General features: G+C 35.3%; 42 protein-coding genes, 1 long non-coding RNA gene, 2 other non-coding genes and 3 pseudogenes across 87 annotated transcripts in view; 24 read left to right on the top strand and 24 right to left on the bottom strand.

The window, feature by feature from the left end:
* The window catches only part of LOC140834768 (RPM1-interacting protein 4-like), a 1899-nt gene extending 1714 nt beyond the window's left edge, over positions 1-185 (top strand). The window contains exon 4 of the mRNA XM_073199886.1: positions 1-185. This exon is cut by the window's left edge and continues 14 nt beyond it. Coding sequence (XP_073055987.1) covers positions 1-7 — 7 coding nt within the window. The 3' untranslated portion in view covers positions 8-185.
* Positions 186-2593: 2408 nt separating this feature from the next.
* On the bottom strand, positions 2594-7270 carry LOC140834766 (uncharacterized membrane protein At1g16860-like). The gene is made up of 4 exons (XM_073199883.1): positions 6414-7270; positions 4278-4433; positions 3826-4037; positions 2594-3127 (listed from the first exon to the last, which is right to left on the bottom strand). The coding sequence occupies exons 1-4, from the start codon at positions 7173-7175 to the stop codon at positions 2935-2937; spliced, it is 1323 nt and encodes a 440-aa protein (XP_073055984.1). The 5' UTR covers positions 7176-7270; the 3' UTR covers positions 2594-2934.
* Positions 7271-10530: 3260 nt separating this feature from the next.
* Positions 10531-13548, bottom strand: LOC140834764 (uncharacterized). Its single transcript, XM_073199882.1, has 3 exons — positions 13111-13548; positions 11392-11544; positions 10531-10915 (listed from the first exon to the last, which is right to left on the bottom strand). Exons 1-3 carry the CDS (start codon positions 13459-13461, stop codon positions 10847-10849), a joined length of 573 nt encoding a protein of 190 aa, XP_073055983.1. The 5' UTR covers positions 13462-13548; the 3' UTR covers positions 10531-10846.
* A 717-nt stretch (positions 13549-14265) lies between these two features.
* On the top strand, positions 14266-14353 carry LOC140835608 (small nucleolar RNA snoR109). Its single transcript, XR_012118930.1, has one exon. It is a non-coding gene; the product is annotated as a small nucleolar RNA snoR109 (small nucleolar RNA).
* Positions 14354-15138: 785 nt separating this feature from the next.
* On the bottom strand, positions 15139-16817 carry LOC140833569 (uncharacterized). Its single transcript, XM_073197901.1, has 2 exons — positions 16184-16817; positions 15139-15840 (listed from the first exon to the last, which is right to left on the bottom strand). Exons 1-2 carry the CDS (start codon positions 16605-16607, stop codon positions 15356-15358), a joined length of 909 nt encoding a protein of 302 aa, XP_073054002.1. The 5' UTR covers positions 16608-16817; the 3' UTR covers positions 15139-15355.
* Positions 16818-19429: 2612 nt separating this feature from the next.
* Positions 19430-24377, bottom strand: LOC140834762 (uncharacterized). 4 transcript variants are annotated; one of them, XM_073199876.1, is made up of 10 exons: positions 24103-24377; positions 23426-23946; positions 22107-22351; positions 21730-21814; positions 21440-21625; positions 21199-21366; positions 20885-21100; positions 20212-20383; positions 19724-19895; positions 19430-19639 (listed from the first exon to the last, which is right to left on the bottom strand). In XM_073199876.1, the coding sequence occupies exons 2-10, from the start codon at positions 23759-23761 to the stop codon at positions 19546-19548; spliced, it is 1674 nt and encodes a 557-aa protein (XP_073055977.1). In that variant the 5' UTR covers positions 23762-23946; positions 24103-24377; the 3' UTR covers positions 19430-19545. The 4 variants fall into 4 exon arrangements, with proteins under 4 accessions (XP_073055977.1, XP_073055978.1, XP_073055979.1 ...); XM_073199877.1 differs by having other exon boundaries at positions 23426-23788; XM_073199878.1 differs by having other exon boundaries at positions 23426-23783.
* Positions 24378-25015: 638 nt separating this feature from the next.
* Positions 25016-29914, top strand: LOC140834763 (uncharacterized). Of its 2 annotated transcripts, none has more exons than XM_073199880.1 (7): positions 25016-25350; positions 25459-25566; positions 26272-26420; positions 27076-27157; positions 27348-27772; positions 28529-28958; positions 29032-29914. In XM_073199880.1, exons 1-5 carry the CDS (start codon positions 25204-25206, stop codon positions 27489-27491), a joined length of 630 nt encoding a protein of 209 aa, XP_073055981.1. In that variant the 5' UTR covers positions 25016-25203; the 3' UTR covers positions 27492-27772; positions 28529-28958; positions 29032-29914. The 2 variants fall into 2 exon arrangements, with proteins under 2 accessions (XP_073055981.1, XP_073055982.1); XM_073199881.1 differs by having other exon boundaries at positions 27348-27806.
* Positions 29915-31026: 1112 nt separating this feature from the next.
* Positions 31027-33522, top strand: LOC140834761 (uncharacterized). Its single transcript, XM_073199875.1, has 8 exons — positions 31027-31278; positions 31367-31460; positions 31904-32023; positions 32297-32345; positions 32630-32729; positions 32849-32910; positions 33052-33110; positions 33253-33522. Exons 1-8 carry the CDS (start codon positions 31127-31129, stop codon positions 33355-33357), a joined length of 741 nt encoding a protein of 246 aa, XP_073055976.1. The 5' UTR covers positions 31027-31126; the 3' UTR covers positions 33358-33522.
* A 4297-nt stretch (positions 33523-37819) lies between these two features.
* On the top strand, positions 37820-39137 carry LOC140834760 (uncharacterized). Of its 2 annotated transcripts, none has more exons than XM_073199872.1 (2): positions 37820-37978; positions 38534-39137. In XM_073199872.1, the coding sequence occupies exons 1-2, from the start codon at positions 37964-37966 to the stop codon at positions 38918-38920; spliced, it is 402 nt and encodes a 133-aa protein (XP_073055973.1). In that variant the 5' UTR covers positions 37820-37963; the 3' UTR covers positions 38921-39137. The 2 variants fall into 2 exon arrangements, with proteins under 2 accessions (XP_073055973.1, XP_073055974.1); XM_073199873.1 differs by having other exon boundaries at positions 37844-37978; positions 38597-39137.
* Positions 39138-41119: 1982 nt separating this feature from the next.
* LOC140835513 (cysteine proteinase inhibitor 1-like) lies at positions 41120-41500 on the top strand. The gene has a single exon (XM_073201004.1). The coding sequence runs from the start codon at positions 41120-41122 to the stop codon at positions 41498-41500; it is 381 nt and encodes a 126-aa protein (XP_073057105.1).
* A 1658-nt stretch (positions 41501-43158) lies between these two features.
* LOC140834758 (putative MO25-like protein At5g47540) lies at positions 43159-47879 on the top strand. 2 transcript variants are annotated; one of them, XM_073199868.1, is made up of 11 exons: positions 43159-43819; positions 44238-44399; positions 44648-44766; positions 45048-45122; positions 45692-45785; positions 46289-46348; positions 46709-46777; positions 46936-47034; positions 47361-47405; positions 47481-47583; positions 47675-47879. In XM_073199868.1, the coding sequence occupies exons 1-11, from the start codon at positions 43571-43573 to the stop codon at positions 47749-47751; spliced, it is 1152 nt and encodes a 383-aa protein (XP_073055969.1). In that variant the 5' UTR covers positions 43159-43570; the 3' UTR covers positions 47752-47879. The 2 variants fall into 2 exon arrangements, with proteins under 2 accessions (XP_073055969.1, XP_073055970.1); XM_073199869.1 differs by lacking the exon at positions 43159-43819 and adding an exon at positions 43879-44008.
* A 118-nt stretch (positions 47880-47997) lies between these two features.
* LOC140834757 (inositol transporter 4-like) lies at positions 47998-50964 on the bottom strand. 4 transcript variants are annotated; one of them, XM_073199865.1, is made up of 7 exons: positions 50825-50964; positions 50283-50444; positions 50091-50161; positions 49675-50010; positions 49487-49594; positions 48747-49358; positions 47998-48654 (listed from the first exon to the last, which is right to left on the bottom strand). In XM_073199865.1, the coding sequence occupies exons 2-7, from the start codon at positions 50416-50418 to the stop codon at positions 48187-48189; spliced, it is 1731 nt and encodes a 576-aa protein (XP_073055966.1). In that variant the 5' UTR covers positions 50419-50444; positions 50825-50964; the 3' UTR covers positions 47998-48186. The 4 variants fall into 4 exon arrangements, with proteins under 4 accessions (XP_073055966.1, XP_073055964.1, XP_073055967.1 ...); XM_073199863.1 differs by having other exon boundaries at positions 50805-50902; XM_073199866.1 differs by lacking the exon at positions 50825-50964 and adding an exon at positions 50627-50756.
* Positions 50965-53234: 2270 nt separating this feature from the next.
* LOC140834755 (heterogeneous nuclear ribonucleoprotein 1-like) lies at positions 53235-56958 on the bottom strand. 7 transcript variants are annotated; one of them, XM_073199857.1, is made up of 5 exons: positions 56636-56958; positions 56413-56538; positions 55872-56104; positions 53826-54885; positions 53235-53603 (listed from the first exon to the last, which is right to left on the bottom strand). In XM_073199857.1, exons 3-5 carry the CDS (start codon positions 56091-56093, stop codon positions 53590-53592), a joined length of 1296 nt encoding a protein of 431 aa, XP_073055958.1. In that variant the 5' UTR covers positions 56094-56104; positions 56413-56538; positions 56636-56958; the 3' UTR covers positions 53235-53589. The 7 variants fall into 7 exon arrangements, with proteins under 7 accessions (XP_073055958.1, XP_073055959.1, XP_073055961.1 ...); XM_073199858.1 differs by having other exon boundaries at positions 55872-56096; XM_073199860.1 differs by having other exon boundaries at positions 56434-56538.
* A 1565-nt stretch (positions 56959-58523) lies between these two features.
* LOC140834754 (scarecrow-like protein 21) lies at positions 58524-61091 on the bottom strand. Of its 6 annotated transcripts, none has more exons than XM_073199850.1 (3): positions 60969-61091; positions 60357-60389; positions 58524-60253 (listed from the first exon to the last, which is right to left on the bottom strand). In XM_073199850.1, exons 1-3 carry the CDS (start codon positions 60988-60990, stop codon positions 58584-58586), a joined length of 1725 nt encoding a protein of 574 aa, XP_073055951.1. In that variant the 5' UTR covers positions 60991-61091; the 3' UTR covers positions 58524-58583. The 6 variants fall into 6 exon arrangements, with proteins under 6 accessions (XP_073055951.1, XP_073055955.1, XP_073055956.1 ...); XM_073199854.1 differs by having other exon boundaries at positions 60898-61081; XM_073199855.1 differs by having other exon boundaries at positions 60935-61081.
* Positions 61092-62615: 1524 nt separating this feature from the next.
* LOC140833568 (uncharacterized) lies at positions 62616-65656 on the bottom strand (annotated as a pseudogene).
* A 1429-nt stretch (positions 65657-67085) lies between these two features.
* Positions 67086-71015, bottom strand: LOC140834759 (uncharacterized). 2 transcript variants are annotated; one of them, XM_073199870.1, is made up of 7 exons: positions 70681-71015; positions 70163-70455; positions 69453-69517; positions 69233-69349; positions 68360-69151; positions 68011-68227; positions 67086-67749 (listed from the first exon to the last, which is right to left on the bottom strand). In XM_073199870.1, exons 1-7 carry the CDS (start codon positions 70683-70685, stop codon positions 67505-67507), a joined length of 1734 nt encoding a protein of 577 aa, XP_073055971.1. In that variant the 5' UTR covers positions 70686-71015; the 3' UTR covers positions 67086-67504. The 2 variants fall into 2 exon arrangements, with proteins under 2 accessions (XP_073055971.1, XP_073055972.1); XM_073199871.1 differs by lacking the exon at positions 70681-71015 and having other exon boundaries at positions 69453-69810; positions 70163-70300.
* Positions 71016-76699: 5684 nt separating this feature from the next.
* Positions 76700-78281, bottom strand: LOC140834753 (uncharacterized). Its single transcript, XM_073199848.1, has 2 exons — positions 77936-78281; positions 76700-77553 (listed from the first exon to the last, which is right to left on the bottom strand). The coding sequence occupies exons 1-2, from the start codon at positions 78006-78008 to the stop codon at positions 76931-76933; spliced, it is 696 nt and encodes a 231-aa protein (XP_073055949.1). The 5' UTR covers positions 78009-78281; the 3' UTR covers positions 76700-76930.
* A 2440-nt stretch (positions 78282-80721) lies between these two features.
* On the bottom strand, positions 80722-84204 carry LOC140834752 (SNF1-related protein kinase regulatory subunit beta-2-like). Its single transcript, XM_073199847.1, has 4 exons — positions 83644-84204; positions 82706-82884; positions 82461-82623; positions 80722-81278 (listed from the first exon to the last, which is right to left on the bottom strand). Exons 1-4 carry the CDS (start codon positions 83833-83835, stop codon positions 80952-80954), a joined length of 861 nt encoding a protein of 286 aa, XP_073055948.1. The 5' UTR covers positions 83836-84204; the 3' UTR covers positions 80722-80951.
* A 2309-nt stretch (positions 84205-86513) lies between these two features.
* On the bottom strand, positions 86514-90103 carry LOC140834751 (nudix hydrolase 2). The gene is made up of 8 exons (XM_073199846.1): positions 89695-90103; positions 88801-88866; positions 88535-88672; positions 87702-87779; positions 87561-87611; positions 87427-87461; positions 87095-87203; positions 86514-86999 (listed from the first exon to the last, which is right to left on the bottom strand). Exons 1-8 carry the CDS (start codon positions 89860-89862, stop codon positions 86799-86801), a joined length of 846 nt encoding a protein of 281 aa, XP_073055947.1. The 5' UTR covers positions 89863-90103; the 3' UTR covers positions 86514-86798.
* A 1680-nt stretch (positions 90104-91783) lies between these two features.
* LOC140833566 (nuclear transcription factor Y subunit B-4) lies at positions 91784-95022 on the top strand. 2 transcript variants are annotated; one of them, XM_073197900.1, is made up of 3 exons: positions 91784-91901; positions 94315-94915; positions 94956-95022. In XM_073197900.1, the coding sequence occupies exons 1-2, from the start codon at positions 91841-91843 to the stop codon at positions 94902-94904; spliced, it is 651 nt and encodes a 216-aa protein (XP_073054001.1). In that variant the 5' UTR covers positions 91784-91840; the 3' UTR covers positions 94905-94915; positions 94956-95022. The 2 variants fall into 2 exon arrangements, with proteins under 2 accessions (XP_073054001.1, XP_073054000.1); XM_073197899.1 differs by having other exon boundaries at positions 94300-94915.
* Positions 95023-95676: 654 nt separating this feature from the next.
* LOC140834748 (tRNA (guanine(9)-N1)-methyltransferase) lies at positions 95677-99125 on the bottom strand. The gene is made up of 3 exons (XM_073199845.1): positions 98549-99125; positions 96706-97065; positions 95677-96212 (listed from the first exon to the last, which is right to left on the bottom strand). The coding sequence occupies exons 1-3, from the start codon at positions 99080-99082 to the stop codon at positions 95895-95897; spliced, it is 1212 nt and encodes a 403-aa protein (XP_073055946.1). The 5' UTR covers positions 99083-99125; the 3' UTR covers positions 95677-95894.
* Positions 99126-104266: 5141 nt separating this feature from the next.
* LOC140834747 (sister chromatid cohesion protein PDS5 homolog A-like) lies at positions 104267-119687 on the top strand. Its single transcript, XM_073199844.1, has 33 exons — positions 104267-104510; positions 105926-106129; positions 106212-106393; positions 107150-107276; positions 107365-107583; positions 107820-108036; positions 108112-108257; positions 108355-108500; positions 108814-108963; positions 109085-109133; positions 109227-109418; positions 109523-109705; positions 110304-110458; positions 110540-110666; positions 110807-110956; positions 111040-111099; positions 111178-111314; positions 111438-111555; positions 111671-111802; positions 111925-112124; positions 113931-114081; positions 114246-114392; positions 115306-115386; positions 115452-116075; positions 116164-116268; positions 116768-116835; positions 117385-117436; positions 117546-117632; positions 117743-117780; positions 118228-118290; positions 118372-118529; positions 118790-119151; positions 119242-119687. Exons 1-33 carry the CDS (start codon positions 104415-104417, stop codon positions 119272-119274), a joined length of 4959 nt encoding a protein of 1652 aa, XP_073055945.1. The 5' UTR covers positions 104267-104414; the 3' UTR covers positions 119275-119687.
* A 731-nt stretch (positions 119688-120418) lies between these two features.
* Positions 120419-127670, bottom strand: LOC140834746 (SEC14 cytosolic factor-like). 2 transcript variants are annotated; one of them, XM_073199843.1, is made up of 12 exons: positions 127492-127670; positions 123060-123304; positions 122918-122946; positions 122438-122521; positions 122293-122346; positions 122105-122182; positions 121952-122005; positions 121763-121822; positions 121581-121676; positions 121368-121469; positions 121096-121176; positions 120419-121006 (listed from the first exon to the last, which is right to left on the bottom strand). In XM_073199843.1, exons 2-12 carry the CDS (start codon positions 123112-123114, stop codon positions 120689-120691), a joined length of 1011 nt encoding a protein of 336 aa, XP_073055944.1. In that variant the 5' UTR covers positions 123115-123304; positions 127492-127670; the 3' UTR covers positions 120419-120688. The 2 variants fall into 2 exon arrangements, with proteins under 2 accessions (XP_073055944.1, XP_073055943.1); XM_073199842.1 differs by having other exon boundaries at positions 127496-127670.
* A 2173-nt stretch (positions 127671-129843) lies between these two features.
* LOC140834745 (farnesyl pyrophosphate synthase 1) lies at positions 129844-134003 on the top strand. The gene is made up of 11 exons (XM_073199841.1): positions 129844-130094; positions 131706-131730; positions 131872-131987; positions 132085-132171; positions 132266-132382; positions 132467-132555; positions 132849-132900; positions 132995-133090; positions 133233-133277; positions 133375-133464; positions 133552-134003. Exons 1-11 carry the CDS (start codon positions 129963-129965, stop codon positions 133750-133752), a joined length of 1050 nt encoding a protein of 349 aa, XP_073055942.1. The 5' UTR covers positions 129844-129962; the 3' UTR covers positions 133753-134003.
* Positions 134004-134841: 838 nt separating this feature from the next.
* On the top strand, positions 134842-137709 carry LOC140834744 (protein phosphatase 1 regulatory inhibitor subunit PPP1R8 homolog). 7 transcript variants are annotated; one of them, XM_073199837.1, is made up of 4 exons: positions 134842-135099; positions 135253-135367; positions 135516-136155; positions 136696-137709. In XM_073199837.1, the coding sequence occupies exons 3-4, from the start codon at positions 135701-135703 to the stop codon at positions 137501-137503; spliced, it is 1263 nt and encodes a 420-aa protein (XP_073055938.1). In that variant the 5' UTR covers positions 134842-135099; positions 135253-135367; positions 135516-135700; the 3' UTR covers positions 137504-137709. The 7 variants fall into 7 exon arrangements, with proteins under 7 accessions (XP_073055938.1, XP_073055940.1, XP_073055939.1 ...); XM_073199839.1 differs by lacking the exon at positions 135253-135367 and having other exon boundaries at positions 134842-135085; positions 135537-136155; XM_073199838.1 differs by lacking the exon at positions 135253-135367 and having other exon boundaries at positions 135552-136155.
* A 10070-nt stretch (positions 137710-147779) lies between these two features.
* On the top strand, positions 147780-152109 carry LOC140834741 (calcineurin B-like protein 2). The gene is made up of 9 exons (XM_073199833.1): positions 147780-147912; positions 149052-149205; positions 149462-149544; positions 149666-149725; positions 150069-150177; positions 150517-150569; positions 151382-151462; positions 151676-151788; positions 151881-152109. Exons 2-9 carry the CDS (start codon positions 149082-149084, stop codon positions 151936-151938), a joined length of 681 nt encoding a protein of 226 aa, XP_073055934.1. The 5' UTR covers positions 147780-147912; positions 149052-149081; the 3' UTR covers positions 151939-152109.
* On the bottom strand, positions 148034-149174 carry LOC140834742 (uncharacterized). Its single transcript, XR_012118752.1, has 2 exons — positions 149036-149174; positions 148034-148163 (listed from the first exon to the last, which is right to left on the bottom strand). It is a non-coding gene; the product is annotated as an uncharacterized lncRNA (long non-coding RNA).
* A 1441-nt stretch (positions 152110-153550) lies between the features above and the next one.
* LOC140834740 (26S proteasome non-ATPase regulatory subunit 11 homolog) lies at positions 153551-156757 on the top strand. Of its 2 annotated transcripts, none has more exons than XM_073199831.1 (2): positions 153551-153707; positions 155242-156757. In XM_073199831.1, the coding sequence occupies exon 2, from the start codon at positions 155269-155271 to the stop codon at positions 156535-156537; it is 1269 nt and encodes a 422-aa protein (XP_073055932.1). In that variant the 5' UTR covers positions 153551-153707; positions 155242-155268; the 3' UTR covers positions 156538-156757. The 2 variants fall into 2 exon arrangements, with proteins under 2 accessions (XP_073055932.1, XP_073055933.1); XM_073199832.1 differs by having other exon boundaries at positions 153551-153724; positions 155260-156757.
* An 819-nt stretch (positions 156758-157576) lies between these two features.
* LOC140834739 (glucose-1-phosphate adenylyltransferase small subunit, chloroplastic/amyloplastic) lies at positions 157577-161944 on the bottom strand. Its single transcript, XM_073199830.1, has 9 exons — positions 161539-161944; positions 160005-160301; positions 159523-159792; positions 159236-159415; positions 159035-159138; positions 158830-158941; positions 158645-158743; positions 157984-158103; positions 157577-157859 (listed from the first exon to the last, which is right to left on the bottom strand). The coding sequence occupies exons 1-9, from the start codon at positions 161815-161817 to the stop codon at positions 157743-157745; spliced, it is 1578 nt and encodes a 525-aa protein (XP_073055931.1). The 5' UTR covers positions 161818-161944; the 3' UTR covers positions 157577-157742.
* An 8161-nt stretch (positions 161945-170105) lies between these two features.
* LOC140834738 (myb family transcription factor PHL7-like) lies at positions 170106-174393 on the top strand. Its single transcript, XM_073199829.1, is given in 8 exon segments — positions 170106-170398; positions 171712-171833; positions 172394-172470; positions 172557-172599; positions 172731-172785; positions 173027-173096; positions 173617-173889; positions 173892-174393. Coding segments are annotated over 7 exon segments (696 nt in total). The 5' UTR covers positions 170106-170398; positions 171712-171715; the 3' UTR covers positions 173952-174393.
* Positions 174394-178120: 3727 nt separating this feature from the next.
* LOC140834737 (organic cation/carnitine transporter 3-like) lies at positions 178121-180034 on the top strand. Its single transcript, XM_073199828.1, has one exon. It carries the CDS (start codon positions 178176-178178, stop codon positions 179745-179747), a length of 1572 nt encoding a protein of 523 aa, XP_073055929.1. The 5' UTR covers positions 178121-178175; the 3' UTR covers positions 179748-180034.
* A 1224-nt stretch (positions 180035-181258) lies between these two features.
* On the top strand, positions 181259-185872 carry LOC140834735 (ALA-interacting subunit 3-like). Its single transcript, XM_073199824.1, has 8 exons — positions 181259-181715; positions 182735-182793; positions 183351-183425; positions 183510-183623; positions 183726-183796; positions 183914-184211; positions 184709-184998; positions 185553-185872. The coding sequence occupies exons 1-8, from the start codon at positions 181628-181630 to the stop codon at positions 185605-185607; spliced, it is 1050 nt and encodes a 349-aa protein (XP_073055925.1). The 5' UTR covers positions 181259-181627; the 3' UTR covers positions 185608-185872.
* Positions 185873-186006: 134 nt separating this feature from the next.
* Positions 186007-187621, bottom strand: LOC140834736 (uncharacterized). Of its 2 annotated transcripts, none has more exons than XM_073199825.1 (3): positions 187394-187621; positions 186350-187207; positions 186007-186182 (listed from the first exon to the last, which is right to left on the bottom strand). In XM_073199825.1, exons 1-3 carry the CDS (start codon positions 187476-187478, stop codon positions 186151-186153), a joined length of 975 nt encoding a protein of 324 aa, XP_073055926.1. In that variant the 5' UTR covers positions 187479-187621; the 3' UTR covers positions 186007-186150. The 2 variants fall into 2 exon arrangements, with proteins under 2 accessions (XP_073055926.1, XP_073055928.1); XM_073199827.1 differs by having other exon boundaries at positions 186008-186182; positions 186350-187192.
* A 3149-nt stretch (positions 187622-190770) lies between these two features.
* LOC140835512 (zinc transporter 1-like) lies at positions 190771-194041 on the bottom strand (annotated as a pseudogene).
* Positions 193834-199110, top strand: LOC140834734 (2-dehydro-3-deoxyphosphooctonate aldolase). Its single transcript, XM_073199823.1, has 13 exons — positions 193834-194192; positions 194272-194369; positions 194467-194563; positions 194694-194759; positions 195690-195749; positions 195888-195962; positions 196068-196152; positions 196478-196536; positions 196694-196738; positions 197117-197215; positions 198185-198232; positions 198358-198405; positions 198762-199110. Exons 1-13 carry the CDS (start codon positions 194157-194159, stop codon positions 198816-198818), a joined length of 873 nt encoding a protein of 290 aa, XP_073055924.1. The 5' UTR covers positions 193834-194156; the 3' UTR covers positions 198819-199110.
* Positions 199111-199871: 761 nt separating this feature from the next.
* LOC140834733 (glyceraldehyde-3-phosphate dehydrogenase GAPCP2, chloroplastic-like) lies at positions 199872-204715 on the bottom strand. The gene is given in 15 exon segments (XM_073199822.1): positions 199872-200202; positions 200720-200809; positions 200968-201051; positions 201160-201302; positions 201385-201482; positions 201571-201631; positions 202181-202198; positions 202200-202328; positions 202406-202505; positions 202576-202688; positions 202918-203018; positions 203229-203267; positions 203359-203426; positions 203526-203620; positions 204387-204715. Coding segments are annotated over 15 exon segments (1284 nt in total). The 5' UTR covers positions 204474-204715; the 3' UTR covers positions 199872-200144.
* Positions 204716-207202: 2487 nt separating this feature from the next.
* On the top strand, positions 207203-209744 carry LOC140834732 (nuclear transcription factor Y subunit C-4-like). 4 transcript variants are annotated; one of them, XM_073199819.1, is made up of 3 exons: positions 207270-207351; positions 208448-208489; positions 208578-209744. In XM_073199819.1, the coding sequence occupies exon 3, from the start codon at positions 208621-208623 to the stop codon at positions 209398-209400; it is 780 nt and encodes a 259-aa protein (XP_073055920.1). In that variant the 5' UTR covers positions 207270-207351; positions 208448-208489; positions 208578-208620; the 3' UTR covers positions 209401-209744. The 4 variants fall into 4 exon arrangements, with proteins under 4 accessions (XP_073055919.1, XP_073055920.1, XP_073055921.1 ...); XM_073199820.1 differs by having other exon boundaries at positions 207283-207351; positions 208445-208489; XM_073199818.1 differs by lacking the exon at positions 208448-208489 and having other exon boundaries at positions 207203-207351; positions 208578-209742.
* A 3854-nt stretch (positions 209745-213598) lies between these two features.
* Positions 213599-216817, top strand: LOC140834731 (phosphoglycerate kinase, cytosolic-like). Of its 2 annotated transcripts, none has more exons than XM_073199815.1 (7): positions 213599-213754; positions 213890-214086; positions 214496-214573; positions 214669-214929; positions 215203-215520; positions 215744-215902; positions 216398-216817. In XM_073199815.1, exons 2-7 carry the CDS (start codon positions 213892-213894, stop codon positions 216590-216592), a joined length of 1206 nt encoding a protein of 401 aa, XP_073055916.1. In that variant the 5' UTR covers positions 213599-213754; positions 213890-213891; the 3' UTR covers positions 216593-216817. The 2 variants fall into 2 exon arrangements, with proteins under 2 accessions (XP_073055916.1, XP_073055917.1); XM_073199816.1 differs by having other exon boundaries at positions 213625-213759.
* A 1748-nt stretch (positions 216818-218565) lies between these two features.
* On the bottom strand, positions 218566-218638 carry TRNAR-CCG (transfer RNA arginine (anticodon CCG)). Its single transcript has one exon. It is a non-coding gene; the product is annotated as a tRNA-Arg (tRNA).
* A 427-nt stretch (positions 218639-219065) lies between these two features.
* On the top strand, positions 219066-225027 carry LOC140834729 (proteasome subunit alpha type-2-A). Of its 2 annotated transcripts, none has more exons than XM_073199814.1 (12): positions 219066-219175; positions 219571-219648; positions 219747-219823; positions 220291-220355; positions 221033-221079; positions 221581-221656; positions 222454-222521; positions 223227-223296; positions 223982-224067; positions 224261-224323; positions 224664-224729; positions 224822-225027. In XM_073199814.1, exons 2-12 carry the CDS (start codon positions 219608-219610, stop codon positions 224868-224870), a joined length of 708 nt encoding a protein of 235 aa, XP_073055915.1. In that variant the 5' UTR covers positions 219066-219175; positions 219571-219607; the 3' UTR covers positions 224871-225027. The 2 variants fall into 2 exon arrangements, with proteins under 2 accessions (XP_073055915.1, XP_073055914.1); XM_073199813.1 differs by having other exon boundaries at positions 219093-219209.
* A 4519-nt stretch (positions 225028-229546) lies between these two features.
* Positions 229547-231896, bottom strand: LOC140833565 (transcription factor MYB63-like). Its single transcript, XM_073197897.1, has 3 exons — positions 231656-231896; positions 230816-230945; positions 229547-230413 (listed from the first exon to the last, which is right to left on the bottom strand). The coding sequence occupies exons 1-3, from the start codon at positions 231792-231794 to the stop codon at positions 229708-229710; spliced, it is 975 nt and encodes a 324-aa protein (XP_073053998.1). The 5' UTR covers positions 231795-231896; the 3' UTR covers positions 229547-229707.
* A 13316-nt stretch (positions 231897-245212) lies between these two features.
* On the bottom strand, positions 245213-245845 carry LOC140833564 (auxin-responsive protein SAUR71-like). Its single transcript, XM_073197896.1, has one exon. It carries the CDS (start codon positions 245767-245769, stop codon positions 245407-245409), a length of 363 nt encoding a protein of 120 aa, XP_073053997.1. The 5' UTR covers positions 245770-245845; the 3' UTR covers positions 245213-245406.
* A 4103-nt stretch (positions 245846-249948) lies between these two features.
* On the bottom strand, positions 249949-250877 carry LOC140833563 (uncharacterized). Its single transcript, XM_073197895.1, has one exon. The coding sequence runs from the start codon at positions 250728-250730 to the stop codon at positions 250110-250112; it is 621 nt and encodes a 206-aa protein (XP_073053996.1). The 5' UTR covers positions 250731-250877; the 3' UTR covers positions 249949-250109.
* A 1555-nt stretch (positions 250878-252432) lies between these two features.
* LOC140834728 (alkane hydroxylase MAH1-like) lies at positions 252433-254285 on the bottom strand. Its single transcript, XM_073199812.1, has one exon. It carries the CDS (start codon positions 254139-254141, stop codon positions 252621-252623), a length of 1521 nt encoding a protein of 506 aa, XP_073055913.1. The 5' UTR covers positions 254142-254285; the 3' UTR covers positions 252433-252620.
* Positions 254286-255932: 1647 nt separating this feature from the next.
* LOC140834727 (uncharacterized) lies at positions 255933-259441 on the top strand. Of its 2 annotated transcripts, XR_012118751.1 has the most exons (4): positions 255933-256387; positions 258071-258259; positions 258471-258933; positions 259047-259441. XR_012118751.1 is itself a non-coding variant. In XM_073199811.1 (3 exons), the coding sequence occupies exons 1-3, from the start codon at positions 256202-256204 to the stop codon at positions 258876-258878; spliced, it is 783 nt and encodes a 260-aa protein (XP_073055912.1). In that variant the 5' UTR covers positions 255934-256201; the 3' UTR covers positions 258879-259441. The 2 variants fall into 2 exon arrangements, 1 of the variants encoding a protein (XP_073055912.1); XM_073199811.1 differs by having other exon boundaries at positions 255934-256387; positions 258471-259441.
* Positions 259442-260020: 579 nt separating this feature from the next.
* LOC140834725 (uncharacterized protein At4g15545-like) lies at positions 260021-263337 on the top strand. 4 transcript variants are annotated; one of them, XM_073199810.1, is made up of 9 exons: positions 260021-260542; positions 260616-260684; positions 261636-261689; positions 261775-261835; positions 261952-262026; positions 262129-262383; positions 262537-262582; positions 262750-262828; positions 262954-263337. In XM_073199810.1, exons 1-9 carry the CDS (start codon positions 260252-260254, stop codon positions 263050-263052), a joined length of 1029 nt encoding a protein of 342 aa, XP_073055911.1. In that variant the 5' UTR covers positions 260021-260251; the 3' UTR covers positions 263053-263337. The 4 variants fall into 4 exon arrangements, with proteins under 4 accessions (XP_073055911.1, XP_073055909.1, XP_073055910.1 ...); XM_073199808.1 differs by having other exon boundaries at positions 261940-262026; XM_073199809.1 differs by having other exon boundaries at positions 261772-261835.
* A 2062-nt stretch (positions 263338-265399) lies between these two features.
* Positions 265400-267295, top strand: LOC140834726 (transcription factor JUNGBRUNNEN 1-like; annotated as a pseudogene).
* Positions 267296-269684: 2389 nt separating this feature from the next.
* On the top strand, positions 269685-270910 carry LOC140833562 (probable BOI-related E3 ubiquitin-protein ligase 3). 3 transcript variants are annotated; one of them, XM_073197892.1, is made up of 3 exons: positions 269685-269836; positions 269920-270252; positions 270350-270910. In XM_073197892.1, the coding sequence occupies exons 2-3, from the start codon at positions 269923-269925 to the stop codon at positions 270869-270871; spliced, it is 852 nt and encodes a 283-aa protein (XP_073053993.1). In that variant the 5' UTR covers positions 269685-269836; positions 269920-269922; the 3' UTR covers positions 270872-270910. The 3 variants fall into 3 exon arrangements, with proteins under 3 accessions (XP_073053993.1, XP_073053995.1, XP_073053994.1); XM_073197894.1 differs by having other exon boundaries at positions 269686-269836; positions 269945-270252; XM_073197893.1 differs by lacking the exon at positions 269685-269836 and having other exon boundaries at positions 269847-270252.
* Positions 270911-276784: the final 5874 nt, after the last annotated feature.

The raw sequence follows: 276784 nt of genomic DNA, 5'->3' as shown, positions 1-276784 counted from the left end.
GTTTTGAAGATGGAACACCCATTTGGCTCGTCTGTCTACATATATTTCTTACATGTTTTTTTATTAGTATGTCAAGCTCTTGCCCTTCTAGATTTATCCTAAGCTTTATGTTCTTTGTGACTCCGCTATAATCTTTGATAAACAATTGCACGTGATTCAGACTTGCTTATCCTAATATTAGTGTTGTAAGCAAATAATTCAATCGAATCATACACGAATACATTTTACGCTTATTGTATAGCTATATGTGCTCAAGTTATTGTATTCTTCTTATTTTGTAATATCATTTGGATTACTTTTCGTATCATCGATCTTAGACAAATTCTTGCGGCAACAAGTCTATCTAATTTCAAACTTGAGCTGGATTGTTGCTTACAAGATCCACATTCTCAGATACAGATCCACCACTGAATAGAATTTCCTCTGCTTTTCCCAGAAATATTTACCAAGATGATTTTCACTTTAATTATGATTCATTTAAAAGATAAGACCAACCAGTTAAGCTGTAATGCCCGAGAAATTATCACGGTTAATCAAGGATTATTGATTTATAATTTAACGTGATTACGAAAGGGCCAACTGAGACACGATTTAAGATAATGTGTGGCAATTTATTTTGAATTTCAGAGTGTGTTGCCGAAGCAACACCGCACCTGCGGCCTTGCATGTACCGCACCCGCGGTGCATGGACAGAAACTTGGACAGTTTTACCGAAGGGTGACCGCACCCGCGGTGCAAGCGTTACCGCACCCGCGGTGACATGACCGCACCCGCAGTCTTGACATGTACCGCACCCACGGTCGTGCAATTTCAGAATAGATAAGATTGTCGAAGCATGAGCGCACCCGCGGTGTTACACCTACCGCACCCGCGGTGATACGTGTTTTGCGGAAATTGTGCCACCTCGTCGAATTCATGCATGGTATATATATGTGTGATAGCCATTCGTTCCTTCAGAATTTAACGCAAGAAATCGAGAAAAGGTCCGAGGAGGAAGAAAGAAAATCCTTACGCCTTTTGCGAGAAATCCGTCCGTTTGATTTTGAATCCGACTTCGGTATCGAGTTCCTATCGACGTAGGCTACAACTGGACGTAAGTTTTACTACGTTTTGACATGTTTTAGAATTATGGTATTGTCAGAATTGAATGGAACTTATATATGTTGTTCTTGACATAGTAAACAGCATAGAATCGAAGTCAGATTAAGAAACGGACTGAATATGAACTTGTTATGATTTTCAGAATTAGATTGAATAAGAATTGATATCCAGATTGAGTGATTATCGATTATGAGATATTAGAATTGATATCTGACTGATATGATAGGGCTGGATATATTGAGATTACGTCGTTATGTTGTTGAAACAGAATTTGATTGAATTCTGTTTGTATCCAGTATTAATTAAGTGGTGTATTGATACGGTACTCTCGATATCATTATTGTCAGACTGAGTATTGACAGGCTTGGAGTTCAAGACTGCGACCGAGTCAGAGTATTAGAAAGAAAGGTATAAATTAATGTTGAATTGGGATTGCACAACTCGAGTGAGGTTTGACTCGAGTCTCCCTAAATCACATACTTTCATTTATTGCATTGACATTTGCAATTGATGAGACTTATGATTGTAGTCTATTGATTTATAGCCACTGCATGTAATGACTGCGGATTCGCTAGTCATTGATTGAGTTGCTTAGATACTGACTGTATGTATTGATTACTGAGTCGTTGAGTCATAGGCTGATTTGCCTAGTCACCGGCTGATTCGTCAGGTTATTGACTGATTCGTCTTATTATAGGCTGATTCGCCTAGTCACCGGCTGATTCGTCTGGTGATTGACTGATTCGTCTAAACTTAAGCTGATTCGCTTAATTATAGGCTGAGTTGTCTGATTATTGGCTGATTCGCCTAATTACCAGCTGATTCGTCAGGTTATTGACTGATTCGTCAATTCTGCGGCTGATTCGCCCAAACACTGGATATATGAATTATATCGATGCCGTTAGGGATTGATTCATTCCTATCGACTGAGATTCGGTATAATTATTATTATTCAGACATCGGGATCCCTAGGTTAGAGTTGAGTCGAGTCTGAGACGACACGTCAATGGAGTCGAGTCTGAGACGACGCGTCGGTTGAGTTGAGTCTGATATGACATGTTGATTTACATTGTTTATACCATTCATGATTATTGAATGTTTGATATGAATTTATGTTTATGATTTGAGAAATGTTATGAATAATTCTTATATGCTTTCGTATATGCTTTTATATGACTGCATTTTACATTGTTTACTGGATAATATCTACCGAATGTTTCTTGTTTGTAATGCACAGGTGAGCTGGATGGATCAAGAAATGTAGAGAAGATTAGATAGCTGAGATCGGCTCGAAGCAAAAGGATTCAGCACGAATGTGTTGACCTAGGAATTCTGTAGATACCAAGATTGGTATGTCATGTTTATATTAATTGAGTAATTACATACGTTCCGCTTGTATTTAAAAAAAAAAATTTAGACCAGTTTTATAATTGGTTATTAGTCCCAAACATAGAACTTGATTGCGTCCGGGCCCCACATAGCACATAAAACAAACATGGATGCAAACAATTAGTGGCAAGGCCAGGATAATCCTTAACAACTCCTGTACAGTAACGGATAAAATCTCACGAAGAAATTACAGAAACCAAACTGGCATAATACAAAGCTGCCTATCTACTCAGGAAAGAACTCATTTCCTCGCATACACCTCTACGATACTGTATGTATATATATATACATATATATACATACCAAGCACATGGACACTTTTACAAGATCTTGATCTTCTTCATGCAGGAATACTACACAGCGGTTGGTGGGATTCTTCCTTCCACCACCAGGTGATTCTAAAATTCCCTCGCGGTGTGTAGATTGAGTAAAGAAGTGGTGCATCTATACCGGGATCACCTCACCATTTTGGCTTTCTGAGCATGTTAATATAAGGCCTTCGATGTAGGTTGGGAGAAGGAAACAGAGCCAGCGGCAGCCTGATGAGATAGGCTCGGTGGGTGGAACTATCATGAGCACGTTATCGTGGCGTCTAACGACCCCCATTACACTTACAGTACTTCCTTCTTTGATACAGCTGCAAAGAAAAATTAAGACAACAGAATCAGTTTGAAAAGGTTATGAACTCAAGGTTCCATGTGCTTTTTTATAATTGTTAATATACATACAAGTACAGATTGGTAATCTCTCACGAGCTTGAATCTTTGTGAAAAATGTTTTTTAACATTGTGTCAGAATAGGAAATCACGAGATTTGGAGCTCCCTAGGCAGCCTTAAATATTTCATCAAAGTTAGACCATGGTTTGTACCTTTTGGGCCTTTGTTACTCAAATGACACCATGGACTTGTACATGCAAACTTCCAATTTCCAATAATAAGCTGGACATATATTCCCCGATTTGCATCTTAATTCTTAAATGTGGGGTGTGTTACTATTTAAATCATTATTAGATCAATCAGCTTTCATGGCTTTGAACATATGAGAAAAAGTAAGTTCTAACAATAATGTGACAAACTACAGTATACCGTAGTAACACAACGTAGTATCATCTCCAAGTAAGGACATGTTGATTCTAGTTAGGTTTTAGTTTCTAGCCCCGACATAGAAGAAGAATATTTACCAGTATTTTTGGGTGCGTAAAATGCCTAATATCATAGGGTAAATGGAAATCAAACAAGGAAGATGTTAACAAAAGAGAAATAGAAATCAGATGTCATGTGCTGATCAGCAGATACATAAATATTAATATGCACCGTGTTGACAAAGTTTATTACCCTTCTTTAAGGCGCAGTACATGGTCGTCACTCGACAAACCTCTGTCAGAAAGCCAGTGCAGAAAGGTCGGAGACAATTCTTTATTATCTTTTGTTACATCTACAACTGTAGTTGGTTTGACAAATGGCGCAACCTTAGCACCGTAACCTGCTTTTACTAGAGCTCTTAATCCTGATTGGAAGTCTGATATGTAAAAATCTGCCACATATTTCTGTGAATGGAGCAAAAATGTGATTGATCACGAGGCTGAAAGATTGCTCAAGTCAATAAAACAAAAGCTCACACATTCAAGTTCCATATAAGAGTATGTATTTTTTTAAAAGGAGGTTGCATATATAAGTATACACTAATACATCCAATAAAAGTGAAAACGTCAACACGTCATAGAAAATGCAACAGTTCATAGTTTCATGTATCACTTCAAAAAATTTAATATAATTTGATAACTGACCTCTGAATGACTGCATCTCCAAGAGAAAAAACATTGTTTAGGATTCCCAGGATTTCCACTACAGCCTCTGTATTCATATAATTCCGAGGAAGCATATACACATCTTGGAATCTTCTGGAATGACGTTTCAAGAGGTATACTCCCACAAGTGACAACCTGTGCATATAATCATGGAAATTCACCGAGTTGGGTAAACCAGCAGCACATAATGCAAAAACAATACTAGGCAACAAAAAAAAATTTGTACCCTTTTTCATAACATATCATGAGTCGAAAAGCCAAAAAATGAATTGAAACTGGCGAGATCCCAAAGAATAGGAATTGTCTTCCCGTGTAAGAAGAAGTTCTTACGAGTAACCTTTTTCTCACAAGGAATGTTTCTAGCTGATTTGTTTCAAACCTTTATCAATTTGATTAGGTTTGAAACATGGTTACCACTGTATCTGTGTGTCAAAATCTCAAGTGATGTCCAAAAACATGAACTCCAATGTATGCGACCCACTTCAAAGTAAAAATAATTGCCAATGAGGTAGTAAAGAAAAATGGCCAAATGGAAAGAAAATGTTCAATCTTGGTTACCACGGTTTCTTAAAGTTAAGTGATACCCAATAAATGAACTCGAATTCATGGGACTGGATTCAAAATAAAATAACTGCCAACGAATCAGTAAAGAGAAAGGCCAGATGCGAAAAATACAGTAACGGTGGTAACGTGCTATGTAGATGATTGACACGTAAATACTGGCTAATGGGCACTGGTCCAAAAGAAGATCCAAATTGGACAAATCATTGGTCTTTTCAACTTTATGATTATAGTTTACCAGCTTATTTACAATGAGATAACTGCCTGCTTGGAGTGCCAGATGGCATTTTTTTGGGACATATAACTAAATTAGATATACACAACGATGTGTATGCAATATTATTAGTAGCTTATTAAATCATAGATGACAGAAACCGATGCCGCCTACATTTGATAAGTCCGTGTTCGGACTGATAAATTTGCATTCCTCTAAAGATATCTGTACTTATTACTTTGGAAATTAAAAATTCAAATTACACCGGAATATTATCCACCATATCTCTGTTGTGCATCTGACTTATTATTACAAATATTGTAAAGATCTAAATCTTCTAAAATTCTAGACACTTAACTTTGATGAGTCATGAGACAAGAGACTTAGAGAGATCTCCTGGAATTTAATGCAATGCATCTCAAACTAACATATTTAGGAAAAATGAGTCATCACATGTTAATGAATGGTGAAGGCATTCAGGAAGAAATTATATGACATGAACAAGACAATCTGAATGCGTATATTTGGTACCTAAATATTTTGCCACGTGGGGTAAGTGTTCAACAAGTGACGTAGTATACAACTAGCGACCCAAAGGGTTATATATTAATCAATCCTTTTGTTCAGCTGCCATCATGCAACAAAAGATTGACAAACCGCTTTTACAAATTAATATTGTATTTAGTATTGCAAAATTAAATCCTCCGGATTCTCCAGAATTATATAGGCCATTAGAACCAAAACAAAATATTTCTGATCAACAAGTCTAAAGTGATACTAGAGAATGCATAAATATTTCAATAACCTCAGCAGCAAGTAAAAATTGAACCAGGATTTCACAAAGTCAAAGAAATTAGCAACTGTACCTCTTTTCATATTACATAGAATCAACGTGAAATAAGCATTGCAGAGGTAACAACTGTCCTCCCATTTACTACAAAAGAAGTCCTATCCTTGTACCATTTCAAGTTTTCAACTAAGTAATCCATGGTTTGTGTGGCCTAAAAGTGGGCCCTCTTTACTTATCGAAGTGGATGACTTCAAGATAGAATTATGCTTCAATTTAGCATGGATGGAACAGAATAAATTTGGGATAACAGAGGATTGTTGAACAGATGATATAAAAGTAATCCATTTCAAGAAATTTTAAAATGGTACCCAAATATAGATCCTTAGACTTCCGTAATTAGATTCAGACCAAACCGATGACTACGCACCAACTTAATACCTCAATAAATATCAATTAATCTCAGCAGCTCAAAGATAATAACAAGCAATTTCTACCATTACAATCATGAAAATATCACAAAAACAGTAAAAATCAGGCGCAGAAAAATTACCCCAGTGACCTTGACGTACTGTCCATCGATGGCACCCCTCAGCTCAGCATCAGGATACTTCCTTAAAAACTGTAAAACCCCATATTTTTTATACGCGAAATTCCAGATTATAATAATCGCGGCAACCACTAATGCGGCAACCACAGCCACCAAAACCACCGCCTTCTTCACCGACGCCAGGAGAAAAGCTCCAACCACCAGTCCCATAACAACAACTACCAAGGATACCCACATTATAACCCTCGAAAACCTGTACCCTAACTTCACCTCCTCCCCCAAGCTCGTAACAGCGGAACCGTACATGTTTTTATTAAACGAGCTCGGTGCTGAGGGCGCGTCGAGCTGGCCTGAGCGGCGATTGGAGTTGGAAGAGCCCAATGGACCCGATGTGATGAGGCCCGTGGGCTGAATAGGAGTCAGAGGACCTGAGAACGAGGAGGAAGATGACTTCTTATTCATTGACCCGGAGTTGGACAGCTTCGGCGGTACGGGGCCAGAATTCGGCCCGGATCGGACAGATCCACTGTTATGCTGAGAAGAGGACGGAGGACGGGAGGGAAGCTTCGACGGTGCCGTCGGTGCGTTCGGATGATCCCCGACGCCGTACATTTTCCCGAGCTCCCCGGATTTCTTCAAGTCACCACCGGTGTACGGGACGGCGCGTGATGCCATAGTCGGCTGCCGTTCCCTGAAATGCTGCTCCGGACGACCTGAAACAAACAAGCCATTGCTTAACTGGTGCGACCCGGTTCGAGTAGTCATTTGCAGCAAAGGTCCTGCAGCGACAACGAAATGGGGTTTGCTTGGGTGCAGCGGAGAAGGGAGAAGCTTTCTAGTGGAAAGTGAATAGTGTACGGAAAGAGAAGGTGATGGAGGTGGGGCTGTAATGACATTTATGCCTCGTCCGTGCGTTGGGGCAATAGTTTGGCTGGTGAGTTGCTGTCATTGCCTGTGTTCAAGGATTCTTAAAAGCTTTTTATTATTGTTTATTTAATTTAATATGCATCCTTAACTTGTGTTGTACAAGTCACAATTATGTCCTTGATTTAACTCTTTTTTCTCCTTTGTGTTCATTCATTTCTAATGTCTCTTGTAGACGGTTTCACGAATTGAGACGGGTCAACCTATCGATATTACAATCAGGCATTGTGAGAACTCACGAGTCGATGTTGTAGACCGATATTATTTGATCATCTTTATTTATTTTTTATGCTAAAGTAACTTTTTATTGTGAATATCGATGGTGTCGTCTCCAGATAAGATGTGAGCCGTCTAACAAATACTTCAAACTTAGATACGTCAGAATGAGCATGTGATTTAGATAGTATTTGTAAATGATTAAAATAATACGTATAAATTTTTTTTTCCAAAATTTTACAAATTTATGGAAAAAATCAATAATTGTTAAAAAAAAATATCAATATACTGAAAAATGATAATTGTGGAGTAAATCACCTAAATGGTTTAATTAAATATTAAAAAATAAAAAAGGAGGCAGTGACGTCACGAGTACATTTAACTATAATATTTAAACATAGTTGAGTTAGTCTCATGTGAGACCGTCTCACGGGTCATAATCCGTGAGACGGGTCAACCCTACACATCTTCACAATAAAAAGTAATACTCTTAACATAAAAAGTAATACTTTTTCATGGGTGACCCAAATAAAAGATCCGTCTCACGAATATTATCCGTGAGACCGTCTCATACAAGTTTTTGCCAATGTGCTAACCCTGACATCTCTTTCATTAATGTCCTTTCGAATTAAAATCTAAATGCGAATCCAATAGTAGCAATCCAACATGATGTAGATTTACGGATTTACCCCCACGGTTCTAATTAATTGAATTCTCTCGGATTTTTTTTGTGGGCTGTGTGGTAGGCCCAACTATGAATTGGACTGGTTCATAAAATTATTCATCTATTTCCATAGCCATTTCACACTGTGCTAACCTGAATGGTTTTAAATGCGTTTCCCATTATTCGAACACAAACTCAAGTACTGATTTGTCGGTCAATTTTGTTATATAAATTTTTAGTTCACGAAAAATATTATTTTTTAATTTTAAATATAAATCGAGAGTTGAGCCTTGTCATTTAAATATATTTATGAAACTGTCTCATAAAAAACTTATTTTAGTTTCTATATAAACCTTAAACATCTCAATTATTTAGAAATCTCCCTAATTTTTTTTACTTCGTCGTGTATAAGTATTTTTATTATCAACGGTGTCAATTATTTTAGAAAATTTCTTATTTTCAAGTATTGTCGATTTGTCCCCAACTCAAAAATACAAATGTATGGTTTCGAATTTCAAAATTTCAATATGTAACTTTGATTTTTATGGAAGTACGAAATTATCGACACAAATTGACCAATCGAAAACGACGGCTGATCTGAACATCGTGAATCTTTTAATGTGTTAAGTTGATGGAATTAAATTAAAATATATAAATATATATATAGAAAATTATATTATCTAAAACATTATTATATATATAAATATATATATACACATATACATTGGAATTAGGGCTATCCTTTGTCGCCGTTGGCTCGCTTTATTCCTTCTTACCGACACAGAAGGTTTTTGGAACACGACTTATATCAGGAATTAATACACACTCAACCAATAGTAACTATTTTAAAGAAACACTGGTTTTTTCCTTGAGTAGTCGTTTTTTTTAAAAAAAAAAACTATCTTTTTTTGAAGAAATGTTGTTCAGACAATTTTGCATTATTTAATTCCAAGTTATAATTATAGAATTCATTATATTTGCTAGATCTTGTAATTTTAAAAATTATAACATATAGACATTTTAGAATGTTTTAGAGCAACGTACGTAGCATTTCCCAATTACAAAAGTCAATTTTTACATAGAGAGAATATCGTGCTACCTTTTAGGATTTTCCGATAATACCAAACGATAACTTGCAAGTCATTTTGTAGGCATAATAAATCATTTCTATGACTTGAGTAATAAAATCTAATCTAATGCATAAATGTTCCAAACTTGTAACCGAATTTCCAAATTAGACAGCAACAAAGTGTAATTAGTTTCGCCCGATTGAAAATTTTTACGGATGTTATTTTTAAACCAATCAAAAAAAATAAACAGATGGTTTGATCCGTATGGTTTATAAGTTAACAGTGTTAATTCAGGATTTTATCCGGTATCTGTAAAAATAAATTCATGGATCTAAAGTGTTCAAATACAAACACACCTCGCAACTGTGTGGATAAAAAGATAGAGAAACTAATGCAGCACAAATAACAGTAAAGCTTGGGGTCGTTTTGGATAATTTCGTTGGACATGCACGATTACTCAAACAAGAAACAGGCAGCCGTAGCCAAAGAATGACGACGAAAATGGTTGATTCACCTGATTTTTGTACCTCTGCAAGCTATTTCCATGGCTGTTTTTGTGTTTATTCTTACTTTTCCCATTTCATAAATATTTCATAATTGAGGCATTATTGATCTTGGATCAGATGAACCTAGAAAATTTTCGATGTGTTTCTTGTGTATGTTATCAAAATTGAACGTTTTCCTCTTTTGATGTGGACGGTTTAGCCAAAATTATGTCGAGTGACATGAACAACGAAGAGATTAGAACCCAATTATACAGATATCAGAAGACATTCCCGTACCTTGAATTACATGACACAATGTACGAAGAGAAAATTGTAATTGTACCCAGAATCAGAAATAATTTCTTAAGCTGAAAATGGCAGCCCTTTTTTCAAAAACCTATTTCGAAGTTTTAATCAACGATAATCCCAGATTCATTCAAAATTTTGTACGAACATTACTCTTATTTCCCAGGTTCAATTCTTGATTTTGAAGCAAGTATCAAGAGAATCGTTGATTATAAATGAAGATATAATGAAACAAACTCGCATAATTAGTAACTATATACGTTGCATAAATGCAGTATTAGATCATCAGTCCGATATATTCTTCCATATATGGGACATCTATACGGAACCAAACATCATTATAACTTTGCATCCAAGATTACAGCGGCACGAATTTATGGACCGATTAGGTAGAATTAAAGACTCAAAACTGTACACAACATTGCAAGTAGCCATCCAGCATAAAAATGAGCATATGAGTGCAATCTGTTAATCTAGAATTTATAATAAGATTCATTAAAAAATACATATCTCCACAGGGGGGATCCGATACAAATTGCTATCATCTCAATTCTCATAAAAAAGCTTCAAGTAAACAGTAAAAATACAAGCAAACGTTGTTTGAATTTGTTTTTCTGAAGAAACTAAGGCTCTGTAAACCAAGCAGAAAATGTTCTTGTTTAATGTCTATTATTTTCTTGGAGGAACCAACCATCTCTCCCAACTCCAACTGACGGCCCTCGAATTTGATTTTGACTATGGATCCATATCATTATGAGTGTCCCAAACTTTCTAGCCCAAACTCAAGTCCAAAGTGCTTTCGTTCAGATCTTGTCGTTCCAGAGAAGTATTATGTAGAGCCTATAAAGGAGCATACTCAAAACAAGTTTATGCAAAATATGTGTTCAAACTTCAAACCCAGGCAGCTGCTTATTCACATAGTTAAAACAAAATATATGCGCACACACACATATCGCTAAACAGACGGAAAAAAGGTTGTGTGCATTAAATACTCGAAAATCTCCTCCAACAGGTGACTTGAGGGCAATCTAAGTTCAAATTTGGGTAATGGGACTAGCCAATCCATAAACAAGAAAAATTAAAATTGCCTGGTGCAAGAAATGTGTCAAAGAAGTCAACAATTTCTCGAACAAAAAGTTACAAGACGGATGATTGAACCCAAAAGTAAATTATCCTCAGCGATAGACTGCCAGAAATTATAAATCTCAGTGATGATGATAACAAGGGCTAATAACGTTCGACCATGGGATAAAAATCTACTAAAAAAATGTATTAAAGAAAATCGAAGAAAAGATAATTCTTGTAAAAAAAATCACCTGGTTTTCGTCGAGTGGCATATCATTAATGTCGGGCTTTTCATTGTACTCATCACTCTTGGAGGTTACCTCGACTGTATCAGTTTCAAATGGCTTTGTTTCATCCTCAGCCTGTTCGGAGGACTCATTCTTCTGTTCTTCAAGAACTATAATCTATCAAATATATCAGAAACAGAAGATAGATGTTAACTTTTTATCAAGGCGATATAATTACCACATAAAGAATGAGAAATTCAAACTTTATTCTAGCATTTCACAATGAGTTTCTGTTCTTAAAACAGAAGTTCTTTATGTCATCAAGGACACATCAGTGCCAGGAATCACCTAATTCCATGTTTCATTCATTCATGAAACATTAAAAGGAAAAAATATATAGCACAGAGACAGACTCAGTCTAATTTTATGAATGGACCACAGATTTACATATCAACTGAAGATGACACTTATTCATGAGTCGGCTCGTTAATGACCCTTCAAAAATTCCCGTGTCCATAAATTAAGAGGAATACAGTTATCCAAGAACTGGCTTCGTGTTTATGCTTAAAGGGAGGCTTCAGGTTTTGCTTAAAATGAGATCAAAATTTTTGAAAGTGGTCCTAAGTAACTTGGTACACCGCTTAAGTTATAGTTTGACATGTCAACACAAGCTCAAAGATAAATTACACAAACGAGATGCAGGATCAATCAAGATTTATTTAAAATAAAATATATTTTGGGAGTTGAACTTTTGAAAGTAATTCAAGACTCAAGCTCAAGTTCAAGCTTGAAATTTAACAGCCAAACAAGAAACAATCTATATTTTACTTTTCAGATGGTCAGTTCCAAAATTCATTGCCAGTGCAATACACGTACAATTTCAGACATATTGATAAAAATATTTTTAAATTTGTTTAAGAAAAGTCATCACTTGTCTAGAAACGTGAGTGCGACATAGTTCACGATACTCAACGAATGAGCCAGGAGATATGGTAAAAATGATTTCTGGACAGTTTGACAAGCAAGACATTTGATCCATAAAAATTCATCTACAGATTCACTAACAGCAAATAATAAGAACATTATGTAGTAGATTTGATTTCCTTAAATTGATGGTGTTTGCATCTCTTTCCGTAAAATAACCACCGCGATTTAATCTTACTATGTATGCACAGTTTCAACGATGTCCACTTGAAAACAAAAACACTTCCAAATTTCCAATATATTAACCCGGGGAAAAAAAGCAAAGATCACATCCGGGTTAGTTTATTCCAGTTGGAGCAATTCTGTCCATATTTCATAGATAATGTGAGCACATCTTAACGGAAGTTTATCATGGGTTGTCGATGTAAAGGCTAAAATTTCCCCACATCTTACAGGAGAAACAATCCAAATCCTATCACATCCTGACACCTCCCGTGGAAGTGGCCTAAAATTTAGAAATTTTCATACCACACTGAACTCGCAAACACAGCATTCGTCCTTTCGAAAACCCAGTCAACATTGATCCCCAGTTTCCAAGTTTCCCAACTAGGGAAAAAAACCCACATCACCAGAATCCTAAGATCCAATTTCTCATAAAAAAATGTCACAAATAACATAAGCTACTCGAATCTTACACTTGAATTCATTTTTCCAAAATGACCAATCCACGCAACCCACCTTCGTACAAACCAGTAAACAAGCAATTCCAACACTAATCATCTCACCCAAATTGAGTCAAATAAAATCAGAGAAACTCACCGGTATATACTTGAATTTTTTCTTGGGCGGCTCCTCCACTGCGACGACATCGTCTTTATTGGAATTCTTCGAGTCCGCATTGCCGTTATTATTGGCAATAATACCATTATCCTTGTTCTGGCTAGGAGTGATCGGAGTCCACTGGTAAAGCAACAAGTGGGGAGGTACGTTGCTTCCGTTAACCGTTCTGTTACCCGCCACCGTCGCCGTCGCTGCCGCGTTCTGGTGGTTGGAGTTCGACGGAGCAATGGGAACCCACTTCTTCTTCCACTTACGAACCGGCCCGGTAAATACAGTCGTGGGACCGTATCGAGACGAGGATCGGCCGAGCCTGGCCCCGACTCCCTCCATTGCTTAGATCAAACGTTGGGAAGCTGGTTTCCTTGGAAGGATCGTTGTGCGATTCAGTCCTTTAAAAAGAAAATAGGTTTTTTTGGTCTTTCTTTTTCCAATAAAAGACGTTTCAATAGGCATCACGTTTTTCATGATGGACCCACGCGCTTTTGGGTTCGGGGTTGAATGTTGAAATTTTGGAGGCATTTAAATTTCTAACATTCTATTTTGGAAAATGACTTTTATCTCCATGTGTATTTAACAAAAATACTCCCAGTTGTTAAAATTACATTGCCTTGTGTATATATTTCTTTAAGGTCAAAAACTTGTGTTTGACGATTATTTTGTGAGACAAATCTTTTATTTTAGTAATCCATGAAAAAATATTACTTATATGTTTGAATAAAAGATTTGGTCGATAATGACAAATATTACTTTTATTCGTAAAACGGTCTTATAACATATATACTCTTACTCAAAGATGCCAAGATTTGGTAGAGATCCGATGGTTTGAATACAAAGACAAATTATAACGATCGAGAGGCTCACAAGTTCACTTGAGTGGGCAGGGCTTTTTGTATGTGGATCCATTTCACGAGAATAACCCAGATTTTATTCTCATCACAAAAGCCCATTCATAAGGCCCATCTCTACTATCTATTTATATATGACTGGCCCCTCAGAATCGATCTAAACTAGGGTTAACACCAAATTTCCTCTGGATTTTGCTTCAATCTTTGGATTTTCTTTTAAAAAAGGGGCTACAAGTACTCCAAGCAAGGGTGAACAGAAAGATACCCTTTGATCTTGATCTGCCGAAAGCGGCTGTAGCCATATTTGAAACGGAGAAGTTTACTGGCCGGTTGTTGTTCTCCTGTCGACAAATCTGCTTACCGAGCTTCTTAAATTCCTTCGTCCGGAAGTCATTCTCTGTTGGCCTGTAGGAAGGTGGAGAAGAGATAGATTCTGCCATCTTTCTATTTGTCTTGTTAACCAGAGTCAGAGGGCTTCACTGACATATGGATTCATTCCATGCCATCTGAGTTGTGTTGGACCAAATTTTTTTGGGACAAGTTTTTATTTTTAATATAAATCTACTTTATTTTTTAAGATTCGTTTGTTTTTTTGGTAAAAATCTGTGTGAAATAGATATTTTCATGATTGTATTTTTGAGACGAGATTTTTTTTTTAAATTATTTATAAAAAAATATAATTTTTTATTGTGAGAATGAGTATGATTGATTCGTCTAAAACAATTTAACATATATTCATTCTTCATTTTTTTGTTAAAAAAAAATATCCTCAGCCATACATTTCAACAGATATTACTTATTAGAGATTACGAATTACGATTTACGGTAGGTCTATTGGGATAATTATCTCACTTTTTTTTAATACTTTTTAATGATTAGTTAATAATTATAGACTAATACATAAAATATTTTTAATAAAAAATATCTTATAAATCTCTGTTTTAATAAACTTGTGATTGACAATTCATATTTGATTTTAACCATAATTAATAGTTACAAATTGTTGGAAAAAAATGACTACGTCCGTAGATTTCTCAGCATATTAGATCGCCAACAACCCAACTCAATAGTGACGCTGTGTGCTAGCGAGGACACCATATTTCAATGCAACAATTTTGCAAATTTTGCAAAAATTATAATTATAATCCATTGACAAATGAAATGTATTTCAAAGCAAGACCCATATTTCTGACTTTATACAAAAATAGATACCGAATGCCAAGAATCCATGATCTCACCTCTACTTTTCTTGGCTTCAGTTGAACAAAAGGATAACCCATAATTAGAAAATAAATTCCTACACTGCATTGTAATCCGAATTTACATTTTCAACGAGGCCGATAAAGCTGACGGATTCCATGCATCACATAGAGCATATACTAATTAAGAGCTGCAGCTAAGTTTCCAGTCCTAATACAAGCAAAATCCTCCCTGCAATAAAACATTGTCTGTCCGGCCACCGGCACAAACCCCACCGACCTGTTTCCGTCCAAGGGCTCGCCGGGAAATGCCATTTTCCGGCCTGTAACTTCGTTTTGGGTTCTTCTGTAGGAACCAAACCATTTAGCCTGCATGTAAGTAAGGCGTCGCCAAGGTGGCACGTGAATGCCAGCACTTTTCATCGATTTTCTTATGGCATTGGACATAAGCCTCACAACCTGTTTGAGCTGGTCTGGTCTTCCGATGAAAATTGGTGGAAAATTTTTGAGCAGTGAAACATAGCAGCCAGTGGGACGAGCGACAGTGAACTCCCCGGCGAGGAAGATTTCGACTATGTAGCGACTACCGCCGGTGTTCACGTCGATGTATTCGTAGTCTCCGGAGGGGCACCGCCCTTGTTTTTCCCACTTCGATTTGCAAAGACCTGTATTTAATTTTTTGATGATTGAAAAGGTGTTTAGATTATGCTTATATTAATGGCTATAATAATCAATAAATGATGACATAAATTTCATACTAATTGCCATAATGACAGAAATATAGCGATGAGTTGGCCTACATTCACTGGACAATTTTCCCATAATTTCGAATGTTTCATTTGAAGGACGTTAGTTTCTCCACTTGAATGAAATATAAGAACAATATGAAACTTACTGAGAATGATTTTAAAATAAATACAGTAAAGAATGCACTTTTAAAGTACTATTCGCGAGAAAAATTTCAAGATCATATCAACTCGATAAATTTCACAAAATCCAGAAACTCACCGGCATCAAAGCCTCCACTCCGCAACCGCGCCATTACTCTCCGTTTGAAATCCGGCGACGAGCTTCCATTGCCACCAAGTTCTCCGATCGCCGCTTCCACCTCTGCAAGAATCCTCCTTTTGACATCCCCGTCATCATTTTCATGATCAAACAGCAAATTCTTCAAAGAATCTTCCAATTCAGAATCAGGGGAATTTGTTTCCGATTCGTCACCATCGACCATCTCCTCTCCGCCTTCTTCCTCTTGATCTTTTACCTCCTCACTTTCTCCGTATTCCATAATCTCTCTCTCTAAAAACGAATTCACCATATCAGACAGATCAGCGGAGTGCTCGCTGCCGCTGCTCTCGCAGGACCTTACGGCCCTAACCACCTCATCGAAGGCGGCAGCAACCCTTCTGAATTTCACCGGAATATTCACCATCGCAAGTCTCGAATTCCCTCTTCCGTATTACTCGAGTGACAGTGATCGAATGGATAAAGGCCCGGATGCTTACTTGCAAACTTTATGCAGAAATAAAAATCATACTTGAATCTATGTCGAGAAATTTTGTAATCATGTTGCGATTATGGCGAAATGGTGCCAACTCTTCTTGGTCTAGACCTTCGGTGAATGGTTTATGGAGTCATTGGAGTGAATGAATGAAGACATTATGTGACCTTTATATACATATTTATTTATATACATGAATCGTACATAGTAATATTTTAATCCTCTAATATCTTTTATTTATTATTTCTATAATCTATTTTTTAAATTTTCAAAAACATATTTTACCTCTCTATAATAATTTAAAATTAATAAATTATATAATATAATGCATTGCTAGTGTATACGCTGCGAATTGAATGCATGCATTTTTGTTTAGACAAATGAACCTGGAAGGAAAACCAGCTTGGTTCAGTGTGTAATCTGATCCGAGAATCAGCTATAGTTCAACATTATAGGATAAATTCAAAGAAGTAAAAATTTTACTTTATAATAAAAACTAAGATATGGTAACAACATTTTTCTTGTATTTGCTTATTATTATATCAATATATATACATATTTTAGTTAAGAGTGGAATTTAATAAATGTTATTTATTTTCATCAAGAGAAAAATTTGTTATAATTGAATTTTATATCATTATCACGTCGGATAAGTTATAAGATTTCGTTATTAAAGTTTACAATTTTACCTTTACATTCTCTATGCAATAGAGATTTCATTTTCTACACTTATTAGTACTTTCAAGTTTTTATTAAAAAGTTGAAACAATATTTTTCCACATTTCTCTCAACTAATTTTATACATTATAATTTATATACACGATGTGTGTGTTTAGTATTTTTCGTCGTATATTTTCGAGAAAATATTTTTTATTGTATTACCAATAGTATCGAGTAGTACTACTAGTACATTCCCAAATGACATAAATAACTTTGTTTTATACTGTTTGTGGTCACATTTATTTAAATATCATCCCACTTTAGTTCTTTTTTGTATAATTTTAAAAATAATTATCTGTAATATTCCACACGTTACGATCATTTGTGGTAATTATCACGTAGCCCGTGATCTATCTACACGCTAGAATGTTTATTTATTAACTTAATTTGGCCTAAAAATAATTGTATTTATGAAAATGAATTGCGGCTAGTTTTTTTTTTGGTGTCCAATTTGTCAATCTAACTCTTGGCGGCCGATTAGGGTAGACTTGATTTGGTACAGTATATCGGGTTTTTTAAAAAATATTATATATTATATCGAAAAATTTTGATGCTGAAAAATGAATATCGATATCAGTATGACATAAATATCATATCATTTTTATCAAAGAAATTCAGTATATCGAAATTTCGGTATTGATATCGTTATGATATCGTTCTTTCTGAAATAAAAAAAAGTTCTGATACCGAAACGTTCAAGAGTCAAAAGTTCAAGATGAGAAATAGGAGTAGGAGAACGAGCTATCGAGTCAGCTATCCCCTGGTTGTATCCAGCTTGGGAATGAGAGTGAGGATATTGGAATTGAAAGAAGTCCTAAAAGATGGGGACGAACGAAGTACTATTTTCAAAAATAGTTTCCAAGTCGATACGATCCATTAATTTCATCAATTCAACTAGTTAAATGTTACATTAAAATACTGATAAATACGGTATATTGAATTTGTGATATTTTATGATACGATAAATAAGATATTACATTATTATACCGGTAAAGTGCGGTATACAGGCCATCAATTTGCAAAAGAGTAGTCTCATGTAAGACCGTCTCACGGAACATAATCTGTGAGACAGATCAACCCTACTCATATTCACAATAAAAAGTAATACTTTTTCATGGGTGACCCAAATAAGAGATCCATCTCACAAATACGATCTGTGAGATCGTCTCACACAAATTTTTATCTTTACAAAAATGGTCATGTTCCTAAAAAATCCTTCCTTTTTTTTTCCCCATTTTCCCTCTAAGTTGCTACCTCGGCCTTATATGAGGAGACTCGATGTCGTGGGTTAATACGGATGGCCATGTTCAATGAACCTAAAAACCATCCCGATACATTGAATCTTTAATGCCACGATATAATATTCAGTATATATCAATATGATTTGCATGAAAATAAAAATTTATTGCCATTTTTGTACTTATCCTCTTTTAGATTTATATGAATTCTATGAACAACTTGGATTTATATGCATTTGATTGCTGTAACATATTTGCATGCCAAAGAACTTTATCTCATCCGTGTCTACATGCATTATGCGTAACGTTTCATGATTTTTATAGTAGAAAGCTAACAATCTGAGTCGACTCTTCATTTTTCGAGTCGGTCCAAATAGTACTCAATTTCTATGGAGTTTTAATTATTTTATTCGATAATTTACTAATTCAATATATACTTATCGAGTTTACAAACTCAGGTTAAATTTCGATAATTTGACTTTATGATACTCAATAATTACTTTTGAATTGAATAGATTATGCTTGAATTTGAACTCTTAAGTATAGTCGAATTCGAAGAACCACCTAAAATGTATGCAAACATTTTTTTTTTTATTTTTTGGTGGATTTAATTCTTCAAACAGTATATCATTATATTTCGATGTTTCTCTTATACTTGAGAATCGTGGTAGAAACATAGTGAAAAATACTTTCAAAAGTCACATTTTTAAAATTGTATTTCATTTTTACATTACTACAATTTTGTGGCCAAAAACGTAAATAGCAGTGAATTATATCGGTCATTCGGACAAAACATGGTCATGGAACCAGAAACATTAATATCAGACAAAGTTCAGAGGATTTAGACTTTTTTAGCGGATAACAGTGACTTCAGTTACATATGATATCAAAATTTAGGGCCGCCAAAGAGATCATTGCTGCTGCTCATATATCTGCATGTATGCCTCAGAAAGTGCAACCATCTGGGGCAAAGTTTCAGAAACATGCAGATCTTGCATCTCATACCTGGGGAGGCAGGAGATGAGTTAGAGATGAGATATGCTGAGTGTTCTCTCTATAGCATAAAACGAAAAGCGATCAAAATATTACCATAGTTCTTCGGACTTCCGCTGCACAAACGCTCTATAGGATCCTTCACCTGGCTTGCCATCATGAACGATGTTCCCAATTAAATCGTACTTGGAGCGTAGCCTTTCATTCTCATTGGAGGCAGGTAGAGGGATGTAATCCTTTAGCTCGAGATTCTTAACAGGGAAATTAACTGAGAAAGCAGAACAAACTAGTTAGGAACCTTAAATGTGGAACCGATGTTGATGACCAAACATCCAAAATATAGTTTGAGGGGATATTCTCTTTCAAAGAATCAAACCGCAGGAAGAAAGAAAACATAAAAAAGGTTGCAGAAATAAAAGGAACTTGTACAAGTAATAAATATGGAAGCAATAGTATAGAGGCCATCTGACAGGATAGATGGTAAATTTACATTATTAACATTGAATTATTTAGCCAGTGATAATAAATCCAGATGCATTACTTGAAAAGTGGCTACATTGACAGGATGGGACATAAATACTCACCGAGTGTAGGATTTTTCTCTACAAAGAAGTTGTTCTTCGTAAATCGACGCATGTGCAGTATGATATATTGTGGTAATTTTATTACACGGTATCTCATCCTAGCTATACGAGGCCGCACAACTTCTGTCACTGTTTCGCCATCGAATTTCTTGAGTATGTTGAAAAGTGGAACCTAGACACAATCATTTAAATGACAGATTGATTCAACTCTATAGGTTACTGATGGAATATGTAAGATCACACAATCCAAGTAACAAGTCATAGAAAAAGATGCATCCATATACAACCAGGTGAGAAATCAAGTATGATTTCACTGACAGCAAAACAAAAACAAAGGACATCCAATCTGTCCCTTTGTTAACATCAAAAGTCAAATTAGACAAAGTACAGACCCTATTATTACTTCGGTGCTGACAAAATATGCTTTACGGGGATAAAGCGCAAGTAGATGGCATGCTGAAAGGAAGAGAAGAGTAAATTCTAGCATTTGTGCCACAAAAAGCAATACAGAAGATCGAAGAGTTGAACTTTAAAAAAAGAGGGAATTTTGATTCTTTTTTCGCTTCCTAAATGTTTTATCTAAAAAATTAAAGTGCCTCTAGTTCAAGATCTAACAAGCAACAGATTATACATAAAAACTGCTCAAGCAACAAAATCAATTTAAACATAAAACCTGTGGAATAATGTTTTTCTCCATTACGTCCTTAAACAGAGGTGGAGGCGGCAAGTCCAACCCAAGCATTAAGAAAGGCATTCTGCTTGTCTCCAGGTTTACTCTATCCACATCATTTCCACCATATCGTCCAATCTCGTTAGTCTGGCTGTCTGCATTCTGTCTCTTCTCCGCAATAAACTTAGTAGGGATCTGTTTGATAACCTCCAGTTCCCCCTACATGAAACAAATATTTAGGCTAAACAAGAAAAAAGGGAAAAAGACAAATACTTAATTGAAAATAAAAGAAGCCAAAATTGTCTGTTAAAACAAACCTGAAAGCACTGGTGAATGATGCTGTTATTCCTTTTCGGACTTTTAAGATCTCCATGCATTGTATTAAGAAGCCACGACATAAATTCAACTGGATCCGACTGTGCACCTATGCGGAAACGTTTTTTACTGGCCTTCATAACTGCCTGGAGAAACTCGTGTGGACTAACCTAGGAAATCCATGCATCATAAGGAAATGAAGGCCATCCACAAAATTTGTCAAATATGGATGCACAATCAAACCTGTCCTTTAAAGTTCCTCGCATGCCAGATCTTTCGTGTCAGCTCTCCAAATCGATGAACAAGTTGTGATTTGCTGTTCTGATAGTTCTCCGGGATAAGAAAGAAGTTCCTCAGTGGAGTAACACGCATCAAAGATTGAATGGTAACATTGACAAAGTCGGTCTCTTTGATGTTATTTAACCCTACCTACAAATGACTCGCAAATTAATCAAAATTTTTAAATTGTTTATAGCACGACACCCAAAAAAAATGATTATGTAAAAACAAGTACAAAAAGAGAAGCTAAATACCATTCCAGGAAGATAATCAGAACCATCGAGTGCCCTTGACCACAGCCTATTCCTGTCAATCTGCTCAACTTGCTCTCTTGTAAACCTGTCAAATCATACAGGAAAATCAAAAAATGAATCCAAGGAAAACAACGACAGGCGAAGATAAGAATTGTAGATGCTAAATGAAATAGAAAAAATCAAATTGACATAAAACTTCAACCTCCACATTTTTAAATGAAAATTGCTTAGAAAAATATGAAAATACAATCAAAGTGTTTTATCCCTCAAAATATTACAGCACCCTTTAGTTGGAAACACACACTAGGCTGGATACAAGACCCACAAAAAGAATAGAATTAGTATAATCAAACAAATCTATCATGTAACCAACATGCCTTGGGTTGAGAACATGCCGGATATCATCCAGCGATGTGTCGATAACTTCATATCCATCAGGAAGACAGAAAACTTTCTCCGTTCGAAGATTGATGTAGACATGATGTCCCGCTTCTAGACTATGGGTATATGCATAAGACTTCTGTCCCCTTCCTTGGTAATATTTCCCACAAACCAAACATGCATAAACGTTCAAGTTTGAAAGAGATACCGAACAAAACCTCTCAAAGTCAAAATCTAAAACCTGGAGACAAAACAAATTGATTTCAGAAAAGAAAAGAAAATTGCCCACGGACAGCAAACTACATTAGTTATTTGGCAAATCATACCATTAAATGATGCATATGTTGAATGTGCCGATGAACTAGCAAATTGAAGTACAAACAAAGTACTTAAAGCAATGTTGCAGTAATTTCTGCTAGAATCCTCGAAAGGTCAATAATCGATGCATACTCAAAAGTACACTGACATTTTACAAGTCGGTAAAAGAAAACCACACAACTAAAGTATAGTTTGGCAAACTCTTTTCCGAACTCAAGGAGATGAATATGATCTTAGTTTGGTCAGAAGTAACAGGCCTGAGAACAAATCAAGATCCATCCAATCCTTGATTAATTTCATTCCTGGCAGAAGGCAAACTAAAATAACAATAGTTTCTAACTCTGCCAAGATTCCAAATCGACAAGTTTTCAAGGTTTGGAGTCAATGGCCATGTACTTTAAAATTTGCTTCTACAAATAAACAAGCTTCTGACTCAACTTGAACAATCTAGGATTTGTGAATCCTATTGATCAAGAATAATTTTTTTCGCAAAATATGAACCAAATCTAGGTCCCAACAGAAAATTCTTAAGATTATATTAAAAAATGAATGAATAACATTACAAACTATTTCGAGTGCATACATTTTAAAATTAAAATCACGAAACAACAGTCATCTGCCTGAAAGCTAATTCTCACAAAAAATAAAAAATGAACATCTTATTTAAAAACAAAGGAATCATAGATTTTAAAGGTGATTGGAGTGATTTTTTCATTTATATAACTGTGTCGACTGTCGATGTATCATAACCACACTAAAAAGTTAGAATATAAAATGCAATATGATAAAGTATTGTGCACCAGAAAAACCCATGGAAAACAAAAATTTATGTACACAGAAACTTAAACACTAAAAGATTTAATAATAATCAAATTCACCCCATTACAGCTATGACTTTGAAACTCAAACACAACAACCAAGGGTATTCGTTCCAAATTATAGCCAAACCGAATATGCTTATAAGCAGAGAGACAATCAATCTATGATTAGTTATTACCTGTCTATTAACAGTATCAAGATAGGGACAGTCCCTTCTTACTTCAATTGTGCGATTGCGCTTTATATGGCCTCCTTGATCCTCTTCCTCCTCATCTTCCACCTCATTACTATCATGTCCATTTCGACCATCTTCAATGCCATTATTTGCAAGCTCAATCCCACCACGACCTCGTCTGTCATCTTCTTCATCCTCCTCGTCGTCATCATAAGAAGCGAGAGGGAGGAGTGGATTTTCAAATGCTAGATGGGAAGAGGACAGCTCAATTAGCTTCTGCTTCTTCGCAGCTCCCTCTTCATCCACATCAACTTCTATGTCCTCACGTTTCGTTTTCATCTTGCCAATGCCTTTTCTCTAACTTTACTTCCCACATATGAAATCACTTGTCAATAATGCAAATATTTAAATCGAATGTATCATATGTTGTTCTTGAAACCTCTTCTCAACATATCAATGAATCAAATGCTCCAGAATTTAATTCGGATTTCAGTTCAAACGCGGAAAGCCGGTGGCCAAAAAATCTTTCAATGGGTTGATTCGATGAAAAAAATTCAGAACGAGATTAGAGCCAAGTACAAATAAGCTATAAGTAAAGTACATAGGTTATACAACTTTCCGAGAAACCTCGTAATCAAGACAAGCATAAACTAAGTTCTTTTCAGTAGAGAATAACTCACCGGCTATTATGCAAATACTAGGGGAAAAAATGATGAAGACCATACGGCTTTTCGATTTCAACAATTTGACAAAGTTCCCCCAATTCTGAGCTCACTCTCACATTCTTTGACTAAGAAAGACGATTTTTATTCATCTTAGCGTAGGAAAAGTCGACGAAATCGTCGTCTCTGATATCTGAATCGCAGCGTGAGGAGTGGAGGACAGATCCGGCCGTGAAATTAGAAAAAAGCCCACACTCTTCTAATTTAGATAAATTCCAAAAAAGATAGAATGAATAATATTTTCAATTATTTACAATAAATGATGATTTTTTATTATTATTTATATAATTTTGATACTGAGAACTAGGGGTGTTCATCGGTCGGTTCGGTTCGGTTTTCGATTTTTTATTTCGGTTTTTTTGGTTTTCGGTTTTACAAATATATAATCCGATATCCGAACCATTTTTCTTCGGTTCGGTTCGGTTCGGTTTTCTACCGAAATGGTTCGGTTATTTCGGTCGGTTATTTCGGTTTTGAAACAATTATTTAAATTAACAATATAAATATATTATAAAATATAATATGTTATATTTTTAAATGATTTCTTAGTAAAATATTTAAATATAAAGTGCAAATGAATTACATAAACAATAATCATCTAAGTATTATTCAAAATAATTCTTCATTCACTAATATAATCTCAATAAATAATATAAAATAAAAATAACATTATTACTTTAATTAAATTTCGGTCTTTTCGGTCGGTTCGGTTTTGACATTTATAATCCGAAACCGAACCAAATTAATTTCGGTTTTAACATTTATATCTGAATTATAAAATTCGGTTTTCGGTTCGATTTAGTGTTCGGTTTTTTCGGTTTGGATTTTCGATTTATTCGGTTTTATCCGAAGTTTGAACACCCCAACTGAGAACTGAATATTTGATTTGGAACAATGAAACATTCATGCGTTTTACGAAGAATCGGGTTCAACCCTGTCGACGCCACCACACCCAGAAACTAAACTAGATCCGATTTCTGAAAGATCACATTCAGTCCAGTCTCCACTCCTCGATCCACTGTCCATGCATTCACCTGACTGAAATTCTCCATCTCGAAGATGTATATGGCATATGGATGGCCGCAGGTCATCCCTCTGCAACTACCCAATGGCCCCTCCACCCAGCAGATCGTTTATCTCGAAGTCATCAATCGCTTGCTTCTCGTCGTCTCCCCCACTCACCTCGAGCTCTGGTCTTCATCTCAGGTATCTTTTATCTTCTTTTTTTCTTCCTTCTTTTGGGTTGTTTGTCGGGGAATTGCCTCTGGAATTTGGGTTTAATTTTATTGGTTTTTTTTTTTAAAAAAAAATCAGCATAGAGTGAGGTTGGGGAAGTACACGAGAGACGCGAATTCTGTCCAGAGAGAGGGGGAGAATTTGCAAGCTGTTTGGAGCCAAGATACGAAGCTCATTGCCATTATTGTAAGTGTTGGATCACTTGCTAAATAAATTTAAGCTGTTTCACAAAATGATGTGATCATTTGGTATGGTGAGACCTTGAATGTTTTGAGAAATTCTTCTATCAATCGGCAGATTTTCAGTAATTTTCCTAAAATTGAATGCATCCTGTCGCACTACGGAGTGTCCTGTCATGTCATTACTTGTCAAACCAACTATGAACTGGCAAATAGATTAGTTCAGATCGTGAATCCTGATTGAGCGATTTGTAGTCTAGAAAAAGACGGGAATCCTAGAGTTGGCAAGTCAGAGATTTGGTGTCCTGATTTCTTGAATTGAAGGAAAATTAATATTTAATGTGGTCGTCTGTAATTACATTTGTATCATGAGGTGATACCTATCTTTAAAGTTAAAAGATTGTAACTTTTACTAAATTGCTTAAATTAAGGGTTAATCTACTATAACTTATGTCAATCTGCTTACCAATAAATTCGGTTCCCCGATACTCTATGTATCTATTTCGGTGCTTGTATACTATAGTTGTTAAGATGATGGTACCATTTGTCATTAGATTGAAGTGATAAGTGGAATAGGTATATTGCATTCTATATTGAAATTCTATTCTTCTACTAAGTTTATTTAGTGTAAATTTAGGAAAAAGTAAATGGATTGATATTCGTATCATGTTTAGTGGTTGTTGGTCACTTAACTTCTGATCCCTTTTTGCAGACTTCTTCCTTCTATCTTCACATATTCAAGGTTCAGATCACAGAAAAAAAAATACATATTGGTGGGAAGCAACCAACTGGTTTGTTTCTTTTGAATATATCATTACTTCTCAGCGAGCAAGTCCCCTTGGCGAATAAGAATTTGACAGTGTAAGTACACGCCTAATTAATTATTTTTGGCTTCCAAAAACAAAAAACCAGGTTCATGCCTAACATAGTCTTTGGATGATACGGTCTATGCTCTGTTGTTCTTGTACTAAGATCCAGGCATCTAGCAATATTATTAAGTTTACTATACCCTTGAAATCTATGTGCTTTTTACAGAATTTGTTTGTTTTACTTATGGGTGCACATGGATGGATTATTTGATACATTTGCCATTGTTGCTATCTCAATTGATTTGGCTGGATATATATTTTTCAATCCATATATGACCGCTAGAAGAGGGTATCTTTTTACACAGATATCTGTTTTTCATAACTAATACTATGGTTATCCTATTCAACCAACTTTTATTTTATGATTTCAAAAGTTAAAAGAAAATATTAAAGAGAAAAACTCTTAGGTAATGCTTGATGGTGTTTTGAGAATTTTGTGTAAACATTTTCAAAAGGTCTTTTTGGAGGTATTTAATCGAAGGACATCGACATTTGTTTGGGTATTTTCTGAAGGAGAATTTTTTAAATATATATTTTATATCGTGTAAGAGTTTATTGAATTAGTGATGTGAACTCACTAATAAACTGTTGCTTGAAATATGTTACATTCACGGATTTTTTATTTTTTTTCCATCTATGAGTGTTAGGAGCAACATTATTTGTGATAACAAACACCTACTGATCGGACTCTCTGATGGAGCATTGTATAACATATCTTGGAAGGGTGAGGTATGTGATTTGGCATGATATTTTTTTATTTCTCTCTAGATAGCAAATCTTCTTAGATACTTTATTGCCAGAATAATATAATCATAGTGTGTATAGTCTAATTTTTTTTCTGCTGTATTGTTAACTATATTTTCTTACCTAGAGTTAAACCTTTAGAAAATCAAATAAAATTGCTCATTATTTTATACAGTTTTGCGGTGCATTTTATCTTGACACACGGCTGAATGATAATGCTGCCGCCAATACATTATCTTATCCCCTGGGCAATGAGAAGGCTTCTAGTGAAACTCAAGGCATTCATGGGTCCAACCATATGAACCTTGCTGTATCGTAGAAATCTGCTGTTATTCATCTTGAATATTCCATCCCTTTGAGGTTGCTAACTGTCTTGTTTTCTGATGGTGAACTCGTACTATGCTATGTGAGCAAGAAAGGTCTTAGGCATACCGAATCTATCAGAGTGGAAAGACGTTTGTCTCCTGGTGATGTCGTATGTGCATCAATGGCTCCAGAGCAACAGATTCTTGCTGCTGGAACTCGAAAAGGCATCGTTGAGCTGTATGACCTCGCAGAGTCAGCCTCACTGATCCGCTCTGTTTCTTTATCCGATTGGGGGCAAGCGTTTTTAATTGCTTGCAGGAATCAGAAAGTATTATTCATGCTTATTAGCTGTTCATTACCACTTATTTCTTGGATTCTTTGGAATTAAACTTTAATATTTCACCTACTCCAACTAGATGATGTGTTGTATTTCTTGTGTAAGAAATTTTAAGTCTCTCCAACCTACTTACTTTGAGTGTATGGTAGAATCTTTGCTTTGTTCAAGAGATAATGATGTGCTGGATACACACTTCTAAGTGGTTGATTAAAGAGCTGGACTCTGGATGACTGAAAACTTTAGTTAGTAGTGATTTAGAAGACTTGCAAATCTGCGTGATTAATAGGCTGATTTCAAATCTGAAAATCAAATTTTCTTGTAGCTGAATAGGTTAATGTTTTGGAAATTGGCGGTCAAATTTGGTGTTAAACTTGTTAAAGATTGTATAAATATTGTTGGCATAAGTGGTCCGATATTTCTAGCTAATAGTGCTGGGAGAATATATATGTGCTTAAAAATTTTTGATTCATGTCTGTTTAAAGGTCTTCCAAAGAATTTATTATCAACATTCTAATTTGAAACTTTGAGTGCATGTTCTGGTTTCCACCTTTAGTGTACTGCTATAAGCTAATGCAGATCAGACATATGATTAGCTCGAAGTTCATCAAATTTCTTTTCCCAAAATTTCAGTACCATCTGCCTCATATAATGATCTCTGTCCGCTTTTAAACCATACAGAATGAGCTTAATGTCTTCATGTGGCCTTGTCGCAGATATTCGGTGGAAGATACTGGTCCTGTCAATTGTATAGCGTCGAACTCTGATAACTCTACATTTGCTGTTGGATGGAAGTTAAGAGGACTTACAGTTTGGTCTGTTTCTGGTTGTCGTTTGATGTCTTCAATCAGTCAAATATGTATGAGTTCTGTTTCGTCTCCTGTGGTTAAGCCAAATCAGGATCTCAAGTATGAACCCATGATGGGCGGAACCTCGCTGATGCAATGGGATGAGTATGGATATAGATTATATGCAACCGAGTAAAGATCATCAGAGAGAATTATTGTGTTTTCTTTTGGAAAATGCATTAACAGAGGTGTTTCTGTTACAACCTATCTACGGCAAATTATCTATGGTGAAGACCGCTTGCTTGTTGTTCAGTCAGAAGATACTGATGAACTGAAGATCTTGCACCTCAATCTTCCAGTTATGTATCGTATAAATGCCCTTTCCTCCGTACATTTATTTGTTTCTTCTGATTGACTATGCATTATACCAGGTTTCTTATGTGTCCCAAAACTGGCCTTTTCTACATGTTGCTGCTAGTAGGGATGGAATGTACCTGGCAGTAGCAGGGCTTCACGGCTTAATCTTGTACGACATACGCCTGAAGCGGTGGAGAGTATTTGGAGATGTTACTCAAGAACAAAGAATTCAGTGCAGGGGTTTGTTATGGTTGGGGAAAATTATTGTGGTCTGCAATTATGTGGACTCTTCCGATATGTGAGAAATTAACGCACTGAATATTTTCTTTAGTGATTGGTTATATGGATTTCCTTTTAAAATGTCTCTCCTATGTTAGCCTTTGCCAATGCTTGTTGCTTAGAATCTATTATACTTTTTTGAGATGAAAATGCATCTTTGTCGAGAATTTTCTGGTGAGATATTTTTTGAAAAACAATTTTCTTTTTTGTGAAGAATGATTCTCCCCCACGTCATTAATGTTTGCTTTTAAGTGTTAAAAGCTTTCAACTGTTGGAGGAGAAGAAAAATGAGGCAACTGAATGTTTGAAATTCATGGATCGGTTCAGTTTAGTTTTTTCGGAAGAAGAGATGCCACTTCACTGTTTTTGACCTGACACCAAACGGTTGTCGTTCCAGAAATCAGGGCAAGACTGTAGAGATTTTCGGTACAAGTGACAGAAAAAAATCGTTTGTATATTTACATAAACATTGTAGTTTTTAGGTTGAGTTCAATAGCCTGTACAATCTCCTTTTTGGGTCATTTTAGAGATGATGCATTTTTGTGCGGTTTATTATTAGTATTTGTACAAAGCTTTTTCAGGTCAAAATGGGTTCAGCTAGGGGATAATTTGTACTTGAAATGCACATTTAGAGTAAAAATCAATAATTTATCTCTTAATCCGAGTGATTTTACATTTCATATTGCGACCATATATAGATCGAATGAGGATCATATATCGTTTTTGAACATATAGTTATCTGTCAATTTCTAGCTCTAAGTTGCTAGTTTTTGATGAAATATATTATAACATAGGGATCGTCAACTAGTCAAAATTATTTAAACAGTGGGAACGAATACTGGCCAAATAAAGATTTCGAGACAATAAGGTAGAGACTCAAGTCTAGAAATCCTCACAACCTTAAGGTGTGCTAGGTTTCGATTTCATTATTTTTTGACAAAATAATTTTTTTAATTCTGCTCTTTTTAACAGACAATAACTTATTGTAGTGGTTAAATTAAGTGAGTATTTGCTTGAATACTTTATTCAGTAGTATTCAGATATTAAAAAACAAGCTATCTAGTGTTGTAATGTAATATTTTCGAAATAAATGAAAATTAATGATCATCTCAGAATGTCGAAATGCGCTTCTAAAAAAGAAAGAAGGCATTATTATTTCCTTCCTTGATCCTTTTAAATAAAAAAACATTCAAAATTCAATTTTTTCTTGAAATAGAAGTTTTTGCATTTGAACTAGAAGAAAAGAAAGCCTAAGTTATTCGCACAAAATTTATGGGTTTCCTCGTTTTATGAGTGCAAACAAAAACCAAGTTGTTCAATGTTAAAGTTGGCCAAATCATGACTCATGAACAGATTTGCTACTTAATTTTTTTTATTTTTTTTAGCTGTTTTGCTACTTAATCTTGAAAGTGAATGGAGGGGGAAACAAACCTAGTTTCCAAGATACCCCAACGACCATTCCATCCTCCACGGTGGGTTGCACCACGAATTCTGTGTTATTCGCCAAGATTTTGATATGAGAAGAAGCAAGCAATTGCTGCAAAGGAAATTAGAACCCATCAACACAAATATAGTTGAAATGACCCACTCCCGTTAAAGTTTTCGTAGTTGATTTATTTTTACAAGTGCTCTAGTTTGAAAAAATTAGAAATCGAATTTAAGAAGTGAATTTTTTTTATTTTTAATAAAAAATTTTGAGAAAATTACATAAATATAATTTTTTCAATAAGCAATAGTCCATTTGTTTTAGCCCGTTTTATAACGGGCCAATAAGCCCAGTTAATGCTCTTGTGAGTCCTATTTGGGCTACTCAGTTCCAAAGTCGCCTGCAGAACCCGGAGATTCTTGTAAAATTTGGAACGGGAGCGAGATCTGAAGTGTGATACTCCAATGGCGGAAGATTTGGTTCTGGACACAGCGATCAGAAACTGGGTATTGATACCACTATCAGTAGTTATGGTCCTCATCGGGATCCTCCGTTACTTCGCCTCCAAGCTGATCCGTTCCGATCAAGTTCCCGACATCAAAATGGTCAAAGAAGGGTACTCTTTCTTGAATTTGGTTGATCGTTCCAGCAGCGAATTTAGATTTATCAGCTCTTTTTTTACATTTTTTTGTTTTTATCATCAGGCAAGTGATAATTAGGGCAAGGAACCTTAGGGCAGCAGCGAATTTTATTCCCGAGAAATCGTTTCGTGCTCGCAGGTTTTATTTCAGCAACGAGGTGAGGAACTAAGAATTTTGATTTGGGAACTGTCTTTATGTTGATTTTTGCTGCTTTGTTGTCATCAAAGTTTCGCCTCTATGCTTCCTTTATCTCGTTTGTTTAATAAGATAAGATAAGCTGAAAATATTGTATTTTTATAGCATATGGTAAGAAATAAGCATTCAAATGATCATGCGAAAACAAGTTAATAGGATGGGAAGCTAGAAATTGCCCGTCTCTCGAATTCAAGGAGTACACCTATCGTAGATTGAAATGTTGATTATGATGCTGAATGCAAATTTTAATGAATACAGCAGAAGATGTTTTGAATGTAAACGGCCACCATAGTACTTTTATCTGAGGGAGTTCAGCTCGTAGGAATAAATCTTATTGCTAGACGGCAATGAGTTGTGTTTATTATTATTATTTTTTTGAAGGTAAAATATGATTTGACATTGCAGGAGAATGGATTATTGCACGTGCCCAAGGGTCAAGCTCCGAATCCCCAGGCTCAGATGTTTTCTGATCCAAATATGGCTATGGATATGATGAAGAAAAATCTTTCGATGATTATACCACAGGTGTACTTCTTGGTTTACTCGACCCTACCCCTGCTGGTGCTGGCAGTGGCCGCAAGGGTCGATCCAACGGCTCGGATTTTTTCGAGTCAATTTTTTTTTTTTTTTACATGGAGATGGGCCCGAGTGATCCGGGCCGTTCATTGCCCGTGCAGGCACTGCCTGCACAGACAGGGTGAAACAATCCGTACTTCCTGCATATTTCTATCTGAATTCTGTCAATTTCTAGGTGGCAAGAACTGTCATTCTTACCATATTTATCGTCTTATTTTACAGACGCTTACTTTTGCATGGGTTAATTTTTTCTTCTCCGGATTTGTGGCAGGTTGGCTTTCTTTATTTTCTTTCCTGTCCTCACTAAATTGAATATTGCAAAATGTTTACTTTTCTTTAGCGTGCTTTATCTCTGATTGTAAGTTTCATGCGCTTCATTTTTCTTTTTAGAATATTTAGATTCAGTTGTTTTGAAATAACTGATAGTAAGATTGATTTTGTTTGGTCTGAAGAAATAGAAAAGAATGAATGCCATGTGTCATCGACTAGCATGTTCTTTTTCTAATCTTCTCACGCGTAGTACTAACATGAGTAATTGCGCGTCGTGTTTCACAGCAAAGATTCCTTTTCCACTAACCCAAAGATTCAGGGCAATGCTGCAAAATGGTATAGACTTGAGCACTGTTGATGTCAGCTATGTTAGCAGTCGTTCCTGGTAACTTTTTACCTTGCTATGACCTTTCATATCACCAATGAAACACAGATTGTAGCGAGCTGTGCTATAGATTCTCACACTGCTCAGTGGATCTGATGATTAATTTTTCATGCTGCCAGGTATTTTCTCAATCTATTCGGGCTTAGAGGTCTCTTCAGTCTTATACTGGGAGAAGATAATGGTAAGTGTTTCTTGAACTTCAACTCCTCCTAATTCATGTATTTTTGTTGCTTATTTTCTGTGTTGTAAAATGGTTTATGGCTGGTTCTATGTATTCTTTGGGTATGACGGTGAATTAACACAAGTATTTGATTTTGATCAGCAACCGATGATACACAACGTATGATGCAAATGAGTGGTTTTGGATTTGACCCCACAAGGGTACACCTTTAATTTTCTGTCTTGTTCCCCAATTTATTTTATGAATGTCGCTCAGTAATCAGCATCAATTAATGTGACTGTCTTAGTAAATGTATATGCATACAAATTTGTCTTGATTTATTATCTTTGCGTATTGGCTCAGAGTTTGAGTGCAGAGAAAGATAACCTAGACATCGTTCAGCATGATTGGGCCCTGCCAAAATTTGAGCAACGAGCAGAAGCTGTTTTGAAGAAGCTCGTCAGCTGAGAAAGAATTAGAGCACGCGTCACGAACAAGTAGTATTACTTCGTTGCAGCTTTTAATTTAGTTGGCGCAGTTATTGCGAGTTGACTTGAGGATTTTAAGCTCCTAAACAGCCAAAATCTTAGTGCATGTGTTCACTTCTATTGTTATGTTTTACTGATTGCTTAATCGCCCTCGTCAGATCAAGAGCCAAAGTCTATACCATCCCGGTTGAACCAAAAGATTACGGCCTGGTGATAGGAGGATTATTTCTTTTAATGAATAAAAACTGGAGTAATTTTACACTAGTTAACTGTCAAACTTACTTTGGACAATGAAAATTTGTACTTCGGGCAACTATCAAGCTTATTATATGTATGTTTTAATAATAAATGTTCTTATTTCTATTTTCATATGTTAATTTATTTTATGTATTAATTATTTCTATTTAGGTTATATTATTTTAGAACATATTATAATTTGTAGGGTTCAATTTATCAACTTTTATTTGTAGGAGAATAAAAATCAATTTCTTTGATATAATATTTGGAAGTTCTATTTATTTCATTACAAAATTTTAGGAATCCTGTAGATTAATGTGTATACAAATTATTTATACATATCTAACTTGTTAAATTATATAATTTTATTTATTTATTATTATTATATATATTAAATTTTGATTGAATATTTGGTCCATTTTACAACTCTAATTATTTTCAACATTCAATAATTTCAACTTTATTTTCAACATTTATCATCAATTTTACTTGAAAATACACATCTTTTTAACGACGTATTTCGAGTACTTTTTAAATAATTTTATATCTGTGGAACAGTACACTATTATTATTTTGTTTTGCTTAATATATTATGTAAATTGTATTAATAGAAGGATTATGACATCTCTTTTTCAAAGTCTATCTACGGGGACTTAATCTAGTAGTAAATACGAACGAGGGTGTCACTAATTCAATCTTGGCTTCAATAATACACACACACTGAAATCGAAAGGACATGGTACAAGTGGGTGGCTTTTATTCTTCCGACAATCACACGTGTCTTTGTCCTATTTGTCCACGACAATATCAGCCCCACCTTGGTCAAAGGTTTCCTGAATCTAATCTCGTATCTGAGTAGATAACTTTATTGTATGGTGTATGTTTCTACCATGATTGTCGGTATGGACAGTCTCCCTGCACTTCCACTTTTTGGGTATATCATATCATATCTATGTGGACATTATTCTCATTTTATTTCAATGGATAAGATCTTACCACGTATATAATTTCAAAAAAAATGGGTCTTATATATACATGGACAAATCTTGATCATTCATCCTATCATAAAGAATGTTCACATGAAATAAACATCTTTTTGAATCATTGATATTTACTTACGACAAACCTAAAAGATATAGCGCCGGAGGTTGTGTAAAAGAAAAAGCCCCCAATGATTCAATGTCATGCAAATGAACTATTTATTTACTCAAAGGAATTAAAGTAAACTCACCATGCAATAATAATAATTAAATAAATTAATGCGTGTGCAGCGGGATATCAATTAAATTATACATTGCACTAAAATTTAATTATTAAGTTTTATATATTTTCGAATTATATAAAATATTTATTTTATTTTTAAAATTCAAATACAATGCCTCTGTATATCAATTATCAACAACTAAAATTTAAATTTAATATGAATAGAAGATTGATATTGGTTGTATTTTGAAAAAAAATTAAAATTTATATAATACTAAAACTTTAATAATTAAGATTTATATATTTTTCGAATTATATAAAATAATGATTTTATTTTTGAAAAAATAAAATAAAAAAATATAAATCTTAATTATTAAATTTTAATGTAATATATAATTTAATTGGTACAATCAAAAATAATATAAAATGATATTTTTTTATTATGATATAAATTGTAATAGTATATATAATTGAATCCGAGCCAACGAACGCAGCCACATAAACAGCGGCAGCTCGCCACTGAGGACGGACATGTCCTCTGTTGCCAGTGGCACTGTGCGGTCATTTTCAAAACACCATCGGCAACATTAATTTTGAAATTATATACTTTTTAAAAAATTAATAATAAAAAAAAACCCGTGTGAATCAGTGATGAGTAAGATCCAGCGTGGCTTATGTAAATGGGCCTCACTTCCGAGTGAAAGCATCTGATAAATGGGTCCCGCCCAGATTCAAAGACGGAGATTCACTTTGGGAATGGAAGATGATGTGTACATATTATATGGAAGTTTTATTTTAGTGTATCTTAACGAGATTATCAGTCGATCATTTTATTATAAAATAAAAATTATTGACGAATTTTATTTTATTTTTTTCAAATAAAATATTTGATCCATGATTTAATACAAAAAAAATCTCTGTTTAATCCAAATGAAACATAGAATCCCGAGTTTTGGGAGCCACGTGAATCAATAGTAAGCTATTAGTATATATATGAATTTATTTAATACAGATGGGGTGGACTGGTTGGTCTCTCATGATTTTGTTTTCATATATTTCATATTTATATATATTGAAAAATATAATTCTTTTTCTTGTAAAATATTTCTCTGGTTTCGGTTAGGGCTGAAAATTAAGACTTAGACATAATAAATTATCATATACAAATATAAGTAAGGTAAAAATGTATTTTGAAAAAATATTAAAATATATTATAAAATGTTCTTATATTAATTCAATTTTAAAAAATTATAATACCATAAATTTAGTAGGACTTGGAAGTACTTTTAGGCTGCGTTTGGTTGGAAGGATAGGATAAACTAATGATTAATATGTAAATGATAAAGAAAATGATTTTGGTAGGATTGTAATATATGGTGTAAAATAATATTATGTTTGGTAAGATTTTTAAGTGTATGATAATTATGAATTTTTGGTTGAAAATTAGCGACGGATTGTAAAAACCGTCGCTATTAGCGACGGTTTTTGAGAAACCGTCGCCGATCTGGTTTTGAATTATTTTAGTTATTAAAAAAGTTGACATTTAGCGCCCGTTTGAAAAAAACCGTCGCTATTTGCGACGGTTTTTACAAACCGTCGCTAACAGCTGTCGGCCGGCGGCGGTGGTGGAGGCGGCAGTCGGTGGCGGGAGTGGTGGTAAGTTTGATTTTAGGCGGGAAGTGATGGTGAGTTTGAATTTAAGAGAAGGATAAAATTGGAAAAATCGGAGGTATTAAGAGTGGGATAAATAATCCTAGGAGGTGAGGAGGTATTATTTTAACCTACCTAATATAACCTAATCATTCATAGGAGGAATTGACTTGGTTAAATAATCACCCCAACCAAACGCCGGATAAAATAGGATAAAATTATCTATTCTACCCAATCACCGAACATAAAATCAGTACAACATATGAGAGTGTGGTGAAATAGTAGTCGCCACTTGCTCATGCAATTATCAGTACAGAACAGACCGTCAAGAAAAGACAACGACAGGCAGAGTAAATTTGGCTCCACCATGTGTCTTTGTCCGTTCAAAATCCTACTTAATTACTTTGTTGAGTTGGACGAGAGATTTATACGATTGAATCTTAAATTCGTCTCAAATTTAAAATATTGATATAAGATGAATTACAATTCATCGACAAAATCCCATTTTTTGTAATATATTTAAGAATTGCATTTTTATTATATGTTTGCTTTTATGTGATTTTGATTTTCTATATTATCAAATATCAATATAAGTCTTATACTTTCGATTTTTGACACTACAAATATATATATATATATATATATATATATATATATATATATATATATATATATATGTATGTATGTATGTATGTATGCATGCGCAAGACAGCCAAGTCTTCTGCAGCCTTTCTTCCTCTATTCCTCTTTCATTGATGGTAAAAAATCCATTTACGACCAAACATTCATTGACATAGAGACCTTCAGAAATTAAAAACAAGGGTGACATGTGATTATATCATATGAAATGTTTTTAAAAAGTATTAGAGAATTGACAAAAACTTGGGTGAGACGATATCAGCGAGTAGTATTTTGTGGAACATAACTTTTATTTGGTCATTCATGAAAAATATTATTTTTTTATGCTAAGAGTATTAATTTTTATTGTGAATATCAATAGGATTGACGCGTCTCACAAATAAAAATTCGTGAGATCGTCTCACAAAATACCCACTATAGAAAATTTCAAAATTTTACGCATTCACACGTCAATTGAATGAATGTTTTGTCCAAATTAAATTAGCCAATCGGTCTCACGAAATACCTACTCTAGAAAATTTCAAAATTCTACGCATTCCACGTCAATTGAATGAATGTTTTGTCCAAATTAAATTAGCCAACCGCTTGGTCCACCTATACTTTACATCCGATCTTGATATGCCAACTCCGCTAATAATGCTTATCGCTCCCGAAATTTGTGCCTCATTTCTTTATTTTATTTATTTATTTGATATACCAATGATTTTTCATTCCTATAAATACCCATAGAAATGATCATCTCTCCTCACCCCTTTCGAGAACATCACTTGTAGTGTTTCTCTTCTTTTTTCTCTAGTTTTCACCACAGTTCCACAACTCTCTTCTTCATTTAGTTGTCTCTCGTTTTCCAAAACACAATGGCCACAGCTGAGGTACCCATGCATCGATCATATATGGTTTCTTGAACAAGTTCTTGAAAATACCTCAACTTCTTTATCTTGAATTAAACTTTTCAGATCTTGATAAGTGGGTGGGAATTATGGAGTTTTAGTTGATAAATTTTGCATCTTGTGACGCTAAGAGATGTATCAAACTGATTATTGCATGAATATATTTGATCTGAATGATATTCTTTGAGTATTGAGTGTTTAATCATATATATATATATCATCAATCAAGATTAGATAGCTTTCTTGATGATCCATTAGCTAGCTAGATCTAACTATATATATACATATTGATGTTTGATTTCCTTTGTTTTCTACTATATATATTTCAAGAACGATCGATATTTGATCTGTTCTCGGATTAATTATAATTAAAAAAAAACAAAACTAAGACTTGGTGCTGGATTTGTTTAAAAATTCGAGCTTCGCTTCGAATTAAATCCATCGGGTTGATTCTTGGATAGGCACATGAAAATAAGACAATAGTTGTGAAATCTAAAACTCTTGGGAAATGATATCTGAAACGTTTGTTAATCATAGGTGACAGTTCCAACACCTGCGGCAGAGAGAGTAGAGAAAGCAGTCCCAGAAAATGATGAGGAGGTGGATGCCGTGCCACCTGCTCCGGAGGCGCCGACAGAGATCGAGAAGCCAGTAGTTGCTGAAAGCGTGGAAGTACCACCAGAAAACGAGCCCGAGGAAGCCTCGACAGAAGAACCAGCTGAAGTAGTTGCTGCTGAAGAGCCTGCAGAGGAGGAACCCACGCCGGAAATAGAAGCTACTGAGGAGGTGGTCTTTGAAGATCCCGTTGCTGTCGAAGAGACTCGAACAAAAGAAGCCTACACCGATGAACCGGAGGCTCCAGCACCGGAAGAGGCCGTGGCGGTTGGAGAAGTTCCGGCTGAGAAAAGCGAAGATCGTGAGTGAAGAAGGTTAATGCAGTGTTCGAGTTCTTTTGGTTATATAAGCTGCGTACCAGAGTCTATGGAGTGATCTGCTGTCTACTTGTTTCTGTCATTTATGTTTGTTTGTATTTCGCGTCTTGATATATTAATGGTAAGGGTTCTTGTATTGGTGTTTTTGAAGCCAAAATCATGTGGAATGAGTATCATCTCATGAGTTGTGTTGTGCTTTTATCTTAAAATGGGTTTAAGAGTGCGAATTTTTCTGTATTAAAAGTTGAGTCCATTAAGATCATATTTGCTGGTCCAAATAATCAGACGTAATTTAATTATAGTCACGTATTTTAGATGTCGTGTTAAACTCAAACGAACCCATCTTCAATCCAAGTTGTCCGGAAGTATTTGATGGAATGTGGTCACAGCTAGCATGGATCAATGAATCAGATATTATATTGATTTGGTGGTTTGTATTTCTATCGAAATATATTTTGCTTAGAAGATAATTCCTCCTCGTATTATAATTTCTTGGATTTTTTTTTGTTATGCAAAAAGAAAAAATCAACGTGTTTTGTATTGATTTTGTGGTTTGTACTGAATTTTTATCTGAAAAACAGGTCTTTAATATTAAATTTTGTTTTATATATTTTGATGTCAGATATTTTTTCCTTCACTTCACTGATAGAAAGACTTTACTTCAAATTTCAAGTACTTTTTTCTAATGTATTTGGTCTGTTGCTTGATTATATCATCCATTAACTTGCCTTAACTTGCCTCTATATATCCACAGTTCTTGTGGAATTCAGCCGTTGTAGTAATTTTACGACATGGTTTAAAGCTATGCACAGTGGTCCTCTCATCTTTTCTTCTTCTTTTTTTTTTTGGTTGGAAAATGGAGATGTACAATTGCCTGTCAATATTTAAATTCATACAAAGTAAATTAAATAAAACTAATCACAAAAGATTTGAATAATTAATAATTACAACCCAATCAATCCTCTCTTTAATGTCATCTCAAATCCATAGAAGCCCACCCGCAGCATTAGCACTAGTCCTGAAAACGACGACTCCAAATGTAAAAAAAGCAAGCAAGAATAAAAATTCAACGACCCAAGTTTCCTACATATGGCATCACAAACGTAACCCTTCTCCCAACACACAATCAAAATGGGTTGTGTGAAATCAGGCTCTTTCCTCATCCTTACGCTGTTTTCCTCTATCTTGACTTGTAGTTATCTGAAAGTTACCGGGTGCCGCTCCAATATACCAAAAATCCCAAGGTGGTGGAGCTTGGGGAATACGTTGTCCACGAACATATAAGCTGGCTCAAACTCATTGATCGAAGGAGCCACGCAAGTGGATGACAACGGGTTGAATTTTAGGCTTGTGGTGTCGGCCAAGAATGGGAAGAGGTCGCACAGGTACCGGGCAATGGTGCATTAGCAGCCGTATAGACATTTCAGGAACCTTGCTTCTTTTACTAATGTTTGAGGTTGATGCTCTGTCGACATGATATGGATTGACAAATAAAATGTTCTGAAAACAATTTATAAATCAATAGAAATTTGTTATTTTTCAGTAAAAATACAAAACGTTCATCAGTAACATTAATTATTAACAATATTTATAATGTATTGTTTGTGAACACTGAATAATGGCATTTGTCGACCACTAATAGAGAAACAAAGATATACAAATCAAAGCCAGTCGCATGGGTTCGACTCCCCAGTAAAATTTGTTGTCGCATGTTGTTTTTATGAATAATATGATTTACAAGCTATTGTATTAATCGAAATTAATTTTATAATTTCGAGTCAACCAAATACATGATTTTTTGCATGGTAAATAATGATATTAACTCTCAAATAAAAAATTTGAATATTATTCCTTATATTCAGACATCGTATTCTAAACTTCATCTAAAGCTTATCTTCAATCAATATTGAACTCTTTGTATTAAAGAATATGTTCTGATATTTAAGAAGATATTGTCATAACAAGACAATATATTCTCAGCGTTATGACAATATCTTCTCAGCGTTATATATATATATATATATATATATATATATATATATATAAAAGAAGTTAAATAACCAAAAATAATGGGTATGTATGTCTTGTTCACACACGTCGAAATAAATGCAGTTTTCCGTGTGCCCCAACCGTCCCATCTTGATATTTCAGTTTTCCCACAGATTCGTCATCTTCATCATTGCACGGAAACATGGCACTCAAATTTCGCTCTCTTATCCTCGCAATCCTTCCTATTCTGGTGGCCTCTATTATGTATGAAGCCTCCGCCGCTTTGGGAGGCGGAAGAGGCCCCGCTCTCGGCGGTTGGATGCAGATCAAGAACCCCCAAGACCCGCAGGTGTTGGGGATCGCTAAATTCGCGGTGGAGGAGCACAACAAGCAGACTGGAGAAGAGTTGCAGTTTGTAAAGGTGATCAAGGGAGAGACGCAAGTGGTTGCCGGTATGAATTACCGTCTGGTTATTTCCGCTAAGGAAATCGGGGCCTCGGCGCTGAAGAATTATGAGGCGGTCGTCTGGGTGAAGCCCTGGCAGAAATTCAGGCAACTCACTTCTTTCGTAGAAATTAACTGATTTGTAGGACGGCGATTGGATTGATGTTCATCGCTATAGTAGTATATTTGATGAACTTCTGTAAACGATGAAATAACGTTTCATCTTTGTTTAAGATTGAACGTTGCTTGTGTGGTAATTAATTACAATTGCTGCAAACTTGACGAAACTTTTAGCTATCTCACAACTCTTAATCTCGTAACACTCTTCAAATAAAAATAATCTGATTCTTCAAGTATTTTACAATAAGATACATTTAGTACAAATAACCATTAATGATCGAAATGAATAATTAAGCGTGATCGAAATAAACTCTTATTGTTTCAGATTTTTTGAACCCACAGCAACATTGCAATTCAATGCATATGCGAACACTAATAGAAGACCTCGAGTTCGAAACTGAGAGAATGAAAGTAAAGTAAGAACGAAAGAATTTTGTCTTCCAATGGTGGTGGATCGCGTATTTTTATTTAGAATATTTGAAATTCTCGATCAAATTTATATATGAAGTTTGATATTCGCGACCATATTCCATTTATATTAGGGAGGAGCTTGATATATGTGTTGTAATGTTGACAAGTTATCATTTTATCTCGCGAGACAAATAAGAGATGTATAAAAAAATTATTCGAGTTCTCACTTTGATCAAGTGTAGCAAACGATATCAAGTATTACCAAATGATATAGTCAAATATATAATGTCGCGAGAGTTATTGGTGGTGTTGAGTTTAAGTAAATTTACGACTAGAAATAATTTTTTTAATAAAAATTATAATTTAAGAAATTCATTACAATTTATTTTAGGTTTAAAATTAAATTAGACTAAAATCAAGGCGGAATTGATTGGCTTGCGTATGCGGTATGTTATGACTACTCCTTGGCCGAAGTTTTACGCTACCATAGATACGGTCAGTTGGAATTTGACTCTTGTTAAGCGGGAAAATATATATATATATATATATATATATATATATATATATATATATATATATATATATATAATTGTAATTCTGTTTTCAATGAATTTATATTTTTATTCATGTAATTTATATTTTTCTTTTCCTATTTTAATCATGTTATGATAGATTATTATTTTTAGTCATATAACGTTTATTTTTCATTCTATATATATATTTGAGATATTTATCAAAAAACACACACATATATATATAAGAGATATATCAAATATCTATATCCATGAAAATAAAGTGACATTGATTATAGTACTATTTTACTATTAAAAAAATAATATTTCTCATAGATCGAATCTGGTTGGAGATCGATCTATTTCATTAAATTGATGTGCGAGAAATTTTGTTGAAAAATCTTCAAACTATACTATCTAATTAAAATTGTGACTTACATACTACTAACTTTTCAATTGATTTATTGGTAAGTTTTATATAAAGTTGCGATTATGTCCATGTAATATAGTTTTATTGATTAAATATTCCTATATTTTTAGATTAAGATCTTTTCATTCAATTTTAAATTTTACAAATTAAACAATATTTACAATAAATTATATATTTAATATATTTTATTATGATTGTTATCGACAATAACAAAATAATCACAAATTATATGTTAAAAAAGTCAAACGTACAAGACACGGGTGATAATAGTCTTTCTCCCACCGCGGAAAAATTGTAAATTTACATAATGAGATGCATATATTTAACATGACGTGTGTCTGTTTGGCTTCAAATTGAAAAATTTCCTGTCCTGACAAGTCAACCCAAATAATCTCAAGTAATACGAGATTTATGTTGTATAAATATAAAGTAAAATGATGAAACTCGCAACGGTTGTTCTTCGTAGCCCTGGTCTGGTGATGAATTTGGCTGACATTGATGTAAACAATAGAAATATACAGTCTCATTTAGCACACAATTTTGAAGATGGATTGGATAGTCCCACATATATAATCACCAAATTCAAATTCCTCAACCCGAAAATTTGGGAAAATAATACCAGAACATCCGTGCTGAATTGAAAACCCTTATAAAAAATCAAACTTTTTGCAGCTGAGGATTGTCGAAAGTCACGTCGGGGGATATAAAATTTAGAAAAAATAGGAGGGTGTTTGTCATGTGGACGGCCGGCCGGAGGTGCCGAGGCCGTGCGACGCAACGGGCCTCGGCGCCTCCGGCGGTCGTACGGAGGCCTTCGCTGCTGGACGTTAACGATGGGGGTGGCGCTGATAATGCCAAGGTGAAGGCTGTCAATAAGTTGAAGGCCGCCAAGACCTCGTCCGACCTCGTGCGCCAGACACGCGATCTACTCGTCTTTGTGGATCGTGGTGGTGTCGACACTAAGGAGAGCAAACGCGACGAAAAGGTATATATATCCGTGTTTGTTTAATTTGTCATTTGGGTTTTTTGCTTGTCTGCTTTTGTTTCTTTATATATATTTATTTATTGGTGGTGTTGTCAAAGCATCTTGATTAAATTTTGGTGGATACTGTTACTTCGGTGATTCGTCATTGCTTTATCCTCCATCTTTGAATTGATTTCCCAGGATGACCAGGTACACCTGGGGTCAGCAGTAACGCTCAAATTAAAATAGCTTGAATTTTATTTTATTAGTTTTATAAAGTTTATACTTTGGCCTTCTAATGGCCAAAACTCAGTGCTCTGGACCGAATTCTTGGGTTCCATTCTAATTTTCCCTTGTTGCTCCTATAGCCTTCTGCGACATAGTCTTCCTTTTATTGACAATGCTGTTTACTTTTTGTTTCACGTTTTACTCTGTCCAGATGATGGAGTTAAGCAAACTTATGCGAGATTTGAAGGTGATTCTTTACGGTGATAGTGAAACTGAACCTGTAGCCGAAGCTTGTGCACAATTGACGCAGGAGTTTTTCAGGGAGAACACTCTACGCCTACTAATCACACGTCTTCCCGAGCTGAACTTGGAGGTAATTTCTAAATGGTTTAATTTGATTGCAATGAATAAACAGATTAATTCTTTCTCCATCTTGCATTAGCTCTATTAATCTGATTGGTGAATTTTTTTAACAAATATTATTGGTGAGCTTTATCCAAGTAAAGTACAAAAATAATGAGCATTGTTTGTGACTATGCACTTTGACAATTCTGTTATCACATTTATTTACTTGGTCAGATATGTAAAAATCTGTGTTCTCAGTAAGATTGACTTTTGCAGACCCGCAAAGATGCAACACAGGTTGTTGCGAATCTGCAGAGGCAGCAGGTTCAGTCGAGGTTGATTGCTTGTGATTACTTGGAAATTAACATAGATTTGATGGATGTGTTGATTATAGGGTAAGTTAGGAAAACGGTAAACTTTAGTTTGGTAAATGAAATTTCTTTGAGTTGGAAGTTGGAACTTGGTGAATAGGAGTCTCAAATTAAATTATATTCCACCTTTTTTTCCCTTGCTCATTTTTGTTGGGTGTCAATTATTTCATCTCTGAGAAAGGTTTCACTTGCATTTTCCTTGCTCTGGATCTTAGTCGATTGGAAACATCTAGGTTGAATAGTATTCATGTTTCATATCTGAGAGAGCATGCAATGATTAACTTTGCTTTTCCTGTTCCTGTTAGTTATGAAAATACTGATATGGCATTACACTATGGTGCAATGTTGAGGGAGTGCATCCGCCACCAAAGTGTTGCAAAGTGAGTAAATTGCTTTGTTTTGCATGCTCTTCTTAGTATCTACTACTTCTTTGAAAGGTGAAAAATATTGTGTAGTAGCTTCTCTTTTATTATATTGATCCATTCACTTGCAATCTAGTTTATGCTGAGATGCAGTTATCAGATTGTGACGGTCTACTCTTTTGTAATTTTATATTATCTTAACAAGAGATGATATATTTTCTATACTGCTTATGTCAAGTGTTTTTCCAGCGAGTCACTCGTAAAATAAATTTTTAATATTATTATTCTGTGAAATTTCGTAGGATATGGAATGTAGTTTGGCTTACTTTGTCGTACTTTCCTCGTTTCACCACAGACGTTCTCAAGCTATATACTTCGGCTCTAGCTTACTACTTTTATAACTAAATAGAAAAACTACTTTACAAACATCCAGTCTTTTTTGGAAAAGTGTAGTCATTTTCTTAAAAAAACATTGTGTCACTTTTTCTAAAGTTACATATTTGAAGGCCACTGTGCATCATTTTGTATGTACCCAGTAGAATGTGGAATTTGGTTGTGGTTACCTGCATTTGAGATTTCTTTTGCAGGTATGTTTTGGAAACAGAACGAATGAAGAAATTTTTTGATTATATACAACTTCCAAATTTTGACATTGCTTCTGATGCTGCTGCCACTTTCAAGGTTAATTAGTTCATCAACTCTTTTGTGCTTACATTTATTGGTTGATGTTCTGCATGCTACATTACCCAATGGTCTAAAGTAAAAGAGGGGATATTAGGTTGGCTGTATGCAATCGCATGGTCTGCATCATGTTTATGTCAAGTCTTTATTCTGTCTCATAGTAATTGTGAAATGTTGCAAATCTTGCTCCACATGACCTAAGACGAGGAATTCTTTGTGGCACTTCTCAACCGATGATCAGCTTCTCTGGTTTTTCAAAGATCCCGCAGCTATATTTGTGGGTGTGGAATCTTCTCTGTAATTAACGTAAATGGCACTACACTATGTAACGTGATGCCTTGAGCTGTAACTTTGTGTGTATGTGTGTGTGTTATTGGTACTACCGTGCAAACATGAGATGTGGGATGAAATATTGAATATTTCTCTTTCTTTTTTTCACAATGTACTGTTATTCTGGTATTGATGTACAACTAACATGTTTCAACTCGAATATCTTGTTACAGGAACTATTAACTAGGCATAAGTCGACTGTGTCTGAATTTCTTTCCAAAAATTATGAATGGGTAAGTGATATTGGCTTTGATTGACTACCATGTTTGAGTGATTTGGAGGGAAAAATTAGTGCACAAGGAGTGTCGAACCTGACACCTGCGCTATGTGCCCCTAGGCCAAGGTCTTTGTGTATGTATTATAGGAAGCTCTACAATAATTGAACATCGTAATCTGATTTTTGAGGATGTGTTTTGTTTATAGAGCTTATTTTTCTCTTAAGAATTTCGAACCGTTCCGCTTTTTATAAAGAGCGGTGCTCGATTTTGTGTAAATATCCGATCTTTTACACTCTGACATTGGAAATAAACAACGTTTTCTTGAACTTTTGATTAGCTCCATTTTTGATCTTCTTGTTGCTTTCACTGCTGTAGTTCTTTGCAGAATATAACTCAAAGCTGCTTGAATCTACCAACTATATCACTAGAAGGCAGGCTATTAAGGTAATTTCACCTGACAAACCCCTTCTCCATGAACCCCCTGAAGCAGTCACGAACTAATGAAAAACAAAAATAAAAAGTGATTTGACTAAATAACCGCGGGATATTTCATTTCATTACTGGCTTGGTGAATTCTGATCTGTATGATGTATTTTTTTCAGCTCTTAGGTGATATCCTGTTGGATCGTTCAAACTCAACTGTGATGATCCGATATGTTAGCTCGCGGGACAACTTAAGGATCCTAATGAATCTTCTCAGAGTAGGATTGCCTTTTATGGTTTTGGAAACTAAACCTCGCCTTGTGTTTGTGAAAATCGGAATGGAAAGAAATGGATGATAAGACTTTAAAAGTGAAAAAATGAATGATTAAACTGAGCAACAAAGTTCATTTAAAATAGCATCAAGAACCCCAATTGGACAAATTCTTTGATGCTAGATTAGAATATGCAACAATTTCTCTCAAAAGTTACTGAAAGAATTGGAATCATATCTTTACCCCTTGTGACATTTGTGATCATCTCAGTAGAGAATGTCATATTTATTCACTTAACATGTTTTGATCCTGAGGATTCTTTCTTATGTCAGGAGTCGAGTAAGAGCATTCAAATCGAAGCGTTTCATGTCTTTAAGGTACGATTTGTGTATCCACCTTAAGCTATTTCAAACTAGCCATTCATTTTGCATGACTGTGACACGTATGTGCAGTTATTCGTGGCTAATCAGAACAAACCCGCAGATATTGTTGGCATCCTAGTGGCTAACAGAAGCAAGCTTCTGCGCCTTTTTGCTGATTTTAAGACGGAGAAAGGTACGAGTGATGAATGAAAATGCAAATGCTTGATCGTTTATTTATATATGCAGTGAAAGTTTTAACTCGGTGTTCGCTCCTGACTATGCAGAGGATGAACAATTTGAAGCCGATAAAGCACAAGTTGTCAAAAAAATTTCTGCACTGGAGCCCAAAGAACGTCAATAATTTTTTGTTCCATTCCTAGTATTTACAATTCATGCCAATGCCAATGTTGTAATAATAAAACCCAATTGGTATCTATTTCCGGATGTACTTGTGAATTAGTGGTCTGAATATCAGTTTTTATTGACGTTGACTTTCAAGTCTTGATTCATCTTTCGACTGAACAATTTTTTGGATAGAAATTATTTGGAAAGTTTTCCTTCTAGTTATATAATATTTCAAGTTCCATGATGGGTATAAAGCGCAATATGAGATAAAGTGATCAACCCAGGATTATTAATTAGAAAAGACTAGATCTTCCAAGGGAGTGCTGGATGACGTGAATTATAACAATTTGAATTATGGTGTTTTTAGCACTCAGAGAACATCTACACTAATGCAGCAAAGGCAAACAAACTTTTGTTGGGAGATATTAACTTGCGATAGATGGAAATGGCATTATTTAGTCTCAATGCCCTTTTTCTTGCAAAATAGTCTTGGTCTGAAGCCCTTTTCCAGCATCTTTTCCACCTCCTCTAGCTGCAATCCCTTTGTTTCCGGTACAAGCAAATATATTGCCACAAGTCCAATAGTGGAAAATCCAGCAAACAAAAGAAATGTGCCCGAAGAACCGATTGCTTCTGTAAGCGTTAAGAACGTCTCACTCACTATGAGATTCGAAACCCAGTTGGAAACTGCAGCGATTCCTCCTCCTATGCCTCTGTACCGTAAAGGATATATCTCAGAATTCACAATCCACGGCGCAGTCCCCATTCCTGGGGAGTAAGATATGATGTACAATCCAAGAAGCAGGACTGCGAAAATTCCAAACTTGCTAGGACAACCCTTTGTGTACCAGGTACGATGTTCACCTCCACAGAGACCTTTTATGTCATCAGTAACAGCCAAACAGGCCCCAGGAAGATGCTACCAAGATAGATTCAGAACAGAAATCAGAACGATGCGAGTGTATTACGTAAAGCAGCACTCGGAGGAAATGAAATTCAAGAAAATCTTACTTTGTTGTCCCCATTCGAACAAAAAGCACAATCCGACGTAGATTTCAGACACGTCATACAATTCCAGGATGATGGGTTGGAGGCTTTCAAAAAATTTGTGCATGTCGAGTTTCTACCAAAATGGAGGGATTCAAGGCTGCTGACTGGTGGGGCATGGCCAGAGGCTTCGAAAAACAGGATAGATAATGCAACAAGGCAGATGATGATACCAAACATAGATATAATCATCAGCCTTCGCCTCCCGTATCTGTCAACAAAAAACATGCTAACAACAGAGCCAACGGCATTTAGACCAGAAGTAATAAGAGACAGTGCCAAGGCCGTCTTGTTAGAAGCAAACCCAGCGAGCTGAACGATTGTAGGACTATAGTACATGACAGTGTTTATTCCAACAAATTGTTGAGCAACTTGAACGGTGATTCCCGCATAAAGGCCTCGACGAACAACGATGTTTCCCCATATATTCTTTAGTTTTGAAAAAAAGTCCTTCCCTATAGAGCCTTCATCGGCTTTCTCGGCTTCAACGGAGGATTGTAAAGCTTTCATTTCTTCTTCAACTTCATTTTCAGGGTATATTTTCTCTAGAATGACCCTGGCTTCTTTTACCTTATCCTGAGAGATTAAAGATTAAATTTTGGCCCATTTTCAAACATGGATTTTTCCCAAACAGACGTTTAAAAAAAAATAAAAATCAAAGCAACAACGTGGGTTGTGGTACAAATATCTTAAGAGATCGTTACCTGCCTATATAACCATCTTGGAGACTCGGGAAGTGACAGCATTAACACGAACTGAACAGCAGCTGGAACGCCTGCTACTCCCAGCATCCAACGCCATGTTCCAGGGGCCTTTTACCACACCAAAAAACAATTACACTCGAGGGAAATTAACCATCCAAAGCTTGAAGCTATAAAAGCCATAAAATTACCTTAGTAAATGCTAAGTTGATGAGATATGCCAAGAATTGTCCCCCTGTAATCAACAAACCATTTGTGCTAACTAGCGCTCCTCTAATTCTAGCAGGAGATGCTTCCGATATATAAAGAGGCGCTGTCATGGAAGCCATTCCAACGCCTAGGCCGACAAAGATTCGTCCAAGGATTATCATCCAAGGAGCCACAGCTGCAGCCATGATAATTGCACCAATGAAAAAAAGGATATCAGCCAAAAGAATGGATTTCTTTCGACCGTATTTGTCGTTGATCAAACCACCAAAAGCAGCACCCACGATAGCTCCTGCCACAGCCATGCTCACTATTGTTTCCTATACAAAAAATATAGAGGTCGTGGATCCCATAAATGGAGGGTATGGAACTCAGGATTGCAAGACCACTGATTATTTACCTGCAACCATGTCTGTCTATCGACAGATTTATAGTCATCCCGAATGTAGAGAAGGGCGCCAGAAATAACACCTAAATAAGCACCACTATTCTCATCATTTCACAAATAATTGACACCAGAACAAAATATGTACTTCAGCAAATCGAATTGACGAACTAATTCACAGAAGTAACACATTGAAATGTTCTATACCCGTGTCGTAACCAAACAATAGCCCTCCGATGCCTGCTGATAAAGCAAGCCTCATAATGTAAGGTGTTTCCCAGGTCGTTCGCCAGCATTCTGTGTACTCTGTTTTATCTGGTTTAATAACTCCTCCCCCCTCCATTCCAATCCCAGCCAGATAATCTGATTCTGTCAGCAGAGATGATTCAGTCACACACAAAGAATATGACTAAAACAAACCAAAAAAGAAAAATCCAGCACCCTCTCCATTTCCACGGACAAAACATCCAATCTAAACAAGGATCTACTCCATCGAAAGCATTAAAATTTCTGACTGAATACAGCTTTCTTAAATTCCGATCTAAACCCACCTCAAGTACCGTATTCACTCCATAAAATTACAATAGAGAATTGTTACATTACATGAATTCAACATTAAAAAAATAAAGTAGTATACTGGAGACATTAAAAAGAAAGAGAGAGATTGAGAAACCACATCAAGCATGCAGTTTTGACTGAAAAAAGAAAGGAAATCATGGCTAACATCACCGTGAGCAAATCAAGCGTACCTCAAAGTGAGCGTTTCAATCGATTATTTATCTTCTTGGGAGTATTAATAGTGGGATAATTAAATTAAATAGAGAAAGAAAGAGTTGGAAGTTTGAAAATAGTTCTCTGCTTTGACTCTTTGACAGCCGATAACGATCGGATATGATGACGTCAAACGTCTCAAATCAAGAGAGATATATTAATATTAACAAATAATAATATGTACTTATCCATTGACCATTCATTTGATTTATTCCTTGTCTGAGTCCTCATGTTTGTTTCCTTTCATTTATTAATAAAAATTATTATTTTTACATTATAACAATGCAAAAACTTGTGTGAGACGGTCTCACGGATCATATCTGTGAGACGGATCTCTTATTTGAGTCACCAATGAAAAAGTATTGCTTTTTATGCTAAGAGTATTACTTTTTATTATGAATATGGGTAGGATTGACCCGTCTCACAGATTTTGATCCGTGAGACGGTCTCACATGAGACCAACTCTTGTAATAATATAAGACTATGTCTCTTGTGAGACGGTCTCACAAATCTTTATCTGTGAGACAGGTCAACCCTACTGATATTCATAATAAAAAGTAATACTCTTAACATAAAAAGTAATATTTTTCATGGATGATCCAAATAAGATATTCGTCTCACAAAATACGACCCGTGAGATCGTCTCACACAAGTTTATGTCATTAGTTATTACAGTTCAATACTTTTATGTTCTTTACAACTTGAAAATTTATTTATATAAACTTAAATTTATGGTATTTTTATTCTTTTATTTATTTTTTGACTGTTTTTTAAAACCTTGGATAAAAGAGCATGGCTGGTATGTATAAGTTATAACAAACTGAACAAATCGCTATTTTATGTTATTTTAAGTTAAAACACACAAAACTTTCAATATTAATAAATAAATGGGATGTAACGCAATATTTGACTTTGGACTCCATTGAAACCGATCAACATCAAGATGGAGACATGAAACTAATTTGACCATACACTCCCTCAAAATATATTCTTTAGCATTTTCTTCTTCTTCTTTTCATAATAATTATTTCAAGAAATTCAAACAAAATTATTTTTAAAAATAAAATACAATCTTGTACACTACTAGCTTTTGGCTCAGTTTTGTCTCAATACACTTTTGTCGCGATATTTATCTTTACTTCCCTCTTGTAATCAGTTATTTTTTTTTTAACTACGGTAGTGATAATAGAATTTAAGTAGTACAACGAAAACATTTAAAATTATTTTTGAAAACAAATGAAAACTGGATTAAATAAGATCTTTAATAGTCGAAAAACTTAGATTTCACATTACTATCAAATTTGAATGCATTTTAATCAATTTTATTTGTGTGATAATAATTTCTATAAAATTATATATAATCAAATTAAAGAATAATAAAATTATTACAATTTTATACATTAAAATTAAAATTAAATATTACATATAAAAAAAATCAAATATACACTTATAATTTTGAGTATTTTTTATTAGATATAAAAAAAATCAAATAATAGGCTAACCATATTTCACCTTTCTATTTTTTTATGAATTTTTTTTGAGATATGATAGATATTTCTCATTTTTTGTTATATTTTTATACAACCTCTACAAAGTTGAAGGGGATGTACTAGTAGTTAAAATAATTGGGTCCTTTTTTGTAATAATAGAAATTTCAACGTAAGGAACCGGCTTTAATAATTGGGTGCTTTTTTAAAAAACAAAAAACAAAATAGAAAAAACTTGCATTATGCCCGACTGCAAGTGGGTTAACTCAAACCCGAATTTATTGGGGTTGAATAATTTGGATCAGAATTCAATAAATAACACTTTTGGCAGAATTCGAAAGGGTATTAACCGTGCTTTTAGATAATTGAAAAAGCACCCAATTAATTTTTGACAAGGAATTTGGGGGACAAAACGTTGGAAGCTGTGTTTTTACTGTCTGAATCTTTGAGTTTATTGAACTGGACCGGAAACTTTCGCTCTCCGAGAGTCACCAACAATGAGGATGTTGATGCAGAGACAAGTGGGGAGCTCAATGGACATACAGTGATGCCTATTCTATGCCACACTATTGCAGCACATCCGGGTGGTGGAAGCCCATAGATCCCCTGACCCACATGAATTCATGTAGGCCCTCACTTGTTTGAGGATCCAGGGGAGTGTCCAAATAATCTAAATATCCTAGTAAACTCACATTTGTGTAGCAGAAGATTTAGCCTATATGTTCATGTATTGGTAGGACCCAAAATTTTAAGCAGTTTTTTTGTCAAGAGCAGGACGACCTCGACTGAATTCCGTCTCTGTTATGCACCACTCGGCTATTAGATTTGGTCTCAAAATCTAAGGCATTCGGCAAAAAACAGAATACTGAAGACACATACATAACATAAAGATGCAACAATGAAATCGAAATACTCCTCTCAACTATTAAAGAAAATCAAACCCTTTTGTTCAGTACGTAGAAATAATAGACAAGAAACCTGGCATCGACTACAGACTTAGCTAACCAGTAGAGTGTATTCCAGAATTCGATTTTACATTTCAAATAAAACTCACAACAAATAAAACCTATATCGAATGTTCAAGTTCTGGATCTCAGCACAAAATCTTTCGCAGGAAGCGGATGATGAATTTTCATGTAGAAAAACAGAGTCGCTACACCTGTATGTCACCCAGGAATAGGTGCAACTCTTGTTCCTCCACTTTGCTCATCTTGTATATATCTCACACCAAAAAAGAGATCCATTCGACGTTTTCTCTAGGCTGCAATTCCTGCTTAAAAATAAAACACTATCTGTGAGCCACAAAACTACCATTTTGGCTACATTCTGCGGGTGGAGAAATATAAAGCTGTTGTTTTTCCAATTCATATAGAATATAACGTTTTCATTCCAATCAATATAGAATAGTTCCATAGTGGTCAATATAATGGAGCGAGCAAGAAAAGTGCAACGGCATAGCAGAGATAGGAAATGAAGGAAAATGAACAACCACCTCTGTTTGATCTAGTTGCACGATTAGCATCAATATAATCCCCGACATAACCAATTGAATTCTTAGGTGTAACATTTGGAGATGTAGTCTCGAACCCATAATTAAATGAGCCCGAACCCTTGAGCCCAAAGGGTAATAAACGCCCACCCCGGTCTCCAAAAAATGATTCCTCCTCGTATATATTCTCCAACCCTGCCTCACGAACATTATTGGTGACAAAATATGACAATGTTGAGCCAGTAGAACCCCCACTGTTTCTAATGTCGGTCTCTCTGCCAACAAAATTTCTCTCTGCACTTCCATAACCGATATTTCCACTTATTAAAGAACCAGTTCCTTCAACTTGTGTTGAAACATGAGAGAAGTCCCACATATCCCCAAAACTTCCAGCATTTCCGATGATGGAGTTATTGAATCTGTCTGAGTTTCCACTATAACGAGAGAACACTCCACGTCCGTTGCCATTAACAGACTCTGCAAATGCCCCATAGTTCGAACCGAGCCCCAAGTTTAAATTCAGTCCTATGTCATATTTCAATGGGCTATGTGGAGGATACCCATTCCGTCCCACTGTTGCGGAACTAAATCGACCATCCATTCCCATGCCATAGCCTCTTGCATAGTTTGAACTGTAGCCATGTGTATGAGCATTAAGGAAACTGCTCAGCCTATTGAGGCCATAGTTATAGCTACTTGGTTGACTACGTGTTGGCCCAGGAGACAACTCTTTGGGAACTGCCCGTTTGACCTCAACCATTTTTCCATTGAGTTCATGAAAGGTGTTGGCCAAAACTTTATCCACTGCTTCCTCTGAATCATAAGTAATAAAACCAAATCCTCGAGGTCTACCGGTGTTGTGATCATACATCACCACGGCGTCTGTTGTTGTTCCAAATTGATCAAAGTACCTTTTGAACTCACTTTCTGTGATGGTTGAAGCGAGACCTCCAACAAAAATCTTTCTAGTACGGGCAGGACTAGGTGAACCCTGAACAGCACCACCATTGTTTCTTGCAAAAGTTTGATGATCATCCCTAGGTACGGCCCTTTTAGCTTCTACCTGATGAATGAAAACAAGAAAGTAAACTCCATGGTGTCAAAATGTACTAATTTTATTTGTACTTCATTTGGCACTATTCACACTCCTCTTCTATGAAGAAAATAAGAATGATTCCACTTTATGATTAGAGTGCATATAACTTAAAATAAAATGTGAATAACACTCCTCATCAAGATATTACATGACACCATACAAAATCTGATGGAATTATCTTGAATCAGTGCTATTAGGAATCAATTTCGGTCATCAATTCTTGCGACATTTCAAATCATGCTTTAATGAACCAGATCATGAAATCCTTACCAGCAAGAAACACTATTTGCCAAAAGAACTGAAAAAACCAAAGAGAAAGCAAAGAAAATAAAGCAACCATTGAAGGCATAGGCTTTTATAGCTTCATTCTCAAACAAGTAACAACTAACTTCACCAAGATTCATGCACTCAAAATTTCGACTATATCACAGCATAGACAAAGTTCCTTTTATATCACAGCACATATTCCTCGTGATTAAATTCATTATATGTATGTTCTATTCCTGTTCAGGAATAAGAAAAACAAACTTGGTAAAGTAGAAAGAACTAGTATCTATCCAACTTCTTGATTCCTAGCCTTTTCGTTATGCACGTTCTGAAGAGTCGAGCACCAACAAGTGTTCTATAACAAGAATCCATCTTTTGTACCAAGAGGTAATTAAATTGTATATCGCACTCGTGAATTTCATAAATAATCTAACGAATTTGAAATATTATAGTAATTGACGAATTTGCATAGTCACCAATCTACTAATATGAAAATGCTACTTCACAAGCATTCCAACTGTTGATACAGATTGGCACGTGTAATTTGATCAAAGACAACCTTACGAACCCATACAACTTATATGCTGCCTAAGGACCATTGATAAAGTCCACCGAATCTAATACCGTAAAATGCAGCACAATATTCAATTCATAAATGCTTTAACAAATGAAGATGCATCACTTACAGTTCTGCCATCTATGATATGCCTTCCCTTTAGAACTCTTTCAGCAACAGAAGCACTGGCAAACACAATAAAGCCAAAACCACGGGAACGACCTGTAACCCGATCTTTCAATATCACAGCTTGCACCACCTCACCAAAAGTTTGGAAATAATCTGTCAGGCGCTCTTCAGTGGTTTCCCAAGAGATCCCACCAACGAACAATTTTCCGGAATCCATTTCCATTTCCTACAAACCTGTATACAATATTCCGATCAGTCAATCCATAAGTCATTAAATTGCACCCAAGCAACATAAAACATTTAAATACATATCATCACTATCACCAAAAAGAATCACACTGTCAAAACCGTAGCACTCGGTACAAAGTTATGAACAAGTAATGGATCTACGAGGAAGTATAGTAAATTCAGAAACCTTCCTATTTCGTATTACAATCCAACTACCGTATCTCATATAACTAGCTCAATATAGAATCGGTAATCAAAGCAAACAAGTCCAATAAATACGAAACCAGAAAATGTAGATTATATGAAGAACAAACATCAAGAAAACAAATTACAACAGAAACCCGGCAATTCCCCGAGTGCAAATGGGTATATTTGATTCAGAAGGAGACCATCTAATCTCAAACCGATCGATAACCAACAGCACACATAATCCAAAACCCCTGCAAATTCATTCAAGATTCAAACTTTTGATTATGAACGACCGAGAAAGATCAATGCATCGATAAATATGAACTTATAGTTCCAAAAAACAAATACCCAGAAGAAAAGTTTGTTGAATTCAAGATCTGATAGGATGCATAGATAGAGAAGCAGAGGGCTAAAGGCCCTCTCTTTTCTTCTCTTTTTCGTTTGCTTCGTTCACCAAAATTCAGTCTTTGATGGAATTGCGAAAGAGAATATATTTAGTAATGTTATGTCAAAGAGAAAATGGAAAAATAAAGATAGTTTGTGGGCTGCGGAGATTGATTCTCCACATCCTAAAAATAGGTGACAACGGTGTTATTATATTTGTGCGTGAATGTAAGGAAGGAGTGCTGTTTGGCTATCCTCTTGCGTAAGAAATGTAGCAAGGAGACTGGGAGTTGTGACTCGTGACTTGTGACTAGGATGTTTTTTCAGATTTTCGAGTTTTTGTTGAAGAATAAATAAATTAATGGATTCAAATTTTTATCTATTTTATTTATTTGTCTTTTATATTTTCCCAGCTAATATTCTGAGAGAGCAATTCAATATTTTCCAACCACTACAGCTCAATTTTATAAAGAAATTATGTATCATGGGAGCATATAATCATTTTATAAATAATAGCAAATACTCTAAAGTTCATATTCTGATTAATTTTTCAATGTATTATTTTATTTAGTCAAACAATTGATGTCTTTTTTTTCATTTGTCCTAGCCAATAACGTACGTCTTAGCATACAAGATAATAATAATTTTTACCTAAAATATGAAATAATAGCAACATGAAGTGCATTGTCCAAATGGGATGGTAATGATCCGTTTCAAAGGGTCTCCAAAATTAATAATCACTTGATGTATAAAATCATGTTTTACTATGAATTCAATTTAATATTTGTGTTGGTTGGAAACCTAATTCAAATACGATTTCGTTGGCATTTGTTAAAAAATTATTTAAAAAAAGAAGAAGACCAAAATTTTATTTCAGATCTAGTTAGGTGAAACACCAGTAGTCACTAGAAAATGGCTAATATTCATTTATGGCTGTAGATAGAAGGATGCTCCTATCTATCGTTTCTATCCTTGGCACGCAAGTTGTGTCATCCCCACAAACAAATATATAATAAATTTGATGCATACATTGCATCAAATTTATTTATTGATGTAGCTAATAATTATGATTATTCGAATTACTTTGCAAGTTCGTAAACGAATTCAAGTAATCGTATAAGGATATTCTAACTAGCTCGTAAACGAGTCCAAGTAGCTGGTGGAGAGAAATTTTTGTGGATTATCATCTGTGTCACAAATAAATGTTAGAGGCGTCAGGGTTTGTCTAGCGTAGACACTTCGACGCTCAAGTCAGAAAACAATTTAAAAATGTTAATTGAGAGCTAAAAAGTTTAAGCATAAAATAATCTCGTTGAATAATGAGAATCTTCTCATATTTATCGAAACAATAAATGAATGAATAAATGGATATCGAAGATGTGTTGTAGAGCTCTATTCGTTACAGAACTGGGAATAGTGTTAAATTATGTTGTCAGCCAAATGTAGATTAATCCCAATGCCAACGTGTATGAAATCTTTTAAGAAACCTTACATTTGTCAAGTCTAACTTAGATTAATATTACCATTATTGGTGTACAATATATAGAGATATTTTTATCCAAATATCGAAATATCGTACCGAAAAAAATACCGAACTTATCGAAAAAATCGGTATACCGAAAATTTGATACCGTACCGAAATTTTCGGTATCGATATCGGTACCGAATATTTTTTTTTTACCAACAAAATTTTTAGTGTCGGTACGATACCGGTTTTCATACCGAAAATTCGATATACCAAATGTGCAGTATACCGAATTTTCGATATCGGTATCGGTATGAAAAAATTCCATACCAATATATTACACATGAATCGCGTGTCCTCCATATATAGTAAATAGAAAACACGAAAGGGTTTAATTCACAGGAAATACACTTTAAAATATACAAAACACTTCTTTGCTGTGTTATTTTACCTCCAAGCAGAAAAAGTGTATAAAGCTCTGTTCTTCCATCCTAGATACAAAGCATCATTGGCTTCAGCTATCCTGTAATTTGTGCTATAATCCCTTAACACCTCCCTCCTCGTGCTTTTAACTGAAGAATTCAATGGGACTGGAGAAAATCCAGCCATAGTAAGTCTCAATCTCCACTTACCAAGAAGCTCGTGCCTTTCCATCCTGTCAATTCCCTCGCAAGCAATTATGTTGACAATATCCCTCCCCACACAATGTTCTTCAGTACTAATCCGTTGTCTGTCATCTCGCGGGAGTACAACATCAATGGACTCAAAAATTGCTGAGTAATAATCTAGAGTCTCAAGAAATCGTGGGAAGAACGAGGAAGTGTTGGTGTTGGATTCTTGTTCAGAAAGGGTCACGATTTTGGGTGAAAGGCTCTTAACTAGTCTGAGGAGGCGGTCCCGATGATTTGTTGTGCTAACACTTTCATCTGGCATGTGATGCAAAATGTAAGGAAAGTTCACGGCCAAAGATTCTCCCTGCAGAACCCGAAGATTCTCAAACTGGACCTCACATCCAGACATACCTGCACCATGGAACTCAAATGGTACTCTACATTCTTCAGCTACACTTGCTAACCGCTGACAGACTAGCTCAAGTCCTCCACCTCGAGCAAAAGCTGATTGAGAGTCATCAACACCTGTAATGCGTAAATAAGGAGGTCCCCCAGGCCGGCTAGAGAGAGATTGAATGAAAGAAACCCACTGACTTCCCTGCGCAATCTGAAAATCAATTACATGAATTCTACTTTCATTCTCCATTGCTTCCCTAATCACAGCATTAGCAGACACATAGGCAAACTTGTAGTAGGGACAGATTTCATAAAGCACGTGCATGTATGACATCAATTCAGAACTTGCTTTCTCATTGCACTTCAACTTTTTGTAAATTATGCTTCCGGAGGACAACAATCTTGCCTTGAGACCTTCCAATAAGTATGCACCTAGTCTCTGTAAAGGGTCACCCGATACCGACACCCTTCTTTCTAACATGCCCATGAGAGCTTCTGCAGCTGATACTGCCAATCTTCTTTCGTCCATGGAGTTTGAGTCAGCTTCTGATACCGTCTCAGCACAGGCAACGAGCAATTGCTTCAGGTCCATGAGGGCAGCCATTTCCAGGATTTTGCCGTACCTTGTGGAGGACATCACCATATCACTTAAGGAGCCACTGACATCGCCATCAGCAGACTCAGGTCCTAGCAAATCATTCTTCAACATCCACAGAGCATGCGCCAAGTTCTCTTCATTGCAAAGCACAGAGGATCCGGTAAATGGTGAATCATAAGTATAATCACACGAGTGATGGAGATCAGAAGCATATGATTGAGAACAATGGGGAGAAAAGGGACCCCTGTTGGACGATACGCTTACAGCTGAAGAGGAATTTTGGACAGAATCTCCGGTCACTGGCGTTGATTCCAAAGTGAAGAATTCTTCAGTATGAGCCGGAGAAGAAACATCAGTACCCTGGAATTTTCTATGAATCAAATCATTGTTCAAAACCTGAAAAGTAGAAACTCGTGATGGCTTGACTTGCTCCATAGATCGATTGTCGACTTTAAAGAAATTGGCTGATGCTCGAAGTGCCAGGTACAGAGGTACTCTTTCATTCCAAGAAACTTCAGATCAAAACTTTATTTTGCAGCAGTGACTTGAACAAGTTAAAAACGCTTTTGGAAGTGAGAAAAAAATTTTGACAAAAAAAAAATCGCATTTAGCCACCTCCACTATTAACGAGTGAGAATGCATGTAAATCTGCATTAAAAAACATGGTATCAATACATATTAAAGCCATAAATTTTAGTGTTAAGCAGAGAATCGTTTTTCAGAGCTTGTGCATCACACATTATGATTTGCTTAGCAAGCAAGCTTAACAGAAACCAAGAAACAAAACCCCTAAAAGAATCAGTAGAAAAAAAGTTGCAAACAGGTTCTTGACATTCAGAAGGCCAAAAGGTTGAAGTGGTGATAGTATCTGTAACTGCGGAACTTCGGTGAGAGCTATAAATCTAATTAAAGGCCAATGACTATACCCACCAGATCTGAGGTTTTAAAACACGAATAAGTGAAGACTGCCCTCTAATGGTGTCCTGGATTGACTTTTTCTTGCAGATACGGCGAAAAATGCAAAACAATTGAGAAAGTTCACCAAAAATTCCTAGCGACAGGGCATGGTATATCATTTCTGTTCTTTCCCAGATCATCACACTACCATTTTTCAAAAATAAAATCCCAAAATCTCCTCACAAGCATCCTATCCTACCTCAGCATAATGAGATTAAAAGAAACAATAACCATACACAGAGATCATCCCTCACAGTGAATAATAATAACCTTGACTTCTCCAAACTTCCATAGATTCTGACACTGCGCCAAAGAGAGAGACAGAGTGATCCCCTTGCGCTGAAGTGAGAATATGGAAAACGAGCTTAAAGTTGTTGGGGTGGAAAACACGCGTTTCAAATTAATTGTGCAGTTACGTAAAGTCGTCTTACATAGCGCCTTTCGGGTTCCAACTACCAACTACCAAGAAGCAACAAAATAGACAAATAGTGTCTTTTAAAAATTAGACAAATAGCGCGCACGTGTTTTTTATGCTAGGTGTTTGAAAATTTGAGTGGGTCTCATGTGAGATCGTTTCACGGATTTTAATCTGTGAAACGATCAATTCTACTTATATTCACAATAAAAATTAATACTCTTAGCATAAAAAAAAATATTTTTTCATGGATAATCCAAATAAGATATCCGTCTCACAAATACGACTCGTGAGACCGTCTTACATAAGTTTTTGCCTGAAAGTTTTACTGGTTATTATATAATAAAAATTAAAAAAACTAGATCATCTCTAAAATTTATAAAAAAAAATCTTTGGATGTAAAAAAAAAAAAAAAAAAGGATAATGTAGAACTCCCAAAAGTCCCATAAATTTGTAGCACAAGATTAGTTCAATGAAATTAACCTAATTAGCGTGATTTACAAACAATCGTATTAACTCGAAAATTTACGCAATACACAACAAAGAATAATGATTACAATTTTCATCACTCCATATAAACAATGTCTATTAATTTTTAAAATATGGTACCATTGCAAAATTTTTGGTTCCTTGTATCGGCTTGTTTTTTTAAAATAAATTTTCAAATATAATTTCACAAGGCAAAAGTACAATTTTTCTAAGCTAAAGTACTGATATTTTTTTTTTAAATCTCATTCATTTATAGAGTTTGGCTATATTATAACAGTCGAAATCATATTATTTTGTTTAAAATAATGAGGAGAGGAAAGTCAACAAACTCCAGCCAATTAGTAAGTGGGAAAGAGCCATTAGAACGAGTCTGTGAGTTATTGTCATGTTAATGACCAAATCCATATTTTTTACTGATATTTGTTTTAAACGACTTGAATGGAATTCCTTCACATGCGATGTTGTTAAAAGGTCGACTTTTTTTCTTTTATTTTTTTATTTTTTGTGGGAACAACTTAAAGTTGCATACTTTTTGTCTTTTATTCTTTATTTTCATACAATGAAGTGAGATCTGCACATAATAATTTTTACATTTAAATATTATTAAATCCAAAATCAAACGCAAGATAGATAAGCATCTCTTCTTGGTGGAATCCGTTGTCTAATGCATTTGCTAATATATATTCCATGATATCCAGCTGTTGTCACAACTGATTAATTATAAATCTAAATATTTTTTTTTTCAATAATCATGTTATTGTCATGAAATTATATGATATATGATAAAACTAATCAATGAGATATTAATTCATTGCTGCAGCCTATTTAGCATAGCTTGCACCATGTTTGGCAATCTTTTGGAACCATGTAAGACTAGTGGATTCCGCCAACTATGAGTCGGGATCGAGCTTGGTTAGACCTATAAAAAAACATCTTCTACATACCACTCAAAACACACAAACTTGACAAAAAAACAGAAGGAAAAATGGAAGCATAAACCAAGTACATGCGGGTAAAAGTTCGAAGGGCATACCACAATATCACAAGTATGATACTTCATTATATATATGTAGAGTCTTATACACGCAAAAATGACAAACAGAACCATTTTCTTCTGTATGATTGCCAGTATATCTCATCAGACAAATGGTTTTTATGTTCTGCCAATGTAAAGAAGGTCCAGGAATTCGAAACATGACGCAATTCGGGGAGCATGTTGAATTGCACCACCAAAATTCCTCAGAATTTGATCAAAAAAGTTTCTGATGCATTTGTTTTCCATAAATGATTTTACTTTCATCAGACCTTCGAGATGTGTGGATTAAACCATTTCCAGCCTTGGATGATTGACAACATTCAGAGCTTTTGGAAAGCTTCGTTGCACAAGTAACGAAGCCGATTTGATGAGAAGTTTGGACCTTGTGTTTAGATAAGCTACGTTCAGGGAAATCAGTAATACCAAATTCCTACAAGAAATTTAATTATTTTCTAATTTATACATTAAAAAACAGAAGCCAACAATAATGAAGCCAAGCTTTTGTGGTAAAGTTGGTTGGATACCTTGGACTTTGTCTTGGAATAACAAGGAGTCAGGCAGGGATTTAAATCCTTCAAAAACATGTCATCCAGACTCTGCGGGGTTGTATAATCCCCAGAACTGAATTCTTGATCGAACTGGTCAATGGGGGATAACTTGTCAAATTTTTATTATAAAAAATATGAACTGCGGTAATCTCTTTGCCAGCCGCCAGGTCTTAGGTTAATATATTCAAGAAATAAGAGAAAAACTTCACCTTGCATTAACAATAATATAATCAAGAAAGCAATGGTAAGATTCATATTTTCTATGATTTAGGGTGTTTTTGCATAGCAATCATTTCTTTATAATTTGGATTCAATAGTTAAATAATGGTTTTACCAGATAATTAGCAGTCTCTTCTTGATCATATGACAGAGTCCTGGGAGAATTGAAATGATCATCACTTAATCCTTGTAAAGAATATTTGTTCGCCTTCACCTGTGACCAGAAGAAAATAAAAAGTGAAGCATTATGCACAAAATAGAAACAAAATTTATCTGTTTCTAAAACAAAGTTAAGCTAACATCAAACATGACAAAAGAATGAAGTTTAGGAAATTAACTCTCGAAGACTTTTAGCACTAGTAGGTTACACTATGAGACATTTAGAAGCCACTATATAAGCATCAGTCATCTGAAACTACTGAATCCATTCTCGAAAGTCAATGACAAAATTATGATCAAGAAATTTATATTTTTGTCTTTGATATACGTTAGAACAAGAATACAAATGCTACCTCGGCAAGATCCGCAGCAAAATATTGCAGCTGTCCAGTTAGTGAAGTAATCTGCCTCTGAAGACTTGGAATGAGTTGTTTTGCCTGGTTAAGTTCAGTACCCTGTTTCTCCAAAAGGTCCTGAAGCTGAGAATTTATGACATCGGGGAAAAGAATGGCATTCTTCAGAGACTTTATATCTTCCCTTTGCTTCAAGCATAAATCTTTCAGCTTTTCAACCTAGAAATTACACTTTTAATAAGCTTGAAAGATAAAACAGCTCAATCCCATAACGAGTATACTCTAGAAAATTGAAAAAGATCGTGATTCGAAAAAATGGTATTTATTTTGTTTTAGGACCTTCACTCAATAAAAATGCTACAAATTCCAAATGTGTTCAGGAGTTCAGAACTTGCTCTAATCGCATCAAGTAGAACTAAGAAACTCATCCACAGAATGCATTTTTTTTTTTTTGAAAAACCTGTTCCTTGTGTTTTCCATCACAAAATATTGTTGAAGCAGCAATCACTCTGAGACTTGGGGTAATTAGTCTAAAAGCCCCAAACAAAATGAATGAATGAGTGAATGAATGAGATGTACAAAAGACATACTAGGAAAGGGTATCAAAACAATGAACAGCCAAATACAAATTCCATCTCAAGTAAAAAAGGATCACGTTATCAGATCGAATTAATCCAAGATAGAAATCACCTACAGATAAAAGTGAGTCCTAGAAACAAAATGGACATATCTATTTTTATGAGGGGGGATTAATCCAAAATGGAATATCAATATCTCGCGCTCACAAAAGCCCGGGAATTATAGAATGAAGAGTAAGTCACTAACTTCTGCAAAGGGTGAAGAATGCAGACCAGTAGATCAAGCATAAATGGTGTGGTTTCAATGCATGAAAAGGTACGAAACCGAAGGCCATGAGAAATAGGTAATTTCAGGTAATCGAGAAAGCATTTTCTTTCGCATGTTAACCTTTTTATCAAAAAATCTAAAAGTAACGGGAGGTGCGTCTCGTGTCTTAAGTTGACACTCGATTTCCTCATTTCCTGTTGTTTAATTATTAATCATAGAACATGCAAAATAACGAACAGAGATCTCAAATATCCCAAAAGAAATTACATGCTGAAATTTACCTCTAGGTTTTTCTCTTCAAACAACAACTTAATCTCTTGAATTTGCTGTTCCTGTTCTTTATTCAAGCTCAAAAGCTCCCTCTCGCTTCTCAGCACCATCGCCAATGTCCTTGTATTCTCCTTCATCTCAGTCAACGCCTTTCTCGAACTCTCCTCTTTCCTTTGCGTCCCAGCAGAAGATGATCCCTTAAACAACTTCCTGTGTAGCCCACTCAATCCATGATCCTTTTTCGCGTTCCTCTTCAAATCATCGGCCAAAAATCCGCAGCCACAACAAACTTGGGGTCACTGCTGAAATTCTTGGCCTTCTTGCTCTCCACCAATTTTTTAACCATGGAGCTGATGTTAAACTGGGCCGCCCCACCGCCACTGTTTTTCTTGGTGATGGCGCGTGAGGTTTCACGAGTTGAAGGGAATTCGGATGATGACGAAAGGTCGGATTTTGTGGAGTTGTTTAAGCTATTCGAGTACCGAGTTGCAGGATTGATTGAAGCCATTTCCGTGAAATTCTCAGGTTTATCCTGTCGGGAATTGATTACGGCGTGGCGTAAGGGGAAGCAGAGCGTTTGTAGATTGGTATAGTACCGAGGTTTGAATTTTATTCCTGTCAGAGTCAGACAACTAATTGGTCTGGAAAATTCAAAAAAGGTTTCCCGCTTTAATTAAAGTTTTAAATTTGGCACTGTGGAGTCGATTCATCATTGAAACACGACTTTAAGATTTGGGTGGGATGACAACCGGGGCTTTTTCGGGTTCGGGATCAGAACCTTGAAATCCCCGAAATGGAAACCACATCTCTAATCTCTATTTCAAAAATATTAATAGTCAAAACGAGTTCGAGTTGGAAATACTTATTATTATCTATTATTATTAATTTTATAATGATAACTTAATAATAATAATATTATTATTATTTTACTGTTAATATTATTTTCGGGACGGGTTCGGTCGATGCAGATAATAATCTCATATCCACTTCAAACCTGAAAAAATCGAGGATGATCTCCGTTTCGAGTTTTCTTACGGAGCCTCAAACTCGTGGGGAAAATTGTCATCTCTGTTTGAGGGTCTCTTTTTTCCTTCTTTTTTTATACCCGATGCATAATATGGAGTACGGGATACATGGTAAATACTTGCATTGTTGTTTTAAAATTTTCCGATTCTATTATTTTATTTATGATATAAAAATACTTTTATTTTAGTTCTATAACTGATTTCCAACCGATACATACAGAAGGTCTTGCTGCAACTACTATGTGGTTTTTTTTAACAAAGCACTCTTCCTTGTATTTCAATATATAAGGGTAACGAGTAGGTCTAATGTGAGACCGTGTCACGGATCTTAATCTGTGAGACGGGTCAACCCTACCCATATTCACAATAAAAAGTAATACTCTTAGCATAAAAAATTATACTTTTTCATGGATGACCCAAATAAGAGATCCGTCTCACAACTACGACCCGTGAGACCGTCACACAAGTTTTTGCCAAGGGTAACATAGGTTATAGGTTATGGTGAGTATTTATATAGCGAAACATAATTAGACAATCAATGAAATTATAATGATACAACCCACTGTAAAAATCTTTTAAACAGATCTAAGATGTTTGGAACTTAATCTTTAAACGAGCATAACCTTAAAAATAATTAATAACCGACTAGATTTATAATTCCCCGCCACATGAATGGGAAATTGCACCAGCTCCCTTAAGAAAACGAAGTTGCTTAAAATCCCGTTAAATATTAATAGGTATTTTAACCACCCCTGTTGTTAAAACAGAAATTCATATACCATAAAATATGTACTTGTAAATTTTCATACTGTAATTGCGTCTGATAATATTTATTACACATTTTATGCTATTGATAAGTCTGGTGCTAAACTATAAAAATCAGACGCAAAAACTCGAGAGGTTAAACCGTAAACGCTTATCATCAGACGCACGGCGTGAATTTTCACATGAGAGTTGGATGCAATTTCCGGCAAGCGAATAAAATATTTGTTGATGGGCCATTGCCTGTAGGTTGTAAGAGTAAACGTGAAACTGAACATATGACTATGCACACATGATCAAGGAACATAAGGTGCATGTTTAAGGCACTACCTTCACAAACAGCATCCAAAAATTCAAGGTCAGTCTGTATTTTGCCTATTTCTGTATATACAACTAAAGTTGGCACAAAAAGGAAAGCCAAAACAACCATGTACAGCCCAGAACTTGCTTACAGAGCCAAAATTACCCCCAAGTAGTAGCTCACAACTACCACTTCACAGTTTTATGCTTGTAGCCAAATCAGAGTAGAGCCGGGCTCCTTCATAGTGCTATATATGCGACCAGAACTTCTGTGAACCTGGCGTTCGTGTTTTTTTAGTCATTTCTTAAAATGAAGTTGAGCGGTGTATTAATATTTTTTTTTTGGAAAGGTCTTATGCTGATTAACTAATGCAAACCTAGTAACTATGATTTGTGTTCGTCGTCTTCTGATCCTTCACGTTGAGGAGTACAAACTTCTTCATATGTAAGGTCAGAGGTATTATCCTCGCTCAAAGTTGTGTGTGGGGGAAGCTGTGGCACGGAACTGAAAATCGAAGTCAGGAATAAGAGTATATCGGGCTTTGCTGGAGTATTTACCCATTTATCATCCATCCAATCTAGCGAAACTCTAATGTTTTTCCTCTTTATGGTCAAAAATCTATTTTCACCTGCCAAGAAATGATAAGCAGGTCAAATTCTGCCAATGAGGCATCAGTTCACCGGAACCAAAATGAGAAAAGGAAAGATTTCTTTAACGAGCAAAACAATACCAAATCAACAAGATTCGAACCAATGTATAAGAACAAGTTGATGATGTAAAAAAGAATCAAGTGTGGTGATTGTTATCCTGATCAGGGATAAAGCCTTTGATTATTAGGTAATGTAAGGAGAGTAGGAGACTCGAGACTTTCCTGACTTTTCTTTCATACCAGGGAAGTAAACTTGAAGATTGCTTTCTGCAGATGTGTCGTTCCCGATTACAACACCTTCCCACCAACCATCACACCACCATGCATCGACTGCGGCTCCAACCTCAAATGCATGTCCCGAAGATTCCTCATGCCGCCAGGGCCTGATTGCCAGTCGGCGTGCAGATCTCACGCCCAAGATATCAGGACCAGCCACCCTGGTTGCCGAAACCCATTCCTATACACATCATACAAGTAGATAAATAGGCGTACATTGGCTGCTGAAAATCAAGATCAACAATTTAGAACTTCTAACATAGCTTTGATTGGACTTTGATATCCAAAAAAAGTAACTCGTATGTATGTATACCTCCACTTTCCCAGGTCCATCGGCATTAAAAACATCAAAGTATTGAACCTTTAGCAATTTTTTCGATGAATACAAGATCATACACCTGAACCAGCATCCCCGCATGCCACTATCTTGGCAAAGAACCTCGACATTTTCATTGAATTTGTACAGCATTTGATCCCTTGGCTGAGACACAACGAGCCGATTATCAACAGGCCCATCAAGTTGGATTTTCAATCTCTGACACGCTGGCACATATTTTTCCATCAGACTATCCGACACTGAAGTACTAAGAATAGCATGACTATTTCCAAGCGTCGAATCCATTCTGCAACTCATAACTCTCTTGGAGCCACGCTTTTGGCATTCTATTTCAATTGATTTTAATTCGTTGTTTCTTTCCTCTGAGACATGAGATGACAGTGTTCGTAATATTGGTTGCTCACAGTAGACTATTAATTTGCTAAACACAAAGGGATTAACTTTGGCATTTCTGAATTCTCTGCAGCACACGAAACATCCTAGCGACAAGCTTGGAGGAAAAAGAGCCAAACATTTCTCGAAATGACTAGGTGTCAAAATTGCAGCCAGACCATCAATGTGCTTTACACCAACCTGGTGCTTGTAAGGAGTGATAAAAATTTCTCTGGGATGTGGGTGTAACAAAGGAATCAGACTTTCAATTTCCTCACTAAAGTGAAACCGACGCACTTTAACCAATTTCTCCCCCTGCTGATCCTCGTACAAATCTTCCAAGTAACCCAGGTAGTCATTTTCCTCTTCATTTACGATCCATACAAAGGAATAAACCTGAAGGACAAAACCAGGATTGAGATAAGAGTAACAAAATTTGTTCGTTGTAAGAGAGGATGCTAGCGTTTCGGGACTTACTGCTATCTCAGTTCCACTCCTGGAAAAAGCCGGATAGTGCTTCAGCTGCTCACTACATATCCAGGCATCACCTGACCATATGATGTTTGAATTTGGGGTCACCAAGTTTCCGTAGTTCTGCATTTGAAATCAAGATCTTTATGAGTAATCCAATGGTTAAACCTCTAGCATGAAAGAATATATGAAAACATATAAATCAAAATAAAATAATAATAGATACCTCATCCAGGATTTTCTGATCAGAGAAACGAATCATCAGGGATTTAAGATGTTCTTGAGATGGTGCTGTGCCAATAGAAGTTTGATCAACCAAGATAATAACCAAATAATTATTACGTGTAATACAACTCTAGAGAAAAATCAAGCAATAGTGGATAAATAGAATAAACCAGGTAAAGAAATATTAGGCACAAGCTGGGAGAGAATGATCATGTGTTATACTCACAACCACATTTCATTTAAAATTTATGAAGAAAAATAATAGTACGAGAAACCCTGAAACCCCAAATTGAATCCTTTCCCCAGACCCACATTGCTTGGCCAACCATATCCAGGAAGAGATTGACATCAGAGGTTACCTGTAAAAAAATCTTCAAGTGTAGTTCACATTATCTTGTGCAAACTATGTGCAAGTGCATGAATGTCCGGTGCATTAGTAGATAGCCTATACATTTTGTTTCCTTTTCTATGCACATCTTACAATATCCTAAATTAGGCATCTGTCTTGGAGTATTCAGCTTCAATTTCATTTAGTTTTAGACCCGGTTATCCATGTGACGCCTTTTAGACAACAATTTCTCCGCTGATGAAGGCAATAACCCAATAAGAGTTCATGGGAATATTGGTATACTACAGAGTACAGAAAAAAAATTTGTTATCCATGTCGGACTGAAGATTATATTTCAACAATAAAACTAGACAATTGCATACCATTGTTCTCTAGGACTGGGGCACTTCTTGAGACAACTGATGTGAGCCACTCAACAACCTCTCGCCTTGCCCGCCACTTTGTTTCACAATGGATTCTGGTTGTGGACCCGTAAATATATATAAAGTCCTCCGAAACAACATAGACCATGTGTCTTATACTCCTCTCAGTCCCCACTACAGCTAGGACAGAATTTCCAGCAGAACCCTTCAAGTAATAGTGAACAACACGATTGCCCTTTTCCGATGAAATAACACGTTCTTCCCATGACTTGAAAGCTTGACAATTGATCATGCTGTTCAAACATAAAATGTTGAAATGCTAAGTGTCATAACAAACGCTGAATGTCCAGTGACCAGTTCATGAAAATGCAAGTTCGAGCTATGACTATCCAGAAACAGAACAAAGTACACATCATGTTACCAACAGGACGACAGGAGCAACAATTAACCTGCCCGTGTGAAAATATTTAAACAAAGATGCTAGAAAAAAAAAATCAAGGGCAATGATCCCATCCTACCACATCCTAGACGCATTCCATCGACTTTCCTAAGCAGTCTATCTTGCGTTTTCGGTAAAATCTTTTAAATTTCCCACGGCCGTAAATTTCTACGAATCCCGAAGGTTGTACTACGACTGAAAACAAACCAACAACGAGGAAACGAAAAGAACAATGAGATAAAGCTTATTACATCAGCAGACAAAAAAGTACAAGCGCCCTTCAATCTCCTGCACTATTTTAAAAAATATCTTCCCACAAAGTAAAAAGGATTAATTCAGCAAGCGCAGAGCAACAACTACTTTCAGAGACCAAAAACAGAAAAAAAAATCCAATAGAAGCCAGAGAGAAACAAAAAAGTTGGAAACTTGGAATTCTATTCCGCTCCGAGAAAGTAACAAACCTGAGCAGCGTTGTAGAAAATTCACTGGTTTTGATTTTGGCGGCTAAGATTGCGTATAGTGGGTATATTACGTGACAAACAAATGCGGTGAATGATAAAAAAAGACCCGAGAGAGAAAGAAACAAGTGAAAAGCGGTGTGGATTTTGGCGAGCTTAGGCAGAGTCCCCCCGCCTGATCTTCATGGTGGATACATTTGTCATATATTAATATTTATAAATATTTATTTTATTTTTAAAAATATTCCTCCATCATTTCTAAAAATATACGCAGTTTTGATTACGATATATGAAATTGAAACATGAATATATTTTATTATGTAGTTAATTGAATCGATCGCAGGTACCAATTAAATGGATAAATGTCATTAATGTGAGTAGTGAATTATTCGAAGCTACGACAGCTTAGCCGCAGCACACGAATGACTAGATTCATAGACACTAGGCATGGCATACGAAATGTATATAAATTCAATTTTTTTGTATTAATTAGGGATGGATGCTCAACAATCAACGGATGGACCAATCTGGAAACGGTCGGATTTAATCCGGTTAACTCTGTTGATTGATACCACATGGAAATGAATATCACATCAATATATCAAATCAAAACGAATTCGAAACCATATTAATCTCTGGTCAATAATGTGTTTAGATCTGTATAAAGTTGTTCGATAGATAATAAAAAAAAGAGATTAGTATGGTTCAATTATCCCATAATCTAGGAACTCGTTTAATCGTCTTAGCTTCGGTAACATCCCTAATATTATTAAGTTGTTGCGATAAATTTTGGAATGATTCCATTTAGTATATAGTTTTAATCCATCACGAGATTAAGGTACCCAATAGAAACCATCAATAATGTATATAAAAGTACTGTGTAAAATATTTTCGACAACGTGTTTGAGTTCTTGGAGTATATAAAAATTTGATCAGAGTTCGATTCTTCCAGCCAACACTTTTTCGAGTCAAGTTTGGTGCGGTTTACTCGGTGAACATGATTTGTAGGTTTCTGTGTTAGCCCAAAAGTTTACTCAATGTGTACGGAAAAATAGTGACGGCGGGTGCTCGCGTCATAAAAATCAGTAGGTGATTAATATTCATATCAAACAGTTATCCTCATGATATGTTGATGTGTGAAGAATATATGTGCCTCGTTTTTGAAATTATATTTCATATAATTATTGAGCGAAACAAACTAATATATATGATTATATAGATATATATAATATAATTAAAAAACACGTGCATATATAGTTAACAAGCTACGGATGATACATAAAGAGGATACATGAACTGATGAAAGTATTGGCATACTGGAAAGAAAGAGCTTCTCCGGGGCTGAGGGGCTCTCCGTCGTTGACAAGGCAATCATCGTATCCAACCCGCCGGAATATCCTCGGATCCACCAGCCTGGCAGAGCTGATAACCACCCGCAGCTGAGGTGGATGTTGGAGATGCTGACATTCTGAACTTCCACCGTGTGCGTGGGTATACCATTGGGAAGCAGCTCCGTCGCGCCCTGGTCGACGAGGATGTCGTATATCGAACAAGACAGCGCCCCAGCACCGACCCGACTTATGGTACCGGATTCATCGCCTTCCAGTAAATATGATTCAAGAAGATATTGTAAATGAAAGGTTAAATGTGCAAAAGTTTAATTCAATGAACAAAAATTGATTTCTATATGTAGTTGATACAAATTTTCTTCCCAAAAAATAAAGATATAGCTAGGGTTCCTTTTTCTTTTTGCACATTACCAGTGTAATTGACTGCGTGAATTCCGCTTGGCAGGACTAATTCTTGAATGCAATCTTCATTCTTAGCGGCTTCCAATGCACCATTAATACCCACAACTGCAACAAGAATAATATATTAACGCTGGACAACAATTCTGCCAAGTACACATCTCAGTATTATGCGTTTCATAAGTTTTCTTCTATAAAAAACAGCAAGAGAACAATATAAGCACTTAAAGTCATTGTTTAGTCGGTAGGACGAGGTGATAAATGATGTATAATATAAAATATATTTAAATAACATATATAATGATTTATAACTATAATCTTATTTGATATTTGAGCTAAACGTCAAGTTAAACCAAAATATATAATCGCATACTATTAATATTGTCTCCAATCAAATTTTTAAACATGCATATATATATGTATGAACCAATATTATATCAGATATATATAAATGTGTGTGTGTGTGTGTGTGTGAACCAATATTATATCAGATAAAAAAAACAAAAGTGGTGGGCAAAAAATTAATTATTCGTGACATATCCTTGGTGAATAATTAAAGAGGGATGTATGTATGTATAGGTACCTGAGAACACAAAAGTGGAAAGAGCGACCAAACATTTCATCTTCGAAATTCTTTCCTCTAACATATAACGATATTATTTGTGTACCGAAGTCAACAAACTATTTTTCCCAGATACTAAAAACAGAACGATTTTCGTTAGAATTCCTCGTTTCTGGTGGTGATAATGACCAATTTATAATAAAAGAATGAGCATATATAGAAAACTGGGAGGCTCTGAATTGCTACCAAATTCGTATTAATTGTGATAGCTAATGTAGGGTTTTATAATTTATGTTTATACTTTTTGGCTACCTGCTTGTCCAGACAGACTAGATTGTTATATTTATGACCTACGTATTATACAAGATAAAATAATGTTATAGGTTCTGTGGATAATATCTTCGCACAATTAGATATATATCTTACAATCGTGTTTTTATATTCTTAGTATGTTATTTTTAAAAAAAAAATTAATCATTTTTGATGAAAAATTATTAAAATTGTAAAAAATCAAAAGGTACATGATTAAGATAGAAATTTGATAACATAAAATAGACGGATCGAAATGCATTTTCATTTTTTATGATACATATTTACTTATATTATATTTTCAATTTTTTTTATTTTTCCTCTTGGTGATTTTATAAAAAAATTATTATATTTAATTATTTTAATTTTAGTTTTTAAATATGATATCATCGTTTATCTCATATTAATTAATTAGCACTTATTGTCTGAATGAGAAAAGCCGTAATACATATGCTGAAGGAGCCGGCGGAGATGAAAAGCATAGGCAGCCGAGAAAATTATCAGGCCTAAAATTATTTTATATATATATAATATTCGCCGTTTGGGTCCGAAGTTATATATACATATATATATATATATATATATATATATATATATATATATCCGATCTAATTCAAAATTAGGTTTAAATACTTCAAAAAAAAATTGAATACTAATACTCTAGATTGTATAAAGAAAAAAAATTTAATTGGATCAATGATAAATTAATTACTTTCATCGATTTTAATAATGTGACAGTTCATAAATGAAATCAAATGCATGCAACATCGAATGTAATGATAAGACATGATTAATTTGAATAATTTCTCCCAACTCCTAGTGTGTGTGTGTGTGTGTGTGTGTCTTCAATGGTAATCCTCGAGTCTTTCTGGCTGCCCTGCAACATAATCCAAGAGCGCTTCACCTTCTTTACCACCCGAAAACGCTGGAGGGATTGGTGATATTTGACCAATGACAATAATCGCCACCAAGACCACAGTCGTGGAGACAAAAAGAGGCCAAAAATAGTTAAGAATGGTAGTAATCTGAGGTACCAAAATCATGAAACTCGCCGTGCTCAATAATACCGCCGTTGCCGCGGCCAAGAAGTATATGTATTGCATGAACACACCGTAAATTTCCATGGTTTCTTGAGGGTATTTTTGCATGACGCATTGCAAGAAAATCTGGGAGGGCTTTTTGAAGAGAGAATGGGAATTTGCAAAGATTCTTGGACCTAAAATGTACATAACCTAATGGTACATATGCCTTTGTTCACTGAACCAGTTATTCTTGTCTTGTTTTGCCTCTAATGCCAAGAGATCAATCTTCCAATAGATAATTACTTTGCACCATGCTTGCTTCAACAAATTAATTAAAATAATACTACATGTACATCAATATTTGTAATTCAAATCTTACGTCACAAAAAAAATCAACACAAAAATTTGATTTGTCAAAATTGATATATTAAATATAAAATATCACTATATATATATTGATATAAATATAAGATGTACTTTTAGTATAATCCAATTAATTAATCCAATCTTCAAGAATAATAATTCGTTTTATTGTTCTTATGATCTAGTATAATGTGAGATAGGACCTTAATAATTATCAGTTGCAAAAACGTAGATGAACTTTTTCGGACAGTCGACATTTACTCTACATTGAAAAACGACAATGTTAACGTTGTTGAATTTTAGATATATAATTTCTTAATTTCTTCATCCCTCAGTTGGATCCTAATATATCAATTCTCTATCTTCAAATAATATAAAATTCTTGTCATAAATCAGGCGGACCCAATTAATATTGGAGGAAATTAGATGATTTTCAAATAAAATAAAAAACAAATTTAATAAGTAATAATTTGTAAGATGTATATTTAGACTTCCAAATAGCATTGGTCTCAAAAGTGAGTCCAACGATAAATGTTTACATAGGCGACCACAAACACCTCTCAATTTCCCGTCATATATCCCTTGGAAAATTTGGGTTGCAAGCTGCAAGGCCGCCATAGTCGAAGAATAGCTAGAGAGATCAAATCGGCAAATAAAACCGACGCCGACGCACATTTAATTTCTTGGATCAGAAACTGATCAGCTATAGTATTTCTGGAATTGTATCTAAACATGGTCTCCATTTCTTGAGCTTCCTCAATAAAGACCGAAGCGCCGGGGCGTTTCTCATCAGCAACTCTAATTGCTCTTTCGTCACCACTATCTTTACTCGCTTTCCACTGTGATCCTCAGTCGAGCCCTGTTTCATTTCCAGGCCACTGAGCTGCATCAGCTGCGGGATTAGTTTCTGAATCTCTTGGGGCAAGGGAAAGTTGCCGCTGCAGGGCGTTTCAGGGGAGGGGTGGAGCTTCTTGCGGGATAGTGTGGATCCTGCGCTTATGCAATTCCCCATGCTGAATGAATTAAAGTTGAAACGGCCGAAATAGATAGATATAGAGGGTGCATGATTTCGGGGGTTTTGGTACCCGTGGACGTGTAGGCCACCTTGTTACCACGTTTTGTGGGTTTTGGAGCTTTTGAAGTTGACTAGCTCTAACGTTGTAGTTTATTGTTTAATGTTTTTTAAGTCAACATGGTTATGAAATGATCTGTAACTTGTCTCCATAGGGCATCATGTGAATTTTTCATGAAATTTTGAAGTCAAATCGCTTAGAATAACATGCTTTCCCAACTAACTTTTAATCATATCTTTATCAATTTTCAATTGAAGGCCCACGACTTAGTTGGTTGCCTGTCTTTGCAGTTTAAACCACATGTTAGTGGACAGGTTTGAGTCGTTACTGAATCTTCCTCTAAGAAATATGTGGATTGAAGTCGAAATGATCTGCCATTAAAATATTTCAACTCAGCTTCTCGTTGTAACCGGAGAAAACCACATGAACATAGTATGTAGTATTTTAAAATGGGAAATGACTTGGAACAAAGAAAAGCGTCAGATTTGGACTATATATTTTTTATGGAATGAAATGATCGAGAAATCATAGAAAAACGACAAAGAAAAATAATACAAAAGTCATCAATCAATCATTAATGACAACTTTTATTAAATATTCAAACATCGAGACAACAACCATTTATCAACCATCCACCCTCAGTGTAGCTATTGCTTTAATCACAGTATTTTCTGTGTATTTTTTACAACCAAAAGAGCATAATATTGATGTATATATATATGTATATCTTTGCAGCTGATGGTATTTTGTGTTGAATAATAATACGTAAAATTTATGATCGATATTTGATACCATCACATAATTGAGCAAGCTGACGGGTTCTCTTCACTAAAATATGCGTCACACCTGTTGAAATTGCTGCTCCTACCATACGGGTACCCATATTCGTATCCATAATAACCATCGAACCTCGGTTGCGGCGGCGGTGGAATTCCATACCCATTGTACCACGGCAATCCGCCACCAAACCCGTCGTAGCTCGGCCCATAGCAAGCCATTGCCGGAATAACCGGCGGAGTTCCGTTTACCGGATTCGCGGCTTGTAACTTCGCCGGTTCAGGAGGAGGTGGCTTTGCATCCGGTTCAGGTCCCTTTGCTTTCGGAGCTTCTTTGGGCTTATCCTGAGGCTTGCCACCATCGGGCTTGGGCTTCTCGGGCTCCACCACAACCACTTTAGGCTTCTCGGGCTCCTTCGGCTTCTCAACCACAATTACTTTGGGCTTTTCCGGCTCCTTTGGTTTCTCGGTTTCTTTCTTCTTCTCGGGCTCCTTGGGCTTTGCGGGCTCTTTGATCTCAATGCTTTTGATAACCTTACCGCCTTTGGAAAATAACTTGTCCCGGCATTTCTCCGGGCTGCAGCACACCACAGTTACCGTAACTGTGTTCCTCTTTTCATCGTACACCTGGTTCCGAATTTCTCTTGTCCGAATTCCACAAGTCACGAAAAAAACTCAGATATTTCAAGAAACTTAGCCAGTATCAACAACCACTGATAGATCAACGCTTGATCTGACTGTGAGTCTGTGAGATTCAATCAATTTGCCTTTGATCTTAAGACAATTTATAAACAAATTTTACATTTTTTTCTCATCTAACCATACACTTATAATGAGCATTAAAAAATGGATTGGCAGGCTCATCGAAAACAATGGCAGCACAACTAATCCAGAATTTTGATGAGCCTAATAATTCCGTTGAAAAACTCAGCTAAAAATCTTCTCCAATCGGATTAGCAGCATCTTTTATCAGATCTTACCATTATGTTTTACGTTAAAACTAAGGTGGACAATACTACTTACGGGGAAATTTGCAGAGGATTTTCTTGATCTTCTTGTAGCAGGAAGAACACTGGAGATCAACCTCGAGTACCATAGTGGTCACCTGTATAATCCATTAACATAATTCCAAAATCAATCAATACTAAATTCAAGAAAAACAAGCCTTGTGGGTGGAAATTAAACTTGCATACCTTCTCTGCCCATGGCTGATTACTTATCTGAAGTATTCTAGAGCTTGACAGAGACGTCTGGGGACACACAGAAAAGATAGGGAAATGAAACAAAATTTGTATAATTGGGTGTCAATAAGATATAACAAGTGGGAAAATACAGTGGTATGGAAGGAGCACGTCGGCAGTATTATTGACACTCGGCGTCGAATATTAATGAAATCATCAAAAATTGGACATTGCTGACTCTTTACTCCGTTTTCATGTGCTGGCGTTGATGGATACACCCCACCTTTCACTGTAGTTGATGTGGCACCCATACGAGTTGCGCCCACCGTTTGAAACGGAACGATGACGTGGATTATCTATTAACGTAACGTTTGAGTTCATCGAACATTTTTAACCATACATTTAATATCGACTACATTAATTTTAGTGATATGAAAATATAGTATGTGATAGCATCAGCATCAATAAAATTAGATATCGATCAAAATTTAATACTTTTTTGCGCTTTTTGTTAGGAAAAATTATTAACTAAAGGGGTTTATTGATTCTATGTTTTTACATACTTTTAATGATTTTTTTTTTAAATAATGAATTTCTATTGATTTATCAAAATCTTTTTTGAATACCACTAAATATTACTATGGATGTTGGTTTGGTAACAGTAATTAGTCAGCTTTTTTTGAATACCACTAAATATTACTATGGAAGATCGCATGCCGGGGATTTAACGCACAAGACTCGTGCAGAGGAAAAGTTTTATCCCCAGGAAAAGAGGACGATGAGGTCTGCACCACACATGGATTGGCACACACATATATTTTAACAATTATTATTATTGTTATTATTATTATGGAGGTGCGAAAACCGCATGGGAATCCAAAAACGAGTTTCGATTTGGGCATTCTAAAGGGATGTGAATCTTGAAATATTGTTTCATCGCTGTTTAAGGTTAATTAATTTAATTTTAGAGAACATTGAATTTTTCGATTTTATATCTATTTTCCTCCCGATTAGATCGGTTTTTCAATTTTTGATAATTTTAATCTTTTTTCAATATGAGTGGCTGACTCAGCACCACATTAACGTTGCGTTGATGTTGTGAGAAAAATTACTAAAATTACTAAAAGTACAAAGATAACTAATTAAAAATGAAATTCGACTATATAAAAGACCAATATCATATAAAACAGGACAAAGTTTTATTATTATTTTGTTGAATTAAGTACGATAATCGATTAAAAATTCGAGAAATTGACCTTCAGTTCTCAGCCATCGATTTTTTTTGTGTTCAATCTCTGGGTACTTTTTTAGTACCACATTTCCACATGAAGTATACCACATTTCCACATGAAGTGTACCACATTTTGTATGACATAGTACCACAATTTTGTAGGTAGAGAATAAACCCAAAAAATTGTTTTGATCGGAGATTTTTCACCAACTTCCTCTTAAAAATTTCCCTATTAGATTTGTAATAATAATAATAATAAAGTAAAAACAGCTTTGAGAAAATAAAAAATAATAGCAATGATACCACAAACTCTTCGTTTCAGGAATTTTGTCAGGTGGGGTAGAAAGCCAAATATCACAACAAAAAATATATATACAAATATATAAATATATATATATATATATATATATATAGTCAGGTGGGGTAGAAAGCCAAATATCACAAAAAAAATATATATATATATAAATTGTATCACGAGGTCAGAATAAGGAGAGGAAACAAAAGGAAACATGGAGGAACCGCGGCGGCGGAAGATTAACATACATGACAGATAAGAAGACGTGGAAAAAGAATGATGATGAATGAGCTTGCAGCGGCTTTCTTCTCCATCTACGCTACTGTGAACTATCCGTGTTTAGAAAACGAGCCGAGTTCGACTTCAACTCCATCAAGCTTGACTCAATCAGCAACTTTTTTGCCCAAAAAAAAAAACAATGGAGCAGCCAACCGCTGAACTCGAATTATACTAGCAGGGGATCAAAGCTCGAAAGTTTATGTTGGAAATGACTCAGATGGTAATTTACCTTATATATAAACAGTTAAAGACAATGAGTCGAGATGGAGGATTGAAACTCAACTGGCATATACACTTACGAGGGTTCCATAAGCTGAAGCTTTGGTCAGATTATTCTGACTGCCGCACAGATATGGAGACAATTGTTTATTACTATGCTGCCAAATTGCTTGATCAGTATTAGCTGAATTAGCAGAGCTATGCCTTGCAGGGGTACATACAATCTGTGACAGCAGATATTGCAAATGATCGCAGTTTTCGAACGCTAGAAACTTGGTGAATATGTTTATCAGAGAGAGGATAAACCACCATCGATACTGAAGGATGACAAAATGAAGGAAGAAGATGAGAAAGGCTCGATAAAAAGAAGATGATGATAAGAGGATGAGATCAGGATAACAGAGGATTGGCCATCCAAGTATCACATGGGAGTACACTTGTTACCCTAAAATATTATTCTGCCATGTGATATGTCATTGTCATTTGGGGTTTGGGTGCATTCATGTGTCAATAATTTGTAATGGCAATTGGCATTTTTCGATTCACCGAAATTAATTAAGTAAACATCAGAGTTTCAACAAGGTTGATGATAATAAGAACTATGAGAACAGAACCTCTTCGGGATCAGAATATCAAAAGAATAGGGAGAAGGGTGGTAAATAGGGAGGAGAAACTAATAAGACCCGTGAAAGTGCGCGTCAAAACATATTTTTTCTAATGTTCCCTCTTATGTCTGTTCACAAAGTAAACATGACTAATATGCCTGGCAAGTCCCTGTCGATTATATCAATTACAGTAAAAGATGAAAACCGATGTCCGTTTTAACATAAATTTTTACCTCTGTATGGATTTGTAAAGCACAACGGTGACATATTTGGATAGGAATCGAGTTGTAGAACCAAGTGCTACCACCGATGGCCGGCTTCTGTCTCTGTGCATGTAAAGATGATTCAGCACCACATGCTGAGGCCTAGAATAAGGAGGTGGAATCTCCAACTGTGGTGATGGAGCGTTGAGCAAAGACAGATTTAGATGGGGAGGAACCATTGGAGGTTCCTTCGCAAAATCCTCTTGACCGAGTTGAGTGTTGTTGTAGCTAGCATCCGGGGATTGAGGCAGTTCGAAACCAGAAATGCCATCAATGTCTTCTGGGACATAATCCTGCAGCACATTGCAGATCCTATTTAAACAAACCGAAGCACTCCACATAAATGGACAAAGTAAGGTATAAACACAAGATGATCCGCCGATGATTGAAGATCATCATTTTGAGTTGGGCGGTTTGTCATGGAAAGAATCTGTTTTGAAGAAACTATAGGAAATCATGCATTTCATATTTCAGAAATTTACTCTGCATTAACATCATTATAAAAGACCAAAACAGGAGCAAATTCAAAATAAAAGGAGGTATAATATCCCAGTGACTGAGTCTCCTAAATTCTTCTGTGCTAGCCAGACTAAGATAACATAAATGCTCTACATCCATGCAAAGACAAGTGTCATGTCACAGAGATGCAGAAACACAAATTTACAATGGCACTTTATTTTAAGCAGTATATTTACAAGTCGCCCATGGTGGGTTTCCTCCAGATTTAGCAATAAAATTCTCCATCAACTCTGAACTTCCGATGGACACTAGTAAAATACCTATGATTCCATTTTTATCTAGTGTGTAAGGTGAACGAAGCATGCAGTCCCATTTGATTAACCACCAACTGAAGCATGCCCGGATAAACAAGATATTCCACTTGTGGGTAGAATTTCCTACAGCTATTTGGAAGTTGGAACAGTCTAAATCTAGAAATTAGAAATATGGAGCAAAAATATGATATAAATGATACGAAATCAGCAACTGTAAACTAGAATTATCTTTTTTCATCATCTCCCTACAGAAATAGGTGGGTCAAGGTATAGAAGATGAGCAAATATACTAAAAAACTTTAAATTCTAAGCGCACGACGCCTTCATCTACTCCTTTCAAATATATAAATCGGTAATTGTTCAATTTTTCATGTTAGATCGACAAAAGTTCAAATGGATTTGGAAACCTATTATAGGCGAGAGAGGCTAACACATATAATAAAGCAACTGAAGGAAAAGCGAAATGAAAAGCCCAAAGTAATCCAACAGTTCAGCCACCAATATCTATCTTTGAATAGCTCATTCACGTTGGGATGCATAATTATTCACAGATCAGTGTTAACTAAGACATGTTCATGGAAGAAGTCAATGCATTTTGGCACCACAAAAGCTTTGAACTTAAAGGCCTTCCCATAAATTTATTTCTTGTGAAAAGGTAAAAAGTTTCCAACGTCTGCATCAATAAAAGAAAGCAGTAGTTACCTGCAAATCTAAAGTGTTATAGGCATTCCCAGATTCATCCTGATCACATGGCAGATCAGGGGAATACCTACATTGCCCATCAACAATGAACCTATACTGATAAAATCCTGAAGGAAGTACTTTCATGATGGTGAAATCTTTCCCTGATCTCTGCAACGGCTCACTGAATAAAGACAAAGGATTCAGAATTTGTTTAAGATATTAAAGATCGAGCTAATAATGCTCACGCAAAACAAGAAATTAACCTGGTTTTCCAGTCATTCCATGACCCCTCCACAGCAACTTCCTTGCCTCCATAGCTCCAAGTAATCATAGTCGGAACTCCATGTTCATTATACATGTCTTCGTACACCGGGCTAGCTTGCATCCAAGAAGGGTTGGGGATTTGCAACTCATCGGGTTTTTGTAAAGGAAGCACTGGCATCTGAAATTACAGATAAGACGGGTCTCTTTAAAGTAGACATTGTGCAGTTAAATGGAACAGCTGCACACCACATAGTTTCATTTATAAACCAGTATTCTTGGCTGGGTCTGTGGACTCACAGAGAATAAAGAAAACAAATAAAGATATTTCTTTGCTATAGCAAGCACCAGTTTGAAACAGACAGAAAAATCACGAACAGTATTTGTAAATTTGAGATAGAATTGTATGCAGCCATTAGTTGATGGATGTAAATTCGTACGGTATAGTTACTTTCAAAAAAGGAAACTCGTTGAAAGGATATCCAGTTATTCACATAATATTCCTTCCAAATTCTGTGCACAAAACAACGACCTATCTTGATTGAAGGCCTTCAACATTAAAGAACCTTAATAGCCAATTATTATTTTCCATCAAATTTCAATTAACATACAGGGCCTATCAAAATCGAAAATTATCCAAAACCACAAATTTGAAGAAAATATTTACTCACAATGGAAAAGATATATGAATCAAACCACCAAAGACTGCAGATCTATCCCAGTATTTGAAGCTAAAGGAAATCAATAATACGCTACACGAGATAAAATTTCTCATCACCTCTCAAAACCATAGATTTTGCTCGATTCAAACACAAGATCCAATCTTTACACTCCACAAACAACTAGGAACAAGTTTTCATTACCCAGGGATAACAAGAAACATAAAAAGGCTTTTTCCCGCAGTAAGAATCCACGAGGAATAAGGGAAAAAAACACAGACCTGTGGTCTAAACATCAAGGGAGATTGTGAAGCCCTAGGACTCGGTGGGGGGGACTGCCCCATTAACTCACCAGCATGCCCACCAAATTGATCCACCATGCTAACCTGCGCACCACCACCAGCAGCAACCTCATCCTCAACCTCAGATGGGCCGTCACTTCCAACCTCTTCCCTTCCATTAGCATTCCCCATTAAGTTATCCTTCTTGTCGCAAAAAAACACAACAGAAGAACCGAACCCCCCCCCCCCCCACCTAACAAGAATCTATGTTCACGGATACCAGTTCAGCATAATCCCAGTAAAAAACATGCTGAAGAAAAGGAAAGAAAAAAGGAAGGCAAGCAGAAGAGGGGGGTTCGCTAGATTTAATCGATGAATCTCCTTTGAATAATTACCGGAATCTTGGTAGTACGAAATGGTATTTTGTTTGATTGTTGATCACAAGAAAGTGGAGGAGAAGAGGGTTGTGATATCATATCTTCCCTTGTAATGTAATCATGTATTGGTAGTGTAATGAACCTTGTCCTGTGAGTTTGGAGATGTATTATTGTTGTTAAATTTGTGAATCATGGATTCTAAAAATAAATTAATAGTAATAATTGTGATGATGAAAGTAAGAGTGGCGAGGAAGAAAAGGGCCCCAACGGGTGTGGCCGTGTGGGTTTAATGGGAAATGCAGGTAAAATCATTCCATCTCCCTCTACTTTCAGGACAAGCAGCAGTATGGACTTTCATCTCAGCCATTTTTTCCATTTTTTTTCAGTAAATATAACGTGAAAATAACAGTAGGTGGTTTGAAGATAATCCTGGTTTTATAGTTGTAAGTTTTTGAAAAATCATTTCGATTTCAACTTTTTTTAAGATAATTTTGATTTTAGTTCAGTTTAGTTTCGAATCAATCTAAAATTATACCAATGGTCTTGTGTGAAATATTGGAACAGGTTATAGTTTGTCTTCGGTCCATCTGATCATTGAATGCAAGGGCCGAGCTAGATAAAAGATATTTTATTAGGCATCATTTAATATGATAAAAGACAAAAACTTGTTGAGGTGCTATCACGAGTCGTATTTTGTGAGACGGATCTCTTATTTGGGTCATCCATTAAAAATTATTATTTTTTATGCTAAATGTATCACTTTTTATTGTGATTATTGGTAGAGTTGACTCATCTCACGGATAAAGATTCGTGAGACCGTCTCACAAGATACCTACTTTATGATAAATGAGAATCATCCTAAAATTGGTTCAAACTTTTACAATAATTAAAAGTTTTAAAAAAAATTGTGTCATTCTTATGTTTTAATTTATTATATCATCTCACGAGCCAATCGCGACTTAGTATGCTAATTTAATGGTCTGCAAGATAATAAACAACTTTCATTAAAACTTTGACGAATGGTAATTTGTTAGATAAAAAAAATTAAGAGACAAGGTTTGATTATTATATTATCAGAGTTTCGTTATACCATTTCTATAAGAAACTCGAGGCTCAAATTATTGAGATTCCTCTTTTCCAAATAAACAGATTCTCTATTTCTAACAACTATCTATCGAAATCTTTAAAATAATTTTTTTAAAAAAATTGGTTGAGATCTGATAGAAATGGATCTTATGTTTTGTAGGCAAAATCATAAACAAAAATAATAATTGATGAAATTAAGATGTACAAAAGTCTTTTTGCAACAGGTTGAGCAATTCCTGGATTGAAAATTGCTTTGATCATGGAAGAATAATTTCACGGTGGTATAAAATAAAATACTTGTCAAAATCTTAAATAATTGAACCTGCCCATCGATTTATCCACAGGTATGGGATCGATCAAACTATTTGATCTTTAAAAAAAATTTGAAATAAGCACGAAATAATTATTTATTTATTCAAGATACTTTTTTTTACGACACGAGAGTCCACGTCCTGGTTAAATCTTAAAATCAAAACAATAACTTACAAACCACCTTAGTCAGATAAATCACAATAGACAAATCTAATGCCACAAACTCAACAAAAAAATAATAATTAAAACATTCGAGCTCGTGATGATTAACCAAACGTTCACTTACCTCACCAAAATAAAATAAAGTGAAAATTTTTATTGTGAAAAGGGTTGTTATATGTCTTTGTCACAATGGAAGGCTACAAAAATAGATCGATGAGATTGGAAAATAAAATTTTGGAGTGGTGGGGGCCAAAAGAGACAATGTTTTCATTTATTTCGGGTCCGCAATTTAATCATCAAATACTGTTCGAAATCGCTTTCTTGTTTGTTTTCTATTGATTATGATTGGGGGATAGTAAGTGCCGATAGCGTGTTTTGGCTTCTTACCCTACCTTACGTTTCACAATTATTATCACTATAAAACTCGCATTTGGAATTCGCATGTCATATACTTGTCGTTCATCTAACAAAATATCTGAAATGGTTGGTCATTTTCTTGGAAGATTTGATCAAAAAAATTCAAAGAACGAAATCTTACTACACAACAATTCCTACATCGATAGTTATCAAATGTACTGCGTGAATTACGGAATATTTCATGCTACCCCTGCAGACAGTGCCTGCAGACCATTTTTTTTTTTAATTGCCCCCCCTCCCTCCTGAAATGAAATCCTGGCCCTTGATATGGTGTGGGCAGTGCCCCCACACCCAGCATCGAATCAACCGTGAATTACTTCACGAGGTAAAATGTCTTGTTCGATGCATTCAATCGCCTTTCAGAATTCCTTGAAATCATCAATCCATTTAGACAAACTATTATGCTAGGATGGGTTTGGTTTCGAGTCAAATGATTTCTATTTCACGTTCCAAATCCCTTGTGCTTAATTTGGGTATTTTGTGTATGTATGTATGCATGCACAAAGCATTGTGATTAAATAATTTGAACTCTATCTAACGAGTCCTTTTGGTGGATATGAATTCTTCAGCCCAAACACAACCTTGTGTTCTCGGTCGACTTGCATTCTACACTAGATTCGGCTTCTGAGTTACACTTTAGTACAATGAGTATATTTATGCATGGAAATAAATAGATAGTATATATAAACTTTACCATGCTGCAGCACTGTGAATTTTCGATGAAGTCCGAAGGCCCTCTAGTATATTTGATCACAGAACCATCCATTCAACGTATAGATGTATAGCTGTCGAGTTCTAATCTCATGAAAGGTTGAGGTCATGCCTGTTTAAGTACAAATAGCCCTTGTTATCAGAAAACCCAGTCATCGTAGGCACGGGAGAAAATCCAGAGTATCCCTCATCGCCCTTTTCTTTCTTTTGATTGCATATATCAGCAATGTACCTAAGGAGCTCGTGCTCCTGAACAAATGGTTGAGCTGTGTATTCTTCATACGGCATCCACTGGAACATGTTAATGAGATTATAGGAGCAGTATATTTTGATGGTTGATAATATAACTGAATGGTTTCTTGGATGACGATAACTCAAAAGAAAACCTGTGCCGCCTCTATTTCTGCTTCCTGTGGCTGGATGTCAAATGAGAGAGGTTGCATCATGCAAAGGAAGAATAGATCTGATTTCTCAAAGAATGATTTGTGGCTCTGTCTGGGGGATCATAGAATAAAATTTACACAATAAACCAACACAGCATAAAGCAGGAAAAAAAATCAAGAATAAGGGTGAGGAAGTTTAAACACAAAAGCGATTACAGCAACACGAACAGTATCAAATCACAAAATTATTTTGGTGCGGGGATGTTTAATAAAAAATGTAGCCTACGAGTCCAAAACTCCTCAGAGAATGGTGCGATATTGAGCAAAGTATGTACCTGAATGCTAGAATTTCAATAAATTTTGAGTCGATCTGAAACAGGACAGGAGTGAAGAAAAGCATAGACAATTAGATTTATAGAGATTAGTTATACATCAAATTTTAAAAGAGAAGAGGCCAATTTGCTCTTACTCCTGTTTCTTCTTTTACTTCCCTGACTGCAGCATCGCAGATATCTTCACCCTGTGAGTGTAAGAAATATTGATATAGTTGAAGGCGGGGGGGAGTTTCATATTTAGTCATTTGTTTTAAAAACCCACAGTCTGAACCTACCTCATCAACAACTCCCGTAGGGAATTTCCACACCCCCGTTCCCCGAAATCTGCCACTCTTTTCCTGAACAACTAGAACCTGTATAGGATCGCAACCAAGAGTAAAAAGAGTATATATTTCGTTTCATGTGTATGCATGGGTAGAATTGTGTGTCTACGTCAAATCAGAGGGTGAGTCTATAACAGAGAAACCTATTTCAGTCATGCAATCTGATATTTCATATGTGATGAAAGGCCAACATCAAAGATCCAGTTTTTCCATTTTCTGGGTTCTATTCATTTTAGTTGGATGAAGTCTCTAGACTCTCTACTCTTCTATAATGCCGATACTTGGGTTCGGATATTTGAGAAAAGAGATACCTTTTTTTACCGCTCAAGCAGCAGCAACAAATGGTTTTTGCACAACAAATAATCAAGGTATGCCACAAGCATAAGCCAGATAAAAGGTTTTGGTCAAGAAAGACAAAACTACAATCAACTCATGTATGTGGTTTCCAACTAACCCCCTCCGGTACTAAGTATTGGATTTCCTTCTTACAAATTTCTCTTTGTCAGCCAAGGAGTACAGAGGAAATTTTCTTTGGATTTTGTCATATATTTGAGTCGCACACACCCCATCTCTAACAAATCAAGTTATGTCTGAAATTTTTTTTGAGGTCATTATCTTTGCTGAAAGCTAATAGACAACTCCTAATGCACATGCACCTTTATGATTTTAAAAATGCAAGTTAATACTTTCAAGAGATGTAAATGGTGTGCCAAGAAAGTTGAAATGATATAATATCATTTGTCAAAGCAAATACCAGAAATAAAAAAAAAGACAGTATTGCATACTTCGTTCTTTTCATTCAAGACGAATGCACCAATACCCACTCGATGTGTGGCATTAGCTGGCAGAGTATTTGCACCACTAGGAAGCCAATGCACGAGCATCAAATATCTAGGTTCTGCATGGTGAAAATAGAATCCTTCCTGAAACACGAGATGTCAATGATAGCAAAGAATGGCAAAATTTAAAAAACAAAAAAAGAAGAAGAAGAAGCACTTTGTTTATTAAAAAAGAAAAGAAAATTTATAACTATTACTTCATAAGAACTTACCTTGATAGCAGGCTCAACAAGATTCACAAGATCAATAGGCATTTTAATCCACACACCCCTCTTTCCCTGCAAATCATTCATCTCAATCTCCGGGTGAAAATTAACTAACCCTTTAAAGTAAATTCTACCAAAACAATACAAAGATAACCACCATCATCTCAAGATTAATATTTACTTTAGTCATGCATGAGTCATCATGATCTCTAACAGAAGGGCTAACAAAAAAGTAGCCTCACGTTCACCAAATCTATCATTAAGGTCACCACAATCCTTTTTTGAAGTCAACCCTGCATCTCACTCCACGCTACAGTCTTACTAGCTAATCTTCCCCAAAATGCCACTCCAAAAAACTTACAAATACAGGGAAAAACAAATAAAGAAACGAATTCACGCCAGACTGGGAGAGAAGCAATATTTGCCAGGAACATAATTATATCTTTCTAATAAAGCTTTCAGTAATTTTTTTAATTCTCGGTAACTTAATATACAGTTGCATTTACTAACCCGATTCTGCAGTCGCACATGTCCATTGTTCTCTTTAGAGGTATCAACTAAATGGGTGCTCAAATTATTCACATGCATACACCAACAACAATAGCTTGACACTATATTTTTATCAGGTTTTATAGATGTTTATTTCAGTCCACAAATAAACAAAAAGGATTTAAATTCACATTAAAATCCCTCCTTCCTGAAAAACTTTACTATCACCGCAAAAAAACAAGAAGCGGTGAATTGGAAGCTTGTAAATATAACACATCAGGCAAACATGAAGCACTTTACTGAACACTCAATTAACCGATCAATCTAAATTCCAAGCTTCGTAAAAAAAAACCATTCAAGATTCAGTATTCGTTTCCATTTCTAATAATAAGTAGCTCATGACATATATACCTCTTTTCTCCAATGGGTAAGCGAAGCTCTTAGTAAAGAAGCAAATACACCAGGATCCATGGGGTCATTGGTCATTTCTACTATCACTCCTTCATGATCATCGTTTTCCGCCTCCAAGATCCTCTCCACTTGCTTCTCTGACGAAACCGGTAACACGGAAGAACTCATCGACGACCTGAAGTTTTCCCTGAAACAATCAAATAAGCACCCCCAACACTTTCTTAATCCACAAATTAACAAATCTTGGGATCGCTAATTGTCGAATTCAAGAATGATAAAGGGTTTTTATCATTGAAACCTTGGGATCGAAGGGATGGATTTAGAGTGGAAAAAGGGGCGTTTTTTGGAGTAGAAAAAATAGTTTTCTTGAAACTGGTATCATACTGCTTTTTGTAATTGAAGTGGCAAAGGCTTCTTCACGTATGAAAAAAAATCTTTGTTTTTCTGTACTAGGATGTTCACACGTCAGAAATTAACTGCGTAATATACTTTTTACTATAACATTATTATTTAATTTTTATTCTATTATATATATATAATAAGATATGATCATCATAAGTTAACATTTAGAAAATTATAATATCTATTTATTTGTTTAAATTTAATTTTTAGATAATTATATAATTATCAGTCAGCCAATATTTATCATAAAATTGAATATTTAAAATTAAACATTAAAGAGTTACTCATATGACTGGGTTTTTTTTTTGTAGTCGATCTACAAGAATTAATTTTTTATATATAATTTAAACTAATTGAGCTTTAAAATTAAATATAATAATATTTTATTTATCATAGCGCTTGCAATTTTTTATCATTATTTCAAGAAAATAATACAATGTAAAAATAGAGTTATTATGGGCAACCTAAATGATACTATGAATCTCATGTTTACTTGTTTTTTTATGACTAGTATTAATTTTTAAACCACATTCATACTTCTAATTTAGACTTTGAAACTTGATAACCTGCACAAATAAGAAGTGTAATAAATAATCATTTTTAATCAACATTTTTTTCCAATTGACGAGAATTACATTAATACTCTTTACTTTAAAAAATATATGAAAAAATCATTTCAAAAATTATAAAACATGAATAAAAATAAACAAAATAAGATATTATTTACTACATCTCATTTGATTTTATACTTATTGTGGAAATTTTTTTACACAAATTATTAATTTTTCAGAAAAAGATATATTTATACTTATAATTTTGGTGAATTGAAATAACTTACATGTGAATTATTAATAAATATTTATATTCTTCAATAATAATCGCAATCTCAATTTTACAAATATAAATAAAAAATAAGATTATTTATTATAAATATTTAAGAAAATTAGAACTCATTACTTTATAATCATAGTCTCAATCATAAAATTGATCAATCAAAATAAACATATATATTATTACTTATCCATCATTATTACACATCCTATAAAATTAGTTTAATAGTCTCAATATGATTTGTCTACGCATAATCATACATCACTAAGTAAACGCGAAGAAAATGTAGGATTTTTATTTGACACGATGGAAAAGGAAATAAATAATATTATTAATTTCATTTGAGAGAGTAAAAATATTGTGTTTAAATAAAATAAGTTTTTCCAACACAATTTCTTGAATATGAAATTGAAGAGCTCCACGAGATAAATGTAAGATCAAGAGCTTATTTTTGTTCATATTCCCCATGACACAGTAAATTATCTTAATTCGAGAGACCATTCTTTTCCACCTGAAAAACTGTATTGGATTGGAACTCTAAAACTGATTAATTAAAGCAATTAAGCATGCATGCTCGTTAAGAAACCAACCCTGTGTGTGTGTGTTTATGTTTGTGTTTGCATGTATATATATGTCGCTGCCGGTCAATGCTCCACAGCTCTGCCCAAACTGTGAAAGCTAAAGCATGCAATTTCCCGCGCGCCGGCGAATGTCGTTCTCTCGTTCACAACGCCTGCTGCCACGTGCTGTGCGCTTTTTATTTTTTTCTCTTTGCAATTTTGTTGTTTGGTTCTATATAATTTAATGCGGACTCATCTGCCCATTTATTCCTCTCCATCTTTCACTTTCATCATAGAAAAAGAAAACAAAATCTCAGTGCGTGGGAGAGTGAAAGATAGTTATATAGAGAGAGATGGAACTCGGAAGAAATGAAGGCTTCCATGGCTACCAGAAGCTTCCAAGGACAAGCTCTGGTAATCTTGAATTGGGGTTTGCTTTTTTCTTCTTTTTTTTCCTTCTTATCTTAAAGAGAACATTTTGAGCTTTTGCTTAAATGTTAGCCTTTTGGCTGAATTTTCGTTCTTGTTAAGTTATAGATGAAATTCCAATTGGATTTGCTTCCAGCAAAAACGATGTTTGATGGATTCATATATCTCTTCTAACATTATTATTCCCATGGATGTTTTCTTATAATTCCAGGGAATTGTTTTTAAAAAAACATAATTCAAAGGAAAAATATGCTAGGGTGTTGATTTCGTTTTCACTCAAGAAATTGTTAAACCAACTGAAGAAACACCCTTCTACAAATTATTTTTTATTTGCATGCAAATGTGTGAACTTTCAGATGTCTTTAAAAGATATGCAGCAGAAAGTATTCTTTTGCATAAATGAAATAATTTAAATGTTGAAATATTTATATGATTATTTCTGTAATAAATGGTCCTACATACAAAGAATATGATAAATATTATCTTATCATTTGTTGTAACAATTTGAGAGATAATCCGGAGACGATTTTGAAGATGGTTCAGTTGAGATTTCTCTAACATCCCCCCGCAAGATGGAGCACCCATTGGAGATAACAATATTCTTGGAGCGCAAAGTCTGGAACGAAGTAGAGGACATGGGTTTTGTGTGAGCGTCTGCAAGTTGGTCCTTTGAGGGAATATGAGAGACAGAGAACGAGCCGCGAGCAACATGATCACGGACAAAATGATAATCAATGGCAATGTGCTTCATTCTTGAGTGAAAGACTTGATTAACAGAGAGATAAGTGACACCAACATTATCACAGAAAATTTTCAGAGCAGTAGGACAATTAACATGCAGCTCTTGTAGCAGGTTTTTGATCCAAAGGACCTTCGAAGCACATGAAGCAAGAGATCGATATTCAACTTCAGTCGAAGAACGCACTATAATCTTTTGCTTCTTTGAGCACCAAGAGATGGCAATACCTCCAAGATAAATAATGTAGGCGGAGGTGGAGCTGAAGTCATCATGGTTACCTGCCTAGTCTGCGTATGTGAAAGCTGTGAGGTCAAGTTCCTGATTTCTTTTTAGAAATAGCCCATGATGCATGGTGTTCTTTAGGTAGCGCAAGACACGCGCGCTTAGCTACTGACCAATGATTTTCAGTAGGGCGCGATGCATGAAGCGAGCTAGTTTATTGACAACATATGACACATCTGGCCTTGTAAGATAGAGGTAGTACTGCAGAGTTCCTACTGTTTGGCGATATTGTGTAGCATCGGTTGGCTTGGAACCATCATTAAGTTGCAAAATCTGAGATGAGGACATTGATGTAGTACACTCTTTAGCACCAGTCATGTTGGTTTTAACCAAGAGATCCCGAATATACTTATGTTGGGTAAGCATGCCAGATTTTACTAGGAGAACTTCAATACCAAGAAAATAATGGAGGTCCACAAGATCCTTGATTGAAAATCGAGCGCCAGAGCCTTTAAAAAGTGGTCTGGCTTGTTTCATGTGACTATTTGATCATCTACATAGACTAGGAAATAGATTGTAACAACATGTGTATGATAAATAAGCAATGAGGTGTCATTGTGTGAATTTACAAAACCATAAGAGTTTAAGAAATCTTTGAGCTCAGTATACTAGGCACGAGGAGCTTGTTTGAGGCCGTAAATTGCTTTTCGAAGTTTACATACAGAATCGGGTTGAGATTGATCAATGAAACCTGGTGGTTGCTGCATAAACACTTCTTCAAATAATGTGACATGGAAAAAGGCATTGTTGATGTCCAACCGACGAAGAGGCCAGCCATGGGATAAAGCAAGGGCGAGAATGAGACGAATAATTGTCGGTTTCACGAGGGGCTGAATGTGTAATGAAAGTCAATGCCAGGCCTTTGATGGAAGCCCAAGGGAACAAAGCGAGCTTTATACTTGGAGATAAAGCCATCGGGATTTTCTTTTGATGTGAAAAACCCATTTACAACCAACAACGTTTTGACATTATGTTAAGCAGACAAATAAGTAACAAGTGGCTTACATGCAACATATGTCCCCACCGGATTCTTGAAATTCCACGTTACTCGTGCATTTTGAGACAGTCAAAATCTACTTGTCATTTTTTTCCCACTCCATCCTCACGTTATGACAGATGAAATTTAGTGGAAAATAAAGAAGGGATTTAAATTTTAATTATTCGAACGGTGTAAATTTTATGATACTGTGTAAAACCTGAAATTTTTATCATCATATATACTTAAATCTTAATTGTTTGCTTTTCTCTGCTTTCATCCATTTAATTATTCTTCTTTCATGTGTTAATTACACTTTATTTTCTTGTTAACTTTCTGCTTCAAATGAATCCTTTTATCCCACCATTAGCAAAATCACGTACTAGCTATGAAATCCCCAGAAATCAGTATGGGGCAGCCGTCGCCTCAAACAAATCACCCCAACACTCCGGAGGACACTGAATGCACAGTGCGCGAGCAAGACCGCTTCATGCCAATAGCGAATGTAATCCGTATCATGCGCAAGATCCTCCCTCCGCACGCCAAAATCTCGGACGATGCAAAGGAAACAATCCAAGAATGTGTCTCCGAGTACATCAGCTTCATCACCAGCGAAGCCAATGACAGGTGCCAGCGCGAGCAGAGGAAGACTATCACAGCGGAGGACGTTCTATGGGCCATGAGCAAACTCGGCTTCGACGACTACATTGAACCGCTTACCCTCTACCTGCACCGGTACCGCGAGTTTGATGGAGGGGAACGCGGCTCGTTGAGAGGGGAGCCGATGGTGAAGAGGGCACCGGATCATGCTTCTTTTGGGTTTCCGGGATTTCCCCCGGCGGGTTTTCACGTGGCGCATCACCATGGCTTCTTTGGACCTCCGATGATGAATGGGTTCTTGAAAGATCCAGGCAATGTGGATCCATCGCTTGGTGCTGCGATGCCTTTGGCCTGTGTGGACCCATTTACTCAGTGCAAGGAGCAGTTGTAAGAAGGAGAAAAGTGAATTGGTGTCTGAATGCTTTGGTTTTTTTTAGTTAAGAGTAAACAGACAAGGTCATGGGTAAAGTATAACTTGCTGTATGCATGCTATTCTATGACAGTGGACTTAGTGTTAAATTTACTCGCTATTTCTGATACAAATTTATCTTCCTTCGGTTTTTTTTCATATGACGAAGAAAACAAATTATCATCCATTCATTCAGTATATAACAAACATAATCCCTTTCAAAAAAAAAAAAAAAATATATATATATATATATATATATATATATATATATATATATATATATATATATATTCAGTCGGTGTAATATATATATATATATATATATATTCAGTCGGTGTAATAAAAAAATTACATCTAATCTGACGAAAATATCATGACTTCAAGTATTGCTTGCTGGGTACTGCCAAGCCCATGGCCTACAGTGACAATCTCATAAAAACATAGTTCTGAAATTTTGAAAGAGCGACTCTTTCGATCTTTCAGAAACTCGCTTGGATCCGGCTCTACCCAAACTTTTCTGGGGGCATGATGACTTGACGTCATCCTCACCTCCCTCCAGCTTACATGGTATAAATCCAATGCTGGGATCTAGTCGATCGCAGTTATCTTCATTGCCTAATATTTTATGAACTTACATGCTCGAGTCTTGTATATTCATTTAAATTTGGCAGATAATCTAATCATTTTAAAGTATAGAGCTACTTCTTGTGTCAAACAATTTCATCATAAAAAAAGACCCTCGTTAATATCACAATAACCAAACCCAGACAAGTGTTATTTCATCAAACGGACTTCATTCTCGCGAGTTGCCCTTCTCCGAGGGGGCCCCTTTGCCTGACTGGCTCAAGAATGATTCACAGCTTTTGTCAGCCAGGTGAGAGAGATGAGTGAACATTTGACTCTCCTTCAAATTAGATCAAAATTTTCACAATTCCAGCAAATTATCGTATATGAATCTTAGGAGATGGGTTGCTAGCTTCCCATGTAACAATTTACACTTGGATTTTCAACGCATTGCTTCTTTATCTTCTGATCATCTATCCCTGCACCATCAGTTACTTCTAGTCTGCTATTATCTTCATTTTCATCGTCTTTCTCTTCCAGTCTTTCAGTACTCCTTTTCTCATCTTCGTATCCACCATTACATTTTCTTTCGAGCCTTTCTTTGCTTTCTTCAGATACAGCTTCACATCTTTTCCTTTGAGGAATCACCTGAAAAAATGACTCTTTCCAGTCCTTCATTTCCAAGTATTTCAGTAGTATCTCCACGACTTGATTCACAGTAAGGACCTGTGGTCTCGTACAAAACAAAAAGATTTGTCAATGGAAAATGTAAGTGTTTTTATTTCGAGCGAGCATAAATAAGGAAACGAGGAGAGAAAAATCAGTTATGTATCAAATCAAGTTGCAGCTATCGATCTAGTTGCTTCATTGGTCCATCAGAAAGACTATATATTAAAAATATCTTCAAACAACTGTGTTACTTGTGTGACGAGAACCTGAACTTCACTGAAATATTTGTGCTGCCAGGGAAACAACTGGTATTTCGTAATTCTAACTTCATTATTACATAACGTCTGACTGACAATGAGGTGGAAAAGGAAAATTCTCTGGATTGTCTTAATTATGAAGCGCTTATCTGACAGTATGGAACAAAAGCTGAATATAATCTCCAGCTACATCAGGCCATACCACATTGAATACCCAGAAGCAAACCAAATTGCGTTAAAAAAAAAAGAAGAAACAAACCAAATGCGAGAGGTCGAGTAAAAACAAATCACACCTGAGAACTAGACATCTTTAGGTAATTTCCAATGGGCAGTTTTGCAGTTTTAATGCCTTGCTCTTTTGCTTTCTTCATGGTAATGCCTTTCCAACGGTTGCGATCTACCAAGCCACCGATGATGTAGATGGCCCTAGGATCAAGTTCATCCAACACAATTTCAGAATCGGCGGTGAGGTAAACCAAATTCTCTCTTTTATCTAGAAAAGCTTCAAAATATGATTGATCCTTCTTCTCGATTATCCAGTTATCATATCCTGGGATCTGTTGAAGCTGGTTTTGCATTTCTCCTTGGCATCCTGTCAGCCAAAGATGGGCCGGTGAGGCACGTCTTCCATTAATTGCATAACAATACATAATCTGCAACATCAGTAATAATTAGATAATCCTGGAAGCTGGAACTATAAAAGAAGATAAATTAATTGCATGCACAGCCTACAAAAAAAATTGATTCAAAACTTCTAGTAAACTCACCCTAAAATCAGACGCATAAGCTCAAAATACACTCAGGACACTGTTGTTCAAACTCCTATCTAACCTAACCAAAATTAACATGTTATGAGACCGTAAGGGTCTCTCAATGACAAGAGAACAGCAGAAGCTGCTCTAAGTTGAAGCCTACATGAATTGGGAGCTTAGGAACAGCAAAGTAGGAACATACAACATAGCACTCCCAAAATTAACTATGATGCTAGCAAACTGAAATCAGAATATGACATTGTATTTCAAAAAAGAGTTCATGATTGTAGATAGTGTATAAAGCAGGTGGACTAAACCAAATAAAGACAAACGAGTTTAAGACTACAACCGATCTGGTCAGGAATGAATACTCTTTTTATGCGCCTTTATAGGAATGAATAATGTCAGTGCTTTAACAGACTGCTAATGGAGCGAATTAGGGTATAAACTTGAACACCCCTTAGAACTTTATTCAAGCAGTATAGGGGAAAGAGGTTTGGAATTTCGCAAAAGATGTTGGAAGCAAGCAGCCAATTCCGAATGTCAAACTTAAACATGAACAAGATGGTGACTTTTTGGGCATATGGATAACTCACAACATTAGGTTCCTTCTGGTTTCTATTATAATCGAAAGATCAATTAAAAGCCAAATATGATTTAAGTTGAACTTTTAATGACGAAATCTAGTTCATAGCAATGTTGTAAATCGCGGGAGGCGGTGGTGGGGCGGTCCGTGGCAGCCTAGACGGTTGAATTTTTTATATGTAACTATATAATCATGCAATGTAATTGCAAATAATCATATTTTTTTTATGTAATTGAATAATGTTATGTATAAAAAAAACTTTGTACGATGTAATAGACAAAGTGCAAATAAATATATAAATGTGAACTAACAAAATAATTAAGCTGGTGGCTGAAGGCAGCGGTCGCTGGAGGCACGTGGTAACTGATGGTTGAGGACACTTGAAACCAAAAATAAATTCAAACGACAATGAAGCTTGTTTTAATTATATCAAAGGTTTTTAAATTGACAGAATTTTTAAAATTATTTTGGCTTTGACAGAGTTTAAAATCATTGATCCTTTCGACCACCTCGTTCGTTGGATGGTCTCCAACCCCTTACAGAGACCAATTTAGAGAAAAGAGAGGGGGTCGAGGGCCGGTACCGTTTCGGAACTGCCTAGGCGGCCGCCTAGATCGCCACTTAGTGCCTAAGCAAGGTCTAGATAGCCATTTAGAACACTGATTCATAGACTAATCCATCACAAAATATTTTTAAGTACATTCTCATCTCCTGCTCAGTAATATTCTCGATTTCCAATAGCATCCCAATAAACAATCATGCTCATTAGGTTTCACATAACAAAGAAACTAAAGATACCTGCTGCACAAGGCTATGGAGCTCCCCAGAGCTCATGAGATGGGCGAACTCAAGGTCGATAACGACATTTTGCCCACTTACTTTCGCTACGTTAAGCCTCTCGATTTTCCTCCCTCTTTCCTCCGAACGATGGTCCATTCGCTCTTTCCTCAACCCTTTCCTCTCCTCTATCAATTTCTCTCTCTCCTCTACCCCAACGCTGGCCAATTTTTCGTCCCATTCCTTTCGCCTCCGCTCGGCCTCCTCCTTCTTCCGATCCTTCATCTGCGCCTTCTTTTCGGCTTTCTTCGCCTCGAATCGCTGCTGCTTGAGAAGCTTCTTTTGGGCATTCTTCGAAATTGGGTTCATGGGGGTGTTTAAGTCATCTCTCGGAGAGTCCGCAGTTGCTTCCATTTTTACCAAATTTGCAGCTGTGGAGAGAGTCAGTGCAGACTTAGTGCAGTAGAGGTCGGCGGCGAGGTACGGAGGAGGAACTGGCTGAAATTGGGAAATGGTCGAGATTAACCTGTGCAGGATATGCACTTTTAGCATCATTCAAGTGGTAGGTCAAGCCTCGCGATACGGCTTCGTTTAGGATAATCTTTCATAAAATGATTACTGAAGACGCAATGGAAAACTATTATGAATAAAATAGGGGTTTTTGAAATAGTGATTTATTTTAAGAGTGAGTCTCACGTGAGATCGTCTCACGGATCTTAATCTTTGAGACGAGTCAACTCTACTCATATTCACAATAAAATGTAATACTCTTAGCACAAAAAATAATTCTTTTTCATGGATGATCCAAATAAGAGATATGTCTCACAAATACGATCCGTGAGACCGTCTCACACAAGTTTTTGTCTTATTTTAATATTCATTATTATTAATATTATTAATTTAAGGCAGAAATAGATCAAATCAAATTTGCTTTTTTATTTACTTATTTAAGCAGAGTGAGTCTCATGTAAGACCGTCTCACGGATTATAATCTGTGAGACGGGTCAACCCTACTCATATTCACAATAAATACTCATATTCACAATAAAAAGTAATATTCTTAGCATAAAAAGATAATAATTTTTCATGAGTGACCCAAATAAGAGATTCATCTCACAAATACGACCCGTGAGACCGTCTCACATAAGTTTTTGTCATTTAAGCAGACCAGTTAAGAATCCATATTTGTCTCGATTACTTGGCGAGCACTGTCAGTAAGAGCTGTTATAACCGTTAACTGTGGTTTGCACCTTTTGGAGTTCAACGAATCATGTAGCTCGTGCCACAAGATAATGGAGAATTTGTATCCTAGTTCAGAGATAAATGGACAATAAGTTAGACCAACTGAGATACAAGCTCGATCTCAGTATCTCATTATTGTTATTATAAGGTAATTTATGATCATTCAAGGCTCATCAAATCAAGTTTGCTTTTCCTCACAAAAATAAAATAATCAAATTTTATTTTGAGAATGATCGAGGAGATAAATAAATTAAATGGATAACAATGTTTCAATTTTCATCAAATTTCTAACATGTTTTTCATAACAAACCTAGCGACATGTAAATTGGATTAGGGGTGTCAATCGGGTGGGTTGGGTCGGGTTGACCCGCGAATTTTTTTTTTTTTTTTTCAACCCGAACCCAACCCGAATCCGAAGCAACCCAAAAACCCCCAACCCGAACACGAACCCGTCTAACCCAACTCAACCCGTCTAACCCGATTTTTTTTATTTTTTTAAAAAATTAATGAAAAAAAATCGAAAAAATAAAAAATAATAATAAATATAGAAAAAAATATAATCGTTTAGCTGCCTATATAGCGACGGTTTTTATTTAAACCGTCGCAATTGAAACCGTCGCCGATTTATATGAGCGACGATTTTAGTAAACCGTCGCTAATAGTTTAGGGTTTAGGGTATTAGCGACGGTTTTAGCAAACAGTCGCTAATAGTTTATGGTTTAGGGTTTAGGGTTCGGGGTTTTAGCAAACTGTCTATAAATTGTCGCGTTTAGAGTCGTTTTTAACATTTGCATTTAGTCATCCTGAGTGTTTATTAAATTGATATATCCGTTATCCTTACAATCAAAAAAAATGTCAGAACAAACCATATTTAGACGAAATTACAAACAATTTGTGGTTCCTAATAAAAAGTACAAAATTGTTGATGTCAATCGAAAAAAGAGTCTTGAATACTACGAACCATTTGTATTTCCTACGCAAGTCTCGCAAGTTGTGTATTTGACTTATCCAACAACAAAGAGAGCAGAATCAGATTGGATGCATGTGAGTACTCTACGTAGGCGAGCTTATGTCACTGATGTTGAGCCAAATACTGAGCATAATCAAATTGATGCGAACGATGCATTTCAAAATCATGGGAGCTATACGTTCACATACATCAACATGTAGATGGATCTGTCGTTGACACGCGATCCCGCCTGCTCCACGTAAGTTTATTAAATTTCGTTATTTTCATCAACGCTACATTAAAAAAATTCAATTTGATTCATTTTAAATCAACATCACAGGAGGAGATGGAGCGTTACATGGCTGATTCATTTTGTATGAAACACTTGTATTATTATTTACAGATTAATAATATGATTACATTTCTCAAATTTTGTTAATTTTTTTTGGATTATACAGCACAATATATTTGTATTTCAGATTTAAATAATTATAACATTTTAAAAAAAAAGTATTTGCGACAGTTTTTGTTGAAACCGTCGCAAAATTAGCGACATTTTATACAAACCGTCGCTAAGTAGCGACAGGTATTAACAAAAACGTCGCCGATCCGGTTTTGTTAATACCTGTCGCTATTAGCGACGGTTTTACTCAAAATCCGTCGCTATTATACTCTGGGTCTAGAAAATAGTTATATAAATTGTAAAAAATTTTTAAGGTCATTGGGTGACCTGATATTTTTTTCAGGTCAACCCGGGGCAACCCGAACCCACCCGAGAAATTTTTTTTTTTCGGGTTTGCATTCGGGTCGACCCGTTTCGACCCGAACCCGAAAACCCCCAACCCAAACCCGATATTTTTCGTGTCGTCCCGTGTCGGGTTCATTTTTGACACCCCTAAATTGGATAAACCAGACCGCTAATTTGATGGATCTATAGTAAAAATTAGTAAAATAATTGCTTGTACACAACTAAATATCTAAAAGGGATGATCGATAAATTTATAAACCAAATATAAATTAACAGTGGAACGGTCTCATTGATTTATATCTCTAAAACTGCATTGAAAAATAGTATTTTTAACATAAAAAATAATATTTTTTTTAAAGATTTGACTCGAGTCGAAGATCCATCTCACAAAAATTGACATGTAAACGATCTTGATAAATTTCATCAAAATATTTCAGAATTTAAACCAATGAGTAATTTGTGTTTTTAAACTAAAGTTTACCACATATATTTATAATGATTAGGGATAACGAGATTTATCGTAATAATTATATAAATAATAAATAAACATTATAAAAATACGTGTGTGCATATTTGATTTTGACAAAAAAGGGTCGAAAAAATATTTGAGATAATGGAGAACTGATCTATCTAATTTAATATTTCGGGACAATACAATTTTTTTTTAAAAAACCCGATATTAATTTTTTTTCTTTACAATATTTTGACTAAAATAACTTATTCATTATAGTATTGTTTATCAAAGTAAAGATTTATTTGAGTAAAAAATCCTAAAAAAAGGAGGATCTTTAATTGGTATTTTTATTTTTTTTGATTAAAATAATTTCCATTACATATTCAATAAGTTATGTATTACAACTTTCGCGATAAACAAAAGAATGACATATGAGTAAAATTGTCTACGTTTCCGAGAACTATGTCGAGCTAACTCATCTGCCACTTGGTTTGCATTCCTTCTGCGATGTTCAATATTCACATTTTGGATTATGAAACAAATGATTCGTATTTACTCAGATGTTCGTAATTTGTTTATATCACAAATATCATCAAGATCACACACAGTAAATGACCAATTGTTGATCATGCTTTGATATTATATTTTTCTTTATAATTTTTCGAGCAAAATCTCTTACTTTACAAATTCTTTCTCAAAAATAAGAGATCGTTGGGTAAAGATTCATTTTTAAAAATTCGATGATCATTAATTGGTTCCATTTCTAACCCATTTCGTGGTTTATTTATTATAAATTGCATTTTTGAAAAATCGATCATAAACTTCTTTCAAATACGAGGAGCAACATGTTTTAAAATCAAGATCTATCGTTATTATTCACACAAATTATAAATTATATTTATCAAGATCACGCATTATATATAACTAAATTTTTTATCTTACACTACAAAAAAAAATAGATTTAGCTACGGTCAAAACCGTCGCTAAAACCGTCGCAAAAAGGTAAGGCGACGGTTGTAACGACGGTCAGGCTATCCGTAACCTGATTCTGCGTCGCCTTCGAAAAGTAACGGTTGAAAATTCCCGTCGTTATATAGCGACGGTTTTCATGAAGAATACCGTCGCTATATTTGCGACGGATTTTATACCCGTCGCTAAATTAAGCGACGGTTCTTTATAATCCGTCGCTAAATTAATCGGCGGTTTTTTAAAAAAACCGCCGCTTAAGTAGCGACAGTGTTTATCGATAAAATTCGTATAAAAAAACTACTAAAAAATTTACGAACGAAATATGGCACCGATGAAGAAATTCTGTAAAAAAACTACTAAAAAATTTTTTGTGAAAAAAAAGCTTTAATACCTAATTTGAGCGAAGACATGCAGCTTTACGTAACGGAAGATCGCACCGACGAGGAAATCTACAAAATAAATACGAAAAATTGTTAGTACAAAACAAAAAAATCGAAACTTTGAAAAAATAGATAAAGTTTCGCTACCGGATATAGTGAAAACTCGTTAAGAAAATTTTCGCGAACCTTCGTATATATAGAATTATAGCGACGGTTTTTGGAAAAACCGTCGCTATATAGCGATTATTATATTAAAACCGTCGATATGATAGCGACAGTTTTTGACAAACCGTCGTCGATCTAGATCCGCGACGAATTCTGCATAACTGTGGCTGATCTAGATCGGCGACTATTATATTAAAACCGTCGCTATTAAATTAAGCGACGGTGTTTTACACGGTCGCTATATAGCGACGAATTTTAATAAAACCGTCGTCTGTTAAATTAAGCGACGGTTTATGAAAATTTGTCGCTATAATAGCGACGGTAGTATACAAGACCGTCGCATGTGTTTTACCCCTTGCACAAAATGGCGACGGGTGTGTGGAACAGTCGCAATAATAGCGACCGTTTTTTATAAACATTCGCTAATATAGCGACGTGTTTTATAAAACCGTGGCTATTATAGCGACGGTTTTATACAACCGTCGCTATAATTTAAAAGGCGACGGTTCATGAAAACCCCATCGCTATATAGCGACGGAAAAGAGAAACCGTCGCTATTTGAGCGACGGTTTTAAGAAAATCGTCGCTAATGCTTCCGTTTTTTTGTAGTGTTAGCAGATTATTTCAAAATTATATAACATATTTTTTTGAAACATAATATATAACATAATAATAATTATTATCCTCAGGATTCACTAGAAACAAATAAAAAATAAAGGTTATATTTATTCATGGAAAAAAGACAGAGAAAAGATGGGAGTTGAAAGTGAAAATAAAATAATTAGAAGGGCATAATTGCAAAAACCTCATTATTAAATATCGACTTTAACTGTGGGTAGTGAACTCCTGAACGGCCGCGCTTTCTCACTTGTTAGAAGCACCCATGAAAAGCCCCAATTCACACACACAATAGAAAACACTAAAAAAACGCAGTGAATCCTGCTGATTGAAATTACAAGGTGTGAGAAGTTTTGAATTTTATGGCTCTTAAGCAGCTGCAACAGCAGCTGAGAGAGCTGGGTGAGAAGCTGGAAAGTCCTCCAGCTTCGAAAGACGCTCTCATTAAGGTCTTGAAGGTAAAATGTTTTTCCTTTTGGCAATTTAAATGCCTGGCTTGCGTTTGAATTATGGTCGAAGCATGTTTTTTGTGCGTTTTTTGAGATGTTCGATGCGAAGTCATATTTGTGGATTTATGTTTGTTTCATTTTGAAAGTTGAGGCTTCGTGAAATTGGTATGGAATTAGGGTTCCTTCGCGGAACTATTCAGCTCAATTGTTCGTGGGAAACGAAAAGTTCGAGTCTTTGTGTTTCAAATTTGTAACTTCTGTCGTGTTCTGATTGTCCTTTTTTTGTATGTCCATGAGGTCAACTTGTAGGAGCATTCTGGTGTTTTGATCGAGCCCTACTTGGTGCTCGTTGGGGTTCATTGTCATTTTTTTATAGGGTCTGAATCTGATTGTTTTGCTTCATTCATTTTCTTCTGTCCTAGTTCTTTTTAGGTGGTGGATGGGGGATGGGAGGAGGACTGAAGGCAGAAAGCTTCATGTTTGCAAGAATATTACTTTGAATAATATCAATAAATATTAAATATTCTTATTTTGGGTTAGATTTTTACTAGTGATTTTTATATGTCTTTGTTTGATCTCGGGGACTTTTAAAACATGTGACTGCATAAAAGGGAATACTGGATTCTGAAGTTATTCTCTTCAAGACCCCCTTTCCAGATTTTTATCATGCTTGTGCATCTGTGCATTTATGCAAAACAGAGAAGAATATGAACACTTTTGTATAGAAGCATAGTTCTAGCTGCTGTTGTATAAACACTTTTTTTTCTAAAAAAACTCTGCCTTGTGTAGTTGTACCTGATTAAAATGGACCAAGTAAAAGTCATGGAGAAGGGAAAATCATGTATTTCATGAAGGCATCACGTGTCCCTATGCCAATAATTTGTTTTAGAAATTGATATGGTTTAGTGTGGACGATGAACGAAACATCTTTATAACTTAGCGTAGTTAGTGAGATATATCGGGCTATTTTAACTAAGTGTCTCAATAATATTTTGAGTTATTTTATCATATGGAGTCATTTGTCGTGTACACATTAATTTCCTGTTACTTGTAGCTCCTTCAACAAGTCCAGTTTTCAGTGAAATTTATGTATCAATGCTCTAGTTTACTCAGTGACTTCTAACTTCTGAGACCTTGATTTATTAATTCCCGGCCCGTGGCTACACAGATTAATCGGAGATGTCCACTCATCCTTGTATTCTTGTTTTCTATGTATATTTTTTATACAGATAAATTCGATGATAACCTTTGGTTTTGCATACCCCACATTCCACAAATTTGGTTTCACAAACTTAAAATTTTACTCCGCTCTGATGGACTTTAGAACTGGAAGTGTTTTGTGTCAGATGCCTCCATTAAGTTATGTGGACTCTAAACTTATTGCTTTGCTTAATAACAGTTATAACTGTCTCCTTCACATGCAGCAAGGTGCATCTTGTCTTTCCGAACTAGATCAAACACCACCAAAGTCCGTAATGGAGTCCATGGATGCTTTTTTAACTTCTATCGCCAAGCCAGAACTTGTAAAGCATCACGATCGAGAGGTTAAGCTATTTGTAGCTGTATGTATCTGTGAAATAACTCGAATTACTGCACCAGAGGCTCCTTATGATGATGATGTTCTAAAGGTACATCTCACTTAAAATAATGATCGAATGGAGGTATCAACTTGAGGATATTCTAACCGATTGCTAGTTTAATCTATTACAGGATATTTTTGAGTTAATTGTGGGTACCTTCAGCGGCTTAAATGATATAAATGGCCCATCATTTGGAAGGAGAGTAGTTATTCTTGAAACATTGGCAAGATATAGATCTTGTGTCGTGATGCTGGATCTTGAGTGTGATGATCTTGTAAATGAAATGTTTAATACTTTCTTCAAAGTTGCTAGGTACGGTTCATCTGATATTAAATCTCTATGCGCAGTCAAATCATGTCTATTCACAAGCCTCTTACCAGCTTATTATTTCTCTATGAATGTCGACCCATTTCAGACAAAGTATGTTATATTTTTTTGGATATTTCACACCTGTGCACAAATTGAAATGCTGCGCCTCGTCATTGTTTGTTAACTTTCTTTCTTCATCGATAGATGCACCTACCTTGATTAATTTCTTCAGTTTAAATGTTGAATATTTGGAAAAATATGTTGATTTGTGGTACATTCTACTCACCTGCGAAGACCTGAGGGGGGACGAGAGAAGGTGCTAATCACTTTTATATATGTTCCTTTGCGTATGATAGCTGCTTGTTAAATTAAAATACCGTAAAATAACATTCTGGACATCAATTGGGTGTTCACTGACTCAGGGTTTCGGCTGGACCGAAGGGGGGGGGGGGGGTTGTAATGTATCCTTTTCAATGCAAAGTTCTCAAACATTGTAAAAGTGGAAAGAGAATATATGATGCTGTCAAAATTATATGGTGCATCTAACCTTAGTGCATATTTTGACCTCTTATTGCTTCAAAAATGAATGCAGTTGTTCTATGCAGCTTGTGAATCTAACCTTAAATTGCTATACAGAAGTTGATTCCTGAAAATTTTCGTTAAAACAAAGTTACATCTTTCGAGATAATTCATATGGATCCTTTATGATGGCTTTACGGTGTGTATTGACTTAAGGATGTGTTTTTTCTCCACATGCAGTGATGAGCATCCTGAGAATGCTTTGACTTCAATGCAGACAATTATGGAGGTTCTCTTTGAAGAAAGCGAGGATGTACCAGAGAACCTTTTACTTAGTATACTTTCTGCTTTAGGCCCGAACAAGGAGGTGAGAATATATGTTTTGTCCTCACAGAAAGTTCGCCAATTTGAATGCCTTCCCAACAAGAGTTTAACTTTGAAACTTTTGCTGCTAGAACATAAACTCAGCTGCGAGGAGGCTTGCTATGAATGTGATAGAGCATTGTGCGGGAAAACTGGAACCTGGCATAAAACATTTTATTATTTCATCAATGTCTGGAGACAAGAAGTTCCTGAATTCTGAGATTAATTATCTTGGAGTACTATATGATGTTGGCCGTTGTGCTCCTCAAATCTTATCTGGAGTTGTTTCTTATCTTACCGGAGAGCTTCTGGTTAAGACTCAAATTATTTTGTGCTTTTATCCGGTTCTATGTTGGCAAACAAAATATTCAGAATGCAATGACTTGACGGATTATGTTTTCCTTTCTGAATTTGACGGCATGATGTCATATGTATTATTGTTTTAGAGTAAGCAACAGTGAATAATGATTGTGACGGGGTATCTGTTTTTAGAGTTATTTTCATAGATCTTCTACTCGTCATAATTGGATATGTTTGGCGTCAACAGAGTGATCAACTGGACATTCGTTTGAAAGCAGTGGGATTAGTGGGTGACCTCTTTACTGAACCAGAATCTACTATTTCTGACTCATTCCATCCTGTGTTTTTGGAGTTCTTGAAAAGGATGACTGATAGAGTGGTGGAGGTCAGAATGTCTGTCCTTGAGCATGTAAAGACTTTTCTTCTCGCAAATCCTTCACGAGTCGAAGCTCCTCAAATAATCTGTAAGGAATTTTGAGTAGCTGTTGTTAATCATATACTTGTGTGGTATTTGATTCTTCATATTTAATATTTTCCAGCTGCACTCAGTGATCGATTGCTAGATTATGATGAAAATGTTCGCAAGCAAGTTGTCTGTGTTGTTTGTGATGTGGCATGCCGTGCCCTATCATCTATACCGGTTGAAACAATCAAGCTGGTAGCAGAACGTCTTCGTGATAAATCTGTATGTATGCTTAATTTTGTATGTGCATCCTTTTGGTGGTTCATATTTGGCCACTGCAGTGCTCATTTTCCAATTTATTTTTGCTGTATGTATGCAGATACTGGTCAAAAGATATACTCTAGAGAGATTAGCTGACATCTACAGAGCATCTTGCTTTGACAAGTCCAGTGACTCAAAAAAGAATGCTGAATATGATTGGATTGTTGGGAAAATTTTGAGATGCTTTTATGATAAAGATTTTAGGTAACTTGCTGGTTTGTGGTTGCAGTAGGTTTAGTTTTTTTTTCCATTAAGTGTATAAAGGGCCTGAATAAAAGTTTTCAAATAAATTAGCGTGTTTGATGATCAACTCCTTACGAATGAACTATGAAGTTTGTTATTCTAATAACGGTCTCCACTGCACCATGTTATGATAAATCATGGAGTTGTTATTTAGATACAAACTACTAAAGGAAACGTGGGTACATACTACATAGGCTAGATGATATTCCAGTTGGCTGATAATTTTTGCCTTGCTATTTTCATGTCATGCTGACTGTCCTAATCTTTCATGCAGGTCAGATATAGTTGAACCAATCCTATCTCTTTCCTTGTTTCCAGCAGATTTTTCCAATAAAGATAAGGTGCTAAATTGGATAAGGATCTTCTCTGGATTTGACAAAGTTGAAGTTAAGGCTCTTGAGAAGATTTTGGAGCAGAAACAAAGGTCTGCGCAAAGCCCCTTTGTTTACAATTTTTTGGGGGCTTTTGTTGATAAACTTCATATTTTGTTCAATTTGCATGAAATACTAGCAGCCGGCTTCATGGGATTATTAATTGTGTTGTAGGTTGCAGCAAGAGATGCAGAAGTACATATACCTTAGACTGTCGTCTCAGGTTTGTGATAATGAGTTATCCTTTTTTGATTTCGTGGTTAGTAATATTATTAAGGTCTTTGATAAATAATATTAAATATTGGCTTAAATTCAGGAAGGTGATGTGGCGGAGCTTCAAAAAAAAGTCATGTTCTGTTTCCGTGTTATGTCCCGCTATTTCATTGATCCAGCAAAGACAGAGGAGAATTTTCAGCTTCTCGACCAATTAAAAGATTCCAACATTTGGAAAATTTTGACACAGCTTCTCGATTCAAACACTGGCTGGCTTCTAGCCTGTAGTTCACGGGTGAGATATTTGCTGATGTTAAAATCATTTTAAAAAGAATTTAGCTTAAAAATGTTTGCAAACCAATGTTTGAGGGCTTCTCTGGCTTTTTTAATCCCATGCAGGATGATTTACTGAGCATCATTGGCCCAAAGCATCGGCTTTACGAATTTCTGGGCAGTCTTTCTTTGAAATGCTCTTGTTTACTTTTCAACAAGGATCATGTTAAAGAAATTCTTCTGGAGGCTGGTGTACAGAAATCATCTGGGAGTAATGAGTTGATTTTGTCCTGCATGACAATATTAGTGGTACGATTCATAGATGATTCAGTGTGTGAGTATACAGATATCAAATGTTTAATGATACTATGATGTTTACACTTTGGTATATCTTTCTGGTTAATTATTATATTGGACAAAAAATGACTCAAACACGTGTACCCAAACCCAGTTTAACAATCACTATCTAGTCCTGAACCAGTACCTATGAGTCTGCATCAAGTAGATTGTAAGGGTCATATCCATTCAGATGCTCATCCATGTGTTACATTGAAATCGCTCAAAACTCTTCATACATAAATATTCAATAATATCTGTCATGCTTATGTTGGTTGGTTGGCTGGAAGCAAACCTCAAAATAAACTATTTAAGAGCTGAAACGCATTTATCATGTTAATCTTAAATGAAAATCTCATTGATACGACTCTTTGTTTTCCTGTTTTGGCTTGGCACTCCTTATGAATCTCGTTTATAATTATAACCATGGACGTCAAAGGAAAAAATACGAACTATGTTTTTATGTCCTCATCCACAGGAAAATTTTTTTACATCAATCTTTTGCTTCTTACTTCAAGCTATTTTTGTAACTTCGGGTTTTGAAATACTTTTTTGATGATGCCATGATTAGATTCTTGCACGTTTTTGTCCTTCGATGCTTGCTGGAATAGAAGAAGATTTGGTACATCTTCTCGAGGATGACAATGAAATAATAAAGGAAGGTACTTTGCATGTTCTTGCAAAGGCTGGGGGAACTATCCGTGAACAGCTGGGAGTTTCGACAAGGTCTGAATCTTACCATATGTCTGGCATTGATCTTCATTTTATTTTGTGTTTTTTCTTAAATGATGTACCTTCTGTTCATAGATCATTAGACCTTATTCTTGAGCGCATATGCATTGAGGGTAGCCGAAGGCAGGCCAAATATGCTGTCCACGCACTGGCATCCATAACAAAAGATGATGGACTCATGTCACTTTCTGTTCTTTACAAGGTTTCCATTTACTTATGTTAATCTATTATCTTATCCCGTTCTCATCTGCGGCTTCTCTATTCTATTTTATGTTGTTATTTTTCGCATGTGATTTTTGGTAAATATTGATGATTCAGTCTGTTTTTGGGTCAAATAAATAGAGGCTGGTTGATATGCTTGAAGATAAGTCACATTTACCTGCTGTGCTCCAGTCTCTTGGGTGTATAGCTGAAGCTGCTATGCCAGTGTTCGAAACAAGAGAAAGAGAAGTTGAGAAGTTCATTAAGGAAAACATTCTGGAGTGCAGCCAAGTATGCCTTTTCAGATAAGAATTTCACGTCCTGTATTCTCTTTTATTGTTAAGAGTTTAATGTAAAACTTGCATCTCTCTCAGGTAGCAGGAGACCAGGCAAATGATTCTTGGGATGGTAGAAGTGAACTTTGTTCCTTAAAGGTCTTTTTTCCAGATTATTTGTATTTCGGCCATGAAATATTGTTCATATTGCTCACACATGCTGGGAATTGTGTACAGATTTTTGGGGTTAAAGCTTTGGTCAAGAGCTATTTGCCTGTCAAAGATGCTCACCTTCGTTCTGGTATTGATGACCTTGTTCTAATCCTCAAGAATATACTTACATTTGGTGAATACTCAAGGGATATTAAATCAAGGTAATTAGGCAGTATAGCGTATACAAATTTCTATTCAGAGGTAGTGTTCTTGCAATTTTAGTCTTTCTAACCTAAGATTTCTTAAAAGATTCTAGTTAATATTGTTTCTTTTCCGCATTGCAGTTTGGTTGATATGGCGCATTTGAAGCTTGCTGCAGCAAAAGCCGTGCTTCGCCTATCCAAACACTGGGAGCATAAAATTCCTGTTGATGTCTTTTATCTGACCTTGAAAACATCGGAGGTGGAGTATTTGCATGAAAATATTTGGTTTCTTGTGGATTACTTTCCTAGTTGCTGTTACCTTAAAGCAGTTAATCGATGTTTTTCTCGTTCTCTCAACTCTTTGGTGTTTGTAGGATGATTTTCCTGAGGTAAATAGACTACTTCTCAACAAGGTTCATCAATATGCAAAAGACAGAATTTTAGATCCCAAGTATGCCTGTGCCTTCCTGCTTGATTTTACTTCCCAGCAGTCTGATTTGGAAGAGGTATGTGCACTTTCGTGTTTATTGTGTTTTTAATATATATAGATAGATGCATAATATGAATATGCACCTTTAGCAAATTTATTTTTTGAAATTATTTATTGGAATTCTCATATATATGACAGAACAAACGCAATTTGAGTGATATCATTCAGATGTGTTGGCAAAGTAGAGCACGCCAAATTCTCTCACAGGCTGATGGAATTTCTTCACAGTTTTATCCAGAATACATTCTCCCATACGTGGTCCATTCCCTTGCTCATCATCGTACATTTCCTAATGTTGATGAATGCAAAGATGTCAAAATGTTTGAAGTTTTGTACAGGTAATTTTGGATTGACATTTATGATGTTCAATTATGGTTTGTCACTCAAAGAAGTTAAAACAGTTCATGTTAAGAATACACAGTTTGTAATTATTCATTTGAAGTCTTGTTGTGAATAGTCAAACTTTTGGCATTAGAAGTGAGCTAATGGTTTTCACGCTGAAATTTCTACCTCTTTCAATGGCTGCTGCACTGAATTTTTTCCTTTGAATTTTCTCTTGTGGATTCACATAGATTTTCAAATCCTTTATAGATATATGAATTTGAAATGACGATTTAAATTTAAGTCCATGTGGATCATGTGTTGAGGTATTTAGAAACATGAGTAACTGTGTTTAAAAATCATCAAATCGTTCTTTGTGAACTTTTGTTTTGGAATTTTCAGATTTAAGTGTATAATCACTTGCAACTAACACCCTTACTTCATTATTATTAGCTTATCGTATGTGTCGTAAGATTTTATACGCTCTTGAAGTCTTGATTAACGATTATTTAATATGGGACTGCAAAACCACTGAATCCAAATGATTGTAGATAAAATCTATAGTTATGATTTGATTTACTTGATCACGGACCGGTAGAACCACATATTACATTATTTAGATGCTATCCATTGTGGTCAGGTTTCATATTAAATTAAAAACAAATGTATTTTGTGCTTATTTTTTACTCTTAAATGCAACTTTTACAGTCTTATGGCCAATGAGGATTCTAAAATGTGATTCTGACAAGCATAGTGCTAATTTCTGTGGGTCTTTTGATTCCCAGTAACATTTGGATGGTTGTAAACAGGAAGTCATCCCATAGACAATAATTAAATTTGAAAATATAGAATTTTCGATTGTCTATGTTGTAAAGTCCCGATGTAGATTATTGGCGTAACTTAAAAGGGTTGACCTCGATAAGTTCTACTTTATTTTATGGAAGAGTGAAAGTGACTGACTGTAAAATCAATAATTGCTACTTGGAATGATAAGATGTGGTGATCCCTTCTACCTCTGCAAGAAAAAAAATGTTGGAAAGAATTTGAGGCGCATTGCTGCTGTTGAAACTTCAAAGCACCAACTTCTTAAACCCAAATTACCAAAGTATATACACATAATTTTTTTATTGAAATGTCTTGTGGTTTGCAAGTGTGGAACTATGGATAGTTGTGAAAAGTGTCTTCTATCATGCCTAAGCTCTGAGAGTAGGGAGGTATGCCTTATATTTTGTTTTGTTTTTTTGTTCATTTTGGTTTTTAGATGTTAAAGCTTTGTGGTTCAAAAAAGGAGTGCAACATTGAAAGTGGAATCACTAAACAAGAATGTTTTTATTAATGTGTATATCGAACAGTTATGTTTCAGTTTTGTCATATGTGGTATTATTTTTCGGTTTCTTGATTCAGATTAGTTGCTGACATGCATTGAAATATAATAGGTATTACTGCTAACACTGGATGTGCTCTTAGTAGGTACAAAACAGATGCATGTTAAAGTTATGCTATTCAGGACCTTGTTAAACATGTAGCAAGTATGCAGCCATTAACTGTATGATACGCACTTGGCTTCAATCCAAGCGTGCATTATTTTAGCTCTGTGGCTAAACCACAAATGATCCTAATCCTACTGTTCACTTTGCATTCATTATGATTGTTTACTGAAATAACTGTAATTCACATTCTCGTGGAAATGCACGAGACGAGTCCAATAAGAATCAGTGCTAGTCCCAGTAAATTGCAGTGATAACAAGACTATGACATACCTGCATTGCTATGGTTGTGAGTGGAGTTTTACATGCATTTTGTTTATATTGTATCTGTTTCAGGCAGCTATATTTGTTTCTGTCTATGCTGGTACATGGAGATGGTAAGTCTGAAGTCAATATTAGCAAGGACGAGGAGAGCACTTCATTGTTGAATTCAATTTTTCTACAAATCAAGCGCTCTGAGGATGCTTTTGATTCAACTAAATCCAAGGTTTGATATCAAGAATTATGGAGTTTGTCTTTTAATGCTGTAACCGACAAAATTTTTTTTGAGAGTCAAACTATAAGAACAAAATGAGAAGAATGCTATGGTTAGAATGCTTGTGAGGTATTGTTGTTCTGATTCTAGGTATAATTTGAAATTATACATCACAGAACTTGTATGCTTTATGCGATCTCGGAATGTCGATTATCAAGAGGTTAGCTTCAAAAGAAACCGTTCCTCAAAACTCAAGTGCATCAGTGACCCTACCTCCTGTGCTTTATAAATTGGTCGAGAAGAAAGAAGATAGTGACTCCCTGGTATGTGTAATTAAACTCTCTTTTCCATACTTGTCATCCACCATGTGTCTAGATGAGATGAATGAATAGCAAGATGATCAATGTTTCCTTCTCCCTACTAGGATATATTTAGATCTGAAGCAAGTTTTGTTTAAATGAAATTTCTCTTTCAGTTGCCATACTGGGTTACACTCGGTATCCTATGGTCTTAATATTAGTAAGTTGGGGTAATAACAATGCAGTTAGGTATATGCTAATTGCTAACAACCAAAGCTCTAAATTTTTTATGTTGCTTTCGTGCGCCTAAGTTTTCCTAACAAGTGTCATCTACGACATTGCTGTCGAGTTCAAGTGAAATTACCAGCTTGAATTTTTTTTTTCACGTTCAGTTTTATATTAGTCATTTGATCCTCCTCTAAGTCTCTGCATAAAAATCTGATTTCAGCTCAATTATAATGTAAATTTTGAATGGTTAAGCTACTATCATGTGGTGTGCTACCTTGAGTCTCTCTTATGCATGAGTTAGTTTTCTCGAAGTATTATGTAGGAACATTGATGTTGTTGCTGGTATGTTTTGAGGTTTCTTTATTTCTTAGATAATTCAGTCCGCTTAAGGATGTATATGTTTCAAAATGGTTATATTATATCAAAATGGTTATATTATATCAAAGATCATTAAAATGATTTGCGGTTGTCGAAGTCGAGAACTTCTAAGAATAATATGAAAGCTTTCATTCAAGTGGGATCCATCATACCTAAAACAGTGGAAAAGTGTGCTTAAATGTGCACTTGGTCGCATTCAGGAATTTCATTGTTAGGAGTCATGACCTTTTCCAAGTGCTCTTCTCATTGATAAATGTTAGGTGTTCATTTATTTACACCAACTTGGCAAAAAATTATCTTTATGATGACCTCTCATGCTGTTGTATGCTAGGTTGGTGAAGCAAAGACCTGGTTGGCTGAGGAGAACGTATTGGCTCACTTTGAATCACTCAAACTGGAAGCTAATGGAATTGTAAGAGTTCTATGCAGTGTTTAGCATCTGTTTTGAATTAACTAAAGTAAGTCTTTCAACTTCAGATTTCGGAAATTGCTGAGTATGATATCATGAAGGACAGTGACAGTGAGGGCAGTGAAATGCCATTGGGCAAGTTAATGAAACGCCTGAAGGCCAAAATAGCAAAGACAAGAAAAGAGGTGAAGAGTGAGTCTTCACCTGCTGAAGCAGCAAAAGGGAGTAATTTTGATATCCTGGAGATGGTTAAGGAAATAAATTCTGATCTGGGTACAAGTAGCAAGTTGGAATCAAGCAATGGACATGAATATGTCAACAAAAAGAGAAGCGGCCAAAAGTTTCAAAAGAGGAAATCAATGTTAGGTGAAACAACCAATGTTCCTGTCCCTAAACGTCGGAGGTCATCATCTGCTCAAGCTCACAAGTCTCGTCCAGCATTTGCTTCAAAAGTTTCCAAGGGGCATATTGATGGAAATCAGGAAGAAATTGTTAATGACTCAAACAAAATTAACAAGGAACTTCCAAGTAGTTCAGAAGATCATTCTGTGCAAGAAAAACCTTCCGAACCTCCAGAGTCAGAGTTGTTAGTTGATTGTATAAAAAATAAACCCAGCTCTGCGTCCAAGCAGAAAAGTAAACGAACCTACAGAGATGATGATGCATTTGATAAATCAAGTGTTGATGCAAAGGTATGCACTTACACTGATGAATTTTATAGTATGCGTGATGCTTCATGATTATTATTTCTTGATCTCACTTTTCCTTAATATCCTGCAGAAGCCTAAGAAAGTTACAGATTCTTCTAGCCCACACCGAACTAATTATTCCAACCTAGGATCAGTGAAGAAGCAAAAAGAAAAAAGTGTTGCAGGATTACAAAAGGTTGGTTTCTCCTATCATCAGTGTTTTTTTAGATGGTTTATATGTGAATGCAGACATGTTATGTTTCCAACCTTACTTGCTTCTACTTTAAAGTTATCATTTACTGGTACACTGACATAGAGGATGTATGAGCTATGAAACCTAGCACATGCACCAATGATCGGTGGGAAAGCACAGTTAATCAATCAAATGTACAGCATGGAAGCCAGTTTCCCCACGCTCACGGCTTGACTGGCTTGCCAGTGGTGCTTGGAATTTTCTTGATCCCTGTTCATAGAGTTGGTTGGATTTTTCTGAAACATAGGATCTACAACTGCGTTGAATTTGACTTTTTCTTGAACCGATGGTGTATATGGATCAGAAATATTTTCTTTTTTTCAAATATATTTATGAGATTTTTCTAGTTTCTCACTGCATCTGTTTGAAAAGAAATTATATCTTCTGTTTAACTTAAATTTACTTGAATCTTGTTTCTACTTTGTTCTATTGTACAATCCAGGACGACCAAAGTTCCATGGAGGATTTAGTTGATTGCACGATAAAAGTTTGGTGGCCGATGGATAAGCAGTACGTTCTTAATTTTGTTTGTTTCTATGATCTACATTTCACAGTTGTGTTTCCAGAGGTAACGGAATTGAGATTTTATACTTTTGGTGAGCATCAGAACATTCTCCATGTAATATTAACACTCTTAAAGTGTTTCCTCAGAATCAGTCTGCATATTAACCCTTGCTTCGAATTTTATATGAGAATAGTTTTACCACCAAGCCTTGTTAATCCTCATGGCTCATAGCACCACCGACCTTCACCAATAACAAAGAAAATGAGGAATTGGGGATATCATTTTCTTTGCAGTTTATCCTTCTACGACTGCATGATCATCTTCCAGGTTTGGTAAACCGTGCGTGGTTTACCGACGCTTCATCCAAATATGAACTTCTCTCTCATTGTTTTTTACCTCTTCCCCACTTTATATGATTGCCTTTTAACAATTTCATCCATCAAGAGTGGGTCGGACTAAACTTGCAGTCTGTTGTCAATGTTTCATGTTGGTAGGATAAATTTTCCATTCACTGCTTTTAAGTGCAATTCTAAAATTGTCCTGAATTTTAATAGGTTTTACGAAGGTATTGTGAAATCTTTTGATACGGAGAAAAAGAAGCACGTGGTGAGCTGAATTTTGAGCCTCATAATCTTGTACCATGCTGTAGAATTATTTTCCTGTTTTCTTGCTAGAATATCATGACAGTTCTTTTTTCAATCAATTTGATTTGAAGATATTATACAAGGATGGAGATGTGGAAGTTCTTAGATTAGACAAAGAACGTTGGGAACTTGTTGATAATGGCAAAAAAAGTGACAAGGTCTAACACTATAACTATTTTTTATCCTATGAGGATTTTATTATATCATCAATTCTGTTAAGTAAATCTTCTTGCACGAGACCTAACAATGCCTTCAACATCATGTGCAGCGATCTAGTTCATCAAAGAGCTTTCGTCCTAAAGGAGCGTAAGTGTTGCCTTCATAATATTTTACAAACAGTGATGCGTTTGTGATGCGCATTCAATCTCTCCATCAATTTCTGTTTATGAGTTTGACTTTAAATCTGTGTTCTGGTGAAATTTTTTGCAACTAAGAATAACAATAGCGGAAGTACAAGTTGCCCTCGGTGGATTTTGAGCGACCCTTATGTCCATCTTACCCGCAGCTTTATTTTAATTGTTCTATTTATTTTAAAAGACAGTTAAAGTTCAAAATGCCCATGTAATGATGCATAGGAAACTGAGTATTTGTTAAGCATCTTTATAGCGCCATAGAATTAGGGATGACAAAGCCTCATTCACTTTTTTTTGGTTATGTTTGTTTAGTTGATCATTTTTATACATCTTTTAGTGTGCTTTTTATGCTGCCAGAGGCTAGATACTTGGATGTGTTCTCAGTTCATTGACTTTGCAGATCATCTGGGAAGAAAAGCAAAGCTACAGGAGGCATAAAACTGGAGAAAAAAGCTGAAGAGAAGTAAGTTGGTTATTGCCACCCAGCAGTCTCAAATCACATCTTTGCTTTGTAATTACATTATGTAATTCTATGGATTTGCAGATCTCCATCATCTCAAGTCAGAGGGAAAAGAACTCCACGCAAAAGTCCAAAGCAAAGACAAAAGGCCATGTTAAAGGTCAAATCTTCTTTGGGAAGTGGGGGAAGTCCAGATGTTAATCTTGAATTTACCAAACCTTCCATGACTGAATCAGATTCAGGTGAAGAATCAAACTTTTGGCCATCGTATATCCAGAAGTTTATCAAACCAGTTTAGCAATTTTGATGGTTGCTTTTGGCAATGCTTGATTTTACCTCACTTAATTTGTTACTATAAGTGGATACCTAGATTAAAAGCTGTCACTTTACCATTTATGAGTCGTCTTGTTGTGCAGTTTGCTTATTTTTTTCAGTTTCAGTTTTTACAGGTTTTATGTTCTCTATTGATTTGACTTTTTCTTCCCGTTTCAAAACTATTTAGAGCAGGAGCAGAATGAAAGATCTGGTAAGGTTTTATCCGCAGAGAAGCCATCTGACATCGACAATAAACAACTGAAAGATGGTGAGAAGGGTGCGAGTGATGCAGGAGAGTCCAAAGAGGAAGACAATGATTCTGAAGACACTCAAAGTGATCATGTTGGTGGATCTCTACTCGATGCTGATGGATCTGATGATGAAGCAGTTTCTTCTTCAGACATGAAGCATCTAGATCAGATCAAAGAACAATCTGGCCAAGAAGATGAAGAAACGGACACCATGGATGGCCCCGCACTCACAGATGAAGCTGACAAGAAATCGCCTACTTTTCTTGCTGATGCAGAGCTTTCTGATGACGAAACTCTGGTGCTCCACAACTTCCGCTCTATGCTCTGAGCATCATGCATTTTTCTGTATTGACACATGCATACTTATCTTCTCTTTTTTCGAATGCAGAGTAAGTGGAAACAACGTGCTGGAAAAAAATAAGGCCATGCAGATAATAATTAACCTGCTCCTGCAATCCAGCATTCATTATGCTGTAGGTCAATTGACTTTAAGAGATATCGCTGCTGAACAGGTGACGGATATAAATTTAGTGCATTTCCCCTGCAGTAGAACATACCATAGACGTTCATGTTATAGGATAGAAGTTTTCATTCCTACAACACTTTGTCTGCAGTTGGTTATGGCAATTGAGTTTATGTATTTGTAACTTGTGAGGTCTATGTACATCAAAAGATCGTGGTACCTTAGCCGTCTATGTAGCTTAGTTTCCTGATTGAATGTATATCCAAAATTCATCAAAGTTAGGTTACTTTATTTGTATTGTGCTTCTTAAGATTTGTTGTTGAACTAAATCTTCTGTTCAAATATTTGAGAATTATTTATTTATTCTGGCATACACGTGATCATAAGCTTGAACCTGTTTTGTACCGCGTTTTGATAAATTAGATCTTTTTCATCCCCCTATTTTAAACGACATTTAAATCATTTTTTGATGTTTGTGTGAGCTTTTAGCGTTTAACATAAAATCATAGATTTCAGTGAAGCTGAATGTTTAAGTGTTAACTAGTCAAACCTGTCCTAGATATTTTTCTGGACTAGGCGTTAAAAGTTGGGTATAAGTTATAACAATATAAAATATTATAATCAAATAAGCATGTTATTAAATATATATTTGCACCTAAAATTTCTTAAATTAGTAACCAAACATTTATAATAAGTGTCCTTATTAATAAAATCGTTTCATTCAATATGAAACAATTTTATACTCGATCATTATTTTTTTTTATGAGTTTTGAAATAATTGATATTTAAATATTATATATTAGTATTATATTTTTACTTTTTCATCCTTAAAAAGATAATAAAGTAAAGAAATAGAGAAAAAAAATTTCGAGGACCAAAGAGTGCGGAAGATCCAAACCCAATTTCGAAGATTTAAAAACAATTTACCCAAATAAAAAAACAAAATGTCCCAACTCAAAAATCGAACAAAATGTTGATATCATATATTTGCCGTTCTTGTGGCGAAAGTTATAATCATATTTTAAGATAACATCCTTAAATGATAGGGTATCATATCATTGGTTTTGTTTGTATTTTTAAACAAATATAAAATTAAATTAAAAATGCCAAAAAAACTCTTCAAAATAAATTAAGTCGTCGTCCACATAATTTTCAACAGATTATATTTTTCACTCCAACCTTGAGAATAAAAAGCGCTAGAAGCTCGTGCATCTTTCCGCTGTTGGAACTTATACTAGTGGAATATTCATCTAAATTGGAGACAGCTTCAAACTCATGGTCCATCAACCATATAAAAACTACGCCACTTCCTCCTCAGCATTCCCATAACTATACAATGGTGATCTGCAAGGGGTAGAGAAAATGAGATTCTCTAGGACTTGTGATCGTCGATTATTCTTAGATCCTTGAACGATTCAGGGGATCCATCTGCATCCGTGAGTTTCCCTAACTCGGATTCTAAAGTCTTGGCAATTACTCCATCAGCATCCTCAGGCAGGGTAACATGCACCGACCCGTGTTTTACTGGCTTAATGGGTTCAAGCATCAATGCTTGCTGCTTGATGTATGCATAGAGTTGTTGGTGAAAGGGATGCTCCAAGGAATAGCAGTTCTCAGCGTCGACATCTAAATGATTTGAAGAATCTGATGTTTTTTGGCAGAAATGGGGGAGGGAGGAATAGTCCATCATCTGCAAAAACACCATTGGATTCAATATCATAGGAGATATGTCAGAGTTCGTGGTCAAGAAGAGGAGAAGTCCATCTTTAGATGTATTACCTTTAATAGTTCACCTTGTCCAGAACCAGACAATACATCGATTTTCCTTCTCGTTCTCTCCTGCAGAAGTGGTTTCACAACCTGATAACAAATGTAAGGTAGTGTGATTGGACGTGTAAAGAGAGAATATGCTAGTCCATCAACTTTTTCAGTTTAGGTCATCCTAGGTAATATTTGATTGATATTCAAAATATTTTAACTCAAACTAAGCGTTAACATTTTGAAATTAGCAGTTATTTATGGCTAGAAAAACAATAAAAATGCGAACAGACCTTCCAACAAGCGGAGAAGACATATGGGGCATTCACAATGTAATAAGTTAGTGTTTTCTCAGGGTAGTTCAGGTCATCGATGGAAGAAATTAAAGTCAAGATCTGCATGAGGACAGATTGCGGTTATACATGTAAATTTATAGATGAAGAATCGAGGTAGAACAATCTGTAACAACAGGCAGAATAATTAGGAGTTTCTTGCTGCATATGTACCTTAATCTGGTTCAAAGCCGAAATCCTTAAACCAGTCATATCTAGAATCTTGATGCACTTGTTAACATGCTTCCCATACTTCTTCGTTGCAGCAGGCTAAAATAAAATGAGGCCGGTGAATGCTTATATATATGTCCAAATAGAAGGAAATAGTCGAAGAAAATGAATGCTTTTCGGCTCACTAGAATCACACGATCCCGATATTCGTTGATCTGAATGTGGGATTGTACATAATAATGAACCTGAAATGAAGAAAAATATTGTCAGATCAACTAAATATAGGGTATCAAGCCAATGCAAAAGAACATTCAAAGAATATTTGGTCTTGTTATGATGATGAATTAGAATTCAAAGATAACAACAAAACTCACTGATGCCTGGTCGAACGTGCTCAGACCTGCTCCAATAGCAAAGATAGGATGACCCTATCAATAAAAGGCACCGCTATTAGAAAGATCCTAGAATTTTTTATCAAAGCAAAAAAATAATTGATACAACTCATTCTAGCTCCATCAAATCCTCACCTCGTTTGAGTAACCAGACAGTCCTATGAGCTGTGAATCGCGTATGGCTCTGTAAAGATCGACAGGAACAACGACTTTCTGCAGTTAAAAGAGAAGAAGAGTAAAAAAAAAACTCGACAGTAACACTTTCATCGTATGAAAGTTTTTGTTGCTCCATCAACATTACATCTGAGCCATGTCTGACTTACACTTAACATATCATCAATGTTGTTTTGCACTCGCCACTTCAAACAATCAACCAACTGAAATATCCAGTAACTCGTCGAACAGAAAAAATCCAAATTAAACCAACATTTAAAGATAACTGAAATTTTAAAAAGTCAAAACTCTAACCATCGTATGAGCTTTTGGTACATTTCCTTCTCTAGCTTTAAGAAACCGTGTCAAAGTTTCATGAGGATATCCTTGATGGACATTCTGCATATAGAATTGAACAGTCCGGATTTCAAGCATACAATCGTAAGAGATTAACTATATATTTAAATGAAACTTTACTGCAACAAACTGGGAGCCAAAACTTATATTTTCTCCTTTCTCATAATCAAGAACCAAGAAGAAGCTATATGCAGCCAATTGTGACTGCGTGTATGCATTGGCTCATCCAAAATTACTTGGCAAATTTAGAATAATAATTTTTAGCACATACTCCGTAATTTTAAGGGCAAGCTCGTTCAATAGTCAGTAGTCGCCTCTGTAAAATTTATAAAGAACCGAAAACAATTATGTCTGTTGATCTCTCTCTATACATGAACACAAATGCATGACTGATAATATCATGACTACAGTTTATAAGCAGGAAAGGGAAAAGGAAACCTGAAATGTTCTTTTGAGTGATTCATCAACTGCATAAAATCCGAGACGAAAGGGGAAAAGATCAATTAAAGAGAAGGTCGTAACAAAAATAAAGTAATGGGACCATGAAAGAAAGCTCAATAAAGACGTTGTTTTAACTAACCTTTCTCCATTAATGCTTCAAATTCATTAATGGCTTCCTGGGAAACCACAGCCATTTTTGCTGAACCCAACAAAGACTATCCCACCACAACCGCAATCCGAAAGATCTAAGAAAATCCTCAACCGTACAACTTATGCATACATCAAGAATCCAATCTTCACTTGAAATATCTAATAAAGGTAAGTGGGAGAAAGAAGAACAGTAAAAAGAGAGCAAGACAAGTAAAGATTCGACTTTTATAAATACTAGAAAAATGCACGTGCACGTTGAGAAACATAATACTTTGTATATGATAATTTTATATAAATATGTTTAAATTATTTTTGAAATAAGAATAACTTTTAATAGATAAATAATTAATTATTTTGTTACAATCGAAATCATCACATTTCTTTCTTTGATCTGAAGACTTCTTGAAATATTTTTGTGTCCGTCCACATGTTGTGGGGACCTGGACGCTAATCATGTTCTTAATCATCATTGAGACTAATTATTCAGTTATAAAACATGGCTAATTTTTTTTTTTTAAATGCGAAACATAGTGAAATAAAACATATATACATTTCAGTATATAAGTACAAGTCCTGTACCACATACATTTATTCAACTAATGTTTAACAGCTAATATCAAGTGTCTAACCCTATCTATAATTCAAGTCCGGAGCCTCCACTCTAATCATGATCTTCTTATCTCTTTTTTTGTACTCGGCAATTGGTTCTTCATCTCGAATATCTATTTCATCTTCGTCTTCATGGATCTTCATGTTTTTGTTGATGTTTATTTCATTTGATTTTTCTACATTTGGTGCTACACTGCCTTGTTTAGTTGGCTTGATAATCTTCTGAGATCTCCGTTTCTTGATATTGACATTTGTTGTTGGATAATTGTCATGTATCTCAATAGCTTCTGCCACAATTTTTAACACTTCATCACGTTTTTCCACTGAATTATTCAACTTGAACAAGAATGTGTGGAGCTTGGAGCTTGGTTGATTTAGAGAATCTTTATATGGGTTATTTGGTAAATTTTGCATAGGAAATTTTTATTGTTAGATGCAATATTTATGTAGATATAAAATTATTTGTTTGTTTTATCTTATATCTGGTCATGAATTTGAATGAAATCTTCAATAGAACATCTAACAAAAGACGCTGCAACTTATCCAAATAATGTTATTATTGCGATCTCATTCTCATCTTCAATTGTGATTGTTATTCTATACATGTAACACAAAGAAGTAAAGTAATGATCACATTTTTTTATTGTGATATAAAACTTGAGTTGTGTATTGGTAATTTGTTTTACATAAAAACGATTTAAATTCATTTTTATTTCTTTTTTTCTATTCATTTGATGTATATAAGAGTAATTATTACACAAAAAATTAATTTAAACTCATTTTGATTCTTTTGAAGTGTTTTCTTATTGTACCAAACAATTATTTGTGTTTGTCATGCATAGGGTTTTACAATTTGGCAAATTGACAGGCACGTCAATGCAATCCTCATTATGTTCACCATTTGCTTAGTATAGATTTTGCACGATAAATCACAATTATAATAAAAAAAATATTGTGTCGTGGGTAACAAATATAACTTTTGACATAAATATTAAGCAACATTCGAACTAAAAGATAAATCTTTCACTATCATTAAGTTTTGTTAGGTTAAGCGTGCAACAGTGAGAGTAGTATTGGGATGAGTGATCTCCTGTGAAGTTTTCGTGAGTTAAGCAGCTGACATTGTGTCGCTTATTTTAAATTTCATTAAAGATATAATTTTTTTAAAAAAAAATTGTAAATTTCATTCCAAAAATAAAATTCATTTTTCTTCAATTATTATAAAATTCATTAATACCTGAAAACGAACAAAAAAAACATGTATTTATTAATATTATTTAACGAAAATAACGACATAAATGTAAACTCACACAATTTTATTATATTTTTCAAATTTATTAGTCGTGTTTATTTAAGTTATTAATGGATGTTAATTTACAAAAGTTTAAAATAAAAATTGCATAAAAACTCCTACGAGGCTGTTTCATAGGAACATGTCTCATATCCAACCATAATCATGAAAAATCATTGTTTTTCACTCTGAAAATTGACCGGTGACCCATCTGAAGGATATATCCTTGAGACCGGCTCACATAAAACCAATTCAAAAATTGGAGAACTATAAATTCATAAATAAAAAAAAAAAGAAGTCAAACAAAAGAATTATTTTTAAAATAAGGATATAATTCATTTTGTGAAAAAATATTGTAAATTTTATTATTTTTCTATTCATTTTAAATTATATTAAAGATATATTTTTAAAACAAATAAAGTGTAAATTTCATTTCAAAAAATGGTGGCTAAATTTAATTTTTTCAATTTTATTTAGAATTAATTGATAGTTTGGAAAAAAAAACAATAGAATATGTATTTATTATTATTATTATTTTAAATTTTATTAAAGATATTATTTAAAAAAAAATGATTTGTAAATTTCATTCCAAAAAATGAAGGCTTAATTTAAATTTCATTCTAAAAACTGGTGGCTAAAATTTATTTTTCTTCAATTTATTTTAGAATATATTAAATAATAGATGGAAAAAAACAAACAAGCGAAGAGAAGTATATTAATTATTATTATTTACGTTATTCATATATGTTAATTTATTTAAGTTAAAAATAAAATTGACACAGAAACTCTATGAGATTGTTTCACGAGTGAATTTTGTGAAACATGTCTCATATCTGACTTGAATCGTGAAAAAAAAAAGTATTTTTCACTCCTGAAATAACTGGGTCAGCCTCTCTCAGGACTATATAACAATGAAACTGTTTCACATAAAACCTACTAAAAATTTGAAAACTATAAAATTTTGAATAATAATGTAAAATTCATTTTTATTCAATTTATTTAAAATTCCTTAATTAATAAAAAATAGAAATCAAACAAAAATCAAATTTCATTATTCTTTTATTTAATTTAAATTTCATTAAAGATATATATTTTTTTAAAAAATAGAGTGTAAATTTCATTTCAAAAAATGAAAGATAAATCCAAAAAATGATGAATAAATTTTATTTTTCTTCAATTTATTTTAGAAGTCATTAATAGCTTATAGAAAATAAACAAAAAAATATTTATCAATATTATCGTTTCGAATTTCATTAAAGATAAGTTTTTTTTTTAAATGGAGTACAAATTTCATCACAAAAAATGAAGACTAAATTCATTTTTCTTCAATTTATTTTAAATTATATTAATTAATAGATGAAAAACATATAAAACCAAAAATAATAATAATAATAATGGAGTTCAAATTTCATCAAAAAAATGAAGGCTAAATTTCATTTTTCTCAATTTATTTTAAATTTTATTAATTAATTAATATATGAAAAAAAACAAAAAATAAACATGTATTACTGAAGAATGAAGGCTGCTAAATTTTATTTTTCTTCAATTTAGTTTAGATTCCATTAATTAATAGATTGGAAAAGACTAAAATTCATTTCTGTTCAATTTATTTTAAATTATATTAATTAATAGATGAAAAACATATAAAATCAAAAATAATAATAATAATGGAGTGCAAATTTCATCAAAAAAATGAAGGCTAAATTTTATTTTTCTTCAATTTATTTTAAATTTTATTAATTAATTAATATATGAAAAAAAAAAAAAAATAAACATGTATTACTGAAGAATGAAGGCTGATGCTAAATTTTATTTTTTTATTTTTCTTCAATTTAGTTTAGATTCCATTAATTAATAGATTGGAAAAGACTAAAATTAATTTCTCTTCAATTTATTTTAATTTCATTTTTCTTCAATTTATTTTAGAAGTCATTAATACCTGATAGAAAATAAACAAAAAAATATTTATTAATTTTATCGTTTCGAATTTCATTAAAGATAAGTTTTTTTTTTTTTAAATGGAGTACAAATTTCATCACAAAAAATAAGAAAAAATTCATTTCTCTTTAATTTATTTTAAATTACATTAATTAATAGATGAAAAATATATAAAACCAATAATAATAATAATAATAATGTAGTGCAAATTTCATCAAAAAAATGAAGGTTAAATTTCATTTTTCTTCAATTTATTTTAAATTTCATTAATTAATAGATGAAAAACATGGAAAACAACAAAAAAATTAAATATGAAGTGTTTCTTCAATTTATTTTAAATTTCATTAATTAATAGATGAAAAACATGGAAAACAACAAAAAAATTAAATATGAAGTGTGTAAAGATTGGAAAATACTAAAATTCATTTCTCTTCAATTTATTTTAAATTTCATTAATTAATAGATGAAAAACATGGAAAACAAAAAAAAAATTAAATATGAAGTGTGTAAATGAAGGTAAGGACGTTTATGTAAATTCACAATTCACATTCATATATTTATATAGATATAGATATAGATATACACACACACACTACAAATAAAATGATGGTAAAATTGGGTCAAGGTTCAAGAAAGGTAACTCTCTATTACCCTTGTTTGCTTTATTTTGCTTTGTTTCTGGTTCATCTTTCTGTAAAAGTCGGGGGCTTTAGAAATTTTCTATCAGAGCCTAAATTCACCGCATCGTTATTTGCACTCATAATGGGTTGGCCATGTCGGAATATTTAACCATATCTCATGCGACACTGTCTCATGAGAGATCAAATGTCAGTTTTAACCACACATATGCGAGGTCCATCAATTCATACGTGAGGTTCACCAAATTCTTTAAAATCAACTGTCCAGATCTTATGGGACACTACCCACAAGCAGCATCAACCTTTCCGACGATGTCTTTAAAAAAGAAATGGCTATGGAATGACGAAGTGACAGCTTAGCAGCAAAACCTAAATGCAATGGTATGGAATCACTATTCTTTCTGTAACAACAGTTTTCAACACATAGTTCAAAAAGCCTACAAAAGAAGAAAGGAAATTTTAAAAATTTAGATCGTCAGGATATTTTAATAGAAGGAAAGCCCGTCATTTCTCTTGGTTAGACTTCCATTTACATGGAAACACGGTAAAATGAATTTGAAAAGAATAATCCAATTACGTGAAAAATATACTTAAAAGAAAATTTCAACTATTATGAGTTACATATTTGATCTTCATCTCTTACAAGACACGAATATTAAACTTGGAAAAGAGGTTTTGAAATGCCAAACGAAAGATGGAACGATGATTGAAGTTTGGTTTTCAACAAGAGGTTCAAGGCCATTGCTCGACTGGAATTTGCCACCATAAGACGATGACTATATTTTCAATTTTCAAGATTATCAACGGACGATGTTTCAAATGTTGATCATTTATCTATGAATATGTAATGTGAATTAAATTAATACTTTGTCTTTTTGAAAACAATTCTAAAAACTAAATTAAATAAAGAGATATTAGTAAAAAAAAAAGTATGAAAAATAATATTAAATACAAAAATTAAACTTTATATATAAAATTAGGAACAATTATATTGAAAAAAATATGTGATTATTTATTATAGTTTGTAATTCTTGTTTGGACAATATATGATTTTCACAAGAAAATAATGAGACAACTATATGCTTATATTTTGAAATATATTTGCACGGTTTGATTTAGTTTTGGGATTTGAAACATAACCAATATTCTTACATAAAAAGGGTATCCCATTTATAACATAACTTACGTTTTATTTCTAATATACATTATACTATAATATCGTACATAAATTTTTGAAAGATTTTGTTTTTTTTTTATTTCTTTAAATATTGAAGGATTCAAATCAATTATATCAACAACTTAATTTTTAAAATTTTACTTTTTTTTATATAACTCACGAAGTATCATAAAACCAACGGTTTAATAATTTATTGTTCCAATTGGTATAAATAATTGAAGTTGTAGTAATAAAACCCATGATTAGGGGTATAAACAAACTGAATGGAGCAGAGTATGACGAAAATTTGAAGCTTTTAATTAGTTATATTCGAGTTCGATTCCAAGTTCGGAAATTTTAAAATATTTTGTTCAAATTCATTTTGATTAAAACTAAATTTGAGTTTGACTTTAAAAATTCGAAGAAGTTTGCGAATTATTCGAACTAATGTACTCGAAAGACTCAAAAATTATTTATTTAATATATTAACTATCAAGGCTCGCGAGCGGTTCGTGCACTATTGAACAAAATAATTTAAACTCGAGTTCGATTTGAAAAAAATTCGAACATATAAAATTCGCCTCGAATTCGATAAATTCGAATACAAATTAAATATTTTTCAATCAGACTCTAAGAGCTCACAAAACAACTAGGTTCGTCTATATAATTCTATTCTTGATTAAAATTAATTGTGCGCAAATCTCAAAGTTGACAAACAATTAAAAAAAAGTCAAAACCAAACAAAGCTGCGAATCTCCACACATTAGTGGTCATTCCACCAACCTATACCATTATGACACGTGTTCCGTCATTATTGGCTTTCGATGGGAATGAGGATCCCGTTAACAGTCTATGTCAATTTCCATATTTACCCTCGACAGAATGATCTACATTTCCCACCTATTCTCAAAATTAAACAGTAATGAAATTTTACATGCATAATTTTCATTTATTAAAAAAATTCCTTGACTCTGATGTTTTTACAACTTTTTTAAAAATTTATATTTTATGTTTATATATTAATCAACATATGGCTATGAAATTCAACTTTATTGGTAGACCCAGATTAGGTAATTCCAATAAAAATTTGAGCAAAAACAATATTTAATTTAGGAATCTAACTTCCGAGTACACAATAAATGCAGGTGAGACCGCACTTCGCTAATTGCAAGTGCTACAAAAGCTGAGAGCCAAACAAACAGTACTGAACGCAGGGAAGCATTTCTTGACCCCTGAATTCTGCAATATTCGGGCGGAGACATGGCGAATCTGAACGGAAAGACGTCGGATCTGAGGGCGGCGTTTCTGGGAGTGTACTCCGTGCTCAAATCCGAGCTTTTGAATGACCCTGCTTTTGAATGGACTGATGATTCTCGCCTCTGGGTGGAGCGGGTATGTTTTTAAATGTTTAATTCCATTTTCTTTTTTTGTCATCTGTTCATTTTGTTTGACACTGGAATGTGATGTGTGGTGTGCTGGAATTATCTCTTCGGAAGATATTATATATATATATATATATATATATATATATATATATATATATATATATATATATATATATATATATATATTTTGAAAAGAAGATCAAACATGGACTAGCATATGTTATTGAATTATGGCGTGGATGGGTGGAATCCATTTCGATTTATTGGGATATTTTGATATTTTTGAGTTCTCTGAAATTCAATTTCATGTTGCCGAAACTCTCCGATCGCGGATGGTGGTTGAATCATCGTATTGTCTTTTCACTTGATATGGCTATGGTGTCTGTTCAATCTTCAAAAACAAATTTTCGGAAAAAATATCTCAAACATCACTGATTTTTTTGGAAGTATCCATTTGGGGAAACTCTGGTAGCAACGAAATGGATTGAGATTGAGAAACTCCTAAAATACTTAAATGCTCCTCCGGTATAGGAGAGTGGTGTCAGGTTGATGCGTGTGCTGGCACGACAGATGTGTGATGTTGTGCCACTAGCGTGTTTATATCACAGCTAATCTTAAACTGGAATTGGCTGTAACATACAACTATTGTTTTCAAATATTATTTAAAGGTGGGAAGGGCTATGGATTGTTTGATGACGAAATAGCATCATAAATACCTTTCAACATAAAGTGCTCTTCTGGTTCCTTTAAAGTGAGCATAGAAGATGTTATTTTTTCTTGAATACGGGATGCTGATCTTTTTGGTAACATACTTTTGTCTATCTAAAGTTAAATCAACTAGAGGGCATCAATTAGTAATTAAAGTGATTGGTGTCACCTTTTAACAAGATTCTATCATATATTAAAGATTGAAAGAATAATCTAGTGCAATCGGCAAAAATTCCCTCTTTCAGGAAATGTCCGCTAAATATACAGAAGTGCTTTATTGCTATTTAAAAATCCCTCCTTTTCCCTTCTAATTTTGTTTCTAATTTGACATCTTAAGGCTTTTAATGGGATTCAATTGATTTTCTTCCTTCTTCTTTGGTATCTTGGGCTAAAACAGTGGCTTTCTGCAGACATCAAATTCCTTTTATTTTTCTTCTCCAACCTCCATACATCATACATATATATATTTATGTTTCTATTTCATAGAAGTGTATGCTTAACAATTTGAAATTGGATTTCGACAATATCATATTTTCCTTTAAATTAAGACAATTTTCATACAAATATTCTCGTCACAATATAAAAAGAATGCTGATTTTGGCTGACTATTTTTGGTTTTTGCAATGTTTGAGTAAGGCAGTTCACGACATCCAGTCCTTGTTTAATTGTAGAAGATGTTAAAAGTTTGTCATTTTTAAAATTAAATGTGATTATACACTTTCAATAATTGGGTTTTCAGTGGTTAGAGCATTGAATGCTATCATTTCTTCCACCTGTTAATGTTTTTAAGCTGTAAAATGAAGTGGGTCTAAATATTAGCAATGATAAAATGTTGACTAAGCTTGCATGCCATTTCCTACTTCACAGTTTGATGATTGTTTCTGATGCGCCATTTAAATATCTGTGGCAGATGCTGGACTACAACGTGCCTGGAGGTCGGATGTGAATCATTTACTTCATTTCTAGAGCCAAGTTCCTGACCTGCATGTTTTCGCTCTAGTATTAAAAAAAATTAATTCATCTAAGATTCTTAAAACCAAAAGATTTTATTCTGAAGATTCAGGTGTTACTTGCAGGGAAGTTAAACAGAGGCCTGTCTGTTATTGATAGTTATAAGTTACTAAAAGAAGGCAGAGACCTAACAGAAGAAGAGGTTTTTCTTGCTAGTGCTCTGGGCTGGTGTATAGAATGGGTGAGTTATTCTACTTCTTATTCGAAGTACCACAAATGGATCCATCTTATGCATTTTTCTGCACAAGAATCTGACTTTTATGAGATATATTGTTCAGCTTCAAGCTTATTTTCTTGTCCTCGATGACATAATGGATAATTCTCACACGAGACGTGGTCAACCATGCTGGTTTCGAGTCCCCAAGGTCTGGCTATATGTTAACTTTTTTTTTTCTTTTACAAATACCATCCAAAGGATGTCTACTTAACCATTCACCTTGATTGAACCTTCTGCTCTAGGTTGGTCTGATTGCTTCTAATGATGGAATCATACTTCGGAACCATATCCCTAGAATTCTCAAAAAGCATTTCAGGGAAAAGCAGTATTACGTGGATCTGCTGGACTTGTTTAATGAGGTAAATTTACTTTTGAATTACTTGGATCTGGCTCGAAGGTTTTACCATGTTACTGCATGCCAAGTTCATTTTGTCATGTTTTAGGTGGAGTTCCAAACTGCCTCAGGACAGATGATAGATTTGATCACAACTATCGAAGGGGAAAAGGATTTATCAAAATACTCATTGTCACTGTGAGTCTCCGAAGGGTTTTGCAATAAGTAACTTGCAAAGTTATCCCTTGTGTCAGATGCTAGATCTCATGATACGCCAAGTTACTGTATATAGTGTATATTCTAAGACTAAGGACTAATTATTTGTTTAGCCCTTTCATGAGCCTGAAGATTAAAAATAAATAGCAGCACTTTTCTGCAATACTAGTTTCTACTGGATGTTGCAACTGATAGATACCAATTTCTATGTTCATGTGGTGACTCGATATTTTTCTGTTATTTATGGTCAGATTGATTTTTTGAAATTTGTGCAGTCATCGTCGCATTGTTCAGTACAAGACTGCTTATTACTCATTTTACCTCCCAGTAAGTTGGAAAAGTTGTCATATTTGTTACTCCATATGATTATCAAAATGCAGTTATTCAGCATTTGACCTGAACAGTACTGATTATTTCTCAGGTGGCATGTGCATTGCTCATGGCTGGTGAGAACCTAGACAACCACATAGACGTGAAGAATGTGCTTATTGATATGGGAATTTATTTCCAAGTACAGGTATTATTTTCCGCTATCTCTCTCTTGGATATTGATATGCATGTTAGAGATTATGTTTGTTAATTTAAAGTTTTAATGTAACGTGTTCAAGCAACGATCAGTTTATCATATTTTATCATTATTATTCTTGTGGTTTTCTCAGGATGATTATTTGGATTGCTTTGGTCATCCTGACACGATTGGGAAGGTAAAGATCTGAACATTGTTTGTTGGATTGGAACCTTCGTAATCTAAGGCTTCTTTTTTTATAGTTTTTTCTTATTTGATTGTCATGCAAACATCAGATTGGAACGGATATTGAAGATTTCAAGTGTTCTTGGCTAGTAGTCAAGGCCCTGGAGGTTTGCAACGATGAGCAAAGGAAAATCCTATTCGTAAGAACATAGAATGAAATATCTCCACTTTTCTACTCCAGCTCTCAAAACAGAACTGTGTATATTAACATATAGATTTACCGCTAGGAAAACTATGGCAATCCCGATCCTAGCAAGGTGGCGAAAATCAAAGCCCTATACAATGACATTAATCTCCAAGGGGTATTCACAGAATTTGAAAGCAAGAGCTATGAGAAAATAACAAGCTCCATTGAAGCTCATCCGAGTAAAGCTGTGCAGGCTGTTCTGAAATCGTTCTTGGGGAAGATTTACAAGAGACAGAAGTAGGATGGATAGCTGATAGCAATGGATTCTGAATCAAGAAATGAAGCAGGGGAAGTTTTGATTGGTCAGAAGAAATCCTATTTCATTTTTCGATATGTATTTGTACTTTATATTAGTGGAAGAAGGGGGTAACAAATTCCCCTATTTTGTTGTTTGTATTAGTTTCTTGTGGTTTTCACTACTTTTTCTATTGTAATTTGCAACTTCGAGGGTTAAAAATAAAAGGAGGTTACCGAGCCCATTTTTCTAACTAATTCAATTCGTCTTCTCTCGTTTTTTTCTTTCTTTTTTTAAAATATCGGCTACTTAGATTAGTTTGATTCGGGTTCGATTATTTTATTCAGCTGCCAAACAAATCAAACTTTCTAGGTAGAATATTATATACAGGGATGACAATTTTCACTACGATTCGGAATCTCACAGGAGATACTCGAAATGAACATCGCAGCTCATCACGCCTCGTGGAGCCCGAGTTCGAGTGCGTTTTGAAGAAGAAGAAAGATGAACTCTTTCCTTCCTTTCGTTTTGTCCCCAGATTCTTCCCCCCAGGGGGTTACACTCCAACCATTGAGAGGTTACGGACTAAGCCAAGACGCCGCAACATCAGCTTGAGAAAGGCATAGAATAAGTTACCTTATTCGTAGGAATTTTCGACGAAAATCTCGATTTTTTCGAGTTCAAAGATTTTTTTAAAATCTATTTTGATGGTAAGTACGTGGATACTATCAACATCTTAAATCCGTCCCGAAAATAATATAATATCATTTAACATAAAGATATTTTATATTTCAAATGTTTAATTAAATTCAATTATCTGAAACAAATAAATATACTAATATCATCCCAAACACAAAATTTTACTTTAAAACTAGAAGATGAAGATATTTTATTTTTATTTTTTTACCTCAGGATCACTCAGAAGCTAGAAGATGAAGATTTAACATCCAAGTTAGTGGAGTAGATAAATATTTGACTAATAATCAAGATTTCAAATTTTTTATAAATATTTTCTCGAATGAGTTTGATTCGTCAAATTCTTCCCCTAAATTTGGATTTTTTAACACGGAACTAAATTGGAATTTTCTGAATAGTTAGGCAATGGGCCTTTAGATGACTGTGTCAATATGGGAAGTTGGAACAGATAAGCCCGGGCCCAATATCGTTCTTCCGACTTCTGCCCCTCACCATCTCGTCGCTCCTTTACTATCGTCGGCTTCTCAACATCAATTTACCCTCTCAATTTTGTTGTCGATCAGTATTTGTTTCACCTTCGTGTTGATTTTTTTTTCCTTTTTTTTAATATTTTATGTAAATCCATAAATGGGAGATGCTGTAAGTTTTTATTAACAGGTAAGTGTAAATCCCCGTATTTTCACCTCACTACTTTTTTTAGCAAACTTTTTGTGCCCGAAGTTTAGTGGATGGAGTTATTGTATAACAGTGATCACTGATTTAAATTCCCTTTCTTTGATCATGTTACTTATTTTTTTGTTATGATTTTAGTTCCCCGATGAACGACCTTTTTCTTGTGGGTTGAACTGATTCGTACGCTTGCATTGTGGTTTGGAAATGTTTATGTTTAATTGAAGCTGGGTTTGATTAATGCTTGATAATATTGGTATGTAGAATAACAATTTTTGCTTGTTTGCCTGCTGAATTTCAAGCTGTTTTTGTTGATTAATACAGTTAACAAATTAAGTATTCGGGGTACTGGTGTTTGTTCGAGCATTAATGCTATTTGACGTTGTTGTTTTGGTTACTCCTAGGATTTTTGTTCTCGGTGGGAGTTGGGTTTTTGGCAGGGAGTGACGTTAAAAGGAAGCAAGAGAGAGTTTCGGGGGTTACTGTTCTTTAGGTTAATAGGTTGATATAGTGGTGTTACGAGGTGGTCTCTTTTAATTCCTTGTTGGTGTTACTGAAGGATTTGTATGAGCAGTACAGTCCATAAACTATGTATGGAAGAACGGGTCTTGATCGTTTCAAGAAAGCGGAGTCTTTGGAACCCTTCTCAGTCACGCCAAATTCAACCACAAACGCAGCTACTCAGCCGGCTGCAGCTTCATTGATTCACCCACAAGTTTCATACACACAAAGCCAATACCTAAGCCAACATAAAACACCGCAAAATGCTGCAGCTTCAGATGTTCTGCCAACTGCTGTGCCCACTCAACCACTGACCCCGGTTGGAGGGGGTCAGTCCACCTGGCAACCTCCAGATTGGGCAATCGAGCCTCGCCCTGGTGTTTATTATCTTGATGTCATGAAGGACGGGGAAGTTTTGGATGTGATTAATTTGGAAAAACGGAGGAATATATTTGGTAGGCAATTTCATACTTGTGATTTTGTGCTTGACCATCAGTCTGTCTCACGCCAACACGCAGCTGTCATCCCTCACAAAAATGGAAGGTTTGATAACTATGTCACCATTTTGCTGTTCTATTTATGTTCTTTCTTGTCTTTCTTTCCTATTTGAAGCATATTTTCTTATCAGATTTAAAGTCTCGAATCTCAAATGGACTTGCAAATGCTCTAGTTAGACAATCTATATTTGCTAGGTAGCTGTAGGTAAACTTAATTGTATGAATGACATATATGCTTTCTGTGTTAAGATGCTGATGTTGAAAGAAAGTGGCTCTGAATGAGGTGTTTTAGCCATTTATCATGGGTTCATGTTATTACACAATACTACTTCTCTCATGGAACAGAGTTTTGGGCTTAAAGTGTTCATGCTAATCGTGTTCTTTTCATGTGATTATCATAATGCACTCAAATAGTTTGCCACTGTAATGCTGTATAACATCACTTCTCCTTGTAATATGCCACACAGATGTATGATGAAATTCATACTTCTGGGTAGAAAACCTATTTATCGGTTAAGCATCGTTGACTATTCTGTAGCATGTTCCATCTCATGTGCACTGACTGGCTTGCATATCTTTCTTACAGTGTATACGTAATTGATTTAGGATCTGCTCATGGTACATTTGTCTCAAATGAGAGATTGACAAAAGATTCTCCTGTCGAGTTCGAGGTTGGGCAGTCCCTCCGTTTCGCTGCTTCAACTAGAACTTACATTTTGCGGAAGAATAATGCTGCTCTTTTCCCACCACCCCCACAACCCACAGAGATTGATTTGCCTCCACCTCCAGATGCCTCTGATGAAGATGCAGTTTTGTCTTATAACACATACATCAATTGGTCTCTAAACGGGGTGAGAAAACTTGATGTAATTTTGAAATCTCCAGGAGCAATCAGCTCGTCAGGTACAAAGGATGGAAACCAGATAACGGAGAGACCGCGTAAGAGAATCAAAAGAACAAGAGTTATGTTTAAGGATCAGGTTGGGGCCGAGCTGGTTGAAATTGTTGGATATTCAGATGGAGCTGATGTGGAGACAGAACCTGGTCCTGTTGGTGTAAAAGAAGGCAGTCTTGTTGGGAAATATGAATCCCTTGTACAGACAACTGTAATACCAAAAGGAAAAGAACAACAGACCTCTGCTAAGGAGTCTAATTCCCATAAAAAAGGTGTGACCGAGAAACTTCAACAAGTTTTGAACAAGGTCAAGGGTGCTCCTGCGAATAATGGTGGAATATATGAGGATCTTTACGGAGAATCATTCGGTTTCACAGTTGGTTCTTCTTGGGCGCATACATCTTCAGGATCTGGTGGTAGAGAAGAAGTGTCTCCTAGTAAATCTGAAAGTGACCTTCGCAACAATGACGAGGATAATGATGATGACCTGTTCGGGTAGGCGGAATTTGATGATTTCGCTCAAAGAACAGAAAAAGTTATTATTCCATCGCAGGCATATGATCTCCTTCCGTACTGGAAAGTTTTGTTGTACCTTATTTTAGTTGTTCTCTTTTCTGTCATGTGCCCCTGGATGTGCAACCTTCAGTTTGGTTGTTACTTTTCATGCTTGGTATATACATATAAGACTGTTGAGAATTGATTTCACTTTATTGAATCTCTATATCATTGCTGCTCTGTATACTTGGGGATTCTACTTGCTCGTGGAGGCAGCATTTTGTGCTTTCAAATTCTTGATTGAAGAATATCAAGTGTAAAATATTCTGAAGCCAGCAGTTTACCTGAAACCATATAAAGAATACATTGTACCTACTGAAACTCGACAGTTATTCCTCCCGCTCTTCCATTTCTTACACTACTTAGAGAAAAAGTCTGCCGACAAAAAGCACACAATTTTGAATTTCTTAGAGTAATATATATTTTTGTTAAAAAGTATTGCAGCAAAGTATAATAGAATCAATTTGTGCGCGCATAAAATCAATTTGAAATACTTTTCTGTAATATTGTACGTCATTTCTTGATTTATTATGTAGTAACAACGTATCACGGTGCAAGAAAAAAATAAGGGGATTCTCGCCCATCCCCACCAAAGTATTTGTAACAGTTGTCCTAAAAAAAATAATGTGTCACGGTAGCATTTGTTGAGACGTCACAACCCTTAAGTGGATAACCCTTAAGTTTGGCTGTCCAGTAATAATTAAAAATGTTAACTTTGTCTTTTCTCACATACTTTATAATTTTTTAAAATTTCAAAATATATTTTTCATTCTTCAAAAATTATAAACTTTAAAAAAAAGTATAACCAGGTAAGAATCGGACTAATAGTTGTACCACTAATTCTCAGAAGAAAGCTGAAAGTAAGGAGTCTGAGGCTCTGAGGGCCAAACGTACGTAGAACTAGAGAAATTGCTGTACTGCCCAAGCAAACCCAAGAAAAAGGACGCAAAGACAGCAGGAACACAAAAAAACAATAAGATTCGGACCACAATTCATACTACATTATCACCAAAACACAAAATGACTATGAACTCAACATTAGCTTACAATGCTGCTATTGAAAGTCAAAATTTTAACAAGCTGATCGTGTAAAAGAGAGAAGAAAAATGTTGCAGCATATGTATCTAACACTTGTACAGAAAATGCAAAGTCTATATGGCAGGATACTTTTGGCCATAAAAATATACAAGAACAAACAAGCTCGGTACACAAGAACCCAGCACCACCAAGTAAGCAGGAGAGTCCAAATCCTCCAGATTTTCAATTTTCATCGTTCTCGGTTCTTGTTTTATGAGACATCGTTTCGAGCATTGTACGCTCCTTGGCTTGTTGCCAGGTGTGAAGGATCATAATCATATGGATCACCCGTTGTAAAACCCGGGATTCTGTACAATCGGGATTCATATCAGATTATTATTGATACCCCCGTAAGAGCCCGGGTCATGGATGACCCGGAATATCAAATGGATTCCCAAATTCGAGTAAGTCTGCAGGTGGATTCTTCTGGAGCCGGGCAGGTGGAAGCCCATGCTCTACTCTCCGGGCAGTCATAGGCTCGGGCTCTTGTATAAATCTCTTGTATAAGGCATTCTACCCGGGCACCTCGATTACAGTGTCGCATTCAAGTGGTTCAGAAGATAAGATCTTGTCTCGAGAAGCGCACCCGACATAATCCTATTGATGTGATACGATGGGAAAATAGGACAGCTTGACAGGAAGTCAACATCAAATGCTATGAGTGGTAGGTGTACACGCAAATCGAGGTCATTATTACTTCTCCTACTATAAATACCAGGTTCTCTCTTTACATATAGGGGGATTCATTTTTACACCAATCACACAGCCATCACTTGGCTACATTGGTTTTATTGCTTGAGTACCCTGCTGACTTAAGCATCGGAGTGGTCACGCCGGACACCCCTCCGGCGCCCATTCACGAGTTCCTCTCCTTGTCTGCAGGTCATAGTGGAAGCTATAGCTCACAAGTTCATCTACTTTGCTCATTTTCCTGAACAATATTATAAATTATTGATTCGATCCGGTGGAGCACCCGACCATGCTCATCCATTTCGCCAGGATCGCATCATTGGCGCCGTCTGTGGGAACTTGAGCTCAAGACGTAGATATGGTTTCCATTCGAAGCAAGTCCGACCTTGCTCAGCACCACAGTAAGCCCAACTCTGCTTGGCAAACATAGAAGTCCGACCAGCTCGGCATTCAGATCTTATATGTGAATTTTATATGAGCTCGAAGCTCAGCAGTTGTTCCGGACTGACGAGGAAGAGCAAATAATCCAAATTCTCATATTACACAAGCTTGATCGTGACATTTGGTTGCAAGGTTTCATATATCTCGAAACTGGGTCTTGCTTGCTTGATTCTACATCACGATTTCTCCCATCTTTGCTATCGGGCCTATTGGCTATCAGGCCTCTACATCTCTGTAAAAGGGGCTAAATGAAAGGAGAGTTTTATGGGTACTCTTGTCGATCGGCAGGTTGGAGCTTCTCTACTTCTCAACCTTGGGAATTTATCAAGTTTATCGGAAAAGACTCATTACTACCTTCATCTATGGATGTCGTAGCAGGGAAGATTTAAAACTTTGTTCTTTATATATCTTAATATTACATTTGTTTTTCGCCTTATATTTAACTTATCAATATGCTTAAGGATGTTCAATGCTTGCAAACTTGCTATATTTTTTGGGTTGTTAACATCGGGCTCGGGATGCGCTACATATCTTCCTACATGCCTTGTCTACGGTTATAACTCATGTCCTTTTATTATTGGGCACTTTAGCTCGAGATGAAACTTCGACTTCCAGCTCCGTGCAGCGCCTCAGTGCATTTTGCTATCCTCGGTGATTATTCTATTTAATTGACAGTGGCTTACTCTACTGATCATTATCGATTATTGATAATCTATTAGCAACAACTGCTTGGTTTTCTCGATTTTGAATGCATCGGACCTCTAACTTCGCGGTCCATGATGGGGTCTGGTATGTCAACTGACTTGTGGTAGATTTTAATACAATCAACGGAGGAAATTTCAGCTAGCGCTTCTTTGGGATCCATTAATTGCATCAACAACCACTCTACATGGCTTCCATAGCTCCCCCCATTGAGTTGCGACACACACAATTGGCATTAGCCGAGAAACATGGTTATATCATCTTTATTTCTTGGATATCTCGGTATTAGCTCAACATCTTAGGTGCTCCTTCGTTCCCAGTTCGTTACTGCTGATTTTGGTGCAATTTCACGAAGATAAGTTGCATCCCTTTTATCTAATTAATAAAATCGAGTGTTATGCGTATTTATCAATTATGCTCAGTCATAATTTTTAACTGAAAGTGTTTAAGATATATCATAACTAGCCTTTCTTTATGCTTGGGATTTTATCGGTATGAGAGCTGGAATGTTTGGTGATGGATTTCTTATATCGGGCCATGTGATTACATTGGATTCCTATTCCTTGGTATGTTGGCTTGGATATTTCTACAGCTCGAACATACAATCTAGCAGTAAATCCCACTCTGTTTGGAAAAACTACAAGTCTGACCAGCTCGGCACTCAGATATTATATGTGGATTTTATATGGGGTCAAAGCTCAGCAGCTATTCTGGATTGGCGTGGAAGAGCATTTGCAATGCACTCAGTAGCATACGGATGTGAGAAGCAGAATATCTTAAGTCCGGGAGATACGAGGCCCCGGCACATTCTCTTAAGTCCGGGAGATACGAGGCCCCGGCACATTCTCTTAAGTCCGGGAGATACGAGGCCCCGGCACATTCTCTTAAGTCCGGGAGATACGAGGCCCCGGCACATTCTCTTAAGTCTCGGAGGTACAAAGGCAGGGGCTCCGCACCCTAGTTATCTATTAAGTCCAGGGATCCGTACCTTGGCTCGGGGCTCCGTACCTCGACCATTTATGAAGGCCAGGGCTCCACACCCTGGTTATCTATTAAGTCCAGGGATCCGTACCCTGGCTCGAGGCTCCGTACCTCGACCATTTATGAAGGCCAGGGCTCCGCAACCTGGTTATCTATTAAGTCCAGGGATCCGTACCTTGGCTCGGGGCTTCGTACCTCGACCATTTATGAAGGCCAGGGCTCCGCACCCTGGTTATCTATTAAGTCCAGGGATCCGTACCCTGGCTCGGGGCTCCGTACCTCGACCATTTATGAAGGCCAGGGCTCCGCACCCTGGTTATCTATTAAGTCCAGGGATCGTACCCTGGCTCGGGGCTCCGTACCTCGACCATTTATGAAGGCCAGGGCTCCGCACCCTGGTTATCTATTAAGTCCAGGGATCCGTACCCTGGCTCGGGGCTCCGTACCTCGACCATTTATGAAGGCCAGGGCTCCGCACCCTGGTTATCTATTAAGTCCAGGGATCCGTACCCTGGCTCGGGGCTCCGCACCTCGACCATTCCCAAGTCCCGGGACATGCTCCCCGGCCCAAGGCTCCGTACCTTGGTTATCTATTAAGTCCAGGGATCCGTACCCTGGCTCGGGGCTCCGTACCTCGACCATTTATGAAGGCCAGGGCTCCGCACCCTGGTTATCTATTAAGTCCAGGGATCCGTACCCTGGCTCGGGGCTCCGCACCTCGACCATTCCCAAGTCCCGGGACATGCTCCCCGGCCCAAGGCTCCGTACCTTGGTTATTTATAAGTCCAGGGATCCGTACCCTGGCTCGGGGCTCCGCACCTCGACCATTCCAAGTCCCGGGACCTGCTCCCCGGCCCAAGGCTCCGCACCTTGGTTATTGATAAGCCCAGGGCACTACACCCTGGCTCGGGGCTCCGCACCTCGACCATTCCCAAGTCCCGGGACCTGCTCCCCGGCCCAAGGCTCCGCACCTTGGTTATTGATAAGCCCAGGGCACTACACCCTGGCTCGGGGCTCCGCACCTCGACCATTCCAAGTCCCGGGACCTGCTCCCCGGCCCAAGGCTCCGCACCTTGGTTATTGATAAGCCCAGGGCACTACACCCTGGCTCGGGGCTCCGCACCTCGACCATTCCCAAGTCCCGGGACCTGCTCCCCGGCCCAAGGCTCCGCACCTTGGTTATTGATAAGCCCAGGGCACTACACCCTGGCTCGGGGCTCCGCACCTCGACCATTCCCAAGTCCCGGGACCTGCTCCCCGGCCCAAGGCTCCGCACCTTGGTTATTGATAAGCCCAGGGCACTACACCCTGGCTCGGGGCTCCGCACCTCGACCATTCCAAGTCCCGGGACCTGCTCCCCGGCCCAAGGCTCCGCACCTTGGTTATTGATAAGCCCAGGGCACTACACCCTGGCTCGGGGCTCCGCACCTCGACCATTCCAAGTCCCGGGACCTGCTCCCCGGCCCAAGGCTCCGCACCTTGGTTATTGATAAGCCCAGGGCACTACACCCTGGCTCGGGGCTCCGCACCTCGACCATTCCCAAGTCCCGGGACCTGCTCCCCGGCCCAAGGCTCCGCACCTTGGTTATTGATAAGCCCAGGGCACTACACCCTGGCTCGGGGCTCCGCACCTCGACCATTCCCAAGTCCCGGGACCTGCTCCCCGGCCCAAGGCTCCGCACCTTGGTTATTGATAAGCCCAGGGCACTACACCCTGGCTCGGGGCTCCGCACCTCGACCATTCCAAGTCCCGGGACCTGCTCCCCGGCCCAAGGCTCCGCACCTTGGTTATTGATAAGCCCAGGGCACTACACCCTGGCTCGGGGCTCCGCACCTCGACCATTCCAAGTCCCGGGACCTGCTCCCCGGCCCAAGGCTCCGCACCTTGGTTATTGATAAGCCCAGGGCACTACACCCTGGCTCGGGGCTCCGCACCTCGACCATTCCAAGTCCCGGGACCTGCTCCCCGGCCCAAGGCTCCGCACCTTGGTTATTGATAAGCCCAGGGCACTACACCCTGGCTCGGGGCTCCGCACCTCGACCATTCCAAGTCCCGGGACCTGCTCCCCGGCCCAAGGCTCCGCACCTTGGTTATTGATAAGCCCAGGGCACTACACCCTGGCTCGGGGCTCCGCACCTCGACCATTCCAAGTCCCGGGACCTGCTCCCCGGCCCAAGGCTCCGCACCTTGGTTATTGATAAGCCCAGGGCACTACACCCTGGCTCGGGGCTCCGCACCTCGACCATTCCAAGTCCCGGGACCTGCTCCCCGGCCCAAGGCTCCGCACCTTGGTTATTGATAAGCCCAGGGCACTACACCCTGGCTCGGGGCTCCGCACCTCGACCATTCCAAGTCCCGGGCTCCGTACCCTAGTTATCCAGTAAGTCCGAGAGACAAAAGGCCTCGACATCTTATCTCAAGTCCATGAGGCACGATACTCCGGCATTTCTTCTCATTTCTAGGAGACATGAAGCCCCCGATGCTTTTATAGAACAAGATTGATTATCTCTTTGGGAATCCAAGCATGACTGATCGGGACAGCGAGTATGACTCTAGCCCGACTATTTAAGGGATGTGTGATGATACCCCCGTAAGAGCCCGGGTCATGGATGACCCGGAATATCAAATGGATTCCCAAATTCGAGTAAGTCTGCAGGTGGATTCTTCTGGAGCCGGGCAGGTGGAAGCCCATGCTCTACTCTCCGGGCAGTCATAGGCTCGGGCTCTTGTATAAATCTCTTGTATAAGGCATTCTACCCGGGCACCTCGATTACAGTGTCGCATTCAAGTGGTTCAGAAGATAAGATCTTGTCTCGAGAAGCGCACCCGACATAATCCTATTGATGTGATACGATGGGAAAATAGGACAGCTTGACAGGAAGTCAACATCAAATGCTATGAGTGGTAGGTGTACACGCAAATCGAGGTCATTATTACTTCTCCTACTATAAATACCAGGTTCTCTCTTTACATATAGGGGGATTCATTTTTACACCAATCACACAGCCATCACTTGGCTACATTGGTTTTATTGCTTGAGTACCCTGCTGACTTAAGCATCGGAGTGGTCACGCCGGACACCCCTCCGGCGCCCATTCACGAGTTCCTCTCCTTGTCTGCAGGTCATAGTGGAAGCTATAGCTCACAAGTTCATCTACTTTGCTCATTTTCCTGAACAATATTATAAATTATTGATTCGATCCGGTGGAGCACCCGACCATGCTCATCCATTTCGCCAGGATCGCATCAATTATCAAATTTCGAAATTGTATGGGATAAAAGATTTAATTTTTGAACATATCACGGATAGATCACGATTTGAGATAAAAGATTTAATCCAGATTTCATCGCGATCACTCGATCACGATAGCAGCCAACCCCTATAAATAGGAGGGCCCTGTATTCGAAAATCACACCTCTTTCTCCTCCAAATTTTCGAGAATCCCCCTAGTCCCCTTAGGAGTTTTCGAGCACAGCGAAGCGCTGCCGCCGTCCAGCCAGGGAAGTAGGAAATTCGAAGAAACCTAGTTTTTTCAAGAATTTAAGGTAAGTGGGCTGTTTTAAATTTCGGTTTTATGCATATGAATTTTCGGTTTTTGGTTTAAAAATGCGGTCGAGTACCGTCGTTTTGTCTATACGTTTTTTTTACGAAAGTTGGTACGTCTTTTATTGACACTGTGAGAATTCCCTGAAAATGGGTGGAATTCCAACATATGGCCCCTAACAGTGGGATAAAACTGTTTTATAACCTCGCCCCCTTAGATGATCAAAACTTAGGGACTGATATCAGTAAACCATGAAAGGTGAAAAATCGCATTGTTGTTATGAATATGATGTTACGATTATGAAAAGCATGCTATGTTATGATTCGAAATTGTTATAAAATGTTATGTGGTATTCAAAGTCTTCCATTTACTGAGTATTCCCAAAATACTCATCCCTTACACACTTTCCCAGATAAATCCGAAGAACAGGTTGAAGAAGAATCTGAACAATTTTAGGGATGGTGAATTTTGCGATTTAGTTTAGTTATGTTATTTTACTTTCAATTTTATGTTAGACGCTTCCGCAGATTTATTTTAATTCAGTTGTAAAGACATAAGTTTTTGAGAAATTATGAATAATAAACTGGTTTTCGGTTTATACTGTGCTACGATGCTGGTTGTTTTTAATTGTCTGATTGATAAACAACGCCGGTGTCTACTAACCCCGGTCTCGGGGCGTGACACCCGTCTTCACAAAACGTCCCTTCACATGCTTCCTAGAATCTGCCCTCTCCTTGCATGAGGCATACCTTATCTTTTCATCAAACCTGTTGACAAGTTTTCAATAACATTATACTTGGTTCTCACTCCCATACTTAAATTTTTCAGCAATTTTACATTACCTGCGCGATTTCTTCTTCTCTTTATATCTCAAGACTGCAGTATCCCGAGTAGCTGCGAAGAACTTATTTTCGACACAAGGGATATCGAATGGACAACCGAATACGGCAAAAAATATCATAACTCGAGAAATTTCTCGATACAACAGCCCAAATAACCCAATGACAAAAAACAGTTGAAAATAATTTCCTCGTAAGGCAACAATCAGAGGGTTATCTTGCAAATGAAAAGCTATAAACTTTCAATTCAAGGCGTGATCTACCACATCAAGAAACCATAAATCAGGCGAATTTCGTTTCTTGTGACTAACTTTGGAACAACTCACAGTTTCGCAATTTTGAGATTTCTCTTCAACAAATTAACACCATAGAATTAAAAAGTACAAAACTTGGTAGACAATTCAACGTAATTTCACGAGAAAACAAAATATATAATACTTGATACCAAAGACAAAACCATGAACCAAGAAATGAAGATAGAGTTAATAGAGTTTGAGGGTGTTCCTTACCTCCAAGAATGTAAATAAATCCGAACCATAAACCCGCAGACAGATAAAACATCGATATACACACATAACGCAAAACACAAATTTTCTTTAGAAACATGGTGCAGCAGACTACACGGATGCATGTCCTACGGGTCTGTGTGATTTGGGATACAGTGCAAAAAAGTACTGCAAGGTTGGGACTTGGGAGCCATATGATGCTGATCAGGAGTATAAACTAGAAAGCCCCTTTTTCTTGATCTTTTTTTACTTGGGAATGCGGAAAATGTCGCCTTTTCTTGTTGCAGGTGTCAGTTTTTTCTTGTGATCTCATCGCCCCACGTACCCACTCAATATCCATTTGAACAGTGTCCAAGTTCCACTTTTAATTTTAATTTTTAATTTTTTTTCATTTTTTGGTTCAATTCTTGATTTTGAGTTTTTGACAACTGCTTCCATCCTTCCCAGCTTATGTCTATCCACTTGCATGGATATAGATATTTTATTTTTTAAATTGTAAATGAAACATTTTTTAGATTTACTAATAAAAACATTTTGGTTGCTGATAAAATAATATCATGAAAAAATAAAAAATTTTAACTTTGATCAAACTAAGTTCTTGAAAACTATCCATCTTTCACAAATTTGAGTGTTTTTAGATACACTTGAGAATATTAATTTTTAAAAAACAGGTTTGATTAAATTTATTTTGCTAACCATTTCTAAAAATATATTCTTGCTTTGTAATGGACGATGATGAAGTCATATGGATAATTTTTTTTTATTATTCATTAGAGGCCTTCTAGTAGAACTATTATCATCATTTTAATATATTTTGATACATTAGTAATATATACTATGATAATTAAATTACTGATAAATCCCCCAGTTTGCTTCTTTGTTTTTTTATAAGTTAATAATTTTATACTTATGCATAAATTCTACTAGTTAAAAAATTATCGATCAGGTGGTATTCAATTCTCTTGATTAGAGCTGGATTAGTTGAAAATTTCAGCTTTTTCAAGTATATTTTGGTTGGCTTCAATAAACTCATGGTTTAAACCTTGTTTTGTTGTTAATATGTGATGTTTAATTATATCTTTTATAGAATTAATACAGAAACATTTTCAATCTTGTAACTTTGTATTTTTTAAATTTCTGGTCTTGTTTTCGGTTAATTAACGGTCTCAGTTTACCCGTATGCAATTTTTTATTAAAAAAAATTTGTTTGTTTTTCATCATAGTGTCGTCGTGGTAACGAACACGTCAACAATATTCGAAATCATTTTAACAATTTTTTTTTATAACATATTATCATTTTTCGATATCACATTATCATTTTTCGATGTCATGTTAATATTCGACCAAATAATACACAAATTATATGACCAAATTACATTTTTAAAAAGTCATCATTCACGCTATAAATGTACACGTGTAGAATGAAAATATAATGAATGAAAGTCGATATACCGCACGTGAAAAACGATCGTTTGGCCAAGGAAGCGCCGATGCCGCAGCCAATATTTTCATTCCTTAGAAACTTCTTTTTGTCATCGCCTCCCACCACACCCGTCCTCACCTTCTTCTAGGTCCCCGTACCTGGAGGAATCTATTCCTGGATTTTAATATTTTTTTTCCTTCAAAATATCCGTGTCCCTTTATTTTTCATCAATTATTAATCTTGCCACCTGCAATCATTCCAATTGTTGCCAGCATTCTTTAATCTTGTAGAAACAAAGGATTGGAAATCACAAAAACCCTCTAAATGTGTTAAATTGCCATTCCAAGATTTGAACTTTAATAAAGAGTGGAAGCCATTCGAATAATGTTCCGTCTCTATCTTTTTCTTCCCAATTTTGCCTAAAGGTATGCTTTTTTTTTTTTGCCTGCTCTTACGTATGCGTATTAGGATTGAGTTGTCAGGTACCAAATTTGGAAGTGTAAAATAACCATGGATTGGAATTCTTTGGGTGGTATTATATTTCGGTTTGGAATGGACAATGCATGTTCAATTTAATGTTGCTTACAATTTGGATTTATATTTTCAACGGTTTTTGATGTGGTGAGTTTGATATTGACAATCCGATTTTCATGAATTAGTTTTTGTTGTAAGATAGTCGAGTGTTGAGCTTAGTGTTAACTTTGTGATTTCCCAGTAGATAGGCAATGTAATTTAGCAGGTTATTGCTTTTCTTGGATTCCTAGCGATGCCTTTTAGGATTCTGTGGAAAGGATTTGATTAACAATCAAAACTACAGGAGGAGTAAATGTTTCCAAATTTATAACCTTCTTAAATTAGTTGGATAGCCCCTGTTGATTGTGTAATCTATTTCCAAATAATTTAACTTCGGTTAAAACATTAACTATTTGAGTTTCAGGTCCATCGATTGAGGGTTGCTGTGATTTGAATATATAATACAGATGTTCTTGCTTGCCCCATTATAGTATTTGGAACTTGGAACTGAAATATTTACGAGCATTGTACTTTGTAAGATTGTATTTATCAGACGTTTTGCATAGTTTAGTAAAATTCCATTAAAATGAGGTCAAATTATGATGATAAAATTGTATAGATAAATTAATGAAATATTTTCATTGTTTTTTCCTGTATTGGTAATCTTTGAGTAGATTCATTACTTTCTTGTACACCAGTTGATGCGTTTACTTCTATATCCATTTTTATTGTGTTGGGTATTGAATAAAAAATTTCACCTTCATTGACTAACAGGCATCAAGTAATGATTTCTGGAAAAAGACCATGGTGCAGTGCCTAGATGGGATAAAGCATATACTTTCAGCTGTTGCAAATTGCTGTGATTCTGAGATATACAAACAACACTGGGACCTGGAAAATCCCGAAGCTCTAGCAAGGGAGACAGTATGTGCGTGACCATATTGCGTGAAATTTTCAGTTTTTATGACAGCGAGATTGATATTGCTTGATAAGTTTCATGTTTTGTTTGTTTTAAAGATTCCACTGTGTTCATCCAGGACAACTAGTTGCATAATTTTCAAAACTTTCTATTGTCATTGTTAAAGTTATCTGGTGCATCCGTGTCCGGCAGATACTTAAATAAATTATATATTTGCTTGCTAATCAGTACATGTGTTTGTATCACGTTTCATGCTCTGATGCAGTCAGCGTTAACGAAGTAGAAGCCTTGTATGAACTATTTAAAAAGATAAGCAGTGCTGTGATCGATGATGGGTTCATCAACAAGGTAATGGATGCCATTATCACGATCACTGTAGAATTTATTTTTTTCTATGCCTTTTATTTTGTTTTTGGTTCATTCGTGGATCTATTTGGTACACCTATCTCTTGTTTTTTATTATTTACAGGAAGAGTTCCAGCTTGCATTATTTAAAACAAATAAAAAGCAGAGCCTGTTTGCAGACAGGGTTAGTTTCATTCATCGTATTTCCTAAACGAATTATTTATTCATTATCAATGTCTCCGAAACTTTCTCATTTAAGATCACGGTAACGTCTAATACTTCTAGGTCTTCATGCCCACAAGTTTTTACCCTTTATCAGTCCCATATTTGGCATATTTTTGATCGCCACCTGCTAATCTTCTTTTATAATACTTCCTCTTAATTGGAATCATTTTGTTTGTCATTATTATTGTTCTCAGGATAAAATTTCATTTTTGTTATATATGTTACCTGACTAGCTTTGGAGTTCTGGAGTTCTTTGATACTGGTGTCATAGGAGTTTTTCTATTAATCACATTGATTGCTAGGTATTTGACTTATTCGATATCAAGCATAATGGGCTGTTAGATTTCGAAGAATTTGCGCGTGCTCTTTCAGTGTTTCACCCAAATGCTCCTGTTGAAGACAAGATCCATTGTGAGTATCATAATTTTGAGAAAGTCGCATTTTCTGGTCTTAATGGAGTTTACCACTGTATTTCTCTCTGATTATCTGTCAAACGATTGTCATTCACACACTGGCATTGTTGAAAGATAATGAATATTAAGTACTGGAAGTTGTAACTCTTCCTGATCCATAAATTAAAAACGTTGTGGCGTTTGGGTTAGTTCATCTTGTGAAAGAAGACTTAAATATTGTGTATCCATTAAAGTTGATAATTTTAGCAGTGTATCACATGTTACCTTCTCTGTTTTGTTTTGAAACATGTGTTCTGACGACTGATTTTTTTTTTTTTGAAATTGATGATGCCTGTAGTTTCTTTCCAATTATATGATCTCAAGCATCAAGGCTTCATTGAAAGACAAGAGGTAAACTTCTTATTCTTGATAAACAACGAAAAATGCATGCTCAGAATTTTTTAAATTCGTTAATTGTAGGTTTGGGTTAAGGCTTTGGAGCAAATAATTCAAGTTCATATATAAACGTTCAGAATTTTTGGAATTCATTAACAGTAATACAGTATGTTGGGTTGAAGGCTTTGGAGCAAATAATTCAAATTCATATATAAACTCGCTTCTTTTGTTTAGCTAATTTGAAATATCATTTACCTATAATTTAAAGCCTTTCCATTTGATTATGATTGTGCATTTCAAATCCTCAAAATCTATTCTTAAATGAAAATTTTCAAAAACACAACCTAGAAGTTGGGTTCACTTGTCTTGAGCGGTTGAACCTTATGTTTCATTTGGATTTATCGATTGGATTTGCACAAGGAAATCGAAGTAGTGGATTTTAAGCACCTCAATGAACCAAGGATTTGAAATTCATTATTATGATCGAAAAAGAAAAATTGAGAGCTAAAGAGTTTCTCCAGACATATTGAGTGCATTTGGAAATTGGAGTTAATGATTTTAAATGCAAATTCTCCCTTCCGAATGCTCCCTTAATTTTACTTTCCCTCTGCTCACTGATGACACATGAAACATAACCTCTTGCTAGATGCTACTTGATATTTTATTATATATATGACATATTTGAGGTCCTTTATATTCTCTCGTACAAAAAACTGTCCTCAAATAGTAACTTGTCGACTTGTAAATTTAATGTGTCATGGAAATTTGTTTTCCATTGTTAGAGGCTGTGTTGTGGGGGTCGTGATCATGTCATATGGATATTGCAGGTAAAGCAAATGGTTGTGGCAACGCTGGCCGAATCTGGCATGAACCTTTTAGATGATGTCATAGAGAGTATCATCGATAAGGTGATACCATAGCCTCATTCAACTCAAGCATTTAGTCGTTTTACAGTTTAACATGAATTCTGCATTTAAGAGTTTTTAAATGCATAGGAAAGATTTTTCAGGGGCTTCACATGATAATGTTTGCAATCTTCTAGAAGCAATGATGTGACCATTTTGTTTGAGCAATGTTCCGTCCTTTATTTCTTTAGTCATTGTATGATCTCTTGGTTTCAGACTTTTGAGGAAGCTGACACCAAACATGACGGAAAAATCGACAGCGAAGAGTGGAGGAGCCTTGTAATGAGGCATCCATCTCTGTTGAAGAATATGACCCTTCAATATCTCAAGTGAGTTTCATTTTCAAGAACTCTACAAATTTTCTATTCGATTTAACAAATTCTGGCAGACAAACTAATCCCTCTTCCTTTTTGATCGACAGAGACATTACAACAACATTCCCCAGCTTTGTCTTTCATTCTCAAGTCGACGATTCTTAAGTGCTGAGTATGCATGCAGACAAATTGGAAATTTTGTGCTCCGTGTTCTATAAAAGAAACCTCTCTGAAGTCATCTGTCGAGAACATATTCTTTTGTTTCTTTGTACAAAACCAGGCACTGGTAGACTCCTTGTTTCAAGCCTGAAGAGATTCTCTGGGATTGTTTTGGTTTGTTTTCAATTTGAAAGAATGAACGAGGGTTTTTTCCCAGAGTGCTTCAAATTGTATCCCATTTGTTTCTGGCTAACACTCGTTTTTCCTTCTACCAATGCTCTAAGCAACAGGTCTCTGAAACTTATTATTTGACAATGCATGAACAATCGATTTTGTTTAATATCTACATACCTACGTCTTTATCTTTTACTCTCTTATTCAGTCTAAACGACATATATAAACTGTTTTTGATTTCACGGTGATTTTTCACCAATTTTTTTCTTTTATACCCCTAAAATATCTCTCCACACCTCTTTGATTTGACGGTGCTTTTTTTACCAAATTTTTTCTTTTATACCCTTAAAATATCTCTCCACACCTCATCACTCTCAACAAATCATCTCATTTACAATTCTCATTTAATTTGCATTTACAAGGTAAGAAATTTTGTGACAAACAATTCATGTCACTTTTTTAAATAAATATACCTGAATGTAAAACCATAACTTATAAAAATTATTTTATTACGCTTTTGTGTTGTTCCTTGTTTTTTTTAATAAAAAAAAAATAGCAAGTTTTGGATACTTATATAAAAAAAAATCAATGTTTTAAAAAAGTAAAGCAAAACTATATATTTTTTTAGTTTCAAAAAAAAAAATTTCTTAAAGAACTTTCTATTTAAAAATAATTTTCTAATAAAAGACAGACTTTTTAACAAACATTCTATCCAGACAGCCCACCTTATTTACATGTTGAAATAAACTATATATTGAAAGAGAGAGAGTGTGTGTATTATAATTAAATGATAAAAGTAATGTGTTTGGTGAAAAATAATGTTTTTTTTCTCGACAAAGAAAATTATTTACGATAAAATATCTATAAATTAATAATATCAAATCATAAAATTTTATTGATTTAGAGAAGTATTAATTAATCGATAAATGTAATATTTTAAAAAGTTTTTTTTTAGATTCAACAAACATAAATTGAAATACACAAAAAAAATCATTGTGCATATCAATATATGCATCATATTCTTGGAATTAATATAAATATACATCCATTGTACATATATACTTACAAAAATAACTAAATTACATTCATTACTTTTATCAATTCAATAATATTCATTGTTTATAAATAGAACAAAAATATAATTGGATTTCATTGTAGAAAAACAACAATTAATTATATTTTACTATGTTTCTAGTTATGTTTGTAATTTTAGATAAGTATTCATTTATCATATTGAAGAACTATAATTCGATATATGAGTTTTTTATAAAATTATTATTTTATTAATTTATCGGAATTATTAATTTAGTATACTGACTATAGCCGATACCCCAAAAAAATTTTTTTTTTAGAGATTATTAATTTACAGCGTTTTAATTTATAGATGTTTAATGGCTTATTTGGACAACTTTTCGTTATGTATGGGCTTTATATAAATAACTAGTCTTCCATGGGTGAAAGTAGAATATCTTGAAATATTGAGGGCTAGGATAGGATAAATGCTCATCCTCATTGCCGATCTCGCAAGCTTTCTCTCTCCCGATTCCCTCCGTAATTAGGTGCCTAGGGTTTTGCCTCACGGAGCATACTGCGAAATTCAGGTAGTCTTTTCTTATCTGTCTGTCTCTTTCTCTCAGTAACAAGATCCTCTAAATTCTTTATCAGTACCTAATAATTTGATTTTACTGGAGGAGAGGAACGATTTTACTAATCGGAGACTGATATTTTTCCATTTATTGCAAGCTTGTAAGCCGCTGATTTTTGCCTTTGATGTATTTTATTGTTATAATCAATGAATTCTGGTTTCAAAGTATGTTCGTGTGCATAGTTTTTCGTGTATGTTTATACAGGAGTGCAATAGTATATACTGTTTGTTTGCTTCTGTACGTAAGGTATCATTTTTCCACATTTCGTTTCAAATCGAACGAACACGCATGTACTCTTGCAGGTTTTAAGGGTGGTAAAACTGACTCTTTTACTTTGACAAAAAATTCTTATTCTTGTTCTTATTCTTATATACTAAAAGTCTCGTGTGGTTTTTGATTTCTCTATGGCTGAATAAAGAGGTTTGGATCAAGAATCAGAAACAGTAACAGTAATATTTATGGATTTTTTTTCCTTCTGGAAAACAGTTGGTTGAACGGGTTTAGTCTAGGCATGTGGAAAATAATATTCAAACACCAGAATCTAAACAAAATCATATGCAAGGAAGATATAAGTCTGGTGTCATCGCTGTGTCAATTTACTGAGAAGATGTTAATTATTTAGTGTCAAGTGGCTGTTGATTTAGCAGCAGGTCAAAAGCCCATAATTTCTTTATCGTATTCAGAGAAATCATAAACTGGCTTCTATCGCATCAAACCACCCTCTTTTTGTATTATTGAATGAATCTATATGAACTATGATGCATAGTGATGTTTCTTTAATCTGCTCTATATCTATCATGTGTGGTGGTTGCTGGTTGCTCAGTTATCCCCATATGTCAGGCGAGCGCCTCGCCTTGAGGCAGAGCGCCACAGGGTGGCTTGCGCCGGGCCGTCCCAGGCGCAACGATCACAAAGGCTCCCCAGGCGCGCGCTGGGCTGCCTTGGAAGGCTTCGGCGCGCCTAGTTTTTTTTAAAAAACAAATCAGTAAGAATTTTGAAAATCAACTTCTTTTTTTTAATAGTACTTAAAATGTAAACCAAACAACCCAATAACTCTGAGATAAGAATTTATGTGTTATTATGTGATATTAATTTGTGTTTTGTGTGACATTGTACTTAATATTTCAATCAATATATATTATAGCTAAATAATTAAAAAAATTAAAATGTGCGCATGCTTCGTAAGGCACGCGCTCGCCTGCGCTTGCGCCTCAGGCTGAGCCTTTGTGCCCCGTGCGCTGCGCCTACAACTATATCTCCTCTATAATCCATTGTTATTTTGGTAAAAATAACTCTACTTTTTGCTTCCATGTATCGTAGTTCCTGATTGCATTTTTCCATTTGATTTTTAACAATTGGATATACCTGCTGTCATCACAAATAGTCAGTTTTTTTTTTACTATCCAGTATTTCAATCAACTTGTGTTTGCAGATATATACATCTCATTTGTATTATATATTGGTTATTCTAATGAGTCTATATTTGCAGAGCTTCAAAATCTGTAAGTCTGTGATCATGTCTTCGTATCTTCCTGCCAATACTGATTCACTCATTCAGGCTGCTGAGGCCAAGGCTCCATCTGAGGCAATCTCCATTCTGTACCAGATTCTTGAAAACTCCTCATCTTCTTCTGAAGCCTTACGGATAAAAGAACAGGCCATCACCAATCTCTCGGATCTTCTTAGACAAGAGGGTCGAGCAGCTGAACTTCAAGACCTCCTCACCAAACTACGGCCATTCTTTTCTTTGATCCCGAAGGCAAAAACTGCAAAAATTGTCCGTGGTATTGTTGATGCAGTTGCTAAAATCCCTGGCACTTCTGATCTTCAGATTACACTTTGTAAAGAAATAGTACAATGGACACGTGCTGAAAAACGAACTTTTCTGCGGCAGCGAATTGAGGCAAGACTTGCAGCCCTCCTGATGGACAATAAGGAATTTTCTGAAGCATTGAATCTCCTTTCAGGTCTAATTAAGGAGGTCAGAAGATTAGATGACAAGCTACTGCTTGTAGAGATTGACTTACTTGAAAGCAAACTTCATTTCTCTCTGCGGAACCTACCCAAAGCCAAAGCTGCACTTACAGCAGCTAGGACAGCCGCCAATGCTATATATGTCCCTCCAGCTCAGCAGGGTACTATAGATTTGCAGAGTGGAATTCTCCACGCTGAGGAAAAGGACTACAAAACTGCTTACAGTTACTTCTTTGAAGCATTTGAAGCATTTAATGCTCTTGAAGATCGCCAGGCCATTTTCAGTCTCAAATATATGTTACTATGCAAAATTATGGTTAATCAGGCTGATGACGTGGCAGGAATCATATCATCCCCTAAAGTAGGTTTACAATACCAAGGACCAGAACTTGATGCAATGAGAGCTGTTGCTGATGCGCATTCAAAACGCTCTCTCAAGCTCTTTGAAATGGCGCTTCAGAATTTCAAGACTCAGTTGGACGAAGACCCAATTGTTCACAGGCACCTTTCTTCCCTTTACGACACTCTGTTGGAGCAAAATCTTTGCAGGTTGATTGAGCCCTTTACAAGAGTTGAGATCGCACATATCGCAGAGTTGATTGAGCTGCCATCTCACCATGTGGAAACGAAACTATCTCAGATGATTCTGGACAAGAAATTTGCTGGAACTCTAGACCAAGGTGCTGGATGTCTAATCATATTCGACGATCCCAAAACCGATGCAATCTATACCGCAACGCTTGAAACTATTTCAAATATGGGAAAGGTTGTGGATAGCCTTTATATGAGGTCTGCTAAAATAATGACATGAGAATCGCATCGACGAACTTTAAATTTTCTCAGTACCAATTTCTTTTGCGTCATTTCAAGTCAAAGACAAAACCGACTTATTTTTGAATTCCTTTCTGGCATCATCATCCTAATGTTTTACCTCTATATGTATTGTTTGTGTACTGACTGGTCAACTCGCCATGTATCGGGACATATTGAGGTGTTGATCGCAAGTCAAACTTAACTATTCATTTTCTTTCTTTCGTGTGTGCAATGGCCTTGTGATAACTTATAGTTTGCATGGAGTAGAATTATATTCACGACTTGTTCGTCAGTTTTGGGTATGGATTCAACAGCAAAAATGGAATCTATTGAAAAATATGAATCCATGGCCCATTGCATGATTATGGTCTTCTATAAAACCAGTACTAGATCAACCAATCAAATATTCCACTGACCAATTGCGGATTTGAGTTGGACTGATGAATTCGAGACATCCGACAATTTGATTGAATATATTTTCTGACTAATTGCCGACTGATGAATTCAATTCTCATCCCAAAACTGATCATGTCCTTGTTTATGATTTTTATTTTTCGTTGTTTTTTAAAATCAAATGATACATGAAACCTACATCTTGAGAGCGTGAAGGCACAGAGAAAGTGGGAAAATAAACATATATCAAAGGAAATATTGATAAGAGAGCAAGAGGTCCATCGTATGTACTGTTCTCACTTTCTCATTTCCCTTCATTGATGATCAAGATTCACGATCCCTTACATTTTGTATGATTAACATGTTATAGGTAGGCCAAGTACCTATTTTCAACATTTTGGGAAATTAATCTTACTAAATCATCGTTTAAATCGATTTCAGTTGGTCAATTAACTCAATTGTAACAATTCAGATTGGTTTGGACCATGAAAATCTCCACTTAAACAAGAAAATGACACCATATTGTGCAGTTAAAATGCGTATCAAGATAGACAAACGCAGCAGATATCAAATCCGTAAAAAATATCCTGACCACTAAGCACAAGCGATCGAGACATGCTATTTTATCGACTGACATTAGTAGGTAGTAGTAGTAGTAGTAATTTTCCTTTAAAAAAAATTTTTAGCATCATATTTATAGGACGGTACCACAGAAGAATGAATCCTACCAGTGTTTTCGGAGAAAGTGCAATCCAACAAAACAAAGTGAAATAGATTAAGGAACATGAGAAAATCGGTCATCCAGGATCTTCAAATAATCGTCCCACTCGGGATCAAAGCATCCTTAATCACAGTGACAATGCCACTCTTGATGAAGTACCCATCTGTCTCTCTAGCTGCCTCTTGCACATTGTCACTGTTAATTATCTGTAAAATAATATCCCATAGCCATTAAGCACTATCTCAATGTTCAAAAATTAGCATCCTCTGATCAAAAGAATAAGATCCAAGAATGATATCACTAGAAGAAATAAGCATTCAAGATATCTACCTTGACATGGTCTCCAATGCGGGCATTTTTGTCGATTATTGCTCTCTTGATGTGAGATTCCCTGCCGATACCTATTGGCACACTACCTTTTGCAGCCAAGAGTCTTCTGTCTGCATCAGTCTGGTGCAGAGGAAAAAAGCGAGATTACCACCAGGACTATGAAATAGTCGGGGATAGCATTTTCATAAGAAAATGCATGGTGCACTATGTTCAAGCCCAATATAATTCAATGTGACAGCGAGAAACTACAAGGGAATGTCTGGTTATGTAATGTATTTTCTCGGAAATGTATTTCTCAAAAATGAATCGGTGAATGTGAAGTTTGATTGGTCATATTTTTGGGAGGAAACATCTACAACAAGTGTCAAGTCACGTCATGATGTGTTGGCTATTTATTTATTTGAATATTATATGGCTCTATTAAAATATAATGTATCATGTCAAAAAGTTGAATATAAAATAATGATCTGGAAATTCAATGAGTTGAAAATATCTTTCTAGGAAAGACTTGAGAATGCAGAAATATTTTTTTAGGTTTCTGCAAAACAAGAATATTTCAGGAAAGAAATAAACATTGCCTGAGCTTTTTTTAGGTTTCTGCAAAACAAGAATATTTCAGGAAAGAAACAAACATTGCCTGAGCTTGTTTATCTATTAATACCTCATAATAATCAGCTCCCATCAACAGGGTGTCTTCGATAATCGCACCCTCCGAGATGCATGATCTCAGACCAATCACAGAATGGTGAATCTTGCAATTCTATGAAGATTACGAGCCAGTATTTAAGTTAAGCTCATTCTGCACTTAATCATCTTCCTTTGATTGTAGGTAATGTAAATTCTTACCTTTATCACACAGCCCTCGCCAATGACACTGTCAGTAACATCAGCATTAAGCATTTTGGAAGGTGGCAAGTAGCGGGGTTGCGTGTATATTGGAGAAGAACGGTCATAAAAACTGCAGATAAAATAAAAAGCAAATCTAGGTCAGTTGGTTCTGTGGAAGGATGATTTTTTTTATTCGTTACAATAAGATGTTTCAGCAACTGACCTGAAATCTGGGACTGGCTTCTTGGTGATTCCTAAATTCGCATTGTAAAAAGCTTCAATAGTTCCAATGTCTTCCCAGTAACCATCAAATAAATAGGCTTGAACCTGAAACACAAGATTGAAACAGAAAGGAAGTACTGATATATTAAATTATGACTTGCTCGTGGATCAGAAAACATTGACTCTTTTAACTATGACTTACCCTCATGCCAATAGAAGTAGCACCTGGAATAACCTCACTTCCAAAATCATTGGCTCCAGGGAACTTCTCACGCAATAAATTCAACATTGCATCCTTACTGAAAACGTAGATACCCATACTCGCAATGAAAGGCATTTCCTTTGCTCTTTTGTCATCAAGGCCTAAAATTGTGGTGTCAACCTAGAAAATTCTCGAAAGACAGATGAATAAAAAAGCCAGTCATTTAGATCTTCAATAAATGCTATAAGAGACAATATAAGAAATATGATGGTTGTTTTTATTTATACCTTCATTGCCTTCAGTTGTTCTCCCTTCGGCTTCTCGGCAAATTCTATTATCCTTCCTTCATCATCAATTTTCATTAGACCAAATGCAGTAGCGCGTTGTTCATCCATTGGCAGTGCAGCAACTGTAATATCAGCATCAGTTTCTCTGTGGGCTTGGATGAATCTCTCATAATCCATACGATACAAGTGATCTCCAGCAAGAATCAAGAATTCGAGAACGTCGTGTTCTTCAAAAAGCCATAGATATTGCCTTATAGCATCAGCAGTGCCCTAAAATATCCGTACCAAAAAAATCAATAAGAATTTGACATTTTAAATCTTCTCAAGCGTATTCCATTTGACTTGGAGTCTTCAGAGAAATGAATATTTTCGAAGGAGTAATCAAGGTTATTGACAAATTTGTATGCAAATTACATCAAGTTTTAGACACATAGCCCGCTAACAAGATGCACGGTAAGCACATGTTTTCCCATTGTTCTTACCTGGAACCAGTTAGGATTTTCGGGGCTCTGCTGGGCAGCAAGAACTTCAACAAACCCTTCATTCTTATAACCACCCATATTACTCGCATATGCCCGTGATAAGTGGCGATTAAGGGATGCAGAATTGAATTGGGTGAGGACATAGATCTTTGATATATTGCTGTTCATACAATTGCTAACAGGAATATCAATCAAGCGATAGTTTGCACCCAAAGGGACAGCTGGTTTCGCTCTTTTCTTGGTAAGAGGATAAAGTCGAGTCCCTGCTCCACCTCCAAGAATAATTCCCAGAACACTCTGCACAAGCAAACGTCGAGAAAAATTTATTTGTTTGGTGACATGCTAAATCACAAACTCGTGTATTAGATCATTAGTTGGAGAACTGGAATTATTGTACTATCTTCCACCAAAGAAGTGCAAGCGGAATCTAGAGGTATTTTTAGATGAACTGAAAACTTTACAGAATTCAAAGCTACATAAGCAAAAAACTATGGAGCGCTTAAACCACCATAATTTTGCAATGTTTGGTTTTTGATGATAAAAGTTTACAGATACTCAGCCTTTCGCCACTCAAGTTAAGATGATATCCAAGTCCTACCTTCATCCAATCATACGGGGAACAAACATACAAGTTACATCTTCTACCATATGCTTAGATTTTGTCACTGAAAGTCTAAAACAATAATCTAAAATCTTAAGGTAGCTGACAGAAGAAGTTACGATGTGATGATTGGAATAGAATTTGAGACGAAGGCATGAAATTAATGCACATTGAGAAACATAGATAATGATGAATAGCTAAACAACAGGTGAAACAATTTCAAGAATTTTGTAAAGATCCTTCCTTTTAGCAAGAAAATCAGTTCTTAATGCTCGTTCTTAGAAATGAGATTCTCCATGTTCCAACCTAATACGACTTGATCTCCATTTTACTAGAGACAATTTTATATAAAAAAATACAGCGAGTTTTAAGAACACTCCGTATATACACAACTATTGTAAGAATCAAATATACAACAACTTCAAGACAAAGAATGAATCCCTCATAATGCATTCGATTGAATTACAACAAAGTTCAGTTACAACTTTATTCACTTTGAATGATGCATTTATCTCTAATCAAGAGACACAACATCATGCATTTTTCGGAACACCAGTTCAATCTATGTGCATCCTTGTAAAAATAAAATAATACAAAATAACTTCAAGACACAACAAAATATCGAGAAAAAGCCAGCCAAAACTGAATGAAGAATAATTTCAACAAAATAAAAGAGAAAAACATCAAGTCTCTTGAGTCCAAGATACAGACCACCATGCTACTTAAGAACAGCCCAAAACTAACACATCACTCATTCTAAGAATCAATCAAAATATAACAATTTCAAGACCCAAAAAAAATGAATCCCAGATCAGCCAGAGTATGAGAATCAAATTGCAACAAAGCTCAATAAAATCAACAAAATTCCAACCAAAAGTCACAACATGAGAAAATCAATGAAACACAAATCAGCAAATGAGAAAGCATACATACAGAACTAGCATCAGGATCAAGACAAGTCTGGGAAGAACTAGAATCAGAAACAGCTTTTGGAGAAACCACACGTGTAACCGGCATTCTTCTCCTTCCATTAACTCTACTGCTTTTTCTACAATTCACGCTAACAGGACCCCCAAACAGATCCGATTTGAATGCACTAAAACCGGGCATAAACTGCAACTTTCCCAGTCCATTCAAATCAAAGGATGATGATACTGAAAACCCACAAATTTTGTTGAATCCGATGGGCGACGACGATGCCACAGCCGCCATTTTTGCACTCCGCCACCTACAGACCAAAGTACACTCGAACTCCGCAGTATAATACCAGATCAATAATTAATAACAATGATGGGACTTGTGGGAGTGTGTATTGAGAGATGGATTCAATGGAGACGATTTGACAAGGACTTGGAAATTTAGGATGATGTATGCCACATATATTATTTAAATTTAAAATTAAATTTAGTTCTCTTTTCTTGAAGGATATTGTCGATGATTCAGCTCCGGCAAGATCTTGGAATATGCCTACTTTACTATTTTTAATTGTGATTAATTTTTTTAATTACACAGATAAACAACACATCACTTCTCAACAACAAGCTCTTGCGGCATACAATAAACGAATATTATATATAATTTTGATGTAATATATTTGACGTATTTCGAAGTAAATGATATTTAATATCAAAGATACAAAATTTAACGACATTATATTCTTGTCACAAATTATTTAACATTAATTAATCAAAATATTAACATCATTAATGAAAAAGAAGTATTCATTTATGTAATTAATCAAATATATTGCTGAGTGGGTCTCATGTTAGACCGTCTCACGAATTTTAATCTGTGAGACATGTCAACCCTACCCATATTCACAATAAAAAGTGATACTCTTAGCATAAAAAATAATATTTTTTTATGGTTAACCCAAATAAGAGATCTATCTCACGAATATGATCCCATGAGATCGTTTTACACAAGTTTTTATCTATATTGCATTATATGGTATTGTAGGCAAGTCCAATGTTTTATCATGACCTCAAACGATTATTTTAAGGTGATGGGCGGCTAATTGCAATATGGAAAAGTATAGGTGTATACTTTAGGTTACATTTACCTTTAAATTCAATTATATTTTTTAGTTATCTATTAGACTATTACCCTTCAAAAAGAAAATTATCGTTCTTAATGGGAAAATTCGAGTGCCTGCAGGGGCAGATCCAAGGGCCAGAATTTTTCTGGCCCTTGGTTTTTTTTTTTTTTAAATTCCCCCCCCCCCCCCCCCCCCCCCCCCCCCCCCCCCCCCATGAAATGATCTGGACCGTTGATCGGGTGTGGGGGCAGTGACCAAACCTTCTTAGTGTAACTTTAAATGTACATCTAGCATAACTCATTGTAATATAGTAAATAAATATAGATAGATATTATGAGTCACGTAGACTGCGGACGCAAGATCTTACTAATTAGTAAACAGGTTTATTTGGCCGGTAATGAGCTCACCTGACTGGTAAATGGATCCACATAGACAATATACAGTTAATTTGTGTGGCGTCACATGCGTTACGAACACTCGTTAAGTGGACGTCGGGAACCCGTAGACATTCTGACGCACAAGTCAGTGAGCAGTTTAAAGAAAACTCAGAAACTAAAGAAATTTATAAAATGATAGCATACACTTGATTGTCCGGACAATTCCTCTATTTATAGATTTTAAAAGCGTCTAATGGGCTTAGAATTCTGCAAGCATAACCATATCTTGGACATCATAGCAACTAAACTCAAATTGATTTTATTAACCCAACAATAATTGGTCGTATAACCATCAAATTATAATATAAATCATGTGAACAAAAAATACACACAATATCTGTACTCGTGTACAGTTTTAATATCACGTTATTAATAGGGCATTGCTATTTACTTAGGGTCCGTTTGGTTTGAATGATAAAGTGGGATAGATTATTTTATCCCAACTTTATCCGGTTGTTGTTACGGATGATTATTTAACCAAGTCAATCCTCCTATAAATGATTAGGTTATATTAGGTATGTTAAAATAATACCTCCTCACCCTCTAGGATTATTTATCCTACTCTTAATCCATCCTATTTTTCCAATTTTACCCTTCTTCCTAAATTCAAACTCACCACCACTTTCCCCGCCACAACCGCCGACCGCCCGCGCCACCCACGACGCCGTCCGACCACCGGCGCCGCCGACCGCCGACAGAAATTTCCTTTCCGGCCGGCGCTGGCCGTTTCCTTCCGACCGACCATTTTCGGCCGCCGGCGCCGAGAAGGGGAAAGGGCATTTTGTCTTTCATCAAAAAATTCAAAATTATCCTACACGTAAAATCTTACCAACACACCATATATTTTACACCATATATTACAATCAAACCACAATCATTTCTTTATCATTTACATACTAATCATTAGTTTATCCTATCCTTCAAATCAAAGCAGATAGAATTTATATGACACTATATCTATTATAATGTTACATGACTGATTGTGTTATAAATCTGGTTATATAATAATATTTTAGATTTGATTCGAATTTTAAAAATATAATATCTATGTGATCAACTTTTTACTGAAGGAGTTATTTTCAACTACATATATACAAAATGTAGACAAAAAAACAATAGTTAATAATAAAAATTATTTAAAATATTTGTAACTTGATAAATTATAGAGCTAAAATATTCTAAATAATCATTTAAATAGTATTCATCTTATCTTTTTGGCCACAAAAATACGAAATAAATTTATTTAATCGATATATTATATAGTTTTTCTTAACTACTTCGGGTATGAATTATAATTTTGCGGTTTTCGTAACACAACCAATCGATTAATTATTTCTTGTGACATAACCGATCGAAAATAAGTTTGCGTTCACTTCTATTTATTTATAAAACCTTATTATTTTGGGCCTATGAATACAATTTTAAACTTGATTAAATTTTAAATGGGCTGAGATGTCCATTTTTTGGGCCTCGTCAGATCCAGCCCAGTAATAGCATTAATTAATCTAAATCCAAGCAGATTGGTGTTTTTTTGGAAATCTAGGTCGGATGTGTTCTATGTACTAGGTATTGCCGCAAGCTTTGCGTGTGAATAAATAATTATAAAATAAATAAATAAATAAATAAATAAATAAATAAATAAAATACACAAGGTTGAGAATTTATTATTATTATTATTTATATACATAATATATGAAATAAAAAATTTTAACAATCAATAAGAGGTAAAATATCTTCAAATGGTGTTCGAGTCGGTAAAATTGTACACGCTTGACTTTTAGTTATGAATTAGATTTTCCCTTCTAACCCTTATCTCTGGCTAGAGTAATACTCTTAGCATAAAAAGTAATACTTGTTCATGGATGTTCCAAATAAGAGATCCGTCTCACAAATACGACCCGTGAGACCGTCTCACACAAGTTTTTTGCTCTCGGACTAATATATTGCACATAGTTTGTCTAATATGATTTATCTAACGAGAGTGATTTGCAATCTACTTCATTGACTCGAGATTTAACCAACACACTCAAAAATTAGAGGATTCCAACCCTCATCATGTTGTTTCAACTAATAATTGATAGTAAAATATATAATTTTATTTTGTTCCTTTGATATCATTAAATATATAACAAATCAAAGTTTATAAATTAAGAAACAAAGAAAACACATTGAAACGGAGTATTAAACTAAAAATTTCGTAGCATCAAAAAATTGTTGGAGATTCCTTCTGCACGTGTCAGCATATATCCATTTTGTATAATTATAATGAATTTTTAGACGTGCTTTGCGGGGCATGGTGGTGATGGTACGTGAGACAAGTGTGTGTCGAATTAAATGACATGTCAAAAAAATGTATGCACCTAACATTTTATTATAAATAGATAAAATAAATATAAATTCATCCATTTAAGATTTATAAAATAAATATAAATTCATTCATTTAAGAAACATACATCGAGTTTTTATCGTCTATTTTGTATTTATAAAATAAAAAGTTAATAACCAATAAAGCCTGCTATTGCCTTTTAAGTGTTTTTAATTTGATAGAATAGACTAGTGATGAACGGATTCAAGTATTTTACCAACATTTTTTTTTGGAGGAATTTGTGGTAGAGTGGTTCATTGATTATATCGTTAATCTATGAGGCTACGTTTGGTTTGGAAGATAAAATAAACTAATGATTAGTAAGTAAATGATAAAGAAAATGATTGTGGTAGGAATGTAATATATGGTGTTATGTTTGATATGATTTTTAAGTGTAGGATAATTTTGAATTTTTTGATAAAAGGACAAAATTGCCCTTTCTTCTTTATTTTTCTTCTTCCACTCTGACGGCGACGGATACAGCCGGCGGTGGCGGCGGCGGTCGGTGGTCGGTGGCGGTGGTAGTGGCGAGAAGTGGTGGTGAGTTTGAATATACGAGAAGGGTAAAATTGGAAAATAGGGAGGATTGAGAGTTGGATAGATAATCCTAGGAGTGAGGAAGTATTATTTTAACATACCTAATATAACCTAATCGTTCATAGAAGGGATAGACTTGGTTAAATAATCACCCGTACCAAACATGTGATTAGATGGGTTAAAAAAAATAAACCCACCTAATCACCCCTACCAAACGCCCGAGTACCAAATATGTATTTTATTGTCATAAATAACAAATAAATAAATAAATAAAAGATGTTACTGCCATAAAAGGTTAATGGACATCGATGCTAGCTGTCTTTGTTTACATGAATTTGACTGAAGTTTCGATTTTTATTCAGCTGTAATTAAGAGCAACACGACACTTTTTTGTTTTGAAAGTTTTTTTTTTTTTACATTTTGGCGAAATATGTACAAATACTTCAAAATTTTCTATCATGAATCACATAAAACTGTGTACTTGTCATAATCGACTACTTCGATGATCATTCTTCCAGCTAAAAAAATTTATAAACACGGATACATATAATTCTATAATTAAAAATAATATAATTTAACAAGTTGAAACTTGTGATTTTGAAGAGCCAAAATACCCTTTGATGACCCTTTTACTCAGTGAGTGTAAGGAGTCTTGTTGATTTTGAACTAATTAGTTTGTGTGATATCTTCACGACCAGAGGCGGAGTCAGAAATATGGTTCCATCCGGGTTAAAATTTTAAACTCTAGAATTTTTTAATATTTTAAATTGATATACTCGAGCTAATATCATATTATTTTAAAATTATACAAAATTTACCAATAATTTTTTTCAAAAAATAGAAGCCCGCATAGCCCCGCCATCAGTATGTGCGATGGAAAATATCAATCTAGTCCAATGTGAAAGAAACATGTAAAACAAATTACATTGTTTGATTTCCACAATGTGACCATTGCAACAAAGATTAAAAAAAACAAAGTGGTGTTCCACAAGGTCCAAAATAAACCTGTCTCATGCTTACAACGGGCACCTGCGGGAATATACTGGAGAAGATTCTGAGGCCGGTCAATGTCCAATCAGTTGTCATCTTCTATCCATTTTGGCACCAGTCGGGCAGCGGGCAGCCAGCTGACCGCTCGAAGCTCTCATTGTATTCGGGAAAAATATGACAACTGTCCAAAACAATAGTGGTAATAATCGGCTGGTTCAACTTCTACGGGACACACGATTGGTCCACGGACACCAGTCCCATGAAGCTCTTTTAATAAATAATTTTTAATTATAAATACTTCTTCATAAACACATGATATTTAAGATGTAATAGTGGACTATTTACTGTTTCTAAAAAATTATATAAAAGCATTTCATTTGTTAATTTTGTGAGACAGATTTATTATTCGATTCGATTCGACACGTAAAAAAAATATTATTTTTATAACTGAAATATTTTCTTTCAATGTAAGTATGGACAAGATAAACTCGTTTTACAGACCGTCTCAAATCTTATAAATTTAATCATCTCTCTAATAAAATAATATAAATATCAATTAAGGACAATGTTACATAAAAGAGAAAGAGATAACTCAGATAGATGGATCACATAAGTTACATTAAATAAATAAATAAATTGAAATAATTATTTATAATAATAAGTAATATTTTTGACATAAAAAGTAATAATTTTTCATGAATTACTCAAATAAGAGATTTCATCTCATAAATTGTTTGTGTATTTAATAGACATTAAGCATCACAAGATACGTTTACATATAATCATTTTTTAAAGAATAAACCATTATTCGTTAAATATTCATCAACAAGTTGCGATAACAACGATCAATTCGTAAACTATGTCGATTATTGTCACTGCTTTGCTCTTTGTTCAATTTTGCCTAAGCATATCCTGCAGAACGGAGTCTGTTCAACTATGTCTTGAACAGTGTTCGGACCCCCGAGTGATGTCCTCTTAAACCTTTGCTCATCGCATCATTTCATATAGAGAGATATATTGACTCCTGAATGATTCATTCCTTGAAATATCATATGGCCTGGTGTCAACAATCCCCCCCAAAGTGGCATGATTTATCTGTTGCGTCACATCAGTTAAAGACTCTCGATCCAGTGGTGTGATTGCTAGGGTGTGAACTGGGTGTACTAACTACAAGTGTGGTAAGATTGATAGTAGCTGTGTCCTCTGGGAAAGTATCTCCCAATCTTTAAACTTTATCTGAAAACCATTTGATTTCGTTCAACCGATTAACTCCAACAAATAACATAAAAGTTTCAAAGTCATTTCCATGATCATTATCAATTATCTAGTGAAATAAGTCCCCCAATTAAAACCCTCATATTTGAAAGCCAATAAATCGTGGCCATAATTCTGACATTCTCCAAACTTTCCGAGCAAAGCAACAATACAGAAAGTGTCAGTCGATATCTTCAAGATAAGAGTTACATCTTGAGAATTTCACATCGACTGTCTCTCTTTTATGGATGAGATTGCTACACATCGGCATGAATTTTTATTTAATTTGGCAGACTTAGATTCCACGAGTACTTTCGAAGTCATGTAGTGAACTCACAAGTCGATTCATTGCTCTCTGATTCATTCATATGCATTGCAAGATGATTTCCTGAGCGTACAATGCACGCAACTTTAGGTATATAGCGCCGAATCAATTTTCTTACCCATAATCCCACTTGAATATGGTTCACGGCCTCCACGTACAGTCTACTTCCCATAAAATATTATTCACTTTTCTCCAATCCCATTCACCAGATTTATGCAGTAGATCACATATCATAAAACCCTCGTATCACTCCGAATTCTCCAATGTATTCCTTAAGCTAATAAATCTCTTCCTGATCAAAGCAAACTCCTCTAGACATTGCATGAGTTGTTACAACCTTTTGCTTGTAGAAAATTACTCAAAGAGAAAATTTATGTTTATATATTTTGTTTGCCAACGAATTGGGATCAGTGAGTAATCGTCATGCTTGTTTTCTATTAAAAATTGATTGAATTAGATAAATTCACAAAATCTCATTCCACCTTGAGCCTTTGGCCGGCACAAAAAATACTCCACCTACTCCAATGAATACTTTTCATCCCTAGTAGCTGATCAACAAAAGTTTACAATCATGGACCGTTGTCATGACAAAAGACAATGAGTAGGTCTCTTGTGAGACGGTTTCACGAATTTTTATATGTGAGACGGGTCAATCCTATCGATATTCACAAAAGTGATACTCTTAGCATAAAAAAAAAATAATTTTTCATGGATGACCTAAATAGATATTCGTCTCACAAAATACTACCCGTGAGACCGTCTCACACATATTTTTGTCAAAAGACCATTGCTAATAAAAATATACTCATGGTAACGTCTTCCTGCAGAAATAATCTTATTCTTACGCAACTGTAATTTTAGCCACATTTTTTCTCTGATGACATCGAATATCATTTGTTTATTTTTGCCAGTAAACACTGAAGTCACAAATATGCCTCGTATGACTCATTTCGTTGATTTAAGGTATATAAGACTTGAACCTATACAATAATTTTATTTGGTATGAAAAGTAATAGAGATCAAAAAGGTGATAAGGATAAACTTGTACAATTTATTTAGATTGCATTTGTATGGAGTCAGTTTATTTTTATTATGTTGAATAAATTAAATTAAGGAAGTTCAAATTCACCTTCTACTTATTTAAATTATAATTTATACAATCACAATAGATTTCAAACGCCCCAATATTTTAAAGATTTCAAATTTACTGTGATTAGTATAATTATAACGTAAATAAGTAAGAATTTTTTCGATCGATATCTAAGTTATCTAAACAATAATTTATTTAAATCCATAGAGATCAAATTCATCATCTCCACACACAATCCAACCCGGAGACATTATAACTTATACGATTGATATACATGTATGCTAGTAATTTTATTATCTTTATAATATCTATATATTTTACCTTAAATAGTTAAATTTATAGTATGCCATTTCGAGGGTGATACGGTAAATTCATCATAACTCAAAGTACAATCTTAACCGTTGATTTAATTTATAAATAATTTGAAACATCATCATCATTATATTATATTGTAGTATAGCAGGTAAAAGATTCGGTCACCGCTACAACTCCCTCATATAAATTTTGAAACAACTTTTAATCCCAAATTTCGAAGACTTGAATCACTCTGCTTCTAGCTCAATACAATTGTTTGGATATATTACTGTACCCTCCAAACAAGGTTGAATTAGCCTGTAATTAAGTTTAGTTCTGTTACCGTTCTTCTTTGATGTGTTTCTGAAGGAATCTGTGTTGCAAATTGCTGTGAATTCAGTTGTGTAGCTCGAATCTGTTGTCCCTGAAAGCGTTTCGAAGTTCCGAGGATCAGGAGATCTGGGTATGGAAGTTTTCTTTACATTTCGCATATTGTTTTTGTTACTCTTCCTATCGTTTGAATTTGCATTCACCCATCGCTTTCATGAACTCTATGTTTTCTTGGTTTTGGAGTTTGGTCAACTATTTCAGTTAGGCATTTCATGTTGGAGCTTCTGATCGCCTCGAGATCTGAAATGGGAGACATGAAGCTGTATATGAGGCTAATTCTCATAATGACGTTTAATTTTGTTTTTTTTTTATCCTTTTACATGTAGCGGAACTTGCTCACCGTTGCATTCCATGGACTTTGGGTTTTCTTCTTAATTTGATATTATGCAGGAGCGCCACATTATTATGGCGTGAAATAACTCAAATGATGTTCACACACACTATTTCTTGATGTTGGATTTATTTCTGTTTAGAACCAGATGAGCAGTTTCCCCCAAGTTGTTCTTCCTCATATAGTGGTTTCTTTGTGCTGTATAGGTTCGATAAACCTGTTGGAAATTTTTACTTCACCTAGGTTTCACTTAGATTCTCTCAAGGTCCATCATTGTTTTTGTGATTGTGAAGATTTAATTGTATGCCATTGCTTCATACATGCATAAGTAGTTGCCTTTTCATCATAACAATGATCGCAGTGTGAGAGCTGTAACTTCTTATCAAGTTAAAGTCGAACATAGTATTTACAACTGTAGAGAAATAATACTACAAGAACACAAGTTTGTTTAATTGGTTAATATTGAATGATAACCGCTTTCTTCATTTATCGCTCGAGGGGAATCTAGTGAACATTGCTGCACTGTCCTATGCCCCCCACTATTGGTCCACACCCTTGAGTAGAAGAAAATTTAAATAAATGGATTAGAAGGATATCATAAGCAAACTACTCGTAATATGTTATTGCGGAAATCTAGTGCCCATTTTTACGCCCGATGCCCTCCCCTGCCCCATACTAGGTCATCCGTCACGGGGAAGAAATGAAGTAAGTGGATTAGCACAATGTTTATCGGTCCTGTGCCCTCCATCGTCAGTTGTCCCTAATAAGGAAGAAGTTGATGGATTTGAAAAATGCTTAAAGTCGATAACCAAATGAGTCTTGATTCGTGCTCTTACACTGCTTGTTCTTATATTGCTTAGTGTTTTACCACATCATTAGGGATTATGAATATTTTCTTTACTCTAGCAATTTTGTGCCAGATAGTATTGATGTTTGTGATATTTGCTGCCTGCCATAGATCGATGAAATATGCTTCAACACAAAGGTGTTCCTAGCTCAAGCTTAGTTCACAATATTCCAATTGTCCAAAGCCAATCATTAGACTGTGATTCCAGAGCAATGGATTGTATTAGCGTAGCCAACAAAGCAACTCTTGCGTCTAAGCAGCGGCTTCGTTGGACACACGAGCTTCATGATCGATTTGTTGACGCTGTAGCCCAACTTGGTGGTCCAGACCGTGAGTTATTTTCATCTTCGATCTTCGATCTTCTAACACAAACGCTTATTTTCATCTTCAATCTTCTAACATGAATGTGCCACCCCACCCCGCACCCCCCAAGGTTTATATATGTACAAGAGAGCTGTGTTTTTTGTTAAGAGAATGTGTTCTTCTTCAGTTTTTATGTCATTGTCCATCAGGAGAGATACAGTGCATCTTTGTTAAAATCGAAAGATTGAAGAATGGTGTTAGTCATTGCTTAAATGAAAAGTGGAAGGAACTTATTTTGGACCTATGCGCAAGCAAAAATCCATCATTAGGTTTTGGTTGTTCTCAATCCATTTAGATATCATGCCAATATTCCCCTCAATGTGTTGTTTGAAGAAGTTACTTTTGCTTGGTTTCCCAGTTCTCCTCACACTCTTGCCAAGTGTTGGGCAAAATTCTGAATGGATAAATATTTATATCCAAGTATTGCTTTATTTTTGTGCCTTTTAAAGTGACATGTGCTGCAATCATCATTCACTTTGTAATTAAAATAAAAGTCCCGTATACTTTTAATTTCCTTGATGATTCAGGTGCTACTCCAAAAGGTGTTCTTAGAGTTATGGGAGTTCAAGGTCTGACAATTTACCATGTAAAAAGCCACTTACAGGTATACATTTTGTGAAACTCGCTTCAGTGTATTATCCGTGTTTCCTGGTGCTAGGCATCTTCCGCTAATTTCGCTGTTGCAAACAGAAATATCGACTTGCCAAATATCTTCCAGATTCTTCATCTGATGGTATGTTGTCATCTTGTATTGTTTTTTTATCTGGTCAGTTATCACATACTGAATGATGAGGTGGTTTTACAGTAAAATCTCCTTTCCAATCATCTCACCCATACATATATATTCATTATTTATGTTTTAAGGGAAAAATCTTGAAAAGAAAGAAGGGGACGTGCTATCCAGCTTGGATAGTTCATCGTAAGTTGAATCTTCTCCCTCATTTTGTTTCAATACTCTGGATCATTTAATGGATGGGCATGACTGTTCTACAACTTCTTGGGCCAAATCAGTGAGCAATTATTTGAGTAATATCCCCTTTTCTGTCTTGCTTGTTTGTGTGTAATGTATTGTTTCTGATTCTCTCTTCCAATGAGGATATGGTATCGTCTTACTAAATGATCCATTTGATACCAGCTAGAATGTGTTTGTTTTTTTCTAGTGGGATGCAAATAACTGAAGCACTCAAGCTGCAGATGGAGGTTCAAAAGCGGCTTCAGGAGCAATTAGAGGTAATACAGGGCTGAACTATCTGGGAGATCCGTTGTATAACTGATTTTGCTCAAGTGTGATGCATTTTTGGTCCTTCTATACAGCATAAAATTACAAGTATTCTGTTTTAACTCCTGGAATGCATTGGTATTGAACAACACAGAAACTCAGTAAACCTTGAGAAATTTATGCTCGAAGACGCATAAATCAATTCAGGCTGACATTTAACAATCATTCATTCCAAAAAGGTTATTTTCAGTATTCAGTTATTCAAATATGTCATTTGCCACTCAATCATGTCACCAATTTTGTCCGAGTGCCTAGTGTGCTTTCCAGATTCCTGAAATGAAATGAGATATCTTGCTTATTTCAACATTTATTTTTTCACCCTCAGAAAGGATTAAGATGACATTCTCCTACACAACTTTGTGTATTTTGTTTCCCGTTAAGGTGAACTGTCATGATATTTAAGTTAGATTTCTTGCATCATATTGTTGTTAAAATCGTATCCTCACTTTACATTAACAAATAATTTTACAGGTGCAACGACAGCTGCAGCTGCGGATAGAAGCCCAAGGAAAGTACTTAAAGAAGATAATTGAAGAGCAACAGCGCATCAGTGGTGTTATATTGGAAGCACCTGGCTCTGGGGACAATTACCCCGAATCAGATTCTAAAACTGACCCAACTACTCCTGGTCCGACTTGTGAGTCACCATTTCCAGACAAGCCTGCCAAAGAACACGGTACAGCCAAGATCCTTTCTCGTGATGAATCATTTTCTCATCACGAGCCTCAAACTCCAGATTCCGGTGTTGTCAGTTGACTTCACCGGTTGAATGCCTTGGTGAGATGCCGAGAAAAAAATTTGAATGAGAACTGCTGTAGCTTACACCAAAGCTGCCGAGCAATTTACCGGTTTGACACTGGAGTCGGGCTTGAGACATTGTACCAGCAGCCATATCAATTCACTTTTCTCAATTAAAGTTTGATCACTCTGCAGTTAACAACATGCGACTTGTTTGGCTTCGTTTATTTGTTTCCCTTGTTTGTGTAGTTTTCTGATAAACATTTAGTTCAAATAACCTTATTTGTATTTAGATGTTAAAAAATGTTAGGTTTAGAACCGAGCATTGGATCAATTTGACTTTTACTGTTGTAGCCTTCACATTCCTGTATTCTCTTGGATTTATACTTTGGTGGCTTTGAGAATGAATCACAGACATATGCACCGAAAAAACGAGACCAAATTGATTGTAAACGCATAGGAGGAGATGATCAAGCGTGAGTGTGTATTATATACACGCAGGTTATTTCAGAGCATAAAGTGAAGATATTTATCGAGTGTTTACAACAATAGACCAGGGCAAACTCGAGTGGACTATTTTACATCTTTGGATTTGCATATAAATTGCATTCCATCTCTTTCACAATGCAAAGCGAACTGAACATCCAGACACTATTCGTGTGGAAAATATCAGATACGCACAAGACTGGACAAAGGGACAAGTGGCTCAAAAATCAAGAATAACATCCTATTGGGCAGAAGTTGTGGCAAAGCGGAGGGGAATTTTGTAAGATCTCAAATTAATTTGTTTTCCTTTTTTTAAAAATTCCTAAATTATTTCTCTCGATAATAAAGTGCTACAGAATTTTGAGAATTTCTTTGATACGAAAAGTGAAGGGAACATAATACTGACAATTTTTTATATTGTTAATAATATTATTTGTGACATATGAGAGGAATCAACTATTTATTTATACATTTGATTTCACCAAATTATAATAAAATAAAAAATGATATATATATTAAACATCACACATCATTATCTATTAAATACGAAAGAGAGAATTTACATAAATGCAAATTATAATAATACCTTAATATTAGGACTAATGGAATCCGGATATCTCCACACTGGTATGATATTGTCCACTTTGAGTTTTAACCTCATGGTTTTGCTTTTGGAATCACCCAAAAGGCCTCATACCAATGGAGATATTATTTCATCTTTATTAACACATGATCTTTCTCTAGATCTTTCAATGTGGGACTTTGGTTGCATCCCAACAATCCTCCCCTCAAACGAAGTTCTACTATTATTCTCATGGTCCGAGCCTCCTCTCAAGCCTTATTCGTCCTCCAATCGAGATTACTCCACTTCACTGCGTTGGAGCGCACATCTTACATGAATACTTGGGAACATAAACCACCCCGAGAGTTTAATCAAGGATTTTTACCGGGAGCCCTCACTTCCTTCGTTTAGGTATCGAGGATTCTACCCACACTGACTAGATCTGGACCATGACTCTGATACCCCTTGTTAGGACCAATGAAATCCGAATATCTCCACACTGGTATGATATTGTCCACTTTGGATTTTAACCCTCATGATTTTGCTTTTGGAAGCACCCAAAATGCCTCATACCAATGGAGATATCATTCCATATTTATTAACTCATGATCTTTTTCTAAATCTTTCAATGTGAAACTTTGGTTGTCCTCCCAACACTTAATATTATCACTAATAACAGTTTTACTTTTGTATAGGATTCAACTATCGCAGCGTTCGCCCCTTGGTTTCCGCCTTCCGGCAGCCAAACAACACACAACCCAATTGTCACCCCAAACGCCCCATATGAGATCCAATCCTGTTTTCTTGCCGGCAGGTACTAGCACCGGGCCGAGCCCCCCGCCTAGAATTCCCGCCTGCCGCGCCATCGACATTGCCGAGCTCCTCGCACACGTCGGAAACAACTCCAATGCATAGATCAATATCACGTTAGCTCCCATGCAAGCACTGAAAAAGGATAATAATTCCAGCACCATTTGAACACCCTTTTGTTTCATCAAAACACAAGCAACACAGTAGATTCCACTCACTAATGCTAACCTGAGAATCGATCTTTTTCGAAGAACGCAAGGAACGAGGCTGGAAATTGAGAGGCCAACGTCCCCGCTCAAAGACATAACCAGAGATGAGTTCTCGGTTTCAAATCTCATTTGTCTGGATAGTTACATAGTTTAGATACAAACCATCCACTCCCACTGTATATGAAAACAAACTTTAGCTTAATTTTACGACAGACACATAATCATCTGTCGATAAGAATTGAAAATTTAAAATTTCAGATACTAGATTAATCAGATAATAATTTATGCTCTCTGATCCAGATATGTGAAAGAATATATTATAAGTCTTGTTTTCAATTTTTTTCCTCAAATGATGAATACGAACAGCTCGAAATCAAATTTTATCATCTTAATATATGAAACCAAAAGGAAAATATTTTCTTCATTTTTACACAATAGAGATTTCATATTAATACAAACAAATTAGATTCTAACTGCTCCAATCTACGAGTTCACAAATTAATTGCAATTACAAATATGTCTTTTAACTAGTTGTCTCTTAGTGTTTGGTATTTCTACTCACTAAACGTCAAAATTATCGCTATTTCATTTGTTTTTAAATTATTGTAAGAAAAATTATTGTAAATCACTAGTATATGTTAAACACGATTACTGGTTGTTAACGTTTTACCAATTTTTTTTAAAAATGAAAAAAATGAAGTAAATTAAAAAGTAAAAAATAAAATAAGTCAAAATTTTAATTAAATGTAATTTTATTTTAAAAATAATATTAAATTGGAATAAGATATCGTAGACTTCTACGTTATCTCCAAATATTATAGAAAGAAAAAAAATCGAAACTTGTGGTCAAGAGACAAGGTGTCGGGGAGTCAGTATCCATCGTTTTAAAGAGGGCCCAAGTGGAGTTACGAAAGGTGTTCCAAGATATTTGATTGGTTTATTTGGTAATTGTTGATAATTAACTTATCTTAACAAATAAATCAACCAATCAGAGGTTTCATCCCATATTTTATCTCTCGAACTTTTACCCATTTTTTTCATCCCAAACTTAGTCAAACGAATAAAATAAAAGCACAAATTTGTGTGAGACAGTCTCATGGATCGTATTTGTGAGATGAATATCTTATTTGAGCTACCCATGAAAAAATATTACTTTTTATGTTAAGAGTATTACTTTTTATTGTGAATATAGATATGATTGATCCGTCTCACAAATTATGATCCGTGAAACGGTCTCACATGAGATTCACTCTAAAATAAATATATATAAAAAAACATCAACATTTATTATTATGCAAATACTTGTGTGAGACGGTCTTACGGGTCGTATTTGTGAGACGGGTCTCTTATTTGGGTCATTCATGAAAAAGTATTATTTTTTGACAAAAACTTGTGTGAGACGGTCTCACGGATCGTATTTCTTAGACGGATCTCTAATTTGGGTCATCCATGAAAGCATATTACTTTTTATGCTAAGAGTATTACTTTTTATTGTGAATATGGGTAAGGTTGACCCGTCTCACAGATTAAAATCCGTGAGACGGTCTCACATGAGACCCACTTTTATTTTTTATGTTAAGAGAACTACCTTTTATTGTGAATATGGGTAGGATTGACCCAGTCTCACATATTAGGATCCGTGAGACAGTTTCACATGAGACTCATTCTTATTATTATACACATAATATATAAATATATAAAAAAATATATGCCGATAAATATATGTGTCCTATTTTATTTAGAAGTCTATAATATATATAAGGGAGTGTTTGCAATCACTAAAAATACGGTTATTGGATTTTTAATTTGAAAAATCAGTTTTGTGTGTTTTTTAAACTTAGATTATGTGTTAAATTCTGTTTAATTTAATTGAAAATAGGTATAGTTGTTCCGTCTCACAGATAAAAATTCGTGAGACCGTCTCACAAAGACCTACTCTTTATATTTTTAGCTTTCTACTGTTTAATTTAATTGAAAATAGGTATAGTTGTTCCGTCTCACAGATAAAAATTCGTGAGACCGTCTCACAAAGACCTACTCTTTATATTTTTAGCTTTCTACTATATATTTTATCGTTTAATTTTATTAGTTAATCTACTAATTTGTAATTTTTTACTTATTGTCCATTATCACGGGAATCTGACGACAAAAAATATAATACGACACCAAAAATAACGTTGTGTCTGTTGTCATGGTTTGGTTTAGTCGTCGTTGCTATAAAGTCCATGAACTGTAACATAGAATCGGCCATATATCCAGAGATGACAGATCAAAATCCACTATTGACACATACTGAGGCGGCAGGCCCACCGGATGTCCCCAGAAATCAGCAGTATCTCACCTTAGAAGACACAATCGAACACTGCATCGGCGACTTGGGTTGGAGTCAACTCCTCCAGGCAATTCTTATATCCTTTGCATGGTTTTTCGACGCACAGCAGACCTTCATCAGTGTTTTCACAGATGCAAAACCGAAATGGAGTTGTAAACATTCTTCCAGTACTTCTTGCAACAACGCTAATGTTTGTGACCTTCCAAGGGATTCCTGGTCATGGGACCTCCCTGCATTCACATCCACCATTTCTGAATGGTCCCTCGAGTGTGCAAATCCCATAATTATAGGTCTTCCGGCCTCGTCCTTCTTCACGGGGTGTTTAGCAGGTGGATTCGCTCTTGCTACGCTAGCAGATTCGACTCTGGGTCGGAAGAATATGTTGGTTTTGTCGTCTTTGGTTATGTCTTTAAGCGGGATGCTCGCAGCTGTTTCAACTAACGTTTGGATGTACGCGGCGTTGAGATTTGTAAGTGGGTTCGGGCGAGCCACAATTGGAACATGTGCGCTTGTTCTTTCAACGGAATTAGTTGGGAAGAAATGGAGAGGAAACGCTGGAATAATGGGATTCGTTTGCTTCGCTCTTGGGTTTTTGTCTCTTCCTGCTGAGGCATATTTGCTAAGAGAATATTCATGGAGATTAATCTATCTGGGGACCTGTGTTCCATCATTTTTCTACTCTCTTATTATGTATTTTGCAGTTCGAGAATCTCCCAGATGGCTTTTCATCAAGGGAAGAAAGGAAAATTTTATTCAAGCTCTGAGAAGCATTGCCGGATCCAAGAAACGTGGCCGATTGACAGAAAGCTTCTTCAACGAAACCGTGAACTGGGAAGAGAAAGTACAAGAAAGGGACATTTACTCAGCCATGAAAATGTTGCTGAACAAAGGATGGGCGCTGCGGCGGATCGCGGCGGTGATGGCTGTGGGCTTCGGCATAGGAATGATATACTACGGCATGCCATTAGGCCTCGGTAACTTGTCGTTTGACTTGTACTTGGGCATGACGCTGAATGCTTTGTCGGAATTTCCGTCATCGTTCTTAACATTCTTCCTCATCGGAAAACTGAACAGAAAAAGTTCGATTCTTGGGTTAACTGTTCTGAGTGGAATCTGCAGTGTTGCCTGCGTTTTGGTGAAATGGAAGGGGATTCAAATGGTTCTGGAGTTGGTATCATTCTTCAGTGCTTGCACTGGAACTAATGTGATATTGATTTATGCTTTGGAGCTGTTTCCTACTTGCGTGAGGAACTCGGCTGTGTCGATGGTGCGACAGGCGGTGGTGCTTAGTGGAGTGCTCAGCCCCATACTGGTGGCGGCCGGGAAGCACAACGGGCTGATTTCTTATGCGGTATTTGGTGTGACGATTGTGTTGTGCGGATTGTTTGTTAGTTGGCTGCCGGAAACCAAGGGGCGGACATTTTGCGATACAATGGAGGAAGAAGAGCAACGCAGGGATATATAGTTTAATCGGTAACACAGATTCTTGTGTTTAAAGCATATGAATCCAACAATTTCTAATTGGAACCTCTTTCTTTCTTCTCCACTGTAGCTTCACATTGATAAGATGAAATAAACTGATGTGAGTCCTTGCAATCAGTGATAAATACAATAAAAAAAGAATGACGATGGAGATCGATGCAAAATTACTTGTGGATACAGTATCATGCTGTATCATATAAATTCTGATATTTTAAATTAAATATATTTTTTAATATTATGATATAAAGTTAGATTTTATTGTCTAATAAATCAAGAGGGTATGTATTGATTGAAATTCTATATTAATGAACAAATGCTTATTAATGTTCGTGAAGGTAAACTATCCTTTATACAAATATTACAATATATATACACTTTTGATCAGAATTATAACTTGAACGCCATGAAGACCGTCTAAGTTTCAAATCTATTACCTACAGGAGAATATATGACATTATGACGCACAATAACGAAATTAGGCCAAGTCAAAGACCTTATTCTTTCATGTAAAACAGCCTTCCAAGTCATATAGTTTGAAAACATATGTGAAATATATAATACACAATTAAATAAGAAGTCATTTAAGTTTTTTTAAAAATTCAAATATGAATATAATATTTTTTGAAAATATAAACTACATTTGAGTATTTGCATTAGTTATATCATTTTATTTAATTTTAGTTATGATTTTGAGTTTTTTGTTATTTCCATAATTTCATATATTTAGTTTTCATTACTCTATTCTAACATATTAAATAAAACATATTTTTATATATAATATATGTTTTTTTAACTAAAAAAGTTATTATGAATTTAATGATTGTCCACAAATTGGTATCATTATTGTTATTATTATCTTAATTATAACCTTAATACAAATATTTTTAACATGTTTTCAAAAATAATTAAATTTTTAATTAAAATTTATTTATCTTATAAATGACAAAATTTGATTTTTTTTAAAAATATTTATTTATTCTTCAAAATTTGATATATATAAAATAAATATGTTTTTTAAAATATATTTTTCTATTCATTTTATTAGTAATAATTCTACTCAATCAATATAATAAAATTGTTATGATCAAACGTGAAAGTTATAGTGTTAATCAAGATAATTTTTTTTTAGCTGTGACAGTGTATATGACACTTATTTTTTATATATATGACATTTATTTTGTTTTATATAATAAATTTTTTATTTAAAATTCAATAAATTTATTATATTACAGGTTTCAGTACCTTCATTACATCTGAGCTCGAAACGCGTCGAAATCCAATCAAAATTTGACTCCGTCCTCTTTCACCTGGAATGCCGATTTATCTCCCAATTTCTCGGTAAAGTCGATCCTGGGTGTGGGGGCACTGCCCCCACACCCAATCAAGGGTCAAGATTCGATCATGGGTGATGAAATTATTTTAAAAAAATAAAATAAAATGGGCCAGAAATTTTCTGGCCCTTGGATCTGCCTGCACGGGCAGCATCGAATTTTCCCAATTTCTCCTCCAAGTCCAGGCAGGCTTCTAGAGAGAAGATTCTGAGGGTTTTCATTTAAATAATATTTTTTTTGGGTCCATGGTGAAGCCTACAACGGGGAGACATTTCCAAGTCAAAGAATAATGGCGTGACGATCTGAGTCGCGCCACACCACCTCCTTTCGTGTCATTTATACCCAAGTAACAGAACACCTCGTTCTTGTTTGTTCTTCTCTCTCGGAGCTGTTGGAATTCCAATATTTGTCCTTCTTTGTTAAAACTCTTGTATTTTGCTCCCGATCGTCTTTGGTTTCTTGTTTTTTTTCCCTGTTGTAGTTTTTGTAAGTTTTGGATTCAAGTAGAATCAAGAAAATCATCGCGGGCTTGATGAACTCTAATACTCCATCATCTAGTGCCGGAGGATCTGGATCGGCCGATTCCACCGGTCCTAGAAGAAATACCAGGCGACCAAAGTGTATTTTTCTATGACCCATCTTCTAGAACTTTTGAAGTCTCGTTTCGTGAATTTTCTTCTTGTACAGATGGAAATTCTTTTGGGAATTTATGTGCTGGATTGTGTAATCTGTTCTTAGTTGTCTGCTTTGTACTTGATCTTTGTTTAAATGATTTTCAGGAGGTCTTTGGGACCAGCTGGGTTTGTAACTCTAGATGTATCATGAACATTTGCAATATTCGGAATCTTGATTCAGTACTTGTATATGCATGATTTGAATAAAAGAAAAGGATAAAATATTCAATACTAATATCTGTATTATTTAGCTTTCAAGCAAAATAAATCTCAGATTTGTAATTAACTGTATAAAATGCAAGAAAGAAAATGAGACTATCGTTAACCAAAGATACGGCTAAATTAATCTGTAAGACTGCAACTGTTGATTCATGTTTTTCCATGTTTGACGGAGCAGATTGCATACATGGTTCACTTGACTTTAAATAGTTATTCTGGTGCTAAGCAAGAAATATATCTAGGAGGTGAGATAGAAGTTTCTTTGACAGATTCTATGGAATCTACTGGGATATTTTATGGAAGTTTTCTTGAACAATTTTTGCAGTGAGAATTTAAATTCTCTTGAAAATATTGTAGGTTACCCTTGAATGGTTTTCAATTCACAGAAACAAAGCAAGTGTATTGCAGCTCACAGAGCTTGAGTTTATTATATGCAAATGAACACTATGATGAAGTATTCTAATGTCTTATCAATATAAGGACATAGTATTGATAGCACATTAATTGTGCTTTGCATTTTCGAAATCACGTGAAAACCACCCTTGAAATTTGGCCTTAATTTTCATATAGGCTACAAAAAAAGAATGCCTTATCGGCGAAACTTTTGATACGTTATTTATCTGTTTATCATTGGATAACATAAACAAGTTAATCGACCCTTTTTCATGATTATTCGGCAAAAGGATTTAATGTCTATGATCACAGACTGGTTCGGAACATTTTAATTTGTCTTTTTTTTTTTCCAGATTCTAGGTTTACACAACAGGAGCTTCCGGCGTGCAAACCTATTCTCACTCCTAAATGGGTAAATGTTATGTGTTCTAGTGTGGGGTGTGATCAAATTGATTCGGCCTGAATATCACGTGATTGGTATTTGAAACTATTAAAATCATGCCAAGTTTGAAATTTGAGCTGATTATATGATAGGCTTGGGAGGTTTAATATTTTTTCATTATAAATATGTTAAAAATAAATGATCTGGAAAGCTTGAATGAAACATTTGCTTAATAAAGTTCGTTAATTAAGTTAAAATGAAAGTAACTTTGATTGATTTTGACCTCTAATTTATTCTAAGTTAAGCACCAATAGATGTCATTTAAGTGGAGGTTTTGAGAGAGGATAAATATTAAGTTGAGAAGTTATTTTTCTATTTATGTTCCTGTCATATAAATAAATGTACTAAAATATCTATGTGATGTCTTATGCTTAACCATATAGAGGGATAATTTTACTAATTTTTCCAATTCACAATTGGAAAACACACTTTTATAAGTATATATATAGATAGGTATATAGATATAGATATGGACTATCCACTTTTAGAATATGCATCCTAATGATTGCATGCTCTTTTTGGTGCAGGTGATCTCAACACTTTTGCTTGTTGGTGTTGTCTTCATTCCCATTGGGGTTGTCTCCCTCTTTGCTTCTCAAGATGTATGCTGAATGCTCCGACTCATTTATCGGCTACTTTACTTTCACAGCTCTATTACTGTCTAAGCTTTCTTTTATGTTTGTCAGGTTGTTGAAATTGTCAATGAATATGAAACTGAATGCATTCCAATCGAATCCCGAAATGACAAACTTGGGTATATTCAAGGCCCTCAAGACAAGACCTGCTATAGAACTCTCAGGGTGAGTTCCATCCAGTATTTGCTTGTTATTCGCTTTGCCTCATCGTCGCTCATATTGGTTTCTTTACTAGTGAGTTTTAACTAATGAATCAATCAACACCAGATTTCAAAGCAAATGAAGCAGCCGATTTATGTTTATTACCAACTTGACAGTTTTTACCAGAATCACCGTAGGTACGTATAATGCAGAGTTTACTGTATTAATTGTCTTTTTAAGTAGTTTGTTATCTTGTAATTCTGTAATCCTGCAAGAATTGTTATAATTCTTTGGTATCTCTTGATTAACTTTAGATATGTGAAGAGCCGAAGTGATCAGCAGTTGAGAAGTATAAACAGTGAGGGGGACACTGATCCATGTAAGCCTGAGGCAACCGTAGATGGGAGGCCAATTGTTCCTTGTGGTCTTATTGCCTGGAGTTTGTTTAATGATACTTACAGTCTAACTCGCAACAACCAGCAGTTGAACATAAACAAGACAAATATCTCGTGGAAGAGCGACAGGGATCGGAAATTTGGGGAAAATGTCTTTCCGAAAAATTTTCAGAATGGAACTTTAGTTGGTGGCCGAACTCTTGATCCTTTATTACCAGTAAGCCTCTGGCTCTATAAGCCAACATATCATGTTTACTCTTACTTGTAGAGTGCAGAGGACTTATGTAGCTAGAAGAAGGCATTGCTCGTTTTATAGCATTGCATTTCATAATTACATGATACTTTGAGTATAGTATCAAATCTAACCATGCAGAATTTTAGTTTCCTTGGAGATGTATATTCTTACTTTATTTTTTTTCATTTAATCGTATTACACACCAAGTCAAAGTGTAAGCAAATTAAAATTGCAATTGGATGCTAGTTCTTGAATTTGTGCTGACATGTTGAGTTTCGACATCGGATTAAAAGAAAAGGTTGGAAGTGTCAAGTGCAAGCTCAACAGATTTTAGTGTAAAGTTGCTAGATCAGTTATAACTTTGTTAACTGTCACTTTCAATAATTGGCAAGTAGTAAAGTTGCATCCTTTATCTAATTCAATTTTAAATTGCTTTACAAAAAACTAATTATCTATCTGAATACGTTTCCATTCAACAGTTGAATAAACAGGAGGACCTTATGGTTTGGATGAGAACTGCAGCCCTTCCCACATTTAGGAAATTGTATGGGAGAATAGAAGTGGATCTTCAACGTGGTGATACCATCAATGTGACAATAGGTAACTATTATAACACCTACAGTTTCAATGGCAAGAAGAAACTTGTTCTTTCTACCACGAGCTGGCTTGGAGGGAAGAATGACTTTGTGGGTATTGCGTATCTCACAGTGGGTGGATTGTGCATTGGTTTGGCCATAGTTTTCGCTCTTATTTATCTAATTAAGCCAAGGTACGATTTGTTTGCCTTTTCTTTGTATTCTCATTTATCAACTCCCATTTATTCTTCATCCACGACCAAGTAGCATTCTTTTTAGCTAGTTTGGTCGAGTCGCTCCATAATTAATGAATCCTGATAGTTCAAGCCAATGTGGTGTTTTGCTTGATGAATGAACATCCGAAAACATTTCTACAAGATGGTTTCTAAGAACAGCTTTGTTATGAACATACTTTGCAAATGCTACGATACATCGAGTATGTTGGGACAGAGAAGCTGCTATAAAAATGTTTACAAGAAACACTTTTTCAAAAATAAAAAATTTAGTTTCTGGGCTTTGGCTCCGGTTTCAGCTTTTCCTTGACAAAATCGGGAAAGAACTCCTTTCACTAAAAACGGACATTAAAACTATGCCTCGCCTTTTTTTTCTTTTAAAAAGAACACTTGGAAAACCGAGATCAGTAGTGTTTTGTCTTTTAAGTTAGAGCTTTTGTATCCTCAACCGATCCATAATCCAATAATTTCTTATTTTCTTGCATCTGTTGTCAATAATATGTTATCCCATGCAGGCGACTTGGAGATCCGTCTTATTTGTCATGGAATCAGAATCCAGGTCCTCGTTAATCTGGTTTATGTGTGCTGTTCGGTTTGTCTACTCGAAATCACTGCAGTGCCCTCGATCCCGCATTTCCTCTTAAAGATGTACACAGTACACCAATCTGAACCACATGCAGTTCTTTGTTTGATTTGAACTTAGTTTATTATTTTGAATGTCTTGAGCTTTGTATTTGTACACAGCAAATACCTCGTGGGTTTATGCACAAATTTGCTTAATTGTATAGTTTTAATATCGGGATATAGAATAAAAGATTTTATCATGTATTTCAAATCTTGTTTTTATTCTACTTTTATGTACCCTTTTCCGATCGAGCCATCCACATACTTCAACTCCAATTTGCAGTAAATGTGAGTAAAATTGTCATATTTTATCATTCATATGGTCTTTCTCAACCAAAACGTAGTATACAATCTAAAATAAATGTTTATATGTCCTTTAATAAATTGGAAATTATATTACAAAATCGCTGCCCAAATGAAAAACATCGATCGAATACGTTAACTCTCAATCTTTTTATTCATCAACTACAGCTGATATTTCTTCAAAAATTATAAGTAAAGAAAATGGCAGCCATCATAACCTGCAAGAGAAATGATACATTTTCAATCTAAAGTGTGATACTTTTGAACAGATTTGATATCTCATGAAATTTCTCGTCAAGATTTTTATGAATCCACAGCTTGATATATGATATTCTGAAAATTTAGTTTGCGTATGCAAAGTAAAAACTACGATATGAGAACTTACTTGGATCAACAGTGACAAGTATTGCCGTTCCTCCAAAATCACATGTTCCCCCTGCCACCTTAGTCCTTTGCCAATAGCTATTGAATGCATACGATGCATGTGCAAATAATGTGTTCGGTTCAAAACAAGATCCAGCTGATTGAATCTGATCACAGTCAGCTCCAGATCCACAAGCGTAGTTCATAGCCTCTTCGATGATTGGATCGGGAACCGAAGCCTTGGCAACGCACCATGTGGCCGTGATTGGGGTCATGTGAGGTGGTGGTGGCACGGTTGGAGGTGGGAAAACTATGGGTGGCAAGAACACACGTGGGCTTGGAACAAATCCATAAGGGGATGGAGTAATAAAGGGTGGGCTAGGCTCGTAACTGGGTGGGCTGGGCTCGTAATAAGGTGGGCTAGGCTCGTAGCTTGGAGGGCTGGGCGCGTAATAAGGTGGGCTAAACACTGGTTGAGTCGGAGTAGGGCCAGTGGGCACATTTGTGGGTGGATTGGGAACTACACTAGGTGGGCTCGGAATAATAATAGGTGGGTTAGGAATTGGGCCACTCTGAGGTGGTCCGTAAGTTGGGCCTTCTGGGCTTGGTACTGTTGAAGGTGGCAGAGGGGTAAGAGGGGGATAGACACAAAATGGAGGGGTGTTTTCGGGAAAGGGAAAAGGAGGAAGAGATTCATAGGGTGGTAAGGAGAATGGGGAACTTACGTAAGGGTCAGTATTTGACGAATCCAGAGGCAAGTTCATTTCTAACCTTCTTTTGGTTTGATGAAACTTTCTTGTAGATTTAACGTTTGAACTTCTTGTGTGCTTCCAACTTCTAAATTTGTGAAATGTTTTGGTTGCATCTGTCGAAATATGAACTGATTAATTAGGTGAAATGGAAATATAGATCTTCAAACAAGTAGTATTCCAAATTGCTAGTGTTGTTCCAATGGAAGGTAAAAATTTCTCATCTCAATATACAAATATATGGCACATATCACATTTGGAGTAAAAAATTAAGAGACTCGGAGAGCAAATGCCAAAATGAACAGAACATGACTTACCACAGTGGACAGAACAAATGGCAGCAGAGAATGCATAGAGAGTTAGTAAAATGCATGACTTCATGAGAACTCCATTTTTCTCCATTGGGAACTCAAGAAAATGCGAAGAATTGTCTGTATATTATTATGATCAAAGGCTTCTAAATTTAGGGAACCCTTGTCGATCGATGATACATACACTCTAGTGTGATCCCTCAAAGGGTCATCAATAAAATTAATGGATGGCTTTATATAGAATGACCAAAGTGAAGATAATGAGAAGACAACTGAAAACTCAAGGTGACACTACACCATTTCTGGACTCATCTCTCCTAAAGTTACATGTGGGCCACATATAGTATATCTTATTATAATTCCATATATTTCCAGGTGCTTGTTAATAATTTAAAAGCAAAAACTTGTGTGAGTCGTATTTTGTAAGATATTTATCTTATTTGGGTCATCCATGAAAAAATATTATTTTTTATGCTAAGAGTATTACTTTTTATTTTGAATATCGATGGGGTTGACCCGTCTCACAGATAAAGATTCATGAGACCGTCTTACAAGAGACATACTCTAATTTAAATCCCAAATAGATCATTGTTGAGTATGGATGAACCTAAGTTTTGAGAAACTAAGATATCGTTTGATTTGTGAGATAAAATGATATATATTATAGAGATAATATATTGATTCATATAACTTAAATCATTTATAGAACTTAAACATCGTATGAAACAAAGAAGTTTTCATTCGCACCAAACGATATATGTAACGTATAATTCATTAAATGATTTCCTAGGAACCGATTTTTTTTTTTAAAAAAAAGGGAACGACCATCATATCCCCTCAGCCACCCATCAAGCCTGCCCCTGTCGTTGCATAAAGGTTAGATTCATAGTTGAGATAGTTTGAGTTGATCAATACAAGAAAACCCGATTCTTTAAGGCATGCAGGCCACTTTGCAGTGAGGTGATTAGAAATGTGTGCATGAAGAAATGTAAAAGCGTTGGATAAAAGCTGTGAGTTTGAATGCATATTTTAGTGAGGGTGTGTGTCTTTAGTTTGGCTTGGGGGTACTGCATATATGCTTGCCTTGACATGAGATAAAATCCAAAAAGTTGGAATTTTGGCGACCCTTTTCTTTTGCTTCCTTTCTACTCAAACTTGTTTCGCCTCCACATCTTCTACTTTCCACTCTTTTAATCAGACAAATTGTTGCATACAGAAACAACGAGAATAAGAACAATTTACTTTGTTGTACATCAAATACGAACTCCCGTAACATAATTAAATCGTTTCCTTAAATTAAAATTACCTAACTCATTCGGTGCACAGGCTTGCCAGTAGATTTAGGCCGAATTTCAAATTCTTTATGTTATTTTTGTATATATTTTATACTCAATACACGTACAACAGGTACTAAATAATATACAATGTCTATAATATATAATAATGCGTCAACTTCCTACTTAGAATAATTATTTTGATCGTTTTTAGTAAACTCACAAAAATATCATTTATTTCGTTCAACAAAAACTAATATAAGAACTTATTTTAGTAAATTTTAAAAATAAAGAAATAATTAGTGACCATAATTAATGGCTTATATTTTAAAAAATAATTAATTAGGTTAAAAATATATGAATGCAAAATAATCGCGTGCTTGAGCTTGAGGAAAATTGTAGAGAAAAGTTGAGTTAGTTGATGTTAAATTAGTTTATTAAGTGGTCGGGTACATTTGAATGTCGAATGAGTTGAATATTGTGCAAAGCAATTTTAAAAAGGACATCAAATATCATTAGGTTTTTTTTTAAATGCCAGTATAATGTCAAAATGAAATATCATTTATTTTTTCATAATAAAATAATATTATTTTGCTATTAATTATCTTTATCGGAATATTTTAAAATTATCAAAAATTTAAAAATATATGGCTTAAACTGAAATTTGAAAAAAAAAAACATAAAAAACAAAATAGATTATTTTTTCATGTGTGAAATTAGAGTTACAATGAAATTTTGTTTGCCGAAAAGATTTAAAACTTGAGATATTTGAAATCCGTCAGTAATTATCAGATATTTGAAATCCGTCAGTAATTATCAAACACAAGATTTTAAATTGAGTGTATGATATTCCTCTAATTTGAAATAATCTATCTGGACAAATCAAATGAATTTGAATCGTGAAAGGTAATACTTGATTGATTACATAGTAGGTCTTTCGTGAAACGGTTTCACGAATCTTTATCTGTGTGACGGATCAGCCCTACCGATATTCTCAATAAAAAATAATATTCTTAACATAAAAAGTAACATTTTTTTATGGATGACCCAAATAAAATATCTATTTTATAAAATATGATCCGTAAGACCGTCTCAAACAAATTTTTACCTTGATTACAAATAGCTCAAATCCATAGGACCTGAATACAAGTCGAGTCAAAACTTAGAAGCCGCCCTTCTTTAGTATTGGTTTACTGAAGGTCCAATCCTCACCTTTATCACTATATTTTTAGGCTTATTTGAGTTACTTACTTATTTTACCGGAGGGGTTTGAATTACTTGCTATTTGATAACAGTGGTTCGAATTTCTGGTGGCTAAATCAGTCTTCCAGTTTTAAAACACCACAAAGATTTATGGATAATTTTTTCCCTGGTTAATAATTTTTTCCCCCATTATGATTGCTTAATTTTGTGGAAGATGGATGGAATCTGTTACTTTTGATTTTCACCATTGAAATAAAGTTGGGGCATATCACTTTCTAAAATGGGGAACCTCTGGTTATAATCTTGGATTGAGTTTATCTTTTGATGATCATGAAGTTTTACTTCAACTCTAATTCCGTTGTAAGTGTTTTAGTCCACCGATACCCGAGTGAATAAATAAGATCGTTGACTAGAGGGTTTCCGCGTAACCTTTCCGATGCTAAGTCTCTGGGAAAGTAAACTGTGCGGAAAACCTTTGGAATCTAAGGTTATAAAAAAATATCTGCCCGGACTTGCATTTGAACTAGGATGAGTCAGGATTAGGAGCCATAAATCACTTCTGAAAAGTCCCGCACACAAATATAATTACCGTATTGCAGTTGTACATAAGTAACGTTATACCGTATAATTATTAGTGAAAATTTGTATTAGAAGCAACAGGTAATGACAAGCAATGGTGATGATAATGCTTTATAGGAGCTCATGTTCAAAATTGAGTTTCACACATTAGCAAGAGCCCGTGCTTGTATCTGGTCTTGTTCAAACTAGAGTAATTCAAAATCAACTTGATCATTTATTAAGTTATTTTGACAACGTGGGTTCAAATAGAGCAACTGAGAACTTTATCGAGCTATATTAGTCAATTTGACCCATTGCCCAAGTGACCGATGTGTTTTCTCATTCAAGTTCTAATGCTCCAATATTTGAAACTAAAAAAATTCGGACGGGAAACAAATACAGAGAAGAGGGTTGGTGGGGAATCATGCCCATTTGGCAAGAAAAGTCATACATCCAGCACCTAGAAGTAGTGAAGTATGTGCTCCCAACTGAAGCCTAATATTGCTCTGCATCCTGGGGTTCATGAAATCAGCTGCTAACAAATCAACCAGGGACATGTAAATCAAGATCCCAGCTGATGCGGAGTTAAATATCCCTTCGACTATAAGAGGAGTGGAGCTATTCTCTTCGTACACTCTAGAAATACCGATACCGATCCCGATCCCTGCCGGAGTTGTGAGGGAGAAAAAAAGCATCATAATTGTCGTTGTTAGAGACTTGTAGTCCGCCTAATAACGCAACCAAGAACAGACGTTAGCCATATCCAAACTAAAGAAGTCAAGAAGAGAGTGATTTAATGATCTTGTTTGATGGCGGCATGATTATTAGTCCCTACTAATACTTAGAATCAACGGTCTTTGAATTTCTTGTTTCTTAATTCCTCGATCATTTTCTACATTCTTGGTTCCTAAAATGTGTACTGCTAACCTGGGAAATGCAGCCACCAAGCCCCATTCCTTCAAAAAACTGGTGAAAAGACAGGGCAACCATTAGAGGTTTTATTGTATCACAACTTTCTGAAGCTCCCAGTGAAATTCCAATTATGACTGAGTGGACCACAATTCCCAGCTCCAATACCTGAAAAACAAAACAAAAGTGTCCTATTTTTTTTCCTTTCCCTTTAAACTTTAACCAAGAACTTCAAGGTCGATTAAATCCCTGGTGAGATCCCCTCCTACGAAAAGAGGATGGATCGCAGGTTATTCAAATTTGTTCGAGGGCCGCAGGTGAATAATCCAAAGCTAAATAGTGTTCATTATACTTTCTCGGAGGAAAAGTAGAGATGTCTCCGTTGTTACCTATACCTACCTGTGATATTATACGCTGTCGGACAAGGTCCATAGAACTCTTATCATGTGATGGAATGGCAGCTCCATGAGCATGTCCGTGTGTGGCATGTGTATGTACATGTACATGACCAGCATGCTCATCATCAAACCCAACTTCTTCATCCACATTCACTAGCTTTGACTTGTTGAAATGCATCTTCTTGTACAAGCTTGTTGCAACTGTATCCACGGCCAGTGTTCCGATACATGCCATCATCGTGACAAAACCCGTGAAGGGAAACTTCCCCCATGGGTTTTCGTTGAGGCAAGGGGATGTCAAGGTGCGGAATGCTTCAGGAAGAATGTGAATGAATCCGGTGGCTAGAATAACTCCAGCAGCAAATGCTTTGATCATGAAGAATAAGTCATTTTCGGGTCGAAATATATGGACTTTTCTCCCGAGAAGGGGGGTGCTCACGCCAATGCCACCGGCAACGAGTATTGCAGTGATGGACAAAAGTTTGTACTTGAGGACTTCGTTCTTCTCGCTTTGCTCGCTACTGCTGTTGCAATGTGCAGTCACCGGATACCCTACTCGGGATTAAAAGCAGGGTAAGGGATGAAAAGATTATATAGCTTTTGAGAATGGAGCAGAAGACTATTCATGATGGAATAGAAGCTGGGGGATTAAGATTTCTTAGATTTTGAGGTGGGAAGTGTGTCTCTTTCACCCCTTCTTTTGTAGGAAGAGAAGTGTGTGATCGCTTGCTAATGCTTGGTTTGTGGAATATTTTGGATGGTAACAAATGAAAGAAGAAGAACCGTGTCCTATAGAACTCTCTGTTTCTGATTTTCTAATTCACAATTTTAAATGGTAAGTGACTATTAAATTATATCTTATAGCTATTTAAATAAAGGGCACATATTATATGACTCAGGGGATGGCAGTGATTTAAAATAGAATTATTCTTATAAAACTTTTTAAAAATAATTTGAAGGCACATTAAATGTAAACCGTGAGGGCCTAAAAGTCTGTTATTCTGTTCAACGATACGTGCTTAATTAACTTGTAGGAGGACCAAGTTGGGTTGAAATGGAGACAAGATGTTGTCATGCAAACCCAATGTGCTACAAGGTATTGCAAAGTAGTTTTCATCGAACTAAAACCTTAATTATGTCGCTATACTTCTCTTTGTTTTGATCACTTTTTTCTCGTCTAGATAAATTTTTATTTGTTGCTAAGTTTAATTCCATACCGATGTCAATTGTATTAATCTATTGATCATTTAGTGGATGTGGTTGGAATTTAGACTCAAGTACGTTTAACGGTATAAATCTTGCGTTTTTGTATACTTTCTTTTTATGTTATATTAGCGAACGACGTACATATTATGCATGTCTAAAATAATTACAATTGTGTATATGAATCATGATAATTAATATATCAAGATGATTCATAAAATTATGTTATAGTTTTTAATTATTGTTTAGATAACGATAATGAAATTATATTAAGTATGTAATTTATAGAGATAATTTTTGAATTTTTAAAGTGGATTAGATATTGTAGTTATGAGTAATTATATGAAAAATATTACTAACCGTAATGAATGTAGAATATACATTTCAATCATACAATACATAAATGTGAAAATACAACTCAAATCGTTACAAAACAGTCACTGACAAATAAACCAATATTTTCTTATGATAGGTTATACTTATGCCAAAATCACAAACGGAAAATTATTTTTAAAAAATAAACCATAATTATACCGAAGATAAATTTATTTCAAGTACATCTTTCAAATCTCTCCCGAAATTAAACACTCTCTCCTAATCAAATTGTTTCATCCAAACGCAAATGTTATGGTGCATTTGAATTAAAGAATTTGAGTGAATTTGACACACATCAAATCAATTATACATTAACTCGAAATTAGAATGACATATTTGAAATCATGTTTAATTATTTTTTTTTTTACTTCAATTTCAGGTTCATCCTTAAATCTAGTCATTTTGAAATATACATACATTGCCTTTAATTTTTAATTATTTTCGCGTTTTATTTATTACTTTTTTCAGCTTATTTCATTACTTGAAGACTTTATTGTTGTCAATCATCATTATCGAGTTCACTGATTATCATTACATTCCTCACACCCAAATTCCGTGGTCCAATTAGGTCATCAACGCAGCGGATGAACTGGGCAACGGCCCAATATGAAGTCCGTTGTATCTTCAGGAATTCGGACTTTCCAAAAAGCAAACCCGACCCGGATAATATCTGTGACTATAAAAGAACTTCACCGTCACTCTTCGCCATCACACGACAATAACACAGTTTCCATCGCGTCTCAGATCCACTGCATTTTGAATTTTTAGGTGTATGATTTTTTCCTAAACAGTTCAAATCTATCGCTTCTCTCTCTAGTTTCTAATTTCAGCAAGAAGTTTGGTGTAGAAATGGAATCGTCGACAGCGTTTTTCAATCAGCTCAAGGTGCAATGTCTGAATTTTGATATTCTCTTTTCATTTACCATCATTTTCATGCTAATTACTTTGATATTTTGATGAACAGACAGCGGAGCCATTTTTCTTACTAGCAGGTCCGAATGTGATCGAATCGGAGGAACACATTCTCTACATGGCGAAGCAGATCAAGGCTATCACTTCTAAGTAACGTCGTATATCGGAATATCTGTGTAGTTTGCCTCAAAATAATTTGTGTTCGAAGAGTTCATGAAACTGATCATATTATTTTTGTCACTTCCAGACTTGGATTGCCGTTGGTTTTCAAGTCGAGTTTTGACAAAGCTAATAGAACATCTTCTAAGTCGTTTCGTGGACCTGGCTTGAGTGACGGCTTGAAGGTAGGTATCTGTTGATATTACCTTTTGAGAGTGAATTTGTTCTGTGTAATGCAGTCAATTTTAACTCAATTTTATGTAGTATTTTATGAAATGCACATTATAGCGAGCTCTCCCGTTTTTGTGTTTGCAGATTCTTGAGAGAGTGAAAACCACTTATGATATTCCAATAGTTACTGATGTACATGAGGCAACTCAGGTTTGATTCAGCAATGGAAATCTTCAATCACTTTTGTCCAATTGAGTTATTCAGTGCAGGAAAAATGTTGCTAAACTTTCTGCGAGCAAGCTCTGAGGAAAAATATGATTCTGTCACATTTAGTAGCTGTTGCCATTTTTTATGCAATAAAATAATTCTTGCTTGGAGCATGTACCAGTATGTGGAATTCTATTACCGAATGAAGTTTATGTGTTACAGTAGGCGTTAGACATCCTCCTGTAAAGCAGCACATCTTCAGACTCATGAGCAAATCCGAGCTTGAGAGACTATCCTTCTATCTATAGAAAGCATTAGGTTAATGGACACATTCTTTGAGAGCCTAAATCTGTTATGGGCCTAATAGCAAGGTCCCACACTGTTCTTTGGTCCATAATTTACAAGCCAATTGCTTCCCTTGCGATATTCTTCATTGAACCAAACTTTTGATGGAGAACTCACCGAGCTAGCTGGCTCAGTGGCTTGTGAGAAGATCCTGTCGAACTAACCGATGAAGGTTCACTTGTGATGCCATGCTATTACAAGAATGATTGTACTTACTAGCTTTCCTGGAAAGAAAGTTCTCTAATCTCTGCAACAAGCACCGGAACCTCCTTGGATAAGGATTTAGATGAAATACCATTTCTGGATTTTTTCGGCAGCTGAACTACTGCCACCTCTCCCATTCTCACATGCATTTGAATTATTTGAGCTACAATTGGCCTGGATTGGAGTAAGGGGATGCTCCAGCAAGATGTCTGCTTGCATTCCTCTGTTGCATCTGATTTCCTTAATGTTTCTGACTGTCTTGTGGACCACTGTCAGATTGAGTCGTGATTTGACATTGTAGTTCCTGATTGTCATGAATGTTTATTGTATCATGCTAATCTCTTTCAACAGTATGTACTTACTTGAATAACTGATTTTTTTCAGTGTGAAGCTGTTGGCAGGGTTGCTGACATAATTCAGATTCCTGCTTTCTTGTGCCGGCAGGTAAATTTTACTCTCCTTTGATGGACAACCAGTTACTTCCTTGCGAGTGTACATAATTTTGGTAATATTTAGCACTAGCCTGTAATTCAACACCATTATGCCACCAGTGTAAATAGGATTTCTTGCTTCTTGGAACAGACAGATCTTCTTGTTGCAGCTGCTAAGACTGGGAGGATTATTAATATCAAGAAAGGGCAATTTTGTGCTCCTTCGGTAAGCAATTTCATCCCAGTTTTTTCATTTTTCCTCCAAACTAAAGTGATCATATTTTGATATCATTTTTCAGCACTATGGTATTATGGTCAGCTGGTTTTGTAGGTCATGGCAAACTCTGCTGAAAAGATTAGGATGGCCGGAAATGAAAATGTTATGGTTTGCGAGAGAGGCACAATGTTTGGCTACAGTAAGTTCATTAACTTCGTGAGCACCCGGTGTTAGATGAACAGCTAAGATATTCAAGAATGTGTGATTGATGGATATGAACGTTTGCTGTAGGTTTGATCCTGCAAAATCTTTTCTCTAAACAAAAGAAGCTGATCTCACCAATAAAATTTCTTTGAATCGTGCATTACAAGTTAATACCTTTTCAGTTTTGTAATACACTGTTTGATTGTGATGGAGAAAGGTTTCTTGCAAATTATTTTAGAATGCTCTGCGATTGAAACTAAACAGTGGAATTAACATGTTCATAACAGTATTGGACTAACTTCACTTGGTCTATTATACAGATGACTTGATTGTTGATCCACGAAATTTGGAGTGGTTAAGGGAGGCCAATTGTCCCGTTGTAAGACTGTCAAACCATTCGAATCTGTGTACATGATACTACTTTGGCACATTAAGGATACACATTCTCTAGAATCATTTCCTTTGTGGCACATCTTGTTCCTGCAAGTGTGTGCGTTATTACTTCGTAGTTTCTAATTTGAATAACTCTGTTTCAGGTGGCCGACATAACACATTCACTACAACAACCCGCTGGGAGGAAGGTATGTATTACAGGCAACATTTGCATTTACTGGCACAATCATCGACCATGGATTGTTTGCATTGGGTAGAATGATTATTTCCAAATCACATGCTTAGATCTTGTTGGCAAGCTCTCTCCCTTCCAATCGCGGCCATAAAATTTGTGATCATTCCAGATACATGCCACTAGGCAGTTATTAATGACATAATGCAACATAAATTCATAAAATCGAATTTCTGCGTAGATGATTTTCAATGACACGATTTATGAAGAATTTTTATGCCACAAGAAATGACCTAAGAAAGCCATGTATCATTCCTCTTCGCATATCAACCATTCTATTTTACCATGAGCTTCGTTGCCACGTTGATGATTAGCATTTCTATTATTTGTACAGCTGGAAGGTGGTGGTGTTGCTAGTGGTGGTCTTCGAGAACTCATACCTTGCATTGCTAGGACTGCAGTAGCTGTTGGAGTGAACGGTATTTTTATGGAGGTATAACACCTATGTTGCATGGATATGGGTACAGGTATCTGACCGAATAGGATACGGGTACTGCGATACGGTTATGATATGACAATTATTATTATTATTATTATTATTATTATTATATATAAATTTAATATTAATATTAAAAACGGTAGAGATATACGTATTTATTTAAATATATTGTAGAAATATATAAACACATTTATGTAAATATATATAATGTACAATTTTAGAGCAGTGATTTAAAAAGAAAAGACAAAAAAATTCATTTTTTTTCCGAAACGTAAACAAAAACATGTCCCGCCGTGTTCATGGCGTGTCCGGCTGATCAAACGTGCAAAAAATCAACGATATCGAATTTTCCGTATCGACACGTGTATCTGTGTGTCGTATCCGTGTCCCATACTTCAAAAAAAAAAATTAAGAGTGTTCGTGCCAGGGACGGAGCCACCGCAAAGGCTAAGGTGGGCTGTAGCCCAGGTTAGATTTTCGGATTAGCGACGGTTTTACCATATCCGTCGCTAAAATTTTTGAATTTGTTAAAAATTTTAGCCCATAGCCCAGTACAAAAAAAAAAAAACGGATGGATTAGCGACGGTTTTACTAAATCCGTCGCTAAAGTTATGACAGTTTTGTTCTAACCGTCGCTATATAGCGCGACGGTTTTGTAAAAACCGTCGCTGATTTACGACGGATTTAATCAAAACCGTCGCCGATTTAGATCGGCGACGATTTTTAGAAGAGCCGTCGCTACTAGGGCTATCATTCAGCCCAGTGTCAATTTAATTCCTGGCTACGTCCCTGGTTCGTGCTATATATAGTATAGCACGAATCCTTTCTGGCATGGATATGTTTCCCCGTGTGAAAATTTTTCTATACACTGGGAAAGTTATTTTTTATACGAATTATTTGCATTTCAATATCTACTTTTTGATGAGTATGCTTTTTTAATTTTATAATAATGTATCTGTCTAGGTGCATGACGACCCTTTAAATGCTCCTGTTGATGGTCCAACTCAGTGGGTAAGTTTCATGCGTTCGAAATATCTCTTAGGCTCTTTTAATTCAATCCGCAGAACAATCCAAAATTAGGTATGCTGGTTGGAACAGTCTTAATTGTTTCCCATGTTTCATTTATGCTATTATAGCCCCTTCGCCATTTGGAGGAACTGTTGGAAGAACTCCTAGCCATTGCTGTAAGTTTCTTTAGACTTACTCCTTTCATGTTCACGATTAGGTACCTATTGTATATGGTGGGCTTTAATTTATATTTATTGTCGTATATTTTACTTAAATTTGAGTTCTTTTACGTTTGAACTAGCATGACGACTCTTACCAGTCCTCACTGTCATACTCCCGTTTTGGTTCCTCTCCCTGTCAAATTTTTCGAAAAGAACTCCTTGCCCCCTGAATCATCTTTCATGCGTGTTCTGCGGATAATTTTTTGAAAGCGTTTAGTTTTAGATTTTCTTTTTTATCCTCCCATCGATTGGATGTCTGGTGATGTGGCAAAAATCTTATCCTTATATCATACATGGATTTGTCTTCATAGAGGGTTAGCAAGGGGAAGCAACATTTTCAATTCGATCTCACCCCATTCCGTTCGTGATTTGGACCACGTTTTTTCGGTAATATCCTATATCCTAACTGTATTACAAGCAATTTCTCGCACGGTGTGTGGGAATTTTTTCTGCTGGGTAGCTTGTTTGATGTTTAAAAATTCATAGATGCTAATTATTATAATCAGTGGGTCATTTAATATTCCTTGATTTTATAATAAACGGCTGCGTCTGTTGGTAAATCCGAGTGGATTTTCACCACTGTAAAGAAATGTAGCTTTGTTAACATTAACTGTTAAGTGTCACTACGTCGTTCTAAATAAATGTATCTCACTAAAAATTTGTATTAGATAAAATATGTCTATTTAGATTGAATAATTAGATTTGGTAAAAAAAAACTTAAAAAATGATGCTGATATTATGTGCATTTAAAATCATTATTATTGTTCACGCAAGTATCCTCGATAGTTCAGTATCATAAAATATCCAAAGACTAGGATGTATTGAATCAAAGATTTGATATCCGTATTTATAAACTATTCAAACCGAACACCATCTTAGAGTACTTGAAATTTAATCCAGCGCTTAATTAACCGATTAATTCTACACAGCTTATCTAGCTGTGCGGATAGTTGCAGCTTGAGAGATTTCCTTCAATTTAAACAAAAAATGAGATGAAATCTTAAAATTAGTTTGGATACAGAAGTGATAGGTTATGGTTTGAAAAAACATTTATATAAGTCTAATTTTTTAAGTATTTTTATTAAGAAAAAAGAAAGCGATTTTATTGTTTGAGTATATGTCAGTCTAGTTTTAATTTTTTTTTAAATAGAAGCATAAATTTTAAAAGCAGAAGTTTTAGCTTCTAAATTACATTATTTTTTAAAGAAATTTCTTTTTTACGAAGGGAATCGACGAATTCAATTCATTACTGTGCCGATGTTTTGTTGATGTCAAATTAGCACCCTCGAATAATTGGATACTCAAACTGCTATATTATTTAATACTCAAAACAGCCATAAACTGACATTGAAATTACCCAACTGGTTCACGGGGTCAAGTTTTTTTGCTTCAATGTAACGTCTCTTTTACTTCAATGCGCGTAAACCAGCAGCAAAATTTACGAGATACCATTCATTCTCTTACACATGAAATTTATCATAAAGTACAATCGTTAAATAGAAAATCTTGAGCAGAATTAAACTAGTAATCGTACATGAATGGAGTAGTACCTTATTCGATGCCCCTGGCTTGTCTTCGAATTCTAATCCTCTATGATATAAAATAGAACAAAAAATTTCAGACACAAAAAAGCAGCAAACTTTGTGCTACCCCCATCCAATTCTCGTTGCTCCCACATAAAACTGCAGAAGCATCTATTTATTGGTTGCTGCCACTAAAGCCATATGCTCTATTAGATCCAGCACACGGTTGCTGCACAACGAAGATCAAGATAGTCATTCTCAAATCCTTGGACTTTAAATTTTTAAGTTTTTGATTAAATCATTATTTGATATCTGAAATCTCACGGTTCAAAACATACTATTACGCATTCATGCGAGTTGCATTATCTCTATTTTTCTCAACCGATCATTATTTTAATACATTCTTCATTTCACTATCACTTCATCATATATCACAACTTTTAAGTTTTATCCGAACACCATTTCAAAAATATTTCCAAACATAATACTAATTTTTTCAAAAGTACCTCCATACATGATACCAATTTTTCCGCAAACTTTTATGTCAGATCAAGTTTGAAACCCAATTATTGAACATCAATAATCAATGCAGAGTGAGAGATGGGAACTGTAGGTGTAATATTCGTCAGCGAGGACATTGTCATTTGTCCCCGACAAATATCATGGGACATGGTCCAGACATGCAATTCAATTGTACACAAAATGTAACGCCGAGTAGCCTACAGATTCAAATAGAGAAAATGTACCTGTAGCCCCATTCGTTATCATACCAAGCAACTAGCTTCATGAACGACTTGCTAAGACCTATGCCAGCCTTGGCGTCAAAAATGCTTGACCTGAAAAGAAAATATTTTTCGAACTTGTGACAAATCAGTTTAAATAGCATGTACAGCTGTAGACTTAAAAATAATGAAAGAGATAATGAGGTGGTGTAAATATGCTAGTGAGATTATATATGAACATTAGAAATTGTGATAGAAGGGAAATTTTTTACCTAGTGTCACCAATAAAATCAGTGGAGACAACATCATCTTCAGTGTACCCGAGGATGCCCTTCATTGGACCCTCTGCTGCATATCTGAAATTTTAAACCCAAAATTAAGCATTTTATGAAAATTATCAGTCATCTTCCATTCAAACCAGATAAACACAGACAAGCCAAAAACCTGAAACAGAATTCACATACTTAATAGCTGCTTTCACATCTTCATAGGAAGCATTCTTTTCAAGTCGACAAGTTAAGTCAACAACAGAAACATTAGGAGTAGGTACACGGAAAGCCATTCCAGTGAGCCGACCATTGAGTTCTGGAAGAACTTTACCAACAGCCTAAAATTTCAGTCAAAAGATAAAACCACACGTCACAAAAGTTGGTGTTACAAGGCTTTACTGTTTTAAGACGTTTTCATACCTTTGCAGCACCAGTGGAACTAGGGATGATGTTCTGCCCTGCTCCACGACCACCTCGCCAATCTTTCATAGAGGGACCATCGACGGTTTTCTGTGTGGCTGGAAGTCAACAAAAATCAGTGTAACAAACTGTTGCTTTAAAATGTGCCATTAGTCTACAAATGTTTTTTAGTGCTGCGATGCATACCGGTTGTCGCATGGACGGTTGTCATTAAACCCTCTAAAATACCAAACTCCTCATGTACAACCTGTCAAGGATAACTACTGTAAAAAACATTGTGCAGACGTGGTGAATAAATTGCCAATGGACATGGATTGCAATCTCTGAAAAACGAAATGTTTATTCACCTCACTTAAAAAAATCAGCTCTGTGTTTCTTAACCTCAACTTCTACTTAATTTAATCAAAATCCAAAAACTAGTCACCTGGTGATTCTGATTCTTAAAAAATGATTCTGTTATTTTAGTTAACAAATGAGAAATTTTCTGGACAATCTTTCCCCATCAAACCCTATCTTTCGCAAACACTTCAAATGATGATATTTTAAGTATTTTATTAAAAAGCTAAAGATTAGAATAATGTATTTACCGAACGCTCTAACTTGAAAATTTTCAGCTTCTTCGATTTTATTTTCGAACACTATCCATTTCTGAATTTTTCTCATTTCTTCAAAATCTATAAATTTTAATCTTTTGCTAACACTCTCTCGATGTCAAAGTTATTGATGAAATCAAACTATCCAATTGTAAGAGATATCGCTATTTGTTATCCGATGTTTTGTGAGATTTCAGTCAAACCTTGGCCACTGGAGCAAGGACAATTGGTCGTACAGCTAGCATTGGAAACAATGTCCATGCTTGGTCTATACTTAGTCTCATTTACACCAACAACGAACATTGGGGCATCGCCTGATGGAGCTGAGATCACAACCTTCTTTGCCCCACCCTACAATACAAGCTCTAATGAGAACATTTGTTCACTAGGACACAAAAGATGGTGTTAAAGGCTAACTACTTATTTACCTTTTTGTGTTCTGATGCCTTCTCAATTGTAGTGAAGACCCCAGAAGATTCAACGACATACTCAGCCCCATAGTCACCCCAAGGAATCTCTGCTGGATTCCTACACGGAAACATTGGAGTTAGCATGGGGGTTCAAACGGTTAAACGAGTCACAGATAGTGTTGTGATACCTTTTGCTGCTAATTTTAATCAGCTTTCCATTTATTTCCAAAGTGGATTCATCTGCAACCGAGATGATCCCCTTGTATGGTCCATGAGTGGAATCGTACTTGAACATGTATGCCTGAAAGAAGTTAACAGCATATCACACTCATGATCTTTATGTGATTCATTGTAAGAAACATGCATGAGTAAGCAAGTTGTTTTTCAGGCCACGAAAGAGATCTTGTATATATATATAATCAGGCTCCAATGTCAACACCCCAAATCCATCATCTCAATTATCGAGATTACATATTTCATAAAAGCAGTTATTAAAAGAACATGCATGAAAGCAGAACAAGCACACTAACCATGTACTTAGCATCAATAAAAGGATCGTTAACTGCCACAACATCAATGTCATCCCTGAGGGTTGCTATGCGCAGAACGAGCCTCCCAATACGCCCAAAACCTGCAGGATCAACCATCTTAGTCATGTGTGGCCACAATGTTTTCTAAACACATACTATATCTTCTAATCGTGATTGAATTCATGCAGCATATGGATATAACACACTCAAGCATAAATATTTATATTCCTAGGTAGAAAAAATAAAGTTCAGAGATATTCATAATATGGTGATGGTTACAAAGCAAAGCAGGAAAATACTACCATACATACCATTGATCCCAATCTTTGTCTTCCCTCCGCCTCGTGACTCTGAATTAGTCGAATGTGCAACAAAGTTAGTCAGGATCTGAATATAAAAGTTATCCAAAAGCATTGAAACATACAAGGACCGTATATGTACTTGGTATGGTTGGAGGAACTTCTGTAGCCGTTGCTTTAATAGGCTTAATCCCATGTGCAGTAAACCTCCTGTACATTTGGATATTACTCACATATGAATTTAGGATAACATAAGTCATAACGCTTCCAATAGCATTTCAAATGACGAATATTGATTATTGACTCAACTGTAACGAATGTGAATCAACTTGAACATTAGTGCCACCGATGCTGGATCTGAACTTCACTGATTTTACATTGCCGCCAAAACTCCCATAAGATACCTAAAATAGGTTGTTTAATCAAATGTCTCAACATATCAATGACCTCGTTATTCATCCAACTTAAACAGACGGAACAGGAACGAAGAGCGCTGGTTCATGGAATAATTGTTCTCTTTTTTCCGAAAAACATATCTAGTCCTGGAAATTCTATCACTCGCATTGTTTAGTCACAATTAAACAAGATCCACTAGCAAATCTGTACTACTTCCAGAAACAATCAATCTGACAACTGAAAATTAGCAAGGTAAAATTACCACCACTATGGTGATCGAATGACAGTTGATCGGGATTGTACATCTAACTTTCATCAATTAATACAAGATATGGCATCTCCAATCCACTAGCTATGTTTTTGAAACATAAATCATATTATTAGTAGGAGGAAAACTCTGAAAGCAATACACTCGATCTTCCATCACGGAAAGATTCCATAATTTGCTCGAGTCTCGATTTTGCGGTGTAGGAACGGCCACATATCAGATCCGTTAACTTTTCATTGGCGAATGTTGTTCGATATATTAACAAAAAACGGAAACACAATTCAATGTTAGGTAAAAATGCGAGCCATCATGTAAAAAAAACACAGAAAATTAGCTTCTCAAACTCATCCAACAAAAATAAATGCAGAAAACACAGATTTAAAAAGCTAGAAATGAAAAATATTAGAAAAAAAAACAGCTAATCCGTGCTCTCTCAAATTTTCGTCATTCTCGACGGTTCAAACTCTAAAAACCCCGTGAAAAAAGCGAGCAACATAGTAACACACCACGGATAGACCGGATGGATGGAGTGCATCGACATCGATACCAAGCGATGGCGCAGATCCAATAAGCGAAGAAGAGAACGCCGCCATACTCGAACGCCAAATGCACAATAGCTAATTCTCAGCTGCACTAACTTGACTTGAATTTAAAAAAAAAAATAGAGAGAAAGCAAAACCCTAGAGAAATAGGTGAATTGTCCTTCGAGTGAAGGAAGAAGGCGGCCTTTGACGAATATTTAAATGCTCACGGATTCAGCAGATGGCGGAGTTTCTCACGAGAACGTCACACCAACCCGCGAGCACGCCATAAAGCAACTGTTGTCGTTTTAAGGTGCGAGGAGGCGTCGTTTTGTGCAGCTGATATCTTCGGTTGCCACGTCGGACTTGTGTAACTTGGAAGTGGCGCTTTTTGATTTTTTTGAGGGACCCATCAATTCTTTGCATTTATTTTGTTTATATAATTATATTTATTGGCATCGCATGGACATATATTTGATACAGAAATTATTTTAAATCTCAATGCCCGATAGAGTTGGCGAAAAAATAAACCTTTTTTTGTGACTAAAAATATATAAATCTTTCTTTTTAATGATTTTTTTATTTAAAAATAAATTTTTTGTACTACGGTCTCATTAGTATGTAACAATGTGATACAATGTGATAGTTTGATCTGACGCACACTTAATATGAAAATTAATATTTTTAAAATAAAATAAATTTTTTTTATCAACTTAAAATTAATTTACGAAATCGTCTCGTAAATTTTTTTTTTATCTCCATTTAAACCTTCTAGAGTAGGGGGATGTTGTCGTGGCCAGCGCCGATCAGCTGAAAAATTTGTGTTAGGTAGCAAGGGACCAAATTAGCACGTGTTTCAACGACCACATCTTGATTTTTTTATTTAATTTATAAAAAAATTGACCACATTTTGTTTTGTTATGCATCAAATCACGTGATCTGCGACTTTTATACAACTATTATATTTTAAAGGTAATGATTTCTATTATTGTGTTGTTAATAGAGAATAAAATCATAAATAATAATTATTTTGATCTTGTAATTTATTTATAGTACTCATAAAATATGTCGTTGTAATAAGCTAATAGCTGTCATGTTTGACCTTGTTCTCAACTTTTACAATTCTCCGGCTCGTTTTTTCTTCGAAATTTGTTTATCTGAGTATATCGCTAATGTCACCACTTATATCTAATTCCGTGGACATAATCTGAGTATATCGCTAATGTCACCACTTATATCTAATTCCGTGGACATAATTTGATCAAAATTTAATTAAATTTTATATGGTGATCCGAAGATTTTAAATTTCACGAGCTATGGTTTTTTTTATAAAGTAACATAGTTTTGGCAGCGATTCAATACATAATATTTGAGAAAATGGGAACACATTTCTTGATGTTTGGAGATGCAGGTATAATAGTATAAAACAAAGTATATATAACAATGATTATGATTATGATATATATGCTATTCATATCTTTGTATTTTACTTTTTTAAAAAAATAGTTGGAGAGAGGATATTTTGTTGCAAATGAATATCAAATCGGATATCTCGTTCTAAATTTAGAATTTTTATATCATATATATTACAATTTATAACTCGTCAATTATGATATCTTATCTTATATATATGTCAATAATAATAAAAGTTTTGAAAGTTAGAAAATAATTTTCCGAATGCGACTTTGTTTTGAACGTGGTTTTACTATTCTTAAGAAAAATTTGCTCCCGCTATATTGATGCACGGGTTAATGGCAATTCTCTACCTGATCTTCAAAATAAAACAAAATTTACAGACAACAAATACCTAAACACTTTCCCAAATATTAAGTTTGGAGAATTGATTCAGTAATTTGGGAATAAAGAATCAATAATTTCGTTTACGAAAGGATGCAGCATCTGGAAAAGAAAAAGACATTTATTCATTCACGAATAGACACCCATTCAATTTTAAACGTTAAATTTGCACTTATACTTTTATCATTATTTTAATTTTCGAACAATATTAAAAATAATATCAATAAGTAAGGAAAAAATTCAGTATAGATAAAAAAAATATATTAATCAATTCTAATTTATCATTAAAAAATTAGATATTAACAAGTTCCAACTATCCCCTTCCCAATTAAAAAAAATAAAAATAAAAAATCATTCGTTGCGATTTATCGCCCAGATTCCCTTGCTATGGCAAGGGCGAAGTCCCAAAATCCTAATTGAGCCGAAGAATTGAATTATTAATTGATTTAGATGTAGAGCAAATGGTCCGACCCATAATGAATACGAAAATTACTTGTTAATTTAATTTGGAATCAATAGAATTAATTACAGATCTAGTGTTTTATGACATCGATGTGTGCCATTTTTTTTTTCTTTTCTCATTACTATTTAAAAAAAACTGTAACATCAAATCCGTTGTAATAAGTCAGATACATATACAAGAGAGCAGGATTTTTGAGGTCATGAAAAATATGGAATAATTTATTGGATCGAAAAGTTAGGTTCTGTTTGCACAAATTTTTTTTAAAATAATTTGTGTTTTAAAAATTTAAAAAATTAAAATACGTGTTTGAATAAAATTTTATTTAAAAAAATTATGAAAACATTCACAAAATATTATTTTTAAAGAATAACTGAAAAGTATTTTTTTATAGCACATTGTTTTTTTAAAAAAACATAAATCATAATTTTCAACTCTCTAATAGTGAGTGCGTCACACATGTGAAAGCAGCTAGTAGTCAGTAATGACTCGACACGTGTTAGTCTCCAGCACAGTATCGTATTGGCTCACGCAACGACACGTGTCTTAGGTGCCCGATGCCCTAAGAAGTCTCTTATATTCAAAACTTCTGTCCGCCCGTCTCTATGATATTTACATATACGTACATCTATATCGGCAGTCCGCTCTCTCTCAGGGTTTGGTTCTCTGCACGCCGACGAATATTCCGACTGGGTAAGTCTTGCTTAAGCGTCGTTATTCTTTCGGTGGACCTTATCGTGAGCTGAATTTTAAATAAGATAATGATGATTTCGAACCTCTGTTTGAATTTAAGCAGAATTTTTAGGATTCTTTTATGTTTATTGGATAAAATCTTGTCTTTTCTTAAGTTTGGACACGATATGTACCTCTAATTTCAAGCTATTTCATTTAGTTTTTTATTATAGGTTTATTTATTCATTTGCGATTTTTCACTCTTTTTTTAAAATAAATTTGTTTATGTGAAAGTGTGATATAAATTACTAAGTGTTAATTGTCTTATATCGGTGAAATAAATAATATGAGAGTTGTATATATGATCTTGGACAATCTTCTTCCTAGTTTTTGGGTTGAGTTAGGTCCAAGTTTTAATCTTTAACATGGTGATAGAGTCCGGGTTCCACTGTTATGTGTTGGACTGTGTATAATTCTGTCACCCATTGTGTCTATAATTGGGTCATTTGTAAACTTTATGCTTCATATGTTCATTCTTGGACGTGAGAGGGGTTAGTTAATTGTTCTACATCGGTTGGATAAATATCCTGGGGGTTGTATATATGGTTTTGGACAATCCTCTCCCTTGAGCTAGCTTTTGAGTTAGTTTTTGGGGTTGAGTTAGGTCCAAATTCTAATCTTTAACATTAAGCAACCAAGACTCTCTGTTTAAAAATCATATTAGATAAAATTTGAAGGTTTTCCGTTTAATGACAAAGTTTGGACATGTCATATGTTTTATCTGTACGTAACATGTCGTTCACTGGCTGATTGTTATGTATCATAATATGTACAAACTTTAGTTTAAGATTAAGGTGCGTAGGAAGATGTAGGCTGCATTTGCATCTATAGATTTGAGCTTCGTGGAATACATCATGAATCTTTGGCTGAAATTAGAAATTTAAATTCATTCCTCCTTCAAAATCAAGAAAATTCTAGAGTATGAATTCAAAAGTTCTATCAAAAGTAGTCACTTAATATTTATTAATATTTTTTCGAAATCTTCTCTTCCAAATACATCAGTCAATTTCATCAATCCAAACCTAACGGAGAATTTATTTTTCATTATATATAGCAGGTGTGGTTGATACTTGGAGCCACAGTGGGATTTGCTGTGGACGTTGGATGATTTTTTAGTTTCTGTCATAGTTCGTACATTCTTGGTTGAATCAATTTGTAGTAATCTGCTTCATCCAATTTTCTTGCAGTTCTGGATTGAGAATTGAAGCAGAAATACCAACGCCTGTGGCCATGAATAGTTCGGATCAGCGACAGCTACCTGCGTGCCAGAACCGGCAGCAACAGATTGCAGCTGCGGGAGGTGTACCAGTGAGTGGTCAAATGGCTTATGCCACTTCTTATCAAACAACACCAACAGCGGCCACGGGCACTCCAGCTCCCGCCGTTTCCTCTCCAACTCAGCTTCCATCTACTTTCCCCACTCAACAACAGCTTGCTAGTTATCATCAAGCTCAGCAGTTCCATAGTCAGCAGCAGCAACAGCAACTCCAAGGTTTTTGGGCCAACCAAATGCAAGAAGTCGAACAAGCTATAGAGTTCAAGAACCACAGTCTTCCACTAGCTCGCATAAAAAAGATAATGAAAGCTGATGAAGATGTCAGAATGATCTCTGCTGAAGCTCCCGTTATATTTGCTAAGGCTTGTGAGATGTTCATCTTGGAGCTGACAATGCGGGCTTGGGTTCACACAGAAGAGAATAAGAGACGGACCCTACAGAAGAACGACATTGCAGCTGCAATTTCAAGAACAGATGTGTTTGACTTTCTGGTTGATATCATTCCTAGAGATGAATTGAAGGAAGATGGTCTTGGAATCGCTAAAGCTACTATTCCATTAATGGGATCTACTGCAGATGCAGTTCCATATTACTATGTTCCCCAACACAATCCGCAGCTTGATCAAGCTGCACTTTATGGGGGTCAACAGTCGAGACCACCTCTCTCTTTCGTGGCCTGGCCACAGATGCATACTCAGCAGCAGCCACCGGAGCAGCAGCCAGGTGACCCATAACTGAATGGATAATGCTCGAGCTCTACTGAATTATCGCTGATAGATGTTTATCACACTGTTTGGAAGTTTGTGCAGTATATCTAGCAGAAGCCCTATATGATGTTAGAAGGTGGATTCGGTTGATGAGGGGAGTGTAATATATTTTATATTATGTTTGGATTGGTCCTAAGAGGAACTCGAAAATCAAGAACATAAGTGAAGGATGTTCGTGTTTTGTAAATAGAAAACATGTTTTCTTGCAAAAATTACTTGCGAATAGATTAGAAAATTACGACCATTCCATGATTCTTCAAAAAGATACCTTTGTGGTCAGGCATGTCTCAAAACTACGACAATAGCGATAAAACCTTTGTTGTGTCGAGGTGGACTCGGCTCGGGTTAAGATATGGACTCGGCTGTTATGGCCTTGCCGTCTTAGAAAGTTTTTTCGTAATGGATATCAGTTGGGGCTCTGTGTATGGCTTTGGCTCTTACTCTAGCCTAATTGTATGAAACATGAGTCCATCTTTTTTTTTTTTTTTTGTAAAATGGGCTCGGGTATCTAATGTTATGGTCGGATCCGGGTCAGAGCAACTACACGGGGATATCGATAATACCTCTTTCCGCTCTAAAAAAATAATAAAATTTAGATCAATTATTTGGATCGAGGCGTGGTCGACCCAAGCACGTTACACTACTTGGTTGTTTCATGTTTCCGGTAGGATGCGGGTTGGGTTTGATCGGCTACACAGGATATCAATTTCTAAATTGAAAAGTATATATATAAAATTTTATATAAGTTGATTATCACCATTTTTTGGATAATATGTACGGTGATATAAAACTTCGAATAAAATCGAAAAACCTTTAAATCCAATCCCCAGAAACAAAAAATTGAAATCAACCAAAAATTAAAATTCTGAATTCGGATATAAATGTTAAAATTGAAGTTTGGTTATTTTTCGAATTTTATTTGGCATATATATATATATATATATATATATATATATATATATATATATATTTATTTATTTATTTATTTAAAATTTTATATAAGTTGATTATCATCATTTTTTGGATCATAAGTACGGTGATAATTGAGTGTTTAAACTTCGAATAAAAACGAAAAACCTGTAAATCCAAACCGAAGAAACAAAAAATTGAACTCAACCAAAAATCGAAATTCTGAATTCGGATATAAATGTTAAAATTGAAGTTTGGTTTGTTTCGAATTTTATTTGTCAATATCGAACCAACTGGAAAATCGAAATTTAATTACATTGATAATTGTGTTTATACTTTATTAAGATTATATTTTTATTAGATGATATTTAGTTATTAAGAATATTTTGTTAATTTTATTTGATTGTTATTTATTTAGTTAATTTAAACTTTATATTTTAAGACCAATCTCTACGTGGTAGAATAAAAGGATCCATTGGAACAATTATTTATTTCAGTTCAGAGTTTAACTAAAAATGATATATTATATTTTAATTATTAATTTATATGATTATCAAAATCGAATAAATCGAGCTGAAATAATCAAACAATTTGTTAAAAAAACCCTGTCGAACGGAAGAAAAACATATCGAATTATATATTTTTAAAATAAAAAGCGAAAATCGAACGGAACCTCCGATGAAAACCTGTCGACTATTCATCTTCATTTTTGGTTGGTGGGGAGTCTCATTTCAACCATTTAGAGATGGCCCACCAAGATGATTGGCAGAGAACAGAAGTCCAAGAAAGCTCCTTTCTCAAATGTGAAGAAACGATCCCGTGCTCAACCAACTGGAATTCCTGCCAGTAAGCTGTAGCCTGTGAAGAAAACTTGCATTGTTTTGTGGACTTGCTTTTCCAACTGCATGCAGTGGAGTTATGGCATGTAACATAGATATATGTTGGAAAAACATTCACATTTGAGTTTAAGAATTTAGTCCATGTTCACGAAGGCATTAACAATTTGATGGCATTTCCTGAATTATATTTCCATGACTTGCTTGATGCTCCTATTTTTAGAATGGAAAATAGGAAACACTCTTCTGGAAGATCTGAGATACGAAAAACTTGATTGAAAACTTTTACAATGTCATATAAGTATTCATATTAACTTCTAAATAATTTTTTCCACTGAAACTATATTTTACCCGTATTTATTTATTTATTTTTTTCAAAAAAACTCGGCGTTTGAAGTTTTTTTTGGTGAGGTGGTTGTGCATATATGTGCGTGCAACAAGTTAGATTGACCAATAATATAGATCACAAGAAAAAAACAGAGAGAAAATAAAATATACAAGATGAGCAAAGGCCAAAGAATGAGTTTCAAAACCATATACCATCGCCTACCAAAACTCCACGATAAGAATTGAACTCGTATCCGCACATAACCCACCTCTCTCATTTTACTCCTCATTCATTCCCCGAGCACAAGCAGAGGGAGTACTAATGGCGTCGACTGCAGCTTCTCCTGCATTCTGTGGCATCCCCAAGTCTTCATCCACCACGAGCAGGGATTCCCTCAGTGTCCCCACGACCCGCTTCTTCGGAAGTTCCCCGCTACGTTGTCTGGTGTCCTTGCCCTCGATGAAGCTGTTGCAGTTTCAGTGTAAACGTATAGGCATTGTCCTGATCCATTCTTTTAACCCGCTTTGTACATGTTCCATTTTTCTTGTTGAATCACAATAAAATATTAATGAAAATTCGAGGGGGTGAACTGCATTTTTCTCTTTCTTTACAAAAAGGACTTCTTTCTTTGTTATACCAATTTCCCTTCTGTAATTTCTTTAGGAAATATGTCGTATAGATGATTGACGCAAAATATGAGTAATTATTAATTAAAACATTGCTCAGCAATAAATGGAGTGTGTCATCTTAATCAAAATTAAAATCATGCCTAACATCTAACACAAATCATCACTCTGCGTGAGACAAGATTAGAAACGATATTCACCGCATTAATATTATCTATTGCTATTGTCCAAACTAAAATGTTGAAATAAGTCGAAAATATCCAAAGTTTGATCAAAAAGAGTGATTTTATTATTATAGGGCTAATACTACAAAGTTTCACTAAGCTAAAAAATTTCAAACAATCGATAGCATTGAAAATTATGTAATTTTTTTTTTAAATATGAAAAAATCCATGAAAATGGAAAATTTTGTATTTTTATTTGAGGGACGTGGCTAATGATTCGGTGTAATGGAACATATAGCTTTATATTATAATTACATATTCGACTCGGCATTGTATATTACTACTGTGATGATTAATTTAATATTTTTACGCTGCGTTTGGTTCAAGGGATTAGGGGTGATTGATTAATTTATCCGGCCCAATCAAGTGTTTGGTTCAATTTTAAATAAACCTATCTTATCCCTCCTAGGTATGATTAGGTTATATTGGGTAGGTTAAAATAATACCTCCTCACCCCCTAGGATTATTTATCCCAATCTTAATACATCCTATTTTTTCGATTTTACCCTTCTCCTAAATTCAAACTCACCACCATTTCTCGCCACCGACCGCCGCCGGCCAACCACAGACGCCGACGCAGTTAGCGACGGTTTGTAAACAAACCGTCGCTATTAGCGACGGTTTGTGTAGAAAGGTTTGTCAAAATACCGTCACTATTAGCGACGGTTTGTTTATCAAACGTCGCAATTAGCGACGGTGTGTTTAAAAAACGTCGCTAAATGTCTAATTTTTAGTAATTAAAATAATTCAAAACAAGATCGGCGACGGTTTATAAAACACCGTCGCTAATAGCGACGGATAGTTTTCCGCCGGCCACTGCCGCCACTGTCGCCGTCGCGAAGGGGAAGGGCAATTTCGTCTTTTCATCAAAAAATTCAAAATTATCCTACACTTAAAAATCTTACCAAACATAATATTATTTTACATCATATTTTACAATTCTATCACAATCATTTTCTTCATCATTTACGTACTAATCATTAGTTTATCCTATCCTTCCAACCAAACGCAGCCTTAATGACACGAGATTAGCAAGAATAAACCAGCCAAGAAGCATGCACTGTGACGTGACGTATTATATGCTCCTGTTTTCAACGCTGACCAATTTTCTGAACCTCTTTTACCATTTACAATTAAAAAATGTTCTTAAAATAATTGGAAAGTGGTTTAAATGTTTTCAAAAAAATTGTTTTTTTTAAATATAATTTTGGATTTTACAAGAAAAAACAACAAACAAAAGGTTCCATTTAGGAAAACCCATCTCAACTAATATGTAAAAAGCGACAAAGCTTTCTCGAGATTTCCATCTGCTATCTCGTGAATTCTTTACGACAACAATAAATCATAGACATTGAACTGAACTAAGGAGTCGATCTCCCTCCTATTGATACTATCAGCGTAAGCTGCATTAGCCGATCATCTTACATATTATATTCATATTTTTAGATATAATTTGTTCATTTTTTTAAATATAATTTTAGCTATTGATTTTGTGTGTGTGCGATTTTTAATGATTTGTTGTGTGAATTGAAGAAATGGCGACGAAGAAGAGCGTGGGATCTTTGAAGGAAGCCGATCTGAAGGGAAAGAGAGTTTTTGTTAGAGTGGATCTGAACGTGCCGTTGGATGATAACTTCAATATCACCGATGATACCAGGATTAGGGCTGCCGTCCCCACAGTCAAGTACTTGACTGCACATGGTGCCAAAGTCATCCTCTGCTCCCACCTCGTACGTGTGTTGTACAAGTTTTTTTCTCCTGGAAGTTTATGCCATTTTTGTTGTAGTTGCGGTCCTCAATTCTTTTTTTGATTAGATCAGTGGTGGATAATTTATTTATAAGTTTTTGTGACTTTTTGTGTGCTCATCACCCTGGGGTAAAAACATGGTGTATAAGGATTGTAATGTTGGGATGAGTCCGTTGTTTGTGTTGCTTCTAGAAGTTTATCAATGATTCACAGATTCTTATCCATGGAGTTATTGCTTTGCAATATGAATATCTTGTAAAGATTGATAAATAGAAGAAAAGTTTTGAAGGTTCTCCTGATGCTAAAATGTGTAATGAGGTGATGCTAGGAATTATTGCATAGAGATGCTTTTATGATATGAAGTGATTAAATAGCATTTACATGGGTTTCAGGGGCGCCCAAAAGGCGTGACTCCAAAGTACAGTTTGAAGCCTCTTGTTCCTAGACTCTCTGAACTTCTTGGACTCGAGGTATGTCGGCCCATAAGTTTCACAAGGCGATCTATTTCTTGTGCAAGTTGTTTTTTTGCTTATCTGATCCCCTTTTTTTTAATTATTATTTCTAGGTCAAGATGGCTAATGACTGTGTTGGTGAAGAAGTTGAGAGGTTGGTAGCTGGACTGCCTGAGGGAGGTGTTGTTCTCCTGGAAAACGTTAGGTTTTACAAAGAAGAAGAAAAGAATGATCCCGAGTTTGCTAAGAAGCTTGCATCACTAGCTGATTTGTATGTCAATGATGCATTTGGAACTGCTCATAGAGCCCACGCTTCAACAGAGGGAGTGGCCAAGTATTTGGAACCATCTGTTGCTGGATTCCTAATGCAGAAGGTTTGTGTCATGTGAACTCTGTTTAGATGTATTGATGTTGTTGTCCATATTTTGATAGAACCATTAATTTCAATGTTTACTTTTCAATATAGTTTCTTCAAACAGTCTGATGCTGTCTACCGTCGGAATAAAAACTTGTTTAGTGATTTTATGCTCTGAATTCTATTCAGGTTAAGAAGCAGCAATTCCTTCTCATAATTGTTGTGTGATACTTATTTTAAAATGGTACTAGTATTACCCAGTTATATTCCCGCTACTTGATTTTGTTTTCAGGAGCTCGACTATCTAGTCGGGGTTGTGACCAACCCGAAGAAGCCTTTTGCCGCAATTGTTGGCGGCTCAAAGGTATCCACCAAAATCAGTGTTATAGAGTCACTGTTACAAAAGGTGGACATTCTCTTACTGGGTGGAGGAATGATCTTTACCTTCTACAAAGCTCAAGGATATACTGTGGGGTCCTCACTTGTGGAGGAAGACAAACTTGATCTGGCAACTTCACTTATGGAGAAGGCCAAGGCAAAGGGGGTTTCTCTCTTGCTACCTTCTGATGTGGTTGTTGCTGACAAGTTTGCTGCTGATGCCAACAGCAAGGTAGGCAATTTTTGTGTGGCATGTGAATTTATTTTTATCTGCACTAGGATAGTTATGTACTTTACTCACACAATTACCATTAAAACGACCATTTTGTTATCTTAAATTTCGAGTGTTTCTATGCTCTGGTAGGTAGTTAACATTGAAAATGGTTGGAGTTGAAGAGCATTTGTACCAATTTGTACTCGAGGAATAAAATGTTTCTTGTTTTTGTTATTTTAAGATTGTTCCAGCATCTGGGATCCCTGATGGCTGGATGGGTTTGGATATCGGACCTGACAGTATCAAATCATTTGGGGAAGCTTTAGATACCACCAAGACAATCATCTGGAACGGACCTATGGGTGTGTTTGAGTTTGAAAAATTTGCTGCTGGAACAGAGGTATGACTTGAAACTTCCATTCAGTGATAAACGACACTATAGCGAATGTTCAAGGGTGTTAGGTTGGGGTGGGGGGGATTGAAGACGAAATTAGCTGGATTTTCTATTTTGTTGGTTTGACATCAAATTAGCCCATCATGTTTTAAATCTATCTGGCTTGGGTTATATATTTTATTTTGAAATTAAAGAGAAAATGAAGAAATATAGACTTGGTAAAAAAAATTGGTCATACCGAACTATAAAATTGTATTCAGAGAATTTAAAAAATTTGTTTTTGCCTGACAGGATTGCCTGAAAATATTAGAACCTTTCTTAATAAGCTGGGCCTGTTCATTGACCAAATAACCTGTTATGTTAACATACAGGTTTAAATCGAGCCGTACTTAATCTGGTTCTGAGTTAACACCCTATTTTTCATTGATGTCATTGTGAGTCATTCGTCCAGCTGAAAAATCACTTCTTTTGGTATCTGGTGCTCCTGATCATCTTTTTCAGGCTATTGCCAAGAAACTAGCAGAACTCAGTGGAAAGGGAGTGACCACGATCATTGGGGGAGGCGACTCTGTTGCTGCAGTCGAGAAGGTTGGTCTTGCAGACAAGATGAGGCATATTTCAACTGGAGGAGGTGCCAGCTTGGAACTTCTCGAGGGGAAAATGCTTCCGGGAGTTCTTGCCCTCAATGACGCTTGAGTGGCTGCTTGCTGTTTTGGTTTTTTCACTGTTCTGTCTTTCGTTGTAGTATTCCCTGGTTTTTACCACATCGCGTTGAGATAAATGTTGTAATAGCTTGTTTGTAGAAACTGTAGTTACAATTTTAATAATAATCGCAACTACCATAGCTCAAGATGAGGGATATGTGAGAATACTTTTTTGATTCAATATAAGGACCTGATGGCCCTTTCAATTTTTTTTTTTTGTTGTTTTATTTCTTAAATTAAAACCTTTTAATTATTGAATGAGACCTGCTTCACTCCTTTAATTTTCAATCTTTTTTTAAAAAAAAATTCGAAAATTGTAGCTTTTAATTATTTTAAATTAATATCATTGTATTTTTTATATATATAAGATGGCGAGAAATTTAAGCTCGGTTAGTGTTTGGTAGATTTTATAAACTTTAAAAACGGTTTAAAAGTTGTTCTATATTTTATACGCTCTCATAATTTGTTTGGTAAAAAAGTTGCAAACAGATTGTAAGCGGTCAAAATAAACTGTTTGATAGCTTTTTAAAAAAAGTTGAGATACAATATTTTTTTCAAAAAAGATTTTATTTTTATATTTTACTTCTCCAAAATATCTTTATATATTTTTAAATCCTCATTTATTTTTCACTTCTTAAATCTCAAATTTATCACTTTGTTTTTTTTCTAAAATTTAAAATATGATTTTGTTCTAATATAAAAAACAAAAGTGTCAATATTTTAAATATATATATATATTATATAGCATTATATTTTTTACGATAATTTTGATAATAAAAAAATCTTATAATACTAAAAAGATTAACATTTTAAACTTATTTAGAATAAGTTCATTTAAACGTTTTATCAACTTATTTATAAAATAAGATCTTACAAGTTATAAGTTCCTAAAATAATTTATAAGATGTAAAAGTTTATAAGAATTTTAAATAATTTTAGTCATAAGTCCTCTTAACCCAACTACCGACTAACTAACTAAACATCTTATATATTCGATGTGATTTGAATTAAAGCTATTGAGAATCTTGGCGTCTCAAACGATAGTATTTTTTATTTATTAATTAAAAAAATATCAAACCTTAATTTTTAACGGTGAAGGGTAATTCAATGCTTTGTTAAGTAATATCATTTATGATATTTTAAATAATGTAACACATGATGTTTTTTAAAAAATATAATTATGGTGATTGCTAGCTCGAAAATTTTATATTAGTTTAGGTGTGTGCGATATTAAATTACTTTGATCAATTATCCACCCCTCCATCGAACTAATTTTAATTCGCCAGTCGGACATTCTGGTGGAAGGTAACAAATAAGCACACAATTTCTTGGATGTGTTGTAATGATCATTCGTCTTCTAAAATATTATTTTTTTATTTGAGTAGGTCTTATGTGAGACCGTCTCACATATTTTAATCTGTGAGACGGGTCAATCCTACCCATATTCACAATAAAAAGTAATACTCTTAGCATAAAATGTAATAATTTTTCATGAATGACCCAAATAAGAGATCCGTCTCACAAATACGATCCGTATGATCGTCTCACATAAGTTTTTGTCCCTTTATTTTGTAGGGAGGAGATGGACAGAGTCCAGTTTTTGGTTCTGGATTGTCTGTTAATGATTGGACATCATCTGCAAGACCGTACTTTCCATAGTATGTGTGGATGTTTAGGATTTTGTGTTTGAATTTACCCTTGCCTCGTCAATTTATGGACATTTATTCATATTTATTGACCACTAGTTCTCATATACCCAGCAATACTTCGTATATAAGCGCCACGGATGATTGGAAATCATATTATTTCCTTGTGACATATCTATTTGTTGACGAAGCCGATGGCAAAAAAGCCTATGACCTTTTTCGATCCGGGTATTTTCTAATATTTTCATATTTTATTGCTGGTTAGTTTTTCTAGTTGAATTTGTCAAAAATAAAATATAGAAGAAGAAAAAGAAGAAGACGATCGCGATGGGACTCGAACCCACAATCTCCCGCTCCGGAGGCGAGCGCCTTATCCATTAGGCCACGCGATCCTTGACCATAAATTTCTATTTATGTTAATATATTGGATTGTTTTGTCTTAGCTGCGAACACTTATTTTATAGGAATATTTTGAAGCTTTTCTAAATCTATAATGATAATTATTGTTGATGCTGACGATTTCACATTTTTAAGGAAAGATATTGACAGTAATATTTCACCTCTCAAGACTTCATTAGAGTTTTTTAACAATAATATCCAAACGAGGAAATTTTTTTTACAAAAAAAAAGAATTCACTGACAAATTATTTCTATACAGACTTGAAACAGAATTTAATTAATAATAATTTGTTAAAAAAATTATTCTTTAACATTGATTATAATTTATAAAAACACTTTAGGGATAAGTGTGTGCTACCAGAATAATGGGTTGAATTAATAAGGCCCAATGTAATAACAAAAACCAAACACCTATTAATTGTAAGTTCAGGCCCATAAATGTTTCAGGCCCACCACGGGCTCTGTTCGTTCTTCTCGCACAAGAAAGCTGTCTCAAAAACTCGTCCCCCGTAGTTCTACTCTGCAAAATTGTAAGCACTTTTGGCAGCTGCATTTCAATCTTTCGTATGATTTGTCCCCTTGATCTATATTATTTGCATTGATTCTAGGAACTTTATCGCTGATCATTCAATATTTTGTAGTTCTAGTGATTATCAAGAAAATAATACTTATTTTTGGCTATGAAACTTTGGGTTTTAATCCTCGTCGGTGCATTTTCTAGATTACCATCTTGTTAAATCCTTAGTTGGTATTCAGACCTATTTTTTTGGATAAATATAAACCTTCTGGCTCATTTCTGTATCCACTTCAAGGCTAATTGTAGATTTTGATTTTTGAATCTTAGTGCCTAATTTTTTCTAGTGTCTGAATATTAGCTGTTAGAATAGTCAGAATGAATGTATGTTTTGTTATGTTTATTCTGCAGTTATTTCTTCGAATAGTTAAGTTCAAATCAATAAATCATGGGCGACAGCCAGTATTCCTTCTCTCTCACTACTTTCAGGTATGCGCTATTGGCTTGATGATTGTTTGTTTCTATAGTTTTTGTTTTAAGTTAATATATATAAACTCAGGTGGTGTTATTTCCCAATAATTGTGCAGCCCTTCAGGAAAACTCGTTCAGATCGAACATGCCTTGACTGCTGTTGGATCTGGTCAAACATCCTTAGGAATTAAAGGTGATTTTGAATTTTATCCCTGCACATTATTTATATAATTAAGTGCAACATACTAGGATCTTCGGGTATGGCAATCATTAGTTGAGACTTGAGAAAGTACCGTACATTCTTGTGAACATGAGAGAATGCTAAAGCGTAAGTATGGCATGAGTTTGGATTTCTTAAGTTTAAGCTTTAAGATTTTGCGTTTTAACAGTCTAGATTCAGCTCAAAACTTGTAGTTACCATGTCTACTAGCTATGACTAATTATTTAAAGGTTTGCGTTTTGGGTTTGAAATTAAATTTTGACGAGGAAAACTTATCAGGATCTCTATCCTGAAATCAACACAAAAGGCATTATTATGGTGCTCATGGAGAATATTTAGTCCTATTTCCATCATTGTTTAAGTAACCTGTGGCTTGCACAATGGAAAGGAAAACATTTACTAAAAAAAATCTTATTATCCTTATGTTTTGGTGGTTGCAGCTGCTAATGGCGTTGTTATTGCAACAGAGAAGAAATTACCTTCAATTTTGGTTGATGAGACATCTGTAAGTATCTTAGTCACGATAATGGGATTGGGATTCAAGTTTTAATGCATGGAACTTTAAGACCTTTTCAGTTGTACTGGAAGAGTACAGATGGACTATCAATGGGATTTAGGTTTTAATACTTGGAACTTTGAGATTTTTTTCCAGTTGTATTCTGGAAGCTTGCAGATGGATATCTGTTTTATTTGTTTTACTCTGTCTTTTAACAAACCAATCGACACTCCCCTTGAGTCCTTGTCATATATCTGTCTCTGTACACTTAGTCTCCCGTTGAACCAGTCAGCAATTTAGAGTTTAGACCTCAAAACTTAATGCTTACTCAATTAATTTTTTACCAATCTCTCCTTATTGACCTTGTTTTCTAGTCGTAAAGTTTGGTGGTTCAAGGTGAACCTTCTATTGATTATCTCTTGCATAAACCAATCGCATACTCTTGGGATTATATTCACTATCAAAAACTTTTTGGTTGCACCCGAAGCAATATTTTTCCTGCTACCTTGTCCTTTAAAACATACTATTCCACATTATTTGAAGCGTGTATTAATTTTTCTACTTTGTGTTATTTGCTGTGCTTCTGCCACAATTTTTTCACTGTCTCACATTTTACCCTTTTTATAATTGGATTTAGTTATGTTGGATGTGATATCCTTGGCTTCTGAGAGTCAGTACTTTTGCAGGTGCAGAAGATTCAGATTTTGACTCCAAACATTGGAGTCGTTTACAGGTTGATGTTCATCATCTGACTTCTATCCTTTGATCTTAATTATGTGTATCACCTCGTCTATTTTTCTAAAAATGTATCTTTAAGAAATTTTATATGTAATAAGCATTTCTTGCAATGATAACGATATTTGCGTCGAGGCCTTTGATTTATAAAATATGGGTATAATAGAGGTGATTTTCTGGTCATGAGTTTTACATCTGATAGGCTAATGTGGATGTGCGCCAGCCTCTATTTTTGATGGAGGGATTTGACAAAAATTATCAATAAAGACCAAATATTTTTAAGTTTTTGCTTTGTATTTTAGGGGATCACAGAGTTAGAATTTACTTTTTTCAAATAAGCTTGGAGCTTTTCATTTTAATATCAAATGAGTCTCCGCTGCCAGTAAATGTCTGAATATCAAATTTCTTCACTTTCTTTATTTTTATTCTCAATGTTTCGTAGATTTATAAGTTATAACAGTTCCCAGATGATTTGACTAATTATTTTCTCATGTTTCAGTGGAATGGGCCCTGATTCTCGAGTTTTGGTTAGAAAAAGTAGAAAACAGGCAGAGCAATATTATCGCCTATACAAAGTACTCATCTGCTCCACATATGAATTCTTTTTCCTTTTTTGGTGTAACTATAACCACTTGCTTCGTACTTCTTTGTTTCTATACAAATTTAGTGATCCGAAGTTTATTTGTCTTTGTATATGTATTTTTGAAGCTTGATGGGAGCCAGAATTTTATTATTTTTACATGCATTTGAAAGTCGTAACTTTGACTTACGACTTTGACTTTAACTATCTTGAAATTATTTTGTTTAGTTGTTAGTAATCAAATCAATCTACTCTGAATGAATTTAATATTCATGAGGGACGATATGATCTATCTGTTTCATCCTTTTTTTCATTACCATTCATCAGGGTGTTATTTTCATGTAAACTTTGGGCTGATTTTCATTTTCATCACTTAGCAACAGCTGGTATTACATCCCAGTTGACTCTTCTGTTTTGGTCGTGTTTAACCAGGTGGTCAATGACTTTCCTTTGAACTCACTGCTACTTTACTTAGGTTTATCTAACTGGCTGTAGCTTTGTTTATTTTCCAAGTAATATGAAAAAGAGTTTCTTTCCCTTTTTCCTTATTTGTGGAGTTTGATGTGGGTGTTTTGTGGTGTATTTGGGGGGAATGAATAAAAGGAGACCATCTTTGGAGCTACTGGGAAGGCTTTGGAGCGCAAAAAAATACAAAACTTTGCGACACTTTTATTGCCTTCTCCATACCATCTATATCTTTATTCGATACCTTAATAATTTTTGGAAGTTGTGGGGTAGCATGACACTAATATTTTCTGCTCGCCCATTCACTTTTTCTACCAATAACTACAGGAACAAATCCCAGTGACTCAATTAGTGAGGGAAACTGCCACTGTTATGCAGGAATTCACTCAATCGGGGTAAGTGTTACATGTTCTCGCATGATTTATCTGGCACTAATGAGGCAAGATTATTTTGTTGATTGTGAGTCCTTTCATGAATGGCAAGTCTACAATTGGTGACTTTAAAAATATTTAATTGATTTGGAGGATAGAAACTTTAACCAGCTTCTGGATATTGACCAGGCAAAACCAGTAAAAATGAGTTGTGACAGTTTTTTTCTTAATGATTGTGGCTGAGATTTTTAATACCGCATCATTTAAACGCGGTACTAACAGGTTCATCGTTCTCCTCTGGCTGTCTGATCATCTATCTGTAGTAGAGAGCAATTTTTTGTTCTTATGATGTGTTACCACCCTATCCATCATGTTATAACCGTTAGTTAGGGCACCTGTGAACATTTTCTCAGGGAGATTTCTTGATAGGTTTCCAAATGATCAATAAGGCAGGAAATTTCGATAGAGAGCCATTTTCGGTAGTTGGTGCTCTTCCTCGAGACTTTCTCATGTTGACCACGAGAAAGAACTTGAGGGAACTTATTTTGAATACATTTTCTTTTTGCTAAATCTTTATTCATGTTTTCTAAATCTGCATGCCTTAAGTCCTGATCAGAGTCATCCTATACTGCCTTATGGATAATCTGTAGGATTAGCTGGCTTGTTACATTTTTTAGCGTGTCATTGTGCTTGTACCATATTTTCTTAGTTTTCTGGCTTTTATGGCAGTGGTGTGAGGCCATTTGGTGTTTCACTCTTGGTTGCTGGATATGATGACAAAGGTCCACAGCTTTATCAGGTATATTAACAACATTAAGTGTTGGAATTGTGTTTTACATTTTCAGTGTGTCTTTTCATCACGAAAGCCGATCCTTTCATTCCAGATATTGCAAGGGAATGTGTATACGGTGGATCTGCATCTCAATGCGTTTATTCACTTTTTGTTGATTTTATGAAATAGGTAGTTACATAATTAGTAGGTGACTTTTTTGGTCGTAGTAGGTGAAGTTTTTAGTCTTCTCCATCCTCTTCAATTTCTAGCTTTTGTGATGGGGCCGGGGGTAATTGTGTGCCGGACTGGCAGCTAAGACATAAATCAAACTTTTTAAAATTGTGCAGCAGTCAAGGTTGTTTTGACAAAAGGGTTAATTGTTGCTCCACAGTAAGCCTCTCCTAATCATTGCATCAACTTGCAATTCATTAGAATTGGATACATGACTGTGGCTCTAACATAAATTGTAGGATCGAACAATTGTTACATTACCATATTTGTTGGCCCAAACCCTCTCTTGCGATCATTCCACCAGTGGATATAATTGTTGCCCGCCACATTGACATCAATTTATAGCTCAGAAGACCTACCTTGGAATTCGTTGCATGTATCTTAATTTCAGCTAATTTTACTAGTGAAAAGAAAGTTATGTGGCATGTCTTGGAAAGAACCATCAACTGGCAATTTCTTTTTCATTTTTTTGGTCACATAGGTGGATCCATCAGGTTCATATTTTTCCTGGAAGGCTTCAGCCATGGGAAAGAATGTATCAAATGCAAAGACATTTCTGGAAAAGAGGTTGGCTAGTATAATGTTTTTACACTACGAAAATCCTGCTGCTTCATAAAAATTTATTTGGCTTTTCCTTGCGCTGTGACGATAGCTAAGGCATAAAGAAATCTATGTTCTCTTCAAGTCTGATTTCATACTTTTGAGGTATTTTGACTGTGCTTTTTCAGTGATTCGTGATTCACTGATTTACTTCTTTCAGATATACTGATGATATGGAACTTGATGATGCCGTGCACACTGCAATCTTGACACTGAAAGAGGGGTAAGGCACCATCTACATGTTCTATTATTTGTTATAAAAATATTTGTGTAACCCTTAAATTTTTGTTTGTAATGGAGGAAGTGAGCATTGGATGTCATTTTTTTCTCCATTTTTTATCGTGAAAAGAAGCACTCGTATTTTACCAGGGTGCATTTTTCTTAAATTTCATATTTTCTTGTTCACTCACAGTGCCACGGCCATGGATTCCTTCATGAAATTGTACTCGAGTTGTAGGAGAAAACATTAGTCAATATTTTATCTGCTGGCATTTTCATGTTTTCATGTTGGATGCTCGACAATTATCTGTCCTATCGACTTTGTTAACGTGATTCACTTTCAGATTCGAGGGACAGATATCTGGCAAGAACATTGAGATTGGTGTGATCGGTAACGACCAAATCTTCAAGTATGCAATTACTTTTCACCTTTTTCCCATCACACTATGCATCTGTTATTCGTTTGTAGCTTGTTGACAATGGAGTCTGCATCTCTTTGCAGGATTCTGACCCCATCCGAGATAGAGGATTATTTGCAGGAAGTGGAGTAGTTTTATGGATTAATCATTTTGAGTCGATTTGAAAACCTTGTAAAACGAGAAATCTTAAGTGGTGTCATGTGTTGTTTATGGAAAATTACTTGTGAATTTGAATACTTCGGGCAGTTCGACTTTTCTTATGGCTTAATCATTTCTTGACATCCAATAATGCCTAGTGATTATTTTTCTTTCCTGCATCTCATTCCAGATAAGCCAATTGACTATTTTTTGAGTTTCCTTGGTTACTGGACTGAGTGGTGTTAGTGTGTGTTCTACTTCGTTCCAGTACTTGTCGAACTGAGTAATAAAGTATACTAGCCTTGTAGGCATGCAATTATGTCCGGTCGATTTTTTTTTAAAGTACTATATTTTAAAAATAAATATCTTTCCACTGTCCTAGCGAATTCCAAGAGTGTCTGACGCTGATCCGCCCCTGTTCATCCTTGGCGGCGTCACCTCTCATCACAGCAAGTCGAAAGCATGCCACCATTAGATTCGTCAGTAAGAACTTCAACCGGGGCAACACCGGGTGAAGGATTGCTGACAGACTTTGGGGGAACTTTGTTATTCATGAAGGTATTCTCAGTCGACGAAGCGTCTAGTTCTAGACTAGGCTATCATGGAGTTCCAGTCGAAAGAGAAATGAGTTAGCTCAGGCACGGGGTGTCAGCTTTCCCGAAATAAGGGGAGATCTGCTGCTTACTGCTCACGGAAACCCTTTATCTTTTTCTGTTGATGATGCTTCTTCATTTCTCCTTTGATGGATAAGTTGATGGATCGTTGACGGTACTGCTTGTTTGTTGACTACTCAAACAAAAGGGTCGAAAGCCCATTCGTCTTTTTCTTTGTGATTAGTAAAGTCCAATAAATAATAGTTTCTTTCATAATATCAGATCAGCTTTTAAAAAGATTATTTGTGTTAAACTCCATTGTAAATGCTTTATAATGAAAAATTGAAAATATAATATAATTTTTCTATATATTTAATAAGTCTTTTAGAATTTTTTTACATAAATTTAATTTTTTATGGAAAAAAAGCCGTTTAAAAATAAAGGTCATTGTGGAGATTTAAAAATAGAACACGATATTATTTACGATTTAAGTCTTATATATAATATTGATACATATCTTTTAATTTTCAAAAAAAAAATTATCACTTCGATTTGTTTCTCAACATTTATTTAACTATTCCAAGGTTATGCGTGCTTTTAATGGATACACGTCATTCAAATAGTTATATTTATATGTTTCAAATTTATATGAAATGAAACAATATAATAGTAATGAATATATTACGTGAATTGATCATGAAAGATACACGAAACATGTGGGTAACATGTAACATTTTGCATCCGATTTTTATTTTTCATTTTGTTTCACACACACACACACATATATATATATCAGGGTCGTTCCTAACAATATTTGTACCTGAGTCTAACTTTTAAAAAGAAACATCTGAATCATAACGTGTGTTCATATTTTTTTTAGTTCCATAACAATTTTTTAAATTAAATTAATACGTCAAAGACAATATAAAAAACTAGAAGAATAAAATATCAAATATGTCCAAAATGATCACTACGAAACAACCCGCCTAACAGTTTTAGAGCTAAAATACTAATCAAGTCTGTATAATCAAGTTGTTCAGTAATTTCTTTCTCAATCGATAACATAGCCAATCTTTCTCGTGATATGATTGATCGGAGAAAAGTTTTGGTGATCTTTATATTTGAGAAACTTCGCTCCGCACTTGCTATTGTACCCGAGATAGTCAACAAGATTTTATAAGCAATATGAGCATTTGAAAACCGGATAAGCATTACATCCACCAAAATTTCAGTCAAAAATCGTAGATTATAGATAATATATAAAGCCCCGAAGAAAGTAAAAAACTACAATAAAAAATTAGAAGCTCGAACAAAGCAAATACAAGAAAATAGACTTATAGCTCCTCACGGGTCTTTCAATCAAACCTAGAGAAGACGCACCGACTGGAGTCGATTAAGGCTTGTCTGCAGATGAATATTTGGAAAGATTATGAAATACATCGATAACACGCTAAACAAGTTCATTTAATAAATACTTGGTTTTGGGCTATCTAGTAACTATACATGTCAAAATGGGCTAACGGGGCGGGCCGGCCCGCAACCCGTCGCAACACGCCATTAGGCGGGCGGGGCGGGCCGGCCCGCCAAAATGACGGGCCTCTAAATGACCAACCCAGCCCAACCCACCTTGGGCCGCGGGTTAGGCGGGCCAACCCGCTTATTATTTTTTTAAAAAAAAATACTTAACAGTAATAAAATAAACATAGAAGAAAAATATATTTCAGTTAAATAGTTTCATAAAAAACTTAAAAACATTGAAATAAGACATTGAAAGCATACAACAATCAACATAATCCATAAAAAATAAAGTGTTTATTCTAATTCACGCAAGATTTCATCGTACACATGTACTAAAAATTAACTCATGTAATATCACCGACCGTAAATACAATGAAATCTTTAAATTTGAATTCCAAATCTTTTTTAGTATACACTTTCTCCAGTTTCTTAAGGATTTGTCCTCACAAGGAAAAAAAATTAACGATATTAAGGGTGTGTCCGCACAAGGCACCTAGCTCTTACCATCTACATTTTCTTAAAAAGTGAGATACATTGGAAGATAACAGAAAGTCGAGGAAACAGACGGTTGTAAATTTCAAAAAAATATTATGTGTTCAACAATACAAATAATTACTTTATTTACTATATTATTTCGATAATTCTAGATTAGTTCGAGTTAAACATTAAAAAAGGGAGGAAACTGGAGAGTATAACATCTTCAAAAAAAATAGAAGCATAGAGATTTTACCAGAGTGATTGAAGTTAGGCACATGAAAAAAATAAGGAATAAATAGGAATTTTTATATAAAACTTAAAAATATAAAATTATACCCTAGTTTGGCGGGCCAGCCCGCAACCCAAACGGGCTCAACCCGTTTGGCCCACCTCCAAATGGGCTGCTATTTTATCAACCCAACCCGCTCAATTTTTATGGCGGGGCGGGCCGACCCGACGGACCTGACCCAATTTGACAAGCCTACTAGTAACTAGTATTATATATAATAATTTTTTTAAAAAAAATTTGGGCCCTAAAAAAGAGATAGGTCTGAGTCGTTAGACTCATTTGCTTCTTAATAGGCACGGCTCTGATATATACGTTGGTAAAATTAAAAAAATGATGTGATACAAACACGTAATTTATCAATATATTCATAGAAAGGTACATTAAATTTAAAAAATGACTGATGATAATAAAATAATAATAGTAATAAAGCAGCAAAAAATACAATAAATTTATGTTTATTTTTCTCTGAAAAATCTCTCAAATTTTCGACAGAATTGATGTAATACAATACGTATCGCATCGATAAAAAAATCTAATTCTTTTTTAAATATATTTCCGTATATCCAGATCGAGTCGATTGCATCATCATAAAAATTTTACGATAACACTTACTACTGAGAAATTGAGTCAACCTATATACATGTGTTGATTTGTTGGTATTTTAAATAAAGAGAAAATTGTATTATATATTTGTTATTTTGCGATTCCAGTATTTGATGTTACTGAATTTCAGTTTTATACTTATATATTACTATTTTTGGTTTTTTAAGTTATATTTCATTGGGAATAGTGATGTGTATTATATACGCCAGCATCGTATTGATGTCACGTTAACAACACATCAGAATATTAACTGAACTTATAAAAAAAATACAACGGACCAATAATAAATTTGAAACACAAAAGACCAAATATACATGGTTAAAAAATCAATTTTTCGATAAATACTATACTATATTTAAAATGCATCCAATATATTATAATCGCGAAAAAAATACATGAGATGTTGCCTAATATGTGTCAAAAGCCTAACTAGCTACACATACATATACATAGATACACAACAACATTCAACACAGACACGAGCAAAGTAAACAGACATACCAACCGTAAACCAAACATAAAACCCAATCACTGAGACTAATGAACTTAAAGTCGAAGTGGAAAATACCACCTACCCACTTGCTTATTTTAGGCGGTCAATTCTATTTTAAAGCCACAGTCCCACGGCAAAAGTACTACTCAACTTTTGAAAATTACTAATGATTTCAATTCATTATTTTCAAGGGATATATCCATTTACATACATAAATCAATAATAGATTTTTTTTTTGTTTAAATTTTTAAACATGTATACATATAGAGAGAGAGAATTGATTTTTTCGGCCAAACTTAAGTTTGATTGAGTGGATTAGATAAGGATAGATTAATAGTCAAATATTTATCGTTAAAATTTTAAGATGTTTTAATAATCATTTTGACCCGATTTAAGATATTATTTTATTAATTAAATAGTTATCTATAAAATTGGATCTTAAACCGGGTCAAAATGATTATTAAAACAAATTAAAATTTTAACGATAAATATTTGACTATTAATTCATCCTTATTTAATCCACTCAACCAAACACACCCATAAAGATCCAACGCGAAACCCTGATGCCAAATACTGTCATTGTACAAAATATTGTAACTGGCGAAAACAATGATTTCAAAGCATTTTAAACGATAAAGCAAAGTAAATATCATATTTTGATCATTATACATAATAACATATACAATTATTGCTCCTAACAATTCAGGCTAAATTTTTTTTTTTAACCATTTGAAAAAGGATGTCATACCATTTTACTAGTGTTTACATGTGAGAATATATATATCTAATAAATGGACTAATTAAAGAGTTTTAATTTCATGTCCAAATTTGACACGATTCCTAAAACTAGACAATATTTTATATCCCAAGATTTAGAGGAGAAGGGGGCCAGATTGGAAAAGAATCCAATGCAACAAAAATTTCTGGCTCCAAATTCACCCCATCGTCCCGTGGAACTGTTGTAACTATTTCTTGTTCATTTGTCTCATTATCAACTCCACTTAGTCCAAGTTCATTTTCTAAGTACTCTAACCACCTTTTGCACTCAGTTTCATCACCGTCACTTTTTTCTCCACTAACTTCACTTTTAGTACTGAATTGTAAGGGATCCAAGCTATCCAGAAAGTCCCAAAAATCGACGTCGGATTCGAGGGGCATTTCGGATTTTCCATCATTTGAGGGACCCGAAGGGTCGATAATGATACTAACATCGGATTTGAGATGCCCCGTTGCTTCATTTGTTGTCAAGGCAGTGCTTTCCTTAGTAGAGTTGGGGTAGTTTGATGCATACGACGATGCCGGGGAATCAATTGTCTCCGTTTCCTCGATGGAGTCGAGTTTGTGACTACGTTTCTCCATGTTTGGTTGATGGACCATTTGATCATCAATCGACTTCTCGATTTGCATTCGTTGCGTGCTTGAACTAGATGTAGGAGATTGAGACGACAAATGCTCCATGTTATTAGCACTTTTCCTAGTCAATCTTTTCTTCAAATGCGTGTTCCACACATTTTTGATCTCATTGTCTGTTCTTCCGGGCAAATGAGAAGCAATTTTTGACCATCTGTACGTAATAAATTCATTCAGCTAATTTATATAATTTCATCCAACGAATATATCGTAAATTACGTTTTTGAATCCATGCACAAGCGCAAGTGGGAATCAAAACTCCTAGTACAATAATCGAGGAAATATTTGACTTTATTTTAGGGATTTTTTCATTTCTTGATCGAACAACAAAAAAAAACTTTGTTCTCTTTATTATTCGACAATTTTTTTAAATACACACACACACACACACACACACACATATATATATATATATATATATATACAGAATTTTGTTACAAAGTTAAAAAAAAAGATTTTAAACTTTATATTTAATATTAAATAAGTTGGTTAATTGTTGAATTAATCAAAATAATAATAATTAATGATTATGAGTTAGTGAGTTGCTGTCACGTACTTGTTTCCAATAGAATTATGGAGATTGATTATAGTTTGCTCTTCTTCAGACGTAAAGTTTCCACGTTTGACGTCTGGACTTAGGTAATTAATCCACCTCAATCGACAACTCTTCCCACATCTCAACAATCCTGCAGCAAACCACACATTATTAATTTTTAATTTCAAAAAAACCCAAAAAAAAAATCAAATATTTTTAAATTAAATCAAATGATTTCTTTCCAATTCTCTTTGATTCACTCTTTATTTGCCCAACAATTATTTTTAATTTACTATAACTTATACATTTGATATTGACGTTCATCGGACGATCTTATGAACTGATATGAAGACATACACATATATGTATATATACATACATATATTTGAAATGCTTTTCATTATTCGTTGATAAAAAAATGAGAGAATTCACTGAATTTAATCTTAATCAAGATTCTATACACATGGCTCGATCGTCAGCTACTACAGGGAAGCACTTCTGAAAATTAGAGAATAACTTCACTTGGTAAATTTAAGAAAATGGAAATTTACTGCACATGCAGAAGAATATCTTGAATTTATTGGAGCCACTCTTAGTGTAAGCAAATGTCAAGTATTTAGAGTGATGTGAATTTTTCGAGCACTATAACAAAAATACAATATTGCATGCATAATGGGAGATTTAATTAGCAAAGACCAATTTTACAAAAGAGGTGGTATGTATATTAAGTTGTGAATGAAGATATCAATAACCATGATTCAAAAACATCTCAGAAACAAATTTTTTGGCCATTTTTCTCAACTCGTCGCCCCTTTCGTCTAACATATATAAACGCGAAAAAAAGGGTTTTCATATACGCACCGGCTTGTTTAGGGAGTGCGCGCCAATTGCTATGCCCATTCTTCTGAACAAAATTGATGAGCCTCAAATCTTCTGCAGGGCTCCATGGTCCTTTCTTGACCTTGCTCTTATCACAGCAAGGGGCTCGTCCTCTACCCATTTTCGTGTTCTTGAGTAATCAGGATTTTTGGGATTGTTAATCATAAAAAATGGAATAAGGTACAACCACCTCGAGTCTTCTTGGTGATATATCTCTCATCATTTCACATTCTCTCTTTATATTTATAGGTATACTTATAGTAAGGAAATGAGAGTGGTCGTGATTTCCTACCTTAATAGTTAGTGGACAAGGGATTTGTTTATTTAATAATAATTAGGTATAAAATATTATTTAACAAAAAAAGTTAGGAAGATACTAAATAATATTTTAATTCTTGAGTATATGGTTTGTCAAAGATTCAGATAAATGTCAATTTTAGTTTAGGAAGTTAAATATATTGTCTATTCTAGTAGATAAATCATTCAATGCACAAAAAAAAATTATAATAAACATTGAAATTCCAAATCCAAAGTGGTGATTGAGAGTAGAAATATTTTTTTACGCCATAAATTAATAGGGTACTCCAGGTTCGCAATTAATTAAGAATCTGTAATGCTATTTTTCGAGGCTAATTAACATTAAATATACCTCATTAAAGAAATAACAACTTATTTATAATAGATAAATTATAAAGACGTGGTTAATTTGTGTACCAATGTATGAAATTATATAAGAACAAACAGTTGGAACAGAATATTTGAATTATATGACTTGCACAATTAGAACTGATATTCAATGATAAAACTTTCAGGTCAACTACGAAAATGGTGATAATCCGACTCTTCATAAATGCACGGTTATAGTCCATCTGATATCAAGATATCAAGCTTTGGGTAATATCTCGGGTTTGAGAATAAACTCCAAAGAAAAAACATGTTTATTGAGTGAGTTTCTCTGTTTCTGGCTAGGGAACTATTAGATTTAAGCATTATGATCAATGCCCGTAAATTGGAAAAAGTAAATATTCTATATAATTACTTACCTTAAAAATGCAACTCCTTCCTGTAGACAAGCTCAACAAATGGAGCAGACAAGTTTGATAAAAGATTTTAAGGAGGCAAAGAAACATGTTTTCTTTGTAATGTATTAAATGAGGTATTTGTCAAATTTGGCGGAAGTTTGATAGAAGATGGAAGACGCATCACACGGACAAGGGGCCTCCTTCTTCGAGTTTTCACTCATCTTATAAGCATTTGAGTTCTTAGTTCTATAATATTTGTGCGGTTTTTGTTTTCATGTATTAAGAGAATGTGTTTTCTTTGAGAACATAGTGAATGAGTAGTACACCATAAAATATTATAGTGGAAATCTTTTCATCTTGCTCGTGGTTTTTACCCTAATAATTTTTAGGGGTTTTCCACGTGAATCTCGGTGTCCAGTTTATTCTTTATTTTCGGGCTTTATTATCTCAAATTACCGCAAGTGGTATCAGAGCTTTGGTTTAAAATTTTTAAAATTCTGAGTATGTTCTGTGTTTGCAGCCTAGACTGATCTTCCACATCAGAAAAGATTTTTTTTAGATTTTTTATTTAAAGCGAGATTATTTTGTCCAGTCTACTAAAATTGTTGTAGACATAATGGCAAGAAGGTACGAGATAGCAAAGTTCAATGGAAGCAATTTAATGTTGTGGAAAATAAAGATACAAGCAGTTTTAAGAAAGGAGAATTGTTGGCAGCTATTGGAGATAGACCAGCAAAGATTACGGACGATGGAAAGAGGAATGAGATGAATGATAATATTGTTGTCAATTTACACTTGGCTATAGTAGACAAAGTTTTGTCAAGTATCTCTGAGATAAAAACAACTAAAGTTATCTGGGATACTCTGACAAAGATTTACGAGGTCAACATTTGTTTTCAAATTTTTAATTTTTTTCACTTTGTCATATTCATTAAATCAAGTTTCCTGAATCAAAATGGGCCAACTATTGATCATTATATGATATAACTTGATTTTTTTTCTATTCTCGACATGATCAGTATATTTAGTTGTTTGGTGCAAATGATGAGAAATTATTATATATTTTACTCCATTCGACGTTTGACTCAAGTAAGTTAAAATTATAAATCGTTATATTATATTACATAAATATAAAAAACCACATATTATACAAATTTCATCATCTCAGTCCACGATCCAATTAAACTGCCTTAGCATTTTCTTATATGTATAAGCTTTATGTATTAACTGCGTATGGGTGAAAATATAATTTCGTTTTCTCTCCAATAAAAAAGCAGTAAAAAATGCAAACCAATTAAAGGAAATAATGTTTATATTATTATTTTAAAAAAATAGTAAAAAAAAAAAAGAAGAAGAAGAAGAAGAAGAGAGAGTGAGAATCGAAGTATGATTCGCTGCATGCACACGCAGGGCTGCAGTCGTGTCCAAGTAAAGTAAAAGGAAACCCGAATTCCAAGTCTCCAGTGAAGTGATTTAGGTCACCTGTTGCACCTTTTTTTTCTACCCTTTCAATTATTATTATTATTATTTCAAGCGTAGAATGTATAATAACTCCACTTGAAAAAATGGACCCTACAAGTCTCATCGCAAGTCCATCTAATTACGCGATTAATTATGACATATATATTTTCTGAAAGATATATTAATCTTTTATGACTCTGCAAATAGATATGGACGAGTCAGAAAAAAGGTTTAAATTTTTTTAAAAAAATTAATTTTTTTTAGGGAAAACAGTAACGAATATTAGATAGAAAGTGAGAAAATATAATTATTTTTAATTAACTAGTTAATAAATAAAATGTAAAAACTGAGGGGTAGCGCGACGGTTCCGTCGCTGAATAGCATATGTGTTTAGTGATTTCGTTGGCGTTCATCTTCCCAATGAGAATTGGGATGAGATTGGTCACGAGAAGCTACAAATCTCATATTAATGGGGCTGCTAAGATTTGTTAGTTACTACTCCCTTTGTTCTTACCATAGCTTGATCTCTGCTGTATACTCCCTGAATATCAAATTTCGCTTAGACAGATATTTTGTATTTTACTTCATATAGTAACAGAATAGATTCACATTTTTTATTCATGAAAAATCTTTTTCTGAAATATATGTACTCTGAAGTTTAGTGTTGTCGACAAATAGGGTCTGGATTCACTTATTATAATTTAATTTTTTAAATAGAAAACTATGATTTAAAATTTTAGTCTTGCCCTCTATATATCTTTGTTATTTTAGTCATTTTTTAATGTACTATTGATGTGGTAAATATGCGGAGCCTATGTGACTTTGACGTGACGGTCAGGGCTGGAGGCACACTCTTATGGGTTTTAGCTCGAGTGACCCAATTTTTTTAAAAAAAATTTATATATAAATTTTGTATAATTTTGGAATAATATGATATTAGTACGGGTAGATCATTTTAAAATATTAAAAGATTGTAGAGTTTAAAATTCTAATCCGGACAGAGCCATACTTCTGGGTCTGTCACTGATGACGGTGATGTATGCAATGTCACGTAAACATTTCTGATAAAAAAAAATGACTAAAATTGTTTTTTTTAACAAAATTTAAGATGCATACTTAAAATTGAAATTTAACAATATAGAAAACCAAAATTATAAAAAAAAACAAATGTATTAAAATAAATTTGAAGTTTTTTCGTTGTTTTAATTTTAGTATATAAGGGCATGAACTACGCATAAACTCATATATACATACATATACATATATATATATACGTATATATATACCTACACACATATATATACATACATATACCTGAAGGAAGCTCCCTCTGCTCTCTCTAATTCTTGAGTTAGGGAAGCGAACATACAAATTTCAAGGTTATCTTTTTTCACCATTTGATATCTTTATTTTCCTTTTAGTTAGTAGGGTTTTTCACTAACTTGAAGACTTTTTGGTGCGAACAATTCAGTCAAGAAGATGTAGAGATATTTTAAAATTCATAATGTAAACTTAAGCATTACGCACTCATGACGAGTGTTGAATCCATTCATAGAATTTCAAAGGAATTAACTATATATTTAACCTGTACGATTAATTTAAATAAATAATTTTTTAAAGAAATTAACCATTGAATTAAAAATCTTTTTTTTTTCAGTAAACATAAATAAATATATGTGTGCTTGACCGATTCAAACTAAAAAAAAAATTCTGAAAAATCTCAATCAACAAAAAACTTAACTTGGAGACAAATTAATCTCGTCCAAGTATTGGATTATTCTAAAGGTTACAAGACATTATTGGTCGAATTTCACCTTTTGGGTAGGTAAGCTATTGGTGCAAGGACAAAGGCAAATCAACAGCTGAGGACAACATAAACATATATCGATCACTCGAATATATTTGACGGGCAATGATTTATATTATATTGTTATATAAATTACTAAGCATATTAAATTAAAATATAAGCAACCTATTCTTAAATTTTTTTTTTTAATATTAAACTTTTTTTTTTATATCTAAATGGGATATCGAATTATTGAATTGCACACTAGTCCAGAGTTCAGATTACATGAATTAGGTGTAGACGGTTAGAACCACCATAGTCAAAAGAAGTGCGAATTGTAGATTTTTTGGGCAGATATTCTATGATGGGAATTGTACTTTTATTTATCTTTTCATTTAAATTTGAATTGACAAAGTCAATTGAAATATATATTTATATTTTCTTTTTTGACCTAAAGACAAAGGAGTTGAATTAGGCGTTGGTTTAGTTTCTTTCTATATATATATATATATAAATATATATATATATATATATCTATACTATTATATTAAGTGTGATGGCCTTGAAATAACTACTTTTGAGGACACCAAAATATTTAATTCCATAATTACCCTTCTTACCATACTTAAAATCTTTTCAAATCACTCCATATTTTAAATAGAAAAAAATCAAAATAAAACTTCCTTTTTAAATCGAACAACTTTTCTAAATCGAAAATAATTTCGTGTTAATTATTTAGTATTATTTGATCAAATTAAAAATAATAATAGCACATGCAATGCATGTGCATCTTTTACTAGTTATTTATTAAGGCTGAGCACCTTATAAAAACTGTCAAGGAGGACACCATCTTTTTTTTCCAGTTTTACCCTTAGAGTTATAGTAATATTACACTTTTGTTTTTTTATTCTTTTATTTCAATACACACTTTTATTTTTATTTCAATCATTCAAATATCAATTGAGTCTCTCCATAATTTGTCAATTTTCACTTTATTCCATCGATAATGATAAAAAAAATTGTACACACACGCAACGCGTGTGCAGAGTAACTAGTATATATTAAAAATTCATATCACATATTTAATATAATTGTATCATCTTTATCATAACAAAATTTTATGAATCAATTCGTCTATTAATGACCGTGGTCATGATTCATATATGTAATAATCATTATTTTGCGTGTATGTCATTTATATATTACGCATTTCTTGCAGTTATCAATGTGAACAAGAAAAGAGGATCAGAATTTTCGAGTAAGTGGTTAAGATTTTAAAATGAATGTGATATATTTAAAAAAAAAAAAAACCACATAATGTATTGAAAAGCAATAAATAGATTTAAACAATTACTTACGTGTGGATGCTGCATCGCTGTTGATGGATGCCTTGAAATTACATTCACCTATCAAAATTTTCAATGATTCCTCCTTAGAAAATAGAATGGTATTAGTTAGTCTGCCAAGTTCAACAGGTGAGGTGAGTCGCTGACTACCTAGTAGAACTTTTTTATCATCGGAAACGACTCACGAATAGGCGTGAGACCAACTCCGTCGGTTAGCAACGACGAAACACATATTTATAAAAAAGAAAGAAGAAGAAGAAGAAGAAAAAAGTATTACAAAAAATTCTGAGCTGCTGAAAAATATTCATAAAAACGTGGACAATCCAATAATATTCTGCATTATTTATCAATATATGTGGGACGGTGTGTTTCTGTAACTTTACCTAATAATCCAAGAGTATTTGGGCCAAAGGCCTGTTCCAAAAAAGCCCAACAAGACTTAATTTGTATCCCTTTTGTCCACCCATAAGGGGACTGGTATCAAAAGCCCACAAGGCTTTTGTACAATTTTTGAAGTTCTAATACTCTTTTTTGAAAGTATTCTACGAAAATCTCCGAACCTCGAAGGGGATGTGTAGATAAGAAAGCTAGCTTCAAGAGCCAAAATGAGAACTAGAACCGACAAAATGGATTAGAACCCCCGGAATTGCTCGTCAATCAAAAAGATAGTTGAAAATTTCTCGACTTGCCAAAATGATATGTCATCGTGATAATTTTTTGAACCCACCAAAATGGTCGGCCTGCCCATTTAGCCGATATTAAAAAATCATTCCAAAAAAAACACCAAATTATGGATATTACGAAACTCCTTATCATTGAATTATATGCGTAAATGTGAAAAAGAAGAAAAAATCAACGTGCCACCGATTATAATAATGACTAGAGGTAGCAGTTCATAAACCAGGTTGGGAGAATGTCATTTTCACATAATTAACGACCGTCGCGGGTAGTTAGTAGCCAAGGACTCGAGATCTACACTTTTTCAGGGTTACATAAATACTTATTATCATTTTCAAGATTTAGTTATTTTTTAAGTAGATTTTACTTTTTAAAATAAAAATTTGTAAATTGTTAGAGAATCTATTTTTCTCTTAATTCAACATTATCCACGATTTATTTAAATTCATTCTTACTATTATATTCTTGTTTATTTTAAGTAATTATATCACTAATTACTTGAATTTAATTTTACAATAAAAAAAATTAGTAATTCAATAATACACAGCATGTGCAAGTTAGGTGGCAGGTATATACAAACAGACCTCCGATTAAATGAGATACGACTTTACGATCTTTTGGGTTCTTTTTTTGAATTTATACTGACCAGTGACCATTATTAATATTTGATGTAAAATATCACCCCAGCAAAGATTGTAGTATTTTTCAAGTTTACATTATTATGTGATCGGCGTATTTGCTTAATATTTTACGAAATTATTTTATATATGCACTTTGAAAAAAAAAACACAGCAAGTCTATTATTTTTTTTAAAAAAATAAAGTACTATGATAATTGTTGGGCTTCCGTCGATCTCTTTCAGTTTGTGTCCACGACCAACTTCAGGAATTCCACAGCCTTGATCAATGCTCCTTATACTAGAACCCACATATGGCTTACACAATATATGATCACAATAAGATTCCAGCAATAAAGATAATCAAAGAATCAATCCACAAGTCAAGATTTACGTGGTTCAGTCATTAATCGACCTACATCCACGGGAGGGGCTTCTCTCTTATTAATCAACGTTAACAGGTTACAATCAAGAAGAAATCGTAGCACATGTACAGAATTCACACAAGTTGTATACACAACAATACACACTCTTCCTTGAACTCACTCTTCCTTGTGCTTCCTTACCTTTCCTTTTTGAATGAACCGATCACTGAGACTCCTTTTTTATTGCTGGCTCAAGAACGAAGGAATATCTATTTTCTTCAACAAACATATGGTTTCAGGCTTCTATATATACTGGATCATAACTCCTTGATTCAGTTATCCCAGCTGTTACAACCAACCAACCAACTCCTCTTCTCTTCGTAGTCAAGCCAACTCAGCCTCTTTAACATTGACTCACTTGGTTTTAATTGGCACAATGGATTCACAATTCTCCACCTTGTCAATTTAAACCAACTTCTTCATGTCAGCCCCTCCAGTTGCCTTCTTCTAAGGCATTGCGTCACTGTTAACTTTTATCAACGTTAAGCAGTGTTTGAACTTAGCACTAGAGATTACTTTAGTGCACATGTCGGCTGGATTATCTTCAGTGCTGATTTTCCTTATTGTCACTGCTCCTGCCTCAACCACGTCCCTTACAAAATGCAACCTCACATCTATATGCTTAGATCTCTCATGAAAGACTTGATGCTTGGACAAGTGTACTGCACTTTGACTATCACAATGGATAATCACAGTCTTTTGATCATATCCTAGTTCTCTCAGAAAACCTTTCATCCATAGGGCTTCCTTGACTGACTCTGTGACTGCCATGTACTCGGCTTCTGTTGTTGAGAGAGCTACTACATGCTGCAACATAGCCTTCCAGCTAATTGATGTGCCATACACTGTGAATATGTATCCTGTTAGAGACCTTCTTGTATCAATGCTGCCTGCATAATCGGAGTCTACATAACCAGTAACTACATCATCACATTCATCAGTAGATTTAAACATTAATCCAACTCCTTGTGTTCCCTTCAGGTATCTAAAGATCCACTTAATTGCTTGCCAATGCTCCTTTCCTGGGTTAGCCATAAATCTACACACTAGACTTACAGCATATGCAAGATCAGGCCTTGTACAGACCATTGCGTACATCAAGCAACCAACAGCACTAGCATAGGGAACCTTTTGCATAGCAGCTTTGTCCTGTTCTGTTTGAGGGGATTGGGTAGATGATAGCTTGAAATGATTTGCCAAGGGTCCTTGTACTGCTTTGCAATCTGTCATTTCAAACCTTTGAAGAACCTTTCTCAAGTATGTCTTTTGTCTGAGGAACAATACCTTCTTAGCTCTGTGTCTAACAATTTCCATTCCCAATATCCTCTTGGCAGCCCCTAAATCCTTCATTTCAAATTTCTCATTGAGTTCATTCTTCAACCGTTGAATTTCTGCTGAATCATGACATGCAATTAACATATCATCTACATATAGTAGGAGATGCATCCTTTTTCCGCCTGGTAGTAATTTATGATACACACACCAGTCATGTTTATTCCTTACAAACTCGTGACTCAGCATAAACTCGTCAAATTTCTTGTACCATTGCCTAGGTGCTTGCTTAAGCCCATACAAGGATTTCCTTAATCGACATACTTGAGGAATTTCTGACTTGATTTCAAACATCTGTGGCTGCTCCATGTAAATCAGTTCTTCAAGGTCTCCATGCAAGAAGGCCGTCTTCACATCCAATTGTTCAAGTTCAAGGTCTTCTTTAGCCACTATGGCAAGCACAACCCTTATAGACCTTTGCTTCACCACTGGTGAGAATATTTCTTGATAGTCCACACCTTCAACTTGAGAATATCCCTTTGCTACTAGCCTGGCCTTGTACCTAGGCTTCTCAACTCCAGGTATGCCTTCTTTCCTTTTGAAGACCCACTTAGAACCCACCACTCTCTGCTTTTGAGGCTTAGGAACTATATCCCAAGTCTGGTTCTTCATTAAGGAGTCAACCTCATCCTTCATAGCATTATACCACAAGTCTCTTTCAGTTGAGTTCATAGCCTCTTCCAGATTTTGAGGTTCTTCATCACTTATATGTGATGCTACTGAGAAAGCATAAGCCACCAAGTCTGCATGCCCATACTTCTGTGGTGGCTTAATTATTCTTCGTTGTCTGTCTCTGGCCAACTGGTAGTCATCTAAGCTTTTTGTTTGGGAAGAATCGGTTTCAGTGTGCTCATGATTCATATCCTCTCCGTCCCAATGATTATCTGGGATCTCCACCTTGATTGAGGCATCCTCACTGCTGATTCTTGTTCCTGGTAAGACTGCTTCCTGATGGTTATTCTTGAAAGGGTATGAGTCCTCTTTAAAAGTAACGTCTCTGCTCAACAATAGCTTTTGCATTCCAGGCTCAATGCTCCATAGTCTATATCCTTTTACACCATCGGGATATCCCAGGAACACACATTTGATCGCCCTTGGTTCTAACTTTCCTTGCTTTATATGTGCATAGGCAGCACATCCAAAAACCTTTAACTCATGCAAACTTGGAGGGGTTCCTGTCCACTTTTCCATAGGGGTTTTAAATCCTAATGGTACAGATGGACATTTGTTAATCAAGTGGCAAGCTGTAGCAACTGCCTCAGCCCAGAAAGATTTGGGAAGACCGGAATATGATAGAAGACATCTCACTCTTTCCAATATTGTTCTATTCATCCTTTCAGCAAGGCCGTTCTGTTGTGGTGTTCCAGGGACCGTAAGATGCCTACTAATCCCTTTGTCTCTGCAGAATTCAAAGAATTCAGTTGAACAAAACTCCAGCCCGTTATCAGTTCTGAGTTTCTTAAGTGTCTTCCCTGTCTGATTTTCAGTGAGGGTCAGCCAGATTTTAAACTTGTCCAGGGCTTCATTTTTGTGTTTCAAGATATAGACCCACACTCTTCTTGAAAAGTCATCAATGATGGATAGAAAGTATCTAGCTCCACCATTCGAAGGAACACGTGAGGGTCCCCACAGATCAGAGTGAACATATTGCAATGGAACTTTTGAAGCGTGTATTCCTTTGGCAAACTTGACTCTTGTTGCCTTTCCTTTGATGCAGTCTTCACAGAAGGTTAAGGAGGTGAGTGGTTTATTTCCTATCAGACCTTGCTTGTGAAGTTCTATAAGGCCTTTCTCACTTACATGACCAAGTCTTAGGTGCCATAACATGTGATTATCTTGGTCATGTTCCACTGTTGTGGCTGATCCAACAACAGTGTTTCCATCAAGTACATATAGTCCATTATGTTTAGTCCCTTTCATGTAGATCAAGGAGCCTCTAGACACACTTAATATTCCATTTGCTGCCTTAAATGTATATCCCATTTGATCCAGTGTTCCTAGGGAGATTAGATTTCGTTTGAGCTCAGGCACATAGCGCACTTCATTCAAAAGTTTTTCTGTGCCATCTCTCAATCTTAATCTGATGGTTCCAGTACCATTGACTTTGCAAGTCTTATTGTTTCCAAGTATCACTTGTCCTCCATTTGACTCATTAAATGTCTCAAACCAGTCCTTGTTGGGGGACATGTGAAATGAACATCCGCTGTCCAATATCCAACAGCTGTCATTTTTGCAAATTGTGGTACATAGTACATCTCCACTCTCATATCCTTCTTGAGCTGTTTCCACCTCACCTTGATCATGAGGTCTTTCACCATATTTCTTTCTCTCTGGACAGTTTCTTCTAATATGTCCAGGCTTATGGCAGAGGAAACACTTGAATTGCTTGGTTTTTGATCTGGATCTACTTCGGTTTTTGAATCGAGAATCTTTCTTTTCACTTCTGCCTCGAGTGAAGAGTCCTTCCCCAACCTCCTTATATTCTTTTTCATTGTGTGTCTGTGATTCCTTAGCTTTCAGAGCCTTTTGTATTCCTTCAAATGACAGAGACTCCCTTGCATACTTCATGGTGTCTGCAAACACTGAATATGATTTCGGAAGCGCATTCAAGATGATGATCGCCTTGTCTTCATCTTCTATATCTATTCCAATGTTCTGCAAATCCAAGATAAGTTTATTAAACTCATCAAGATTTTCACATATAGATTTTGTCTCTGTCATCTTGTAACCAAAAAATTTCCCTTTGAGATGGATTCTATCTTGTAAGGATTTAGTCATATACAGAGATTCAAGTTTGCTCCAAATTCCAGCGGCTGTTTTCTCAGTGGATACTTCTCGAAGCACTTTGTCATCCAAATGTAGGGTGAGTGTACTGAAAGCCAATTCGAGTATCTCATCCCTCTTTTCCGGATCAAGAGTGTCTGGGAGTTTCTTCTCACCCAACAGGGCTTTTGCAACTTTCTGTTGAACGAGAATGGCGTACATCCTTCTCCGCCATAATCCGAAATCTCCCCTTCCATCGAAACGGTCCACTTCAATCTTTGTACCCATCATCTAGATTCTTTCAGCCTTCGACCTGGCTCTGATACCACTTGTTGGGCTTCCGTCGATCTCTTTCAGTTTGTGTCCACGACCAACTTCAGGAATTCCACAGCCTTGATCAATGCTCCTTATACTAGAACCCACAGATGGCTTACACAATATATGATCACAATAAGATTCCAGCAATAAAGATAATCAAAGAATCAATCCACAAGTCAAGATTTACGTGGTTCAGTCATTAATCGACCTACATCCACGGGAGGGGCTTCTCTCTTATTAATCAACGTTAACAGGTTACAATCAAGAAGAAATCGTAGCACATGTACAGAATTCACACAAGTTGTATACACAACAATACACACTCTTCCTTGAACTCACTCTTCCTTGTGCTTCCTTATCTTTCCTTTTTGAATGAACCGATCACTGAGACTCCTTTTTTATTGCTGGCTCAAGAACGAAGGAATATCTATTTTCTTCAACAGACATATGGTTTCAGGCTTCTATATATACTGGATCATAACTCCTTGATTCAGTTATCCCAGCTGTTACAACCAACCAACCAACTCCTCTTCTCTTCGTAGTCAAGCCAACTCAGCCTCTTTAACATTGACTCACTTGGTTTTAATTGGCACAATGGATTCACAATAATAATCTTTCTTCTTTAGTGTCCCGTACATCTCAATTATACCACATTTATTTGAAATAGTAAAATTAATTATTTCACCGCGCCTCTACCACATATCACACTAAGAAGGGACATGGCTACCATTTTAATTAGTATTGATCGTCGTGATAAAATAAAATTCATAGAATATGGAAAATTCGGTTAAGTAGACCATATTTTTGGATATTATCCTAAGGTTGATCAATGCAACATGCATATAGATTAATATGGAAAAAGAATGACATCTTATAACTATTGATCTAACGTTTGTGATATTACCGTAAAGATAAAAGTCGAATAAAACCTAAGAGTAGGTTTCTTGTGAGACAAATTTATGGATTTATATTCGTTATACGAGTCTACTCGGTTTATATGTACAACTAAAAGTAATATTTTGTCATAAAACACTAATACTTTTTTATAAATCAGATCGAATAAGATATTTATCTCAAAAAACTCAATCGTAAGATGGTTTCTTAACATTTTTGTGAAATTGTTTAGAGAGACTGTGTGCATAGCCAAGGGACGGAGGCACGTTATAGCCAAGTCAGGGAAATTGTTCAGAGAGACTGTGTGCATAGCCAATGGACGGAGGCACGTTATAGCCAAGTCAGGGTGCCTTTTTTGAATTTATATATGTAAAGTAAAAAGTTTAGCTAATTTGTCGACATCCTGGTAACTTAGAAAATTTGGAAACAATTAAATCTGAAGGAAAAAAAACCAAGTTGCAAATACATAAAGATGCGATATGAGTGAAATTTGCAGAGGCGGAATTCAAATACAACAAGAATGTATGGCAAAACTAGGTTTTTTTTATCTCATTTTATCTCACTTTTATTTCATGTTTTAGTTGCTAAATTTCAGTTGTAAATTGTTTCGGAATTTTTACGTTTTATTTCTTGTTTCATGTTTTCGTTAATATTATTTCCTTCGCAATTTACAAATTTTTACTTTTACGTTTCTTGATTCCATTATGTAAATTGTTATGAGTTTTTTTTTTTTAATCGATGTAGTTATGTTTTTTTTTTCGTTTCTTTTTTTGTTACTTCAAAATTTTGTTTCTTTCATTTTGGTATTTTCACAGTTGTAAATTAAAGATTATATAAACAGTGTCGTATTGTTGTAAATTAAGGGGGCAAATCAAATGGAATGACCAGGGACGCGAAATTTGGTCCAAAAGACGAAGTGATGATCCATTTTCCACAAGATTAGGCCCAAAAACAAATTAGACCTTCATCAAAGCCCTACGCTTCACTTTGCTGTATTTACCGAGAAGCAGCAGCAGTGAACCAAAAAAATGGATAAACTTTATGCGCTAGTATGTATATTCAGTATTCACGGCGCCGTCGTGTCGGAATCAGCTAATGAAATTCGTCGGAGAGCGAGTTGATGATTTCCAGGAGGTCACGTGACTCACCACCGACACGCAGCGTCTCAAGCACGCGCTCGAAAAGGAACACGTGACAGGGAATCCGGAGCACGCCTGTCTGCCTGTACCCGTACTCCTGCACCGATCTGTTGAGCAGTTTAACGAATATCGGGTGATTCAAAAACTCCGCACTCACAACGAATCGTTCCATTTCTTCTCCGACGTACACCGGAAAATGACCCTCAGGAACGCCGCATCCGGACCTGTTTCGATAATCATCCGCAGAGCGCGGGTTTATTAAACAGAATTTAGAAGAATCGGCTACTTTCGAGAATCTTCTCATCAGCTTCTTCATGATTTGGTGATTGAACGTAGGAAATTTTGGTTCTGGAGAGAGAGAGAATGTGTGTGAAGCGAGCTGTGAGGGAAGAGAGTTTGGGGATATAAATAGAGAGGGAAAAGGATATCAATAATTTGGTAAAAATTTGCGTGAAACGATCTCATAGATCGTATTTTGTGTTACATATCTCTTATTTGAGTCATTAATAAAAAATTATTATTTTTTATGCTAAGAGTATTATTTTTTATTCTGAATATCGTTAGTGTTGACCCGTCTCACAGATAAAATTTCATGAGATCGTATCACAAAAGACCTACTCTCGTGATAATAACTAGTAAAATAGTGACACATTCGTTCCATGTGCATAATAATTCTATATGCCTTTCAATAAAATTATAATAATTTTATATGGATCTTCATTATAGTTTTTTATTATAAAATATTTTAACAATTTACACTATATTTAATTTTTAAATATCAAAATAAAATCATAATTTTAAATTTTGGTAGTTTTTTATTATGATTTTTAGTTAATCTCTATTATCCTCAACTTTCATAAGAGGATAATGTTAGAATTATGAAAATGACTTCGCCAAAAAGTAGTTAAATCATAAGGTATTTTGTTTTATTAATAGTATAATATTTTATACTTTTTATTTATAAAAAAATATTATTATTATTACTCCTTCAATGGCTAAGTATCAATATAATAGCGAAATTTATCTTTTATTTTCTTTTTATGTAAAAAAATTCATTGTTCATATAATACAATTTATATTTAATATTATTTCATCAATATATTTTTCTTTTAATTAGGAGAGGTTGATATCACGACACCACTTGGGTGATTCCATCATATAATTTTTGAGTTATCGAATCACGTTTTTAAATTATTTGCGTAATTTTAGTTTAATTAATTAAACTGGTATGTGATTAATAACATTATAAGAAGAAAAAAAATTGTGTATTTGGGACTGTGAAAAAAAAATTTGTATTTGGGATTGTGAAAACGACTGTAGTAAATAAATTTTTGATAAATGATAAAGAGTTTGATTTCTTATATTATTAACGCTTTCTTTGACAAGTCTGTGTTATTGTTTTTTACCTTAGTAATATGATTTACAGACTATTGTATTTGTTTGAGAGTTTATCAAGTTCACGTTAAATGATAACAATTGTACATTCGTCATAGAACAAAGCAGTACAAACTATCTATTGTATTCGAACATTCACGACTCATCTGTGAAAATAATTCTGATAAGATAGTTTTAAATACATCTCAAAATTTAAAAAAAAATTAATTAATTTTCCTGTAATTTTACGTTATCATGTAGAAGAGCGACCTCCATCTAACCTAAAGCCACCCTAGCTGATACTTTTAAAACTGGTGATCGAATATCAAATCACAATTACAACGGAAGTTTTCTTTTAATACGCAATTATAAAAATAAATAAAAAATTGTGAGATCATCTCACATAAACTTATTTTTAAAATAATCCTAATTTTCTACTTTCTAAAGAGAAAAATGGCACATGACGGCTCAAACTTAATCTTTTAAAATAAAATAAAACTGAAATTTTTTTTTTACTTTTAAGAAAAGATCAATGTCAGGGATGACAAAGAGACGAAACGAGTTTGTTATATTCATATCCATTTTTTTGGGTTTAGAGAATCTATAAACACGAATACACGGAGATCAAATCAACATCTTTGTTTCAAAAATGATAATGAGACATGGTCGGATTCTCCGAATTCAAACTTATTATTAATATTAATATTTTGGATATTTAAAATAATATCCAAACCCGAACCCCATTTCGGGCCGCAGATAAAATGGTAATCTTTAATGCGTAGCTCACATTTCATGCAAGACGCACATTTTCATGCAAGACGCACATATAATTTTAAAATTAGATTCACGTACCGCCACCATTTAATGTCATCCAGAAGAGGAGAAACATTAAACAGAAGCCATTTCTTCTTTTAAGATTAACCAGACAGTGACCATATCACCCGAAGAGCCGCGGACTTTCCGTAGGAGTTTCGCACGGTAAAGTTCAGATTTTCGTACTCCATTTTTTCAATTTTAATATTATATATATACTATAATATAATAACTTATTTAGCGGAGTTACAACATATTAAAACTATATATATTAGACTCGAGTGTTGATATGACTTATGAGACATGGTGAGAGCAGGGATTAAAAATTAGTCAACAAAAACTGTACTCAATTACCCCAACCAACACATTAATGAATTGAAGGGTAATCCACTAATTAATTAATTTCATTAAAAAAAACTGACCGATAATGGATGGATATCGGCAAATAGGTGGGCCCATTGGGCTAAACTTGGCCCGGTCTTTGTTATTTAATCACGCGTTGACGAGATCTGAGAATGATGGGCTAACTCAAGAACGAAGTATACGTTGATTTCACAGCAAAAACTGGTGAGACCATCTCAAGGATTGACGGATCTTTTATTTAGGTTATCGATAAAAATATTATTTTTTATAATTAGAATATTATTTTTTATTGTAAACATCGATAAAGTTGATCCGTCTCACAGATAAAGATTCGTGAGATTGTCCCATAAGATATCTACTCTGATTTCACACCGTTCTAGAAATGACCTCTATGATCGTACGTAGTTTGTAGAGAATCAATTTTTTTTTACATTTTAAAGCGTTTATTTTAAAAAAATTTGTAATAATTGTAAGTAAAATTTTAGAAAATCATATTTGATTTATGTCACTTTTTGCAAAATTATATAGATATTTTGAGCTCAGGAAACTCATCGATCCAAAATCCAAATACACCTAGATCGTATTTGTTGGTTGGACATGTTGATATATAGATCACGTTTTAGAATATAGATTGCGGTTTTTGTATAGTTTCAATATAAAATAGGAATTTAACAAATAAATCCTAACTGATTTCATACTTAAAATGAAAGATATTTCAAATATATTTGATTTGGAAGGAGATTCGAGTTATTTTTTTTCAAATGATAACTATCTTAGATGAATTTGAAAATTCACCACTTTTTTTAATGAGTGGAATTGCGTAACTTGATATTGAGTAGATTCATAATTCGTTTTAGTTTTGTATATCTATGTAAATCAATGAATTTGAAATTCATCAATCTAATCATACACGTAGATCAATTTTTCAATCGAAAGACTTAAATGTTCTTTTAGGACATTACTTTAAAAATAGGATGCCATATCTCACCAAATTGCATCTTATATATTTAATCTTTTTAAAAGGAATTTAATGATGGTTTTTGCAGTAATTCACACTTTATAGTTGACGTTCGGAGGGTACTCAGAGCCAGAGTTTGCGGTTTTATTTGACAATTGTCGAAAGTAAACGAAGGGGAATACATAGTGGGGTTCAATGTTGCGTACCCAGTGGCCACGATTCAAGCTACAGGATTTGGGTCCATCATTTTTGTCTCATCGAGGACCACCTAATATTATCCCATTAAATTTGGATATATTATTCATTTCTTGCATATTTTCGAATTTTTTTTCAAAAAAATGCAAGTTGTTCCAAATTGTTGATGCATATGAATTTTGACTTTGGGCTATTTTGTTTGGGATTTCATCGAGTCAATGTTTTGACCGAAATCTCACTCGTTAGACAACACCAATTCAAAAATGGAGAGTGGGTTTTAAATTCTTGGCAAGCTCAGATTTTTATTGGACTTGGTCGCCTCTATAACCACGTACGTTTAAATTGTTATGGGGCTAACCGGAATGATTGATCCATATAAGCCCAATTAAGATGGACAATGAAATAAACTCAATAGAATATGGTGGCCAATACAATATACACAAAAAATCGTGTCGAAAGGAGTCATAAATGAATTTCGTGAGACAAATATCCAATCCAATCTAACTAATTAATATTATTACATTTTTATACTAAAATTTTACTCTAGAATTTGACAAAAACTTGTGTGAGACGATCTCACGGGTTGTATTGGTGAAACATATCTCTTATTTGGGTCACCTATGCTAAGAATATTATTTTTTGTTGTGAATATGAGTAGGGCTGACCCGTCTCACAGATTATGATCCGTGAGACGATCTCACATGAGATTCATTTATAGAATTTATAGATTCAAAATCGTATCACATTTATAGATCCGTGAAATCTTCAACTGAAGCTTACTCTAGAATTTATAAGTGGGTTATTCGAAAGATTTATCAAGCCAAAACTGAACAAAATATTCCACAAATTTCTCGTTGTATCGTGAATTAAACATGAAAGTTTCATGTTTAATTCAGAACAAAACTAGACTTTAATTGAGTTAATAATCAAATCAAAGAAATAAAACAGCCCAATCAACCACACAAAACAACCCTGGTGAGAGCCAGAGCCAAACAGCCCGCAGCAAAGAAAAATAGCACCACAACATCCCGTCCCGACCATCTCCGAACGGGTTCAGTTCCGACCCGCAAACTCTTGGCCCTTCTCAGAGCATCGACCTCCTTGAGCAGATCAAACTCCAATCCTTTTCTCTTCAATTCGTCCACACACTTCTCCAGCAGCTTCGAATCCTCTTTCTCCCTCTCCAACATCTTTTCCAAATGGGATTCAACGTCGTTCTTGTACCGGATGGCCCATATGAATCCGAGGGTGCATAAAAGAGAGCAGACTGATGGGACCCATGATCTACGGCAGAGGTGGGTCTGGGCCCCACGGGAGGTGGCGCTGAAGAGGAGGATCAAGGCGGTGGAATGGAAGAGGAAGAAGAGGCAGTAGAGCTGGGTTATTTCCTTTCGGGTTGAGTCGATTTGGGTCTGTTTTAGGGAGATACGATTGAGGATAAGCTCCTGTTCTTTGAGCCATTGCTTGAGGAGAAGCCTGTGGGTCGGGTTCTCGGCGATTTGGTGGAGTGGGTGCGGGGGTTTCTGGTACATTATCGGTAGATTGGGGGTTCCTATATTGCTTGAATCGGCCATGGATTTGGTGATGATTTACATAAAGAGAGCATTAATTTTGTAAGAAAGAAAGAAGGTGGGATTACAGTGCAGGGGAGGAGCGTTCTTGGATCCCAACGGTCAAGTTTATGTATTTATTTTTTGAATTTCGCAACGGTCGAATTCACAAATCAGGGAATCTAAATATTTTCAAATAATAATGATAATAATATAAGGGTTCTAATAAACTCGAGAGCTAAAAATTACGATTACGCCATTTAATTTTACACACATTTTTGGCAAATATCATTCTTACACTTATCATGTATTATAATAAACTTCTAAGGGTGTGTTTGATTGGGTGGATTAAACAAGGTTAGATAAATAATCAAATATATATCTAATGTTTGGTTAAAATTTTAATATATTTTAATAATCACTTTGATCTGGTTCAAAACCCAATTTTATGGATAATTATTTGATTATTAATCTAATAAAACAAGTGGAATAAACTATCAACACTCATCAAATTACATTTTTATCCTCTTATTTCTTATTCAATGTCAACACTCATCATTTTATATCATGTCAAATATTATTTTGTCGTTTATTAAAAATACGCAATCTACATATTTCTAATAAATATGACAATAAAATTAATATTCAAAATATTATTTCTATTTTAGTTATTAATTAAATGCATATTTACAAATTTATTTCTAATACATATATTTAAATTAATTTTAATAAATGTAAATTATAATTATAAATATTTAATTATCTATCAAATTATTTTAAGAATATTTATAATTATTTTAAAAAACAATAATATTGTAATTATTACTAAACTCTATTTAACAGTAACATTCAAAATATTATTGTTATTTTAATTATTAAAGTAAATGCATATTAAATTTATTTCTAATAAATATATTTAAATTTATTTTAATAAATGTAAATTATAATTATAAATATTTAATTATCTATCCAATTATTTTAAGAATATATATTTAATTAGCACTTGGTACATTTTGGTCATTACAATAAAATTTATAAATTTAATCTATTATTTTAAAATTATACCAAACATCATGTTATTTATCTCACCATACTATTAATAAATATCTCTTATTTTTTAATCACTCTAATTACTAATAATTTACTTATCTCATCACACATATCAAACGGAGCCTAAATACTTTTTTTCTTGTTTTTTTTTTTAACTTAAAAAATGCTAGTCTTATGTATATTTTATTTATTATACTCTTTCGAAATATTATATTTTATTGGAAGTAAAATTATACCCTGGCTAAGTATTATATATATATATATATATATATATATATATATATATATATATATATATATATATATATATATATATATATATATATATATATATATATATATAATACCTGGAATGACTTAACACATTATAGTTTAATTAGATCAATGACGAATTGTGATACTTTTGTATATAATTTAGTTAACTACTACTTCGTTCTAATATTTAATGCGAACTTTTTTATTTATGAATACGAAAAATAGTATTTAGCCGTCTTTTGTAGTTAGTATTGTTACTTCTCTTAATTAATTAGATCTTCGTCATATTTTCATATAGTTCAAGCTTATTAATAATAAAGAGGCAAACTCACTCAAAATGCAATTACATACAATAAACTCAAAGAAAAAGCATAGGTAAGCACAAGATATCATTATTCTCCAATGGTACCGTACCCGGGTATCCACCAATTTTGATACCCATTATTTTATTTAGCTTCACGTAAAAGCTTACCACATTCTGCAGTACTCATATTTGATGCATCTCTACTTATTCGCATATCCTAAATTTTAACAATAATTCAGGGTATCGACTTAATACAGCACGTAGAGAATCTATTATCAAGTATAACAGAATATCTGACAGATGAATTAGTACACATTCCTTTTGGACAACTTCACTCTTAATCCATGTTTCATTTGAATTACGATAGAATCGCTTGCAGAAACCTTGTGATCTTTCACCACTTCAATGTTGTAATGGTATATAACAGTTGCAGCCACCATTTTCATCTGAATAAAGGCCATTTCTTTACCTAGACAAGTTCTTGGCCCGGCGTTGAAGGCCGGGAACTTGTAGGATGGCTCGTGTTTGATACCTCCACGTTCCGTAATCCATCTCTCCGGCTTGAAATCCAGGCAATCTTTCCCCCATATCATCTCCATTCTCCCCATTGAATAGAAAGAAAGCACAACCATTTTGTTCTCAGGAATGTGGTTTCCTGTCGGAAGAATATCGGGTTTAATTGGAGCTTTATGTTCCAATGCCACCGGAGGGAATAGCCTGAGAGACTCACATAGAGCTCCATGGAGGTAGTTTAGCTTCTTGGACTCTTTCACGCTGAAGTTCCTCCATTTCTTGTTCTCCCTTTCGTGCAATTCGTCCTCTATTTCTTGTCGAATCTTCATTTCCGCTGAAGGGTTTGCAGCAAGTAACCAGAAAAGCCATGCGAGACAAGTGCTTGTTGTATCTCTTCCAGCAAGCATCAAATTTAACGAGGTGTCCCTCAAGAATTCTCTCGAATCACGGCTTGAAGAACAGTTCTTTATCTCCTCATATTTCCTTTTGAAAGATTTCAAAAAGTTGAAATCATCACCATCTTTTCCTACTCCATCATTAATCGAAACAAGGGGATATATAAATTCGTCGAACGATTTCCAGGCTTTCATCAAAGTCTTCTCTTTACCAATTTGCAGCCATTTTTGGAGCTTCCAGATCCTCTCAGGCAACATATGCCTATGCATCAGGGCTTCCACTGTGCCATTGAAGGCCTTTTCACAAGGAACATAAGGCAAATCAACGGACAAACTCTCTGGATCATAATCCAGAACTAATTTACATATGCTGTCAAAAGTGAACCTCTGGAAAACATCCTGCAAATCTAAATCAACCCCTTTTTCCAGGAACCCGTCGAGAACCGGAAGCAATCCATTTTCAATTTTCTCCCAAATATTCCTCTCCAAGAAACTGTAGAACTTGGGCTGAGTCATCAGGGAAAGAGTCGTTTTCCTGTGAAATTCCCACAGCTCGAAATCAGCATTGAAAATCCCGTCTCCCAATATTTCAAAAATCTCCCTGAATTCAGGACCCTTTGGGTAGTTCGAGAAATTTTTACTAAAGACATGATGAATATTTGCTGGATCACTCGTCAACAATATATCCATGTTGCAAAACCAAGGCCCTTTGAACTCAAATGTCCCATTCGATTCTGTCAAGAGTTCTGTTGCAAACTCGTGAATTCGATGAGAATTGTGAAGAAGATACGGAAGCATTCCCACAACCGGCCAATTAGTCGGCACCGAGCTTTTCTTCTGAACTCTAATCTTCAAGAAATATAGAAAAATTACACTGATGGGAATCAATAGAATCTCAAGATATGCATAAAGGGCCATTGATTCAATAATCTGATATTATTGAAAAAGGGAAAAAAAAATCTTTTGTTTGCTATTCCTTGAAGTGCTCTTGCGGATGACGTGAAATGGCTGGAGTTAAAAACCTGTGTGCATTGCCCGACACTATGTTGTGCACATCGATGTCGTGGGATCCCATAAGATCCAACTGGTGTACTGTGCACACAGCAGAGGATCCAAACTCCTTATCGTTGTAGCTTTGCCTAACTTAATATGGGGATTGTTGCCGACTGGCGGACTGTGGTGTAAAGTGTCAGGGATTGATCTAGATTTTAGGCTGGGTTATCCTAGGTTGTAGTCCAGCCGTTTTTTTTTATAAAAAATTACTTGTATACATAGCTTAATCCACTTCTTTCGTACTTGCTAATTTTAATTTCTAGATCCATCCATAACGGTTTCTGTAGGAGGATGCTTTGATTTCAAATTAATTCCGGATTTCTAGTTATATAATATTTAGTTATAATAATATTATTATTGTTTTTTTTTAAAAAAAAATTGGTGATTTCGTTAGCCTTTTTCAAATTGATTTAATGTGCATTTAATTTGGATAGTGTGTATAGTTATAGTTATCGAAGAGTTCGACTGACTCATCAATGCATAAATATTTATGGTCTTTATCTTTGATATTTATGGTTTACCCATATCATCTTCATTTGAATTAGTATTCATAAAATATTTTATAAAAGAGTTTTTTTTTTATAAATGTTTTAAAATTATTTTAAGAATAAATATGTGTAGGTCTCTTGTGAGACCGTCTCACGAAATTTTATATGTGAGACGGATCAACTCTACCGATATTCACAATAAAATGTAATACTCTTAACATAAAAAGTAATATTTTTTTCATGGATGACTCAAATAAGCGGTAAAACGAGTCAATCAAATCTATCTTTAAATGTGTATCTAACAATCTAAATTTATTTTTACATATGAGGTCAATAATATATTTTTATGTTGACCTAAAAAATGACGATAAATAAGAACTAGAATATGTCTTTTGTGAGACAATCTCACGTATCTTTATCTGTGAGACGAGTCAACTTTACTGATATTCACAATAAAAAGTAATATTCTTAACATAAAAAATAATACTTTTTCATGGATGACCAAATAAAAGATTCGTCTCACAAAATATGACCCGTGTGACCGTCTCGCACAAATTTTACCTAAAAACTATTGGATATGTACCGTCACAGAGTTGTCATAATATCCCAATGCTAATCATCTCGAGATATGAATAGTTGCAACCGTTTTTGTTTCTTTTTCAACAACCTAATTAATGGTCTCTTTTAGAAGCCCCATCCCTCGTATAGATAGATGAGAAATTGAATGAATACATGTGATTCCAAACGAGAATTTATGAAATTGATATTTGATACATTGGAATAGACATGACTTTGGTTGTCTATGCAAACAATCGCCAAAGTTTATGAATTTTCATTTTCTCGTCTCATTATAAATATTTTTAAAATACTTTTAAACATAACCGAAGTGTCGAAGAATTTAAAAAAATTTAAAAATATGTCCCAATAATTCAGACCAACAGGTTTGTTGAGCTAGCTTTGATTGGAAATTTCTTTTTTAAAAAAAAAAATCAAATTTTTGGGCTTTTTATTTTCCAACCAGATCTGTCTATTTTAGGTCAGTTTATTTCGGAAAGCCCAAGACCAAAGCCGAACCCAAACCCATACCCAAACCCAAAAATATATGAGTTTAAAACCCGAGTCCGGTCTGCAATTATTTGCGGATGTGGAGCCCCTATCATTTCGCTCCCGCTCCCATTTTTATCCATCTTCATTGAATTATTATTTTCCCTTTTTTTTTTCCTTTCACATAGATTTCTTCTCCCTTGATGACCAATCCCTCGCCAAATTTCGCAGTTTATCTGATTGAATATATACCAAATTGTTGGTTTTAGCTGAAATAATTTTTCTTCGCAGATTTTGCTCGAATTCTGGTTTCCGTTTGTATTTATTTATTTTTCTGGTTGACAAGGAGTTTGCGGATTGTTGGATTGATTATTGGTAGATTTGTGATCGGAGATGGCATCCGGATCACCTACGGTGAATAAGATAGAGAGGGCACATCAGATGTACCGAGAAGGAAAATATACGGAAGCACTCGGTTATTACACCGACTCGTTATCCATGGCGAAGGCCAAGCCACAGAAGATTGCCCTCCACAGCAATCGTGCCGCGTGTTATCTTAAACTTCACGACTTCAAGAAGGTCCGCATGTTATTCATGTATTTTTTTGATGCTCCGGCCAGCTTTTATTTATCCTAATTTGAATTGTAATCTACTGAAAATTCGTGTAAGATGTTGTCTAATGGGAGGAGAAAAAATTTTCACTGGCAAAGTTGATAATTGTGCTTGAACAATCGAAATGATTATACGCAGTTTGTTGTGTATGTGTATATATGACAATATTCGAGGAGGCACTTAAATGATAGTTCAATAGAAAGAGTTAAAATATTTAGCTGGACCATGTAAGATTTTCAGTTTGATGCTGATGCAGCATGATAGAGCTTGTTCAAGGCTCGAAGCCACTTTAGTAGTTTGTTTGGCATGTATTGGGCTGTGGCTGCACTTTATACCCAAACAGAACATTTATTTTTTCATACTGCTAGTCGGACTCGGATGCACAAATTGATTATTGTCGGTCCGTGTCTTTTCTTCTTTGCTCATTACTGGTCACTGCTCGCTGATTTTGAACAAGGAGTATTAATTGATGTTTGAATCTCATAGAAAAGCCGAATTAATCTTTAACTTTTTTATGTCCATCATTATTTCCATTCTCATTTTATAAGGTTCAAATTTCTATATTGGATAGGCAAACAATTGTGAAGATTCCTAAAAAGGTTCACTGTCAATTAAGTGCAAGGTACAAACGCACTGGTGCTAAAAAGTCAAGATTAATAAATCACCTCTCTCAGGTGTCGCATGCTCTGTTTTGGTGAACTCGATTTAGTTTAGCAAGGAATTTACCTCCTTGTTGCTGGTCGTTATTGGTCCATCTTATGTCTCTTTCTACCATTTTGTGTAAGAATTTCTTTAGCAATATAATTTTCTCTCGTGGGATTTGTGACCGTGTGTTGTGATTGGTGAAACTTGACTTGAGAGCAATTATAATGGAGAAGAGAGGTGATCAACCAAGTCTGAGCTAATTTAGGATTAAGGTTTGAGGATGCTGTTTGGGTGGGATGGGGTTAGTGTTGATTGGCCAAAAGCTGTTGAGTTTTACCGGTATAAATGGTCGTTTTAGTCTTACAGCAGTTTTGTCTCGTATTTGTATATGTTTTTATGGGTATTATGACATGTTTACTTTAAAGCACTCGAAACTGTCGCATCACGATAAAAAAATGATAATTTTGTGAGGATCGACACTTTTTAACTTCTATTTTTAAAACGAGATGTCATATAAATTATATTCACATGCATTACTTGCCATCGAGGGTTGATAGCTGACTGCCAATTAGACGCATTTAGAGAACCAACTAGGGAAATTTGTCATTGCCTCGAAGGTATTTTAGAAGCTTGTAAAGATACATTTAAGGGTCCATAAAGATTTGAATGAAACCGTGACAACTTTGAAAACTTGACTAGCGAGAAAATATGTTTGGCCAGAGCCAGAACCAAGGGATTTATCGTTGCTTAGCAGGAAACTCAGAAACGGCCATCTTGATATTGCCTTTTTTTATGCACCTTTTTTCCCAAGAAAGAGTTCTGTTTCATGGTTTTTTGTGATCAGTTGCTTCTTAACACGTCTTCCTGCTTCTCGCTAAGCTATAATAACTTATATATTCTTTTGTTGGAAGAAGATTGGTTTTTAAAATGATGGGGAAATATATTTTTTTCTCTTTTACATAAGCTTATCAAATACGTAATCTTCCATATCTTCAATCTTTGCAGGCAGCAGAAGAATGCACCTCAGTGCTTGAGCTTGACCAAAATCACACAGGAGCATTGATGTTGCGAGCTCAAACCCTGGTCACCTTAAAGGAGTACCGTTCAGCCCTTTTTGATGCCAACAGACTTATCGAGTTAAATCCATCATCAGAAATGTATAGAAACCTCCAGGCCCGTCTAAAGACTCAACTGGTGAGCACTCCATTTTCCTTGATTGAGCGTAACTTTTAGTTAACAATTTTGTTCCAACACCTCTTCAGCATTTCACAAGGCATGAATTTACTTTAGTCGTGCCAAGTTATACAGCCGTGGAAATTATGGATTTGTTATTTTCATTCTTCTGGATTCTTTTGTCCAATTTTGGTGTTGTCAATTAGAGATGATGTGTTTTGTTCAAGGAAAGCCACTTGCTCCTATACCCGAAGATGAGGCAGAGCTTGAAGAAGTTGACCATTCCCCGTCAGGTGAAACAGAATTGGAAGAAAAGGAGGACGAACGAGAAGGTATTAAAGAGGTGGGAGAATCTAAAAAAGAAGAAGAAGACATGATTGATGCAGCTGGAGAAAACGAGAACAGAAATGACATCACTGAACTTGAAGCCTCCAGAAAGCACAATATTAAAAAAAAATCCATTAAACAATCTGGATGGCAGGCACTCGCAAAACCGAAAGGACACTCTAATCTTGACTACTCCAGATGGGACACGGTTGAAGATGACTCTACCGAAGAAGAAGACGAAGACGAGGATGAAGATTCTCAGCCTCAGTATCGATTTCGTGTTAAAACCGTGGGTGTTAAGGCAGTCAAATAAACTTCATGAAGACCAAGACAATTGCCTGAATTCTCACCTCGACTCAATTTTAAAGGTAAGCTATGAAATGCATCGCATTATATCATCAACCTTCTTTGGAGAAAGCTGCATCCTGTTTCGATATTTTGAAGGTTGAGGATTTTCATTGGGCCTGCTAACTTGTGTTAGTTATCTGCAACGGAGCTGTTGGCACGCTGGGTTCAACACTCGTGCCAGCCATCCCTTGCTGGGAGTGGGACGTGCTAAGGAATCAATATGTGACAGCTCTTTAACATTCTTTCAAGGTTTTATATGAGGAACGTCAAGCATTGTGCTATCTATCTGAAGATGGTAAAATCACACCCGTCGTATTTGGGCAACCATTTTGTGTGCTGCTCGTGACCGTGAAAAGATGGTAAAAACACAACTATTTGTCCCCGTCTTTCTTTCCAACCGAGTCTTTTGATAGATTATGTTTTGCTCTTTTGATGATGATGATGATGTACAAGTTAATTTGGTTTGAGGATATTTATGTCAAAGACGACGACTGTGTCTGAACGTTCACCTGCTCAGTAATTTTGTTTTTCATTTAGAGACATGGGAGACTGGAGGGTTATATGTTGGGAATGTGAAGTGTAAATAACTAAGTTTTTCTCAAACCCATTTTAACCATATACTCTAAATTGTCAAAAATAAAAAATAAAAATCAAAATCAGTTCAAATATTAGATTTATATTTGGTACGTTTTTAAAATTAAGTATGCTATGGATTTCATATAAGCCAAAACTTTGTGCTTTTGCCTATTTTATTTCAATGCTTTTTTTATACAAAAAAAATGGCGCCTTTTAATATTCGTTTTCCAAAATAAATTTCTCTATATTTTTCAAAGGAGTGATGCGACTTATAAAATACTCATTTGAATCCCTTGTTTCATTGTCATCCACACCATGTAAAGTGCAATGTTACCACTTCCATTTCAATTCCACCTTTTTCCTTAAAAAATCTGGAAAACTAATTTGCTATTTAAATATTAAATTACATATTTGATTTATGAAGAAGAAAATATATATATATAATATATATATATATATATATATATATATATATATATATATATATATATATATATATTTATAGACCTAGTGGCATCATCAAGAAAAAGACAGCTTGTTCCGTCGAGGAGGGAAACCTAAATATTTCAAAACAAATGCCCTACGTAATCCATTGCGTCCCCCACCAAAATCGACAAATAAATATAAAATTTATTTTGAGGTTCCTCCGTTTCTTTTCATGGAGATTCTTACATAGATTTCTCCGACATCGTCATAATCCTCTTAATTTTTCTGAAAGTTTCAGATTTTGCCAATTAGAGTTCCTTTGTACGAATTTCTTTGATGGCGCAAGGCGGAAGTGATGGCAGCAGGGCGGGCCCGGACCTCAATTTACCCCACGATATATTGTCGGTGATTCCGGCGGACCCCTACGACCAGCTGGATCTGGCACGTAAGATCACGTCCATGGCGATCGCGTCGCGAGTCTCAAAGCTGGAGACGGAGGCGGGCCGGCTTCAGAAGAAACTGCAAGAGAAAGACCGGCGGATTGTGGAGCTGGAAGACAAGGTGTCTGAGCTACAGACGGCCTACGAGGAAGCTGATTTGCGATTGAAAATCACGCGCGATGATAATGTTAACTTCCGTTTCAAGCAAATTTTGGTTTAAATTTATTATTTTACTTTCTGAATTGGTTGTTGATTCGCAGATTAAGCTACTAAAGGAGAGGGATTCCTTGGCATTGACAGCGAAGAAGCTGGGTCGAGACTTGGCTAAGGTAATTCTTGTCAAGTGTACTTATAATTTTCTTAAGCAGAATAGTATTTTCCCTTCATCTCATTTTTCAAATCCTTTTTCCCATATAAGGAAGGCAATGAGTTAGCCAACAATCATTTATATTAATTAAATCTCTTTAACTACGAGTCAGAAATGAGAGAATATAGTTTTAGGATTAATGCCCACGTAAAGGGTATTGTTTAGCGGGAACTGGTTTTTGAGCTTGTGAACCCCTTGTAGTGATACCCAGAAATACTACTTTGTTATAAAGTCTCAATTCACAAGACCGACCTGGATTGATAATAATTATACATCTAACATTGGTTGAGGAAGATGTGGAATCTTTGATGTTTGGATGACATTGAGAGGCCCCTTTGGTGGCAGCGGAAATAACTAAAAAAGAGGCAACTTCTATATGTGCGAAAGTTATATTTTAAGAAAAATTACTGGCTTTTTTGGTTGAGCGGTGTTGCCTTTGGTTGTTTTTTGCTGGTCAATAACAGTTGAATAGTTGATCTTTGAGTTCGTAATTTAGTGTTTGAAGAAATGTTTTAGGATATTAATGATGCACAGAAGCCATAGAGATTATCAAAATTTTTATTTTTAATTTGAAAATGAATTAGGTAATATGATCATCCCGTTCTTGGCTGTATGGTATGTACGAGGTAAACAAATTGCAATCCAATGTTATTAATGGTGACTCGAAATTGGGTATTGGAATTGGAAGCACAAAATTGTTTTCGCAGAGATTTGATGATTTTTGAGAACTCCCAATTTCAGATTTTACTTGATGTCTACGAACATCAGCTGACTATTTGTTAATTATGTTATATGCTGGTTATTGGTGTTTCATTGCTATTAACGCTGTTTGATCATTAGATGTTAGCCTCATTGTCTTTCAGTTTATGAGGAGGAGTACAACTGACAAACTATTTAACTGTTCTTTCGACAGCTGGAGACATTCAAGAGACAATTGATGCAATCGTTGAATGATGAAAACAGACCTGTAAGAAAACTAAACTTTATGTGGGTTAGTCACCTCTCTGATTCTGTTGGCTGTGAATATAAAATCTTTACATTCATCGCAGCAGACTGAAACTGTTGATATCGTCACTTATGACCTAGCTGTCCCAAAGAATCATTCCACAAATGGTAATTTAAAGTTTTGCCCATGTATTATGTGTGTATTTTGCAATTAGAAGTTGTATCTTTGCCTATGTTCTCTCATCTGCATGTGATGATTTGGTGACCTGTGGTTTTAAATGTAGATGAGGGGGCAAATGGCTACCGAAAATATCACACTTTTTCCGGGTCTACAGACAATTCTAACATAAATCATGATGGTATTGAACCAAAATCTTGTTTTATGTGTTGTTCAACATCTGCAAAACTGCTTCCAAGGCTCTAGTGTAAGTAATGGTTTTATCTATTGTTTTATTTGGCAGTTTCTAAGCAAGGTGTACAAAGTTTTTCAATGACACGCTATGTGTCGCCCAGACTTACTCCTTCTGGAACTCCAAATATGATATCTGCTAGTGTGTCACCAAGAAAGTATTCAGCTGTTGGCTCTCCTCAGAAGACATCTGGCACTAACTCTCCTATGCTGCAGTATGATGGACGAGGTTCTCTTTCTGCTTGGTTTCCATCAAGCCAGCAATCCTCAGCAGCAAACTCTCCTCCTCGTGGGCGCCCAGTCTCAGGTCTACGATACTTTTTGGAATTTTTTATCTATAGCACTTTGAGATGGAGATGCGTAATTAGTATTTTTGATCGGTTAGACATAAATCTGTTATACATACCTGTCATATCTATATCTTAATTTTTTTGCTTTCTCGTGTAAATAAACCTTGTAGCTCGTACTCCTAGAATTGATGGAAAAGAGTTCTTTCGTCAAGCCAGGTGAGTGACATTTCATTTTTAACCGAAATGTGTTTAGAACTAGTAAGAAATCCAAGCTTTTATAAGCCATATCAAAGAAAGAAAATCCACAAAAGTCAGAAATATCAAAGAAATAACTCTGCCTAGTCTCTCGATCTTTCAAGGATTTGTTGAATTGTCAAATGCAGGAGTCATCTTTCGTTGGAGCAGTTCAGTGCGTTTCTGACGAACATTAAGGAATTGAATGCACAAAGACAATCTAGAGAGGTATTGCCAAGTCCCTTTATGATACCCGTGTATCATATTTTAGAATTTTAGTTTCTGTTGGTTGTTTCTCATGGAACAGTTGGTGTTCAAAATGTTCTCTTACCCGTTGTTTTTCCTACAATTAGGAGACTCTGAGAAAGGCAGAGGAGATTTTAGGGACCGATAACAAAGATCTCTATGTATCATTTCAAGGATTGCTTAGTCGCAACACGCAAAAATTTTGAATCATTTTTTCCAGGAGACATGGCATGGGATATCAATCAAAGCAAAGCCATAGCCCAGGTACAAGCTTTCTTGGTTTTTTTTTTTAAATTTCAGAGACCGTCCCACAAGAGACCTACATACAAGCTTTCTTGGTTGCTTATACTGGGTAATTGCTTTTAAATTCTTTGTGGCGTAGAATATATGTAGGAATGCACCATTTATCAGCTGATAGTTTGATCAGCAAATAATAACGTTGTGATGTAAGAATATCTTTTTTTAAAAAAAAAATATCTCTGTCAACTTTATGGCTGGAGTTCATGAGAAAAGGTCTAATTTTCCGATAGTTTGATAATTAAAGAATTATGTTAAAGCAGTTGTGGAATTTAAAATATTTGATAAGGATGGGGTGGAAAATTATTCACAAAATGTTAAAACTTTAGTTTGTTCTGTTTTTGTAATTGTATATATGTTTGTGACCAAAATTCTCATCAATCTTGACTTAAAATCACGTGATATAATTTGAAATTATTCAAGTTTAATTAGAAAATGTGTACTATATTATTTTAAAATAAAAACTAATTATTTTAATAAACTCAATTATAAAAAAATATTGATTACAAAATATGAAAATAAATTTTTTATTCTTTATTATAATTTCTATAATTTTGAATTGTAAGCTTCTAAGTACATATTTTACATATATTGTAAGCTTCTAATTACATATTATATACTTTTATGTTATATCAGGCAATTAGCAAAATAACGTTGATAATTTTTTAAAAACTATATCTAGTCATATAATCAGAATAACTAATCATATAATATCATTAGTTCATAATATTTTTAATTAAATAATATTAAAAATTATTCTTTATAGTCTAATCATATAATCAATAAGAATAATTAATTAAATCAAACGGCGCTCATGCTTAGTTTTTTTATAATCAATGTCTTCTTAGATGAATTTATCGTACATAGTTTATTTCATCCGGTTATAGACATGGTCCGTATCAGTATTTTATGTTACACCTGAAATATTTCTTTGCTCAATGATTTAGTCAAATGTTAGCATTTGATTATCAATATATACGTGAATTTCCATAAAATGTAAGAGACTCACGTTATCTAATTACATTGAAATAAAGGGAGAAACTTTCTCGATATAATATAGACTACTCCGTTTATATGTTACTTCATTTAGCCCGAAAATTCATCAAGTGCACATTTATGGATAGTGACCGCGGGTTGTTACTCAAAAAGAGAAGCATAATTAATTAGATGCATAATATCTTTGAAATTTAAGGAGGAAAATGTTGTGTTGGAATATTTCAATATTTAATATTAAAATATAATAAATGAAAGCGAAAAAATATACTTTTCTCTCTGGTGATAAAGATAAAATAGATCATTCGATCAAAAAGAAAAGAATGATTACTTGTTATCTGGAACTTAATTTATTTGTCTGACTTCGCCAACAAGAGGACACAGATTCCTTTCCAAGGAAGGCCAAGTCAATTTTGTTGTTCCTATATCGACTTTTCGTCCATAAATATAAACAGATGCTTTATTGGTTTAATTTCTTTTTATTGGTGGGAAGCTAGATATTTTTGAATTGTTTATGAGTAGGTCTCTTGTGAGACGATTTAACGAATTTTTATCTATGAGACGAGTCAATTTTTTTGATATTCATAATAAAAAGTAATTCTCTTAGCATAAAAAATAATATTTTTCATGGATGATCCAAATAAGATATATGTCTCACAAAATACGACATGTGAGACCGTCTCACACAATATTTTGCCATTGCTTATTTACTTTATTAATAGTTACAAAATTAATTATTATCATATTTACTTGTGGGGAACATTTGATAAATTTGACCCGAAATATTCAACTCAAATACACGATCACCATTCTCTTCCACTTTCCTCAAATTAACTCAATATTTTAAGAAAAATTAAGTATTACTTGTCATAATTAATCAATCATTTATTTGTAATTTAAGATCAATGCCGAAAAAAACCAACTTAATTTTCATTTGTGATATTAATTTGTTGGACCGATCATGCAACTTCAAAGAATATTCACCGGCTTAATTATTTAATGTGTTTATTAAATTAATACACGAATTTAATTACTCAAACCCAATTATTTTCCTTACTTTCAATTCTACTTTTAATAGATAAAGGTTAGTTTAGTTGACCTATAATTAATGAAATTAGCTTAATTAACCAGAAGATTGATTGAGCGATGGAAGACCGATGACTCCTTCAAGTTCAAAATTCTCAGACTTGTGGCCCCCAAGTCCATTCTATGGACTTGACCAAATAAACAAATCAAAAATTACTACGCAGAACAGGCTCAAACCCTCAGCATCACCTTTAATTTTGTCTATATATCACATCGCAAGGAACCTTCCATTTTATTTTTCTTTCTACGTAATTTCAAGGGCAAACTCATGATAATATGATCAGTACCTGATCTTGACAATATACTTAGTATAGGTGCTAATTATGGAAGAAGACGATTGTGCTCCGCTTCCAGGGTTTCGGTTTTATCCTACTGATGAAGAGCTAGTAGGGTTTTATCTTCGTCGAAAGTGGAGAAGAAGCGGCTAAGTATAGATCTTATCAAGCAGGCAGACATCTACAAGTATGATCCATGGGATCTTCCAAGTATGTGTGGTGTTTTGACTTGTGTTTATTGATTACATAGTTCTAGTATCATATTATAAGATCATTGATTTTCTTGAATTAGGTTCAATATAATTAGAAAACAAAGGAACCGAGTCACCTCGTAGGCTTCCAAAGAATACTGAAATTTAAGTTAATCTGAATTATTGTATATGAAGCTCAGACAAGTGTGTTTGTGTGTGTAGAATGTATCAAAAGAGTTTGTGAATTCGAGCCATATAGTTGAAACATGGAACTCATGATATATGAAGCTCAAACTTAACAAACAAACTAAGTCCAAATTTGAACTGTGTCTGAGTCCAAGAAAATTTATTCTTCGGTCGCCTGTTCCGTTCCGTCTTCATATTTGGATGGATGTGTATATTTTCCAACGTTACAAGTTTCCGGCTTCATTATCTCGTTGATCCCATGTTTACTATCAGGCTAATATTGAAGGCTTTAGTTCGAAATAAACCAAATAATATGTTATGTTTGTCTTAAAATTATGAGTCCAACATGGGTCTTGAAACTGATGAGTGAGAACGATGCATGAAAACGTCTATTTTTTAAGTATTTTTTTTTACATATTTGTCCTTGGAATTCAGAATCCAACACTGGTGGGGATAATGAATGGTATTACTTCTGCAAAAGAGGAAGAAAATACAAGAACAGTGTCCGACCCAATAGAGTGACGCGTTCAGGTTTCTGGAAAGCGACGGGTATTGATAAACCTGTATACTCCTCCATAGGTGACTTCATTGGGCTGAAGAAATCCCTCGTATTTTACAGTGGATTCGCCGGAAAAGGCACTAAAACCGATTGGATGATGCACGAGTTCCGTCTTCCCCCATCTTCAAGCCATAACAAAACCACCAAACACAATCTGGATACTGAAAGAATTGATCAAGAAACAGTAAGAAATTATTACAAGTATAGTACTGTACTTGTTAAGTATTAAAGGTCTTATTTGTTGTTTAAAATTGATAATTTTAATTCCGTCGATCATTATCTAAGATATTATTAACATAAGTATATCGGGTTTGGTCGGCAGGAAGTTTGGACGCTTTGCCGAATACTAAAAAGAAATGCTTCAAACAGGAAACCATGCGCCACAGCTTTGAGAGAAATGGCTGCAAAAACGAGTGTAACTTATATCAATCAAGTCGATGAATCCAATTCCAAAACTTGCAGTGTGGAGTCATCGAACCAAAACGGGCCAATGAATTACATTTGTTTCGGTGCACCAAATCTAGGGCGAAACGAGCAGCAGAAACCCGATTTCTCTCATGTCGATGACGCTGCAAACCAACAGTTTTTAGGCCACTTGACCCCTCCAGGTACCGCTGCTGCTTCATCATTTGCAAGCTCTGTGTCCTGTGTTGGCATTGATGAGTTGTTAAGGTACGAAGACTGGGAGGATATTCGATCCCTGGTCGACCCGTTTGCTCCGGTCGGCGGTGATTATACTAATCCATTTTGTTTCTAGAATTGTTTTTTTTATGATCCTCTGCTACGTTGTGTGTACCTTATATCTACGGTCCCTTTGTCATATGAAGGGAGAATTCTGTGATGTATACTAACAGAACTCATCATTAATGATATATATTTTGAAGAACGTGTCTCTTCTTCTGAGACGGTCTCACGAATCTTTAGTTGTGAGACGGATCAATCATACCGATATTCACAATAAAAAGTAATATTTTATCATGAATGACCTAAATAAAAGATCCATCACACAAAATACGTCGATGAGACCGTCTCACACAAGTTTTTGGCTATTTTAGAACAAGGCCTTTGGGTATGTGCACGCAAGTCATTCTCAAAATTTAGCATTGAAAGTACGTTACAAATAGGTGGTTTGCTTTCACCTCTCCTTTACTTAGCAGTTGCCTCCATAAAAATTATAACATGCAGATATATATGCAATAGAGATAAGTGTCAAATACTCCTCGGCCCCTATAAATACGCGTCATATAGTATCTCCTCTCATTTTGTTTTTTAATATTAAATCCCTCCCATCATGCTCAAAATTAAAGGGAAAAAATCATTTTATTTTGACATGTTAGCATGCATTCATAAAATCTATTCCAAGAAATATTAACTAGATTTCATAAAATCTTGAAAAAAATTCACGCTTTAGGGGTTTTTTATGCTAACACCCAAGGATTTTTCACGGATTTTATTGTTTCATACAAGAAAAAAGGGATGTTTAAGATTTTTATTCATATAATATTGTCAAAGTTTTGGTTTATTTATTTTATTCATTTTTTATCGAAAACTATTAAACTCGTACTTATTTAATATAGATGCAGTTTTATGTGACAAGATTATAATATATGTTATATACACACATAAAATCTATTAAGGAAAATAAAACAATAAGAGAATATTTGAACCAAATAATCAATATTTGATGGATTTAATGAATTTAAACAAAAAAAATTCAAATTACTGGATGAAAATTAAAACTTCAATAAGTTATAAAATTAAAATGCAAAAAAGTTCACTTACATTACTTTAGTCGCACTTTCTCTGTTTTATAAATTAAATAGAAGAATATCTCCCCAAAATAAATTAAATTAAATTAAGTTGGATGAAATAAATATTCTATTATGGAGGGAACATATTATGAATATATAATTTCAGTAATTTAAAAGACGCCAACCATATATATATATATATATATATATGGTGGGTGTGCTAATGCAATTATATTCGGAATAAATTATATTAAATTTCAGTAGACTGATTGCCTGGAAATTGAAGCTTCAAGGTCCCCAGTTTTAATACGTTTTGAGCCTTTTGACCTGTATCAAATAATGGTTGGCGTCTTTTAAATCACTGAAATTATATATTCATAAGATGTTCCCTCCATAATATCAAATAATGAAAATAATTTGATATATAACAGTATCAAGACTCAATTCTGATGAAAATATAGATAACATAATTATAAATAGACAAATATACCCGATCAAAATTGTAATTTCTCCTATATATAATAATATCAAATTAAATTTCCTTTATAGCATCGTACGGCCAACGAAATATATATATATATATATATATATATATATATATATATATATATATATATATATATATATATATATATATATATAGAGGGTTGTTACCCTGCACCCCAAGGGTGCAGGGTAACATGGGCGCCTGCACAGCTGGCGCTGTGATGGCGCCCAGGCATCCAACGTAACAACGTTTAGCGACGGTTTCTAAGATTCCGTCGCTACTCGCGACGGTTTACCATAATTTTACCGAACAATGAAACACCTTGCACATCTTGGAAATTTTGCATTCTGTTGTTTGATCTCAATTTATCTACAGTATAGATACAAAATCACTTTCATAAGAACACGCATAATGGGGTGTTAACACCCCTCTCTATTGTGAGTGGGCGCTGGTGTGGGGAGTTCAATTCTTTGAACGCCCTGTGTCAGTTTTCTTTAAAAAAAAATTGGACAATTAGCGACGGTTTATTACAAACCGTCGCTAGTAGCGACGGATTTTATAAACCGTCGCTATTGGCGACGGAGTCATAAAACCGTCGCTAAACGTGGCGCCTGAGTTAACAACCCTCTATATATATATATATATATATATATATATATATATATATATATATATATATATATATATATATATATATATATATATATATATATATATATATGCTGCACACCTACCGTCCACACTTATATGAGCACTGATTAGGTGTCACTCACCCATTGGAAGTGATAAAATATAGAAAAATTGTGCATTCATTGAGTGAGTGACACATCATCGGTGCTCACATAGGTGTGCACGGTAAGTGTGTAGCATATCAAAACTGTATATATATATTCACCTCAGGGACCGAAAGGCATTTATTAAGCATAAACTATTTTTTTTTAAATGACATCAATGTCATTTTTTTAAAAAAATTGTTCGCAATATTTTTTTGGAAACTTTCCCTCAAACCGAAGGGTACGTTTACGAAGTAATTATTTAAGATCCCCGCTGGGAAGGCACACTATAAAAAGGTGAGAAACCAAAAATACATTTCATTTCAGCAAATGTAAGATATAATCAACGGCCGCTGAAGCTCGGCATCTCAGTTTTCTCCTTCCACCAACAGGTACTTCTCTCTCTACATTTGTAGGTACGGCGCAAATTGGAATTGGTATCGAGTTGATGTGTTTTTGGTTCGATCATTTTTAGAAAATGATGATCAATGGTATTGAAGGAAACGGAAACGTGTACGCCGGTGCTATGATGTATGGATTGGTGGCTCCGGGAACCACCACTACTGCGGGAGGAGCTGTGTTTCCGGCGTATGGTTCGCCGATCAACGACAAGACAGCCCAGATGAAATGTGACAGTGGCCTCACCTACGCCGTTCCTGTTTCGAGAAACCGTGCGGTGCCTCCTCTGCATCCATCGCTGAACCAGATTGGGAATAACGGTTGCGGTTCTTTCACCTTTCTCGGAGAAGATTTAACGTTTCAGATCCAACAGCAACAATTGGAAGTCGATCGCTTCCTCTCACAACATGTACGTTAAATACGTGTGCGGTGTGTCGTTGGATTAGTTTACAATTTTTTTTCTTTCAAACTCGCTTTGTTTGTGTTCTAAAATATACAAATCACAGACAGAGAAAGCGAGGATGGAAATCGAAGAGAGGCGGAAGAGATGCTCATACTCCCAGAGCATCACTGCCGCGGTTGAAGATAACATGATGAGAAAAATGAAAGCAAAGGAAGAAGAGATTCAGAAGATCGGAAAGCTAAACCGCGCGCTGGAGGAGAGAGTAAAAGTTCTGAGCATCGAGAATCAGATATGGCGAGACTTGGCTCAGAGCAACGAAGCCGCCGCCAACTCGTTACGGAGCAATCTAGAACAAGTCATTGCTCAGCGACGCCACGCCGAGGAGGCAGCGTCGATCGACGACACGCAGTCGTGCTGTGGCGAAACCGACCAGCGCACATTAGCGAAGAGGACCTCAACTGATGGCAGGTACACGATTTGCAGGAGCTGTGGGGAAGAGGAGTCGTGCGTTCTGATTTTGCCATGCAGGCATCTTTGCCTTTGTACTGTGTGCGGGTCGTCCCTCAATACTTGCCCCCTTTGTAAATCCCCCAAAACCGCCAGTGTCCACGTTAATATGTCCTAAAAATATTAAATTTGATTTTATTTATAGTGTTTTATATTATATGATTTCTTTATTATTTCATTTTGACAATAAATATTAGCAAATGATGGACATTTTAGTCATGATATGTTGTTCGATTTAAGTTATTGATGTGGATAAGTTAAATTTATTATAAAAAATAAAAATCAACATTTTTTAGGATGTGGGGCACTAAGTTAACCCACGAATTAACATGCCGACACTTCACGTGATAATTGATTTCAGCATATTTTAGGCATTCTTTGTAGTCCCAAAATTTTGTTTCGAAGTTTGGGTTTGTTGAAAATAATGCTAGAAGGAAAGTGACGGAGCCTAATCTTTGCTCTTGTCTTCCTAAATGTTTTTTAAAAAAAGTTTACCCTCAACCTCCGGAGAGAAACCAACTCCCAATAAAAAATTTACACAAAAAACTTGAATACATAATTAAATACACAGTAGCATATTTGTAGTAAGTAACTTTTCATACATAATCACCATTTTCATTCATGAGAATATGAATCATTAAATATGTGTACATTTTTTTTCCCAAATAATTATCAATTTAGGCATAAAGTAAAAGCTTCAATAATGTAGGGTCACATATGATGTGCTCTCCTTTCCTTTAATACACATACTTCGTCGTATTGGAGGTAGATTTAGTTTGAAAAAAAAAAATTGACAATACTGAATTGTTTTAAATCATAAAAGAGGTCTCAATGAAAATGAATAATCGACAGGCCATGTTCAACTCATCTTTTTGTACAAAAATTTATGCAAATATATACGTGCATAGACTTTTGGTAGAAGGAATGCAATGCCAATATGTCCTTGAAGCCTTTTTTCAACGTCTACGAACCAATATTTAGTCACAAGAGATCAAAATTCCTTGAACCATAAAAGATCACGAGCTCTATCAAATTTAAATATTTACATGTTCTCGATTTTTTTTTTATTTTGATCTTGAAACATAAAATAATCTACTATCATAGTGGACTTAAGCATTATATTTAAACTTTGGATCAAACTTAATTGTATATACGAAGCTAGACTAAACAAAATAAAAGGCAAAAGAAAAAATTTCCAACATATACAAAGTTGTCCCATAATTTTCTTGGAATTGATTTCATGTCTTACTTTGCTTTCTATGCACATTTTAATTTTTGAACAAGGCCCCATCCAAAAATCACGAGTTTCCTTCTTTCTTCGAAACTTGTGGTTATTGTTATGCTCAAACAAGGGGTCTCAATAATTAATGGAGAAAGGCGATAATATTTATTAAAAATCAATGTGGCATTATCATATTGAAATTTCTTGTATTCTTCCTCATACTCACGGGAAATTTAGGGTCCGCTCCCAGCAAGTGTCACTAATCCAGACGCGGGTTTTGAAGTTACCCTGAGCCTGAAATAACAAAGAAGATCGTTAAGAGGGGGCCAGGAGGGTGTCCTGGCGTAGCCCCTCCGACGCTCAAGTCAGTGACTGAGGATATATGGGGGGAGCAGCTAAGGGTGCTGCTGAAAACAATATAGTGAATTCATCCCCTAAATGAACACTCAAACCTGGTATTTATAGGAGAATACCTGGGCCCTAGATGGGCCGGTCTACACCTGGGCCCTAGATGGGTAGGTCTTCCTTTTGGGCTTGAGATGGGCCAGGGGTAGTGGGCTCATCCATGGGGTATCATCAGTCTCCCCATCCCGAGTCGAACTGAATCGCAGGTTCGAAGTTCGATTAGTCGTGCTGTCCTCGGGTTACCGGGTGCGAGTTGGGTATTTTTCCCCGGATGTTCAGTAGTCTCCACAAGTTGGTCCTCTCTCACTTCATTCTCATTTCCTCCTCAAAATTTGTTTTGCTTCTCCCCAACACCTCTCCCTCGCTAGCACCACGCCTAACACCCTCGCCTACCCTTCCCAGCTTGCGCCTTCTCGCCCTTCGCTCCATCCGCAGCGCGCCTTCGCCCAGCACACTCTCGCCCTCACCCCTCCACTCTCGCCCAACTCCCAGCCGCCGAGTCTCGCCCAAGCACGCCCACACTCGCCTTTACATCTCCTCGCCGCCAGCGCCCGAGCCTCGCCCAGCACACCCTCGCCAAGCAGCTCGCCCAGCAGCAGCTCGCCCTCGCAGCAGCAGCAGTATCCCCCAGCAGCATTCTCGCCCAAGCTCGCCCAGCAGCAGCAGCTCGCCCTTGCAGCAGCAGCAGTCTCGCCCAGCAGCAGTCTCGCCCTCGCCGCAGCAGCAGTCTCGCCCAAGCTCGCCCTGCCTTCGCCTCGCCCTAGAACCTCACCCCCCAGCGTGCATCACACGCTCGCCCGGCATTCGCACGTCACGCCCCTTCGCACGCTCGCCCAACGCTCCCCCCGCCCTGCCTTCGCCTCGCCCTAACACCTCACCCCCAGCGCGCACCACACGCTCGCCCGGCATTCGTACGTCACGCCCCCTCGCACGCTCGCCCACGTCGATGCTCGCCCCTCACCCGAGCGCCCAGTCTCGCCCAAGCGCTGCTCCAGGCTCGCCCCTCGCCTGCTCGCCCACGCCGATGCTCGCCCCTCACCCGATCCCCGCGACCTGACCGGGCAGGTCGATCCCCGAAAACTCTGCTCCCCCAACAACTTTCGTTATCGACTAACCAAAAAAAAAATATATATATTTTTCCTCCCCAAACTCTGCTCCTCTGCTAGGCGATGCCTTAGCAGGAAAATTTAATTCTCCTCCTCCACTCTGCTCCTCTGCTAGGCGACGCCATAGCAGGAGAATAACAATTCACCACCTCCACCATCTAACTCCTCTGCTAAGCCAGGCCTTAGCAGGAAAATAAAAACTCAACATCTCCACCCTCTAACACCTCTGCTAGGTGATGCCATAGCAGGAAGATAAAATTCAACGCGCCCACCCTCTAACTCCTCTGCTAGACGATGCCTTAGCATGAAGATAAAATCAACACCTCCATCCTCTAACTCCTCTGCTAAGCCGGGTCTTAGCAGGAAAATAAAAATTCAACATCTCCACCCTCTGACTCCTCTGCTAGGTGACGCCATAGCAGGAAAATAGGAATTCAACACCTCCACCCTCTAACTCCTCTGCTAAGCCGGGCCTTAGCAGGAAAATAAAAATTCAACATCTCCACCCTCTAACTCCTCTGCTAGGTGACGCCATAGCAGGAAAATAGGAATTCAACACATCCACCCTCTAACTCCTCTGCTAGGTAATGCCTTAGCAGGAAAATAAATATTCAACACCTCCATCCTCTAACTCCTCTGCTAGGTGAGACCTTAGCAGGAAAATAAAGATTCAACACATCCACCCTCTAACTCCTCTGCTAGGTGATGCCTTAGCAGGAAAATAAATATTCAACACCTCCATCCTCTAACTCCTCTGCTAGGTGAGACCTTAGCAGGAAAATAAAGATTCAACGCCTTCACCCTCTAACTCCTCTGCTAGAAGAGACCTTAACAGGAAAATAAAGATTCAACGCCTCCACCCTCTAACTCCTCTGCTAGGTGAGACCTTAGCAGGAAAATAAAGATTCAACACATCCACCCTCTAACTCCTCTGCTAGGTGATACCTTAGCAGGAAAATTTAATTTCTCACGCTGCTCCTCTACTAGGCGATGCCTTAGTAGGAAAATAAAATTTTTCTCTTCTTCCAAACTCTGCTCCTCTACTAGGCGATGCCTTAGTAGGAAAATAAAATTTCTCTTGCACCCCAACTCAGCTCCTCTGCTAGGCGATGCCTTAGTAGGAAAATAAAATTTTTGCTCCTCTCCCAACTGCTCCTCTGCTAGGCGATGATGTCTTAGCAGGAAAATAAAATTTTTGCTCCTCTCCCCACTGCTCCTCTGCTAGGCGATGATGTCTTAGCAGGAAAATAAAATTTTTGCTCCTCTCCCCACTGCTCCTCTGCTAGGCGATGCCTTAGCAGGAAAATAAAATTTATTTCATCCTCACAATACAACAACATCCATGAACTTAATATAAGAACTTGGTTTTATTGAATTCCAACTAATTACATAGGAAAATGCAAAGATGAAATACATTAACAATAAATTCAAGAGCAATATTTTCTGAGGTGGTAAGCATTTCAGGGTCCCTTTTAAGCCTTGCCCTGCGCTTTCTCCAATTTTTATGCTCCTCTTATACCTCTCTGGAACAAAGTCACTCACTTCTTCCTCTCTTAATCATGTGAACCTCTACACGCGCTCTTTTCCCCTCCTCCCTCACCACCCCCTCATAACATCGACGCGCGGCTTTTTGGTCCCCACACAAGACTCCATCTGAATATTGGTGCAACAGAGCCGCATTCTCAAATCTCCCCAAATGCTCTTCGGGGTCGGTATGTCCATCATACTCTCTAACATTCGGCTGTCGAAAATTTGAAGGAAGCCTTTCTTCTAAAATGGCTAGTGAAAAAGGTTTTCCTCTCTTGGGTGTCGGCGTTCTGCTCCCCAACTGCTGCCTCAACATCTGTATTTCCTTCCACATCTCTTCCATCTCCGGATTCTCCTCACTTGGGCGGGGTCGCGTCTCCTCCACCCTACTCTGACTTCCCTCCACATTCTCCTCTCGCTCCTGGCGAGCGGCCTGATCTTCTGCAAACATAGACTCTTGATTCCTCTTCATGGCCTGTAGTAGCCCGAATTCCAAATTGGGTAATTAACGGATTAATGGTGATTAAGAAGGTTTAAGGTGTAATTTTGACCGAGTCATGATCGGACGGACCGAAGATGGTTCGGAAGCACCGAAGAGTTCGTAAGGTCCGAAGTGGGTTCGGTGGATCCGATCATTAGGTGTCAAGAGTTGATCGACACGTGGGAGTTCGGACGTTCCGAAGTGTAGGTTCTGTGGATCCGAACATGAGGTGTCAAGAGCAGCTGGACACGTGCATGTTCGGACGGTCCGAAGTGTATGATCGGAGGATCCGATCATGAGCTGTCAAGAGCCGATGGACACGTAAGAGTTCGGACGTTCCGAAGAGGGTTCGGACGATCCGAACATGGCCTATAAATAGTGGTCGGATTTCCTCATTTTGACTCGCCAATTCAGAGAATTCCATAGCATTTCAGTCGTTTCTGACAGGTTCTAGTCTTGTTCCGAGATTTGGGCACTAGCGGGGAGCTGCTGGTCTTGTAGCAGAGCTGTGCTCTAGTTGGGAGCTAGCGGCATCAGCGGGCTAGCGACGGACGAAGGTTTGGAATTTTATCAGTATTTATCTCAGGATTATCTAGTTAAGTCTGGTAGATAAGTTTAGTGATGGTTTTCACTTGATGAATAGGCTTGGATTAGACCTGTTGTCTGGTGGTTCCAGTGGATTAGGATTGCTGTGATAGAGGTACGAAAGTACTATCCGAGATATCCTGGTTGAGTATACATTCTTATATGTGTTGCATGATTATGTGGTGCATTGATATATGTCATATGATGCATGCTATTATGTCACGTTTATTACTGCACGTTGCATTTCATGTTGAGCCGTATTCTCCTTCGAGATAGCCTTTACTGTTGAGCTGTATCTCTTTCGAGATAAGCTATATCTTGGGGCCGCTCAGCCCTGTCTTGTGGACGCATGGACACCGAGAGTACACAGTGGCCGACGGGTCGGGAGGGCTTCGGTGGTCCGGGACATTTTAGGTCCACGTCTGTCTTGTAGTGGATGCAGTGACCCAGAGGTTGGACCGCGCGGCACTATCCACTTGGCGCCTCTAGACTGAGCATTGTTGAGATCCTTTTGTGACTCCTGTTTCTTGACTACCCCGGTATCATGATCATAGCATGTGCATTTCATATAGGTCTGTATACTCATACTTTTGTACTGGGCGTTCTTATCGCTCACGTCCTCGGTTTTGTTTATTCTTGGACACCCCATTTCCACGGGGCAGGCCTCAGGTTGGACAGCTCAGGAGGAGCAGGAGGAGGACGTTG

The sequence above is a fragment of the Primulina eburnea genome, chromosome 6 (assembly GCF_022965805.1).
Source record: "Primulina eburnea isolate SZY01 chromosome 6, ASM2296580v1, whole genome shotgun sequence".
Taxonomy (NCBI): domain Eukaryota; kingdom Viridiplantae; phylum Streptophyta; class Magnoliopsida; order Lamiales; family Gesneriaceae; genus Primulina; species Primulina eburnea.
This window is presented reverse-complemented; position numbering and strand designations above follow the sequence as displayed.

Coding starts and splice junctions, on each gene's coding strand:
- LOC140834766 (XM_073199883.1), bottom strand. CDS start 7,175: ATGACTACTCGAACCGGGTCGCACCAGTTAAGCAATGGCTTGTTTGTT. Junction 4,038..4,277: donor GGAGATGCAGTCATTCAGAG/GTCAGTTATCAA, acceptor CTCCATTCACAG/AAATATGTGGCAGATTTTTA. Junction 3,128..3,825: donor GTACTGCGCCTTAAAGAAGG/GTAATAAACTTT, acceptor TTTTCTTTGCAG/CTGTATCAAAGAAGGAAGTA.
- LOC140834764 (XM_073199882.1), bottom strand. CDS start 13,461: ATGGAGGGAGTCGGGGCCAGGCTCGGCCGATCCTCGTCTCGATACGGT. Junction 11,545..13,110: donor AAAAATTCAAGTATATACCG/GTGAGTTTCTCT, acceptor TATATTTGATAG/ATTATAGTTCTTGAAGAACA. Junction 10,916..11,391: donor TGCCACTCGACGAAAACCAG/GTGATTTTTTTT, acceptor GCTCCTTTATAG/GCTCTACATAATACTTCTCT.
- LOC140833569 (XM_073197901.1), bottom strand. CDS start 16,607: ATGGTGAATATTCCGGTGAAATTCAGAAGGGTTGCTGCCGCCTTCGAT. Junction 15,841..16,183: donor GAGTGGAGGCTTTGATGCCG/GTGAGTTTCTGG, acceptor AATTAAATACAG/GTCTTTGCAAATCGAAGTGG.
- LOC140834762 (XM_073199876.1), bottom strand. CDS start 23,761: ATGAAAACGAAACGTGAGGACATAGAAGTTGATGTGGATGAAGAGGGA. Junction 22,352..23,425: donor TTGATACTGTTAATAGACAG/GTAATAACTAAT, acceptor TTTTGTCTCCAG/GTTTTAGATTTTGACTTTGA. Junction 21,101..21,198: donor TCATTCACCAGTGCTTTCAG/GTTTGTTTTAAC, acceptor TGTTTCATGTAG/GGGGAACTGGAGGTTATCAA.
- LOC140834763 (XM_073199880.1), top strand. CDS start 25,204: ATGTATATGGCATATGGATGGCCGCAGGTCATCCCTCTGCAACTACCC. Junction 25,351..25,458: donor AGCTCTGGTCTTCATCTCAG/GTATCTTTTATC, acceptor AAAAAAAATCAG/CATAGAGTGAGGTTGGGGAA. Junction 25,567..26,271: donor CGAAGCTCATTGCCATTATT/GTAAGTGTTGGA, acceptor CCCTTTTTGCAG/ACTTCTTCCTTCTATCTTCA.
- LOC140834761 (XM_073199875.1), top strand. CDS start 31,127: ATGGCGGAAGATTTGGTTCTGGACACAGCGATCAGAAACTGGGTATTG. Junction 32,346..32,629: donor CTTCTCCGGATTTGTGGCAG/GTTGGCTTTCTT, acceptor CGTGTTTCACAG/CAAAGATTCCTTTTCCACTA. Junction 32,730..32,848: donor TATGTTAGCAGTCGTTCCTG/GTAACTTTTTAC, acceptor TCATGCTGCCAG/GTATTTTCTCAATCTATTCG.
- LOC140835513 (XM_073201004.1), top strand. CDS start 41,120: ATGGCACTCAAATTTCGCTCTCTTATCCTCGCAATCCTTCCTATTCTG.
- LOC140834758 (XM_073199868.1), top strand. CDS start 43,571: ATGTGGACGGCCGGCCGGAGGTGCCGAGGCCGTGCGACGCAACGGGCC. Junction 43,820..44,237: donor AGAGCAAACGCGACGAAAAG/GTATATATATCC, acceptor TACTCTGTCCAG/ATGATGGAGTTAAGCAAACT. Junction 47,035..47,360: donor TCCTAATGAATCTTCTCAGA/GTAGGATTGCCT, acceptor TTCTTATGTCAG/GAGTCGAGTAAGAGCATTCA.
- LOC140834757 (XM_073199865.1), bottom strand. CDS start 50,418: ATGGAGGGGGGAGGAGTTATTAAACCAGATAAAACAGAGTACACAGAA. Junction 50,162..50,282: donor ATTGTTTGGTTACGACACGG/GTATAGAACATT, acceptor GTGCTTATTTAG/GTGTTATTTCTGGCGCCCTT. Junction 50,011..50,090: donor ATAGACAGACATGGTTGCAG/GTAAATAATCAG, acceptor TTTTTTGTATAG/GAAACAATAGTGAGCATGGC.
- LOC140834755 (XM_073199857.1), bottom strand. CDS start 56,093: ATGGAAATGGATTCCGGAAAATTGTTCGTTGGTGGGATCTCTTGGGAA. Junction 54,886..55,871: donor ATATCATAGATGGCAGAACT/GTAAGTGATGCA, acceptor TTCATTCATCAG/GTAGAAGCTAAAAGGGCCGT.
- LOC140834754 (XM_073199850.1), bottom strand. CDS start 60,990: ATGGAAGTTTGGAGAAGTCAAG. Junction 60,390..60,968: donor GGAAGTTTGGAGAAGTCAAG/GTTATTATTATT, acceptor TTTTTAATGCAG/ATTTACATGCATTCTCACTC. Junction 60,254..60,356: donor CTCACTCGTTAATAGTGGAG/GTGGCTAAATGC, acceptor TTTGATCTGAAG/TTTCTTGGAATGAAAGAGTA.
- LOC140834759 (XM_073199870.1), bottom strand. Junction 69,152..69,232: donor GGAGTGGAACTGAGATAGCA/GTAAGTCCCGAA, acceptor TTTGTCCTTCAG/GTTTATTCCTTTGTATGGAT. Junction 68,228..68,359: donor ATGGACCTGGGAAAGTGGAG/GTATACATACAT, acceptor TGATGTGTATAG/GAATGGGTTTCGGCAACCAG.
- LOC140834753 (XM_073199848.1), bottom strand. CDS start 78,008: ATGGTACTCGAGGTTGATCTCCAGTGTTCTTCCTGCTACAAGAAGATC. Junction 77,554..77,935: donor AATCCTCTGCAAATTTCCCC/GTAAGTAGTATT, acceptor TTCGGACAAGAG/AAATTCGGAACCAGGTGTAC.
- LOC140834752 (XM_073199847.1), bottom strand. CDS start 83,835: ATGGGGAATGCTAATGGAAGGGAAGAGGTTGGAAGTGACGGCCCATCT. Junction 82,885..83,643: donor CCTTGATGTTTAGACCACAG/GTCTGTGTTTTT, acceptor CTGTAATTTCAG/ATGCCAGTGCTTCCTTTACA. Junction 82,624..82,705: donor TGGAATGACTGGAAAACCAG/GTTAATTTCTTG, acceptor GTCTTTATTCAG/TGAGCCGTTGCAGAGATCAG.
- LOC140834751 (XM_073199846.1), bottom strand. CDS start 89,862: ATGAGTTCTTCCGTGTTACCGGTTTCGTCAGAGAAGCAAGTGGAGAGG. Junction 88,673..88,800: donor TTGTTGAGCCTGCTATCAAG/GTAAGTTCTTAT, acceptor CTCGTGTTTCAG/GAAGGATTCTATTTTCACCA. Junction 87,780..88,534: donor TCTTGAATGAAAAGAACGAA/GTATGCAATACT, acceptor GATCCTATACAG/GTTCTAGTTGTTCAGGAAAA.
- LOC140833566 (XM_073197899.1), top strand. CDS start 91,841: ATGGAACTCGGAAGAAATGAAGGCTTCCATGGCTACCAGAAGCTTCCA. Junction 91,902..94,299: donor GCTTCCAAGGACAAGCTCTG/GTAATCTTGAAT, acceptor ATCACGTACTAG/CTATGAAATCCCCAGAAATC.
- LOC140834748 (XM_073199845.1), bottom strand. CDS start 99,082: ATGATGCTAAAAGTGCATATCCTGCACAGGTTAATCTCGACCATTTCC. Junction 97,066..98,548: donor TCCATAGCCTTGTGCAGCAG/GTATCTTTAGTT, acceptor CTGATGTTGCAG/ATTATGTATTGTTATGCAAT. Junction 96,213..96,705: donor TAAAGATGTCTAGTTCTCAG/GTGTGATTTGTT, acceptor ACGAGACCACAG/GTCCTTACTGTGAATCAAGT.
- LOC140834747 (XM_073199844.1), top strand. CDS start 104,415: ATGGCTCTTAAGCAGCTGCAACAGCAGCTGAGAGAGCTGGGTGAGAAG. Junction 108,037..108,111: donor CGAAGCTCCTCAAATAATCT/GTAAGGAATTTT, acceptor AATATTTTCCAG/CTGCACTCAGTGATCGATTG. Junction 116,836..117,384: donor TGGTGGCCGATGGATAAGCA/GTACGTTCTTAA, acceptor GAATTTTAATAG/GTTTTACGAAGGTATTGTGA.
- LOC140834746 (XM_073199843.1), bottom strand. CDS start 123,114: ATGGCTGTGGTTTCCCAGGAAGCCATTAATGAATTTGAAGCATTAATG. Junction 122,183..122,292: donor ACATTGATGATATGTTAAGT/GTAAGTCAGACA, acceptor TTTTAACTGCAG/AAAGTCGTTGTTCCTGTCGA. Junction 121,677..121,762: donor ATCGGGATCGTGTGATTCTA/GTGAGCCGAAAA, acceptor ATTTTATTTTAG/CCTGCTGCAACGAAGAAGTA.
- LOC140834745 (XM_073199841.1), top strand. CDS start 129,963: ATGGCGAATCTGAACGGAAAGACGTCGGATCTGAGGGCGGCGTTTCTG. Junction 131,731..131,871: donor GGACTACAACGTGCCTGGAG/GTCGGATGTGAA, acceptor TGTTACTTGCAG/GGAAGTTAAACAGAGGCCTG. Junction 133,278..133,374: donor ATCCTGACACGATTGGGAAG/GTAAAGATCTGA, acceptor TGCAAACATCAG/ATTGGAACGGATATTGAAGA.
- LOC140834744 (XM_073199839.1), top strand. CDS start 135,701: ATGTATGGAAGAACGGGTCTTGATCGTTTCAAGAAAGCGGAGTCTTTG. Junction 136,156..136,695: donor ATCCCTCACAAAAATGGAAG/GTTTGATAACTA, acceptor TCTTTCTTACAG/TGTATACGTAATTGATTTAG.
- LOC140834741 (XM_073199833.1), top strand. CDS start 149,082: ATGGTGCAGTGCCTAGATGGGATAAAGCATATACTTTCAGCTGTTGCA. Junction 150,570..151,381: donor GCTTCATTGAAAGACAAGAG/GTAAACTTCTTA, acceptor TGGATATTGCAG/GTAAAGCAAATGGTTGTGGC. Junction 151,789..151,880: donor ATGACCCTTCAATATCTCAA/GTGAGTTTCATT, acceptor TTTGATCGACAG/AGACATTACAACAACATTCC.
- LOC140834740 (XM_073199831.1), top strand. CDS start 155,269: ATGTCTTCGTATCTTCCTGCCAATACTGATTCACTCATTCAGGCTGCT.
- LOC140834739 (XM_073199830.1), bottom strand. CDS start 161,817: ATGGCGGCTGTGGCATCGTCGTCGCCCATCGGATTCAACAAAATTTGT. Junction 159,416..159,522: donor AACAACTGAAGGCAATGAAG/GTATAAATAAAA, acceptor AGAATTTTCTAG/GTTGACACCACAATTTTAGG. Junction 159,139..159,235: donor CTACTTCTATTGGCATGAGG/GTAAGTCATAGT, acceptor CTTGTGTTTCAG/GTTCAAGCCTATTTATTTGA.
- LOC140834737 (XM_073199828.1), top strand. CDS start 178,176: ATGAACTGTAACATAGAATCGGCCATATATCCAGAGATGACAGATCAA.
- LOC140834735 (XM_073199824.1), top strand. CDS start 181,628: ATGAACTCTAATACTCCATCATCTAGTGCCGGAGGATCTGGATCGGCC. Junction 181,716..182,734: donor AAATACCAGGCGACCAAAGT/GTATTTTTCTAT, acceptor TTTTTTTTCCAG/ATTCTAGGTTTACACAACAG. Junction 183,797..183,913: donor TTTTACCAGAATCACCGTAG/GTACGTATAATG, acceptor GATTAACTTTAG/ATATGTGAAGAGCCGAAGTG.
- LOC140834736 (XM_073199825.1), bottom strand. CDS start 187,478: ATGGAGAAAAATGGAGTTCTCATGAAGTCATGCATTTTACTAACTCTC. Junction 187,208..187,393: donor CATTTGTTCTGTCCACTGTG/GTAAGTCATGTT, acceptor CTAATTAATCAG/TTCATATTTCGACAGATGCA. Junction 186,183..186,349: donor ACTTGTCACTGTTGATCCAA/GTAAGTTCTCAT, acceptor TTTCTCTTGCAG/GTTATGATGGCTGCCATTTT.
- LOC140834734 (XM_073199823.1), top strand. CDS start 194,157: ATGGAATCGTCGACAGCGTTTTTCAATCAGCTCAAG. Junction 194,370..194,466: donor ATCAAGGCTATCACTTCTAA/GTAACGTCGTAT, acceptor TGTCACTTCCAG/ACTTGGATTGCCGTTGGTTT. Junction 196,739..197,116: donor AACAACCCGCTGGGAGGAAG/GTATGTATTACA, acceptor TTATTTGTACAG/CTGGAAGGTGGTGGTGTTGC.
- LOC140834732 (XM_073199819.1), top strand. CDS start 208,621: ATGAATAGTTCGGATCAGCGACAGCTACCTGCGTGCCAGAACCGGCAG.
- LOC140834731 (XM_073199815.1), top strand. CDS start 213,892: ATGGCGACGAAGAAGAGCGTGGGATCTTTGAAGGAAGCCGATCTGAAG. Junction 214,930..215,202: donor CTGGATTCCTAATGCAGAAG/GTTTGTGTCATG, acceptor TTTTGTTTTCAG/GAGCTCGACTATCTAGTCGG. Junction 215,521..215,743: donor CTGCTGATGCCAACAGCAAG/GTAGGCAATTTT, acceptor TGTTATTTTAAG/ATTGTTCCAGCATCTGGGAT.
- LOC140834729 (XM_073199814.1), top strand. CDS start 219,608: ATGGGCGACAGCCAGTATTCCTTCTCTCTCACTACTTTCAG. Junction 220,356..221,032: donor TTTTGGTTGATGAGACATCT/GTAAGTATCTTA, acceptor GTACTTTTGCAG/GTGCAGAAGATTCAGATTTT. Junction 224,324..224,663: donor ATCTTGACACTGAAAGAGGG/GTAAGGCACCAT, acceptor ATTCACTTTCAG/ATTCGAGGGACAGATATCTG.
- LOC140833565 (XM_073197897.1), bottom strand. CDS start 231,794: ATGGGTAGAGGACGAGCCCCTTGCTGTGATAAGAGCAAGGTCAAGAAA. Junction 230,946..231,655: donor CGCACTCCCTAAACAAGCCG/GTGCGTATATGA, acceptor GGTTTGCTGCAG/GATTGTTGAGATGTGGGAAG. Junction 230,414..230,815: donor CATAATTCTATTGGAAACAA/GTACGTGACAGC, acceptor TATTACGTACAG/ATGGTCAAAAATTGCTTCTC.
- LOC140833564 (XM_073197896.1), bottom strand. CDS start 245,769: ATGAAGAAGCTGATGAGAAGATTCTCGAAAGTAGCCGATTCTTCTAAA.
- LOC140833563 (XM_073197895.1), bottom strand. CDS start 250,730: ATGGCCGATTCAAGCAATATAGGAACCCCCAATCTACCGATAATGTAC.
- LOC140834728 (XM_073199812.1), bottom strand. CDS start 254,141: ATGGCCCTTTATGCATATCTTGAGATTCTATTGATTCCCATCAGTGTA.
- LOC140834727 (XM_073199811.1), top strand. CDS start 256,202: ATGGCATCCGGATCACCTACGGTGAATAAGATAGAGAGGGCACATCAG. Junction 256,388..258,070: donor AACTTCACGACTTCAAGAAG/GTCCGCATGTTA, acceptor CAATCTTTGCAG/GCAGCAGAAGAATGCACCTC. Junction 258,260..258,470: donor CCCGTCTAAAGACTCAACTG/GTGAGCACTCCA, acceptor GTTCAAGGAAAG/CCACTTGCTCCTATACCCGA.
- LOC140834725 (XM_073199807.1), top strand. CDS start 260,252: ATGGCGCAAGGCGGAAGTGATGGCAGCAGGGCGGGCCCGGACCTCAAT. Junction 262,027..262,128: donor TTCTAACATAAATCATGATG/GTATTGAACCAA, acceptor TTTATTTGGCAG/TTTCTAAGCAAGGTGTACAA. Junction 262,583..262,749: donor GAGTTCTTTCGTCAAGCCAG/GTGAGTGACATT, acceptor TGTCAAATGCAG/GAGTCATCTTTCGTTGGAGC.
- LOC140833562 (XM_073197892.1), top strand. CDS start 269,923: ATGATGATCAATGGTATTGAAGGAAACGGAAACGTGTACGCCGGTGCT. Junction 270,253..270,349: donor ATCGCTTCCTCTCACAACAT/GTACGTTAAATA, acceptor TACAAATCACAG/ACAGAGAAAGCGAGGATGGA.